The sequence below is a fragment of the Populus nigra genome, chromosome 18 (assembly GCF_951802175.1).
Source record: "Populus nigra chromosome 18, ddPopNigr1.1, whole genome shotgun sequence".
In the NCBI taxonomy this organism is placed as follows: domain Eukaryota; kingdom Viridiplantae; phylum Streptophyta; class Magnoliopsida; order Malpighiales; family Salicaceae; genus Populus; species Populus nigra.
Genome location: NC_084869.1, coordinates 13,651,943 through 13,929,338, shown reverse-complemented (window position 1 = coordinate 13,929,338; position 277,396 = coordinate 13,651,943). Strand labels below are relative to the sequence as shown.

General features: G+C 33.8%; 36 protein-coding genes, 3 long non-coding RNA genes, 2 other non-coding genes and 3 pseudogenes across 73 annotated transcripts in view; 22 read left to right on the top strand and 22 right to left on the bottom strand.

The window, feature by feature from the left end:
• The window catches only part of LOC133677844 (SKP1-like protein 21), a 10,170-nt gene extending 1,884 nt beyond the window's left edge, over positions 1-8,286 (top strand). For 4 of the 8 annotated variants that reach the window (XM_062099978.1, XM_062099979.1, XM_062099981.1 and 1 more), the window contains 6 exons: positions 9-119; positions 297-375; positions 609-712; positions 878-1,059; positions 1,271-1,404; positions 1,656-1,819. In XM_062099978.1, the coding sequence (XP_061955962.1) occupies positions 9-119; positions 297-375; positions 609-712; positions 878-1,059; positions 1,271-1,404; positions 1,656-1,702 (657 nt within the window). In that variant the 3' untranslated portion in view covers positions 1,703-1,819. Of the gene's footprint in view, positions 1-8; positions 120-296; positions 376-608; positions 713-877; positions 1,060-1,246; positions 1,405-1,655; positions 1,820-7,913 lie in introns of those variants that run through there. The other 4 variants (XR_009835847.1, XM_062099980.1, XM_062099982.1 and 1 more) reach the window with 4 other exon arrangements.
• LOC133677845 (uncharacterized) lies at positions 7,599-9,818 on the bottom strand. Its single transcript, XR_009835848.1, has 2 exons — positions 8,792-9,818; positions 7,599-8,249 (listed from the first exon to the last, which is right to left on the bottom strand). It is a non-coding gene; the product is annotated as an uncharacterized LOC133677845 (long non-coding RNA).
• A 327-nt stretch (positions 9,819-10,145) lies between these two features.
• On the bottom strand, positions 10,146-15,211 carry LOC133677843 (uncharacterized; annotated as a pseudogene).
• A 1,489-nt stretch (positions 15,212-16,700) lies between these two features.
• Positions 16,701-22,817, bottom strand: LOC133677842 (U-box domain-containing protein 32). Of its 2 annotated transcripts, none has more exons than XM_062099975.1 (10): positions 22,230-22,817; positions 21,527-21,648; positions 21,162-21,283; positions 20,925-20,996; positions 20,252-20,379; positions 19,992-20,119; positions 19,295-19,444; positions 18,526-19,050; positions 17,230-17,973; positions 16,701-17,059 (listed from the first exon to the last, which is right to left on the bottom strand). In XM_062099975.1, exons 1-10 carry the CDS (start codon positions 22,408-22,410, stop codon positions 16,877-16,879), a joined length of 2,355 nt encoding a protein of 784 aa, XP_061955959.1. In that variant the 5' UTR covers positions 22,411-22,817; the 3' UTR covers positions 16,701-16,876. The 2 variants fall into 2 exon arrangements, with proteins under 2 accessions (XP_061955959.1, XP_061955958.1); XM_062099974.1 differs by having other exon boundaries at positions 20,892-20,996; positions 22,230-22,812.
• A 2,540-nt stretch (positions 22,818-25,357) lies between these two features.
• Positions 25,358-29,034, top strand: LOC133678363 (LRR receptor-like serine/threonine-protein kinase FLS2). The gene is made up of 5 exons (XM_062100652.1): positions 25,358-25,471; positions 25,900-26,005; positions 26,122-26,354; positions 26,465-27,403; positions 28,543-29,034. The coding sequence occupies exons 1-5, from the start codon at positions 25,358-25,360 to the stop codon at positions 29,032-29,034; spliced, it is 1,884 nt and encodes a 627-aa protein (XP_061956636.1).
• Positions 29,035-30,258: 1,224 nt separating this feature from the next.
• Positions 30,259-33,020, bottom strand: LOC133678010 (probable prolyl 4-hydroxylase 12). Of its 3 annotated transcripts, none has more exons than XM_062100156.1 (7): positions 32,849-33,020; positions 32,338-32,457; positions 32,015-32,072; positions 31,824-31,925; positions 31,108-31,165; positions 30,823-30,995; positions 30,259-30,733 (listed from the first exon to the last, which is right to left on the bottom strand). In XM_062100156.1, the coding sequence occupies exons 1-7, from the start codon at positions 32,923-32,925 to the stop codon at positions 30,389-30,391; spliced, it is 933 nt and encodes a 310-aa protein (XP_061956140.1). In that variant the 5' UTR covers positions 32,926-33,020; the 3' UTR covers positions 30,259-30,388. The 3 variants fall into 3 exon arrangements, with proteins under 3 accessions (XP_061956140.1, XP_061956141.1, XP_061956142.1); XM_062100157.1 differs by having other exon boundaries at positions 32,338-32,454; XM_062100158.1 differs by lacking the exons at positions 32,338-32,457; positions 32,849-33,020 and adding an exon at positions 32,231-32,331.
• Positions 33,021-33,790: 770 nt separating this feature from the next.
• Positions 33,791-38,460, bottom strand: LOC133678605 (uncharacterized). Its single transcript, XM_062100980.1, has 5 exons — positions 36,692-38,460; positions 35,763-35,821; positions 35,293-35,421; positions 34,879-35,014; positions 33,791-34,370 (listed from the first exon to the last, which is right to left on the bottom strand). Exons 1-5 carry the CDS (start codon positions 37,394-37,396, stop codon positions 34,038-34,040), a joined length of 1,362 nt encoding a protein of 453 aa, XP_061956964.1. The 5' UTR covers positions 37,397-38,460; the 3' UTR covers positions 33,791-34,037.
• A 2,674-nt stretch (positions 38,461-41,134) lies between these two features.
• Positions 41,135-42,751, top strand: LOC133678230 (large ribosomal subunit protein eL36y-like). The gene is made up of 4 exons (XM_062100487.1): positions 41,135-41,286; positions 41,731-41,834; positions 42,131-42,330; positions 42,468-42,751. Exons 2-4 carry the CDS (start codon positions 41,733-41,735, stop codon positions 42,496-42,498), a joined length of 333 nt encoding a protein of 110 aa, XP_061956471.1. The 5' UTR covers positions 41,135-41,286; positions 41,731-41,732; the 3' UTR covers positions 42,499-42,751.
• A 4,358-nt stretch (positions 42,752-47,109) lies between these two features.
• Positions 47,110-52,397, bottom strand: LOC133678687 (uncharacterized). 3 transcript variants are annotated; one of them, XM_062101130.1, is made up of 11 exons: positions 51,938-52,397; positions 51,293-51,379; positions 50,891-50,998; positions 50,031-50,128; positions 49,811-49,899; positions 49,580-49,683; positions 49,386-49,485; positions 48,890-48,965; positions 48,667-48,781; positions 48,033-48,564; positions 47,110-47,882 (listed from the first exon to the last, which is right to left on the bottom strand). In XM_062101130.1, the coding sequence occupies exons 1-11, from the start codon at positions 52,203-52,205 to the stop codon at positions 47,321-47,323; spliced, it is 2,139 nt and encodes a 712-aa protein (XP_061957114.1). In that variant the 5' UTR covers positions 52,206-52,397; the 3' UTR covers positions 47,110-47,320. The 3 variants fall into 3 exon arrangements, with proteins under 3 accessions (XP_061957114.1, XP_061957112.1, XP_061957113.1); XM_062101128.1 differs by having other exon boundaries at positions 50,031-50,998; XM_062101129.1 differs by having other exon boundaries at positions 50,031-50,998; positions 51,293-51,390; positions 51,938-52,080.
• A 4,449-nt stretch (positions 52,398-56,846) lies between these two features.
• LOC133678902 (signal peptide peptidase-like 1) lies at positions 56,847-60,324 on the bottom strand. 2 transcript variants are annotated; one of them, XM_062101415.1, is made up of 4 exons: positions 60,197-60,324; positions 58,447-59,406; positions 57,346-57,546; positions 56,847-57,149 (listed from the first exon to the last, which is right to left on the bottom strand). In XM_062101415.1, exons 2-4 carry the CDS (start codon positions 59,242-59,244, stop codon positions 57,033-57,035), a joined length of 1,116 nt encoding a protein of 371 aa, XP_061957399.1. In that variant the 5' UTR covers positions 59,245-59,406; positions 60,197-60,324; the 3' UTR covers positions 56,847-57,032. The 2 variants fall into 2 exon arrangements, with proteins under 2 accessions (XP_061957399.1, XP_061957400.1); XM_062101416.1 differs by having other exon boundaries at positions 58,447-59,362; positions 60,197-60,323.
• Positions 60,325-61,489: 1,165 nt separating this feature from the next.
• Positions 61,490-67,291, top strand: LOC133678890 (pectin acetylesterase 9-like). Of its 7 annotated transcripts, XR_009836051.1 has the most exons (14): positions 61,496-61,849; positions 62,000-62,082; positions 63,055-63,184; positions 64,511-64,590; positions 65,215-65,301; positions 65,409-65,563; positions 65,656-65,716; positions 65,784-65,840; positions 65,946-66,023; positions 66,144-66,249; positions 66,356-66,504; positions 66,570-66,651; positions 66,770-66,874; positions 66,965-67,291. XR_009836051.1 is itself a non-coding variant. In XM_062101395.1 (13 exons), the coding sequence occupies exons 1-13, from the start codon at positions 61,729-61,731 to the stop codon at positions 66,971-66,973; spliced, it is 1,221 nt and encodes a 406-aa protein (XP_061957379.1). In that variant the 5' UTR covers positions 61,516-61,728; the 3' UTR covers positions 66,974-67,291. The 7 variants fall into 7 exon arrangements, 3 of the variants coding, with proteins under 3 accessions (XP_061957382.1, XP_061957379.1, XP_061957380.1); XR_009836049.1 differs by having other exon boundaries at positions 61,497-61,849; positions 66,570-66,874; XR_009836050.1 differs by having other exon boundaries at positions 61,506-61,849; positions 65,439-65,563; positions 66,570-66,874.
• A 596-nt stretch (positions 67,292-67,887) lies between these two features.
• On the top strand, positions 67,888-80,530 carry LOC133678888 (tripeptidyl-peptidase 2-like). Of its 2 annotated transcripts, XM_062101393.1 has the most exons (34): positions 67,888-68,405; positions 68,598-68,676; positions 68,791-68,864; positions 69,022-69,131; positions 69,229-69,309; positions 69,616-69,702; positions 69,787-69,929; positions 70,505-70,655; positions 70,743-70,865; positions 71,051-71,134; positions 71,242-71,429; positions 71,515-71,689; positions 71,802-71,923; positions 72,001-72,080; positions 72,487-72,545; positions 73,838-73,992; positions 74,516-74,694; positions 74,841-74,953; positions 75,021-75,191; positions 75,511-75,639; positions 75,777-75,877; positions 75,960-76,077; positions 76,369-76,448; positions 76,671-76,743; positions 77,064-77,149; positions 77,246-77,297; positions 77,366-77,500; positions 77,630-77,698; positions 78,007-78,099; positions 78,608-78,703; positions 78,817-78,915; positions 79,218-79,310; positions 79,863-80,012; positions 80,193-80,530. In XM_062101393.1, exons 1-34 carry the CDS (start codon positions 68,027-68,029, stop codon positions 80,349-80,351), a joined length of 4,086 nt encoding a protein of 1,361 aa, XP_061957377.1. In that variant the 5' UTR covers positions 67,888-68,026; the 3' UTR covers positions 80,352-80,530. The 2 variants fall into 2 exon arrangements, with proteins under 2 accessions (XP_061957377.1, XP_061957378.1); XM_062101394.1 differs by lacking the exons at positions 67,888-68,405; positions 68,598-68,676; positions 68,791-68,864 and having other exon boundaries at positions 69,600-69,702.
• A 2,538-nt stretch (positions 80,531-83,068) lies between these two features.
• On the bottom strand, positions 83,069-86,712 carry LOC133677864 (cytokinin hydroxylase). The gene is made up of 4 exons (XM_062100001.1): positions 86,316-86,712; positions 85,903-86,132; positions 84,853-85,461; positions 83,069-83,749 (listed from the first exon to the last, which is right to left on the bottom strand). Exons 1-4 carry the CDS (start codon positions 86,617-86,619, stop codon positions 83,324-83,326), a joined length of 1,569 nt encoding a protein of 522 aa, XP_061955985.1. The 5' UTR covers positions 86,620-86,712; the 3' UTR covers positions 83,069-83,323.
• Positions 86,713-110,248: 23,536 nt separating this feature from the next.
• LOC133677770 (uncharacterized) lies at positions 110,249-111,511 on the top strand. The gene is made up of 3 exons (XM_062099875.1): positions 110,249-110,419; positions 110,542-110,868; positions 110,982-111,511. The coding sequence occupies exons 1-3, from the start codon at positions 110,350-110,352 to the stop codon at positions 111,158-111,160; spliced, it is 576 nt and encodes a 191-aa protein (XP_061955859.1). The 5' UTR covers positions 110,249-110,349; the 3' UTR covers positions 111,161-111,511.
• Positions 111,512-112,558: 1,047 nt separating this feature from the next.
• LOC133678362 (uncharacterized) lies at positions 112,559-117,793 on the top strand. The gene is made up of 7 exons (XM_062100650.1): positions 112,559-113,012; positions 113,405-113,546; positions 114,046-114,137; positions 114,334-114,427; positions 115,187-115,389; positions 117,023-117,282; positions 117,473-117,793. Exons 1-7 carry the CDS (start codon positions 112,725-112,727, stop codon positions 117,621-117,623), a joined length of 1,230 nt encoding a protein of 409 aa, XP_061956634.1. The 5' UTR covers positions 112,559-112,724; the 3' UTR covers positions 117,624-117,793.
• Positions 117,794-120,678: 2,885 nt separating this feature from the next.
• On the top strand, positions 120,679-121,743 carry LOC133678463 (heavy metal-associated isoprenylated plant protein 39-like). 2 transcript variants are annotated; one of them, XM_062100759.1, is made up of 3 exons: positions 120,679-120,815; positions 120,912-120,990; positions 121,093-121,743. In XM_062100759.1, exons 1-3 carry the CDS (start codon positions 120,807-120,809, stop codon positions 121,320-121,322), a joined length of 318 nt encoding a protein of 105 aa, XP_061956743.1. In that variant the 5' UTR covers positions 120,679-120,806; the 3' UTR covers positions 121,323-121,743. The 2 variants fall into 2 exon arrangements, with proteins under 2 accessions (XP_061956743.1, XP_061956741.1); XM_062100757.1 differs by having other exon boundaries at positions 120,682-120,815; positions 120,909-120,990.
• A 1,712-nt stretch (positions 121,744-123,455) lies between these two features.
• Positions 123,456-127,868, bottom strand: LOC133678320 (pentatricopeptide repeat-containing protein At1g55630-like; annotated as a pseudogene).
• A 3,573-nt stretch (positions 127,869-131,441) lies between these two features.
• On the bottom strand, positions 131,442-133,774 carry LOC133678361 (low-temperature-induced 65 kDa protein-like). The gene is made up of 5 exons (XM_062100649.1): positions 133,708-133,774; positions 133,364-133,582; positions 132,816-133,232; positions 131,820-132,716; positions 131,442-131,703 (listed from the first exon to the last, which is right to left on the bottom strand). Exons 1-5 carry the CDS (start codon positions 133,772-133,774, stop codon positions 131,627-131,629), a joined length of 1,677 nt encoding a protein of 558 aa, XP_061956633.1. The 3' UTR covers positions 131,442-131,626.
• Positions 133,775-134,556: 782 nt separating this feature from the next.
• On the bottom strand, positions 134,557-134,628 carry TRNAD-GUC (transfer RNA aspartic acid (anticodon GUC)). The gene has a single exon. It is a non-coding gene; the product is annotated as a tRNA-Asp (tRNA).
• A 908-nt stretch (positions 134,629-135,536) lies between these two features.
• On the top strand, positions 135,537-142,302 carry LOC133678360 (protein SHORTAGE IN CHIASMATA 1). Its single transcript, XM_062100648.1, has 8 exons — positions 135,537-135,842; positions 136,358-136,423; positions 136,537-136,614; positions 136,727-136,795; positions 137,494-138,723; positions 139,048-139,557; positions 140,213-141,889; positions 141,970-142,302. Exons 1-8 carry the CDS (start codon positions 135,570-135,572, stop codon positions 142,063-142,065), a joined length of 3,999 nt encoding a protein of 1,332 aa, XP_061956632.1. The 5' UTR covers positions 135,537-135,569; the 3' UTR covers positions 142,066-142,302.
• A 134-nt stretch (positions 142,303-142,436) lies between these two features.
• LOC133678464 (uncharacterized) lies at positions 142,437-147,001 on the bottom strand. Its single transcript, XM_062100760.1, has 7 exons — positions 146,892-147,001; positions 146,509-146,709; positions 146,288-146,410; positions 146,030-146,067; positions 145,796-145,898; positions 143,280-145,657; positions 142,437-143,093 (listed from the first exon to the last, which is right to left on the bottom strand). Exons 1-7 carry the CDS (start codon positions 146,961-146,963, stop codon positions 142,847-142,849), a joined length of 3,162 nt encoding a protein of 1,053 aa, XP_061956744.1. The 5' UTR covers positions 146,964-147,001; the 3' UTR covers positions 142,437-142,846.
• Positions 147,002-152,846: 5,845 nt separating this feature from the next.
• LOC133677778 (transmembrane ascorbate ferrireductase 1-like) lies at positions 152,847-156,279 on the top strand. Its single transcript, XM_062099899.1, has 4 exons — positions 152,847-153,407; positions 155,266-155,314; positions 155,431-155,630; positions 155,909-156,279. The coding sequence occupies exons 1-4, from the start codon at positions 153,264-153,266 to the stop codon at positions 156,194-156,196; spliced, it is 681 nt and encodes a 226-aa protein (XP_061955883.1). The 5' UTR covers positions 152,847-153,263; the 3' UTR covers positions 156,197-156,279.
• A 993-nt stretch (positions 156,280-157,272) lies between these two features.
• Positions 157,273-157,943, top strand: LOC133677780 (uncharacterized). Its single transcript, XR_009835836.1, has 2 exons — positions 157,273-157,539; positions 157,670-157,943. It is a non-coding gene; the product is annotated as an uncharacterized LOC133677780 (long non-coding RNA).
• A 5,084-nt stretch (positions 157,944-163,027) lies between these two features.
• LOC133678751 (remorin 1.4-like) lies at positions 163,028-164,874 on the top strand. 2 transcript variants are annotated; one of them, XM_062101239.1, is made up of 5 exons: positions 163,028-163,392; positions 163,691-163,735; positions 163,846-163,933; positions 164,175-164,256; positions 164,473-164,874. In XM_062101239.1, exons 1-5 carry the CDS (start codon positions 163,197-163,199, stop codon positions 164,671-164,673), a joined length of 612 nt encoding a protein of 203 aa, XP_061957223.1. In that variant the 5' UTR covers positions 163,028-163,196; the 3' UTR covers positions 164,674-164,874. The 2 variants fall into 2 exon arrangements, with proteins under 2 accessions (XP_061957223.1, XP_061957222.1); XM_062101238.1 differs by having other exon boundaries at positions 163,032-163,392; positions 163,688-163,735.
• A 386-nt stretch (positions 164,875-165,260) lies between these two features.
• On the bottom strand, positions 165,261-168,546 carry LOC133678750 (transcription factor MYB17-like). Its single transcript, XM_062101237.1, has 3 exons — positions 167,752-168,546; positions 166,970-167,099; positions 165,261-166,329 (listed from the first exon to the last, which is right to left on the bottom strand). Exons 1-3 carry the CDS (start codon positions 167,882-167,884, stop codon positions 165,696-165,698), a joined length of 897 nt encoding a protein of 298 aa, XP_061957221.1. The 5' UTR covers positions 167,885-168,546; the 3' UTR covers positions 165,261-165,695.
• A 2,734-nt stretch (positions 168,547-171,280) lies between these two features.
• LOC133678287 (25.3 kDa vesicle transport protein SEC22-1) lies at positions 171,281-174,396 on the top strand. 5 transcript variants are annotated; one of them, XR_009835947.1, is made up of 6 exons: positions 171,281-171,532; positions 171,805-171,965; positions 172,116-172,259; positions 172,343-172,413; positions 172,575-173,804; positions 173,877-174,396. XR_009835947.1 is itself a non-coding variant. In XM_062100568.1 (5 exons), exons 1-5 carry the CDS (start codon positions 171,342-171,344, stop codon positions 172,671-172,673), a joined length of 609 nt encoding a protein of 202 aa, XP_061956552.1. In that variant the 5' UTR covers positions 171,281-171,341; the 3' UTR covers positions 172,674-174,396. The 5 variants fall into 5 exon arrangements, 4 of the variants coding, with proteins under 4 accessions (XP_061956552.1, XP_061956551.1, XP_061956555.1 ...); XM_062100568.1 differs by having other exon boundaries at positions 171,862-171,965; positions 172,575-174,396; XM_062100567.1 differs by having other exon boundaries at positions 172,575-174,396.
• On the bottom strand, positions 173,349-175,877 carry LOC133678286 (transcription factor LAF1-like). Its single transcript, XM_062100566.1, has 3 exons — positions 175,653-175,877; positions 174,741-174,870; positions 173,349-174,229 (listed from the first exon to the last, which is right to left on the bottom strand). Exons 1-3 carry the CDS (start codon positions 175,792-175,794, stop codon positions 173,620-173,622), a joined length of 882 nt encoding a protein of 293 aa, XP_061956550.1. The 5' UTR covers positions 175,795-175,877; the 3' UTR covers positions 173,349-173,619.
• An 11,656-nt stretch (positions 175,878-187,533) lies between these two features.
• On the top strand, positions 187,534-189,456 carry LOC133677825 (pentatricopeptide repeat-containing protein At3g29230-like). The gene has a single exon (XM_062099951.1). The coding sequence runs from the start codon at positions 187,667-187,669 to the stop codon at positions 189,326-189,328; it is 1,662 nt and encodes a 553-aa protein (XP_061955935.1). The 5' UTR covers positions 187,534-187,666; the 3' UTR covers positions 189,329-189,456.
• Positions 189,457-189,797: 341 nt separating this feature from the next.
• Positions 189,798-192,922, bottom strand: LOC133677826 (pre-mRNA cleavage factor Im 25 kDa subunit 2-like). 4 transcript variants are annotated; one of them, XM_062099952.1, is made up of 7 exons: positions 192,611-192,922; positions 192,417-192,462; positions 191,508-191,601; positions 191,292-191,365; positions 190,750-190,836; positions 190,536-190,646; positions 189,798-190,062 (listed from the first exon to the last, which is right to left on the bottom strand). In XM_062099952.1, exons 1-7 carry the CDS (start codon positions 192,658-192,660, stop codon positions 189,988-189,990), a joined length of 537 nt encoding a protein of 178 aa, XP_061955936.1. In that variant the 5' UTR covers positions 192,661-192,922; the 3' UTR covers positions 189,798-189,987. The 4 variants fall into 4 exon arrangements, with proteins under 4 accessions (XP_061955936.1, XP_061955937.1, XP_061955938.1 ...); XM_062099953.1 differs by having other exon boundaries at positions 191,535-191,601; XM_062099954.1 differs by having other exon boundaries at positions 192,616-192,922.
• A 1,864-nt stretch (positions 192,923-194,786) lies between these two features.
• Positions 194,787-196,647, bottom strand: LOC133678247 (WD repeat-containing protein RUP2). Its single transcript, XM_062100510.1, has one exon. It carries the CDS (start codon positions 196,376-196,378, stop codon positions 195,203-195,205), a length of 1,176 nt encoding a protein of 391 aa, XP_061956494.1. The 5' UTR covers positions 196,379-196,647; the 3' UTR covers positions 194,787-195,202.
• A 3,067-nt stretch (positions 196,648-199,714) lies between these two features.
• On the bottom strand, positions 199,715-203,402 carry LOC133677814 (uncharacterized). Of its 2 annotated transcripts, none has more exons than XR_009835839.1 (2): positions 203,013-203,402; positions 199,715-202,932 (listed from the first exon to the last, which is right to left on the bottom strand). It is a non-coding gene; the product is annotated as an uncharacterized LOC133677814 (long non-coding RNA). The 2 variants fall into 2 exon arrangements; XR_009835840.1 differs by having other exon boundaries at positions 199,715-202,929.
• A 980-nt stretch (positions 203,403-204,382) lies between these two features.
• On the top strand, positions 204,383-205,745 carry LOC133677813 (jacalin-related lectin 19). The gene is made up of 3 exons (XM_062099937.1): positions 204,383-204,538; positions 204,790-205,017; positions 205,125-205,745. The coding sequence occupies exons 1-3, from the start codon at positions 204,536-204,538 to the stop codon at positions 205,467-205,469; spliced, it is 576 nt and encodes a 191-aa protein (XP_061955921.1). The 5' UTR covers positions 204,383-204,535; the 3' UTR covers positions 205,470-205,745.
• A 2,391-nt stretch (positions 205,746-208,136) lies between these two features.
• LOC133678124 (uncharacterized) lies at positions 208,137-210,020 on the top strand. The gene is made up of 3 exons (XM_062100329.1): positions 208,137-208,417; positions 208,517-208,725; positions 209,478-210,020. Exons 2-3 carry the CDS (start codon positions 208,534-208,536, stop codon positions 209,835-209,837), a joined length of 552 nt encoding a protein of 183 aa, XP_061956313.1. The 5' UTR covers positions 208,137-208,417; positions 208,517-208,533; the 3' UTR covers positions 209,838-210,020.
• A 3,885-nt stretch (positions 210,021-213,905) lies between these two features.
• LOC133678915 (protein IQ-DOMAIN 23-like) lies at positions 213,906-218,855 on the top strand. Its single transcript, XM_062101431.1, has 4 exons — positions 213,906-214,510; positions 216,796-216,996; positions 217,691-217,765; positions 217,876-218,855. The coding sequence occupies exons 1-4, from the start codon at positions 214,169-214,171 to the stop codon at positions 218,623-218,625; spliced, it is 1,368 nt and encodes a 455-aa protein (XP_061957415.1). The 5' UTR covers positions 213,906-214,168; the 3' UTR covers positions 218,626-218,855.
• A 2,286-nt stretch (positions 218,856-221,141) lies between these two features.
• Positions 221,142-221,492, bottom strand: LOC133678359 (putative non-specific lipid-transfer protein 14). The gene has a single exon (XM_062100647.1). The coding sequence runs from the start codon at positions 221,490-221,492 to the stop codon at positions 221,142-221,144; it is 351 nt and encodes a 116-aa protein (XP_061956631.1).
• Positions 221,493-221,764: 272 nt separating this feature from the next.
• TRNAV-AAC (transfer RNA valine (anticodon AAC)) lies at positions 221,765-221,838 on the top strand. The gene has a single exon. It is a non-coding gene; the product is annotated as a tRNA-Val (tRNA).
• Positions 221,839-221,953: 115 nt separating this feature from the next.
• On the bottom strand, positions 221,954-225,179 carry LOC133678288 (RHOMBOID-like protein 2). The gene is made up of 5 exons (XM_062100572.1): positions 224,456-225,179; positions 223,518-223,681; positions 223,078-223,241; positions 222,643-222,893; positions 221,954-222,185 (listed from the first exon to the last, which is right to left on the bottom strand). The coding sequence occupies exons 1-5, from the start codon at positions 224,806-224,808 to the stop codon at positions 222,065-222,067; spliced, it is 1,053 nt and encodes a 350-aa protein (XP_061956556.1). The 5' UTR covers positions 224,809-225,179; the 3' UTR covers positions 221,954-222,064.
• A 1,437-nt stretch (positions 225,180-226,616) lies between these two features.
• On the bottom strand, positions 226,617-228,733 carry LOC133678261 (large ribosomal subunit protein eL24). The gene is made up of 5 exons (XM_062100528.1): positions 228,594-228,733; positions 227,519-227,594; positions 227,314-227,415; positions 227,028-227,176; positions 226,617-226,925 (listed from the first exon to the last, which is right to left on the bottom strand). The coding sequence occupies exons 1-5, from the start codon at positions 228,602-228,604 to the stop codon at positions 226,772-226,774; spliced, it is 492 nt and encodes a 163-aa protein (XP_061956512.1). The 5' UTR covers positions 228,605-228,733; the 3' UTR covers positions 226,617-226,771.
• Positions 228,734-232,711: 3,978 nt separating this feature from the next.
• Positions 232,712-234,430, bottom strand: LOC133678206 (large ribosomal subunit protein eL24). The gene is made up of 5 exons (XM_062100445.1): positions 234,312-234,430; positions 233,581-233,656; positions 233,376-233,477; positions 233,090-233,238; positions 232,712-232,987 (listed from the first exon to the last, which is right to left on the bottom strand). The coding sequence occupies exons 1-5, from the start codon at positions 234,320-234,322 to the stop codon at positions 232,834-232,836; spliced, it is 492 nt and encodes a 163-aa protein (XP_061956429.1). The 5' UTR covers positions 234,323-234,430; the 3' UTR covers positions 232,712-232,833.
• A 5,453-nt stretch (positions 234,431-239,883) lies between these two features.
• Positions 239,884-245,851, top strand: LOC133677784 (homeobox-leucine zipper protein ANTHOCYANINLESS 2-like). Its single transcript, XM_062099905.1, has 9 exons — positions 239,884-239,984; positions 241,281-241,492; positions 241,619-241,736; positions 241,827-242,498; positions 242,852-242,953; positions 243,027-243,239; positions 244,329-244,503; positions 244,606-244,973; positions 245,064-245,851. The coding sequence occupies exons 2-9, from the start codon at positions 241,290-241,292 to the stop codon at positions 245,454-245,456; spliced, it is 2,244 nt and encodes a 747-aa protein (XP_061955889.1). The 5' UTR covers positions 239,884-239,984; positions 241,281-241,289; the 3' UTR covers positions 245,457-245,851.
• A 391-nt stretch (positions 245,852-246,242) lies between these two features.
• Positions 246,243-248,280, top strand: LOC133678253 (protein ROOT PRIMORDIUM DEFECTIVE 1-like; annotated as a pseudogene).
• Positions 248,281-254,157: 5,877 nt separating this feature from the next.
• LOC133677840 (E3 ubiquitin-protein ligase XBAT33-like) lies at positions 254,158-259,355 on the top strand. 3 transcript variants are annotated; one of them, XM_062099972.1, is made up of 10 exons: positions 254,158-254,466; positions 254,549-254,608; positions 255,169-255,240; positions 255,351-255,535; positions 255,707-255,867; positions 255,959-256,017; positions 256,104-256,150; positions 256,251-256,394; positions 257,505-257,596; positions 258,532-259,355. In XM_062099972.1, exons 1-10 carry the CDS (start codon positions 254,290-254,292, stop codon positions 259,068-259,070), a joined length of 1,536 nt encoding a protein of 511 aa, XP_061955956.1. In that variant the 5' UTR covers positions 254,158-254,289; the 3' UTR covers positions 259,071-259,355. The 3 variants fall into 3 exon arrangements, with proteins under 3 accessions (XP_061955956.1, XP_061955955.1, XP_061955957.1); XM_062099971.1 differs by having other exon boundaries at positions 258,484-259,355; XM_062099973.1 differs by having other exon boundaries at positions 254,334-254,474; positions 258,484-259,355.
• A 4,725-nt stretch (positions 259,356-264,080) lies between these two features.
• Positions 264,081-268,220, top strand: LOC133677788 (leucine-rich repeat receptor protein kinase EMS1-like). The gene has a single exon (XM_062099909.1). It carries the CDS (start codon positions 264,081-264,083, stop codon positions 267,969-267,971), a length of 3,891 nt encoding a protein of 1,296 aa, XP_061955893.1. The 3' UTR covers positions 267,972-268,220.
• Positions 268,221-268,768: 548 nt separating this feature from the next.
• LOC133677789 (heat stress transcription factor B-2a) lies at positions 268,769-270,575 on the bottom strand. The gene is made up of 2 exons (XM_062099910.1): positions 270,165-270,575; positions 268,769-269,936 (listed from the first exon to the last, which is right to left on the bottom strand). Exons 1-2 carry the CDS (start codon positions 270,426-270,428, stop codon positions 269,292-269,294), a joined length of 909 nt encoding a protein of 302 aa, XP_061955894.1. The 5' UTR covers positions 270,429-270,575; the 3' UTR covers positions 268,769-269,291.
• Between the last annotated feature and the right edge of the window lie 6,821 nt (positions 270,576-277,396).

Sequence of the window (277,396 nt, the reverse complement as noted above, 5' to 3'; positions counted from 1 at the left end):
TTCTCCAGGAAGAAAAATTGGAGCCACTTGGAAACATAACTGATGATCCACGAATCCGGCTTCTAAATCGTTTATATGCAAGAAAGCGGAGAGAGTTAAGAGAGAGAGAGAAATTGAAGGTTGTTAACTTTTTTGTTTGACTTTGTGATGGCAGCTTTTCTTAGGGAAACTTTTTATTTAATTTGGTTGACCTTTGCTTGTATTGTCTGATTTTAATTCTGTAGTCATTATAGTATCGAACTCCTCATACCTTTGCATCTTGTTATAATAGCAAATGGATTTTTCATATGTTCCAGAATGTTGATGTTGAGGATGAGCGTGCGGATAACCGCTCAGTTGAGGATCTCCTATCATTTATAAATGGTGAAGATGGAGGTATGTGTGCAAATGTTTCTTCATCTTCCTGTGGAAGATGGTTAGCATCATCTTCTGACCAAATTGATAGCACTTGATAACAACAGGCTTCTCCAGTTGCTTCAGACTTTGTATTGATATTCAACAATCAGTATATGGCTTACAGGAACATTTGAGAGGATCAGTACTTAAATAGCCATCTTTTAAAGTTTTCTGTGTCTTTGGAAACTTACCAGATGTGCTATCATTTGCAGATTCAAAGGGGGGTAGAAATAGTAAGAATAAAAAAAAAAACCGGAGAAGAAAAGAACAAGCAAAGGACTCCTCTTCAAACAATCCAAATGAAAACCAAAAGAAGGTTTCAATCTCTTTCTCAATCTTCTCCCGTGCATTTCCTTGCTTTATGGGAATGCTTTGCAGTAATTGTGTCATATCTAGTTTTGCACATCATGAATAGCTTATTGGCACAGTGAAAGGTGTTTTTTTCTCATTGCTACTTTTTTGTTGATGGTTGATGTCTCAGGAGTCGGACACGCTCCCTTCTGTTTCCCCTAATGATGAGGTTAACGATATTTTGGCTGCCTCTCCCAGTAAAACTTCAAATTTTCAAGATTGTTCTGCTGTCACCTTTTCACCTAAGCTTGATTTTGATGACGCTGATATTGATGATGATTTAGATCCTGCAATGAAGGAGGAACTTGACAGGTTAATTGCTATGCTTGATTGTCTTCATTCACTCAACGAGTTCAATTTGTATCTTGTTTTGAGCAGCATTTCATGTGGAATTTTGAGGCTGTTGAAACAGCAGTATATTTTAGACTGCAAAAGTTTGTTAAACCATATGTTTTTGAGAGAGAGAGAACTGTCAGTGCTTGCTGATTGAGATTTACAGTCTCTTTTAATTTCCATAATACAGGGAAGTTGAGGACTTTGCTCGCAGATTAAATTCCGATTGGCCAGAAAGGATGCAGGAAATATTGTCTTTGGACCAAAAAAAAAGGCCTGTACCATTATCTATGAACGGCAATGGAACATCACGTAGATATTCAGGTTCTTTCCTACATTCCTTCTTTCTCCCCTCTTTTATTTTTTGGTTTCTTATGAGTATTTGCTTTGGTTATTCGGCATCTTGGTAGGTAGGTCCTGTTAAGTTGTCAGGGATGCTCACGTTTGTTAAGAATTAATAGGTTATTTTGTGGCTAAACAACCCTGAAATCAGCAGCACGGGGAAAATGTTTTTGATTCCTCATATAAAGCAATATTTTACATGAATATTTTGCTCTAAATGAGGACTTCCATAGGGCAAGGTTGTCGCCTCATGTGCCATGATGTGTATTGTGTCCATTGATAGACTTTGCAGTGTAGCGAATGCAGTATTTTACATGGATAACAGGTTTGGACCAGAGATAATGTAAGGATACTCGACCTATATTTAAAAATCTTAAGCAGCATGAGTGTTTTGTTAGACTCGATATATCTAAATATCTTTCTAAAATAATTTGCATTTAGTTCTAATACGGAGAAATAAATAGATCAAAATATATCTCCTGTCATTGATGAAAAACACTCAATTTTTTTTATAAAAATTTTGGTACTTTTAAGCTCTAACACACTCAAATTTAATGGTGTATTTCTGTAAATAAAAGTCTGTATTTCAGTGTGAGCTAAGAGACCAAAAGTCTGTATTTATATAACAAGATTCGTATTAAAGTCGTATTAATATAACTCTGATGCCTTTAATTTAGAAAATATTAATATAAGAGTTAATTAATTGGAGTAAATATTAAAGTTATTGAAAAACTGAATCTCACATTAATAGGAAAAAACATAACTTTAACAATCTCCCACTTGGTCCATATGTTTAACTCAATGTCTTAACTTAACCCCATCCTTTATCTTTTTTAGAAAACAAATGCATGAATCATAGAGATAAATCCTTTAATAACGAGTATTACATTCCATGTATTACAATGCATATAATTTTCTAAGTATTATTCTATATGTGACAACCTTACTCAACAAATAATCCCTATGTTTATTCTTGGTCCTATACATATGAATTTTCCCAAATAAACTATTGTGCGCATAAATATGAGGAAAAAATCACAATAAATAGAATTTCCTTAAAAAATAAAATAGTTCGTACTGCTCAAATAACATTATGGAACCAAGTTCCATTTTCATTACATGATCATTGAATTTAAACGGTAGCATGCCCTTAGTCAAAGGATTTGCGATCAACATTCCCACAATAAATGCAATGTCAAACCTTGTACAAACCTGCTTTCTACAATAGGAGCATATGAAATGTTCTTCATTTCTTTCCTTTCAAGATCATTTTTTTGGGCATTGGTTCAAATTGAACCTATCACCCTTCACAATGAGAGTTACATTTGATGAACAATCATTCATCCAAAATTTCTCAAAAAATTTATTGATAAAGGTTTCTTGAGAACCAAAAACGCTTTTAAATCTGTCTTTATAGATCTTAATACCAATGACATAAGATGCCTCATCCATATCCTTTATGTAAAAAGTTTTAGAGAGATTGTTTCACCTCATGCAACAAACCCTTATCATTGGCCACAAGTAGAATATTATTCATGTATAAAACAAGAAAATAAATCTTACTGCCATTGACCAATGATGTTTTCTACAAATTCAAATGAATAAATTACATCATGGAATTTAAAGTATCATTGTTGGGACACTTGTTTTAAACCTTATATGGATTTCTTGAGGTTGCAGACCAAATGCTCACCATCACTAAAAGAGAATTCCTCAAGTTGTTTTACATAAACCTCCCATCTAGATCTCTATTGAGAAATGTAGTTTTCACATTTATTTGTTACTTTTATAAGTCAAAATGTGCTATTAATGCCAAAATAATACGCAGAGAATCTTTCTCAGGTATAAGGGAGAAAGTCTTTGTGTAATCGATTCCTTTCTTTTGAGTGAATCCTTTAGCAACGAGTCTTGTCTTGTATCTTTCAATGTTGCCCAATAAGTATATCTTTGTCTTAAAGATCCATTTACATCCAATAGCTCTTGCATTATTAGACAACTCAACAAGATCTCAAACTCTTACTTTTCATAGAATTCATCTCTTTCTTCATGTCATTGTACCAGAACTTTAATTCTTTCAACTTATAGCCTGTGAAAATGATTCAGGATCATTTTCGGCTGCAATGTTATAGTCATATTCTTGTAGATACACAACATAATCATTAGGAATTGTTGATCTCTTCGTTCTAGTAGATATTTTCAATGTTGTGTCATCATCTTCTTGAGAAATCTTTGGTTCAACTAGTTGTTCAGAAATTATTGGTAATGCTTGAATTACCTGATCTATTGGAATGTTGTCAACAACTTGTGGAACTTCAACGATTGATCGGTCAACACTAGTTTATACTTTAGGGATGTTATGAACAATAACCAATTTATTATTTGATGTCGAAGGTTGTGATTCTGAATGATTCTTTTCAGAAATTATGTTCCTGATTTGATCGCTCCTACTGATCAAGTCATTTTCAAGAAACTTTGCATTTCTTGATTCTACAATTCTAGTGTTGTAGATGAACAATAAAATCTATACCCTTTAGATCTTTTAGCATATCCAATGAAATACCCACTAATGGTCCTTGGACCCAGCTTTTTTTCTCATGGATTATAATTTGTACTTTAGATAGGCATCCCCAAACGCACACATGTCACAAACTCGGTTTCCAACCTTTTAACAATTCAAATGGAATTTTTGGAACAACCTTGGTTTGAACTCGATTTAATATGTACACTGTTGTATTTAATAGGTAGATTGGAGTTGCTAAACATACTCCGTGCCATGTCCAATAATGTTCGGGTTTTTTTTTTTCTGCTACACCATTCTGGTATGGTGAACCAGGCATGGTGTATTAGGCAGGCAACCATTCTATTTTCTTAAAGGAACTTTGAGAACGGACCAAGTACTTGCCCATCCTCTGTGTATCTACTATAATATTCTCCACCTCTATTTGACCTCACAATCTTAATTTGTTTCTCACATTGTTTCTCTACTCCCAAGTGCTTGCCCATCCTCTGTGTATCTGCTATAATATTCTCCACCTCTATTTGACGTCACAATCTTAATTTGTTTCTCACATTGTTTTTCTACTTTAGTCTTAAAAATCTTAAAGACATCTAATGCTTCGTTCTTGTTATCTTGTTATGAAAGCAAGTAAGGTTACATGTATTGTGAATAATCATCTATAAAAGAGATGAAGTACTTCTGACAATGTGAGTATGTTTGGACTACATGTATTAGTATGAATGATTTCTAATATGTATGAACTCCTATTGATACCTTTCTTTGACTTGTTGGTTTGTTTTCCCTTAATGCAATCCACACAAGTTTCAAAGCCAGTAAAAGTATCCCATCATTTACTAATCTCTTAATTCTCTCTATGAAGATATGTTCTAATCTCTGATGCCATGACTAGAAGAATCCTCGTTAATAACACATCTTTTAATGTGAGTGTGAACATGTATTGAACTATAAGTGACATTATTTTGTAAAGTAATGCAATAAAACCATCATATAAAATATCATTTCCAACACTATTAAATTTATAAAATAAACTGAAAGTTTTTGAAAACTTAATGAAATATCCAAAAAGTACAAGTCTTGAAACTAAAATTAAGTTTCTAGAAAAACTTGGAACATAAAAAGTCATTTCCAACTCTAAATCAAAACCATTACCTAGAATTAAATAGCATGTTCCTATAGCCTTCACATGTGAACACATCTTGTTTCCTGAATAAATGTTTTGCTTATTTCCCATTGGTTTCCTTCTGTTTCACATACCTTGCAAGGTATTTGAAATATAAATTGTAGAATTAAAATCAATCCACCATGTGTTATAATTAACACCAACCATATTAGATTCATAACAAACAAATGAGATTGAAATACCTTTCTTTTCAAGCCATTTCTAAAATTTAATGCTTTCCTTCATTTCTTTTTTTTTACAAAAAAAACATGCATATTTCTCCTTAATGTCAACTTGGAGGGGCATTTTACCTTTCCTTTTTTTACTAGCTTAAGTTTTGTCTTCCCCCCTGTGTTGCTAGCATTGCACTTTCTCCTAATTCCATTACCAACCTCCTTTCCTCTTGAACACACATGGTCATGAGTTCATTGATTGATCATTTGTCTTTATGAGTGTTGTACAAGATCTTGAAAGGTCCGTATTGTTGTGGGAGAGTATTCAAGATATAGTGCACAAAAAAGGATTCTAACATCTCAACCTCAAGATTATTTAATTGAGCCATAATGTCCCTCATTTACATGATGTGCTCGCGCACACCTCTCACACTGGTGAGTCTCGTGCATGAGAACTTCATAATTATGATGCTTGCTAGTGACTTATCTAAAGTGATGAATTGATCATCAATTTCTTTTAGCAAATCACAAACTTTCTCAAGCTAATCAACCGAACCACGTATACCGGTGGATATTCTAGTTTTTATGAACTTCATATTGAGACGATTAGATCACTCTCATCGTTCATAAAGTGCAATATCCTTTGAAGTTTGAAGTGTTGGTATTAGTAATTGTAGGTTCATTTTTTCTAATTTTCATAATCCATGTCCATCCACCCTAAACGAAGGATAATATTTTTCTTCTATACTTTATAGTTATCACCTTTTAGATCGAGAATATCACAACAAATATAAAAGAAATTAATAGGTTGTATAATTGCAAAAACAAATTTAAAGTACGTGTTTATGTCAAAATCGAGGAATAAATAAAATTCCATGATTTACCAATGAAATTCATGCGAAAATTGAATCTAATGACATAAAAATTGCATGTGGGCCAAATTTGTAATTCAAGCATATTCAAATATATCTTCAAATATATTATCAAATTATGTATGTAATTTATAATTTTGTGGGTATATATTATGAGAATAATTTGATATTCTATTATAAACCTTTCAATAAAACTATCAAATTATGTAATTAATTTATAATTCTTGTGGGTATATTATAAAAATAATTAGATATTTTAATCTAATTAATTATATAAATATAATAAAAAATTCTTGTGGGATAATATTTATTATATTTAGTATAATTAATTACGATTAATGTATGTAATTCTTTTATGTGATCCTAACATAGCATAATATACAATTTTATTTAATTAAAGATGTGGCTAATTTCTAATTATTTACAATTATATAGATCACTAGACATTAAGTTAAGGCATAATTTTATATAAAATAAAATAACATGCTACCTCTTTTTTTTTTTTAATTCATAAAAGCAACAGTAAAAAAAACAAAAATAAAGCCATGAAAATAAACCACACAAAAAATAAAAATGGTAACCACGCGAATTAAAATTACATAGCCCAAACATTAAATGATTATAAACCTTCTACGATTTATAATCGTATGAAGCATCAAAATAACCCATAAAATAAAAAAAACCCTAAAATGTTTATTTTTAACACAAATGGTTTTCAATTTATTCCTACCCTACCACTACCAGGAATGTTGATGGCAATTGTTTCCTTTGCTATTAGACATGTTGATGGCAAGGCATCATATTCATGGCATTTATTGAAACTTATTCCACCATAAACTAAACTTTCAAGCCATAAATAAAGTCAAGTTAATCATTAATTTAATTTGGAACCAAGGTTGTTCTTAAAATTTTTAAGGCATATAAAATACCATGGAATAAAAAAATCAATTTAACACTAAAAAATTTCATGACAAATATAATTAAGTAGATTAATTAATTTCTTTGAGCACAAAAACTCCTAGACAAATACATCAACATGGATATAAGGCAGATGTATTATTGTTGTGGTTTTGATATCAACCGTTAGATTTAGTAGATCTAAACATGTTTCTAAAACAATTTGTATTTAAATCTAATGCAGAAAAATAAACAGATAAAAATTATACCTCTTGTCATTGATGAAAAACACTTACGGAGTTTTTTATTTTTTGAAATTATTTTTTGATACTTCTAAACTCGAACACACTCTCAAGTTTAATGGTGTATTTCTATAAGTAAAAGTCTCTATTTCAGTGTGAGTTCCATTTAACTACTATTGATATGCTATTAATTTATGAAATATTAATATGGAGTTAATTTATTGGATCAAATATTAAAATTCTTGAAAAAAACAAAAAAACATACTTTTAACATGTTTTCGGAGAAGATACTGCTCTGTGTCTGCTGCTGTCAGATGCCAGAAGAATTGAGGCCATTATCTGGTGTGTATTGCATGTGAGTATATTGTTTGTTTAACCCACCAAAAATGCAACATTCTTTCTGGGCATCTTCGTACGTTCGAAAAGCTTAGAAAATAGAAGTAAAAAGAACTCAGAGTAGACAACTTGAGCACAATACGCTCAGTTGTCTGTATTCTTGCGCGTTATTGGCTTTGCTTGTGACTTTCAGCTGTTTTCATCGGCAAGCTCCTGTACCTTTTGAAAAATATTGCTTCCACAGTTTTTGTCTTCCCTTTGAATGTCATTCAAATTTTTCTCCTCATTTTTCAGAATGCTTCCTATCGGCTTCTTCATGAAGATCTCTAATGTATTGACAAAGATTTGGGGATATATAGTTGCTTATCTTGCAAATCCTTTGGGGACTCCGCGTGTTCCTAGATGTTGCTTGGTGTCATGAGTGGAAGTGGAACTTTAATACGAGAAAACTGGTAGAGTATTGATTTTTCAGTATGTGGTTTGTAATTATATAGTAAGACCTTCGTAAAAGCATACGAAATTTTTGTTCAGGGGTATTCGGGGACTCGATTTTAAATAGTGAACAGAAGCTGCATTCTCCTCTACGCATAGAATGTTTTGATGTTTTTCCCTTGTTGTGCTCTGTCACCTCTGCAATAAAGAGATCATCATCAGCATCTTCATGATATCTTATGTGCTCGTTCTGTGTTGTCTGGTTCATAGATATCATTTAAGATGCTTTCGATTTCTGAAGAAGACATGAAAATGGGGAGCAAATGCTCTCATCTGCTGACACATGTTGGAGTTACATGAAATCCCTTGCCCTTGTGGGATATATTCGAAAAACTTACTGATTATCAAAGACTTGTATTATTCAAAGTAGAATTATCTGGGGTGTCAAATGTCTCAGAGTTTACAATGTTTTATGTCTAGTTAAAGAATAAAGGTATAAAATAAATATGTTTTTGAAATAATTTTAATAGAAGAAAATCCTTTCCGGTAAATGACAATATATAATTTAGCACTCCTTCATATGAATCATTTCAACTTGATATGCAAGTGAATTTTTTACCCGTGATGTCACACTGACATACAGCACATGAAGCAGCAGAAATTAAGATTTTAATTTTCTTTTTTTACTCCATTTGATATATTGAACTACGAAACAAAAAGAAGGCAATTTAATCCTTGACCTTCAATCCAGTGTAGTACTTCTTGAAGGCTCCAGGGATGTAAACAAGCTCCAAAAGGCCAGGTTAGCCACAGCAAGAGCTCTACCAATGTGGAGCCTCCTAGTAGATCCTCCGTAATCCTGCTCCACCTTTGTGATCTCATTCCTCAACCAATCCACAAGTGTGAAATCCTCCTTGAATTATAAAACACAGGCACAAAAACACGTATTGGGATCGAAAACCTATCTGAAAATGCCACTCCTTCCATGAAAACCTGAGCTGCTGGTGCTGCAGCTTTGATTCCTTCTTTATCTCCCTCGAAAATGTCTTCAAAGATGTAAGCTAGGGGGAGAAAGAGTCCAACAATAGCACCAACAAACACGTATAGGCCGAGAATCTTGGTTTTTTGGGTAAAAAACTAGACTCTCTTGGAGGGTTGATAGTGGTGGGGAATGCAACTTTGGAGAAAAAAATGCATTTAAATAATGGAAAAGACAACAAAAGCAAAGTCTTGAAGGCTTACCATGCCACAAAACCAGCTTTCTTTGAAGAGGTAGTGCTTTTAGGGTTTTTCAATTAAGACAGGTCTTCTTGGAGTTTCTGTTTTTGTTCTCTTTCATTTGGAAGGCTTATGTCACTACATGAAGGGCCAACACCACCTGACATTTTGCTCTAGTTTTTCTTTGGCTAATTTTTGAGTGAACTAAGTTATGTACAGCGAAAAGAGGAAAGGAAATGGAGATGCGAACTCCAGTAGTGAAATTTAAGAGGAGAGAGAGAGATGGGAGATATGATCAAGAAGAAAGGTGTGAGGCAAGGAGAGTGTACAAGTGGAAGTTTGTGAGGAGTTCAAGGTGGAGAACTACTTGGCTCGTGTTAGTGTGGAAATCGTGAGCATGGTTTTCATCTTCTTGGTCGAAGTGTTTGCAAATTTTAAGGCTTTAGAATTGCGCCTTGTCACTGTTTCAGCTCTTGGTTCTTACCGATGCAAAAGGCTTGGTTTCGGTGCTTAATTGTCAGTGTTTCCTTTTCTGTAGTGGTGGTGCTACAGGCAATGAGATTAGCAAATGTAATAGCTGAAGTTCAGCTATGGGTGATCTTAAATCCCGCCACGTCAACGAAAATTCTTATAAGAAATTCGGTGAACTTTAACTTAGCTCAGGGGAACCTGGGAACCTATCTTTTTTGATAAAAAGGAATGAAATTTTTAATATTTAATTTCATTCAAGTAATTTCTTCATCCATGTACAGATTTTTTGAGAAGAATTGATTGAACATGTAGGTTTTCAATTTGCTCAGTTGGATTTAGAAAGCCCTATTCCATCAGTTTTAAGGATGTTATTTGTCAAGAATCACCTAGATCAGAAGAATCACCTACATCATAAGCTGCCAGACATCCGTGTTAATAATAAAAAAATTACCTAAATCAGTCTATATCAACTAATGAACAATGGCCTAAAAAGAATACATAGCTACATTCGCTGGTCCACATTTAGGCTCCATTTTCTGCTGAATGGTTGCCCCAGCCACCAAAAAGGAACCCCCACAAGGAGGAACGAAGCAATGCCAAGAAAACAAAATTTATTACACAAAAATTTGGACTATCAATCCAAAAATACCTAAGTTTAGTTTTCTGACAGGAAAAAAAATGGCGGAATAGCAAAAAAGGGCGAAACCTTTCTTCAACTTTCTGACAGAAGACCATCGGTAAAACTGGAACCTCTGCTAAGAATGCAACAATGATAATACTGTGCACATCCATAAAATAAAAATATCCCTTTCTCTTCTCCATCTTATATTAAATGATCGTTCTTTGTTTTGGTATATACTTTAACTTGACACCATTATCAGGCTTTGTTTTATACTTGGCTCTACCAGCTCCAGAAGTTGAAGAATCCTGTGCCTCCACATTAACCAACTGATTTTCTGCACTGCTGATATCGTTGTGCTTACTTGTATCCGATGAATGATTTGTAGCAATTTGATAGTCTGGGGATAGAGCCAATTTCACATGTTCAGCAGCAATGGCCTCCTTCCACCCTACAGGAGATATATAGCCAATCAGATTGAGAAGAGGCCAAGCAAATTAAGCTATGAACATATAAGAGCAGAATGATGACACAATACGGTGGGAAAAGGACTATACAAGTGCAAGTGCAAGTGCAAGTGCAAACAAATATGAACTTACTCTCTGCAAGAAAAGCCCTTGCTTCATGGCTTGAAAACTGCAAGACTCCTGGAAGAAGCCCTCCAGGTAGAGAACCATTTTCCATCCAACCAAAAGTATTGTCCATGGCACATGATCTTGGTGAGCTGTCATTGAAGTTCTGATCCTCACTCTTCCCATCAATGTTGTCGTGTTGGCATTCTCTACTGCCATTTTTAACTAGCATTAGATCTTTCGATCCATTTCGACTAACAGGCCTCCAAAGCTTTACTGTTGAACGATTTGTGCCACATTGAACCGAATCAGGTCTGTTGTGCTTCTCCTGCACATTTTTCTTCTTTAGAATTTCATGCTCTACCAGGCAATCATCTCGGGCTCCATCCAAATTGTTACCTTCATCATGGCTACAATCTCCAAGTGTGACAGATATAGAACCAATCAGAACCTCCCCCTTCTTATCTTGATCCAGTACGGTCACTACTTCCTTTTGCACTCTAGCTTTCAAACTCTCCCCATTATATTCTGGTTTAGGTTTACGGCTCCATTTTCTGTTGCCATTCATTACAGGTCCAGGCTTAAAATCCCTTAGATTTCCATGCTTCTGTATGGTGCCAGGTTTTGGAGCGTGAGAATTTTGATTAGCATGGAAACCATATGACAGATGATTCCGCTGTGATTTTAAAGGACCATGCCATCGAGCAACAACAATATGCATATGACTCTTTCCTTGTAACATTGACCGTCCACCACCACATCCCATCTGATTTTCCAAATCAAAATCTTCATCTGTTCTTGGTAGTTGTAAGGGTTCAAGAGATGAGGGAACATCATCTGGCAGAATCTCTGAACCAAGCGTATCAGAATCAGATATAGCCAAAGGACAGGATTGTTCAGCTTGAGGCACAGCCTCCAGAGTGTCCTCGATACACTCCTTATCATCAACCTTATCATCTAGCCTTTGCTCCTTCTCTTTCTGTTCTTTGAGCCTCAGTTTTTTCTGCCTCTTCCTTTCCAGGAGTTCAACTTGCCTTCAAAATTTAGGAAATAAAATGAATAAAATATGTTTAGGGAAAGCAAATTCAAGAGTCAAGTTTTTCGAGCCCCACAGTAAAACACAAAAAAGTTCTGGCTAATGGAAAATCTATAATTCTAATGCACTGAAGAGGTTTGTTTTAAGAATTCAGGTAGTACTGAGGAAGATATTAGGTGGCGTAATATCTGAGCAACACCCTGATGGTTGAACAACTAATCTTAAACTGGTTCCATAACAGTTCAGTGGACAGTCCAATTTTCAGAAGATAGGTTTGAGAGTTTAATAGAAACTAAGAAAACAGCAGATCCAAGCAAATAAAAATCCTGATGAGACAAAAGATCTCTTATCAGTGTCTGTCTCTACTTTATGCTGTGTTTTTTACAGTGGGGCTGTTTGATATTCTTTTACTTGAAATAATGAATCATGTAATTTCCATGAAGATCAAACCATGAGCAGCTCCAACCACAAATGTCAAGTTCATTGAGAGTAGGATCACAAACGCTCAAACAATCAAAACAAGAGAATAATCACCAGGAATGCTTCATTGACTCTCAAATGATCATAAAAACCTAACAAGAAAGAGCAAAACAAATCTCCTCCTGAACTTTTTTTCTGATTATCTTGATTCTTGCCTTCCATCTTAATTTTTTCTTTCCTGTATGATATCATCAATGAATCCTTGGATATGAAAAGATTCTAATAACTATCAAAGATAAACAAGTTCAAGAGCAAACTATACTCGCAATATAAGATACAACATAAAGCAGCATCATAAGTTTAAGGTATGAGTGTGAACTTAGGTTGGACCTTCTTTGTGCAGCTTCCTCCTCCTCCACGAGCAACTTTTGGCACCTCAAAGCTTCTGCATCCTGGTCTGCAAGCCATGCGTTAATCTGAATACAGAGAATCACAAATGCAAGAGCAAAGTATATCAACACATTTCTGAATGCAACAGTGCATAAGGAATATCTGTGGTGCATGCAACACCAAAGCACTGGTATGTTATGATAACTGGAACTTTGGAAGTAACTGAGCCCAAAAGAATGAAAAGAAAGGAAAGAAAGATACCAATTTCTGTTCCACCACAAAGCTTGTGCAAGCAACTATGTTCTTTGTTTCAAGCCCTATCTTCCCAGCTCCTCCATCAAAAATATATTTTTGTATTAATACAGCTGTTCCACATAAAAACGTATTTTCACTTGCATCATCAAGAGTACTGAAGAGTTGCCCAGATGACAAAGGAAACCTGGAGGGCCTCCCCTGGACAAGATCCTATCATGAATGAGGATACATCACATTTTTAGGATAAATAATATGGCAGATGAAAACTACACAAAATCCAGAGGAAAAACAATGACAAGGGAGGATGCTCCCTTACCAAAAGGTCAGAACCAGCTCTCCAACAAGATTGAGTAAGTGAAGAGATCCCTGGTTTCCGAATAACTGTCATCAATGACCTTATAATTGAAGACCCTGGAACTTCCTAGTAAGTAATTAAAGAAAACAGGGAAAATGTTTACACAATAATTATAGAATGACAATGGATTGCATTGAAAAGAAAAGGCAAAGACTCCAACTCCAGATGTTTATTAGTCAACGTATAAAAATATGGAACAAATGAAGACACTCAGCAGCTAATATCACTAACTGAACTGAAATCAATAGAATATACCTCAAAAGTCACATCCTTGAATGATAAGATTTCCTTTGCCTCATCCTCAGAGAGCTGATCAAAATTAAAAGATACTAAAATTCTGCATAAAGAGAGATGGGTTCAGCCAAACCTTCCTAAGGGGAAAATACTTTACCTTATCCCAAAATGCTCCTAACAAGTCCCTATTTTTGGCAGAATCCTACAAGGAAAAACAAAACATCTTTCAGAGCAATTTATTGCATGTAAATTAACAAAGAGAGTAGCTATAAACAAAACTATTTGATAGGAAAAATCAACATTGACGGAACTGAACATCTGACCATGATGAACACCAGATTTACAAGTTCCAAAACGCCCAAAAATGTTAAAGCAGCAGGACTAATAAAAGAACAGGCATGTCTGTGAAGTGAAATGAATGAAACCTTATCAAGTCTTTTCAATCGATGATGAACCCGCAAGTGTCTTCTATAGTTAATGGAAGAACAAAATTCTCGGGAACACTTGCTGCACTTTTGCATCTGCGCTTTCAAAGGAGTGAGCAAAGGCCAACCTGGGTAATCTGCGAAAATGAAAACCAAGGAAATCAACAAGCTGATTCAATGTCAAACAACGCGATATGCCAACCTTGACCCAAAAACCCATCGACAGTATCAAGAAGAAACCACTACTTATGAATTATGATTCATTTAGACAATATCTAGTACCTGGCTGATCGAGAGCATGGAGTAATTGGATCCACTGAACAGGGTTATCATTCGGCCTTGAAATAGAAAGAAGCGGCTGTTTTCCAATGGCATCCCTGATGAATGTATCTAGGGAAGATTCATTCCCCTCACCCGGTCTCATCACATCAATAATACTGCTCACAGGTTTCACAACTGGCATTTAACACAGCAACTGCACACACAAAAAAAAGAAAAAAGAGAGAGTTAAGAACTGATTCAAAATCCTCAATTTACCAAACTAAAAAGGAAATGGGCTCTAGATCAGAAACATGAAGGATAAACAATGACAACACTTCCATTTCTATGGCATTCATAATGAAATTTCCATAGAAACACATAAAGATTAAAACTTTTTCAAACTGAGAAAGACTATTAAACTCTATAGCAGAAATAAATGAAGAATTACAGCTAAACAAGCCAAAATCAACATATATTCAGTACCAAATCACCATAAAAATTATAAAAGCCAAAAGGGCATCACAAAAAATTCAAGAAATGATGCTTTATATCTGCATTTTTAAGAGACCCCACAATTCAGAATTCAGTTTATCAACAGCTATACCGCATAACAGAAATTAAACACACACACACACAAAACCCTTTTTTTCCTAAAAAAAAATAGCATGGTTTACGCGGTCTGTGATGAGTTCTTGAAGGTGACGTACCCAGTGAAAAAGTTGAAAGAGAGAGAGAGAGATCGGAGGGATTTGGATTCGCCGGGAGATAGAACAAAAAAGGTGATGAAATTGATGATCGGCCGATTAAACAAGAAAACAAAGGAGACAAAAAAAAGCTAGAGAGAGTTTTGAGGAAGAGAACTGGAAGTAAGAAAAAAACCCAGCTTTACATGTATATTTTATATATGAGGCAAATATAGAACCTTTTTTCCTTTTATATATATATATATATATATATAGTTTTTCATTAGGTATTAAGGGATTGAGACGTTGCAATTTTTCGACTCTAGGGGTGATGATAAAATCTTGTGTACTATAGGAGTAGAAATAGAATGTTAATAAAGTTATGAGGACCAAAATGAAGTTTATCTATTAACATAGGACATGATCGTGACATGTGAAAAATTCCATCACACTTGGGGAAGAGAGAATGGATGACATCATGTGATAGACGAGCACAATAAGCCCTCTCTTGTTCTTTAATAATTAACTAGTTATGTTAAATCTAAAAGTTTATCCACTCTTTTAATTAATTAAATAAATAACTATATTAATTAATTAATTAATTAATTATAACTAAATATATATTTGATAAAATTAAAAAACAGATATAAATTTGATCTCTCAATATAATATATTTATCTAATTGTGTTTAATAATTTTGTTTATTAAAATTAATTTTTTATTTAATTAAATAATAACAAAAATAGAAATACACATAAAATTAATTGAATTAAATCAAAGAAAAAAAATATCTCAGGAGGTTGCACTTATTATAAATATCATCCAAAAATAAAGTTTAATTATATAAAACATAAAAAAAATTATACATGACTTACAATAATCTCTTACTAAATACAAAAAAAATAATTAAACCCATCTAGAAAGGACATGTGTGCATGCCCAAATTTTTTTTAATTGCATCTCTATATTTTTTGAAAAAAAAAAAAGCCAAACAACGTGGTATATAGTATTATCTAAATTTCAACTACCATGAAAAACATATTTTATGTTTTTTGATATAGAGATTCATTTTTAATATATTTTTTACCCAATACATTTAAAAAGGTGTCTAAACACCTTGAAAAACTCATAAATAACTTTTAAAAAACACACGAAAAATCAAAATCAAAATTCTTCGTGAGTTCAAATCTAGTTTTTTTAGGCAATTTCAAGATATAAAATACATAAATAAAACTTCCTTCATCAAATGAAACTCTTTAACACTAAAACTAATCATTTTAATGGCCAAACTTGGTCTCAATATCATTTTTATAGTTGTGATTTGATTTAAAAACACAAGTTTAATAAAAATTATAAATTGCAACTCTTTTGTAAATAATATTTTAAAGATTTAAAAATGAATTTTCAATAAAAAACCATGTAAAATCATGATATATATTAAATAACTAAATACTTTTAAAATTATAATTAAAGCAAAATAAAATTTTAACCACACCTCACCTCATTATCAAGCGAATCCTAAAGTAATGGACAATGATGTTTTTTCTTGTTATTGGCATTTTTGTTATTTTCCAATGAGTTGCAAAGATTCAAAATTCTTGGATTGCTAACAAATGGAGGGCAAATCATTTCATTTATCTCCCAAACAGCCTGTATGATGAAGTTTCAATCTCAACCGAAACACTAACTTGAAGCAAATATGCATTCATCTTCAGCATTTCAATCACTTCACTTCTATATAGATCACAATATGTGTTCTTGTTCTATACATCAGGCATGTCCATAAAAGTTGAGCCTTTCAATCAAAAACTTTCAATAGCTATCAACAAGCATAGTGTAGTGTTTAATTGCTCTCTGTCTTTCCTGTAATGTTGAGTCCAATCAATTCACAAATGCTGACGCCACTCAAGAATCGCTTGATGAAGAGCATGGTTAGGGAGTAGATTACAGTGCTCAAGTTTAAGATTTGTCATTGGTGAAGTGTTGTGCCCGCTCTTCAGCCATCCTCTAATAGCCTCTGCTTCATATGTAAAACCATCTGCAGCAATCTGTGGATCATCCATGACTTCCTGCAAATCCAACATAACAGCCATGGTCATAACTCAAAAACAAAAATGCTAATAAGAGAACAGTAGGATTTGCTTAGGTTTCATGTTTAATTTTTGCATAAATACAAATCTACAGTGATCAAAGAGAGGGAGCATGTTCAGCAACACCGACCCATGGATGTGATTATTACCTGAAGAATAGGACAGACAAAATGAGATGGAATCCGACTTGGCTCCTTGGGTCCTGCATCAATTCCTGAAGTCTTCATTGGCTCAAGCACTCTCAAGATTAACACAAGATCTGGCCTGTCAAGTCGGTTCTTTTCACAGCACCTCAAGGCCAAGTTAGCTAACTGTTCGGCTTCCTCAAATGGCCAATTCCCACCAGAACAGTCCAGCAGTGCTTTGAAATCATCTTTTTCTATTGCACATTTTACTTCTTTCAATATGTCCAAACCAGCTCTCCCAGTCAAAAGCTGTAACAGTATAATTCCAAAAGAGTACACATCTGACTCTGGAGTAAGCATCCCAGTCTCAAGATATTCTGGATCAATATATAAAGAGGTGAAATTGGGGTTGGATTTATTACAAATTCCAGTTAAGTTTGAACCGCTTTCATTTTGTGGGATCAAATAAAACACGCCAAAGTCAGTAAGTTTACTGACAAAGTTAGCATCAAGGAGGACCTTGGATGGTTTTAAATTCCCATGTATGATACAAGGCTTGTTAGAGTGTAGGAAGACAAGGGAAGAGCATATCTGGACAGCAATGCGTATCCGAGTTTGCCATGGAAGCGGAGGCATCTTGTCTTTGCAGAAAAGGTTATCTTCAAGGCTTCCATTTCGGACATACTCGTAGACAAGCGACCTCGACTCTGGACAGGTTCCAACTAACATTACAAGGTTTGGGTGCCTCACTCTACTAAAAATCTCTACCTGAAATTCAACAAAAAATAAAATCCATGGTCAAAAAGTTTTCTGATTCCTACATATGGTTTACCATTTTCAGACTACAGTGACTCAAATTGCTGGACCATGAATCATTTTACACACACAAACACACGGACAATCTGTCTATAGCTCTCACAGGATCTAATCTGTTTACAAACCAAGCACCTGTGGGATGCATATTTATTAGCCCCTCAATCATTTGTTTCTTCACAAATTATTTTAGATTCAATAGCTCTCATCTTGGCCTGATATAAAAATTGAACAGATCTTCGAAATAATATTGAAGATATATATCCAAACTTCATAACTACAGGCGAATGGAGTAGCAGATTAAGCAATAATCTCAAGGCAAACAGAGGGAAAACCTTAAAAAAATAAAAGACTAGCAAGGTTAATTTATTTCTTTGCACAAGCTTTAACTTTAATCTCTCAATTATCACCGATCACATGTCTCATCATGATTGATTGTTTCAAGCAATGATTCAGCTGGTGTGTAAATAAATTGATGGTATTATAGAGATGGGAAAACATGATTACCCCATTTTGAAAGTCCAAGAGGCTTTGAGAGCTGTAAGATGGAAACATCTTGATGGCAACAAGGAGATGGCGAAGGAGCCCTTTGTAGACACTTCCATATTTTCCTTCACTGATTTTCCAGGATGGATCAAAATAGTGAGTTGCTTCATTGATTTCCATAAAAGAGAATTCAAGGATTTCTGACTTGCTGCCTGCAGCTGCCGCTATAGCTGATCTTTTTAGCCTTCTAACTTCCTGTCTTGCATTTTCATACTCCACCATTGCTGCATCCCGCCTTTCCTTAAAACTTATCAGGAGTTGCACAGCTGAGATGATCTTCTGCTCCAACTCCTCGACTGTATTCTGGGACTCTGCAATTTGGCTCTCAAGTGCAAACTTGTGCTCCTGGACCATCTGGAGTTCTTTTAAAAATTCATCACGCTGATTCTTTTTCTTTTCCACTTCTTGCTTTCTTCTATTCCAGGCTGCCTCCATTTCTTTTCTTTGGCTAATCTCCTTAATGCATAAGTTTTCTAACGCTATGGCCTGTAAGAGTACAGGATGGCAACAAAGTTACTGTGAAAAAAAAGAAGGTATTTTCCAATATTCACAAGAAAGAAACATAGAACCTTAATTAGTAATATTCTTTGCTAAAATTTGGAACTTCTCTTTTCCTAGTGGAAACAGAAGTACAGAACGTAATCAAGTCTGAAACAATAATTTATGAACTCAACAGCGCCAGCAAGTCAATAGCAAAAGATGAAAAAAAGAAAAGAAATAAAAATTTTACCTTGCATTTGGCCTCCATAACATTGTCTTCCTCTTTCCATCGCTTTACTGCCTCCACAAGAGCCTTTTGCTTTGAGTCCTTAGTATCCATAATTGCTTGTTCCAATCTAGAACATGTTTCTTCAGTTGTTCGCGTCTGAGTTTTTTCTTCCTGCAAAAGCCACAGAGCACTATAACCTCATGAGGTGGTTTAAACTAGAATCGAACAATTGGATTTAGTGACATCTATAAAGACCAGAGGCATATGTAGAATGTATTTGTAAGATAATTCGTTGTGTAATCCTCAAGATGATGACCTCAAATTCAGACTTATCATGTCAAAGTTCCTGGAATTCAACAATTCTGATGGTAGCTCATTGATTTCTTCATAGTGCACATATGAACAAAAGAATTTTTTTTTTTTAATGAAAAAAAAAGATTTTATAAGAATGAAGTATTTGAGAGATTATTGGGGAATAGGACATCTTCCAATCCAACAAAACAAATCTTAAAACACAAAATCAATATAAGAGGGCATTCCATTTTCTCTGAATATCTGCTCCAGAAGTGCCACATGGAAGCAAGGAAACATGTGAGATAAAATGGTTCACTGTATTAAGATCTCATGCCATACCATGAAAATCAAAATCACAGATGAAGAGAAAAACATCTCATGACTTTTGAGCTGAGGAAAGGAGCAGAGATCCAGTTTCTCTAACCTCATCTGCCACCAATGGAATCAATTTGGAAGTGTTGAGTATTATGTTGGTTGATTGACAAGAATGAACAGGATAATAATCAAATCTTCCCAATATTCCTTCCAAGTCACCAGCAATTTCCTCTGCATCTGTACAGCTCTGCAACAAAGTTATTCCTCTAGCACTCATTAAGAAAACAAGTCTTTGAGCTCTCCACATGAGAAACAAACTCAATAGATTTGATCATCAAATGCAATCTCTGCGTTGGTCAGTAAGCTTACCGAGAGATCTATCTAGTTGTGTAAGAGACTCCGATCTCAAGAGTCTCAATTGCTCAGTATCTGAATCTGAACTCAGCAGCAGCAATGGAAGAGAAATCTCTGTTTCGGATCCATAATCTCTACCTTCCCTGTTTTTTTCACATTCCATCTATGAGCAGCATTGGTGGTTGAATCAAAGTAATAGCAATAACAGAAGGAATTCAAGCGGAGGAGACACTCCAGACTGGCCAAGCCTTCACAGCAAGGCTATTGCACAGCATTGATGAGATGCCTATGTTTTAACTGAAATGCTATCCATTCAGTTCAATTCTCGTTCAATTAGAATCTATGGAGATCTACAATTGCGGTTTTGCTAGTAAATTTCAGAATCCAAGTTAATGCCATTCAAATCATGTGCTCGTACATATGTAAATGCAATGAGTCTCATGGATAGATTCTCTAACCATGATCAGTCTGATCCAGAGATCTAGAAGTTGTTGATCAAAACAGACCAAACAACCCACTAGCCCAAGATTTATAACACAGTTCTAACTCGGTGGACCACCAACCACAACCAAAGAATCAACAAAAGAAATGGTCTGCTAGTTCAAATAAGCACACTAAACAAACCAAGAGTGAAATTTTATAAAGTCAAAAGCACCTTGTGTAGATAAGAGAGCCTCTGCAAACAAACCAGATATGGCAGGAAGTTGGTGCTTGCTGGCACACAATTATTGCTTTCTTGGACTTTATTTCTCCCAGTTTCCTGCAACAGAAACACACTCAAATTAACTGGGAGTGGCGTGAGTTCTTTATATCAGTCATACTATGTGAAGAAACTTATTAAGAAGAATCTATACATCGTTTCTTAACATTACTGTAGCATCATGAAAATAGTGACAAAGGAGTAATTGCACTAAACAGTTCATACTTTGAATAGTATTTATCAGCTGCTGCTCCCATGACAAGCCACCTAATGTTGTATTGAGCAATAACCTCAACAATTCCCTTAGCTATATCGTCCATCTTGATCCATACTTTGTCTGCTTCTACCTACAATATAACCAAGTTTATCAATAAACTGTTTTGAATGTCCACGTATGTATTGACCCTGGCCTGGCTTCCAAAAGCATTTGAGTTTAAATCACATTTGGATAAAGTAATTTTTTTTTGTGTTCAATTTAATACAATTCAAAGCATTAGTGTTTAACATCTGGGACTCAAACTTCTATTCCAAAGCTGACACTGACACTCCATCGCGACTAGTTAGAAAAGACTGAAGAATCAGAAAATTACCCCTTCTTGAGCAAGAATGAGACGGTATTGATCCAAGACATCATGCATCTTTTTCGTTTCAAGTTCTTGGAATGCCTTGACAGCATCTTCCTTTAGTTTATTGACAGCAAGTTTTCTGTGTGCTGCATAAATCCCAAGAAGATCAAAACAATTACATCAGGCCATCCACGACATAATTAAAAGAGGCAGAAATCGAAAACACATTTCTCTTTACAATCTCCATAAGCATGTGGTTTCCTTTTAAAAACTCAGTTAATTGAAATTCTCAAAAGCTTCACATCCTAGGAAATTCGATTCCATTCAAATTCAATATCAAATCATCGGGACCAAAAAAATAATGCCCTTTGATTGCAATACGTTGTGGATTCTTTGTAATCTGGGAGCTGTGATAAAACAAAAGCAAGCAAACAAACAAACAAATAAACAGAAAGCTCTGCTGACTTCAAAACAAGTAATCAGCCATCAAGCTTATACAGCACTAATATTTTATCCCTGTATAGCATAAACAACAGCACAGGATGGATTAATCACTAATATTTTAAATTGTCCTTTTCAATATATAAAACATGACCTTTAAAATTCAATTTTCCTTTCCTTTTCCTGAATTCTCTCAGGGACCAAACATGGAATTAATCAAAACTAATAGCAACATTAAAATGGATGAAAAATCATTAAAAGAAAACAATAAAAAATGAAAACTCACTGAAAGACACAACATTTGCAGGCCGGTGAACATAGAGGAGACATATCTTCTTGCCTGCAAAACTCTGTAATACCCAAAAAAGCAATCTTTTACTCTTCTCTACATTCTTGCCAACTGCAACAAATATAGTCTCCTCCAAATCAAACACTCTCTCTGCCTCGAGCCCATCAACACCCTCCATCCCTTGTATAATCCGATCACCTTCTCCGTCTGTTAGGTGAGAGCCTAGTGAGTGAGTCAATCAACAGTCTCCTCGAGTCGCAAACTGGGTGGCTAAAAAGGAATAAACTTTCCTTTTCTAGAGTACTTTTTGTGACGTGGGGTTAGCTATTCTAGCTTGCCAACCTTTCGAAAAAGTATCGGAGAAGATGATTTCTTTCTCCTTGCATCAGTATTTTTTCAAGAGTTTTTACAAATCTTAAACTGCAAGTCAAGACAAAAGCTAATATAATGAGTGATTTGAGGACAAGTGGAACATCTACCTGGCAATTGGGCTTTTGTTTGTTTATATACGCCTACGGCCAACCTACAGTTTCACTATTTCATTGACCTTTTCAAACAATCAATTTCTTACATGACAGATTCAACTCAACTCCTTGCTCCTTGTTAGTTTCTTGGTGTTGCCTTAGATTTCTGTGTTCAGACAAAGAAAACTTACAAGTTAGGGTGGGCATGCCAGTTCCTAGCAGTTGAGTTGATGCTGACTTTCCTTTTTATCGTGAACGATGCGTTGGTGTTTTTTTTTTTTTACCGGGCCATGGTTACTTGATAATTACAATCTAAAAAAACTTAAAAATTACTTAAAAATCTGAAATCTACCATAAAAACAGATCTCATTTTTATGTATTTTACACTTTGATTTTCTGTTGTTGAATTTTTTCTATCCTCAACAAAACTTGACAAGTTATTAAATTATATAAGGCTATAATTGTATAATTAAAAAAAATTAAGGAATAAAAATAAAAACTTGGTTACTTTACCTAGTTATTTTAATATATTTTGTAATAATTTTAATTGTAATCGATAATGTGATGCAATGCTTTTTTTAACAATTGAGCTTTAAAGAGGCTTTAAGCCAATTTGTCATAACAATCTAGAGTTAGAGTTGCATTTATTTTTTAAAATATTTTTGTTATTTTTTTAAAATATGCAGTCGTACCACCTGACCTGACCTTCTTTCCCTGTGCTCCTTTGACTCTTAGGTTTTAACGTTCAACAAAAAAAACTCTAATCCCCTCCCCTAACAAAACTATCTTTTCTTCCTCATCAACATACAAATACTTCAAACCAAGGGATCATGGAAACAGCAACACAAAACCCTCCTCAGCCCTGCATCAAGGACCCTGCTGACTCCCCAACCACTACCAACATTACTTTCTCTGATCACCATGACCTTCTCCCTCAGCTCCAATCTCTCCAACAGTCTTTTGACACCATTCAAAGCAAGTCCTCCTTGATGGAGGAAAACCTACTACTTCAGCACGAAAGAGACGATGCACTCAGAAACAACTCTCTGCTCAATTTAGTCATCCAAGAGGTTTCAAAGGAAAGAAAGTCTTTTCGTGACCAAGTTAGCTAACTTGAGGCCTCTTCCAAGGAAAAAGAAGATGGGTTTGTGAAAAGGATTGGTGAAGCATATTTGACAACGGAAAAAATTGAAAAAAAGCGAAGTTTCTTAGAGAGACGAATGATAAGTTGGAGCTTGAGATAAAAGAGAGTAAGGAGAAAAATGGGTTCTTGTTAAAAATCACTATGCCTTCGGCCCTTCAGTAAGGCCTATGAAGGATTCTTTGGTAAAAGTGAAAGGGTGTTTAGTGTACTTTGATTAACTCTGATAATTACCATTAGTTTTGTCTTGAGCCCGTGCCCGAGCCGAGCAAGCAAAGCTCGAGTCCAAAGCCACTTCGCATAAGTTCACTTGTGTCACTCTTCAATTTTTCAATAAAGTTTTAGAGTAGAACCTATTTTAATCCAATAACCATAGGCTTAAAACAAATTTTCCAACATGCCTAAATGGATGGAAATGGTGAAACTTAGGTGGAGAAAAAAATGGCCACACGACTGCATTTTTCTTAAACCACTTTATGCTTATAAACATGCTTGATTTTGCTTGCATGGGAACACAAATTGGTTTTTACATGTCAGGCCAGACACCGAGCGATTACAAAGCCTTGCGCAAAAGCAAGCTCAAGAAATTGTAGAAACTACATTATGCATAAAAGATTTGGAAGACGAGAGGGTGCTAGCTTAAAATGTAATCATTGGTTTGGTTGAGATGGAATGACTCTTTCATGTCCATTCATAAAGCAAGCTCTTTCCCCTGTTGACTTCAATTCTTCTTGTGTTTTTCACAATAAGGTTGAGGAACTTCTGGGAGAAATAAAAGAAACCGAGGCAGAAGTTGTAAGATGGAGAGAAGCTTGCGAGTTGGAAGTTTTCAGCAATTAAACTTGGTCTGAATTCTGTTTTTATGTATTTGTTTGTGTAAGACAAAAGAAAAAAAATCCGGGGAACCTAAATTTCCATGGAATCCCAATCTGTAGGGAGACATGAAATGAAATTGTCATCGGTTTCTTCAGGGCTCCAAAAGTTGCTTCACAATCACTTGTTGAGCCCTGATATTGAAATGCTAAAAACATAACCGAGGGCCTATCAAAATATGACCTATCTTAAGGACCTTGATCTATCAGGGAACTATTTCAATTCTTCAATACACAACTGGTTGTATAGTTTTAGCCATCTTCAGTTCCTCAACCTCGGCTTAAACAATTTCCAAGGCACAATCTCAAATTCAATTTGGAACCTGACTTCCGCAGTTAACTTGGACCTGTCAAACAACAACCTTGAAGGGGGGATTCCAACATCGTTAGGAAGCCTTTGCAACTTAAGATCCGTTGATTCTCCACATGTTTCATCGGCTCAAAACATATCCAGAGTCTTAGATATCTTGTCAGGATGTGCAGTCCTTTGGAATTTCTGGATTTAATCGGTTGCCAACTTTCTGGTCATTTGAACAGTCGACTTGGGCAACTCAAAAGTCTAGTCACACTCCATCTAAGTGTTGGGATTTACCATTATTGGACAATAAATGATCAACCTACCCTAAGAAGTAGGGTTACCATTTGTCAATGGTAATTGCACCTACCATTGACAAATGTATCAACCCATGTGCAGCTGCTATTGTTGAAGAAGAGGAGCCACCATACTTGCCTATAAATAGGCATGTCTTGTGGAGAGCAAATGTGAGAGTGTGTGAGAACGTGAAGAGAAGAAAAGAAGAGAGAAAGAGGAGCTGCTGTCATAGGCAGCAACACTGCTGCCATATGCAGCAGAGTGTGTGAGCTGGGAGTTGAGTGATCCTCCTCCATGTATTTATTGTATCATTTCTCTATCCCTAAATAATATGGACTCTCCCGTGGATGTAAGCGATTTGCCGAACCACGTAAAATATTGTGTTACAGTGTGCTTCCCCTCCTATCTGAGTAATTATTAGTATACCACAGGTCCGCGTATGGGGAGCCGGAATCCCCAACACTAAGTGCTAATTCAATTCCAGGTCCACTCCCAGAGTCCTTGGGAGATCTCTGAGAGTTTTGGACCTTTCTTTTAACAAATTGAATGGATCTCTCCTGCATTTCTTGGACATCTTGAAAATTTGAAAATATTACAGCTTCCTTCTAATCTGTTTGAAGGTGTTGTTTCTGAAGATTCCTTTGCGAATCTCACAAAATCGAGGGAGCTTGATGCAACTAGAAACCAACTAACATTAAACGTTAGTCCTGATTGGGTTCCTCCTTTCCAGCTAGAAGTTATAGGACTGGCTTGGCATTTAGGCCCATGATTCCCCCGTGGCTTCGATCACAAAAGTAGTTTTGGTGTCTGGATATTTCAGACTCGAAAATTCCTGGTACCATTCCCAATTGGTTTTGGAATTTGTCTTACCAATGTATTCATTTAAATTTCTCTCACAACCAAATCCGCGGAACAATTGTACCAGCTGGGGTTGCTTTTGAGTTTGTCAAGGGTTCCACTCTCATTGACCTAAGTTCGGATCGCATCGAAGGTCCATTACCTCGTGTTCCCTCTAATGTTGCTGCACTAGATCTTCCAACAATTCTCTATCAGGCTCTATTTCCCATTTTTTGTGAGATAAAATGAACGAGTCAATGATACTGCAGTTTCTTTATCTTCGAGATAATCTTTTGTATTGAGAGATACCAGATTGTTAGAGGCAGTGGCAAAATTTAGTTGCAGTAAACCTAGGCAACAACAGGCTTACAGGTGATATTCCAAATTCTATTGGAACTTTACGGTTTCTTCAATCCTTGCACCTTGAGAACAACAGCATCTCTCGACAAATACCTGTGTCACTTGAAAATTGTACAAACTTGGAGTTTCTTCACTTGGCTGAAAATCATTTAGCAGGAAATATTCCAACATGGATTGGAGAAAGTCTTTCTAAGATGAAGGTTATTATCCTCCGTTCAAATAACTTCAATGGTTCCATCCCTGAAGAAATCTGCAGACTAGCTTCTTTACAAATCTTAGACCTTGCTCACAACAAGCTCTCCGAAAACATACCGAGATGCATTAGTAACTTCAGTGCCATGACTACAATGAGTGAACATTCATCCAACGGCATATCATATAGTATATCGACGGGGGGCTTTTATGAGAATGCTGCGCTTGTGATGAAAAGAAAAATAGTCAAATATGGCACCATTCTGAATATTGTAAGAAGCATGGACCTTTCCAGCAATAATTTATCTGGAGAAATTCCAGAAGAAGTGACGAGCCTTATAATATTGCAGTCATTGAATTTGTCACACAATCATTTCCATAGAATAATCCCTGAGAATATCGGTGGTATGGGATCACTAGAATCTCTAGATTTTTCTGTGAACCAACTTGTAGGTGAAATCCCATCAAGCACGTCAAGATTGACATCTTTGAATTACTTGAACCTCTCCTACAAAAACTTGAAAGGAAAAATTCCTTCAAGCACTCAATTACAGAGCTTTGATGCATCCAGTTTTCTTGGCAACGCACTTTGGGGAGCCCCACTAGAAGAGAACTGCACTGTCGTTAATGAAACATCTGCGAAAGAAGGTGGAGAAGGACAAGGGAACAAGGAGTTGAGTGGGGTGTATGTGAGCATGGAACTTGGATTTGTGGTTAGCTTTTTGTTAACATTTGGCTTCTTGGTGATTAAAAGGAGATGAAAGCAGAATACATGTACTTTCACTTTTTGGAGAGCTTGAGGTACAAATTTGAGGAAGTTGTACACAAGTTTTGCTAGACGTCATATTAATCCTTGAAGTGTCATGTTACAAGAAAATCTGCTTCAAGCTTATCTCAAGATCATCCCTCGTTTCAGTAAGGTAGTGCCTTTAGTTTTCGACAAACCATAATCTTGCTGATCTCTCTCCAAGTGTTCAACACTTATCTCTCTCTTTTTTTTCCTTTTATTAGCATGTAGTACTTGTAGGTGAAACCCCTCCAAGCATGTCAAGATTGACATTTTTGAATCACTTGAACTTGTTCAACAATAACTTGACTGGAAAAATCCCTTTAAGCACTCCATTACAGAGCCCTGATGCATCAAGTTTTATTGGCACTTGGAGAGAAATGCACTGCAATTGAAGTAACACCTAAACTTGAAAGCAGAGAAGGACAGGAGCACAAGGAAGTGGTGGATTTTATGTGAGCATGGCACTTGGATTTGTAGTGACCTTTTGGTAAGTATTTGGCTCCTTATTCCAACAATACCTGTGTGCTTTCTCTTTGTTTGCCTGATTAACAAAACGACCACAACAAAAGCATTAACAAACTGGAGCCTATATATATATAGTAGTTGTATTAATTTAACTTATGCATTGGCTTTGATATTATCGGAAACAAGTCAAGAAGATTCAGAAATTCACATATATCTCTCGATGTATACTAAGAGCCACAAGAAGATTGATCTTTTCTGATGTCTTTGAACATTTGATACAATATGACTGAAGCAACCGAGTATGCCGTGTGCATGGCAGAATTAAGCTTCAAGTTGATAGTCTTTCTCCCAGCAAAACTTTTCCTTTCTGTGTTGTCTCTTAACCTTGAAGTGCTATGAACAACACTGCGAGTATCATTATCAAGGGATCCGTACGTGCATGATGTCAAACTTGGACGGTCTAGTATGGATACTCACGATCGACACACTAACAACAGCCCAAAGCAGCGGCACTTGAACTAATCAAACAACAGCCGTTTTCAATTTTATTTTTCGATTTCTTACCATTTGTTGGTTGGAGATTGGTATAATTTCGAGTCTTCCATCCCCACAGAACTCTGCAATCTAGCTAATTTACGAATCTTGGATCTTTCTCGCAATATGCTCCGTGGAAGCATACCAATTTATGCTCATAACTTTTATGATAATGCATTGCTTGTGTCGAAAGGAAACACGGTAGCTTATGGCAGCATTCTGAATATTGTAAGAAGCGTAGACCTTTCTAGCAATAATTTGTCAGGGGAAGTCCCAGAAGAAGTGGCGCGCCTGATAGCCTTGCAATCATTGAATTTGTCACACAATCATTTCACTGAAAGGATCCCCAAGAAAATCGGTGCTGTGGGATCACTGGAATCTCTCGATTTTTCTGTCAATCAACTTGTTGGAGAAACCCCCCCAAGCATGTCCAGGTTGACATTTTCTATTTGGTTTTTCTGTGAGCTTTTCGGCAGTGTTGGGCTCCTTGGGGATCAAAAAGAGATGGAGGCACTTGCACTTTCAGTTTTCGGACCACGTGAGGTACAAATCTGAGGATGTTGCGAGCAAGTTTTGCAAGATGTACTCTGTTTTGTCAAAATATCATGTAGTGGTTGATTCTTGACAGTAATCATTTTGATGATCTCTTTCAACGTGTGTTCAGAAATAGGAATAACAAAAACACTATTTCATGCAAGTGTCTTAAATAGGATTGAGCATAAGAAAAGCAGAACATATCCTTTATTTGGGTGTGTTAGCAGAGAAGAAATTTCCTCAAAACTAATTGAATAGAGAAATTTTGTTCTATTGATCATGCTCTTTGTGGCTAAGTTTTCAGCAATCAGGATATACTAGCATCATGAGTTCTCTTTTCTTTTCTCTTCCACAAGTAACTCGTGCTAGTGATAGATATAGATTCTGAATCAAGTCTACCATACCCTATCTAGAAACATCATCATTAAACTTCATCCCTAACCTCGCAGTCTTATGGGGATCGTTGCCTCTTCACAGGTACGGAGATATATTAACCCGAGCTGTGTTAATGTTCGTTATTTTCTTGAAGCGGGAGATTTTTTCAAATTCATGGATTTTTAATGAAATAAAGAGAAATCATGTGATTTTTTACATGAACACATAGCTATTTTATTAACTTAAACTAACAAAAAGATTTGTCTGAGAATCCATAGATCATCAGAGACTAATTAAGATTACCCTTATAGGTTGGGGAGTTTCTTTCTTTCTTTTTTGAGATTTTAATAAAGGGGGTTACGTCAAGTGTTACTCCCAGAATTGAGGCCTTCAAGTCTTCTTTTTCTCTCAACAACCCTTCTTCTCCTACTCCTCTGGAATCTCAAACAAAGAGAGCTTGAAGCCTTTTTCTTTCTTTCTTTTTTTATTCCAATTTTTTCTTGTTTAGGAGAGAGGCTTTTACGGTTACCTTTTGCTCCATGGCTCCATTTCTATATCCTCCTTTCGTGACACCAGAATAGCCTTAATTTGTTCTGAAAACAGTCACTGTTTGAAGTGACCATTTGAATCTCTTCGTTAAAAGAGATCAACTTTTCTTGGGTTTCTTTTCATGATCTTTAGGTGGTAGTTTAAAAGAGCAGGTGTTCCAGACTACAAAATGATTCATTTCTATGACGGCAGAGTTATGATTGATTCATTGACGACAGTGAAGTCAAATCCTATCAGGTACACAGAATGATTCGAGCCCCATTGGCTTTTGGAGATTGAAGAACACTGTGGATACTATTTCCGAGGAGATTCTTGATGGAATAAATCAATGAATGTGCTATATTAAAAACCTAAACCTTCTAAAAACTGCTGAAAAATAATAATCAGCTGGAGACTGTAGAGTACTTTCTTTGGTTTAATGAAGGGAAAAAGAGAGTTGCGAGTTTGGCTTTCAACAAGCATTACAACTCTTCCTACATGTCCCAAAGTAATCGGGGGAACCAATCATATACACAGGGTTCTTTTCGCATTCTCCGAGAGCAGCCCAGCTTGGACAATTTTCATCTTCATCGGTGCATTCACTTCCTTCGGAGTCAGAAAAGACCTTAATGGCTCTTAAATAAAACTTTTTGGTGGCGTACCACATTTCGCCCTCAAGGACAGGGCATCTGGAATGGGAGCTACCCATGTCCGGAGATGTATTAGGATGCACTGTGAAAAACAGAATTGCATTCCCTTTAATCGGTCGAAGGGAATCACTAATCTTTGTACAATCAGACCAAATCTTGTTTTTAACCTATGACAGATTGAATACTGGTGTTAATGAGTGGTGCTGAAATGAAATCCTCCATTTATGAATGAACCAAAAGAAGATTTCTCACCAACCTCTGACTTAGGGAAGAATATCTCACCACCCTGGGTGACATTAGAGAGATAAAAAACCAGAGTTGCCATCAAAGGCTCGCTTGAAATGATTGCAGATTTGTTACCAAAATAATCAAAGTTGTTTTTGGCATCTTCAATTCCATAATGCATGACCTGCAGGGGTTTGCTGTTCTCTGAAGTGCGATATAAGCCATGCAACAACATGAAACACTAAATCATATAGATACGCAGTTCGGAACAGAACAACCATTCTACGGTGACAAGAGCCAGGGTAACCAAACATACCTTTTGGAAGGAGAGTCCAAGCTGAAACTCTTTCTTCAATCCTTGAAAGTATGTTATCCTGCAAAGAAAAGAAGGTTTGTATTCAAAGTGGTGAAAATGTCATATAAGTCTTGCAACAGAATAACAATTTCAAATCTAGCGTGACTAAGAGCAAATCTCAACATATGCTCTTCAGCCATTTTTTTTAAAGTAATATTAAAGTGACGGATCAGTAAGTCTCTGTTTACACAGAGCTCTCTTCCAGCTAAAGATTGTAAATTTTCCTCTCGTGAAAGAAATTAGTAGCTACTTTATCAAAATGAAATAAAGTTGCCTACAATACAGAGACTCCGAGTTGGATGTTGAACCCAAACCATCAGAATGTCCTCCTGGAAACATCATTTGACAATTACAAAACTAAAGACCATTATCAAACTATTTACAAGCAAATAAGAAAAGGAAACAAAAATGGCTAACAGAAGAACCAGTTTCTCATGACATAGAAGAATAAGTTCCTCTTGATTATTAATACTCAACTCAATGATAGAAAGCATCTACTAAATCTTCACACAACCTCTGAAAAACAGCGAATCAAAATGAACCAAATATAATATGAAAGAACAAAATCAAAGCACAATCTGCAAACAAAAATCTAATAGTAGGTGATTATCCATAATGTAACAATATGCAGCATTAAATGCACATGTTTGTAAAAATATAATCATACAGAAGCTTACATCCATGTTTAGAAGAGAAGTCGAGCTTGCAAGCAGCCTGTTTCTCTCAATTCTCCCTGAATCATCATCCTTTCCCTCAGAAGTTTCTTTTGTACCCTGTGCCTAAGCACAAAAAAAAAAGCAATTCAAATAATTTCCAACACGATAAATAGATAAAACAAAGGCTAAAAGAGCAAAAGACAAGAGCATACCAAAGAAATAAGATGATCACATTCCTCGTCTGTCAAAAAGCCTTTGTACACGAACACCCTAATTCAAGAAAAAGAAAGTCATACATTTTTTAGTAACCGAGCCATTGAGCACCACAGTATTCATTCTGCGCAATAATTCATAGACGAATGCTCAGCCAAACATACTTAATTTAAAAACCTTAATACTTAACACAACCAACAACAATTCCCAATTACCTAATATCAGATTTTATTGGGGCCATAGCAACAAAATGACTCCTTGCATTATCCACTGTGAAAAAACAAACGCTCTACAACAACTTTATCAAATCAAAGTACCTGACCTTGGTTGCCAAGAGACCGAGACAACTCTTGATGGGTCTACCCAGTTGGTCTGAATTGAGCTTCCAAATTGTATCATTGTTTCAAGGTGGGCCTCCTTGTTCCTTAATTCCTTTCGGCTACTGAAGCAGAAAATTGCAAAGAAAGACATGGTTATTGCTGTATAAAACAAGTATACCATCAAAGAAAATCACTCAGATCACAAGAGGCAAATCTCCTATCAGGTTATGCACACAATATCTATTCAGCTGTAGAAAAAGATCGTTCCTTTATAGATCAGAAGATAAAAAGCACCAAGAAGCTCCCATTCCCACCATACACAAAGTGTTGTAACAAAAACCCAGATCAAGAACAACATAATTATTCAGATGTCTAGCTAAATCAGAGATTTTAAAAAAAAAAAGTAAAAAGTGATGTTTCATTAGTGAAATTAAATTGTGAAAGTACGCTAAAACAACAAACTTGATCCTTCATTGGAAAATAAGACATGAGAAAGGAGATGAGTTTCTTTACCTCTTTCCGAAACAGAGGGAGAATTGGGTTGTAAGTGTAAGCACCATGAAGAGAAGAAGGTAGACAAAGGAAGCCATGGATTGGAGATCAAACTCCAAAGAGATGCAACGCCAAGATTTTGATTTAAGACTCGCTCCTGCTTTATACAATCTTCCTCAGTCGTGTTGTCAGGGTTGTTTCTTTTATATATATATATATATATATATATATATATATATATATATATATATATATATATATATATTAAAAAAAAAATTTATTTTTTAAAATTTATTTCAACACTATTTAAAAATATAAAAAAATAATTTAAAATTAAAAAATTAAAAAATATACAGAAATCCATTGAAAATAAGGGTAACACTATCTTAAAATAATATTTAAAAATATAGTAATAATTGTTTTTTAAAATATTTTTTATTTAAAAATATATTAAAAAAATTATTTTTTTATTTTTAAAAAATTATTTTTCATATTAAAATATCAAAACAATTCATATACATGACACTCTGTCTAAATATATTACTACAATTCAAAATAATATTCATATTAACATATCAAAACAGTACATGACACTCTATCTAAATATATTACTTCAGCGATATAGTCTTGTAGGTTTATTTTTATATATATAAACAGTAATTAATATTTTCAACTGTTGTTTTAACTTCTTTTTTTTATAATGATTGAAAATATTATTATAATTTATCTATATTTCATAAAATAAATTGTATTTATATGAGATATTTATAAAAATAAAAATAAATTGGACGTAGCAAGGAGGATTATTCTCTAAAAATATTTATATAAAACAAATGCGAGTAAAATATTGATATAATTACATATTCTACTTTAAAGAATAAAAATTAACTTCTTTTATTTATAAATTCATATATTTTTTTTATAGCACAGAAAACTAATCTAATGATATCAAAAACACATTCATACCACAAACATATTTTTTGGATGGGAAATTAAACTTGAATTCCTACCCGCGGCTGCATGGTGAGAGATATGGATCAGTGCCATCTATTTCTTCCATGTATCATGTTCGTAACATAGATCCAATTCTCAAATTTTCATTTCTTTTTTTTCAATCCTACATTTACTTGTCAACTCAAGAATCAATGGACATATAATTTCAATTTAATGTCTTCTGCAGCAAACATATCCCCTCCCTCTCCATGATCAATCATCCATCCCTTTGTGATTTCTTGAGAGCCATGTGACCAGATACATCTTTGTCAAAAAGACGTTCAATCAATTCATCCCAGTTCTCTCTTATCTTGCCTGTCTTCGAAGAACCAAAAGAAGATTCCCCGCTAGATCTATGCGAATCCTCTCCTTCTTCCACCTCATCGAAAGTTCCATACTTGGAAGGTGAATACGCATGGGGAACTGAGAGTGTAACAGCCCTTTGTAATGCAGCCCTGTACTCCTCACTGTGTTCTCGGGCCAAAGTCTCCTGCCGCTCCATCCTTTGCTTTGCTGGGATCTCCATGATATGATCTTTCTCTACCATTATCTAAGTCGAGGAGAACAAGACGCACATGTCATGATACAAGCTTGCAAGTAATATTCTTAAAACCAAAGTTTAAGAAACTTTGGGCATAGGATGGATGCTGCTGAAGCTGATTTAAATATCAGCAAGAAAATACTCATACCAACTCCCATATATTTGTGTCAGCGCTGGAATGAGTGCAAGTGAATTCAAAAGGTTGTGGAAAAATACTGTTTCCGGTTGGATTGCTGTAAATTCACGCGTGAACTTACAAAATATGCACATGAAGATCAAGCTACTAAAGATAGGCTATGGAATTTCAAGCATTCATCCCCTACCCTGTCAACAAATCGCAGGGGAAGAAGAGGGTGGTGCTGGAAAGTCATCTTTTACTGATTAACAACAGTTTGCCACTTTCAGAGCAGCAAACAGACCCTCCCAACAACCAACGTGCCAGCAAAATAAAGCAACTAATGGTTTGAGAACCTGGTCCACAAAAGATCAGTTTAATACTAAGAGATTGAAAGCTTACATCCATAGCCCTCTGGGCTTCTCTCTCTATCCAAATGATTGCATGATCAGAAGTAGCATTACAGGAAAGAACTATATGCTCAAACCGCCCATCTACTGGTACCGCTGTCCTCACAACAGGGGGGATTCTTCCCAATCTGCAAACCACGTAGAATGTCCAATTGTCAAAAACTCAAAGATTTTTACCGGCCAAAATTGACTAGAATATCTACTGAAACCATAAACTGGTAAAGGCAACAAAGCTCGTGAACAATGGACTCTAAGATTTTTTTACTCCAATTTCAATTGTTGATAGATATAAAAATACTTGACCACTAACCCACCTAGACTAGTTATATGATTCATGCTTAGTAAAAACTAGCAATATGCTCCACTTTGCTAACCATATGACATAGCTAATACCCCTAGGAAATACCTGAAAGGCTTCCTTTCAACAATGTGATATAGGCGGCCAGGTGCATATAGTCTCCTCGGATCTTTGATCATTTTCTCATCCGGAATACAAGTATCTCTCATGCACCTTAAACATAGTAGGCAGGGCAGACTGTAAAAGAAAAGGAAAACTAGAAGAATCGGTGAGTTGTTATAATACTGGACAGCACATAGAATAAAATTTTGAAAAAGGGAAGTTCATGTTGTTTAGAGTATCAAATAATTAATGTCATCACCTAACTACATTCTTAGTCGAAAATAAGTTCAAGCACTTTGTTCTACAAGCCTCCCTTTTGTTAATCTTCCATTAGTAAATTTTTTCCTGTTGTGCCTCGAACACAACAGAGAAAATGCAGATATGGTCTAGCTTCTTCAAGAAGATTAAGGAAAACTTTAATAACCTTCTGACCGATCAATGATCAAACTTTAATAATTAAAGAACTTGATCTGTACCAGAAAAGTGACTTGAAAATGTCTTCCAAGGGCGTGGCTGTCCGTGGCAAGAAATCATCCTGATCCAGTAAAATAATCCACAGGCATTTAGAAACTTCATCAGAAGTTGTTCAGATAAAATCCAACACACAGTAAGCATATCTATGAGCATCAATGTACTAACACCAACCCATGGACAGATTCTTTACATGGTTTTCAAAACTAAAAAGAAATGTGTGCGTGAACAAGTAAATCAAACATTTCAAACCTTTATTTGCAATAAAAAAAATAAAGTCATCTTGCAGCAACAGTTCATGACCTTGTCACATACTAAATATTTCATTCTCTTTCCCAAGACAAGGAAACAAGCTTCAAATCAAGGGAACACCATATTTACTGCTTCCCTGTGAATAGCATTTTTCTTAAGGTTGAAGCATGAAAAATTTAGGAACATTTTCTATGATATTGATCAGATATGAAAATAAGAAGCTATAGTAAAAAGAACCTTTTTCATAAAAAGAAAGGTAAATGTAATGTTACATATTGATAACTAAGGGTATTAGCAATGCAAAAGGTACCAAAAAACCATCTCAACCTGGGAATTTAAGTTGTTACGTAAAATCTCAAGATATGATTTATATTATTCTCTAACACACCTCCTCAAATGAAAGTCTTTGAACTTGAAACTTGCATAGACCCACACTATCTTGTGCTTCATTTTTATCCATTAATGTGAATGGTAAGATTCGAACTCCTGATTGCTTGGTCATCAAGACTTTAATACCATGCCAAATAACAATTTCTACCTAAAGTCTTAAGTTGTTAGGTGAAGTCCCAATATATGATTTATATTATTTCTAACAAAAAAAATATGTAAATTTTGTTAAGGTTTCTTTAGATGCATATCTTTATATTGTTTTTCATATGTATGAATTGGAATAACAACTTGCCTGAAGCACTACAGAATTGATAACATCTGCATATCTGACAGCCAAATTAAGTGACATGCATCGTGCAGGTGCAACTGCGTAGCATCTAATCCTCCTTCTATCAATGTTTCCCAATTTATCATGATGTAGCACTACCACTAGTGCCAACATTGCTGCTACACCTGACCCCAGAGAATGACCTGTAAAAGTCAATGTGTAATTCGGATACTTTTCCACTAATTCCTTCAAAATGTCACATTCCGCGTCCAAAACCCAACCAGCAGCCTTCAATAGCCCATTGTGGACATACCCACCATCAATTTTCCTTTTCCCTAGTTTATTATCCAAAAGTACAGCATAGTCACTCTCCCTTGCCAAATTAAGGCCCCTGACAGCTAGAACTATATCAGCATGGTCATGATCAAGATACAATATATATGGTGGCGCCCTTCCATGAGTATCTTCGTATGTTCTTCTTAGGATTAACCAATCTGGCTTTATTCCATACCCTCCAGGAGGTTCCCAAAGAGGGTGCCGAAGATCATCTTCATAAACAGCTAGAATATAGCGGCAAAGGCGAGGAATTGGCTCGAATTCTTCAGCAGTTGCAAGACCCCAAGTCTCGCTGTCATGACCTGCAGTGTGGAGACATCGTTTCCACGCCCATCGAGCACAAGCTAGACAATACACACACTCAAGGAGAGGTACGCCACATAAGATTGACATTGGTGCCTAGAGTCTAACCACACTAACATTGATCAAGAGGCATGTATTTAGAAGGAAAATGACAAGAACCTGGGGAAATAATATCAAAATAGATGGATGATTCAAAATGTGCCCCACTGTAGGATGAAAGAATTCAATTGGACACCAATATGACTCCTTATTAGGTACTAGAAATTGATTCAAAATGCGAGGAGAGATTTCAAATGGTTTGAAAATGGTGAGAATTTCAGTACCAGAGAATGTGTTTTAAATTGTATTTAAGCTATAAACTGAGTAGGATGAGTAGCAGAAATACCAAGTCCACAAAAACTCAATGGACCAACAACATCCAGGGTATTATGAACAGTACAAACAGAATCACACACCAGAATCTTTCTTCCAATAACATAATGGTATAAAAGGATAGATCTCAATTCTCACATCAAATAAGAATAGAGTGACAGCAATGGAAATTGTCAAAAACAATACAAAAAACAAGTAAAAGAGAGAAATTTGACAGCATCAATGAAGAATATGTACAGGATTGAAAACACCACTCGCCAGAGCTTGAAACTTTACAAACGAATGGCGATTGGAGAGCCCAGAAGTTGACTTTTTGAAACAAAAACTGATCCGGGTCTCCACTGCTAAGGTCCTTTGTCAAAGCTTTTGATACCCAACCAAATTAAAGGAAGAGAAAACAAGACAAAAGTAAGAGATACAGAGATACCCGAGCGCAGAATTTAGCTGAGTAGGTGAAAGATCAAAACTTTAGAGGCCAACATTCATGGAAGCCACAGAAGAGATTCCATCCAAAGAATTTGAAGCATGTGCTTTCTTTCACTGCCAAGAAAATGACAGCTTTCTTCTTCTTGATGAGAGAGATTAGACATGTACAAGGGGTTTGACACTGTAGGCTGGGTGGTGGTAGTGGTATGGCTGAGTTTTAATGATTGAAAATTTAAAAAATGGCAGGAAATTAAATAGAGTGGAATTAATTATCAGAAAATTTGAAGGGCTGCTGCTGCTGCTAGGTTCTAACTGCAAGTCAAAGGGAGATTTGAAGATGGGCAAAGGGAGTTGCTGAGATGGATGTTTGTAGGTGTGATTTTGATTGATTTTTAAGGGTTTTTTTTAAGAGAAATATAATAAAATAATATTTTTTTATTTTAAAATATTTATTTTTAATTTCAGTATATTAAAACAATTTAAAAATAAAAAAAACTAATTTTAAATTAAAAAAATTAGTCAACTTTATGAGATGTCTAAAAAAGTATTTGGCAGTGTAGTTATAGTTACTTTTCAAATAATTTTTTATACCATAATAAATGTCAATAATTTTTTTTATTTTTTAAAAATTAGTTTTGGTATCAGCATATCAAAACATATAAAGTATATTAAATTTTAATAAAAAAATTAAATTTTTAACAAATATAATTTACACTATATTTCCAAACATATTTTTCATGTAGGGAGGGCATGGACACATGAAATATTCAATCATTAATGGCAATTTTCTTTTTGTCCTTTTTAATAATGGTAACATGTTAGTCTCATTTTATAATCTTTCAATATTGTATAGAGATTATATTTTAGAATATTTTTTATTTTTAAAATTTTATTTTTTAATCAATAGATTTAAAAATACTAATAATATTAAATAAAAAAATTAGAATTTTAAATAAACAATATTTTGGTTACACTGCCAAACACTTTATTAATGGTTAATGGTAAGGCTATCCACAGTATTTCTATAAAATTATTTTTTGATATAAAATATATTTTTTTATATTAACATGTGAAAATTATTTAAAAAAATTAAAAAAAACATTAATTTAATTTTTTTATATAAAAAATATTTAAAAAAAACAAGCTGAAACAAATAAAAACAAAAATATACTTTGACAAACTATCCTGTGTATCTCATAACTTCAAAGAAAAGCAAATTTCAATTTCAATTTCAATGACTATGATTTATTTAATTATTATAATGTGATGAAGAATATTAAGAATTCTGATTAGATAATATTTTTTACAGTTCTAACTTGAGATCAACATGAGAAGTTAATAATTCGTTAATTTATAAGATAATATATTTGATATTTTAGTTAGATTGTTTACTTTGGATGCTGTCTTTCGCGCTGTTGTGTCATGAGAGACATTTGCATGGGTTTTTTGGACGGTTTTGTTGTGAGGTTTCAGACAAATATTGCTCCCAATTTCACGTTTTCTTTGCAAGGGAGGGAGTTGGAGGAAACTTCCCCTGCCTTTGTGAAAAAAGAAACATATTTGATCGGTTTCATAAAGAACAAAGAAAAAAGAAAGCTTTGTGATTAAAAATCTTTATTGTTGCTTTTCATTTGTTTTAGTTATACTTTTATCATTGGCATGTGTTATGATGCTGATCGAATTAATTTTTTTTTAACGTAAAACATTATTCAAATGTTGCTATTGTTTTTTCTAGCTGTATAGAGATTGAATCAATGTGACACAATCATCTTGGTGAGTCAAAAAACAATATAAGACAATCTTGATGACCAGTAAAAATATAGTTTGGCTCAAAATAAATATTTAAAATCAAAATTTTTTTTTATAGTTACTGAGAAGGTAATATATTTGATTAAAAAAAACAAAAAAACACTAGTAAATCTAGGTTAATTTACCAAACTCGTGACCCGAGTCATGAAACGGAGATAACCTCATAGAAAATAAACCAAAATAAATCACGAAGCCTAATTTTCAATCAAACCAATACTAAATGATAAAATTAAAAAAAATTAGTCAACTAAAAAAAGAAAAAAACACTTTAATCAACTGAATTAAGCTAACAAATTCGTGGTTTTTATCATGAAACTATAACAATCTTATAAAAAAATAAAGTGTAATTCTTAATAAAATTAATGTTGAAAGATTGAATTAAAAATAAAAAAATATTAAAAAAAGTATTCTAGTTAATAATATTTTTGAAAAGAAATAAAATAAAAAATTGTTAGTTGTTGGTAGTCAATGGTCGGGGAAACGCCAACCCAACTTCCCGAGACAGACATACATGGTTATTCGTGGAGACATCAACTACTAATCAATGCCACCAAATTACTATGAGTAGTTTGATCTTGTTTGAGTTTTTAAATTCGGATCGGGCACAGGTTATGGGTTTTAATTATGTCACTGTATCAACGAGGATTAATTTTATTATTTTTGTTAAAATAAATAAATAATTAATAAGTTACAACTGGATTTTCAACTGGATAAAAACAAATCAATTAAATCATAAGATAAATCTAGATTTTAACCGGGTTACCAGAGCTTTTATCTTTTTATTTTTTTTTAAATCTAGCCCGGTTCTACTTCGAGATTGAACTAGTTCCAAGTTAACCCGTTTAAAATTATAGTTATAATCACACAATCATGTGATAACAACGGAATCGCCATCAAACTAATGCGAAAGTATAGTGTTTAAATAATAGTTGTTTATAACTCGTTCTCAAGCTCAATCAACATGGTCCTCCATCGCGAACACTTTCTTGTGTAGGGGCCACCCCCCCATAAATCTCCAACGGTTTTGTGCGGGGCGCCTACCATGAGTCTATAATAGCTTGGTGTGTCTATAGTAGATATATCGAAGACTTAATCTAGATAAGAAAACAAACTAGTTTGAACACTTAATCTGAATTCCCCCTCTAGATTGGGGACTCATTTAAAGTTTGCCCCTTTACCTTCCGACTGAACTGGGCTGGTTATTTCATTTTTCTGTCTAGGCCCATTTACAAAGGAAACGAGAAGCCCTTTCCCTAATAAGCTTAAAAGACTAAATTACCCCTTCCCTTTCTCTTATATAAACCAGTAGACTGTAATAACCCTAGCTTCCCTGCTTCCGCTCATACTTGCCGCTGCTGCTGATTTGAGCCAAGGTACCGTCGCCAAATCCATGCTCTTCTTTCGTTGAGCCCTTTTGGGCTTTATCTATTCATGTAGCTGTAAATTGCCTTTCTTTCTTGATATTAAACTTGTTTTAGGTTCTAAGAAAATGGAATCTTTACACCAATATGCAGCCTTATTCTGATCATTTTCATGCCTCAGGGCTTAGTCTGTTTGTGCAGCTTTCGAGCTGTAATTTTCCAAGCATTTTTAAGCGTATCGCCAAGATTAATTATATATACTGTTGATATAAAGCCGATATTTTTTTCCCATTAGTTTGCTAATTTGATTGTAAATATTTGTCATCTCTTGTTTGTTGGTTACATTGCTATTCATATCAGGCCTTTTCTCTCTCTCCTTTGGATACAGTTTTGAGAACGCGTTTAACATTGTGATGTTGTTTTGATTATGTGCTGAATTAATCTTTGCTGTTTCAGCAATGGCTCCAAAACAGCCAAATACGGGTCTTTTTGTGGGTTTGAATAAGGGGCATGTAGTCACGAAGAAGGATTTAGCTCCACGCCCTTCTGATCGCAAAGGGGTAAGTAACGTTATATCATGCAAGTTTCACTGTTCAATTTGTTTTAATCTGGTTTTGGGGTTACATTGTACTCTTGAAAGGAGACTGTCTATGTTGAATTGTTTGTAATACGTATTTGCAAGTTAAGATTTTTTTTGTTGTTAGGGATTATATAACTGGTCTTCCTTGGATTTATCTCTGGACATTTTAGGCCATTTGAGATTAACAATTTGCTCAATGGGACTTTATTATTTTTTTGTATAATAAATTGCTGATATTGTGATATGGTCTCTTCCTCATGCATGTGTTGAGTGCAGAAATCTAGCAAAAGAGTTCTCTTTGTCAGGAGTTTGATCAGGGAAGTTGCTGGCTTTGCGCCTTATGAGAAGAGGATCACTGAGCTCCTCAAGGTTGGCAAGGACAAGCGTGCTTTGAAGGTTGCTAAGAGAAAGCTTGGGACACACAAGAGAGCTAAGAGGAAGCGTGAGGAGATGTCCAATGTTCTTCGCAAGATGAGGTAAGCTTCTTGGATATTCAATTTTCCTTTTGTTGCTGTAGCTAATGTGTTTAATAGATCTGTAAATGTACTTGAAATCCAATCTTTTATTCTATTTAATGATTTTTTATTGCCTTTCACGATGATGTTTCTCGCAGGGCTGCTGGAGGTGGTGAGAAGAAAAAGTGATTCGATTTTGTAGTCTCTGGCTATTAGATGCTTAGTTAGAGGAACGGTGTTGTTTAGAGACACAATGCTTGGAAGCTTGTTATTTTAATTTTCAGGAAATTTTGTTGCTTTTTAATCCAGAACTAAATGTTATGCACCTCGTTTATGATCTGTATGTGTGAAATTAACTTCTTTATTTTTTTGGAATCTCAATGGGGACAATGAGAGGTAGAGTATATGAATAGATCATTGATTTGGTTTCTGGTTCCTTGCTTATCACTTCTAAGAATTAAGTTAATGCTTGCATCAATAGTTAGCGCTTTCAAAAATTCTCAAATAGCTTTTCTTACCACTATGGATTCTGCCAGTGCATGTTGGCCTGTGCCTTCTGTGTATTTTTTTTACATTGGTAGGGTTTCTTGAGGCATTTCATAGCATCTCACGCTGTTCTTGGACCATCTGTGTTCTATAAAGTAGTTTGTTATGTTGGAAATGATGGATTGGATATGATAGTTTTTTTATATGAAGTTGTTTGTTACATCTTTGATAATATAAAAATCAAATTTTGTATCTTTATAGAATTTTTGCCCTATTAAAAAAGTTTAAACAAGCTTGCTTAATTCAATACAAGAGTTATCTCTAAAAATAAAAATAGTTATTATAATTTAAATACTTGGTATTGATTCCAGACAAGTTTTGGGTCATAGATTAGGTTTACAATTGATTCGGGTAAATGCAATGATAAAGAATATTTCATTGTAGTTTTAAAAATTGATTCAAAGGTTAACAAAGATAAGGTCTGGGTTTGGTTGACTATTGAATTCAATAAATGGTTATTACAATTCTGAAACTATAAATGGTTATTACAATTCTGAAACTTGATTGGGAGTCGAAAATGTGGGTCACAAATTGATCGGGTTAATGTAAAGATAAAAATAATTATAATTATAGTTTTAAAACTTGACTTGGATTAATCTAGGACAAGACTCGGGTCATAAGTTGGGTTTACCGTTGATATTAGCTAACATAAGAATAAAAATAATAATTATTATAATTTTAAAACTCGACTTGAAAATTGATTTATGATAAAACCTGATTCGCTGGTTAGGTTGACTATTAACACGAGTCAATGTAAGTATATAAATAATAATTATTATAGTTTTAAGACTCAACTTGAGGATCGATCCAAGGTCAATCACGTGTTAAGTTGATCATTGAGTTGGGTCAACATAATGATAAAAATAGTTATTATTATGGTTTTAAAACCTAATTTAGGGTTTGATTTGAGCTGAGGCCTAGGTCATGATTTGGGAGGATTAACCCGGGTTGACCTATGTCAACATATGAATAAAAGTTATTATTATCATAATTTTAAAACTTGCTTAAGGGTTGACTTGGGGTAAGGCCCAATAAAAAAAAAACCTATGAATTTTTTACCTGTGTTTTATTCCGGTTCAACTAGGTTGCAAGTCGACATGGGTTTATAACTAGGTCAAGTCAAACCAATCCCTTTTTTATTCTATTTTTTTTTTATAAATTTAGACCGCTCTAAATTTCAGGTCAACCAGGTTTCATCTAGTATCTACTAAATATAAAATAAAAAAGTTCAAAGCATACCAAACATAAAATAAGATGATTATTTGTCTAATATACCAAACAATACCCAAGGAACCTATTATGGTGGACTGGACAAGACATTTCATTTTGTGAAGTTTGGTGCATTATTTAGCAATACTAAAACCTTGCTAAAGGCTCCTTTTTGTTTAAGGTGAGACAATTTTATCCAATTCTCTATGCAATGTTGTTATTTATTAAATGAATAAACTACCCCTCTTATAAAATATAACCAACCAGACGGAGGCAATAATAAGATTTTTTTTTTTAAAAAAAAAATATTGGATTTCCAATTCACCTCTTTCCCTCTCTGTCTCTCTTTCTCTCCCTCTTCCAATTTCTTTCCCTCTAAACACCATATCTCCATTTTATTTCTTTCTTTATTTCTCCTTAAATTTTAAAACCAATATTATTTAAAGATACAAAATTAAAACAAAATTCAATTAAAAAAATAAGTCGAGCCAACCTGGATTAACCTCCGAAAACTTTGTCACGAGTCTACGATAAACATATAAAAAGAAAATTGAAACAAATTATGAAGATCAATTCTCAATCAACCTAGTGTTAAAAAATAAAATTAAAAAAAAAATAAAAAACATCTAAGTTAACTCGAATTAACCAACTGAACTCGTGACTCAAGTCATGAGAATGAGATAATATCATAAAAAATAAATTAAAATAAATTATGAAGTTTAATTCTCAATCAACATAATATTGAAGGATGACATTAAATAAAAAAACAAAATAACCCGGGATAATCAGGCTAAACCTCTAGTGAAATGTAATGTCTTTTAATATATGTTAATAATAATAATTATTAAATGGGTATGATATAAATTTTGTCTTTGTATTTTAAATGAAATCATAACTTAATATCTTTATTCTTATAATCAATATTGCACTTCATTGGCTCCATTTATTGTACGATGCTTTTAGTTTACTAACAAATATCTAAAATGCCTTATGCCTTTGGATTTCTATTTTGTGTCTTTGTCTCATCACCAAAATAATTTCGTAGTGTTTTCTTATCTGATGGTACGAAACAATAACATTAGTTATAAAAATTATTTTAAATAAATATATTTTTATCCTAGCAAAAACAATTCACATAGGTTTTTTCGGCATGTTTTATAGTTAAAAAAATTATAAGTGAAAATTAAAAACTTTATGTATATATGTAATTAAATAAATTAAGAACTATGTGTGCTAATAAATAAATAAAAAGTCTTAAACGACAACTAAAAATAAAACAAGAAAAACCAAGAGATATATTTAATTTTGCAAGACAAGATATTTATCTAGTTGTACTTACTAAATTTCTTAATTAAAATAAATTTTTTATTCAATCAAATGATAATAGAAATAAACATACACATTAAATTGCTTGAATAAAATAAAAGAAAAAAAATCATTATGCAAGGCTGCATATATTAAAAATATTTATTTTCAAATAAATATTTTTTTATTTTAAAAAATAAACTTAAGCTATACAAAAGATAAAAAAAATTATAGATGAATAAAAAAATAACAAAAAACAATAATTCATTTTAAAAAGGCTCTATAAACAAAAAAAAAGAGAGAATGTGTATTTATAGAAATATAAATAAAAAAAATTAAAAAAAACATATAAAAATCATTAACTAGAATTTTTTTTTAGAAAAAGATCAGGCGTTACTAAATTTAGCAAACCATGCTAACTTGCTTGACCTATTTCACTAGGGCTCACGCGCAAGCTTGGGCCCTTTTCTTTTTCTTTGCATTTGTCTTTCGTTTTTTTTTTTGAAAAAAAAATTAGACAATATGTCGTTTGATATTGCCTAGAAAATTAAGGCCGGTAGTTTTTTTATCTAAAAATTCATTTCTCAACTCATTTTGATCCAAAGCACTTAGAAAACACCGTAAAAACCACGGTAAACCTGTCTATGAACTAAAAAAACCCCAAAAAACCATCCCAAAACCCGAAATCAACCCGAAATGAAAAATCTTCCCAAGCTCAGATCTGTTTTTCAGGAACTTCCAAGGTAAATAATCACTTAATATGAATTTATCTTATCAAATGAAACCATTTGACATAAAGATTAACAATTTTGGTGACCAAAATCAGCATCAACAACATCTTTTTCTCTCTACATCAGAATTTAACGATTTCTCTCTCCTTTCTCAAACTAAGGACTAAGAAAATTATAAAAATGAACTTTTGCTCCAAAATTGAATTGAAAAAAATATTAAGGTACCAAATATTTATAGTTTTAAAAGTATGAGGACCAAATTAAATTTTTTGTGTGAACTTTGAAATCACCCATTGGTGGTGCTTTTTCTACTTTGGTTCCTAATCTTTTAATTTTATCCTTAGTCAACAAATTTAATTTAATTGCCCTTGAATTTGGCCCAAAGAGGATGCAATCGCAAAAAAAAAGTTTGAGAATAAATTTTTTTAAAAAAAATTGAATTGTAGACCTATAGTAAATAGTAAAATGTAAGAAAATGAACAACTGCTATAGTTGAAAACCTAATCATTTTGGTTTTTTACTTAATTGTTCAATCAGTCTAATGCATTCTAAACACAAGATTGTCCCCAATGCATTCTAAACACAAGATTGTCCAGTCCAAATTAGTCCAATGCATCCTAAACACAAGACAAAAAAGTTATTTATCTAGTCCAACTCTAGTTAAGTCCAATCTAATTAATACTATCTAGCATATCAAACAATTATCTAAGCATATCAAACACTATCTAGACCTGGCACGGGTAGGTTTCCAGCTACACAAACATTTGAGAGATGCATGCTTTTAAGCTATCAATCTTGCATTTTGGGGTTCGAGAATAGTGATGAACCATAGAATCTTGGCAAAAGTCATAGCGGAATTCTTGATTAGAAGTGAAATCTGCATGATTAAACATGAATAGGTAAGGAGTCTTGGCAGTAAGGAAATGGGCACATCGCTGTTCATGTAATGGTTAGCAGTATAATCAGAAGACTGATACCCATGCAGTTCTCCAAATTCAAAGAATGGATATCCACACAAATCTCACGGAGCAGAAATCATTTCCATTTCCCGGGTTGAGATGATAATTTGTGTCTACACCCATTAAATATTTTCCAAATGAGGGTGAAGATTATGTAAGTTGATATAATGAATATTATTACATCACTAATTTCTCGGTAAAAGTTACCTGCAAAATTTATTACTGGTACAGTGGGATGGGACAGGGAGTCTGGGGGAGCATTCAGGATTTGAACTTCTGCGTCAGTTTCTCCACTCCTTCCCTGCAATCTTCTGTCACCCGCTTTGTGCCTTCCTTGACAGCTGAACCAAATTCTGCAGTGTGCTGCTTCAACTCTTGCATTGATCCTATCGTCTTCTCCTTGATGGCAGAACTAAATTCAGTTGTGTTCTGCTGCAACTCGTGTATTGATGCCCATGTCTTTGAGACGGTGGCTTCTTTAAGTTCTTTGGTCCTCACGCATGCCTCTGCAATCCACTCCTTCAGAACTGAGATTAAGACCAGTATTTTCTGTATGATTTTATCAAGTACTACTCGAGATTTCCCTCTAATGTCATCTGCCATTAGCTTGAGCCTGTCCACCAAGTTCTCAGCCCTGTTAACAGTTCCTTCAACAGAAGAGACTTGCTTTCCAGCAGTCAGCCATGTAACTCCAGCAGAACTCTCTTCATTAAGATCACTGTCAACCACCACCTTGATGCCATGCTTCTCCCACCGATATCTAGCCTCTTCAAGGGCTTTTGCCTGCTCTCTCGCTCTTTTTGCCTCGTCTTCAGCCCACGCCCTGAATGATAATAAAAAATAAAAAAAATGAAGGTTGTAATTAGTTATAGTATGGTTTTAGCTATCCATTACATAAGTTGATGACAACATGATAACTCCATTGCAGGTTGATATCGGTGAATCATGCCAAAGACAATTATTACTTTCTTACCTGGCCATTGACAAGGCTTTCCGCTCAACCTCTAGGTCATACTGTAATCTAGAGATCTCCTGCTTTTCACTCTCTGCTTCTTTTTGAAGTTTGCTAATCCTTTCCTTTTCATATGATATCTCCACCTTGTTGCTCAAAAGGCTTTGCAATTGCTCCTCCAATTCACGCCTTAACTTTGAAAGAACTTCCATTTCAGATTCAATAGCAGCGCGCTCCTTCAACAAGGCAATATCATCCTTCTCTCTCTCAGCTCTTAATGTTTCTAATTCACACCTTGCCTCTTCAGCCATTTTCTCTATAGCATTAATCTTTTCCCTCTCAATGGAAAGCTCCTTCTCAAAACTTGCATTTACATCCTGTTCAACTTGAGCTACTAAAGCATTGTGGGCAGAAACGACATTTTCTGCCACAGCTTCTGCTTCAATACGTGCAAGCTCCTCACTAACTATGTCAGAAGCCTCACCAGTTGCAAGAGCAACAGCAGCTTGGGCCTTTGTGACAGGTTTATCTGGCTGGAACAATCTTGTGCAACCTTTAGGAAGACACAAAGGTGAGGGTTGGTGCGTTGAGGCATCTCAATTATCCAACTTAACAGAAAATTAATAAACTACGATCATAGGCTAACATGACTCACCAAATGCAAGTGATATAATTCCTTGATCTCCTGCAGACAAGTCAGCCACAAGAGCAGGCCATGCATCCGGGTTTAACTTGTCAATATCTCTGAACCCAGAAACTTTGTACAGCATCTGTAAATGATTGCAAAGTGAAGATGAACGCAAAACTTACCGTTAAAACTTTGACTATGCATTGACAGAGTAGCAAAAGAGACAGATTAAGAAAAAAAAGGCTCCAACCTTTTTATCAGCTTCTGGAAATTGTCTTTTCTCAAGGGCCATCTTCCAACTCACAAGATCCTGGCGTGACAAAGGGCTGCAATGGTAAAACTTGATGATTACAACAACAATGAGAAATCATAATACTGTAAATAGTAATATTGAACCACATATTTGAAATAGAAGACAGAAAGATCCCAAAAGAAGAATATAGAGAAAGATTTTCCATGTTAAATTATCAGAATGATATGGTACATAATGCATGACAAGGTAGCCAGAGGAAAAATTTTGCACTGCGGTCTCTTGCACAACACCATAATGCCAGGGATAGGTAGCATCTTCATATACGTTGCATCAATACTAATAAAATACAATTTAACAGGGTAAGCACATAGGTGCGCTAATTCTACAAAGGACAAAAACCATTCTAACTGTGAAAAGAATACTCTATTCATTAACAATTTAACAGGGTATCAGAATCAACACAGTTGATATTGCAGGGTAAGACTGCTATCACCTTTCAGCAGCAAAGTAAAATGGACCTTGGTTTTCAACTGAAGAAGAAAGCAAACCACCACTTGAAAGCTTGCTTGAGATAAGTCCTGCTTCAGCTAAGCCTGAAAAAGATACAACTCGGTTAACAACTATAATGCAGTGGAAGAAAGCCTTGTTACTAAAATTTCAAATGAAGATCAGAAATGAAGTTTGAACCTTGAATGGATGAAAAATCAGGGTCATCAGGCGTGATATCATCAAATGCAAGTTCAGTAAAATTCTCTATGTACATCGCAGGATATACTTTTGACAACATGCTCCTTCAAGCAATTAGAAGGCAGTCAAAACATGTATTCTGAGCTTCTGATAAACACTTTGCATTGCTAGTTGGGTGCTCATCCTCAAGCTCAGTGCTAGACAAGCAATACTAACAAGAAAGATGCATACCTTGAAAGAGCACTGCTAGCAGTCACTAACCAACGAGCAAATTCACGCCGGGTACATAGATCACTGGATTGAATATCCGCCTCAATAACCTGAAATTGCAAAAAAAGAAAAAAAAGAAATTTCAAACTGGTTGTCCTCATTTATCTATACAGGTTATACACGCTGATTGCCTCACCATCCTCAAAAATAATGAGAAGCAAAAACAATAGCAAAGAAGTACCTTCAAAACTTGCAGTGCAGCTAATACCTGCCCCTGAACCTGATCAACAACTGCAGGAACTAGAACCTTTCCAGGAAGCACCTGCAAGGCTGCAGAAACTGCAGATGGAGCAGGTATACCAGCTGAGAAGGAAATTTCAGGAGTTGGTGGTTCAAAAAATGGTTTGCTTTCCTTCATCTCATTATTAGCAATAACGACGTCTGTGTTTCCAAATGGGTCGACTGAAGCTGACTCGGAAATTGTTTCTGAGGAATCTCTTTCATCTAAGTGATTCACTTCCAGGGAACTATTTCTCTCAGCTGAATCCTGGGTATTGCTCAGATCAAGATTTTCTTTGGTTAAAAATGAGGCTACAGTCTCCATATCATCTTGGGGGACAATTTGAGGTTCTGAACTTGTATCCATGGGTGAACTCTCTGAAATTTTCACACCCACAGGATCACTGGGTTCACAAATGATGGAATTAGAAGAATTCAACGATGAGTCAGAATTCTCATCTATCTTTGAGGCAGGCGATTCACTCTGGTGGTCCGTGTTAAGATTTGTTATATCTGGCACATTGCTAGGTTCTACATTAACAGGGTTTTGTTCTATTTCAAAGGTTGATATAGGGGAACTTGCACTAATATCAGAACTGGGCAAATTCTCTGAGCTGGTTGTTGTTTCAGGAGTAACAGATTTGTCATCAAAATTTGATTCATATTGCAAATTTTCTTGAACAGGCTCATTATCAACAGTATCACTGACCCTAGTAGCATAATCAACACTGTCTACAGAGGTCTCCTTATTGTCACCACCAAGTTTATTTTCACTGGGTACTTCATTAAGTTCTGGAGATGAAGAAAGGTCCGTTTCTATACCTTTCTTGCTTTCCTTGCTTTCACTCTCCTCAACTTTATCATCCTCCTTGTCAGAGACCAATGAAACCTCCCGCTGAGTTGTGAATGGTTCCATCTCTTGTTTTGGTCCTGTATGTAACATTATAATTAAGCATTGGATTGGTTGAACACCAAGGAGAAGAGAAATTCAAGAGATGCATACATTCTAGTGAAGCCCGTTTGTTTATTAAGCACATGACATTCAGATCAAAGATTAGGCAACAGTAGCCAGAAGATTGTGATAGCATACAATTGGAAATCTGTTCTTTCTTTCATTTCATTTTTTTAGCAGGAAAAATAACATCTGATGATATAAAGTTTTCATATTTTTTTTAATCAGCACTGGTCATTTAAATTCTTCTAAGAATACAGGCAGCCACTTACTGGAAGCGCTCCGCTTGCTTAAAGACAATGCTGCAAAGGCAAGCCCCGCAAATAGGATGACCCCAGCTACTCCAGCTCCAACCATGCCTGAAAGCAAACTACTTCCAAAGTGTAATTAGTCCATTAAAAAGGCACAAATGAAACCTTTAAAACCATTCTCACTTTCACACGAAAATGCAGCAATAATAATCCAACAAAAGAGTTCATATACAAAGCAAGCATCAACAGCAACAAAGATAATAACTTTGTTTGCGTTTACACAATACCATTCACTAATATGATTACTATTAAGAAACTTTTCCTCACACCCTGAAATTAACACCCTTGAAAGAGCTGCTACATTTCACATTTGAATATAAAAAAACCCTCATATTCATAATTTATTTCCCAAAACTACCACAAAAACAACAACAAAAATGAAACATTTTGCCTCCCTTTATGCCAAATTTTCTCATCTGCAGTTAAACATAGACAATTGCATATTCTAAGTAAGAAAAAAAAACACGAACTTTGCCAAATGGGCTAACTTTAACCCACTCTAGAGAGCTACATTTTGCATTTCAAGCTTGGAAAAATAAAACCCATCATTCGTTTCTCAAAATTAACAAAACAAAAGGCCAAAAATCAAACTTTGCACATCTTTACCTCCAAACCATTTCTTTCTCTGATTCTCAGTAGACTCATCACTCCCATTATCCGAATCAGTCCACGAACTCGACACGACCCACGAACTCCCATTACATCGCGGTTCATTTTGAGACAGCAAGAGAAAGCGAAGGTTACTATCACTCTTCTTCTTCCTCACACAAGCCCGTGTGAGTGTTGCAGGTGATCGTCTACAGTTATGGTAGTTGAAGGCTAATCGAAGCTGGAGAGAGGTCGGAGAACACGTGGCAGCCATTGCTGATACCATATCTGGGTTTGGGTTTAATTATGAAATTATGGAGTGAAAATTAGAAAATGGGGATAGGAGAGAGGTGAATTGGGATTGAATTTGAAAGAGGCTTTTTGTGTTGTTTGGTTGTTGGAGAACAAAATGAAGAGACAGAGAGAGGTTTCGGAGTAGACTATGGTGAAAACGAGGTGCAATGTGTTATGGGATAATCCCCTTGAAGTTTACTAGCTATAGCTCTGCGGATCGAATAATTTTTTGTTTTTTCTAATAAAAAACCGCATTTTTTTTGGTTTTTTTATATAAAAATCTCAATTATAAATTAAAAAAATCATTTATATTTTTAATTAAATAAATAAAAAATCATTTACCCAATCAAAAAAAAATATGCATGATTCCTAGCCATATAAAATTAATCAGTCATGACATGTTAGGAATTATTTAGAGTCCATTTTTTTAATAATTTCTTATTTAAAATAATTTTTTTTATAAAACTAAGAGTCATTTAAATATTAAAGTATTTTTTTTGAAATCCCGATAAATCTAAAATTACTAAACTAAAATAAATTACATTACATAATTAAAAATTAAAAAAAATAAACAAGAAAAATAAATAAAATTTTGATTATAAATGATTAAAGAAAAAAAAAATAGATGCACAGGTAAGGTTGCCCCCAATAAACTTGAACCTTAAAAAAAAAGTTTAGGCAAGTGGGCTTGGAATAACTCCTGTATCTAGAACTTTTTATTTTCATTTTTTTCTTGTAAAATTGTTCGTCCTTTTAAAAAACATGTCAAACAACCCATTTTCATATCCAAAAACTATATTTTTAACTATTTTTCACCTAAATTTATCTCAAAACACCTTAAACAATTAAAATATATATTCATGGCCTCAAACAACCCAAACACAGATCCAAAAATCCAAAATCAACATAAAAATCAAAATTCTTTCTAAGCTTAAATTCATCATCTCATGTATATTTAAAGAAAATAAAACATAAGATAAACTCCTATCATTGAGATCAAATAACACTAAAATTATCTTTTACATGGCCGATATCAATGTTAACTGATATTTTTTCTATCATTAGAATCTAGTCAATTTATCTATATTCTCTCAATCTAGAGATTAAAAAATAAAAAAAATAAAGTTTGAAATCAAAATTAAATTGTATAAATTTTGAGAGACTAAAAGCTTATATCTTGAAAAGTTTAAGGACCAAGACAAATGTTTCACCCAAAGTTTGAAACAACCACCCTTATTTATTGTCTTTTTTACTCTAGTCCTTTATATTTGAATCTTGTCACGGCTGAATAAATTGCTTCAACTTGCTATTAATTTGGATATATAAGGATGTAATTGAAAAAAAATGAATAAAAAAAATTATTATAGCAATTCATAGGGATTTGTTTTTGTGTGAATAATGGTGCAATGAACAATGTTTTCACCACCATTTTCATATAGTAGTTAATAAATAAGTAACAAATCAATAGTTAGGCTATAGTTAATAACTAGATTATGAAACGATAAATGAACTCGCATGATAATAAGATAATTTATAGTAGTTCCATGAGTAAAAGTATTTAGCATGTGCAATTATTATTATTATTGAAGCAAAAATGATTTTTATTTACACTTTATATTATATTAACTAGTTTTTTTTTATCCCTGTTACATTACTAGTCGAATCATTTTTTTATAACACTTAAAAAATATTGAAGTGGTGCTATATTGGATGATAATTTTCTTACAAAAATTATTAAAACAGCGACACACTAGATCAACCCTGATCAACCATGTTTAATCTTTGAAACCCTCGATCGAGGGCATGAACCTGTGATCATAGAATCCAAATAAAACAAGTTAGGAATCCCAATTCTAATTAACCAAATATTCAAGGTCTAAAATTAAAAAAAAAGCTCAATTAAAAAGAACAACAAAAAAATATAATTCGAGCAAACCTAGATCAGTTGCCCCTATTATGCCACGACCCAGACCAAGTTGGTTTTAACATAAAAAAAAAAGAATGTTTAGGCAATGCCAATATTAAAAAAAAAATAAAAATTTAAGACTCAGGTCATTGACTTGTTTGGATATATTAAGTCGGATTAATTTAATAATATAATTAAAAAAATTAGCAAAGAAAAAAAATTAAAAAACTCAAAATAACCCAAATCATTTTCAAAATTAGTAAAAAATCATATAGAAAGCCAAAAAAAATAATAATTATGGAGCCCAATCTTTAAATAAATAAAATATTGAGGGATAAAACTGAAAAAACATGATCTTAAAATATAAAAAATAAAACAAAATAATTTTTTACTCGTGCTATGTCCCAAGCCATATATTTTTCTCTAACCATTAGAAAAATGTAAAAAACAAATGGAGATGTTGATATACTAGACAATATTTTTTAAAAAAGAAATTTAAAGCAATTAAATTAATTTAATTTTAAACAAATCTTTAACAATAAGATGAACATAACAAAAAAAATGACAAATAAAAAGAACTAGGATAACCCATGTAATTTTTAAAATCAATGAAAAATACTATATAAAACAAAACAAATAGATAAATTATAAAGCTCAATATACAATCAAGTTAGGTCCTAAATGATAAAACTAAAAGAATTAAAAAAATAAATTAAAATTAGACGAATCTTTTAAATTGGTTTAATCTTTTAAATTTAAAATCAATCAAGAAACTCAATTTAATACTGAAAGATGAAATAAAAAAATCTAATTAAAAAACTTGCCAATACAAAAAAATAATAATTTAATTATGCAAAAAATCATAAAAGACGAAGCTATACCCAAATAATTCTAAAATTATAAATGGATTCGTGAAAAGCTTTGTTTATCCTTTTTTTAGTTTAATGTGGGTGTCCGGGTCAGCTTGCGCACATCTCAACTAATCCCACGGGCCCTGAAGTTAACAACCATGTAAGTCTCCAGTGCCCATCATATGAGTAATTACAGGGCTTGAATATGATACCACAGAGAAAGCAAACCTCTTGATCCGAAACTCTTACCACTGAACCACCACCTAGATGGTTAAGCTTCGTTTATCCTTTAATAATAGTTTATTGGTTTTGCTAATAAAGTGAAAAAACATTAATTTATTATTATAATCCACATTAAATAAAAACAAATATACAATACTTTTCTCACACCAAATAGGTTCTGCATGCAGAGAATGCCACGTGTATAATGTTTGGTTATATACATAACATTGAAATGAATATATAGCTAATGCATTATTTCTATACTAAATAAACTATTTTTTTATGTGGATATCCTCTTTTATCAAAATTAATGAAAATACTATAGAAAACAAAAAAAAAATAGATCTTAATTTCTAATTAAACTAAATGTTAAAAAATAAAATTTAAAAAATAAAAATAAAACAAATAAATTTTTGGCCCGCGCTACAGTGTGGCTAAGATAATTTTCTTATGAACTTAAAAAAATATAGATGATGACATATTAGATGATATATTTTTTAAAATTAATATTGAACAACTCATTTAATTTAATTAAAAAAGATTCTTTAAAAAGAAGCTAAATCTAATAAAGAACAAAAAATAAAAAGACCTGAGAAAATCCAGATGATTTTCAAAATTAGTGAAAGTTCCAATAGAAAGCAAATAAAAAAATAACAAAGTCCAATCTCTAATTAAATCAAGTTCTCGAGAATGAAACTGGAAAAACGTAATTTTTTTAAAAAGAAAATACAAAAATGAATTCAAATAAACCTTCTAAACCTAAGTTAATCTCTCAAATTCACAACACATTAAATCTTAAATCAAAACTCAATCAAGAAATTTAATTTAATGTTGAATGATGAAATTATAAAAAAATATCAATTTTAAAAACTTATCAAAGTAAACAAAGTCAAAATAAAAATAATAAGATTAAAATTTATTACTAGATCTTGAATTTTGTGATTTTATTTCAGTTTTTTATAACATTATCTTAATTTTATATCTCGAATTACGAGTTATTGGTGACATTATCTGGATATTTTTATTTATTTTATGAAAATATGGTGTGTGTATATATATATATATATATAACCAAACATTATATCATGTCCAAACCCTAAGTCCCAGGCCCAAACCAATATTTAAGGAACAAGTGTCATTGTAGTCCTTATAAATCATATTAAATGTTAAATCAGGGCTAGTCATTAATTAATTATCCTTCCTCCGACAGCATGGCTCAAGAAACGGTCTTGTAAGAGGGGATTCATAAAGGGAAAAAGAGCAACGCTTGACAATAGTTCGGGAACAACCTGGGTAACCATATCAAATCAATAATATTCGAAGATCGAATACAAATCTGATCAATTAAAGAATAACAGGAGATTTCGTCAAGTCCCAAAAAATTCCTTTATGTTCTTGCAGGTGCTTGTAATTGATCAATTAATGATGTAATTATCTTTTAAATCTCTGAAATAATCCTAAAATTAGTGTAAATATAAGTCATGCAATAGCTGTAATCCAAGTTTAAAATCAAGGGACTTCTCGTATGAGAGTAACATGGTGTAAGAAAAAAATGTGCTCCACTCTGCCTCTCTCCCTACCCCTTTCCCCTCCTATTTTCACATCCATTTGAAGATCTTTCTTTTCCTCGATTGCTTGTAGGAGGAGAACAATATGACAAATTTCCTTCCCTTCTTTCATATCTGACATTTGAATTGGTTGTGCGAAGAGTCAAATACAATTAAGTAAACATCAAATTGTTGATTCTCTTGTTTAAGTTTTTCATGGATTGAATTTCCTGGTGAATTTACAACTTTTAGCTCGCCCACTAAACTCCATGGTGCAAACCGCAGAGGTGGGCTCAAACTTCTATTTGGCGTGCTTTGTCAATGACATTAGACATGCTTCCTTCCCACAACTCGGGCAGTTCCCTCCTAAACCAAGAGACAACAATAACAGGTCCAAGGGTTGAAGGCACCTACATTCACCATCAAACAAATCAACAAAAAAACAAGAAAGGAAAAACTCAGAGAAATACAAATATGTTTTTCGACCTCTTACAGCCAAAAGCTCAAAAAAATGAAAAAGTTGTGCAATCCAACACTCAAGCATTGGCAGGTATATTCCAACTACAACATTCAAGCAACAAATAAATACATTGCCAATAGATGTACCAGATAGAGAAGTGCAGGTTGGGGTGAGTGAGTCAGGACACCAGCTGCTAAGGCGATTATCAATCCAATGGCATACCCAGGAAGAGCATACCATATATATTTTTGTCCCTTGGAAGAATATAAATCCAAGAGATTCACCGGATCTCTGCTCTTTCGGTAGTCAAAACAAAGAACTAAAGCTAGAAGCATGGCAGGAATAGCCTGCAAGAACAACATTATTGAAATAAAATGTCACATCTTTCAATATTTTCTCCACAAAAGTACAACATGCCAAAATCATATTCTCCATTTAGAAAAAACGTAGTAAGATTTTGATGTACAAGCATGAGTGTGCAAATAAATTTAACGAATATCTTTACCAAAATGAAGTTGCAAGGGATTCATAACTTCATTTTCCAAGCAAGCAGGGCAGTAAGATCATTATTCATAACAGCTTAGCTTTTAGTCACTACAAGAAACAATAACTTCGAGAGAAAGAGAACAACATTGACAATCAGTTTGTGGAAGGCCTGTGAACTGGAAAGGTAGAAGAAACAAGGTATAACCAGAGGCGTAATGATTATGAAGATTTTTGACCAATGGGTCATAAAGATCTTGTGTATTCATCATTTTACATCTACATGCATAGTAAAAAGATGTAGAACTATGGGCTCCTATGGATACAATCTGACCTAACGATGCAAAGAGTCTTCCTGTGATGACTGAACTAAAAATTGTATGCAAATCCAATTAAGGGATTAGAAGCTGCAGATCAACGATGGACCAAGCAATCCAAGAACAGGATGCACCAAGAAAATATAGATAACTGATATTTAGCATGATTGGACAATGGACGACTTAGTCACCACCTTTAACAAAAGAATGCGTAACAAAGATCAGTCCATTGGAGGGGGATTGGGGCTAATACTATACAGATGCCGTGGTCATTGTTTTCAAACAGAACAGCAAATCAAGTCCCAAAATGACCAACAGTCCATCTATGAAAACTTCATGCAGAAACTTTGATGCAACCACTTCACTGCATTTTGGCAGGGGAAAGGCGCATTTCTTATTGACTTGAAAAATGCCATGCAAGAGCACTAACAAGAAATCCTAACATACCATGTCCCCAAGGCCAAGCATCAAGAAATCTGTAGCCTTTCCTCCTGGAGCTGTACTACTGAACAAATTTCGGGGGAAGACTATTTTCACAGGCAACTCAAGCTTCTTTGTAATCAATTGCAACCCTGGAAGACTCAAACTATTAGCCACTGTATGAACAGGATTCGATGCTTGCTGAGTCGCCACTGACACCATGACATTGGCACCAAAAAATCTCTCTGAGTAGAACACCCAGAATATGTCATATACGAACAAGCATGCGAGGAGCATTGCACATATTTTGATGTTTGGAAGGCGTACATGACTCACAAATGCAATGCAAATTGAAATACCCAACAGATTGTTCAATATCCAATGCCCAGATACAAGCCAGGCTGCAACAGTAAGGGAGCATGATAGCAACAATAACCCTTCGATTCTTGTAAATGACTTTGCACAGCAACGGGACACAAACGGGTCTGCCAAGCCATAATGTGACTTTATATAGGCAGCAAAAGGAGAGAGGCAGAAGAAAAGAGATGAAACAGAGGCAATGGCTGTGAATGCAGTAAGGAGTTGGGAGACAGACGAAAACAGGTAAAACATCAAAAGCAAACTGCAAGAACTCATTATTGGGATCATTAGTGCTTGAGACCTATCCAATGTAATGGATGCTTCAGACAAGTCAAGATTCCTCTCCATTTCTTTCCCATAATTTAAAGCTCTAAAAGCAGACCCAAATGTCACGGCCACTGCTGTCACTATAAGGGTAACAGGTGCAGGCTCCAGCAAATATAAAAGCTTCCACAAGGTCTCCATGACAAAGAATGAAAATCTTTCAAATCAATTATCTCAAACCAGTCTTTCGTACATACAAAAAAACCAAAAGCCTGGCCACCAATTTGCATTCAAAGTTGCATCCTTGGTCCCGTGAACACTAAAAAAAAAAGATATTCAAGGAACCAGTAAAACAGTCCGTTCCTGTCAAAACAAAAGTAAGTGACCACAGAAATAAGAACAATTCAAGATTCTAAAGCATGCATCAACAAATTCCTATTTCCCAGAAAGTAAAACCATAGAAATAAGAACAATTCAAGATTCTAAAGCATGTATCAACAAATTCCTATTTCCCACAAAGTAAAATCTAGACACGAAGATGCAGAAACAGCAGTTCCCTATTCCACATTTTTTGTTCCAAGCCAGAGCTACTGAGCACAACTTGAATAGAACAGGCATAAAACCTAAAAGAAATCGACAATTCCCACTTTTTTTTCTCTTCCCTGGCTTAAACTTCTTATCACAAAAAAGGTCAACCGGCATGAAAAAATTCCATCCAAATCAACACCAAGCAAGCACAATTCACTCCCGGTCAAGCTTCCAATACAAAACAAAACCAAAACTTCACACAACAAAAATTCTGAAATCCTAATTTATTTCCCAAAACAACCAAGGCAACAACCTCTAATGAGCTGAGCTAAGCACAATTATGCTGCGTATTTAACTTCAGTTTTTCATTTTCTCTAAAAATCCTTTTGAAACAAACAAAAAGCCTCAAACTTTTTCATCATCTCAAAAAATTTAAACATTCCAAACACAAAATTTTATCAGCAACCAGGCTATTGGCTATTAACTCAAAACTACTAAGATGTAGAGCTTACAAGCAAAGAAATAAAAGTAAACAAAATCAAACAGATATAAAATTTACAACAAAAGATCTGAACCCAGAAGAAATTTCAAGATGGGAAATCAGGTTTCGAGAGAAAGGACTAACCTTGGACTTTTGAAGAGGCTGGACAGTGGACAGTCTCGCCCTCTCTCAGTCTATCGTCACAGTTTTCTGTCAGAGCTGCCTGAAACCGTACACCAAAAGAGAAACAAAATTACGCTTATTTGCAAAACAGCCCCAATCGTTTTTTTTTTTGTATATTGGTACTGGTGTGTGCTTGGGCTAAAGACAATGGTTCACCCGTTTCTGTTTGTTATGTTACGGGCCAAAGTCCAAGGCTTGGGCTTGAAGACAATTTATACAACCATGTTTTAAGAATTTATTTTTGTTTTTAGATTTAAATTAATGTTAAAAATTAATTTTAAAAAATAAAAAAATATATTATTTTAATATATACTCAAATAAAAATATCTTAAAAAAAATTCTTATCATACTCTCAAATAAACACCTAAGAAGTTTAAGATTGTCTTTCAAATAATATTTTCTAAAAATTTAAATTTTATTTTTATATTTTGGATTATGTACTGATGTTAAAAAATTATTTAAAAAAATAAGAAAATAATTTTTTAAATAATTTTTTTTTAAAACATAATTATCATCATAATCTACACGTCCCCTTAATCTTTTTTATATCTTAATTTATGCTTTAGTGGCGCCAATAAATGATTCCATATATTTATCCTCTTAATTACAACTTAGCCATCAAAATTAGTTTAAAATTGCTAAAGTGCCAATAAAAAAGTGATCAAACATTCTAGGTTCTATCTGTTTAATGTTTGGGTTTGAATCTTGTCTTAGCAAGTTGTACGTACCAATTGTTAATGCCACTCACAAGATGGCCAGTACGTAATTTCAACAGCCTCTTCACCTTTCCAACGGGTATTTGTCTTCAGGCAGAAAGTATTTGAAATTATGGTAAATATTATTTTTTTAAGGATATAGTACTTGAACCACAAAAATAAATAAACACGTACGTTGTAGCTTAGTTGAAATTACAAGTAAAACGGTGATCTTTTAATATATATATATATATATATATATATATATATATATATATATATATATATATATATATAAACCTATTCCAACAGCACAGACACCAACTTTCTCTTGTTAAATCTAAAGTTTGTTGAGTAGTCTAACCGATTAAATGACTTGAAAAACGAAATGTTCACCAAACAAAATCCATGATCCATCACCGATTCACACACCAGAAAAAGAATGGTACCGGACCTACCGGTGTTTGTCTTCCCCTTCAAGATTCTATGATCATAAGGATAGTTCATCAATCTGTTGATGGGTCTCATTTACCGAGTTTGGTCATTAATTTCCTTAATTTCCTCTCTTACATGATTGGTTGCCATGTCTGGTTCACGACATGAATATATAATGCACGAGTTTGAGCCAACATTATATCTACCTGATGTCCCTCCTCTTTCATATCATTTCATTTCATTTCCTTTCAATGCATAAAACGCATTGCTAACGTCCAAGATTCATCTTGATTTCTATAGAATCGATCGAGCACCCCTTGCATATATAGCTCCTGATCGATCTCTTGGCCTCCACCATTCAAGATGGAATTAGCAGTAACCATGCTATTAATACTGCTGAATTTAGCATCGTGGTGCGTGCTTTCAGAGGGCCGGCTTCTTGTGGACATGACTCTGGTTTCCGATGCTTCCAGCATTGGTGCCTGTAAGCTTACAGTATTAATTTCTTCTTATTGTCTTCTTGATATATTATCATGAGTAGTTCTTTATTTATGACGGAATAATTAATCAGTAGTTTGTTACTAACCCTTGTCTTCTTCTTCTTCTTTTGCTGGTGAATATTATTTATTCTTAGTTTGCTTGGATGGAAGTTTGCCTGCGTATCATCTGCACAGAGGATTCGGAGCTGGTGCAAGCAACTGGCTTTTGCAATTTGAGGTAATTATATCCTCATGCTTTTAGAAGGACATGTCTAGTCTAGTCTGAATTGATGTATGAACTACAAGAACAAAAAAAAGGGGTCAATACCAAAGAAAATTGGTTTACAGAAACTTTCCAAAGAGAATGCAGGCCCGGCAGTTCTTCGGTGCTGAATACACAGTGACTTTAGGGGTGAAGATGTGTTGACCTTGGTTAAGTTTTGTTAGGAAACCAATACGCGACAAGGTGTCTCGTCAATCAACTTGCACTTCACTTTATTTATTACAGCCCATTTTAGAGTCCCTGTAGATTCATGGCCTGGATTCGTCTGCTAAATGAGGACAAATATTATGCAATTGCTACATTTATTCCCGATGTCATGTTCTTCGATAAAATTTGACTCACTAGATTGTCTCTTATGTGACCCCAATGTCCCCTGCCGAACGAATCATGCCAAAAGAAGTTGGAAGAACTGCAAAAGATGCACCAAACAGTACGTTCCACGGACATGGTCCCCAAAAGAACTGGTCCAATACTTGTCTATGTTCCAAAACTTTTAACCTAAGCAAAGACTTTGATTGTAATAACCAACAGTCCCTGTTATTAAATCGTCGGTTTTGGTTTGGAGGTTAGGCGATAGCTTGATATTTACTATTATATAGCTGTAATGTATGGTGGCTAGACAAAACGAGCTGGTGTCATAATTTCGTTCACCTTTTATGTTCTTACTTGTTGTTCAAGATCTTCCCTTGAATCGATTGAACATAGGAACCATTCACAGCAAAGATGTTAGATGAGACTCTGTAAATGTTTTATATTATAGTGATTAGTTGCAAAACATGGATATGTAATATATATGTAGGTAGCCTCGATGCGAAACAATTGTCCTGAAACCTGTTTTAGTCACCTGGTTAGGCTAGTGGGATCCAAAATCGTGAAATCACTAACCAGAATCTTAACAATAAGTCAAGTATGATGTGATCTTGACAGGGAGGTGGGTGGTGCAATGATATACAATCATGCTTGGATCGAGCCAAAACGAAGCGTGGATCTAGCCTTTACATGAACAAGTTGGAGGATTTCAATGGAATCCTAAGCAACGATGCCTTACTTAATCCAGGTAATTAATCACCTTGTAATCCAACTCCAATGGCCCATTATTTAGTTCACAGAAATCTAGTACATATATGTGTATGACATGCCCGTGTTCCTCCACATTCTGTCTTTGCCTTTTTTTTCACGTGATCCTATAGTATTGAAGGACAGCTTCTGCCTTGATCACTGAGCCCTTTCTTGTCTTTGAAAATAAAAAATAAAAATATGCTGCCTAATTTATTGTCTTCAAAGGTGATGATAGCTCGAAAGGGCGTGTGGGAATCTTCTATAATGTCTTCAAGCCTATACTATTTTAATGCCTTTTTATCTTATTATCAAGGTTGTGTGTCTGGTTAGTGTCGTTGACAAAAGAGATAGATATAAAACGGATAAAAATATATTTATTAGAAAAACAAAGAAAAAAACACAAGAATAAATATATTTCAAAATAATTTTGAAAATTTCTGTCTTTTTAAAAAATAAAAATAAAAAACAAAAATATATTCACCAGCCTCTTCATCTCGAAATAAAAAGTAAATGCTATCTAGTATTAGTAACATAATATAATAAAAAAAAAACTGTAAATGCTAAATATTAACATGATATTTAACAAAGTGCCGGTGATCGGAGTGTTGATTAAGTATTTATGTTTGGAAATGTGATATAAATTATGTTTTTAAAAAATTTAATTTTTTTTAAATTTTATATATTTTAGATTGTTTTGGTATACTGATATCAAAAATAATTTTTAAAAATAAAAAAATATTATTAAGATGTATTTCAACATAAAATATTATTTTAAAAGCAATTCCAACTTTCAAATATTGAATAGCAATTCCAACTTTCAAATATTGAATAGCTATATACACTGATGAGAGATTTAATAACATAATGGACTTCGGTGCTGTCTTCTGCTCAAGAAACATAAAATCCACTGCCTCAATGATTAATTAAAAGGCAATTCTCACACCTCAATCTCATATGGATTTACAATTTTTTTTTTTTATACTTTGTGTTTATATGTAATGAAGGCACACTACAAGTTGCTCACAGTTGACTCGTATTCAAAACCAGACCTTTCTAAAAATTAAGGACTTGTAAAACCCTTATGGCTATTCTTTCTTGATTGTGTTTCCAATCCTTAGTGTTCTGATGAGGCTTGGAACTGCCATATTTAGTCTGAGTTTGTGACATTGTAATTCTTCTGTGTTGATCTCCTGAATGACTATAATAAAAGTTACTAGGAACAAAGGCAATTCCTTGTCGTCAGGAGATTAATTTAGGGTTGTTTATTCTTGCAAATTAACCATTCAGGAATAAAAGTTACCCTTATGCTGTTTTTTCTTATCAGATTTTTATAATTGGAACCGTGTGAAGCTTAGATATTGTGATGGAGGTTCGTTTTCTGGAGATGCCAAATTTGACAATGGGGTATCTCTCCACTCTCACCTACAATTTTCTCTTCTTTGTTATATCTTGTTGGATTTAGAATAACAAAGGCCATTGAAGCTTAAACATGCTAAAATCTCAGGAAATAAATTATGTTAATCTTTCTTAGGTGGTAGTAAGCAGCATTCAACTGAATCTTGTTTGCTGCACAAGCTCTGTGAAATCAAACATCAGAAACAATATGGCCTGCTGGGATCATGGTGTAATGTGGCTGTTTCAGTTTGATAAATTAAAAGAAATCGATTGCCACTTTGTGCGAGTGTTCATGTTTTGATGAGGATCAACATTGTTCTTTGAAATAACTAGAGCTTAGCTAATTGAATGCATAACTAGAGCTTAGCTAATTGAATGCAGAAAACTGGCACATAGATTGTTCATCATACATGAAATTCTTATGTGAACCTGTTGAGTGCATTGTTTCACAAGATGTAAAGTGAAATGCAAAGAGTTGTGCAGGATAGATTTCTGATGATGGAATTGTGAGCAAACATCCTATGAGTGAGGCGGTGATTTATTATTATGTGCTGTGCTTTACTAGAAAAAGACTCAAGTGTTCATGAGTTTAATTAACTCTCATCCTTCTTCGTGTGCATGACTGTGGAACAGACATCAGTCCTTTACTTCAGAGGACAAAAGATTTGGGAAGCAATCATTCTTGATCTCCTCCCCAAAGGTTTGGGGAATGCAGACAAGGTAAAAATCTCTTTTTGAATATTTTGTTTTGAATAGACTAATTGTCTCCTGGTTCAAATCATCCCAGAAGCGAAAATGTGATATTTTCCGTTGTCCTTTGGTTATAGTTTCGAGCAATCATTCCGTCTCTTCTCCAGGCTTTGCTTTCAGGTTGCTCTGCTGGGGGTTTATCATCCTTTCTCCAATGCGAAAACTTTTACCGGGCATTACCGACGAATACCAGTGTGAAATGCTTGAGCGATGCTGGATTTTTTTTGGATGAGTAAGTTTGCTCTTTCTGATATGAAAGTGCAGGATAATTTCTCTCTCTATCTATTATTTATGTTTTCGTATCTCCTGTTCTTGTTCTCACAGAAGAGACATCACTCTGAACTACACCATGAGGACCTTCTTTGAAAACCTTGTTTCTCTACAGGTGCAACTTTCTGAAATCTGTGTTCCATTGCGTTTGCTGTGTTTATGTTTTGAACTGTTCGCTGCAGGGAATTGAAAAGAATCTGGATAAAAACTGCACTAGTTTCCTTGACAATCCAAAACTGGTATTTCCTTTATTGAGGCCTCCTGTTTAACTTTTCGGTCTGTTTTTGCTGCTGCTTCTTGTTGCTGGCTGAGATGGTTATGGCATTTGTCTTGTATTTGTGCAGTGCATGTTTCCACAGTATTTCTTGAATTACATGACAACACCATTCTTCATCCTGAACACAGCCTATGATGTTTACCAAGTAATTTTTTCTTCGGCCTTCATTAATCTGAAATCACATAGGAACAGGAATCTTAGATTCACCATCTATTTTTGTAAGTTCATAACAACAAAGCATGATTGAAACTGCAAAATTTAACAGTTCCATCATGCATTGGTTCCACCCTCTGCTGACATGAATGGAGACTGGAAGCGTTGCAAGCTTAGCATAGCATCATGTACTCCACAGCAGCTTGACATACTGCAAGGCTGGTCTCTTCTCTGGCATCAGCCATCCTGGATTTTTAGCTTAGTGTTTTCCTATTAGATAATCTAATTGGTAATTACTTTGTGATGGAAACATCTTGTATCCAGGCTTCAGGGGTGATATGCTGGCAGCATTGAGTTCATTTCTCAAGGATTCCACAAGCGGGGGAATGTTTATAAATTCATGCTTTGCTCATTGCCAAAGTGAGACACAAGAAACATGGTTTGCACTTGGGTCTCCGAGTATCCAGGATAAGGTACATCGCTTCCATTACACCTGTTACATTCTATAAAAATCTTAGTGCACTTGCTTTAAATCCAGGGCATGTTTTATCTGCTCAAGAATTGTGGCCGGATCACTCGAATCATCGAAAATCCTAAAACCGGCAATGTTTTATGTAAAGGTTACCGCAACGATTTCGACATGCAATGTCTCATGTTTCCCTCTCTCTTTAGTTCATTCTACCTTGTAGAACATAAACTTTTTGGCACTGTAAGTAAAATCTCGAGGACGTTTCACAGACTATTGCAGGAGCAGTTGGTGATTGGTATTTTAGTAGAAATATAAGCAAGTTAATCGACTGTGCGTATCCTTGCGACGCTTCCTGCCATAGCATCATTGCACAGGTATGTCATTTCCTCATGGCCTCAGAAGATATATTTATTATCATTGGAAGATCACTTGGTGTTCTTGTTGCTAAGGTGCAAATTTTGCAGGTTTCCTAGAAGGGCAAGATATAGATGAAATACAGAGATTTTTACAGGCTTCATTCTTTGAACTCTGGAGATATTAGAAAGAAAAGGAAGAGTATACTGAAGGGATACTGAAAGGAAGTGCAGAAAACAATGGAGGGAGTTCACAGCATTCTTTTTTACCATAGAAGAAATCATAGAATAGCTACACAGTTTAGAGAACCAATCAACTATATATAATAAACCAATGGACAACGTGTATGATCCACTCTAGTCATTATTATTGTTGATTTTTTTAATTATAACTAAATTTATTACAATGATATAAATTTTGGTGTGCCATTTCATTCATTTCTTTTCTTTTCTTTTCTTTTTCATTCATAAAATTTATGTTAGTTTATTTTAATTATTTATTTAAAATATCATGTTTTTTAACTGTTATATTTTAAATAAAATCATATTTTTTACCTATAATTTTTATCAAACTACATACTTTTTCAAAAATTAATTTTCACTTATGATAATTTGCTATTTTTTTCTAGAAAAAATACCCAAAATGATTTTTTTTTTCAATTTAGTAATTTTTCATATGTTGCCCTACCAACCCATCTTGTCAATTGCAACACACTGTCCAAATTGATGATTGGTATTTGGTACCCATCACATCAGCATATGCTTTTGACATGTATCTAATTTCTTCATTAGGAATTATGAAAGCAATTTGAATTCAATTTAATTTAAAAACATTAAAAAGATAAAAAATAAAAATAAAAATTCCCTCTTGGACCCACCTAGTGAGTTTTGTGACTTACAAGTCATTACAATTACATGCAAGGACAAACATAGTAATTTCAACCACATCCAAACATTCTGCCACCCAATCCACATCCTAACCCAACACAAAAGTCCACCCATATACCAACATCCTATCACTTCACCACTCAGCAGGTGGCACTCTATCACCTCCCCGCCGTTCCCCCCTCCTCCTTCCACCACCATTACTGTAGCCGCCCCCAAAATTCCCAAAATACCCTTTTAAAACACTAACTAAAAAGTTAAAAAAAAACCCCTATATTTTATCTAACCATGCAAATTAGCCCATTATATAAGACACCCATCAATTGGGCCAACAAAACCCCATTCTTTTTACACTCTCCATCTTATCTACTTATAAACAAACCCAACAGAAAGCTCTTTCAAAGCAGGAGGAGGAGTCACTACTTTAACACTAGCAAAAGTAATATTAGTAGAAGTGGTGTTTTTTTCAAAGGGATGCCTTGCGATTCAATTGCTAAAACATCTGGTGGTTATGGTGGTGGTGATGAGAACGGGTCTCTGAGGAATTTCAAGCTGAATGAATCAACTTTTTTGGCTTCTTTGATGCCTAAGAAAGAGATTGGTGCTGATCGCTTCATTGAAGCTCACCCTCAATATGATGGCCGTGGTACCATCATTGCTATCTTTGGTATACTTCAATATAGAAAGAACCCTTCTTTTCTTTTTGCTTATAGTAATAAAAAAATAATTGCCTTTTGTCATTATTATTAAGAATTGATTGACAGAAAAAAACCCTTTTTTCTTATTCTGGCTTTGTGCCTGTGGGATATAAAGATCATGACTTTGTAGTTTGTAAGGATTGGTTGAATTCATGGTTTAGATTCTGGAGTTGACCCGGCTGCTTCTGGATTAGAAGTGACATCAGATGGGAAGCCTAAAGTACTTGATGTTATTGATTGGTGGGTTTAAAAATTTGAAACAATTGGTGGTTTTTTACTGGACCGGTAATCTTAATGTTGCTATTTCGTTGGTAGTAATATTGATGTTTGAGATTTTTTTTGTGTTTTATGAAGCACCGGGAGTGGAGATATTGATACTTCAAAAGTGGTGAAGGCTGATGCAGATGGTTGCATACAAGGAGCTTTAGGTCTGGTTTGGCTGTTCATTCATTTGCTAGAATCACAAACGATTTACTTATTTCTTTGTGCGTGTCAAACCTTTTGACGCTGTTAATCATTGTATATGCTAAGATTTGCAGTAGCCTTTTCAATCCTGTGCTGTTTTTTTTTTTTTTGTTGAAATAGGGGCTTCTTTGATTGTCAATTCTTCATGGAAGAATCCTTCTGGTGAATGGCACGTGGGTTATAAGTTTTTATTTGAGCTACTTACTGGCACGTTGACTTCCCGTTTGAAGGTAAAGCAATATAATTTGCAACGTAAAAAAAAGATCTCAAGCATTCATTAATCTCACTGATAAGAAAAATCTATCCTTTCTACCTTTTTTCTGACAGAAAGAGAGAAAAAAGAAGTGGGATGAGAAAAACCAAGAAGAAATTGCCAAGGCTGTAAAGCATCTGGATGAATTCAACCAGGTTGTATGAACATTTGCTTCTGCATTTATCTGTTGCATGTGTTTTAGTCATAAAAAACTGTATATGTTATTTCATTCATATTTCAGACGTGTATTAAACAGTATACTTTTTCTGGTTTCCACGTGCAAACTTACCCTTCAAAAAAAAAAAAAAAAAAAAAGTTTCCCTGGAGGGCCACATTTGTTGTATCCAATGAATTAAAATGAAACTAAAATCAGCACTTGACATGTAGTGGACTGTTTCTTGCTGAGGCGTTGATGTTAACTGTATTCTTGCATAATTCTCTCAAGATATGCTTATCTCCAGAAACACTCCAATCCAGAGGACGCAGACTTGAAAAGGGTTCGTGAAGACCTTCAAAACAGAATTGATTTACTACGGAAACAGGCTGATGTGAGTGCCTGATTCTTTTAATCCATTCCTCTTCCGAAACTTATTTTGTTTTCCTGAAATGCAAATCTCTTTTCTGTGTTTTAGGTTTATGATGAAAAGGGGCCTATTATAGATGCTGTTGTATGGCATGATGGAGAGTTGTGGAGGGCTGCTCTTGACACACAGAGTCTTGAGGATGACTCAGATTGTGGAAAGCTAGCTAACTTTGTACCCCTTACAAATTATAGGTATGGTATGGTAAGAATTTCATTATATTTATCTGCCAGAAGATGCTTTTCATCTTTCCAGACTTTGTATATCCAGATCAGATCTTTTGAAGATTATGCTATGTGGATTATACTTCATATGTTTACAATTGATTTTATCATAACTTTGTTCATCATTTGTAGTGTAGAGGGAAAGGCATCCTTGTTGAACTATAAGCTGTTAGGAGTTTACTTTTACACAGCATGCTTTAGTTCGCTTAAGTTTCTCATCTACGTGTTTTAAAAGAATTAGAGAATGCAAGCTTTACTCCTCCTGCATTTGCAAATGTGCACACACACATTGTAATGGACACTTTGATGTTACCCTTACATGCGTTACCTCTTTCGGTTTTGATAAAAAAACTTGGTTTCTGACCTGTCAATGGTTGCATTCTCAAGCTTTTGAGGAATTTTAAACAAACAGCGCTGCTCAGATCCTGAAAACTTTGTTAGTTTTAGCAATTGTTAACCTTGGAAGGAGTAATGAAATAATTGAGTTGTTAGATCTTTTATATGATCTGGATACCTAACTAGTTCCATGGTAAATGCTCTCTCAGGATTGAAAGGAAGTATGGTGTGTTCAGCAAGTTAGATGCCTGTACATTTGTTCTTAATGTTTACAGTGATGGGAACATCTTAAGCATTGTAACGGATAGCTCTCCTCATGGAACCCATGTTGCGGGTATTGCTACAGCCTTCCACCCAAAGGTATTGCTGTTTAAGTCCCTATTGCTTTCCTTTTCGCTTTCCTTCTTTTAGAAATGACTTGATGTCTGTCATTTTCATCTATATCAGGAGTCATTATTGAATGGAGTTGCACCTGGGGCACAGTTGATATCTTGCAAAATTGGCGACACACGTTTAGGTTCAATGGAGACAGGCACTGGCTTGACACGGGCCCTAATAGCTGCTGTGGAGGTGAGTATAATTTATTTCCTTTTCTTGTCATGACCAAAATGCTAGCTGAACCTCTCTTTGCAAGAGGAGATTGCCAGCTCAAGTTCCCTTGCCCCAAAGAGTCCCAGGGGTGCCCCAAAAGAGTCCCTGGGGGGGGGGTATTATTATGTTTGTGTGCCTTGACTAAATGGACTTTTTTTTCGCAGCATAAATGTGATCTCATCAACATGAGTTATGGGGAACCTACATTACTACCAGATTATGGCCGCTTCGTTGACCTTGTTAATGAGGTATTAAATCGAAACCTTGCAATTTCAGCTTTGATAATTGTTGATCTTCTTCCTGTATTTATTCTTTCATGTTCTTATATGCTACGGGTTACTGTTTCTTTAATTAGGTGGTGAACAAGCACCGTCTTATATTTGTAAGCAGTGCTGGCAACAGTGGTCCAGCATTAAGTACTGTTGGTGCTCCTGGTGGTACAAGTTCAAGCATTATAGGGGTTGGTGCATATGTCTCCCCTGCAATGGCTGCAGGTGCTCATTGTGTTGTTGACCCTCCTGCTGAGGGACTTGAATACACTTGGTATATTAATTTACTTTTGCCTGACTCTAGCCTTAAGTTTTTGTTTGCATGTGAATACTTTGTAATTCATTGAAATGGGATGTAGGTCAAGTCGAGGACCAACTTCTGATGGAGATCTTGGAGTAAGTATAAGTGCTCCTGGAGGGGCTGTTGCTCCTGTCCCTACCTGGACTCTTCAAAAACGCATGCTGATGAATGGAACATCAATGGCCTCTCCATCTGCTTGTGGTGGAATTGCATTACTTATCAGTGCAATGAAGGTTCTTGTTTATCATTCTATTTCTTCTTACCCTCTTTCTGTCCTTGTTGCATGGCTGGATCTACATTGTCGGTGCTAAATTAAATCTTCTATTGGGAACTTCATTTGTGCAGGCTGAGGGTATTCCTGTAAGTCCATACAGTGTAAGGAAGGCCCTTGAGAATACATCTGTTCCTGTAGGTGAATCGCCAGCTGATAAGCTATCCACAGGACAGGGGCTTATGCAAGTTGACAGGTAAGGTTTTCTTCCTATTCCTTTTTTCCTTTACAATTGTCAGCTGTGGTCTGTCTTAACTATTTGTTGCATGACAGGGCACATGAATATATAAGGCAGTCCCGGAATATTCCATGTGTTTGGTATGAAATAAAGGTCAATCAATCTGGAAAAACAAGTAAGTACCAGTGATGTCTGCCAACTCCACACAACATGCAAACACCTGACTTATTCAGTCTGATCATCATGTGACTTTGAAAACTTGCAAAAAAGTGATATTTGTGAACTATTGTATAGTTATTTCAATGTAATTGTCATGCCACTCATGATACTCCTCAAAAGGTTGAGGATATGGTGATTTGTTAGCTATCAGGGGATTTTGCAAGACATTTGGAGATAATCCTGCCTTGCCTAGAACTGATTCCATGAGTATTTAGAGGCTTTTTAAAAATTTCAAGGAAGTTTCAGCTATTGTTCACTAGTGACCAAGTTTCTTCTGCATGTGTTGGGATTGAATTCTAGTTGATTTTGGATTATGTGTGCAATGAAACTGTAACTCTATTTATGATGAATTTTGGCTGCAGCTCCTACTTCACGAGGAATCTACCTCAGGGATGCAAGTGCTTGCAAGCAACCTACAGAGGTGGGGGCATTATTATACTTGATATTGATTGTTTTTGTCTTGAGAAAAATATGCATACATACATGAGATCATTGTGTTTGAGCTTGCTGAATTCCTGGAATTGTATTTGTAGGCATTTGTTAATGTTCTGGTTGTTTTCAGCTTAAACCAATCATGTAGTTATTATCAGTTGTTACTGCCCCAGCCATTGTTCTTTCTTGTGACTGAGTTGTCTTATCTGTGTTCTCAATCATGAAAGGATGTCAGTTGGTTTTTGTTTTGTTTTTGGGTTCTGTGTTTTCTTCGATCGCTTTTGATTTTACTTGAAATCTAATGATGCTGGCATGTTGTGTGGACACTAAAGTTAATCTCTTTGCTTTGGATTTACTAGGCTCTTATTCTACAGTCGTTAGACATTAAAGCACAGGTAGTTCTTGTTAAGGAATTGCTTATGCGTCATGGGACATACCTTGGCTGACAAAGAGCATGACTTTGCACCTAGTGATCAGTTTGATTAGCAATCCAAACTCTGCTCTTATTTTCTTGAAATCTAATGATGCTGGCATGTTGTGTGGACACTAAAGTTAATCTCTTTGCTTTGGATTTACTAGGCTCTTATTCTACAGTCGACACTAAAGTTAATCTCTTTGCTTTGGATTTACTAGGCTCTTATTCTACAGTCGTTAGACATTAAAGCACAGGTAGTTCTTGTTAAGGAATTGCTTATGCGTCATGGGACATACCTTGGCTGACAAAGAGCATGACTTTGCACCTAGTGATCAGTTTGATTAGCAATCCAAACTCTGCTCTTATTTTCTTGAAATTTCTCTGCCTGAAAACCTTATTTTGTTGGGAAATGTTGATTGGAAATCAGTTTACTCAATTGCTATGTGGTGGCAGTTTCTCTTTGATGGTTACTATCTAGCCTGATTTGCATACTATAAGCAGTCATTTGTCACTGTTGTTTTTTTGTAGATGTTTGTTTCTTTTGTTGATGCCAATGTTTTCCAATGTCTTCTCATCTTACTATTTTGGTCGCTGCAGGGTTGCATGACTTTTCATTTTTATAATGCAGTGTCATAAAGCATTGTCTTAACTGCTATTTTGTAGATTTAAAATGCTATATAATTGTTCACATGATGAGTAATATGAAATATTATAATGTTAGATTACTTATATCACACAAGAATTCCTCCATGTTTATCTATCTCATCCAGGACATTGATAGGAAAGAGTGTGTCTTCTGACAACAGGATTTTCCAGTTCCATCGTGTCTTTCACTTTTATAACTACTAAAGTAATATTTTTGACAGTGGACAGTGCAAGTCCAACCAAAGTTTCATGAAGATGCAAGTAATTTGGAAGAATTGGTTTGCTTCGAGGAATGTATTGAGTTACACTCTACTGAAAAGACTGTTGTGAGGGCTCCTGAGTATCTCCTTCTCACTAACAATGGACGCAGCTTCAAGTAAGTTAGCATCACTCTGCTCCATCTTCTCCTTACTGAAGAATTCTTGAATGTTTTCAGATTGTGGTTATTTTTTACAAATTGTTTTGCCTATTTGACTTCCTAATCATTTCATTCCTTTATCTTTCAATTTTAAACTCTTCTGGTTGCATTTTGAGGCTCTATAATCTGACATAAACTGGTTCTACCCTTTAACTTGCATGGTGGATATCGTTTGGCAGAAATCATGATAATGCTCACAACTGCATCAAACAGATACTTGTTCATGCACATCTTGCTAAGAGAGCTATATATTGTTTTCCCAAGCTTCTTATGCCCCTCTTACTCTTTTTTCTGTTATTAGTCTAACTTGGAGGTTTCCCAAGCTTCTTTTGTCTCGTACCCTTTTTCGGTTATTAGTCTAACTTGGAAGTTTTAGCTTCGAAGCATCTGTTGGTTTTTTTCTGCACTAGCAGGATCTTATTTTAGATGTTGAGAGGTACCTCATTTTACTAATGTATGTTTCCTTCTCCTTTCTTTTCAGCATAGTGGTTGATCCTACCAAGTTAAGTGATGGTTTACATTACTACGAAGTATACGGGGTTGATTGCAGAGCACCATGGCGTGGTCCCATTTTCAGGATCCCAGTCACCATAACAAAGCCTATGGAAGTGAAGAATCAGCCTCCAGTTGTCTCATTTTCTGGAATGTCATTTCTGCCAGGTCACTTTTGTCCTATCCTATCCTGTGATATGAAATTATGATTTTGGGCATCAAGAGTTAGGATACACTGCCTTGATGTCTGAGCTAGCTTTTATAGCAGCACATAAATCATTTTTCTTTCTATCATGAACATATTGCTTGAACAGGGCACATAGAAAGGAGATATATTGAAGTGCCGCTTGGTGCTACTTGGGTTGAGGCAACTATGCGAACATCAGGGTTTGATACTACTCGACGATTTTTTGTTGACACTGTTCAGGTATGCATGCAGTGAGAATGTTATATTATGTTGCCTAGACCTCCTATAATGTGATGTCAATGTGCAGATTTGTCCCTTACAAAGACCTTTGAAGTGGGAGAGTGTTGTAACATTTTCTTCTCCTACTGCCAAAAGTTTTGCATTTCCTGTTGTGGGTGGTCAGACAATGGAATTAGCTGTTGCTCAGTTTTGGTCAAGTGGGATAGGAAGTCATGAAACCACTATTGTAGACTTTGAGGTAACAAGCCATTTCCAAATTTTCTGCATTTTTATTAACTGCCTATCTTTTTTTCCTTTTTTTTGTTTTTTTTTTTTTTTGGGGGGGGGGGGTATGGTTATGAATAGTCTATGGATTATGAACCACCATTTAGTGTAACCTTTGATTGTGTTGTTTTATAATCTTATAAACAGTAAAATTTCATCTTGTGATGTAGAAAATAAAGCTGATATGTTCTGCGAGTCCATTGATTTGGTTAACAATCAGAAAAGTAAAACTTAAGCATATATTTTGTTATTCTACACTTGCTAAATAATATTATTTATCTTATAATGGTTAGATTGTGTTTCATGGGATTGCCATCAATAAAGAGGAAATCATTCTTGATGGAAGTGAAGCCCCTGTAAGAATTGATGCTGAAGCTCTGTTGTCATCTGAGAAACTCGCCCCTGCTGCTATTCTGAATAAGGTGAAATATAGCTTCGGTTTTCTAGATGATGTGGGTTGGAATTGTTCATTTTGTTTCCATTTAAATAAATATAAAACTTTTCTTTTGGTGTGGTTGTTTGCTATTTAATGCTGCAATTCTTCATGTTCATCTTACAGATAAGAGTTCCATATCGACCCGTTGATGCTAAACTTAGCACTCTTACAGAGAGTCGCGACAAACTACCCTCTGGAAAACAGACACTGGCCCTGACGTTAATGTATGTTACAGTTCTACTTACACATACTCAATGAATTTCGACTCTTGTCATCATCTACTCTTGTGTTTTTGTTGTTTGGCAGTTACAAGTTTAAATTGGAAGATGGAGCTGCAGTGAAGCCTCAAGTTCCATTGCTTAATAATCGCATTTATGATACAAAATTTGAATCACAATTTTATATGATTTCTGACACCAACAAGGTACGTGAACAATTTATATTGTCTTAGCAGATGAGATTTAAAAAATATGTTGATCATTGCTTAAGGACTGGAATAGTTAACTCATAGTATACAACTAGTATTTCCTGGTAGTAAATTTAGTATTACAATTATTAGCTATACACTGAAAAATGCTACTCTATTCCACACGCTAGTACTGCTTCATATCATTCAATTTACCAGCCACGGGTGATACTTTTTTTTCCTTGTTGCTTTGAATATGCAGAGCTGATTCTTGTTTTCTTATTTTATTTTTCCCCCTTTTGATTACAGCGTGTATATGCTATGGGTGATACCTATCCTAAAGCTGCAAAACTTCCTAAGGGTGAATACAATTTACGGCTATATCTAAGGTCTGGCCCAATTGCCGAGGCAGTCAGTCCAAATTTTTATTAAAATTCATACAACCAATTTTTAACCTGTACTTGTTTGTACCAGACTATAAATTCAGTGTAGGAAAAACCTCATTTTTTTTCTTAGCCACTATTATGAACATTTGATAATTTCAAACTTCATTTAGAAGTAAATGCTTAAAACCCAGCTTAACCTCTGTAATGATACTGATTGTGTTTCAGGCATGACAATGTGCAATATTTGGAAAAGATGAAGCAGTTGGTATTGTTTATTGAGAGAAACTTGGATGGCAAGGTAATGTATCTTTTATTTTAACATATCTTGAGATTTTAGTTGAATTCAACAGGTGCCACACTTTTGAACGTACATATGGGCATTATACAATTTGTGGTTTTTTTTAAAGTTTTTTTCCTGAAGCATTTTTGTGCTCAAGTCGCATCTTTATTGGCACTATTTGACTAGAAATAGATTTGACTGCAGCTCTCCTTTTGCTTGATAGAATATCGGTTCTCCTTGTGCAAGCACTCTCCTTTTTCTTTCTTTTTTATTCAGGAACTTGATTCTGCGAATTATGTTGCTAATCAACTGACTGAGATCTGGTCTTTTTAATCCAGGAAGTCATTCAATTGAACTTTTTCTCCGAACCAGATGGTCCTGTGATGGGAAATGGTGCTTTTAAGTCCTCAGTTTTAGTTCCAGGGTATGTTTTGTCTTGAATGATTTTTTCCATGGTCCACTAACCTTGTGTTATTTTCTGTTTCATTGTGCATTTTATAACTTCAAAGTTATTTTGTAGGAAGAAAGAAGCCATTTACTTGGGCCCACCAGTGAAAGACAAGCTCCCTAAGGTATTATCCCTGCTCCCGACTCCTGTGGTAAAAGAACAATATAAATTGGAATTTCTCAATTTCTGCAGAATGCTCCACAAGGATCTATACTGCTGGGATCAATCTCATATGGAAAACTATCATTTGCTGGCGAGGAAGGGGGGAGAAGTCCACAAAAGAACCCTGCATCTTACCGAATCACTTATGTTGTGCCACCAAATAAGGTTTATTTTCTTGTTTTTTGGCCCCTTATAAGTCAATTTATGAGGATCTAAAGAAGTTGCCTACCATTGTTTTCATTGTAAACTAAATCCAAGGCCGGGCTTATCATTTTGCTAATGTTGCTTTGACAGGTTGATGAGGACAAGGGGAAAAGTTCTTCAACTAACTCAAAAACTGTGTCTGAGCGTTTAGAAGAGGAGGTACTTGTGCCATCTTGAAGCAAGATGTTCTAAGTGCATTTTCAAGTAATTTAATAATTGTCATCAATTCTTGCATTAGAAATAAAAAAATGGTCTTATCACCTCATTTGGTTGCTGTAAAATTGGCAATGATTGAATTGCTTTGCATCATCAAACAGGCACATGCCTCTGGGATCATTTTGCTTGAATCCTTTGATTTTTCTGTTACCTTTTTAATTCTTGTTTATCTGTCCTTCATACGCTGTTGAACACTGAGGTTTTGATTATCATCTTTGAGTTTAGACCTTTTAACTACATGTATACCTCAGGTTCGAGATGCAAAGATTAGAGTTTTTTCAAGCCTAAAACAAGACACTGATGACGAACGCTCAGAATGGAAAAAGTTATCCGCATCTCTTAAGGTTGGATATTACTAAATTTAAAGACTAATATACTATTGTCCTTTATAAGCTATTTTTTGACATTTTGAAGAAGCATCATTTCACGTTATCAAAGAGCTCTTTTTTGTCTCTCTCCAAAACTCAACTGTTTAGGTCAAATCATCTTCTGGAGTAATTCAGAATCCAGTAAATTTTCTAGAATACATGTTTAAATTTTGTCCCATATGCTGGAATTGCAGTATCATGTTGGATTTAAATGCGCATTTAACTTGGGAAAATTTCATAAAGGTGGTCGAGGTTTCCCAAATTGAAGAGTCTTGCTTTACTTGTCCTATTTGTTTTGCATTGAAACGAGGACAATTGCACCATGAGCAATCTTGCAAACTTTCAAGCCTCAACATGTGCCTTGATTATATGGGTTTCAGGCATTTGGAACTCAGCCTCCTTTGCTGTTGGCAGTCAATTACATTTAAAGGTTATAGAATTATTTCAATACATTGTGACCTAATAATCATGGGTCCTTTGGCAGTCTGAGTACCCAAACTATACTCCACTACTTGCCAAGATTTTGGAAGGCTTGCTTTCTCAGAGTAATGTGGAAGATAAAATTCGTCATCATGAAGAGGTAATTTCCATGAAAAAGTAACAATAATATATGTTGCAGTGCTATTTTTTTCACATCCTCTATGAAGAAACATGCTATGAAAATAGCAATTCACATGTACATGCATTCTGCAGGTTATAGATGCAGCAAATGAAGTAATAGATAGTATTGACCAAGATGAGTTGGCAAAGTTCTTTTTGCACAAGAGTGATCCAGAAGATGACGAGGCAGAGGTGTGTATCTATGTTGCCAATTTTCTACCTTCTTTGTGGTTCCCTTTTGGACAAAATTCCTTGTAGACTTTTTTCGAAGTTAATAAATGAGCTATTGGCATATTAGTTTTATCAAAATTAACACCAGTTTCACATGGTTGCTTTAATTTTGTGGTTTCAATTTCTTATACTCGATGATGTAAGCTCTGCTCCCTCCTACTGTTATAATCTCTCTCTCTCTCTCTCATCAATTGTAGCATGTATTTGCATTCATTTACTTGAATAGCAGTTATGAAGCTGCGCCTATTATTCTTTTATTGTAGAAAATGAAAAAGAAAATGGAGACAACCAGGGATCAATTGGCCGAGGCACTGTACCAAAAAGGGCTGGCATTGATGGAGATTGAATCTCTAAAGGTAGTAAAGATCATCTCTTTTTGGTTGTAGGTTTATGCCCCGTGAAGTGTTTTTTTTTTTTAATTCCATCAAATTAGTTACATGGAATAGCTGGTTTTTCCTATAGTACTTGTGTCCAATTGACTGGACTAGGATGCTGGTATCAAAATCCGGCTTGGATCGGCAAGATTTTTTATGATTTCTAAAACATGCTTGCTTCCCTAGTCCTTTAAAAGAAAAAAAATGTTTTCAAGGACAGTTGAACAACATTATTGGTTAGAAAGAGAGTCGGACCCTGGCAACCTGTGGTCCTTTTTGAAATTTTGACCTGAGCAATGACTGACCTTTCTTTTTCCCCTTGAACTTTTTCTTTGGTTTTTGTTTTTTCTTTTTGGTAAAAGGATTTGATACTGTATATCTGCAGGTGTTTGATTTGCCAAATTCTTAAAACATGGATACACCTAAAGAAAATGACGGGCATAAATAACTCTCATTGACACTAAAATATGAATGCAGGCCCTTTGTTTCCGTGGTATTTGTGATTTATGTATCTTACAACTATCATCATGGCAGGGTGAGACAGCTGAAACGGAAGGGACAAAAGATCTGTTCGAGGATAATTTCAAAGAGCTGCAAAAATGGGTTGATACAAAGTCCTCGAAATATGGCACCCTCTTAGTGCTACGTGAAAGACGACGAGGAAGGCTAGGAGCGGCACTAAAGGTAATATCTTCTTCCTTGTGTCATGTTTGTTGTTAACTCAGCCGGGCTTCAAGTTTATTTTGACCATAAGATAGTATTTGTCACTTGTAAAGAATGTATGTTGAGAAGAATGATAGGGTTTGGTTATTATATTTAGTTAGTTGGTCATTTTACTCGAACCTGATCATCCATTTTCTCCAGGCATTGAATGAAATGATACAAGATAATGCAGATCCACCCAAGAAGAAGCTGTATGAACTGAAGCTCTCATTGCTCGATGAGATTGGATGGGATCATTTAACAACACACGAGAAAGAGTGGATGCACGTTCGGTTCCCCCCAAGCTTGCCGCTTTTTTAAGTTTTTTTTTTATGTTCACAAGATTGAATGATAATTAGGCTTCTGTAAGCACCCTGTTTTATCCTGCACGAATTTAGGCTGTAGACCTTTGTTCATCACTTTTTTTTATTTTTTAAAAAAATTCCAAGAAAAACAAAGAGGAGAAAAATGAATCAATCTTTAATGCTTTGTATCTTCAATCCCCGACGTGCATTTCAACGAAACCTTTGATGTATGGCAGTATTCTAGGAGACCAAAGTTCATTTTTTCTTCTTCTTGATGTGACATAGGAGTTTAAAGGTAAACTAACCAAAAATCTGGAGAGTGTTTTTCATAGTTTTCAAACAAATCTCGGCAAACTAGAGCACTTCAAAGACTCTAATACTAGCATTGTTGAAGAACTTCTGCTGCTGGGAGTACCGCAACTTATAAGTTGCGTTTCTTTTTTTCTTTCTAAATCTCACAAGACAATTCTGCATTGATTTGATTATCAGAGTGCTCGTAACAATTGATTTCAAACAGTATAAATCTTGACCCTTGCCGGATTTCCAGACAATGGGTTTGCCTCTTTATTAATTTGGACGAGACTCGAAATAAAACGAAGTATCTTTTTTCTACGAGTACCAAAACGTATGCAAGTTTCCAAATGCTATGCAATCAAGTCTACACGATAGGGTTGAATGGGAAAATCGATTGCATGCACCAGGCAAGGGGATGGTTGAAAAAACTAACAGTAACTTGGCATTCGTCATCATGAAGGGGTGCTTTTCATTATAGACTTTTGACCAGCAAAGTTCTTCCTTGAAAATGGTACTTTTCATGTTCCATTGATAAGCTCCAAATATTTTCTTATTTTAAATTTTATATTTCTTACTTGTCCTATAGGCTGCGTCAAGCTTAATGGTGGAGCCAGCCACAAAGATGCTAGACAAGTGGACTGCCCTCACGAAAAATTCCGGCAACCATGAAATCGACGTGGAGAGAGAAATGACGGCGACGGCCTAAGAGATCATATACAGCCAAGATGCTATGAAAATGGGAGCAAGGTTTGTTTGAGAAATTAAGCGCAATGCAAGTCACTCTGTTTAAAATCAAACCGTTATGTGGCCCGGGGGTAACCTTTAGCAGGCTCATCTCCCCTGAAAACACCTTCGAGGCCAAAAAACTTGGAAATGAAACTGATGCTAAGAATTCTAATGATGGGTGTTCTCCAAGGGATTTGCTAGGGTTATTGCTCCAAGATCATCGTAAGTGTAGACTTTCTTCTTTTTGGTGGCCACGAGACCACAGCATTGGCTCTATAGATCATGGACATTGCTGCTTCAATTCTGGCTATGCATCCAGAGTGGTAATTAAAACAGATAGATCAGAAAGGAGATAAATATTTTCAAAGAAAAGGATGCTCGAATCTAAGATGGGCCATGTAGCTAAATAATATACTATATATTCATAAATTCTTTTCTTGACCCTTTTTTTTCAAACAGAATTCTTTTCAGAAGGAGAATTTATGGTCCAAGGGTGTGCGCTTCTTTATACATACATATATATATATATATATATATATATATATATATATATATATATATATATATATATATATTCAAGGAAAGGAGGCTCGAATCTGTATTGGAATGAGAATTTTATTTTTCCAAACAGAAACAGATTTCTTTTCTTGATGCAGAATTATGAGAATTTCTGAGAAACGAAAAATAAATGGAATGGTCTCCTTTGACTGTTCCAATTTCTTATACCACGTGTTTCAGTACTGTTGAGTCTAACACCGCGGGAGCGTTGACTTTAGAATTTAACTGTTTGCTGATTGCTACGAGGGAAACTATCAGATGGTATATTTATCCTTTCAAAAACATTTAAACACTAAAATAATTTATTTATCTTCGAAATAAAACAAAAAATTTAGAACTATTAACATATTTTTTTTGTTTTTTAGAATACAGTAAACTTAGAAAAATATTTATAAATAATGTCTTTAATATATTTGGCCTTATATAATATTTTTTTTATTCAATTAGTTTCATATGTGTTTGTATTTTTATGATCTTTTATTGATTTTAATAAATAAATTCAGTAAACACACTAGATAAATATTTTATTTTACATGATCAAATATCTTCATTTACATCTATCTCTCAATTTTTTTATTTTTTAAAGTTATTATTAACAACTTTTTTCAATATATTGTTATAAATTATTTTCTTGACCCCTTTTCTCTCAAACAGAATTCTTTTCTTGATGTAGAAAGAAAATTTGAGAGAAACAACAAATAAATGGAAAGGTCTCCATTTACTGTTTCAGTTTCGTGTGTCACGTGTCTCAGTACTGTTGGGCCTAATAAATTAAGGGGTTCAATCCTATAAATTTATTTATTTTGACTTTAAAATTCACAAAATCTGGGGACTGCCTTCCAGCGAAGTGCCTTAATTAGGGACTGCTAGCTATTAATTAGCATTTGATTTCCACACGCAACATCGATCCTATATATATATGTTAGAACTTGAAGGATATATATATATATATATATATATATATATATATATATATATATATATATATATATATATATAGCTAGGCTCGCTAGCTAGGCGATATATCCTTTTCGTTTATGTATGTATGTCCACATATGAAGTTCAAATAAGTGGTGGGAATTTTGGTGATAATGTACGTAATAGACTCTTTGTTGGATCGAATATCGATCAGTCATTTTTCCTCAAAAAATAAAATAAAATAAAATTTGTTTATTTGATGATGTGAATAAGCCTTTGAGATTTACAGTTTCTGAAAGGGTGGAAAAGAACATTTGAATGATTAATCATGGCAACTAAAATAACCAGGGACTTATAATCTATACATATTCTACGCTATTAATTCATTATTTCTTCTAAGGAGCCACAAGAAAAAGCTCAACTGGCATGGATGTATCCTGTGGTTTGAAAACTCTATACGTACATGAACTAGCTATTGGCAAGAAAAGGAGCCTAAATGGGCTGGAGAATGAGTTGCAGGCCATTGCCGGGCCTCAAGGAAAGCAAAATAGCTGGAGAATGACTGTATGTTGGAGAGACAGAGAATGAAAACCTAGTGAGAATCAAGGTTAGCACAATCTTATACTCCATCATTGTCAAGTTCCTGCCAATGCACATTCTTCCTCCAAACCCAAAAGGCAGAAACCCCATCTTGTGTCTGCATCCACCATACAAGTCATCCTTGAACCTCTCTGGTTTAAACTCGTTCGCATCTTCTCCCCATAGTTTAGGGTCATGGTGCATGGCGACAACATCAATCCACATGTTGGTCCCATTTGGTATTAAGAGGTCATTTACTTGAATGTCTTCTCTAGCTTGCCTCTGTACATTAGGCGATGGCGGGTAGAGTCTTAAAACTTCATTCATCACCCACCCCATCTGCAATGCATTGAAAATAAAAGAAAAGTACATTAAAAAATGTGCAAAATGTCTAATTCAGTATTGTATGTATCTGTGCTAGCTAGCTGGAATCATCTTAAAAGCACATTAATTCTCCGCGTCGAGGTGTGGTGTATTCGTATAATTTCAATAAAATCTTTATGGATATTAATTGTGAGACTTAAGCCTAAAACCTCTTAAAGAATTATACTTTTTAACCATTAAACTAACTTCTTAAAAGTTGTTTTTCAAATACACCGAAGAAGGCACTGTAACAGAGATGATGACGCAAATGCATATGTAAGCTTGTCAAAGCCATTCTGTGCATGGGGGTGGTGTTGGACGGTTAGGGGTATGTTGTCAAAAACACTTTTGGCCAGTCAAAACCATGGGGGCTTAGAAGCCATGTCTAGGTGGGAACAAAAAGTGTCAATTCGTTGTTACGTGTGGAACTCAGACATGCCACCTTATATTAAGTGCCAAAGAGGTGGGCGTGTGGACTAAGACCTTCTTGTATTTGACCTAGACCATCTAATTACAATTTGGTCACTCAGACACCAACCTCAATGGTTTCCAACATCAATTTTATTCAATCCCCCTCTCTGCAAGTTATTCTTATTATTATGGCTCTATACGTAGCCAATCTTAGATTCGAGCTTTAAAAAAAAAAAAGAATTATTGACATAGTGTAGAATATATAGCCTATATATATATATATCACATTGTTAATTAATTTGGATGCTCTAGCATGTAGCTAGCAAGCTCATGGCAACTAAGAAAAAAAGGTGTGGTAATTTAGCTGGTGTCATCACTGAGGTGTTCCTGTAAATAAATGAAATGCATGTAAATTTTACGTATAGAAGTACGCAGCAAGCATCTTTTTGTTAGTGCATGGCCCCTACTTATAGTCTATATTCAATTATTCATCTCTCCATATATTTACATGTACATACATATATGGGGGATGATCGATGGACTCTAGCTTTTACCCTAAGAATTTCAGATGAAAGAATTAGTATTAAACAAAGAAACAAATCATAGATGCATGCATGACCATAATCAGAAAAAATGTGAATCAACTAGCTAGCATCTTACGTACGTACCTTCTTCAGTCCAGCAACCTTCGTGAAATCAATTTCTTTATCCCCTGTAACTTCTCTAATCTCCTCTCTCAATTTGTTTTGCCACTCTGGATGCATAGCCAAAAGCAGCAATGTCCATGATAGAGCCAAAGCTGTGGTCTCGTGGCCACCAAAGAAGAAAGTCTTGCACTCATCGACCAATTGCCTTGTTGTTAGCATCTTCCCTGACATTCCATTTACACGATCCTCTTGGAGCAATAACCCTAGCAAATCCTTTTGAGGACACCCGTCATTAGAATTTTTATGAGCTTTTATGATAGATAAGAGGAGAGCATCAATTTCATGTCCAAGCTTTTTGGCCTCGATGGTTTTTTTAGGGGATATGAGCTTGCTAAAGGGTACACCCACATAACGGTTTGATTTAAACAGAGTGATTTGCATTGCCCTTAGTTTCTCAAACACCTTTCTCCCATTTTCATAGCTTATGCCAAAGCTTGCCTTGGCTATGATCTCTCCGGCCGTCGCCGTGATTTCTCTCTCCACATCTATTTCATGGTTGCCGGAATTTATGAGGCCAGTCCACTTGTCTAGCATCTTCGTGGTGGACTCCACCATTAAGCTTGACATAGCCTATAGGTCAAGTAAGAGATATAAAATTTAGAATAAAAAAACCCTTGGAGCTTATCAGTGAGGAACATGAAAAAGTAATCATTTCCAAGGAAGAATTTTGGTAGTCAAAGTCTATATCTAGCTAGAACCAAATCAAATCACGATGAGATAAAGATTGCCATTTAGGACCTTTTTGACAAATTACGTGAAATTCTATCCATCCATTTACTCTATGAAGTTTATACGACCACCCAAGAACATGAAAATGAAACACATCCTTTTCTATTTATGGTAAGGTGATCATGTACATTAACACACACTATTATGTTAATTAGTGAATAGTCGATGCCAACGATTTGGGTGCATTCTTTCCACAAAATTCATCATTGAAACTATCTGATTTACACACATAGAATTAATAGTAACAGGATTAATTAAAAGAGAGAGATGGTATAAATGGACCTTCAAGTTGGCTGGAGAGAATGCAGGAGTGATAACATGGCGGTGGCGAACCCATTCATCACCTTCAGCCATGACCAAACCATTACCAAACATGGGTTCTCTATCATGTTTAAACACTCGAGGCTTTCCCCAACTCTTGCCCATCACACCTGAAGTCATTTCTTTCAAGAAATCTGGGTCTGCTATGTACAAAAATGGCTCTGTACCTAACCAGTATATGAATACTTTCCCTACAAGGCATCAAATGTACACATATTATTATTCGTGTTACATATACACATATCTGTATACTTGTCTTAACAGAAGTAGCCTTAATTCCTTGTATAAAGTTGACACACACGGCAACAAATGTGAAAATTGCATACGTTGGAAGACGAAAAAATTCAGAAGAAGAAGAAGGTCATGAGTCTTACCATGAGACTTCTGCCACTGAGAGAAGTAGGGAAAAACTGAAGAATGAATATCATTAGAGATTATTTTTGAGGACCCAGAAGAAGAAGAAGAAGAAGAAGAAACTGTTGCTTCCCTACTAATCCTTTTGATTTCCCTATGATTTCCTAAAGGGAAATTTGGGGTTGGACCTCGAAACCCATTTTTCTTTAGCTTCATATGCGCCCTACCAGGCAAAATCCAGCAAGAAAACAATATTCTCCATATTACGTTAAAAAAACTACCAAGAAAGGAGAAAATAAGCACTTGAAATATTAACACTCCCATCTCTCTTATCTTTCACGCACAAAAACAAGCAATTAAAAGCAATGTTACGATATCTTCCAAGGCAGAAGATATAAATCGCACTAGTGTTTCTTGTTCTAGCTTTCGTATTGATAAGAGAGATAGAGGAAGCAAAAGGGTATTTATAGATGGAGAGGAGAGGCTTCAGAAATGTCGGAGATTTGACTAGAGAAACTACATGCCCCCTTACGTAGTTTAAGTTTGAACATTCTCTCTCTCTTTTTTTTTTTCTTTTTTTTGCGCTTTTCCAACCTGCCTTTTCATTGATTTGAGGCTGTCAAATTTCTAGTCTCTCTTCTCTTATTATTCTCAAGTATGAAATTAAGAAAATCTGATGTGGAAACATCACTACTATTCAAACGAATTCCTCCTGTAAATGTTTTCCGCCTTTTGGATTTTTGACCGTGGCTGCAGCATACCTACTCTTGGACTGGATGGCAACCCCGTGTGTGCCCTTGATATTTATCAAAGTTTCTTTTCGTTCATTTACCACTAGTTTATGCTTCAATCGAAAACTAAATTTACGTTTACTACTATTTTAATTTTAAAAATATATTTTTATATTGTTTAATGCATTAATTTCAAGAAATAAATTCCTTTTATCTTAAAATATGGACTTGAAAAACCAGATAATGTATTTTATAATTAGGGAGAAAACTAGAGAAATTGATTAGTCTTTTCATTCTAATATAAATGGTATATCTTTGACTTGACTGAAAAAAATATATTTAATATTGAAATGTAATAAAAACAATTGAAGAATAAGACCATAAAAATCAAAAGTGTCTCTAACTTTTATATTTATATATATTTGAAGGTTTCATATACAATACTGTAGCCACGCAATCCAGAGGGATAAGAATTATAATTATTCCAGTTCATTATTATTGATAATTAATGTATTTAATTATATATATGGTAGTTATGATACCATGCAAGTAGGGTCCTAATTAATGATTCTAAATTATGAGGAGAGAAGTACAATTATAAAGTCAAAAAATCTTACGCGGAATCACACATGAATGTCAATAATAATGTTGAAGTACTGCAACGATTATATTTTGATAAATGGGGTAATTAATAGCTAAAATATAATTAAATGCTAAAATATTAAAGGATATTTTTTTTAACAAAAATAGCTTAGTTTGAAGATATCACGGTTTAAAAACACAATATTTCAATAATATTGCAGTTCAAAACTGCAATATTTGATACATGTCACGTTTCAGAATTACCACGACATTAATTCAATGTTGCATTTTTAAATTGCAACATCTGATTCAATGTCGCGGTTCAAAACTGCAATATTCTTAAGGAAATAGTTTTGAAAAATAACTGGATATTTGATAAAATAGTTGAATAGTAGCAAAAACGATTAAACTATTTTAACTATTATAAGGTTTTGGGTCATTTTCATGTTTAAGCCTAAAAAAGTTTATAGAATTATAATTTTTTTTTGTCAACATGAGGTTTTATTTACTTTAAAATCAGAGTTAAAACATTTATAATTTTATCAAAACTTAAATAGAGTTTCCTCTGAATAGAAAATATATCCAAAATTTTATGCTGCTTAAAAAAACCTACAAAAAATCACAACAACTGCAATCAATAAATCTTAACTAAACTCAATATATTATCATATTCCATAATGACAAATAGCCTAAAAATGCAATACACACACACATCCATGCATACAAAATGAATATAAAATAATTTAATATTCAAGAAATGCTAAAATATATATAAACATAACTCAACGTCTATGTCGTCTATTGGATGATTTGGACTCATCAGTAGCACGACTGAATCCAGCTCTCGCTTGAATGACCTCGTTTTCCGTCATGTCATCATCAAAAGTTAGCTTCTTTTTAAATATTTTAAGTCCAGACTTTAATACTTACTTGATGTTGAATCCATTGGATATGTTACTCGTACTACATATATTCAGATGGAGGAACTTGCTCGAGATCTAGAGTAATGATTCATCGTGTTATACCCGTGTACCAAATTATATACTCTTCGTCAGTAATTAAGAAATGCATCTCTGTAAATATATCATTTTTCTATGTATCTCATTGTGCTGATATTATAAATAATTTTTTTTTAAATAAAAAATATTTTAAAAAACAACCATTACTAAATTAGCATCCATTAGAGGACTGGGTTCATTTCCTCCACAAAAACTCCGAGTTAATTATATCGTAGTCTTTGTAATTGAACAAAAATTTGTCAGTGCTTTTAGAAATTACGTCCAGAGCTATTTAGAAATAGAATAATATTTTATTTTACTAAAAAATAAAATTAGAAAAGAAAACTTGGGAGTTTCTCTTCTAATAAAATATTCTAATTAATAGGACTTGATTAGCATAATTGGAATTAATTAGTGACTAATTAAAGCGGTGATTATATATATATACATTACACACAGTGTCCTTTTGTGTACCAAAAGACAAGCTCTTTAGCTCTTTAGTTACTAGGACTGGTCCCTGTATGGACATGCATATATACCTATGTTCAAGCATCCCAGATTTCATTCTTGAAAACATATATACCTATGTTTATTAAAATATTATAATTCCAAAGTCATCGATCAAAAGATCAGATTCTCTCTGTTTATGTTATTTTTAGGTGAACAGTGTAGAGTCAGAATCTCTTTAATCCACCGTCAACGATCCAGGCCAAGTGTAGATACAATCTCCTGCTTTCTTCTTCTTCTTCTTATAGTTTTTTTCCACCAGTACTGAAAGCCGATTTTTTCTGTTGTAATTGGATGACTAAATTATTTGTGTCTGCTTTTTTTTTAATTGAAGACATTGAATTTTGTTTAAAAAATTAACAACTAATCTTTAAACAAAATATTATTTTATTGGTGGGCTTATACTTGATTACTTTGCAGCAAGGTGTAAAAATTTGTTTCAATTTTAATAACTAGTTTAAAATTTTAGATTGAAAAAAATATAGTTTTCAATATTGAAGTTAGTGGAAGCTAGTTGCTAAAGATGGATGAGTAATTTGACATGACATTTAATAGGTTTTTCGAAAAAATGGTCTCTTACAAATTAATCATTAAATTTTCAAATAATTAATTTAGTGAATCACATTTAGAATGCAATAGAAAAATCATAAAAATAAAATAAAATAATTAAAAATACATCAATCACAAAATAATTTAAATAAATTTAATGATTTTTAACAATTTTATTGGCTTAATCCATGAATTTAGATAATGACTAGATTCACCTAATAATTTCTCTCACGTTTAAAGTTAATTATTCCCGGTCAATTCAATCATTTGTTTCAAATCAATGTTTCATATTTATTTTCAAAGAATAGTTTTAACTTAATATAATTTTAGAATATGATATTAAAGCTTTAATGGGCAATAAATGGTTATGATTTTAAATTTAATTATCTAATTTTAATTAATAAAATTAAAAATAAAATAGTGTAAGTCTGTGTAAATTTTAAGTTTAAAATATTTTTATTTAAAAAAAATATTGAATTATATTTTAAAATCTTAAGAATTTTTAAATTGAAATAATTTTTTAAATGCGATAATATTTTTCATTATATTTTACTATTTTATCCACGAATCATAGCCCCACTTAGGAATATCATACGATGAGAGACGACAAGCCCTGGTTACATCAAGAAAAAAGAGATATTAAAGAGGGGGAGGATTACTTTTACTTTTACATGTAACTATTAATAATATATTAAAAAAACACCAAAAAGTAAAGAAGATGAGAACTGTTTTCACTGACAGGCCTCTAGGATATTGAGTTATACTACAAATAATATGTAAGCATCTACGTAGCTAGTTTCTTGGGGGACAAAGAATTTGATTTTTGGACCGTCATCTTCCATTTCATGGGACAAACGAATGTGATTTTACATCTTTAATTCGGCTTTGACGAGGAAAGGAGACCAATAGGGGGGGAGGTAAATGAAAGTTGTCGTAGGCTTTGTAGTCACTTTGGGTGACATATTTTATATTTTAAATATTGAAAAGAAAGGCTGCCTTTGATTAATCTCTTCCGATGCAATTTTGGTGAAGCTGCGCTTTGATCATTTTTTTCATTTGAAATTTCAAGTTCATCTTGTCAAATCTGTCGTCGTGCTTCTATGGTGACATGCACAGTGATCGCAAAGGTGTTCGTGTTAATTAGAACCTCTTTTCAACTTAGAAATACTGGAAACGTGATGGTTATATACATCAGTGAATTTTTCAATTTTCCCATGATTTTTATGCATGTGATTCCCTCAGATATTCTCTCTGACTTATTTTCTACTTTTTCTTTGTATTAATTTCTTGGCCCTCCAGAGATTTTTAATCCCCACCTGCTGCTGCCTCTGTTGTCAACTATTGAAAAGAAAAAACAGGGAATTCAAAATTGATGGTATTATTTGATGTGAGATGATCTTACCACTTACAAGCCATAATAGTTGGCATCCACAGATCTCAAGATAGTTGTGGCTAGGTTGAGTTGTCACCAGAAAGTACATATGACAGCCAACAAGCCGGTTGCCGACATCTTAATAAACTTTTCAGCAATGTTATGATCTACCCGACTTGAGGCCGGTGGGTTAATACGATGTAGACTATGTTTTTTTATTTTTATTGGATTAGCTCTCAAATTAAACGGATAAGTACAGTTGAGTTGATTTAGGCTAGCTCATCAAATTAAAACCAGTTTAAATTTAATTGAGAAAACAAAAAACCTTCATCGCTTTATTTATTTAATTTTTATAAAAAATATTTACTCTGTATAGCTCATGATCTAGATTATAACCTAGCAGTATTCAACAACCTTACTTTCTAGAATTCACTTTTGGTTTAATTAAATGAGTATAGAAGTAGACATTTGCACCCAAAAAAAAATGAATAAAACCATCAAGATTAAATGAATTTTCAGACTGAAATCTTTAGAAGAGTAATTAAAAAAAAAAAAAGCCATAAAAGCCCATTGCATTCTTAAACCAGATTTGATCCGAGTTATCTATGTTAGAAAATAATATAAATTATATCATGAGATCTCACCTAATAGATTAAGCTATTGGGTTGAGATGGTTCCTTCATATGGTATCAAGCCCTTGATGACTAAGCGGTCGCGAGTTCGAATCTCATCATCCCTATTTATTTGATAAAAATTAAACATAAGGTAATGTAGATCTATACAAGTTTCAAGCTCAAATGGATTTTATTCAAAAGAATGTGTTAGAGAATAATATAAATCATATCCTGAAATCTTACCTAACAACTTAAATTATTTGATCAAGATGTTTCCTTACAATCTATTCAAATGCACCAAACTTTTGTTAGGCCTAATTCATCCAAGGAAGAGCAGCACTGATCGTAGAGGTTACAAATTTGCTCACTTCACTTCCATCAATGACCTTGCACTTTATCATTCTTATTTACTCCCTCGTATCTATCATGTGTCATGAATTAATCGTGAAATGATGGCATCTATAGATGGCGTACGGTCTTGACACATATCTAGCAATGATCTGGCCATGTTGCCCTACAATTTCTAAGCTAGCTACAGTCTCATCAGTGGACAACATTGTCACACGAGTATCATGCATCCGATGCCATTGACCATGATGGGCCATGCACATGCAGCCATATAGCAACATGACATGTTACCCATGGAGCAAGGGAGAGAACGTTCAAATCATGGAATATTGGCCTGGTGGAGAATAATACGACTATTAGAGCGAGCATGCGCACCATCTTTTTGATCCGTTCGAGTCTTGATTATTATGTGTCAATTGTGAATACAGTATAGTTTATATAAGAATTGTCAACATCTTGATTCTAACACCATGACACGTCTATTGCCAGATTGGTGATATATCAATATTTCCCACACATAACTCAAATTGTCTGCCTCCCTGTATGCAAAGAGATTATAACATTTATCATGTGATGCCGGCTCCTATAGCCACTTAAGTTTACTAGCTTTCTTAAAGCATGTAGGACTTTGCTAACAGCTAATTTCAGTAATTTTTTTTTTTTTTAAAGTAAGCTACTACCTCAACATGCATCAAGTGATAAGAAGAAAATTAAAAAAAAAAATTTAATTTAAATTCTACGATTTATATTTTTCTATCCACATATAAATAAATGATCGATTAGAAATCTCGAGTTGACGAGTTATCTCCCAGGAACATGATATTAAGTTTTTTTTATATATATATATATAAAAAATCATCTCAGTTTGTCATGACTTGTCTCAATTAAAATCCACGATTTTGTTCTTTTCCATAAAAACTGAGGATCAAAACATGATTTTTACAAGAGCACCTGTCTCCGCTCATTCACAAGGACTCGATTCTATGACCAAACATCACATACCAGCGGATGTGGTCACCGTCGATCAGAGATTCTCAAGAAACACAAACTTGTGAAAGAGTTAAAAGAAGGAATTCAAAACAGCGAAACACACATTGGCATGCCCCACGCAAACTTGTGAAAGAGTTAAAACAATGGATTCAAAACAACGAAACACACATTGGCATGCCATGGAGTTTGCTTCAATGTTTGTGTAAAATTTGGCACAGACATGCACACGACATGGTTTTTGCTTGCATGTGATCAATGCTGACATGAGTACCTTCCAAGTGCTGTGATGGAGTGTTCTCTCCATACATTTGACTAACACATCGGCACTAGTATTTATAAGAATATTTTGCTCCCAACTTTTTTGGGCTAAGAGAAGCCCAAATTGGGTTGTGTAACCAAAACTAAAGGGTGGCCTTTTTTTTTTTTTGTTGCTTTGCAGGGCCTCCCTAGCTCTTTGTAGATTCAATGGAAGAGGCAAAAACCAACATCAATGACACAGCACCAAAGAAGGGTGTCGTTTGGGTTTGCTTATCATTCGAAGCTGAGTACTCGTGGCTGTGGGGAAGAGGCGAATGATTGTCGCAGTGGAATTAATTAAATGTTTGAAGAATTGTATCTTCGTTGATCCTCCCTATATATCTGCTAATAATAGCTAACAAGATCATGGGCCAAAATGACCACAGAATTCTCTTGTTTAGCTCTACGGGAGTTTTTCTCGCATTATTTTACGAATTAATAGTATATATCATGATATTCGATTTTCGTAGACCTTTTGGTTTTCTTTATGAATCAATATAGGTTAACACTTGGAGGATCCAGACATGATTGCTTAAGATTTAATCATGAAATCTTGTGATGTGTGGTTAGTAACTTGATACAGGGTTCATGGCTGATTATTTAATTGGTTACCATAATTATTTTATACCCAATATAAACAATTTGTAAATGAAAATTGTAATAATTACTAATCCATACCCAATTAATTAATTATATTCGATAAATAATGAGGCTTAATTGTATTGAGTACTTGATGAAAGATATTTCTACTCCTATATATACTTGGGATGATCAATTATACACGCATACAAACTAGTAATTATGGAGGAGTGCAGTCTAGTGGTAACTGCATGGCATGGTCATTGGACCATGGTTCGACCTTGATACCAGGTTAGGGTTCTTAGGGCTCAGATCAAGCGAGTGATTAATTAGCGTGGATGGTCCAATCTCGAGTCATGTAGAAGATTCTCTTTCTCACCAGTAAGATAATTTCTGCTTCTTTTTTTTTGTATCAGAAATATTGAGGGCATCAAAGACGTGAAAGAGAGGTGTGAAAGGGCAATCAAAGTGGACAACCTAGAAAAGTTGAGGGAGGGAGAGAGTGATAAAATGATTTCAGACTTTAGCCATTTTTACTAAAAAAACAAGAGAACATAAAAACCCCATGAGTATCAAATCGAGGGGACATACCTTGGTGATATGGGGCATGGCCATGGCATTTTGTACGTGGGGGTCTGAATATGATGTCCCCTCAAATAGTTTCATGGCCTTAACTTATCACATGGGAGAACGATGGCGTGTGCGTGTGTGAAGATGTCAAATCATGATAAATTTCCCTCTTTCATGTATCATGATGTGATATTCAAATTGATTTTTAAGATAGACTGGATTCTTTTAACGATTTGTATATATAATTACTTTAGACATGATTGTTTTTTAAAAGGTGATTTTATAAAATTATTTTTCAAATTTTTTTGTATTTGTTTATCATTAAAAAAATAGATCAATAAAAAATATTTTTCAGTTAAAGAAAAATTTAACTTGGTTTCTAGAAAAGTATTTTCTTGAAAAATTTGGACGAAAAACACTTTCCGGAAGTTCTGAAAAATTTAGAAATATCATATTATTTGCTGATTATATCAAATTTGGTCCTCCAACTTTTGATTGCTATATATATTTTGTTTTGAATATTTATTTTTCAATTTCATCTCTTAAAATTTAATTTTTATATTAACTGTGGTCCTTATTTTTATATTTGTTATTTACTTTTCCCTTATCATTTTCTTATTGAAATTTTTTATCTATCAAATTTGGTCATCATTCTTTTAATTGTTACTTATTTTATTTGAAATAATTTATGAAATGTTAATTATTATTATTTTAATTTCTTTATCTTTCATTTTTATTTTATTTTTTAGATTTTATTTCTATTATTTTGATTATTATTTATTTTATTTGAGATAATTTATGAAATTATATTTTTTTTCAATTTCATCCTCATTCAACCTTTTAATTTGTAAGACTTGTTCCTTGTTATTTTAATAAACTTGAGAAAATAAAATATTAATCAGTTATTTTCCAACTCATTTTCCATGACATAATCAAACACTGGAAAGTGTTTTCCGATATATTTTCTATTACACTACCAACTATTGAAAAATAATTTATTTTTTTGAAATTTAATTTTCTGAAATTTATTTTTTTAAAAAAAATACTTTTACTACCATCGATTAATGTGGATTGATAGAGAGGTGAAATTGTCTAACGAGGATTATACGTGGGATAGCATTGTTTAAAACAAGAAAAAAAAATTGAGATATTCAATTAACAATATTGAAGTAATATTCATTAAAGAAATTAAAACCTAAAATATATGGGAAACGTCCCATACAAATGTCTTGATTTGCTGTGTATTAATAATCAATAAAGTTATATTTTTACTCACCTTGAGTGAGAGAAATCAATAGCCTTACTCTCATCTCACATGGTTTATTTACTATCATTTTTAAAATTAATATTTTTTTTATGATTTCATTCTTTATTTTTATCTTTATTGTTATTTGTTTTTTGCTTTCATAAATTTTTTAAATTAATATTTTTTTTCTAGTTTTATCATTTAACATTGAATTAAATTTTTAAGCTCGGGTTTAAGATTTAATGAGTTGTGAATTTAAAAGATTAACCTAGTCTAGGAGATTTACCCAAGTTCATTTATTTATGTTTTTTTAAGCTCTTTTTTTTTTTCAATTCCATCATTTAGTGTTTGCTTTCTATAGGATTTTACAATAATTTTAAAAATAACCTAGGTTATCTTCTATCTTTTTATTTATCATTCTTCATTAAATTTAGCCTTATTTTAAATAAATTTTGTTTGTAAATTTATTTTTTTCATTTTTTGTCTTAGATATTTGGTTGATTAGAATTGATTTCCTTATTTTATTTCTATTTTGGTTCCATATCTTGGATTATGAGTTTCACAAGTTACTCATGGTTGGTCCGGGTAAATTCAGTGTATTTTTTTTTCACAATTTCATTCTCCTTCAATGTTTATTGATTTTTTCTTGTTTTTTCATTGAAAATTTATTTTTTTTATTTCATCTTTCAATATTAAATTGAGTTTCTTAATTGAACTTGATTTTAGAATTTCACAAGTTATGAATTTGAATAATTAACTTGAGTTTAAGATATTTATTCGAGTTTACTTTTTATATATATTTTTAAAACTTCATGTTTTTTTTTTTAATTTTACCTTTTTTAGGTTTTTTTTTCTAATTCGAGATTGGCTTTCAATTTCTTTGATATCTTAAAGTCACATACTTTTAAGTTTTACCATGACATGACATGATGTACTTTCAAGGTACCACACCCTCAATCTAAGATAATATTGTTCATTTAAGTAATGATGTTAAATCCTTATGTTTTTTTTTTAGTTTAATATGGGTGTCTGGGCTAGCTTGCGTGCACCTCGATTAATCTCACGGGCCCTGAAGTTAACGACCATGTAAGCCTCCAATGACCATCATATGAGCAACCACAGAGCTCGAACCATGAGACCATAGAGGAAACAAATCTCTTGATCCTAAGCTTTTACCACTGAGCCACTACCTAGATGGTTAAATCCTCATGTTAATTAGAAGCTTCATGGATGTCTGATTCTACTATATTAGTGACTCAAATTAATTTATATATTTTTTTTAATGGTTTGAGTATCCTTCCACCCGGCCTATTCCGTTCATGTCCTGGCTAGGGAATCATCCGCCCAAGTTTATATTTGGTAATGAGATATATAATATTTCTGTAAAAATAATTTTTAATTGATTATATATTAAAATAATATTTTTTTTATGTTTTTAATATTAAAACATTAAAATTATGAAAATAACAGACTCTGCAGGATTCCTATGAAAGAATTAGGGAGGTTGTATTTCACATGTGATGTTCTAATTACTATATATATTCCTTGTACGTAAGAGGCATAAGTTCATGACTCTCCAACACCATATTCTAAGATAAAATCCCATTATGATCGTGGAATTTTAATATGCTTAAGTTTGACATATATATATATATATATATATATATATATATGACGGACGGTTGTGCGAATTTATCATATGGTCATTATTTTCTTCACAAGATATATATATATATATACCATCCAACATCAAACTATATATATCTCCTCCTTGGACGGTGGATATCTCTTGGAAGAAGGTGATCGATGAAAGTTCTTAATTTTTAGGGTTTCTTCCATGAGTATATATCAGTCCTAGTCATGACTTGGTCTTGTTCATAGTGAATAACCATGAACTCACATCAACGACGAAGCTATGATTCCTGTATACGTACCTATCATAACAGCCAACAAGTCACTAATTTTATTTTATTTTTGGAAGAATCAAATATATTAAAAGGGCTAATTGCAAGAACATAGCAAAAAAACAAGATATACAGATAAAAAAGGAGAGAAAAAAATCACAAAAATTAAAAGCAAATATAAAAAGAAAGAAAAAAAAACCAACAAATACATAACAAAAAAAAACTTTAAAATTAAAGGAGTTGATATGCGCCATGTTTAAAGTCTTAATTTAATATTATATCAGTCTAAAATACTTTCAGATTCATAATTAAAATAGTGTTAATAACCATGAAGAATTTATCTATAAATTTAAACCAATTCAAAAGGCAATAAAAAATTAAAAAAAAATTAAGATCACAGTTTCATCATTAAAAATCTCCAACAAGTCACTAATTAATTCGAAGCAATCCAGCACTCGTGTGTGGCGTGGATACTTTATATATAAAGGTAGCAATAATAAAAGATTCAAAGAAGAAAAAGGGATCGTGTCCTTTTCTTGAAAGGACCAAGTGTTTAGTTTCATCCTAACACCATTACCCATGTGATTGCAATTTTTTTTCCCTTGAAATTATGGTATGTAATATTTTTTAAAATATATAAAATAAATATTTTTAAAATTATTTTATTTTTAATATCAATAAATTAAAATCATCATAAAATATTAAAAAAATAAATTTAATAATTTTATTTGCCAAATATCTTTTTATTTGTTTTAAAGCTATGTAAGCCGCTCGTTATCTTGTCTACTATTTTTATTACTGGTTTACTTTTTTAATTTTATTGATTAAATTGAATAGTTTCTATTCAATTATCTCATTGTTTCAGTTATTAAAGCAGATCAAATATCCAAAGAATTATTATAGATGAAAAGGTTTTTAAATTTTTTATATTACAATATTTGCAACTCATACCCACATTTTGGTTAAGTAAACCCAAAAGTTTAGTCTGATATGATCAATAATCCTTTTTAATTTGTTAGTGTGTGTTTGTGTACGTTGCCAATCGTGTTTTAAATTATAATCAGTTAAAAAAACATCAAATAGTTGACCGTCATAGATAAACAAGCTCTAAAAACTTTAATACTATTATCCATATAAATCTGTTTAATTTCTTAAATAAAGATTGATGCCATGTGTGTATGAACAATATCTTGGACCATGAAGTGAATTCGTATGTGAATATATATACACACACACTTATACCTGGAACCCTAATTTCCATTTCATTGCTAGGTTAAACTGTAAAATCCAATTAAAAAAAATGTATGATTGGATGGAGATATTTTAGTAATTTAGCATGGCAAGAGTCATATTTCATGAGACTGTGAGGGAGCAGAAGAGGACAATATTTCTTATCTCTTTCTATAAAACAAGAACCAACCCAACCCTAGTTTTTTTGTATTTCCGTGTGCTGCTCCATCAGCTATTTACATTGAAAACCTACAACAGCTCTTCAATTGTTATCAAATCCTTAGTGCAGTTGGAGTGTTCCAAAGGGATCGCATTGATCTAATGACTTTTGATGTCTATATGATGTTAATGTTTAGTCATTTCATTGGATCATGCGATCCCTTAGGAATTTTCCAGCAAATAGCTCTAAATTTTCACCACCCTTTAAAGGTAAGCTAACACGAGATCTTATATGGACATGTTTTTCTTCTGAATTGCATGAACTTTTAGGATTACACTGCTTTATAATACCCTACTCTTGTGGCTTTGATTTTCTTTATCTAAATATGTTTGAGCCCTGTGTCAATTCTTCATCAATATTTTTGCAAAACTCAGGTAACTGGTCCACTGTAAACTAGGTGATGGCGGTAGTATGTAGCTGGACCCTTTAAGAGAAAACAGTATTTAACACAGTAGAATAGAGACTCCCCTCTTTCTATCCATGATTTGTTGACTGTTAACTTGTGTTTGCCTATGATTTCTTCCCTACTGAACTCCATAGCTAGCAGTACTCTACTTATCCATGATCATAGCTACGATCACTTGTAAGGGTACTAGCTAGCTAGTTGCGTCCCTTGATGAAATAAAAGATCGATGGGGTTATGATATCTCTATGATCATTTTTGTTTAACCATGATGTACATCACTAGTTGGGATAGATAAATTAGTAGAATTAATTAGTAAAATATCACGGTAATTAACAGAAAGTACTTAATATTTGATTTTTCTCCTTTTGCTTTTCTCCCCCTCCATGATTAATTTCCTAAAACAAAGTTAATCTGAAGTAAATTTTCTTAATCCGGCTTTCCTAATTAACAGATTACAGAATTCAATTAGTCATATAAAATAATTTAAATTCTCCTAGTTTAATTAAAGGCTCAACATTAACTTATTAATTGCATAATGATTTTGGTTCAGACTTTTTGTGCTCATTCCCTGCTAGGAAGATATTGGATTGAGATTTTCTTGCACCCCATCAGACAAGAACCAAGCATCAATGTCCTCATGGACAAACAATGGCCTGCCATGTCTTAGATTCATGTCGGATTATCGTTTCCTATGGGCCTATGGTAGTGCAATTGATTTGTTGCTGGTCCTGTCTTTATTGATACTTGCACGAGCAAGCATTGTCAGTATGTAATGCAAACGCAACGCTTGAATGACTCATGAAGAATCATCTGCAGTCATTATAGAATTTAGCTTATTGCAAGCCGTACCAGGGAATTAAACTATCCTTGCTTCATCTTTTACAGAATATATACATGATGTAAATGTCTGTGCCTTTGATTGTTGATGGATTTTTCTTCTTCAGAATATGTATGTTCTCATCGACAACTTTGGCCGTCGGCAATCACTTGATTCAGTTTCTATGCAAAAAATGGATCAGTTTGCTTCCCTTCTTCCAGTCAATGTAAAAGTATTTCTCACACCAGAAATTAAGGTCCTCATCTTTCAATTGCAGTATATAGTTTATTTCTCAAGGGAAATTATGAATGTCAACTGTTAAGTTCTCCATGTTAAGCTTGTATATTTGACAGAAATGTTATTTTCTAGGTTTAATGAATCCTTTTCTTCTGTTTATGTTTATTTTCTTTTTAACTGTATTTGAGTGCTAAAACTACTTTCATATATACCTATATCTACTGTGATAAATAGATGGAGATTTGGAATTCATGAGTACTAATTAAAATTTAAGATTTTTAGGAATAAAGTTCATATGTTGGATAATTGTCTGATATCTTGGTTCAAATAATTTGATTCATTCCCCTAGTCAAGGTGTATGATGGCTTGATATGGAAAGCCCAAGGGGTTGGTAACTAGTAGGGGGGCAACGTTTGGTAAGCCAGGTGACTGGTAGTTGTGGTTGTAGTAGGCGGTGTCTGGAAAGCTAGGTGATTGGTAGTTAATACCTATAAAAGGTCTCATTTGACGGATGTGGGGACTCTTCAATGGTAAAGTCAATAATTTTTTAGAGAGAGAAAGTGCAATGATATTTTAGAGAAATAGACTCTAAGAATATTATGTTGAAAATGTTAAGAATGAAGAGATTATGAACATTTAGCTGGAAGGATTCATGGTGTATCTATAGCTCATGAATCTTTCTTTTTTTTTAGAAGAGAGGCCGAAGTGTAATTTCACATTTGTGATATTTTGAGTTGTATTCTACTCAAAATAATATGTATTGGTATAATTCACATTTATGATATTTTGAGTTGTATTCTACTCAAAATAATATGTACTAGTATAATATAAAATATTGAGGGACCCACGTGAAGTCCCAAAAAAATTCTCTAATGAGTGTTGGGTTCGAAGCGCGTTTTCGAGCCTAAAAGGGTGTTGGGCTAAAGACGTGTGGTAGAGCCCATAGGGTTTTTTAGGCCATTGGGGGGGTGTGAGTTCATTTTATTTGGATCCATCAGTAGCTCCCAATTCTTTACGGTATTAGTCTGCAAAGACTTGTAAAAATATCTGGTTATCATGACGAGTTTATCAAACTTTCTTTATATGAGAAAAGGGGTTGCAACCCCGGGTAATAAACTGGAGAGTCTGTGTGTAGGTGTGTGCGCCATATTTGAAAAAAAATCTAAGTATTTAGAGAGTGAGATGGAACATAAAAGATCTTATATTTAAAAAGTTTTTTAATAAGGTTATGTAAAACTTATGAAGAAGAAGCTGTTTCTTCTCAGAAGAATTTCTAAATGGCTAGTGGAAACCTATGGAGGATAAGCATGTACTTAGAGAATTTCTAAAAGGCTGAAGGGAACCCAATGAGGGTGATCAATGGCGACGCCCATAGTTATAAAAATTTCTAAATGGCAGAGGGGACGGATCCATGAAGGGTGATTCTATTACACTTGGAAAACCAAGTCCATCCCTTGAAGAGTGGTCGTACTGGAGTGTGGGGGGGGTATGTGACCTTTCTAGGATGACATAGGAGTTTGAAAGCCTTGGGAGGTCGATAATTTCCCTAGTAATAGTGTGGGGGCTTAGAAGCCCTTATGAGGTCTATAACCTCTATGATGATGGTGTGGGGGCTTAAGAGCCCCCAACTGAAGAGTAGTGTCAATTCAAGACTATATTGGAGAGGCAAAAAAATAAAGATCAACCTCTAACAAATTGGTGACAGGCCTTCAGGCATCACTTGGAGAATGAAGGATCCCAAATCAACCCATAACGAATTGACAAGAGGCCTTTTGGCATCACCTAGAGAATAAGGTATCCCATATCAACCATTGACGAATTGGTGAGAGGCCCCTAAACATCACCCGGAGAATATGGGATCCCATGTCAACCTCTAGTGAATTAGTGAGAGCCCTTAGGTTTCACCTGAAAACTGTGTCAGTTTAAGATTATACTGTGAAGTAGGGGATCCAAGATCAATCCTTGGTGAATTAGTGAAAGGACATTTGGCATCAATTGAAGAATATATTAGTCCGAGACTGCACTGAAAAATGGATGATCCAAGATCAACCCCTAACGATTACGGGGATAATGCTTTAGGGAGACTAAGTCAATTCTCTTAAAAGAGAGTGGCTGGAAGCCCTTCATTGAATATATATAGTTAGAAAATGTATGTATATATCATTAATATTATTTTAAAAATAAAATTACATTATCATCGAAGATCATGTATTATGTGGTGATTTGTTAGACTTTAGGGAGCCTGAAGAGTTTGGCGTGAAACAAAGAGATTGGTAACTAAAGGTCATTCTGTGGTAGCTAGGGGAAGCATGTCTAGAGTATCTGTTATGTGTACGGGTATCACAATAATGTGAGTAACCCCTAAAGGGACTTGATAAGTATGGAGGCAAAATACTCTTTTTGATGTCATTTTGTCCAAACTTTTCTAGGTAATGCAGCAGGCTACGAGTATTGAGAGCGACTAGTGGCGATGGTGATAGGGTCAAGTGTGTTACCATAGCTACTAAGACTTACTTGGGTGGTAAGGTTTTATTTTGATCTTGGGTTGCCAAAACGGTTTAAATGAGGAATTGCACCTAACTCGTGAGTTGTTAAAAGTCTGGTTAGGAAAAAGTGTTTGTGGTAACAGGTAGATTTATTTTGCATCTTATCCTATATGTGTCTTGGTTATGTGTCATGTAATGACATGGAAATGTCAAAAACAAATTTGAGAAACTGATGGATTTTTTATCAATTTATAAACAACGCTAGTTGATGAGTTCTAACATCCAAGATGCTTAGAAATAAGGTTGATGTGTTGAATAATTGATTGATCTCATAGTTCAAGCAATCTAATCAATTATCCTTAGTCAAGGTTTCTGGTGGTTTGATATGGAAAGCCAATGGGGTTGGTAACTAGTAATAGGTGATTCCTAATAAATCATGTGACCGATAGTTATGGTAGTAGTAGGCGGTGCCTGGTAAGTTAAGTGACTGGTAGATGTGGTAGTAGTAGGCGATGACTGATAAGCCAGGTGGCTGGTAGCTGATACCTACAAAAGATCCTTTTTGATGGACGTGCAGACTCTTCAATAGTAAAGTTAGTAACTTTGTAAAGTGCAATGATATTTTAGAGAGATAGACTCTAAAAATATATATGCTGAAAATATTAAAAATAAAGAGATTGTGAACATTATAGCCTATAAATCTGTCTTTTTTAGAGAGGAGGGGTTGAAATGTAATTTTATCTTTGTGTTATTTTAAGTTGTGTTCAACTCAAAATAATATATATTGAATCAATATAAAATATTGAAGGACCTGAGTGGGGTCCTAGAAAAATTCTCTAGCCAGTATTAGGTTCGATTTGCATGCCTGAACCCATGGAGGTTTTGGGCTCGGGACGTGTGGTCGAGCCCATGGGGTTTTTTAGGGGCCATTTTAGGGTTTTTTTATACATTTTATGTGGATAAAAAAAATATTATTTCTTTTCTATTCAGGATTTATTCAGAACTAGTTTCACCTTTATAAAGTTATTTAGCTTTAAATTTCAAACAATGAAAGTTGACACCTTTATACCAACAATGGCTAAATGCTATAAGAATCAGTTCATCTAAGTGATCCAAGCTAGGATCTTGCTTTGGTATGATGATCATGTTTTTTTATAAAACAAAAAACAAGGATACACTTAAAGCTTAAGATTTTTGTTTATTATTGAATATTATTCAATTTTATTAGAATTAAATTAATTAGAAAGGTAAAGGTTGAGATTTCACATCTCTTTGTTATATAAGGTAGGAGTATGAAATTAATGATTGGTCGAGTGTGAGTTTACTAAAACAAAATTTGTTGAAATGATAAACTAATGTTGGTATATTTGGGGTTGGCTTTAGCATCATGCAGGTATTGCATTATATACTTATTTTGAAGGAGTTTATTATATATTTATTTTATCATGTAGAAATATTCGTATAATTTGCATGATGGTATTTGAGAAACATGCCTTAATGCTCATAATATTCATTGTTCGGAGCTTTATTTAATGGTTAAAATTTTTAAATTAAATTGATGATTTAATATGATATTAAATTTTTAATAACCAAAATTAGAACTTTATCTAATAGTTGATGTTTTTAGACTTAATTGATTTTTTAATACTCTTTCAAGGATATACAAAATTTCCTTACAAATAACAAAATAGTCACATTTCATTTACTCTTCTTTGGTTAGGTAGTTTCTTTGAATTTAAAAATAAATTTTTTTGGAAAGAAATGATATTGGTCCAACTAAAAATACTAGGATCAATTTTAAATTATTTTTATAAGAGAGATTATATACATGGTATATGGCCGGGGAGAAACTAGTTTGAAAATTGGTAAAATCATATGGCATTTATACTTTTAATGTGATTTGAATTTTTTTTTTTTTACATACGAGAGTTTTCAAAGTTTACACAAAAAGAAATATGTCCAAATATATATAATGGTTAAAAAGAAAAACAAAAAGGCGAGGCACTAGGATGGGTTGAAGAAAATGTGGTACCTTTTTCATGTAGTGGCCCATCTGACCCAACATTTTAATACGAGCTGTGTATGAAAGCACTAGCATGGGCTCCAACATTTCCAGCTTTTCAACAAGAACTCCATTTAGCAGCAACAAATCCAGCTTTTCTATTTTGAGTTAATTATAAGTTAGTTCCTTTAGTTTAGGAGAAATAATTAATTATTTATTTATTATAGTTTTTGAAACTATATATTTAATATTTATATTTTTCAATTTATGTGTAACTTAATTTCTTTCATCACTTTCGTGTTTTTTTAATTTATTTTGATTTTTTATTTTACAAAATATAAAAGATAAAAAAAGTAGTTAGAATTGAGTGACTGATTTGATAAAAAAAAAATGGAAATTTCTGTAAGAAAAAAAATTTCGAAATAATATACTACTAATATAAGCATGATCAATGGTAGTTAAACGACTATTTAATTATTTTTGTTGTTATAAAAATTAATTAATTTTAAAAGATTTTATGGTGATTGTGCAATAATAACAGGTAGTATTCTATTAGAGACCGTTTGGTAATGAGGTTGCGTCTGTATTTTGTTTAAAATGCAAATACAACTTATTTAGTAAAGGAAAAAACATAATTCACTGTTCATGGATTCCACAGTGTTTTTGCGTTTGAAACGCAGGGGGAAGGAAAGCATGACAGAGCTGTTTTGCGCGGATGAATCATGATACACTGTTCACTGAATAGTGGAGTATGCATTCATTGTTCTTGTCGGACCGAGTCCGGTTCAAAACTCAAAATGCATTGAACCGGGTCCGACTCAGTAAAATAAAAAAAAAATTTATTTTTTAATTGTATTTTATTCGAAAAATTAGTATTTAACATTATTCAATGACACTACATAAATTAGACGAAAAGCGCTTGAACACGTAGCATTTATAGAATTTGATCGCAATCCCAAATTGTAGATAGTTTAATGGAACAATAAAAAATATTTTATATACAGTATTATTTATTTCATGATATAATAGCAATAGTTAAATCTACAATATTTAAATTAAAAACCATTAATATTAATATATATTTTTTAAAATTATTGTATAACCTCAATTTCAAAAGTATTATTAATCAAATACATTAAACAATTTTTTGTTTAACCTCAATTTCAACCACAATTTTAACCAAACATACATAAATACTAACTCAACCTCAACTAAAATTAATTTCTATAAAACAATTTTTTTCAAACCAAAACCACAACAGCTACCACAATACCAAACACACTCACGTATAAGTAGGAGAGAGATCCTGGGTGGAGATATTTTATCATTTTTTATTAGGGATGAGCAAAAAACCTAAAAAATTGATTAAATAGAGAAAAATAAAAAAAATAACCGAACCGTGAAAAAAATAAAATAAATAAACCTATTAGAAAAAAAATCAATTTGGTTTTAAAAGGCTGAAATTGATTGATCTGGACCGAACCGGACCGGTTCAAACATAAAAAACCTAAGGGTGTAAATATTGAAACTTACTTTCTTCTAACTCTAATTAAATCAAACCGGACTGGTTCAAACATAAAAAAACTAAGGGTATAACTTTTTTTTTTTTTTATGGAAAATTAAGTTCTTGAAGTCATTTTTCAAAGAGATTTGTGGGTTAGATATATAGTAGTTTATGGATTCCACCTCAAATGCTTGGAAATGGGGAGTCTGTAGATTTGCTTAAACTGTTTCTAGTTGTGAGAGAGAGACAGTTTTATCGACTTCAAAAAACAACAAATGAAGAGAAAATAAGAGGCATCTTTTTTTCTACTTTGGCCTTGAGTACATTGCTGATTCTTCAAAAACCATCAAGAAGAAAGAAATAATTCAAAGAAGTAGAAAAACTTCGTCATGGTAAAGCAAGAAGTCTCTAGAATGAGAAAGTTCAACTATATTATGTAATATAACAAGACCCAGCAAGCAAGCCTTCAATCAACTAATAAAACAAAACCCAGAAAGCTTCCATAGGAGCACTCCTTGTCGTAATATTCAAACATCTTAGCTAGCTAACTAATCATGACTTGTATTCTCTCTTTTGAGTTGCTTGGAAAAATCCCAACAAACAATATAAGAATCAAAAGCCCAAAACGTTGGTCATAAGCTAGCTAGCTAGCAGGAGAAGTGCATGACAAGTTTTATCATACTCACATGTAACATTGGATACTTTTTTTTTAAAGTTTAACGTAGGTGTATGGAGCAGCTTGCACGTATCTCAACTAATCTCATGGGCCCTGAAGTTAACAACAATATAAACCTCTAGTGGTCATCATATGAGCAACCACATAGCTCGAACCTGAGACCACAGAGAAAGCAAACCTCTTGATTTCAAACTCTTATCACTGGACCACCACCTAGATAGTATTAGGAAGGGGAGAAATAAATATAAAGAGGGGAGAAAAACAAGAGAAAGGAAATTAAATAAATATATATTGTGAGAGAATTCTTATGATTTTTTTTGTGAGATGGTATGCAATTTAATTTCCCTTCTTTTTTTTTTATGTATTTTTATAGCTTATATATATTAGTTATATATATGGTGTGAGTAGCTAGTATAAAATTTCTCGAGTTAATTTGCATCTCTTTCAACACTTGTCTTTCAATGAGCTCATCGTAGAAAAGGTAAATATATAATGATATCAACAGCATAAATCAAGCAATAATGAGCATATATGGCTAATCATAATTCGTCGTTTTAATCTTTTCTTTTTAAAAAAATTCAAGAAAGTAAACCTGTTAATGTATCTCTCTTACCAGGAAGTTGAATGGAACCACGTCATTTCCAAAAGTTTAGGCCCAGAAAAAAAGAAAGTAAGATATTAAATTACGAACATAAACCCAAGATTTTCTCCCTAATCATGGGAGCTGCCTAACTTCTGGTCCATGTACAAACAGTAAGTATTGGTCGCCACTTGACCAGTAACTACCTCTCCGTGAGTGACGGGCCACAAAAGTCAACGTCCTTTCTAATCTTCTCACGAAAATGTTTCTCTTTCACATTGTTATTAGCAAGTTCTCTCACATTGTTATTAGCTATATATTTGAAATATTTTATATATCAACCATTATTTAAAACATGATCTGATATAAGTTCTATATCAAAAGTGTCGATCCAAAATATATTAAAAATTAAAATATTATAATTTTAACTAGATAATTTTTCTTTTGATACTCAAACTTTGATCTAGTTAATTGAGTCACAAATTAATTAAAATTTTAATTAGATTAGATTTTATTTTAATTTTTTTAATTCAAACCAGTTTAGATTTCAAATAAATCTAATTTTGAGGTGATGCAGAAATTCAATTTAGATTTTAAAACAATGTTATCAACTGATAATAAACTCCTCATTCTCATTGGATTTTAAATATATTTATAAATATGCGAGTGCATTAGGCCATATTCAAATGCTCCACTATATATATATATATATATATATATATATATATATATATATATATATATATATATATAAAATGTGAAAAGTCAAGTAAATTGCACTAGCTAGGTACGTATTGAATCCACGAGTGAGGCTTGTGTTATTTTTCTCCTCATTTTTCGTTTTTCTTCTTTGAACTAAAACGTGGGTTTTATTCATGAGGTTGAATCACAATCAAAGAGAATCAGCTCCACGTGTATTTGTCACAATCATCATTTTAAATTTAATTAATGGTTTATATATACATGTATAACGTACGTAATAATTAACTCAAAACTTCAGATGTTTGGTCCATGATTAATTAGTAAAGGTGGTAACTTAATTGTTGTTCCTTCAACCCTTAGCACCGAAATTCCGAGAAATTATTACGATGGTTGAAGATTTTAAAAAGTAAAATAAAATTAGATTTAAATGATCTTGGATACAACATTAATCAGAGAAATTTAAGATGAATGAAAAAGAACTTAGTCTTAATTGATACACACAAGTTGGCTTGAATATCTTCTTTATGCACGTTTAATTTTGCTGTATAAAATGGCGGAGACAAGTGGATCTACAGGCAGTAAACTCATCGTGAAGAACCTCCATTCAAAGAAGAGAAAAAAAAAAAAAAAAGATTTGATAACTCATCAGCCACCTAGCTAGCTAAGTCCATTCTTTGTGCGCTCTCGAGAAAGTTTTTGCCCTCTTCCCTGCAGCTCACAATTCTAGGAGCCATGAAAGTTCTTACCCTCTTTCCATGCAACTCATAATTCTAGCTGTGACACCTGACATGCTCTTTCCATGGTGTAAAACATCGATCACAGTATACCTTACGACTCACGAAGAAAATGAAGATCGAGAGTGCTTTTTTTTTTTTAAAAAAAAAGAATTAACTTTACTACTTTACGAGTACGATGTTAATCTCAAGTAGAAATTTTAAATTTGAACTGTTTATAAGCTAATTAATCAACTGCGTACTTGATCAAGTTTTTAGCATCATGCATGATAGTACTGATATCCAGACATCGAGAAAGAACAAATTGGACTCTCTATATTGCATTGGTTTTTAATTAGTCAAATCGTTAATTAACCCGTACGTCAAATCGTTAACATACCAAACCAAGATTTTTATGCAATGAATCAACCAGATCAGCACCCCTAAAAGTTTGACAAATTTTTAATTTTAGTCCTAAGAATTTTAATATCCTTCAAATATACCCTTAAATTTAATTAAGGTTTCCTTCATTCAAAAAACAAAAAGCATTATTCCCTCCAAAGATTAATTTTATACATTATTCTATAATCACTTTATATTCATTTTATTTTCCAATGTATATTAATCCTAATATATCTTATATTAATTAGCATATAGTAGCCCCCCATACATAAAATCCTAATTCCGTCCCTGCAGCAGCCCTCAGCTCTCACTATCTCGACAGTTAGCAGCATGAGCAGCGGTTCTCGAACCGGCGGCTACCATTGATACAAGCCAAAGTTAGAACCTAAGTACTACTTCCAAAATCATGGATCATGTTCATGGTAAGAGTCACACACCCGCCATTGATTTCGGCCATCTTTGACTGGTAAATACAACTTCTTTTCGGAACAGTGAAATTAACGACCTTTGCGGCACGAAACCCCATTATTGTGGGGTCAACACCAATGACCAAAATCTTCATTAACACATTCTTTAACATTGACAGTACTGTTACAGTAACATTCCTGACACTGCTTTCCAATATTCTACCGTGCCCTTTAACAAGTATAAATGCCCCCACATCCAGCTCTTCTCATTCCTCACAACTTACTCCTCCTAGGACAAACACAAAAGTTGTCGCCAACTTTTTGAAGCCTAATTAACAAATATCGGGCACCAGCTTCCTGTTTTTAACCAAAACTGTGCTTAATTATGGCTTCTAGCTTCAGAATTCTGTCAGTCCTGGCTATTGCCCTTGCCATCTGTGTGCAAGGTACTCTAGGTAAGCAAGGTTTCGTTCTCTCTTTCTCTGGCAATATTGCTAGAAGCTAGCTAGCAGCCCTTCTTGATGTTCTTGGATTTTCTTTAACAAATTACTTGATCATAATGGTATTATTGTTGCAGGAGAAATAGCATGTGAACATCTTGACCAAGACACATGTGCCTATGCAATCTCATCGGCCGGCAAGCGTTGCGTGCTCGAGAAACGCGTGAAAAGGACCGGAGAAGAAGCATACACCTGTCGCACATCCGAAATTGAGGCTGATAGATTAAGGAACTGGATTGAGACAGACCAATGCATCAAAGCATGTGGACTTGACAGAAAATCACTTGGAATCTCAACAGATTCTCTCCTCGAGTCTCGCTTTGCACAACAACTTTGCTCTCCTCAGTGCTACGATAGCTGCCCTAACGTTATCGATCTTTACTTCAACCTTGCTGCTGCTGAAGGTAAATAACAAACATGGCCATCGATCTTCCGTCATTCAATAAACTAATCGTAAAGGAACACAAGTAATCAGTACTGCATGCCACTTACACCATTCTTTTCTCTGTTTTGTCAGGAGTGTTTCTCCCCAAATTATGCGAGGCACAAGAAGGAAATGCAAGAAGAGGATTGATGGCTGATATCAAAAGTTCTGGTTTTGTTGCACCAGGACCAGTGAAGTACACAGTTGCCCCAGCACCAGTTGAACCAGTAAAATACACAGTCTCCCCAGCAATGTCACCTTATTATAATTAAACCTTTTGAAAGGGAAAGGAAAGGAATTAATCAAGAGTATACATGTATGTGTGTGGCCATAGATACTAGCTAGGCAGCAAATTACAAATACAATAAGGGAGTGCACCAATTCAGTAGCCGGCCGGCCTGAGTAGTCCACCATTTGTAGTATTTCGTGTGCATATATACTAGTGTGTGCTGTGCCAATTATTTGAATCACACTAAGGTGCTGCCCAGATGTTGTTTAATTATAGGTAGATTTGGGTGTGTTTTGTGTATTATTTTTATATGATTGAATTTGCCTATGAGCAACGCATACAGATATATGAATATTGTATCCAATATATAATTAATAAACTTGTTTTGATTATACATCCATTTTCCAATTGAATTATTAATTAATTTATTATTAATTAGTTCAAGCCGACCTCTTGCTTCTAGTTAATTATATATATTGAAATGTCTGGCAACAAATTAAATATAAGAAGTCAAAACAAATCATAATTAAAATATATTTTTCCATGAAAGTAAACATTCACTTGAGTAACCTTTCCGACTGTTTTGAAAATCATGCACAATTTCATTTCTTGATGGGCTTGATCGTTTAAGTTAATGTTTCAGCTTTCTTTTGTGTCACCAGGAAAGCTTCGGAAATTGGAAAACGTTGATCCATTCTGATAAGAGGCAAATTGTAGCCTAAAAGTCATAATTAATTGGGTAATTTTCATTTTGTGGGTAAAATGGTATGAAGGTTCCATAGTTACGTGGTTTTGTGGCATTTGTATCCTTTTTTTTATTATCAGGGATGACAATGAATATTTATTAAATACGTTTTTTATATATATATATATATATATATATATATATATATATATATATATTTCATGAAAGTCTCCGAATATCTCTCTGCATGTCTCAATTCATAAAAGACTAGAAAAATACTAAGATTATAAATATATATATATATATATAAATAGAAATATAAAAAATTATTTATATATATAAATTAGGATATTAAGGTCTATTGAATCGAAATATTTTACCTCCACCCCTTGAATAAATCTTGATATTTTCATCTTGTTTTTAAATGATAAAACATCATAGTTTAATAGTTACACTGACTTATATATCTAAACTTATACGGAAAAATAATTTATCCTCTATATCAGTTGATGTATTTTAAAAAAATAATTAAAATAATTTCTTTAAATATTAAGAATTTTGATAAAAAAAAAATACAAACCTAATTTGGATGTAAGCACTTCTTTTATTTCGAGACTTTGGGCCATTTTCTCTACCGAAGGAATTCTGATTCAATCTTGTGCGTTGTGACCCATAATGTGGGCCCAAAAAATGACTGATCCATTGGACTTGGGAGCTAGAGCAAAAGAAATAAAAAAAATAAAAATAAAATCTGCTGCAAAGCGCTAAAACCCCTCCTCCATCTCCCACTAGTCACCAGCAAAAAAGAACACGTTGCCACTGTAATACCCTGCACGAAGACACAGCACAGCTTCCTCTCAGTTCAAGTTCCTCTCAACACATCCTCTTTGGTTCTGCTTAAAATCTCCACTTTGAAGAAAAGATGGTGAGCAAAAGACAGAAACTAGCACGAAAGAGATTCAAAGGGGAACATCCTGAGTTGTTTCCAAAACCAGAACCAACACTACTCAAGGATCCCAACAAGAAGAAGAAGAAAAAGAGCTTGCTCAAGAGAAAAAAGTCGGACCCAAATGAGCCTTATAAAAAAGGGTTTAGACGACACCCACTTAGAGTTCCTGGTATGAAGCCTGGTGATAGTTGTTTTATTTGTAAAGCTAAAGACCATATTGCCAAACTTTGCCCTCAAAAATCTGAGTGGGAAAGGAATAAGGTATGTTCTTTTTAGTGCTTTTGGTTTATAGTTCTCTGAAAGTTTGAGTCTTGTGATTTTTTTTAGAGAAAAAAGATTACTTTTTTTTTTTACTGGGTTTGATAGATAATTCTTATAAAGTTTTGAGTCTTTGTTACCTGGTAGGTATTGGATTCGTTAGAGAAAAGTGCTTTTTTATTGAGTTTGATATGGGTTCTTGCTCTTAATAGTGTTATAGGTGTGGGTTTTAAAGAAAAGTAGGTTTGGAATTGGATATTGGGTGTGGAATATGTTTATAATTGAAGATTTTTTGCTCATTGAAATTTTGATTTTTTGGTTGAATGTGAGGTGTTGTTTATTTAAATGAAGAAAATGACGGTGGTGTTTTTGTGTGTTAATGATGATTGCTGCAGATATGTTTGCTTTGTCGGCACCGTGGGCATAGCCTCAAGCGTTGTCCTAACAAGAATGACGAGACCATGGACCAGAAATTGTGTTACAATTGTGGGGAAAAAGGGCATTCGCTTTCTCAATGTCCTCAGCCAAGAGAAGATGGTACATCATCTTTCAATGGAGTTTAAATAGCTCTAGCTTGGCTGACTTTTTGAATGATTTCTTTATGCGATTAATTTCAATGGAAATAAGACATTTCTTGGTGTAAGATATTGTGTGATCAGTTTGTTTAGTTCCTACACTTTTTTGGATTGTTTGTTTGTTGGTGAGGGCAACATGACTGCTGGTAAATCAGAATCATTCTTTCAGGTCTATGGAAAAGTGGTGGTCTATTTAATTTTTTTTATTGCATAATGAAAATGACTCTGTATTGGAATTATTATATAAATATTTTTAGGTTTTGGAATCAGCTGTTTTATAGATTAATTATGTACAGACCTTTTCAATTACTAGTGGTAGGACTTGTTAAGTGGGGGTGAATTCAAAATTGAGCACAGTAATCACTGATTTTGTTAAGAGAATTGGACCTTCATGATAACTCATTTGTTGTTGACAATGCTGTTGTTATTACTGAAGTGATTTATTTCTTTTTATAATGCAGGGGGAACAAAGTTTGCCAATTGCTTTATTTGTAATGAACGTGGACATTTGAGCAAGGACTGCCCTAAAAATACTCGTGGTATATACCCGAAGGTATGTGGAACTTCACTATTTTAATGTTTGCTGTTGCCATAATGCAGTCTGCTATGCTCTTCTTTTTTTTTTGTTTTTTTATGGTGGTGCTACATGCTCGGTATCTAGATGCTCAATCGACTTCCATCTTCAGCCATCTAGGCATACTATCCATTCATTGATTTCCAACATCTTAGAAATACACGGGTTCTTACAGGGTGGTTGCTGTAAAGTATGTGGTGGTATAACACATTTGGCTAGAGATTGTCCTGATAAGGGTTTGAGAGGTTCTGCAGCCACTGGCAAAGAAGGTAAGCATAAAACATGCCAGCTTTTAACTGCCTTTATTTAAATCTTCTGCTTATAGAGTTGGTTACCTAAAATTTGACACACAGAAGACACTTGTTTTTTTTTTTATTTATTTATTGGCCTAGAGCCTGTCTCCTTGCTTATGCAGTGTATATTGCTGATGTTGTTTTAAGTTCTGGAGTATTTGGATGGTGAATGAAATAGTTTGAATAGAGGTGCAGCTATAACTCTCGACCGTCATGAAATAGTAAAACATTATTAGACAAACAAGAGAAAATAGGAAACCGGAAAATAGGTAGTGCTAGATCAAGAATGGTAGCTGCTTTGACTGTACAATCTGATACACGCTACCGGAGCTGGCAAAAATCACCGTGCTCTATTGAAATGGTTGATAACAGTAATTCATCAAAAATGCTTTGTTCTGCTGGTTGAAGTATGAATTGTGTGGCCTTACAGTAATAGGATAGAGGCTGATATAACATGATAAAGAGTCGTATACAAATCCTAGTATGATGTGTCAACCCACAGTTTGGGTCACAAAGCGAAACATGAGCTCCATGGAAATGAGACTTGATATGGGAATTGTCAAAAATAGGGCATGGGTTGCAAACCAGTACTGTCTTGTACAATTTTTGAAAATGAATCTTGTCTGCATATATATTCTTTAAAGACCTTATGTGTTCTTTCTTTCCTTTCTTATTCTTCTTTTCTATATAATGTGCCATGTTTTACTTACCCCATTATTTATCTGCAAATTTCAGCTACTGGAAGGGAAGTAAGGCCTCCCGGGCGGGTGACTAAGTTTGTAAGTGGAGATGAGCTTGATGATGATTTTATGACAGGAAACATGTATAGCATTCCAGCAGACAAGTCATCTGATTCAAAAATCGATCCTTCTGTTTCAAAAGATGTTCATGTAAAATCAAAAAAGAAACAAGGTCCTAAAGTAGTGAACTTTGTAGGGTAGAAACTGTCCTGAGATGAATAATAGATTAATAATGTGTTTGAGATTACGAAAAAGGTTGTTTTTTAAAATATTTTTTGTTGGAAATGTTTTAAAATAATATTTTTTATTTTTTATTTTTAAAATTTATTGTTAATATCAATACATTAAAACGATCAAAATAAATACAAAAAAATTATTATTTTAGCTTTTTAATATTTACTTTACATGCTTCAAGGAAAGTGGTAAATAAAATGTTATTTTATTATTTTTTCTTATAAAAATACTATTTCTACTTGTAAAAATACCAAAATATTATTCATTGCAATAATATTTTTAATTTTCACTTTTTCTCCTTATATTTTTTTTAATTTATGCTTTTTTGGTTTGTTTTATAAGATTATTTTGGTCTTATAACCTGTGTTATGAATTTGGTGAATTTACTCGGGTTAACTTGAGTTTTTTATTTTTTAATTTTTTTAATTAAATTTATTTTTAATTTTATCATTTAATATTGAGCTGATTAAGATTTGTCCGGATTGTTTTTAGATATGTTAAGTAAATCGGGTTATATTAAGTTGTTAAAATAATTATGTATTAAATATATTAAAATACAACTGGTTTTTGTAAATGTTTTTTACCAAAAGAGGGCACATAAAATTTTTTTAAAAAAAACTAAGCACTATTAATTTTCCATGCTCAGTTAAATATTTATGGTGAATTTGTACATCTATTTTCTTCTAATCGCAGCTTAATTTCCCGGCCCCAACTCTATGGAACCCTACCTTGCCATTCTCTGTAAAATAATTTACCAGCAAAATTAATCCCATTAGAAAACCTATAACTGATCAATGACCGTTACCCTGATAAAAATTACTATATTTATAAGCAAACCCTTAAAATAGAGCACACTATTTTTATTTATTTTTTTCTCAGAAACAAAGAGGCAGCAAGTTGATACGTGATAGAGGGGTTGAGAAGACGGGCATAACGTGGCAACGTTAATCTGTTTAGAGCTTCCTATTTTTGCTGTCTTTGATGCGTGAAACCGTTGTTGTGGACACGATGAGCCTAGGAATATTAGACAACTCTCAACCCATGTTTTGTCCCTCAAATTTCTCACCTTCCCCGTATTTGTCTGACCTCATTGTATACCCCGAATCAAGGATCTGATCTTTACCCCCTTCTCCTCTCCTCTTCTGCACGCCCATCTTTCCATTCCCTTCTCCTTCCTGAGTTTTCACGAGGTTTTTGCTCTCATTGGAATTCAACATGGTATGCTCCTTACCTCCTACGTTCATATGATATTCTGAAAAGCATGTGTCATTAATCTTCTAAGTTCTACATTGCTAGCTTTCATTAATTTATATAGAAGCCTAGCATGATGCGATGTTGGATCAAATATGTGGATATTCAGCAGGAATTGTCGTTTCATCAAATTTTTATTCGAGACCATTTCTATTTCTTAAAAATCGATTTCATTTCTGTTCATTCATTGAATTCAGCAGCTCAAATGATTCATGCCTTGTAATTTCAATCCACCGTACGTGTTTATCGAGCAGGATGGTCCATATGTTTTCTCGGAAATTGTTTGATCCATATATGTCTGTTTTCTTCTCTTTATATTTTCCAATTAAACATTTGGATTAATTAGGCGAACGCGGCGTCTGGAATGGCTGTTGATGATGAATGTAAGCTGAAGTTCTTGGAACTAAAGGCAAAGAGGAACTACCGATTCATCATTTTCAAGATTGAGTCTCAGCAGGTGGTGGTAGAGAAACTTGGGAGCCCTGAAGAAACTTACGAGGAATTCGCTGCATCTCTACCTGCTGATGAGTGTCGCTATGCTGTCTTTGACTATGATTTCACAACTAATGAGAATTGCCAGAAAAGTAAAATCTTCTTCATTGCATGGTAATTGCATAGTTGCTCAAATTGCTTAAAATTTTCTTTCCTATATTTGCCTAGCTCAAACCAAAAATATATAGCAAACTATGCATGATACTCTGGCTAATGCTTCGCTGCTTGTTGGAGTCACTTTTTTGAACAAGAGATGTGAAACGCTTACCAGACACAGAATTACTAGATTGTTTTGCCTTTGTAGGTCACCTGATACATCAAGGATCAGAAGTAAGATGGTCTATGCAAGCACCAAAGACAGATTCAAGAGGGAACTAGATGGCATTCAAGTGGAGTTGCAAGCAACAGATCCTAGCGAAATGAGCTTTGACATTATTAAGTCTCGAGCTCTTTAGACATTGTTGTTTCTCTTCCTTCAACTGCCAGTCTTTCTTGACGAATTTCATTTCGCCGGTGTTGTTTATTAATTTACTTTTTTATGTTTATTCTTCTAACTTAATCCTAATTTTTGTTGTATGGATTTATGTTAACCTTGTTTGATATAATATTATGCATTATTTCTTCATGTTCAATACTTGTTAAGATATTTGCTCTGCGTTACGTTTTGATATGCATTATTATTCCTGGTGCTAAAACACATTGAGAGATCACTATAATATGATGCCTTGATGAAATAAACTAGCATTCTGATATTGAAATGAGGATTGATCTTATAACAAGCATATGATTAGTAGATTAAGTACTGCTACTGTCAAGAAAAGAAATAGAAACTAATCTACAACACGATACTTCAAGGAAACAGATAATATCTAGCAGAGCTTACGTAGAACATCCTCGAATTTGTACCTCATGTAATCCAAAAACTGATAGTTCAAAGTAGATATGCTCCATCTCCAGTTAGTAATCAAGAAGTCAAAAAGGGTCTAAAAGCTAACCACAAATCCGAGTGCCATGCTCACATAAAACCAATACACTTCCTTGTGCGCCCATGCTCAAACACTTCAGTTCCATTGATCATGAACTCACCTGCAAGTTTTCAGCAGTTGCTGTGCTGCACATAAACATCTGATTGTGTGTAGTGACGTGAAAAAGATGAACATTGAACTTCGTTGCTAGTGCTTGTAGTCTTTATTCGTAGTGATAACAAAAAGCAAATTAAGAGCGCTTCTAGACTGAGAGATTGATTTGTTAAGTCCAACTCCAAGAAACAAATTAGGAACCAAAAAGTTACCAACAAAAGGTAAGAGGAAGGATCGATCATGGTTAGAGATGAGAAATTTACATAGGATACTAGAAGAAGATGGTTAAGGCGACATCCTGACAAGGTAATGCTGATAAAGAAGGGAGTGTGCTTGCCTTAATAATGTCCGTCTCATTTCAGTTATTTGTAAGGAAATACAAGGTGGACCTTACGGATGTGACTTGTTATGTTATGGCAGACATCCTGAGCCCATTCGCGATAATCCCTTTTACCAGGCCAAGAAGCTAGCAAATTTTTTAAGGATCTATTATAACTTGTTGGAGCTTCAAAAGTGCCTTTTCTCTCTCACTCTGACCACACCCCATGTTGGAAATGCATAACAAAAACTAATCTTAGTGGTTACAGTGGCCAGAAACCAAAGGAAGAGAATTGCAACAGAAAACGTTGAATTTTTCATTACCATGTACTGCCTTTTGGTGTTCTTCGCATTCTTCTTTAGCTCATGCTGCAGTTTAAGGCTTCTTATTTTTTTTGTTCTGAACTTGGTTTTGGCTTTGATTGCCCGACTTTCTCAACCCCTTTTGGATGATTGTTTTTTCTCAATGGCTGTCTCTTTGGCTCCAAGGTGTCTATCAATAAATATATCCGGAGCTGTCAAAAGAAAAGGCTCCATTCGTTCTGTTTGAAATACCTGACAGTTTGCAATTTTGAACACCATTTGCAAGAGAAAAATAATTAGATACAATATCCGCATGCACCCTCACTACTACATTCTAATAACGGCAAGTAAACGGATGCTTTAGTAATTGATAATTGGGTATGAAAAAGGAAAAGTCTTTCAATGTTCAGAAGAAAGAAAAGAGGAGGGGCCATTTTCACCATGTAGATGTAGGGTACCCAATCTTTCGTTTCAAGCTCTTGAAAGAAGAGAGAATCTTCAGAACCGAAAGAGTAAATCAATTATGGAGAAACCAGTTTGGTCACAACTTTCAACTTGTCAACCCAGTTTTCATGTCACTCTACTTTTCTTCCTTATCTCCATCTCCAACTCTCTCTCTCTCTCTCTCTCTCTATATATATATATATATATGATGGCCGACAAGGTGCGGTTTCAAGGTCTCCGTCGCCTTTGCCATTACGCATTTCATTTCTAAATCCCACATAAGCCATGATGAAAAGTGTTAGTTAACTACGTGCCCTAGTTAAGGGAGGAACAATATATCGAATAAACCTTGTATGATTTTCAATTTCATTCCCATATATCAAATATTTTTCAATCAATTATGAGATTCTTCCATACAAAATCACCATAATTTTTTAATAGGAAATTAAGATCAGATTTTAACACTGGATATGAGTTTGATACATGTTTAAATCCTAGGACCAGATAGAACACAGCTAAAGTTGTAAATGTTTATAGTTTTTTTTATTTATTTTGCAAAAGTCCCATAAAATTCGAAAAGATAGGTTTAAATACTTCAAACATAAAAAACAACTAGAAAACAACGGAGAAGGAAAAACAATTAAACTAAAATCTAAAATCAACAAGCAAAGGCCTAGATTACGGGTCAAAGTTTTGAATGCATTTTTGAGAGCTTTGGAATGGAGTTTGACGAATCTGAGCAATCTAGATTCACTGAGCATGAATAGGATTTGAAGAATACTTCCATTTTCTTTAGGAATATATCCACCTATATAAAATTTGAGTTGAATTTTAAAAATTATATTATTTTGAGTTAAATTACCTATTTGGATAACTTCTTAGACTATTTTTTTTTATCTATATGATCCATAAAATTCTGAGTAATTAATAATCATTTTATTGGATAAAATAATTAAAAAATATTAACAAATATGCATGAAAGGACTCGATTAAGAAATGTATTAAATAATCTAGAGGCCGGGTTGAAAAATGTTTTAGTTTGGAGATCCAATTGTAAATTAATTAATGGGTAGATTGGGGATTGACACGATCTAGGTTGCTCTAAAATAAATATAAAAATATTTTATCAAATTGAAAAATAAGATAAATTTTCTTAAGAACCCTAAACATTACATGATCGGTCATATGCCTACTCTATAGATTAAACAATAAAGGAGAGAATATTTTTCTTTTTAAAAAGAAGGAAAATAACATATAATGACAAATTCAAGCAATCAAGTGGCTCAAACTTGTCCATCACGCTAACTTCTCTACTTTTGTCAAAAAGTGTCAGGGATCTACACAAATATATCTGCATGTAGTCACCCACCACCTTCACCTGTAGAGTACAAACAAATAGGAGCACCACTGTTCACATCTTCAAACCCTTTATATACAAAGCTCACCGCAAATTATTGAAGTATTCATACTTCTCTTCTTCAATCCTCTCTTCTAATGGCTCAGGTACCTTGTAGTTCTTCTTTATTTTCATGTCCAATACATGTTGATATTGTCCTTATTTTTTAAAAAAGCTCTCTTTAATTTCCTAATTTGTAGCAGAAGGTGGTGTTGAAGGTATTGACCATGACTGATGTTAAGACAAAGCAGAAAGCTATAGAAGCTGCTGCTGATATTTATGGTATTTCCCTTTCTCTTTTTCTTTTTCCTGTCTGTATTTATTTTTTGGAGTTGGCGAGACAGATTAAAGCAGAGCTTAACAAGTTTTTTTGAACATAAACAGGAGTTGATTCCATAGCAGCAGATCTAAAAGATCAGAAGCTAACAGTGATAGGTCAGATGGATACAGTGGCAGTGGTGAAAAGGCTGAAGAAAGTAGCGAAAGTGGACATAATCTCAGTTGGACCTGCAAAAGAAGAGAAGAAAGAAGAAAAGAAAGAAGTGAAAAAAGAGGAGAAGAAAGAAGAGAAGAAGGGAGAGAAGAAGGGAGAAAAGAAAGAGGAGAAGAAGTAATTAATTAAACCAGGAATATTCCATTCCCTTTCTTCTTCTTCTTGTTTTCTTCTTCTTCTTTTTTTCCTTAATTTATATGCTTAATTATTACAAGCTAAATCATACTGTAATAAGTTTTTAAGAGAAGTTTTGCCCATGAAAAAAACCCTATTTTCTCTATCTTTTCTGTTTTGTTCCAAAACAGTCAAAAAAATATTCAAGAAAAACATGGTAGAAGCCAAGCAGAAAGGGTTTTTTTTTTTCTCTTTGTATGTCCCTAATATTGTTTTAGCATTTTGTTTTATGCTAGCCCGAATCAATCTTTGGCTTTTTCTTCGATATTAATTAGCAATGTTGAGTGTAATTTGGGCATCTTCGAGATGTAACTTATGCAAATGGGTTATGGATGTAAGTGTCCAGTTGATGACAGAGTTTGGTCTAATGATCGAATTTCCTCTTCCTATTAGTTAAAGGGTCATTGTCCATAAAAAAATGAAAGCTTACCTTCATGTTCTGCAATGCATGCGCCATACGATACCTTCACCAGGAAAAAAGAAGTAACAAAAGGGCAGGCAAAAAGCACAACTTTTTCAAAGGTCATAAAAAGAGGTGGAGAATTCATCGTTCTTTCAAAGTTTACGAGGGAGTCGCATCGTGCTTGAGAGTGACATAAATGAGGTCACCTCACCATTTATAATTAGTTTATGGTTCTGTGTGTGTGTGTGTGTATTTTGTAGTTATGTATACGTGGACATGAAAATTAGAAAGCATCAAGAGACATTTGATTAGCCATGCCTATAAATCAAGGTGGGAGAAAGGTTATGGATTATCAATGTTATTGGTGTCCTGAGAAGACCATGTTATATGCTATGTGCTCTCGGATTTCTGTGCAATATTAATAAGACGCAGGAAGCATTTGCTGGATCCATGAATCAAAAAATACCAGACGAAAAAGAGATACCTGAGGCACCAAGTGGGAGTATTTTCATTGTAAATAAAGGAGAATTGAATCTGTATTTGTCTTGTCAGGCTCTAAACGATATAATTAATGGGGTGGTAACGTCACTGAGCATGCTATTTGACTAGAAACAAAGCTTTGGCCTTTAGAATTATTAAAATGGCAATAGTAGGCAAGTACAGGTGTGTTGCCCCCCACCCCACTGTTTCATATACTAGTCCAGCAAGATTGTGAATGCCGAAACACCCATTTATATGTGCTATTTCTGGATTCCCAGTCCCATCTTATAACATGGCAAACATGATAACAATAGCAATAGGAGTGAATGGAGAAAGTTTTCTGCTGTGCTGTTATAGGCAGCCAAAAAGACGAGACTCAAGCTCTAGAAGGTTGGAGAGCCAATTTTCTGCTGTGCTGTTATAGCAGAGATATGATTGTATGCTAATATATGACCCTACATTCTTAAATATTTCAATTCTTAACTCTTCTCTTGCACTTATCCAATCTGGAGGTGATAAGTGAAATGTTTGCCAGACAAGAGAAGTCGATGAAAATCAACTCTCAAATAATCAGAATGTGATCTTCATGGAGAGTTGGACACAGCCAGTGAGTGTGAACAACTACCTAATAAGAAACCCAAAAAAAAGAAAGCAAAGGAAAGGAAAAGGAAACAATAACTGATATTTGATAGAAATCTTCAAAATCCACTCTTAAACTAGTACAAAAGTGGGTACTCAGCATTCAAGAGCAGATCCACTTGAAAACTTTAAGAAGAAATGGCAACACCAACAAAGTCAGAAAGGTTTCTCATGTAACTGCATTACCCCAACTCTTACGCAACTGCATCACCCAAATTTATTTGTTTCGTCGTCGTCGTCATTGTTTTAACGCAAAGAAAAGCCAGAAGAATTTTGCATTGATTAGGCAAACTTAGCAGGAGCTTTGGCAACCATTCCTCTTCTTTAAAACTTCCAAGGTCTATATTTTTATGCTGTTCCCTTAACAAAAAAGGGCATGGTCATCTTCCAGCCACAAAATGATCAATGGTTCACAGTAAAGATATCAGATTTCAAAACATAGATTGAGTGACAAAAGAGCTTTTTATCACCAGCTCCTGGTAGTTATGATAACAACATATATATATATATATATATATATATATATATATATATATATATATAATGATAAGATGCAAATAATTGAAATGATAACTTAATAATTATTATATGAATACAACTAGAACACATCAAATTCATGATAAGGAAAAGCATCTTAAGAAGCTGATGATTCTCAGAAGTTTTTCAAAACTAGGCTTTCCATTATATCTCAATTATGCTGCGGGAGTAAGTATGACAAGGGAGAAATTAAAGATAAGCATACTTTACCCTACTAATTTCCATGAAATCTAATACTGCAAGCAGGTAAAGGGCATCAATTGAGCTAAATCGTTGAGAATCTTCCCAGAAAGTTATGATTGAAAATTATCTATGGTACAGAATGTACCACCTCAGCATCCCTTGTATCCTTTGATCTTTGCGACTAGATGGCTGTATTTCCCTTTCTCTATCATCTGCTTTATCACTTCATGAGCTTCAGAAAGCTTTCCAGCATTCCACAAATTTCTTACTAGGGTTCTGTAAACATGAAAATCAGGATTGCATCCTCTAGATTCCATTTAGCTGAGCATGGAGCATGCCTACTCAAACTTCCCAGCCATACAGTTCAAATCATAGAATTATAAGTAAATGCATTGGTGATTGGCCATTGACTATCATGTCTTCAAACATTTCCTGAGACTTTTCAAGCTCACCTGCCATTATATATCCTGTGATCATTACAGTGTAACAAACAACATCTGGCATGCATCCAGTTTTTATCATTTCATCAAAAAAATACTGGCAGCCGAGTAAATTCCCAGTCCAACTCAGTCCATCTATCAACGTAGTGTAATGAAGAATGGTAGGGTCAGTACCTGCCTCCTTCATAGCATTCAAGTGCAGCAAGTGGATTGTCTGTCTTTCCATAAACATGTAGAAGGATGCTATGGTATGAAAATCTCGAAAAATTCCATGACCAAGCATTTCATCAAGCAATCTATGAAACTTAGGTGCCTTCCCCAACCTACATTTTGCATAAAAAATAACATTAGAAGTAAACATCTGGGGAATGATGTTCATCCAACATATACTGATATACCCACTCAATCAACTTCTACTGACGCAGAACAAGCAGTGAATGCAGAATTGCATTATAAGAACTCTTGTAAAGCCTAAAATTGAATGTTTTTGACTTAATGAACCTTTCCAAAACATTCATAGCCAAATCAGCCTCATCGCAAGTACGAATTAATATATTAAATGTCTGTGCTGTAGTGTGAAACCCCTTCTCAATCATCTCACCTGCTAGTCTCCACATTGCCCTAAACTCCTCACACTGTGCAAATATCTTCATTAACAAATGAAACGTATTCCCGGTGTGCTTGTAATTTCCCTGCTGATCAGACCACATGAAAAACCCAATTTAGCACACCTGGTTTTATTCTCCTCATTTATGTTCCTCAAAAATCCTGTAAGAACTTCACTCACAAGAAGCCACGAAACCTATCTTTAACTCACTTAAAGCCCTTTTTGCATCAAATCCAGGGCCATCTCGTCTAGAATATCAAGAACTCTATAAGCATCAATTCTTGTGCTCTCAAAATAACTACGTCTAACCAAGAAATACTCCTCAACACAACTTCCACTCTCAAAAGAATCAAAATCTGAACTTTAATACATTCTCTTTAAGGGTTCCTCAACGTATTGAAACTCATTATCATTCTTATCACCACCATCAAAACTACAATCACATAACTTTCTCGAAATGAAAAGAAAGTATGATAATTTATGAACTACCCTCGTACCAAATAAAGCTACAGAGTTCATTGTTTGACCTTATTAGACCCATAATTTAACCAACCTCACAACACTCAACAAATACAAGAAACCAACCAAAAGACTGGAACTTTCCAACTGATAGAGCTCGAATCTCCTTCTATAAACAAATTGAGAAAAACTCATCAAACTTAAACAACTCAATTGAACAAGAAAAGGGTCTTATCTTTATAGCCAATGCTCATGAAACAGAGGGAGCCAAGGCAAGTTCAATCAAAATAACCCCAAGAGGACTTAGAAGAATGAGCAAAACCTGAGGACTCACCTGGGTCTAACTTATTTGTTGAAAAGATCAAGTCTTTTGAGTCCTTTAGCAAGTTGTTGGTGCTATTGCAAGAGTGAGGACTGAGGTGAACTGAGGAAAGCTTTTTCGCAGAAAAACATGTCACTTCAAGAGACTGATCATAGCAAGCCACGAAAGTAGACCAGGAGTTTGATCTGGTTACTATTTGAGAACGGAAAATCCGACTCCTTCATATATATTTTTTGGACAATTAATATATTTCTCTCTCTTTTTTTTTGGAATTTTTTTCTTACTTTATGATATTTTTATATGTTTAATAATAATTTGTTGGTTTTTAATATATTTTTTTATTTTTTGAATTTAAATTTATTTGTCTCCCATTTATGGATTTTTTTATATTTTTTATTGTATTGATAATTTCAACAATAATAATATTTTATATTTTTTTATCACATGTTCTCCTTAGAAAGTGGTTTAACCTATTTTTATATTTTTTAAACTATTTTTCATTTAAAAAAATCATGGTTTTTCAATAATTTTATTTATTAATGTTAAAAATAAAAATAATTATTTTAATATATTTTTAATTAAAAAATATTTTTATACTTTACACCATATTATCAAATACACATTAATTATAACAAAATCCATCTTCCTCAATAATTATTTATATTAAATATTTAATTAATTTCAAATTAAAATTATTCTAATTCAGCTATTATATATTTTGACTGTTTTTTTTTAAGTTTGGTTTGATCCAAAACTCATAATCCATCCAATTCATAACACATGTTTTGTATTGAATCAACACCAAGTCAGGTTTCTACGAAAAAAATTATTTAGAGTTGTTTTTAAAAATATAGTATAAATCGTATTTTTTTTTCTGTTTTCTGATATAAAAATAATTTTTAAAAAATTAAAAAATATTATTTTAATATATTTTTAAATAAAAAACATTCCATAATTGCCATAACATTTCCAAAACACAGGACTTTTACAAGATTTTATGGTTTGGACATGGATTAATTAGTTCAGATATCCCTGTACTTTCATAATTTTTTTAATATAGTCCCTCATCAAGAAAATTAAGTAAATGAGTAAATTTGTGGGTTTGCGTAACGCAGCAAGCCAGAACATTTTTTTTTTCATTGGTCAGAAAAAAGATGCTCAAGCAATGCAAGCATGTTTTAAAAAGTAAAAAAGAAACAATTCGGGGCATAAATCTGACTGAAAAAAAAATTATTATTATAATTTAATTCGATAATCAAAAAATAGATAACGATAATAAATTAATAAATGGACCATTTAAAAAAAATCATGGAACATGCAAAAAAATAGTTAAGAAAACAAAAAAATAACCAAATTAAAATTCTAGCCAATCAAATGCAGAAGAAAAAAACTTCAAAAAAGAAGAAGAAAAAGACTTCAGCCAACCTAAATAGCATGCTAAACATACAAGCCATGTCATGAGATTATAATAAGTCAATAGAAATTTTCTTCTTTTTCTTCTAGTGGCTGCGGCCAGGAATGAGAGAGGGATGTTATTTTCGGTTTGGAGGGGGTAACGTGAATGGTTGTGGATTGTTGTGATGGTGTGGAGGTGATGGGTAGGTCTCGGTTGAAAAAGATGTTCGCATGTGCGGTGTTGGGAGATTCGCGGTTAGATCACGGTGTGTAGTGGTTTCAATCGCTGGATCTCCAGAAGGACACCACTGCTGGGAAGAGGGGACGATGTTGCTGCGAATGGTGGGGAAGGAATCAGTTGGCGAGGGGGCTGTTGGTTTGATTCTCGGCTGAATGGAGATCTGTCGGCAGAGAGGGTTATGAGTGAAGGGATGCAAGGCTGAAAATAATGGTTTGGGTAGGATAAAATGACAGTTGTGTGGTTACTGGAAAATGAAAGGGGAGGTCGTTGCCGAGGAAAACCAAAAGAGAAGGGTAAAAAGTAAAAAAGAAACAACTAGGTATCTATTTGATTGAGAAAAAAAAATTATTATAATTTAATTACATAATAAAGAATAGATAACGATAAGAAATGGATCGATTTAAACAAAAATCTTGGGAACATGCAAAAAAAAAAATAGCAACACTAAGATTCTTTTAAAAAAAAAAAATTTAAATTAACCTAAGCGAGCATGTCAAATATACAAGCCATGTTATGAGACTATAATAAGCTAATAAAAATAAAATTAAAAAAAATCAAAGTTCAATTCCAAACAAATCTAATATAGAAGGATGGAATTGAAAAAAACATCAATTAAAAATCAATAAAAAAAACATCCAACAAACCAGATAATCCAATTAAATTTTGCATCCTAAGCTATGTGAATGAAATAATCCAATAGAATGCAAATTAGAAAACATTACAAAACTCAATTCTAAATTAATATAATGCTGAAAGATAAAACATAAAAAATATTAAAATCTAAAAAAGACAACCCTAAATAAATCAGAGTTAACTTAGGTCAACTTGTCAAGCCCACGTTTTAAGTGAAGGACAATGATAAACAAATAGAAAGAAAATCATTAAGCCCAATATAAAAACACCTCCAACCTTAAAGGATGGAACTAAAAAGGAAAATTAATTCATAACCGAAATAATATTGAAGGATAAAATTAAAAAGGAAATATCAATCTAAAAAATTTGTCAAACTAAATTCAACAAAGAACAACAAATAAAAAGACTTGACCTTAATTTCTAATCATATAAATGTTCAATGATGAAACTGAAAAAATACGAATTTTTTTTTAGAAAACCAATTCAAGTGAACTTTCTAAACTTAGGTTAATCTCTCAAACTCACAACTCATTAAATTCTAAACTCGAGCTGAATCAAAAGGCTCAACTCTTGAACTTTTTCTAACTTGAAAAAAAAAAGTTGCTTATGTGATGGTAGCATTTTTAAATAAGTAAGATAAATCTGAGATTCGGGTCATTAACTTAATTAAATCCAATAAGCTCATTTTATTTAATGACATTATAAAAAATATATGCAATAATAGCAGATAAATCGAACAAAATAAAATTAGGTTGGGTTAATTTGGGTTAACCCTCCAAACTCGCGACCCGACACATGAGATTGGAACAACCTCACAAAGAAGAAGAAAAAAATGAAGCCTAATAATGAAATTAAAAAAAAAGAATTAATTGTAAAAAGAAACCTAAAAAATATCAAAGTCAACTTGGTCTAACACTTTGAACCTGTGACCTCGATCTTGAGGTTGGAATTACCTCATAGAAGAAAAATATAAAAAAATTATAAAGTTAAATTCTCGATCAATAAAAAACTGAGGGATAAAATCAAAAAAAGAAAGTTTCAATAAAAAAATGATCTAAAACAAAACAAATAGAAATTAAAGGAAAAAGGACAAAATTTGACATAAAAGTTAAGTAAAATCAAATGCTGAGAGGTGTAATTGAAAAAAAATTCAATTAAAAAAATAATTAAAAATAAAATAAATAGCAATTAAAAGAATATAACTAAATCCGATATATGATAAAATCAAAGGATGAAATTAAAAAAAAATCAATTTTATGAATTATTTAAAATAAAAAATAGTAATAAAAAGAACATATATCAAATCAGAAAAAAAGTAAAGGGTTGAAAAAAAACTGAAGGGTTGCTTTTAAACTTTACAAGGTCAAACACATAAATCAAGGAGGGAGAGAAAAGAAGGGGGGAAAAAGATTGTCGACACCAAACTGAAAGTCTATTAGCCACATGCATCACCTAAGGATGGAAGAGCCTCCATGAAGATTCAAAAAATTCTATGGAAGTCGACATGAAGAGCTCGATCGAGCAAAGCAACACACTTTCATGTGATAAACACGTACTAACAACTTTTCAATTTTAAATAACATTTTATATTTGTAAAAATACTAAAGTGCCCGTAATCCAACTTGATTTTAACAAAAAAAAAATACATAATGAAAAGATGAAAAAGACTATGCATGCCATTTGAAAAAAATTTGAATTCATTTGAATTTAATTGTAATTTAATCATTTTCCTATGTTGTAAAAAAAAAAAGTTGAAACACCTCCATGCCTAGTTTTATATTTCTTTTTCTTTAAATGGTAAGTAGTCATTTTATTTCGCAAAACAATAATAAAAATCTCATATTATCCCAAATATGCAAAGCAATTGTTTTTCTTGAAAATGATAAAATAATAATTTTATTATTCCAAATTATAGTAACAATAAATCTTGAGCTACAAGAAAATTGCTATAGTATTTGAGTTAGGAGTTTTAGTTTTTTTTTTTGTGATAGTTGGACGCGCAAACGTTAACATGATAATAAAAAAGTAAAAGATTTTATCTCTGCAATAACCTACTTAGATCTTGTTTATCATCGTGGTGTAATTATATTTTTTATATTTTTTGATTTTTTTTAGATTTAATTTCTCTTTTATATTATTAGATTGTTGTTGATATTAAAAATAAAAATTTTAAAATTTTAAAAATATTATTTTAATATATTTTCAAGCGAAAAATACTTTTAAAACAATCTCTATCACACCTCAAATATTTTAAGATAACCACATTATATTTTTCCAGAAAATTATTTTATTGTTAAAGAAATCAAAAACAACTTTTCTCTATTAAAACAAACACAATCTTGCAAAAAAATTGAGCATACATTGCTATTGCTCAGTTTCCAAGCCTGCATTTGTTTTCTTTTTCTGCTAACTTTTACATTAGAGGAGAACAAAAACAGCAATATCTTTGGTAATTAAAAAAATTGTGTTTTATGTTGGGAGACCCACTAAAAAATTAAATTTAAATGCAATTTTTACATATTTTTTTATCTAAATTTCATAAAAATTCCTTATACATGTTATTACTATATATAAACTTCAACTATAATTTTTACTAAATACATATTTAAATACAACTAACCACATCTAATATACTTTTTATTTTTTATTTTTTCAAACCATTACCATAACAACTATTTCAAAAACAAACACAATATTTGAATTCTCTCCCATGCACCTTCTCCACTGGCATGAGAACGAATGATCATAACCAAATTTACAAAGGCTCCATGACTTTACATGGCCATATAATTAATTAGGTGTGCTGTAGAAGCTGAAAACTTGCTTTCAAATTGCACCCCTCTTCTTCAATGCTAGTGCTTGTGCAAGCACCAGTAGTGCCACTGCCATGGACCTTAATTTGCCATCACAGTACAGCCTACAAAAGAAACTCCACACGGTGGCTTCACAGTGTCTTGTCCTCGCATGTCTTGTTTCTTAGTTTGGTCCTTCTTTCCATATCCTAGCTTAATGAAAGTTACAATATTTGCTGCAGATTTTGTTTTATCAGCGATTACAGACGTGGCAGCAGAGGTTTTTGCTGTGTGCGTAGCTGCTATAGATTGATAGTTTGACTTGAATCTCACTATGTCTGTGTTCTCGGTGTCTTGACTTTGAAGGGTCTGGAGTCAAGGTATAGGAGGAGTTGGTTCTGGAGAGAATTTGCCATGGCTTCTAATTAATCATGCTGTCCAGCAAGTTTGTTTCGTTTTCTTCTGGTTTTGATTCAACACAGTTAATCAATAAGCGATGATAATGAGACTGATCCACTCAAGATAGCTCTGCTCCTATTTCTTTCTTCAAACTTAATTCACCTATCTAATCTCACGCACATCCTAGGTGTTAGTGCATATTATGAGGGAAAAAGCTTATATAGATGAGTTGCTTGGGAGGGGAAGCAGAAGCAGTAAGCAAACAGAACCCCAAATTCAAGGGGATAAAGAAGGAGGCCGCCGATTATTTCTTGGAAAGGTCCCTTAAGAAACTTACCACCATATTACTCCACTTTAGAACTGGGATTTAGGGTTTAGTAGTTGACTTTGTAAGGTTGGAAACTATTGCTAGAAATCCAAACTCAAAATCTCATTTTTTTTCATCCTTAATTTGAGTAATCTGTGTTCAACTGTCTGAAAGTCTAAAAGAAATTGGATTTTTCTACCTATCTCCAGCATGTTAACGATCTTGAAAGTTAATAAACATCAAATTCCATATTTTTCACAGACCACAACAATTTATACATCCATGCAGTGCCTGCCATTACCGTTTCATTACAGTTCTATCAACACAACACCGAAGAAAAACAACATTTTCGCAACTACTAGAAACCATGTAAAACGCAGAGTCTCTCAAAGAGTACTAGACATTGCATGTTCCTCAGTTCCCTGTCTCTTGAAGTCTCCTCTCTCCTATTTCTTCACCACTAGCATAAGTAGAAGAAAACCCTTCAGCACCTGCAAACCCCAAAACACCAGAAAGCATCACAAACAACCGGTTAAGTCTCAATTTTCAGATTCTATCCCGAAAGCTGAATTTTCAAACCCAATTCAAGATAGTATTTAATTCTTACCAGCATTGGAGGAACTAAGTGGATGCTGCTGAGATGCCCTAGATTCTTCACTTTTGACAAACAAAGAACCAACAGCACCTTTGAGCTTATCAACCACAGCCTTGGCAGGAATATGCACAGAAACCGAATCCGTTATTTCGTCAGAATTCTCTTCTTCTCCACTACCTAACCTTTTCTCCACCTCCTCTGAGTCTGTCACTTTTCCCAATGGCCTACCGTTCTTCCACATCCCTGTCTCAGTCTTTCCGTTGTTCAAAGTCTCCGAAATAACTTCAGAAAGCGCCATATCTTCTTCTCCTGGCCTCAGCTTCTCCGCGAAATAGTCCTTCACTGACACCGCTTTATCTTTCCCTTTAATCCTGCTTTCCGCTTCATTGCTGGTATTAGTGCTAGCATTTGTATTGCCATGGAGTTTTGACATTACAGTACTGCCTACACCAGCAACTTTTTCATACACAGGAGTGAGTTTCTCTGTCACAGTTGTTGCAATTTTCTTTCCATATTCAACTGTCGATGCTGGCTTCGCAGCATTTTGCCCTTGTCCTTCATGTGTCATTGTATGTTCTTTAATATTATTGTCTCTCTCTCCATATCCAAGATTGGAGGCTATGACATTTGTGGCAGCTTTTGCTTTATCAGAAATTGCAGTAGTGGCAGAGGAGATTTTTTCAGTGTAGCTACTCTGATTTGATGGTTTATCACCAATGCCACCAAGTGTGTGCTCCTTGGCTTTCAAGGGTTCCGCAGAAAATTGGTCATGGCTTCCGGTGGGAGGCAAGGAGAGCTGACCATCACGCGATCCAGTTGATAAGTTCTGTTTTTCTCCTCTTGATTCATCATAGATATTCATTTTGTCGAAAGAGTGAAGAATTGGCGTAATTCCTGCTTCTTTCCCACCTGAAAAGTGCAAGAATTAGACCCTTTGGAAGACAAAAATTAGCTCAATCATCAATACCAAAAAGCATTGCTTGCATGCCTATATTGAACAGAACTTACCAGAACCAGTTGGATCAGTGACTTTAGTCTGATAATTCGATGGAGCATGATCGCCGAGTCTACCCTTTGGAGCATGAGGATCCTCCTCCAATCCTACTGGTATTTTCAAGTTAACTTCGGGTTGCCCTCGAATCCTTTCTTGTTCATGAACAAAACCCTTAACAGGATAAGCATCTCTTCTTTGTTCAACAGTTGCTGGAGAAACAGATGCAGGTGAATTAACTGGGGCATGGTGTACTTCTTTTAAGGCAGTTGTCCTTCCAACAAGAACCTCTTGTTCAAGAAGAGAGCTCTTCATTGGATCAGTGCCTGTATGTTCCTTTTGCATTGTTGTTGGATTTCCATAAGATGTCCTAGGGTTACCCAGCCTCAGACCTTGTCCTTGCACAGAGCTCCTAATAGCAGCAGAATCGTAGGCTGCAGATTTGATTCACAATTAAAACCATATAAAGGTTCCAGAAATTTATTGACACACGAATCTAAGCCTGTCTTTCTCAAGCAAGACCATTACCAACTGTTGATCGACATTGAAGCAAGTAGCAACAAACCTGATGCGCCATGAACTTCTGGGTCCTCAACCATTTCTTCATCCTCATCATCATCTTCCTCGTACAAGTCATTATCATCAGGCACATGACCCTCATGATAGTCATGGCCATGACCATGACCATGTAATTTGACTTTGTCCTTCAATTTCTTGGCTTTATCCATCACCTTCTTCAACACCGACTTCTTCTCATGATGATATCCATCTTCACCCTCTACCACTAAAAATTAACACAAAAACATGAGCCACATTTACAAGAACAAAATTAGCCCACAAGTAATTAACCAAATATATTCAGCCTGCATGATCTTTACAAGAACATTGCAAGTTAAATAAGGTTCTTACCAGGATGCAGTCGTCCAACATTGTTGGGGTCATGCTCATAGTCATGAACACCATGCGGGCGTGCCATTTGTGATTCCATGATGAAAACAGTAAATTGCCAAAGATTAGACAGTTACTTACTGAAAGAAAAGGATAACCATGCAGTAGTGGAAGAATTTGAATAATTTTATAGAGGGACAAGACAGTCACATTGCCACATTTGCATGGAGGTGGCCTTGAAGGGCGATTGACACGTGTATAATAAGCAAGACATGTCCGTTTCCACAGACACGTAACTGTAGGTGCTTCTACACGCGGTGGCAATGCCGGAGAGAGTGATGGGAGTGGATAAACTTTACCAAAAAAAATATCATGAGGGCCTTCTGGATATCAAATTGTATTGGTATGCAGTGACTGAAGGTGTGCATGCCTGTATGGTATGGAGAGGGACAGGATCACTACACGTGGAGTAGAGTATTAGCTAATAATATCCGTACTTTTAAAACTTCACCCCGATAAGGTTCGGCTCCCGGAATAAGAAGGGCTGACCAAATTTTTTATTTAAAAAAATTAAAATCATCAATTTTTTTTCTATAAAAATTATTAATGAGTTTATGGCTGGGGTTTGACCATAGGTCAATTTAATATTTTAACTAAATCGCATGAATTTTTTTTGTTTATATTTTTTCTTCAACATCAGATTATATTTTTACTTGAAAAAAAATAGTGTCAAGCGAGTTGTAATATAAAGTCCATTGAGTCTGTCCTCCAATAATACTATGCTATGATGGCCTATGCTATGATGGCCTGTGCCTTGGCCTCTGCTTCCCATTACTTGTGGTAAAAACTCAACAAAAAACAAAAAGAAGTCGCCGTTGCCGGGGATCGAACCCGGGTCACCCGCGTGACAGGCGGGAATACTTACCACTATACTACAACGACATTGCTGGCATAAGTTCAACACTCTATTAATTTAAAAATTTACATGTAGGCTCGCTCCTCTTTTTTTACCTTGCTGCTTCCGTTTTTGGTTTTGGGCTCAAAGCCTCAAACATATTACATGTTGATCTTTCAGGAATTAAGGGTTTTTTATTATTATTATTTTTTATGATTCTTATTTGGATTTTCTTCAGAATGAATTTGTATTTTAAATCGAGTGTCTAAATTTTTTAAAACTTGCTTCACTTTTCGGCAATTAGAAATACAATCCAGAAAGTTCCAATTAAGCATCTTGTATTATCTTTTATTTATATAATTAGCTACAAAAAAAGTTATAAAAAGAAAGGTATGCTAGTCTTATATAGCTATATGATTTTATTTATTTATTTTTGGGATCAACATGGAACCAAAATTTAATAGGTTCTAATTTTGTTTATTACCACGATTATGAAAATTAAGTTTAATAGACTCATACTCAACTTATTTTAGGAGAGAGATAAAAGATGGTGGAAATGAGTTTTTTCAAAAAAAGCCAACCAAGTCAATTGATTTGGTTTACTTTTTATATTTTTAAAAACCATTAAATATACTTTAATTTTGATTTAATGAGTCTTTAATTTTAGTATTTTTTTTATTATGTTTATTTGTTTTTCAGATTCTGAAATTAAATCCGAATCAAATAATTCTTCTTAACTGTTTTTAATTAAGATTATGAAAAAAAAAATGAAAAAACTATTCAGTTCGATTAATTGGAAGTCAGTTTTTACATATAATTCGATTAATTCACTCACCTCTTATATGGGCCGATGTTTAGTAGGAGGATAGCAAAGCCCATACATACAATCCCTGGGAGAATTTAAATATTCAGGCGCCAATTTCAATTTCAGCTTCGAAAAAGTAGTAGTAGTCCGTTACCTCTCCTTCTCTCTCTGTACCGAAACAAAATGCGAACTCGATTTCTAAGCACAGACTACTTTTCTTCTTCTCCGGTCGATACCCTAAGCTTCCTAAATCTTCCAGTCCCTCACTTAGATCCTCCTCCTCCTCCGGAGCAAGAACTGCATCGTCTCCTTCGCTTCTTCCATCCTCTTGAAACGCTCTCTCTCCCGATCGAAAGACCCCCTATCGATTCCGCTCTCTCCAAATTCATCTCCTCAGTCCTTCCTCATTTCATCGACTTTGATTTTCGTGATTTCTTACCTGATCGATTTCATCAGGTCTATTTCCAAAATATCGTGTTTATTTTAGTTTTTTTTTTGGTGTTTAATTTCTGTCGATTATGACGCGTTATCCTTAATTTATCTGATAACTTTCAAATTCGTGGATTTTTTTCCCGAAACTGGAGCCTTTATATCTTAGATAATTTTTTCTTGTTTTGTTTCTGTTTTTCTCCCTTAATATTTTTTTTTTCTGCTTCTACTTTTCGATCAGTATTTAGAAAAATTATATTAAGTTATAATTTTATTTCAGCTATAGTTTAATTTAATTTAATTTCAGTTCTTTTTTCTTAATTATTTTTTTCTCACTATGCTTCGATTAAGTTAAAAAACATCAGAGTTGGAAATGGAAGAGAGCTAAATTATCATTGTTTTGAATTAACAGCCTCTGTTTATAGCCTTTTTTTAATTGATAATGTTAAATTTGGCTTATTTTGCGCTGTTTTTTTAAATGATTTCAAGGTGAAACAGTGATTTTAGATTATATTTGTATTTACCTAATGTGATATTCACAGTTGGTGTTCAATTTGCAGAAGGAAGAGGAGATAGAGAGAGGTTTTGGAACTGATTCAGCTCAAGAGGTTGAGTTTCGAAACGAGTGAAATAAGAATTCTGTTTGAACTTTTTTTTTAATTTTTTTTTAAATTAATTTGGTTTGATTTGTCTGATGTATAAAGGACATTTGGTCTTGCAGAAAGATAATGGGAACAATAAACATTCGGAGAGGCTTGAAGTTATACAATTGGAAGCACCAGAGCTTGATACATTCTTGGTAAAGATGAATATTTTAGAGAGTTAGTTAGATATGCGGGTATAGATACATTTTCCTTGTGCACGTACCAGAGATTTTGTGCTTATGTGCTGTGTTTTGTGTGCTTTTGAAGGAGAATGTGTGCTTCTCTGACGAAGGGATGCAACTCCTCTCTGAAGTTTCTGAGATTGAGAATGATTCGGTAAGTGTCTGAGCCATGCTATATAACTCACAGTCTTTGTATAATGTGCTTGCATGTAATTTTGCACTAGTCTCCTTAGAACCAGTTGTGTTATGTAAAGTGATCATAAAGGGTAAGTGACTCCATGAGGATTGGAATATTTAAATCTTTGGGCCAATTCTGTTTCTTAAAATATTGTTGACTCTTTTGTGCCATTTTTCTTGTAATTTTGGGATATATATATATATATTATTTGGTTGGAAATATAAGAAGCATTTTATGGTGACTAGTTCAAATTCATCAAGTGATGGTCTCGTTGTTTCTCTTATCTGATCCATTCTGGAAAATGGTGTAATACAGTAATGAATGTATGAAAAGAATATGATGTGCTGATTGCAGTCACCTTTTTCACTCATTTACCTTTGTTTGTTTGTTTATTTTGCAGAAGGAAATGAACAAATACTAATGAGTTGTTCATTCACTTCAGTTTTGGAAAGTTGGTTATAATTTTTTACTTAGTTATATGTACTACGATAACTTGCTTTTCATTGCTTACCCTTATTGTCCGATGTTTAGACAAAGATTTTGCTGCTCAAAGTTGTCTGGTCTAGACGTTTTTTACTTATATGTACTAAGATTTTGCTCAGGTTTTTATGATTATGGCATTCATAAATCATCATGTGGTTTTATTTATTTGTTGATTTTTTCTACACTTGCAGGATCTGCTCAGGCCTGAGATTGAAATGCAATATCCTGAAAAAGTTCGAGAATCAGTTTATTCTGTTGAAGATGTCACTTTAGAGTTTGACATAGATGAAAAAGCTTGTGCGCTGGAATATGATGGTTCTGTTCAGGAGCAAGCACACTTTCATCATAACACATTCCCTCTTTTAGAAGTTGAAGAGATGAGTCTTCGAACTTTCACAAACCCATCCATGGAAGATGAGTTTCTTTTATTTCTTGAGCATGTTGAGTCCAAATGGGGTCAAGAAAATATCCTGCATATTGACGGGAAAGAGCTATTGGGTTCGATGCAGTTTGATATCTTAGAATTTCTTTCAAAGCATTGTCCAGAAAAGCAATGCCTTGAACCTGAGCTGGCTTCTCTAGATACATCCCTGGGAATGGACATTATAAGCATGGTGGAAATTCCACATGGTCGTGAAGACTCTGCAGATTGTCTTTCACCAATGAACCCAGTTATTTTTCAGGAATTCAAATTCCTTGAGACGGATTCATCTCAACTTTACGAAGTCTTCTTTGAAATGCAATCAACAGATGAACCACAAACATGTGACTCGATGTTCAGAGAAGATATGAATTTTAAGAATTTTGATGAATTGATTGTTAGTTGTGAACTAACACTGGAAGATGACACATTCAAATCTCTGCCTATACCTATTTTTTCTGATCCTGACAAGTTAAGTTCGATCTATGCCATTATGGAGGAAAAACTAGCTGAACTCAAGCCACAACCCCTATCTGCATCCCATGGGATTTATTTGGATTGGCATCTCTTGGAGGAGGATAATTACAACGGTAAAAATTCATCCATATATCAAAAAATGTTGGAGGAGTTGGATTCACACAACATTGATTTTGATAGGGAATCCTTTGATGGTGGAAAGTTGGTGATTGACCTTGTTTTCTCTGATAATGGTTTGAGTGGGGCACAAATGGAAGAACATAAGGAACTGTTGAATGTGACTTCTGAAACTCCCAACAGTGGACTTGTGGAAGGTGCTTCAAGTGAGTCTTTGGATAGACGTCAAGAAACAGGAAATAGAGAAACATTAATTGGAGAAAATGCCGGGAAGGCTTCATTGTTGTTCAATTCTATGTCGCAATTCAATGATCTTGATTATTTCTTGAATCCTGGGAAAGCTACTGCTAGGGGAAAAAATGAATCTACAGTCAAGATTCCTGATACTAGGGCTTCATTTCCCAAGGTAAATTTCTTAAATAAGTCAAACAAATCTTCCAGTCTGGGCCTGTTGCCTTCTTACTATATGAAGAAATTTTCTTTTTTTCCTTAATCATTGCAGTAACAGTTTTTTGCTTTGAGTGTGAACAGAATTAAGGTAAATATAAGATTATTTATCTCCTGAGATTTATCATACTGACATTCTACTGAGATTTATCTCCTCCCATAAACTGCCTCTCTCTTCCTAATGATGTTTTTGCAAATTATATTTTCAATTACAATGTCAACTTATTCTGCAAACATAATTCTACTACTAAATATCACTAACCTTGCATTACCTTCATCCTAGGGAAGCAAATCTCATTCAGTTCCTGGTATGAATGAGAATATCAACGACCAGAAATTGGAGGAACTGTTAAATCTTGCACCTATTGAGGACAAGTTTAACATGACATCTTCAGAAGCTGCAGATAAAGCTGAAGCTTGCAGCATCCCTTTGCAAGTTCCTTATGCAACAAAAACTGAGAAGACTCAGGGGGACATGATTTATTTCCCTGACATCGTCATTATTGTGAATACTCAAAATTTTGACAAGGAAATGATAGTATCCAGAAGAAGTACATACCAAAGAATTCTTGCGATGGAGAAAGAAGGAGCACAAGTTGTGGAGCGTGACTTGAATCTGCCTGTTGACGTGATTATTAGTTCTTCCATTTGCCTAGTGTGGTATGATTGTGGAAATATTGGAAAGAAAGCAACTGCTGCAGATGAAGCTTCTTCATGCTTGCCTCTGTGCATTGAGAATATTGCTGCAAATGTTTTGACATTGCTGAGTTTCGCTTTCAGTGGCTGCATTCTGGTAATTCCTGTATATTATGATGTTATAATTCACATATTTTCCTTTGTTTTGTTTCTACTCCAGTTCTATGTAGAGTAGTCCAGTCTTTAGAAGAATGAAACTTGTGCATTTTTCTCGAGTTCTTGTGATATGGTGAAGCAGCAATCCACTTATGAATGAAAAAGCTCTGGGTTGAATACTATACTATGCTGGATAGGGTCTATCATATAATTGTTGAATTACTGAATCACTGTACGTGCAGGTTTTCTTCCAAGCAGTAGGAAACATTAACTTTTGTCGCAGCACAAAAATGTCTAACAGGAACTCTGAAAGCATTTCTCCAGCATATTCATAATTAATGGCATCTTAGTGGTGTACATTAAATTATGATCATTTTGATAGGCTTGCTTCATCAGATATTACTTTCTTGACATTAATTATGTGCATATGTTACGCAATTTTTATCTTTTCTTACAAGGGATTTTGGAAAAAATTTAAATCCGTTGGTTTATAAATTATATTGTGCATGTATTAGTATTTTACTTTGGCCAGTAATACAGTTGACTGATATATGAAGGTTTCTTCTTTAGGATATTCTTCTCAATTACCTCTCCTTCATGAATAATTTGCTATTTTGGAACTTCGTTTCTTACCTTTCATATTATATTTTCTGCAGGTCTTTGAGGGAGAAACCAGATTCCTCTCTACTGTAATGGAATTCTCTGATGGACTCTACGCAGCTGCAGCAAGCCTGGGAATTGACCTACAGCTCTTTTCTTCCTATTCAGCTGAATTGACCGATGAAATTATATTGAACAGTATTTTGTATGCCACCAAATCTTCCAGGGGCAGATATCCTAAAATGCCTGAATCAGAAACTCTTGCAGAATCCTTCCTTACCAAATTTCCATCAATTAATCCACTGACAGCACATGCAATTCTGTCTTCTGGAGGCATGCTTATTGAGTTTCTTGAATGGTCACATGAACGCAGGATCCTCGCAGTCCAACAGTATCATGTTCCAGTTGAAAGTGTTGCTCTGTTTAGTGCTTTGTGCAAATATGGTGAGCGGGAGGATTCTAGATCCATAATGACAGACTGTTCCTCCTCTGCATCTTCTTGTCCTGACTCAGATAAACCTCATCTTCATATTGATTCTGAAAGAAAACGAAGAAAATGCATAAATAGCCTTCAAAAAATTGACATTCAAGTGGATGACATGTGGAAATCTAAATCACTGAACCAATTCACTGATGGTATGCTGGATCCTGGAGTGTTTAAGCAATATGATTGTTGGACTTCAACAGATCCCGAGATGCTTGGCGAGTTGAAGCAACCTAGTTCATCTTTGAAAGATTTGTTTGGTCAAAAGCAGGTGCCGGATATTGCTCCGGTGATGGATTTTCCTACTTCCATGAAACCACTTTATTCTGGAAACTTCAAAGATCCTCTGATTCGGGATGACATAAGACAGCCCAGGTTACCACTGAACGATATATTTGTGGGTCAAAATCGGGCATCCGAAATAAATATGAAGAAGGAGTTGAAGTTAGACAGTGGTAATCCCTGTAAATCTAACGCTAACAACCTGCATGAGTACTTTAGAGGTGAAGTCATAGACCTCACTGATGATCCCGTCTCGTTGGAGAAAGACGTTGCGTCTATTGCTAACTCTACATATTTCTCACCTTGGATGCCTGATATCGAACAAGATTCTGCAAGAAAGTCGAAAGCTGCAAGACGACTGTCATTTGGTAAGAATAGTCACCCTAATAATCCAACGGCTGCTGAGAAAAACTCTTGTCCAGATTTATGGACCCCTATAGAAAATGATAGACAAAGGTTACCACAAAATCGTGGTGATCCAATTATGGATGATAAGCATGAAAAAGTGCCTGTAAAACGCAGGAAAAATCTCTTAGAGGAGGCTTTTACACTGAGAGCTGCAGGAAAATCCACTAGGTTTCCATTTGAAGAGGAGATATCACATTGCGGTGGAAGTGGAACACCACTTTCTAAAGCCATCCATTCTGCTCATCCACAACCAGGTTCACCCTGGACAATAGAGTTTCTTAACAGAGTAAGGGAAAAGAGCAGATTGCGGCAGCAGTCCCTTCCACCTGATACATGTACTCCAGATTTTTGGAATTCAGGAAATATATCAAAGGCTACTGAGAGAAGAAGCCTGTCTATTCTTGATTTTTTCAAGTACCAGGGGGGAAGCACTCCTAGAAAAGTATATGATCAGAAGAAGCAGAAACAACCTATTCAATTGTCACGTTCATCCCAGAAGGAAAGAACTTCCGCATCCCTAATTCCAACATGGACACCCAAGGATAAGAGATCAAAACAGGTATGGTATGTGAACCCTTTTGTATGAGACATTTTTCTGTATTAAATTGTCATCATAATAAGAAGCTTCATCAAATGTAGACTTTATCCTTTGCAATGGATGGTGGAAACCAAACTAGGCTGGTCTGGAGTGATGGAAGTGCCCACCGTATGAGCAAAAAGCTCAGGAGAAATTGAAGGGAAAGAAAGGTACAGATGTTTGGGTTTATGTTGATAAAGTTAGATTTTGGTCCTTAAACATCTGTACCAATGCTATGCTTTTCTTTAAATCCTGTAACAATGCCACCCTTTCCTGTGCTTTCTATAATATTGGAATATCATAACCTTTGCGTTCTGTAAAAAAGCAATTAATTTTTTTCCTTAATGGACATAGCTATGATAGGTTAATTTCTTTCAACACGGTCAACATAGATATCAGTGTCACATCCATGGTTGTATCATACACCAAAGTTCGACAAATTCACGAAACAAAGAATCTTAGATATAAGTGGATTTCTAAAACACGTTCAGTACTGGCAGAACTAACGTGAAAGGTATGAATGAAGTCATGAACATAAAACTGTTTCCATTGTTTAACCTAAAATTCTAGACAGTGATGTCTGCAATTTGGAAACTCATTGGAATATCTTAAAATTCTAATGCTTTTAATTTCTGCAATACAGCCACAATTCAGGTTAGGCACCAATACTTCAACTAGATTAGCTACATGAACATCACAAATAAGGAATACACAAAATCTGAATAAAGCACAGGAGTGTGTAATTACTATATTTTTAAGGAAACATCTATCCCTTTCTGAACTCTGGACCTGCTTCTCGAGCACCTCTAGACTTCCATTTACAATATGCATAAAGAATAGTCGAGCAACAATCTTGCTCATCAGAGGCTCGCTTTAGCAGATGCATTACCAATGCTTCATTTCTGTGTCTGACATCCGATATCTTAGAGAGCTAGAATGCTAGCTCCTCTTACCATTCTTGAGGTTGCGTACAGTCATGACAAGCTGTTGCCTTTCACCTTCTACTTCTGCAAGTTTGAGGCTTATCTCTGAATATCTCTCTTGCATTTCTTTTAACTCAGTTTCCATACATTTGTTCCTTTCTTTTAGCTGTGCCATTTCTGTCAACAGTTCAATCAGGTAACCCTCATCCATTGAGTGGAAAGTGCCAACTCTCAGTTCTTCCTTCGAGCAAGTTTTTGCTTTTCTGTCATAACAAATATTGAAGAATGAAACTAATTTCAGTGACAACTATGATCACGAACTAAAACATATCTGGATGCACAATGCATGCTTCGATTTATCTCCGTGTTGGAAATTAATTACTCAGAAAAAGGTGGTAGATATATGAGAAAGTACAATAATCATTATAAACAAGAACTTGAAATTGTACCTTTCAATACCCTTGCTTCCTGCAGTGTGCATCTCAGAATTCAGCAAGTCTTCCCCAATATTTCTTTTTTGGAAGTCATTGACATTTGCAGTATTAGTTGCAGCACATTTGATCTGTATTCTGTCATCCATTGGCACCGAGTTCTTTTCATCTGAAAATGTGAGTTTCTTCATGAAACTAGTATTTTCCTGTTCCTTCTTCTGCAGCTTACCTTTTAATTCGAGTACTTGTTGCTGAAGTTTTTCTTTCTCCTGTTCTTCCGCGGACAGGCTATTTTTTAGCTCAACCTGCAGATCTCTGAGGCTTTCAAGTTCCGATGAAAGGTTCTTGATCATTGCCTCCTTTTCATCCTTTAAGGACTTCAAATTGAATAATTCTTGCCTCGTGTTTTCTGCCTCGTTCTTTGTCAATGCAAATATTTCTTCTATTTCGTCTCCTTCACTTTTCTGTATTTCTGTTAGTATCTTTGTTTCTTCAGACGATGTCTTCAATTTTTCAGTTTCATCTCTTAATTTCAATTCTTTTTCCTGTTCAGAGATGCCATTCTTCTCTTTTCTTAGGGCCTCTATCTCACTTTTCAGCATTCGAACTTCCGCTAGAAAAGCCTCTTGCATTTCTCCTCCATGCTTCAGTTTGTTGGAAGCATCTTCTAGTTCCACTGACATCTGCTCCATATGTTTTGTTTTCAAATCTAGTTGCATTGACAATTCTTCCATTTTTACTCTGTTCTGCTCCGTCATCATTGCAAGCTCTTCGTTAGATTTCTTAAGATTCTCTTCTAGAACTCTATTCTGTATTCGGAGCTCGTTTGCTTCAAATACTGATTCCATTGTCAGCTTCTCATTCTCATCAAACTTTCCTGCCATTTCCACTGAAAGTTTTCTGAATTCCTCCTGTAGCTGCTCTGCTGTAACAGCATTTTTCCACCTTGTCTTCCTCAAGGCCTCTTCTGCACGGATAGCTCTCTGTTCCTGCTCAATTCTGGCATGTGTCATGGCATTGAGGTCATTTTCGTATCCTTGTGCCTGTTTTTCCAGTTCTTTCTCCAACCCTTTGACCTGACTTTCCAGTTCGTTGATGGAAAGCAAAGATTCTGAGAATTCTTTTGTCTGCGTCTTCAATTTTTCCTCTAATCTTTGTACCTGTGATTCAAGTTCTTTAATAGTAGCTGAACATTCTGAGGTTTTGTGTTCTTGTAGCTTGCCCTGCTCTAACTTGGAAGAGATATCATGGTTTTCTCTCTTTAGATCTTCACAGTCTTGTGTGAGTTGTTCGATATAGTTCTCCAGCTTTTCTCTAGTTTCCCTGTAGACATCAATTTCATCAGATAGGTCTATCACCCTTTGCCTCAGTAGACATAATTCATTATCTTCCCTAGTCTTTTCTTCCAGTGCAAGCACTGCTTGTTGGTCTGTGTCCTCTTTCTTGCTGCATTTGCAATTTTTCTCCTGAACCTCATCAAGCTTGCTAGACAGAGAAGATATTTCCACATTTTTTTGATCCAACATTTCATCAAGGTCTCCCACAGCAAGAATCAACTCAGCATTTGAATCTTGTGTTTTCTGGAGTTGCGTCTTAAGGTTGGTGTTCAATTCCTTTTGATGACTAAGTTCTCGCCTGACTTCTTCTAGCTGAACCCTAGAATCCTCATTCTCAGCTCGCAATTGATTCAGGGATTCTCCTTCATTTGAGCACTTGAGTTGTTCACATTCTGTTTTGAGTGCATCTCTCTCCTCTTCAAGTTCCTTAACATGTCTTGACAAATCCTGCCCCCTTCTGCTCTCCTTTGTAATCTGTTTCCGAAGAGACTGTAATTCCAGTTCTGATTCTGTTTTGAGTGCTTCTCTCTCCTCTTCAAGTTCCTTAACATGTCTTGACAAATCCTGCCCCCTTCTGCTCTCCTTTGTAATCTGTTTCCGAAGAGACTGTAATTCCAGTTCTGATTCTGTTTTGAGTGCATCTCTCTCCTCTTCAAGTTCCTTAACATGTCTTGACAAATCCTGCCCCCTTCTGCTCTCCTTTGTAATCTGTCTCCGAAGAGACTGTAATTCCAGTTCTGATAATTCTGACTGCCTCATTAGATTAGATAATTCACTTTTCAGTTTTTCAATGGATTCATCTGAGGTTTCTTGTAATTCTCTTGGAAAGTTCTCTTCAGGGCTGTTTGTTGAGTCAACTAACCTTTCGTCTGACACTGAACCCATTGACCAATCTGTGCTTGTTCTACAATGCAAGTGGTTTTTCGGTGTGCTGCCATCAACTGCTCCCTTTGGAGGCATTGAATCCTGTCTGAGTGTTGATTTGAAGCTAGAATTTCCACCAATGGATGTGCTGAAGCTGCTGTCTAGTTCAGATAAAACAATGTCCGGGTCCTGGTCCTGTGAGATTTGTCAAGGAATAGATCAATTATAACCTTAAACAACAGCACATATATCTCTAAGATTTGACAAAAGGAACTTGTTCAATCCAGCCCTTCCTGAACTGTGTTAAAACAAAACAGATAATTTAGACCTTACTTCAGTAAAACTTTCATCGTTTTTGTCTGTGTAGCCATTGCTCAGCTGGTTCTTCAAGCTTCTGTCTTTAGAAAGTATGGGATCTTCATTGTCTTCAATTTTTCTGAGATTACAAAGTCTAGTAAGTAAATTAGCAGCAGAGGAGATGGGAAAAACAAAACTTTAGACTAGAAAGTAAAATGAAAGAAAAAAGAGAAATAAATGCATAAATGAATTGTTAATGCTCGTGTTCACCTTGGATCAAAATCTCCCCGCATCTTCTGAATGGTCACCTGTTTCAAAAATTACTTGATACATGAGAAACAATGGAAGGTTTTTGATAACGAAATGACATGGTCTTATTTACTTTTTGAAAATAGACATTGCTCTAGCTCTAGGAGTGAATCAAACATAGGAAAAGAGTCAAATCAAGAGAATTACAGGTGTGTGTGTGTGTGTGTGTGTGTGAGAGAGAGAGAGAGAGAGAGAGAGAGAGAGAGAGAGAGAACAAACATGTAGAACTGCACCAGAGTTGGCAAATTTAAGGGGCAGGGAGACAGACAATGGTTCAGTTTCATCAGCAAAATCTGCAAAGTCAATCGAAGCTTCTCCCAGGTAACCTGATTTGGATGACCCCTGCAGGAATTCATAGGAATCAGTAAACAAACACATGCGCACACAAAACACTATGCCTTAGAAAATCAGTAAAGATTTTAACTGTGAGTATAACGTACACTTGAAACAATGAAATGGTATATTTTCTCATGCAGCTTTCCTGATTTTGGCTCCTTGATGAGTATCACTGTCACATAAACTGGATTGTCCCATGAACAGATTCCATCCTGAACTGCAGCTTTCTCTAGTTTGAATGTTGTCTTTCCAACATCCTCCGGCACCAAGGATATTATCAAGGCAGGTTTCTTTTGGCGTGGCACCTAAAATGGAGACGCGAAATAAGGGAAGAGTTTTGTTAGTATCCTGAATTATTCAATCACATTGCCTACATTATATCACCACACACCTTATCATACACTCACAATGTAATTATTGATTCCAGATAAACAAAACCCATTTCGAATCAGTAACAGGGAATACTTAGTATCTGTTAGATTAGTACCTGAGTTGCCTGAAATTGCAGTTTGAATGTAGCTTTGATCTTTTTCTTCACGTTCCTCCATGACTTGAACATGTTTTGACCTTGTTGTAGATTCTTTAGAGAATCTTCACCAAAAGACTCACTTAGTTTTCAGTACTTCAAACCTTGATCTTCTCTGAAACAAGTGTGACTTTGTTATGAGCAGGACAAAACAATTTATGCTTTGGTTTCTTCTCAACTGTGAAACCCAGAAGAAACTAGAAAGCAACAAAGAGGGCTGCAGTGAGTAGTGGTGTTTTTTTATTGTTGTCCTTTAAGTAAAATTTAGATGCAGCAGAAAGTTTGGAAATTAGAGCTGAAAATGACTAAAACGTGATTAGAAAATGAATCAGTCACAGAGCAAAAAAACTATGATATTTGCCTAGCTTGATCAGACCATGTGGTATTGCTGTAACAGAGGCACCCTAGCAAAAGTTTTCTTTTGAATGCAGGAAGGCATGAGGTGCTGTCGTGCAGAAAGCTTTAAATGACACTACCGATGACCCTACACTTTTGGTGGTATGTCTTCTACCACACAGATAGTCTTTTAGTTTTAGGTTAAAGTTCCAATGTTGTCCTGAACATCAATTTTATGATAGGAATATCAAATTGTCAGAGGCAAACGATTTTGAGAAAGGGTTGCCCCAGAGAAGGTGCTGCATTGATCAAGGTAAGAATGGAAAAATTTCTTGCACCTACCTTGTTGACTAGAAGCAACTAATTTTCGTACTGTGCAATCATACACACGTCTCTGAATTTTGTCAATACTGAACTCCTACTCTGGTGTCATATTAGTGGCTCCTTGAGCTTTTTTAGAAAGTTACTCAGAGTACAGGAAATAAAGTTTGAATTAGTTCCTATTACTTCACGGGAACAACCTTAATGCAATGGAATCTGTTAGGTAGAAAAGTGAGATTTACAATTTATAGCTGTGGACTAGGAAAAAATTGGGTAAGCTTTTATTTACTATATTTTTATGACCACCACTACAGCTTTGCATATTATCATATTCCATGAATATGGGATTTTTTTCCCCATATGGGGCATCGTAGTCGTAATTTTTCTAAAGTTTTTAATTAATCTTGATAGGAGTTGGTGAAGATTTGCAATTGGATAAGGACTTAGTTTAGTGTGTATGTCCAGATTTTAAATGATCATGAGATGAGGAGTTTTGAATATGTGTGAACAGCCTTTTTCTTATGCAGGCTTGGAGGAGACGTTTGGATAAATAGGTAAATGAATTCGTCTTCTTCCTTTTCCAATCCTTTCTTTCTATTTAAGAGGGACCTTCGCTTCTAAAGTTTTATTATACTTTGAAATCTCCTCTGTTTTTTTTTAATGTATTTATAAACAAAAAACTACGGAATAGCCTTCCCAAAGAAAAAAATTATACAATCTTGCCCCCATGCCACGACCTAGATTCGGCCCTTGCAATCATACTTGCATTACTGAGATTGCTAGACTGAAACTATCATAGGATCACATATATATTATATAGGTCACGATTATTGAAAGTGTTAGTTAAGAGGCAAAATAAGGGTTTTGTACTTTCCCTTGGATGATGGTGGTGACTTGGATAATGTTTAGTGTTGTTTTTTATTTAAAAATATATTAAAATAATAAGTATTTTTATTTTTTAAAATTTACTTTTAATATCAATATATTAAAATAAAAAAAACACAAAAAAAAACAATTAAAAAAAATTCATCTTTTTAACACCTGTGGCCGGCTAGCCACGTTGCCAAACAGTTTTGGTTAATTGTTTGGTGCCTTGTTCGCATAGCTATAGAACCCAAACTGAGGGTTGACTTGGCTTAAGACGTCGATTACGTGTTTTTTTTATTAGTCTAACTAAAAAAAAGGGACCATTTTTTATGGGAAAATGGTGGGATTTGATAGAATCACTGTTAGAATTATATGAAAAAGAAGACACGTTACAGAATCTTATGAAACTTTTGAAATCTAATTGAAATGAAAGGGAAAAAAAACTTAAGGTATTCGATTGAGGATCCCTATATATGTAGTTGGTGTGATAGGAAGATGATTTCCTTTCCTTTTCATGTCGTTATAAGTTAGTAAAGTAGACCTTTCCTACCATACTTACTCAAGAAAACGACTCATTAATATCATAATTATATAGTATACAGTGCATACATTAATAAATAGGAGAAGCACTCTAAGATTTGTCAACAGATAGAACCATATATGATGCCTGTGTGCTCTTTAGTTTTGTCATCAAGAATGGCGGATAATACCATCATTAATAATAGTGTGAGTATTGGACACGCATTGTAAACTAGATGCTACTAAGACTTGTTCAATATAACAATTCAACTGTATTTTTTTAAAAAAATAAATTTGTTTTAGCTTTAAAATAATTTTTTATAATTTTAAATTGTTTTGATATACTGAAATGCTAAAGTTAAAAATAAATTTTTAAAAATTAAAAATATATTATTTTAATATATTTATAAACAAAAAAATACTTTTAAAAAACAACTTTTATTAAACTTTCAAACAGACCCTTACCTCTACTCGCCACTGTCAACGGATCAATCAGAATTCAGGTGGTTTATGAGAAAAAAAATTGGAAACATGCTTCATTTTTTAGCTACATATTGTGGTTCCACGTATGGTCTTGCTAATGGCTTTGCTGATATATGTAACAATTGAAAAAAACAAACAAACAAACAAATCATCCATGGAATTTGCAACGTCATGCAACGCCTTGATTCATATCTTTTTTATTTATGCATTCAACAACACTTTATTGCTAAGCTATTAAACCTGAACTAAGCAGGTGGATAGGCAATTTGATAAATTTATTAAAATCTGGTTTGATTTTAAATTGTTTTTTTTTAAATAAAAAAAATCTTGTAGCCTTAAAAAATAAAATGATATTATTTAAATTAATTCTGTTAAACTTACTAACTTGAATTTTAAACCAAATCACATATGATTTCATTATTATGCTTCCTTATGTTTACTAAATTAATATTTACAGAAAAGTCAACCAAGCCCATATTTATGATATAGTTTTTATTTTTGGAAGGCTAAATTAACAGGGGCAGTGGATCGGTAGTGCTGTTCCTTTTGTTAATGTGAAGTCTTGTTTAGCTGTGAGAAAGTGGTCAGTTTCATAAATAAGAGAATAAAGAGCCTTAAAGTCCTTAGCTGCACTCTTTTCTAGCAAGCAAGATTGCAACTTAATGATACAAAATTGTTACTAAAGAGATTAAAACAGGTGTAGACTACACGAAGACAGAAATCTGGATCTTATAGACTGATTTAAATTAAATTCTCTTCAGAATGAATCTAATGAAGGCTATGTTTTGTAATTTTTTTTTTTTTAATATGGATGTCCAGGTTAGTTTGTGTGTATCTCGACTAATTCTATATGCCCTGAAATTAACGATCATATAAGTCTCAAGTGATCATCATATTAATAATTACAGAGCTCATATTTGAAACCACAAAAAAAATAAATTTTTTAATTTTAAAATCTTATCACTGTATCACTTACTAAATAATTTTTAAATAATCTTATTCTTGATCGTAGTCTATGCAAGGTATTCTCACTAAGGGAATTAACTTTAGACGTGAAAAAGAGTAAAAGAAGAGAGGGACCATGGGCTTGGTTCTTTGAATTTTGAAAGCTGTAGGATTTTCTGGGCGAGCCTTCTCTCCATGCCCTTTCATGAGGGCTTTTAACTGCTCATCTAAATAATCTCTAGCTAGATGGGCTTACCACACCATTGACCCAAGATCCCATCCCACTAGTCGATTCTCTATTTTTAATGTGGAAAAAGAACAGATGAGAAAAAAAAAAGGTTATGTGAGGGAAAGGAATTACATATGGAAAGGTGTTTATTAATATTATTATATTTGTTAAATTCAGCTCCACTTAGGTAGTTAATTCAGAAAATTTGAGATTTAAATAGATATTATACATTTAATTACTCTTATTCATGTTCTCATAAACTTCAAAAACATCTAACTATACTTATTTTTAAAACAGTATATCTTAATATAGATTTAAACGCTTTTGTTTATCAAATAACTTTTTTTGAAATGTTGTCTGGTTTTGTCTTGAGGTGGATTTCATTGTGTTTTATTTTTATCAAACCATTTTATAAAGCAAAATTTAATTAAAAAAAAGGCATTCTCAAACACATAATACTATGTTACCTAGCATGATAAGAACAATTACAATTGACAAGTTGGAGCATTGATCAAGTCAGCGCATCCTTCATAAGCTACCTGTAACTCATAATTACTCTGCTAAAAAAATCATTATTATGGTGCTTCACTGTTATTTTTCAAACTTTCCTTTTCCTTTATTTTTTTTAAATTCTACTTTTCAATTTTTTTTAATAATTTCACCAATTAATATTTTATTAATTTTAAATTAATTATTATAATTTATTTCAGTTTTTTCTATAAGGTTATAATATTCTCAAATAAATATATCAATATTTAGTTGATATTTAATCTTTGCTAGTGTCTATTTTTGTTAACATATCATTAAATAAATAATAGTTAATTTTTTTAAAACTAGTGAAGTTTATAATACGGGTCGTGAGTTTTGCAAGTTAAGAAGTAAAGCCCAGGTTTATCCAATATGTTATTATTTTTAAAAAAATTATTATTTTAATTTTTAAAAAAAACAAAACCATGCTTTTACCAGTCGTCTCAGTTATTGTTGGATTATTCAAATCAACTAGATCATGTAATGTCAACTCTCATTCATGTTAATTTTAAATTTGAACTAGGTAAGGAGTTAGGTTGAGAAGTTCCAAGAATAACTTGTTGGGTATAGTTTAATAATAATGTCAAATAGTTTTATTTTTTTAAAAAAAAATTACAGTTTCTATTTTTTTTTCTTTTGATTGATTCCTTGATTTTTTTTTTATTAATTTTATCATTCAAATTTTGGTTGATTTTGAATTGGTCTTCTTCATAATTTATTTTGGTTTGTTTTATATAAAGTTATTTTAGTCTCAAACAAGCATCCTGGTATTTGGTTGATATTTAATTCCACGAACGTCTATCATATCATTAGGTAAAAAATAGTTTTTAAAAAGTTGTTAAATTTAGTGGAGTTCATGATCCGGTCATGGCTTTGTTGGGTTACATCGTGAAACTCAAGTCAATCTAATATATCGTTGTTTCAATATGAAGAAAAAAGAAGATAATTCACAGTTTTTTTAAAAACTTCAAAACATTTTTTCCGTCATATAAATTGTTATTAGATCTATTAAATCAATTGAGTTATATTAAAACAATTCTTATGGGTTAATTTTAAATCAAGATTTGATAACAAGTGATAGATTTTCAAGTTTGATCTTTTAACTCTATATTAGTAATAATAATAATAATAATATAAAATAGTTTATTGTAGCATGGATATTCAATTTTAAGATCCAAAATGTTTAGATCCAAGTAGCGACATAAAGCGGGTAAAAAAAGTAGTTATCTCTAACCTTAACAAGTTTTCGGTTTTAGGTCAGAACATATCCATTTTTCAAGAAGACGAATTAAGGTCATGACTCTCTTAGAATGTTAAGATTTTTTCTTAAATTTAATGATAGTTTTTTTTTTAAAAAATTAATATTTCTTATTCTTAATATATAATTTCTTACAATAGAAAAACTTATAACTTAGTTTTTGATATACAAGTTTTGGATTTATTTTTAGTATTTGATTTTAAATGACTGCTTGATATTAGTATATCCATTAATCCCTCGAAGTAAATTTTATAACTTTAATTTCCCTTAATTAGGTGCATATTTTAGCTAGTGCTTACCAAAATTAAATGAACCTCCAAATAAAAAATTATTTCTACTTTATTACTGCGTTACCATGTTGATAGAATTACAACATTTAGAAGCCGTGAAATATTTTTTTTAATTTAAATACATGAATCTAAACTTCAATGATTGATTTAAACTTAACTGGAATTTGTATAATTTACTCTCAGTATAAAAAAATATATTCCAAAAAACCCCGAACCCATTAAATTAAAATACGGAATTATTTATGCGACTAAAATAAAAAAAAATAAAAAAAAAATACAAAGAATCCAGAGGAATAGAATAAATAAAGCACATCCTACAAATTAAGTCCACGTGGCACAATCATATCATGAACAAGATCTCCATCCGACGGTCATAATCGCATTATCTGGTCGAAACAAACATTTAAAAGACGTGATTGTCAACAATCCAAGGAGAAAGACTCTCTTCCTTTTATCCTTCCTTTTTCTTTTTTCCCAGTTTTGAACTATCAAGATTTAAGATTTTAGAAGAAGAAGAAGAAGAAGAAGACGAAGAGGAAGAAGAAGAAGACTCAAGCATGACTATAGGGGTGGAAGCACTGCCATTAACGTTTGTTGCGCATGCGCTTGCTGTTGCTGGTGCTGTTACGGTCTTGGTTTGGAATCTATATTATAGAGGTGGCGTAGCATGGGAAGCCACTAACAAGAGTCTCATCTTCAATGTAAGTCTCTCCCTCATGTTATCTTCTTAATCTCTACTTTGGTTCCATGGATTCTTTCTTGGGTGTTTTCTTTTGTGTTTGTGTCTTCATTTTAGTGTTCAGAAGGTTTTTTTGTTTGAGCTTATCAATTAGGTTTGTATTTATCATCAGAATTTAAGGTTTTCTTGTTCGATTGTGTCATTTCTTATTTTAGTGTTCAGAAGCTTTTTTGTTTGAGCTTATCAATTAGGTTTGAATTTATCATCAGAATTTAAGGTTTTCTGGTTCGAACGTGTCATTTCTTAAAGGCTTGGCAGAGGGCTATTGGTTTGGAATTTGATGATCTGTTGCTTTTAATCAATATCACTGTTACAAGACTGGTTTGGAGAGTCTAACTCGTTAACTTAATGACTTGAGTCCTGGTTCCTGGTTCCTGGTTCGAGTAAGGTAAGTGAAAAGGTTTTTTTTTTTTAAAAAATATATATATATATATATTTAAAACTTGTGTTGATGTTAACTTATATAAACTATGATCTGAATCAACTCTTATAACTACGGTCAATATTATATTAAATCAATGCTATATATATATATATATATATGACAGTTAGGCTATGTGCTTGTGCGAGCACATTGAGTTTTACTGATTTTAACAATGAAAACTTATAACTCTCCTTACAAAATAACTGAAATTTTTTTTTTCATTTTTTTAATTTATGTATTTTTTTTCAATTTTAGTTTTATTTTTAACATATTAGAGATTGAATTTCATAGCTTTTTTTTAAATTTATTTTTATCTCATGACTCGAGTAATGGATTTAGTGGATAAACCCAGTTTAAATCGAGTCAATTTTTTAGATTTATTAAAAATTAGACTTTATAAGTTTTTTCAATTTATTTTTTATACAATTATTTTAGTTTTATAATATGGATAACAAGGTTAACGAGTTAACTCGGTTGACTCAAGTTTATTTTTTTCTTTTTTTATTGATGTTTTTTCTAAATATTAAAATAAATATTAATAATATTTAAATATTTTTTACATTAAAATCTTTTTTGATATAACTTCGTAACATAGCTAAAGCAAGTGTATGGCCTTAAGCAAGCATTGGTTATTTTGAATATTGGTTTTTTTATTTCGGTTATCTCTCTTGGATCGATATTGATATGGCATTGAATGACTATAAGCCAATAAGTCAAGGACGTTTCCCTACTAGAAGTCTATCAAATTAATATCTTCAATAACATTAATATTAAGAGGTTGAGTAGGTGCCCGGCGTTCGTGACGTGGCACAACCCGTCTTCCTAAAGAAATCAAAAGAACAAAAAGTTAATTTACTTTTGCTACTTTTTATTCTTGGAATTAGAGACGCTTATCATTTTTAATCTCTTAAGTTAAAATTTTAGAATTTCCTCCAAATACACTAAAATGATGAGGAAAGAAATCAAGATCCAGAAAATTGAAATTCAAGATGCATCATGTCATTGGAATTTTTATGCTCCAAATATTATTGTTAATTACCCGAGTGAGAAGCAAAAGTATTTTGATAAAGCTATGTTAATTTAAACATGCACTGCTAAATTTCAAGTAACCTGACAGGATATTAAAATAAATGGCTATATCAATTCATGAGCTTCACTAAGCAAGAGACTGGGTTCATACTTTTCCATGGTTACATGTGAGTGTTCTTAATTAGCACGCTCCTGGGCCCTTGCACTCTCAAGGGTCACCCTTTCCACCATGGATGGTTAGCAAAATAAGCCACAAGGGAGCTCTGAATTTAATTCTCAACGTATTCAGGCTAATTTAGAATATATTGTTTTAATATTAAAAAAAAAACATTATTTTGAAGAAATTTTGTATATATTTTTGTGACAGCTTCATCCTGTTCTAATGCTAATTGGCTTGATTATCATAGGAGGTGAAGGTAATTCAACACCCTTTTGGATTCTTGCAACAACTAAATGCTAAAACTTTGCCTTTTTTATACTAATATTCTTACTCGTACTTTCTTTTCCTCCCAAAAAACAAACACAAACACAGCCATTATGAGCTACAAATCTCTTCCTTTGAAGAAAGAGGTGAAGAAAGTAATACATCTTGTACTCCATGCCATTGCTATAATACTTGGTAGCGTTGGCATTGCTGCCGCATTCAAGAATCATAATGAGAGTAACATTGCCAACCTCTACAGCTTGCATTCATGGCTTGGCATATCCATCATTTCCCTTTATGGTATTCAGGTAAGCAGCCACTCATTTCACTCTATTTTTATCTTATTTTATAGTGACTTTCTTAATTTGCCCTAACCTATCGATCTTTCACCAGCATGTTGATGGGAATTTCTCGACAATTTCACCTGAAGCAAAATCAATTAACACATTAATTAAAATTATTAACACATAGGTGAAGTTGAGAAACTTTAGCTAATTACACTTGATGAAATGATGAATGGCTAGACCGACTCTTTGTTTTATTTTATTTTAAGACTTTATTTTAAAAATGGGAAATTAATTTGCAGTGGATATATGGGTTTATTGTGTTCTTCTATCCTGGAGGGTCTGCAATAATAAGGAGTGAGTCTCTCCCTTGGCATGTGCTATTTGGGATTTTTGTATATATTTTGGCTGTTGGAAATGCTGCCTTGGGGTGTTTGGAGAAGCTTACTTTCCTTGAGAGCTCTGGAATTGCCAAGTATGGTCCTGAGGCTTTGCTTGTCAACTTCACTGCTGTGATTACAATATTATATGGCGCCTTTGTTATATTATCAGTTCTTGGCCAGGCTCCCGTAGAAGACGACGATAAATAAGGCCTGTGTGAGTGTGTTATCAGCTAGCCATGAAGAAATATATATATTCCATTAGCTGAATTTTTATTGAAGCTATCATGATATCTAGTTGTTGTATCTGTACATGTAAGATTGCGAGCATCATCATTAAATAATAATGAATAATAGATATAATATGAAATTATGAACATAGAAGAACTCAACTCATGAATACTCATTATGATCCTTGTAGCTACTTGCATTGGTGGAGTTGCACAGATGGGAAGGGAAAAAAAAAACATGGCGGAAATCAATGTTTGGCCCAACATTTAATTCCACATGCTTGCAATAAATCTAAAATAAGTTTTAGATACTTCAAGATCTATGCAGCATTAGAGATGCAAAAGCTGTGGATCTTTAGATATCTAACCATTTACAATTCCTGTAAATTAATACAAATAAATCCCAAATTTAGTAGAGCAGTAAAAGCATGCCACGCCATAAGATTCGCCATATTTATTATTATTATATGGTGGCAGAATGTTTAACTTCTATAACCCAAAATCCTTTCCTATAAATAGGTAGGTGGCTGAGGTAGGAGAAAGATCAGCAAAGTTGAGCATCGTATTTGTCTTGAAGACAGTTGAAATGGGTGAAGGTATACAAATTTGATGTTAATTACATTGCGTTCATGACATCATGCTGATTGCTGGGCCTCTTGTCCACTTGTGCTCCTTGATGTGACCATTTTTTTTAATCATTCATGCATTAAATCATTTTTTTAAAGATGTAATCTCATATCGGTACGATATATTTGAGAAATTAGTACATTTTTCTTGGTACTAATCTCTCAAGATTTGAGATTAGAGAGTTAAGAAAAATAACACGTTTTCTTGATAGCCACACCGATCTCTGGATTTATTTTTCTAGAAAAATTATATTGATTACAATTAAAGTTATGTAATTGCATAAAATTAACTGATACTTATCATAAAGGTAATTAATTCATGAACCCTATTTTATATGAGAAAAAAATATTATAATTCAACTATATTGAATATTACACTTGTAACTATAGTTCATCGTTTGTCTTCCTGTTCATTGCAGCTCTTAAACAAATGAACAAAGTGCTAAATGAGAGAAATATCAAGGCATGGGAAGACAAAGAAAAAGCAAAATCAGCTAATAAGTATAAGAAATTAACACCCACATGAAACCTTTTTTTTTCTTGTTTTAAATATTTTTGTTTACTGAAATTGGATTGATCGATGTTATCTTACTGGAATTAAATATATAATCAAAGGGCTCAGAGAATGTTATCAGACATCAAAACATGGGAGGAAAAAATGAAAATATCTCATGAGGCTAAGACCATGAAGATTGAGGTAATGATTAATGTCATATCCATCTCGTGGATATATTGATAAAGAAAATAATAGACTCTGTGGATAATTAATTTTGCTATTTGTTCCTCTCACTGACACAAATATTATATATATTTGGTTCACTTTTCAGGCAGAATTAGAGAGCATAAGGCAACATAAACTTGAGAAAATCAAGAATGAGGAAGCTCAGATACAAAAGGCAATGGAACAGAAGAAGGCAGCCATTGATGCTCAAAACCAAAAGAAAGTTCTGGAGATAACTGAGAAGGCTGACAAACATCGATCTAACAATACACTTCCAATGAAGTGCTTTGGTATATGTACGGACTAAAATTCATGTTTAATGGAATAAAGAAAGATGTAAACATTTATTTGATGCATAAATAAATTCAATAAGTAGCATATGCTTTGATTTATCATTTAATAACACTTGTAGTGTATATGATTTGTTTATTTAATACATAAATAAATAAGTAGCATAATTTTTTAAAAAAATCTCATCAAATAACCCAGTAGGGAGTGTTTGTTTTTGTGGTTCAACATGTTTTTTTTAAATGTTTTTCAAATTATATTTCACCTAAAAAATTATTAAATTAATATTTTAAAATATTTTTTCATGTTTTTTATGTGCTAATATCAAAAATAAAAAATAATATAATTTTAATGTATTTTTAATTGAAAAACACCTTGCATCGCATTGTTAAACACATAAATGTCACTTAATTATAAACATGTTTACAAGATTTTGATATGGTTCATAACTCAATTCAAGGATTGAGTTGTGTGATAAATGGTCAACATATAGATCAGCAAATTAAACCAAGTTTATTGGATTTTTAATGAAACAATAACATTTTGAGTATTTAAAAAAAAAAACTAAAACAATGTGGTATTAAACAACTTTTTTTAAAAAAAAATCAATAAAATCTTACTAATTAAGTCTTTATCAGGCTATCCAAATTATAAATTAACTCGCAAAAACCATATCAATTTTAATAACTCTTATTATAAATCTAGTCGACTTGAACAACACTAATTAGGCCACTTAATATAATTATGTTTAAAAAAATTGAAATTTTAGGGGTATTTTTTTTTTCATTTTATTAGAGATAGTAAATTTCAATTTAAATAACAAGACTTCCTCTTTTTATATTCATCTTATCATCATCACCATTATTATTATTATTATTATTATTATTATATTTCATTATGTAAATAAATTCATTAATTGATGAAATCCGATGAGCTTGAAGGCCATGCTGAGGCCTGGGATAAGTTTGTTAATCTCCTGATTCTGACAATCTGATCTATTTTTTCTAGCCAAGATGGCTAGAGGCAGGTGCTTGATATTTGTAAAATATCTTATTTGATGAGTTTGATGACTCTTCAATGATTAAGTCAGTGATTTTTTAAGAAAAAAATATAATAATATTACAGAAAGATACTCTAGGAATAGATATGCGGTAGAAAATAGAAATTCTAAACCTTTTATTTAAATGATTTATGATCTATTTATAACCCATTAGTCTTTTTGATAAAGAGAATGAGTTAAAATATAATATTGCCCTGATAGTATAAAAGATAAAAGAATATCACTGACATATGTATTAATATTGATAGAAAATATTCTTGACATATGTATTAATGAAAGAAAATATCCTTAACATATGTATTAATATGGATGAAAATATGGTGGGCATTTGAAGAACTTTTATACACCTAATAAATATAGAAAAAATAGAATCTAAAATTTATTTATGATAAAAAAAAACAAAAAAAGATTTTTCCTTAACTGAGCCCAAAAAGAATTAAATCTTATGAGTTTTTTTTCTTATCCTTTACATTTAGATTTATCATTAATATTCATGGTTTGTGTTAAATAGATGACATAAAAAGTTTTTTTAATGTGAGTAAAGTTTTTTCATACGGTACTTCATTGCAAGCAATTTTGACTTTATTAATCAAACACTATCCATCATTTATTTATTTACTTGTCAAATTTCAATAATAATTGTAGTGATTATTTTATTTCTTTCAATACATTATTATGATGGATTCAAATTTAACATATATAAAAAAATCTAAAAAATCATCTCTTTAACTGCTACTAAAGTGCGTGCATGAGCTTAAACTTGAACATGATAGTCCAAGCCCATGCTGGGCGCACGCCCAACAAGAATTGTAGTGGTGGGCACACTAACACCTTTTATTTGGTTTTGATATTACGTGGATCCAATTAGTTAGAGTGTTAAGCATGCTAGTATCCATTATTGGGTTTAGGTGCTATGCCCAGACCAAAGTATTTGGATTGCTGGGTGTACGCCTATCACCCAATTACACCTGGACCCAATTGATTTTTGAGTACTAGTCGCACCTCAGCACCCAATAGGCTTGGGCACATGCCCCAAACCCAACTTGCATGAACCCAACACTCAATTGAATTTTTTTTTAGAACTTCATGTAAATCTCTCAATATTTTATATTGATCTAATATGTATTATTTTGAGTAGAATATAGCTCAAAATATCACAGTGATAAAATTATACTTTAGTCACTCATCTCCACAAAAAGACAAGATTCGTGAGCTATAAATACACCATGAATCTTTTAAACTCAAGATCCATAATCTATTTATTCTTAACACTTTCAACATATATATTTTCAAAGTCTATCTTTCTAAAATATCATTGTATTTTCTCTTTTTATAGTATTACTCACTTAAGCTTCTAAAAGTTCGTATTTCCATAAAAAATGATCTTTTGCAAATATTAGCTACTAGTTATTTCGACTTACTAAGCATCACCAGCTACCAACCACTTAAGCTTTTCATATCAAACAACTAGGATACCTTGACTATGAAGAATAAATCTAATTATCCAACACCTTAATTTTATTTCTAAGCATCTTGAATTTTGAAACTTGTTACATTACATTATTAAAGAATACAATGTTTTTCTCTTTTCATCATTACTTAGACATTGCCTGATTTTCACCAGTAAGAATTAAGAATCATTTTCATATAAAATGTTTATTCATTGGAGTATCTTAGAGTAAGTTTTGGTATCTGAATTAAATCTTTTTTCATCATATTTTAGACATACCATTCACATTGGAACTAATACATTCGTATAAAAATTATTTTATGGTGATTTATCTTAATTATAAATTATAAATAATAAATAATAAAATTGTAGTTATATAAAGTCAAATAATATCAAACATATACCTTCGTTATAAATAATACTTGTAGGCATCTCAAAATATTAGTTGACTTGCATGTGATAGGGAGACTTAAGTTTTTTTTAGTGATGCGAATATTAAAAGATTTGTTTTTTTAATAGTCACGAGTTCGAATTTTTTTATGGTTATTGAAAGATTAAATGATTATTAATTTTAAGACCAATAAAATTAATCAAAATACACACAAGTTAGCCGAACATCCACATGAATTAAATAAAAAAAAATTCCTATAGATGTATTGATGTTGGTGGACCGAGTGTTTTAATTAGCCAACAACTAAGAAAAATAGCACACAAACAAGCTAAACTCTTTTTTTTTTTTTTTTTTTTAAGACGGGGAGCTACCTAGCCTCCCTCCCATCATAATGTTTACAGGGAAAAAACAAGACACCCATTTCCCTAATTTTTTTCTCTCCAAACTTTCTTATTTTATCTACATATTAATGTATGTTTTTCTAAGGTCGTTTTGAGTGTTTTCTTGACAGGTGGTGACCAGTATGAGTTATATCACTGACTAATTCACAAGATTTAATCGAGAGAAGGTGGCTTCGGATGAGTAACTTTCAAGCTGTGTCTGGCTGGGTACATGCATGTTCATCATATGATATTATGCTTGGACAGATCTAAGTGTCCATATCTACCAAATGGTTGATGAATATACATATAGAAGGCTAAAATGCGAAGTGAAGCAGCTAGCTTCGGCCACTACTTGGTGGAATCATAGTAATGAAGACAACTTGTAAAGCTGTATCATCATTCATCCGTTTGATTAATCCAGGGTGTTTCGACGAGATGCCATTGCTAATCACTTGGTAAGCTGGCAAAACCAGCGAACCACCACCTCGCTCTATATTGCTTGTATAGATTCAATCATCCAGGTATATTTTTTTTTAATACAATTAATTCTAATATTTTCGTCATGACCTCACAATATATCATTATGAGATACATGATATGTTCTAGATAAAGATTAATATATTCATGGATTCAGACTAGATCATTAATCTTATCAAGAATAAAATACTTGATGATGGTATATCTCTTTGTTGTTTGATTTTCTCTTCTTTTTTTTAAAAAAAAAAGGAGAGTGTGAAGAAGTTACATTATGCAAGTACTGCGTGGGAAGTTCCCCAGTTAATCCCCGTCGCTCAATCATGGAGATTTATATATGGCAAATTAAATACAAGTAGTACCAGAAGTTTTAAAGCTGGAACTGGGGTCAACTTGAGGTAAATCCCGGACCACGAGTTTATCGGATTTATCAGAATTAATTTATTTTTTTATATTTTATAAAAAAACTATATTATTTAAAAAAAAACAAATCAATGAGTTTTGGTCATGTTTTTTCTAAACGGAACGGATCGAATTCATCAAATTCCTGAGATCTGACTTATCCTAAATTCTATACCACAAGTTAACTCATCGAATCTGGGGAAGTGCAAGAGTTGAGCCCATGATTTTTGGGAATTGGAGGGATCGAACGGTCATGGTCCCATGTTGGTTTCAGATGATATCAAGTCCTTTGACAACCAAATTAAGCCATCTGCTTTCTGTTTCATGTAGCTATTAATCCAAGCTGGCCCCTTTCTGTAGTTGGGATTTCTTTTTCTTCAAGGAATAATTATTGAGGATGACCAAATATTTGGTGCTTGCTTCCACGACTTAAAGACAGCACCACATTTATATATATATATATATATATGACTTCAATATTTTTATTTTCTTTTTAAGGAAATATATCTTCATAACCACAATAGTTATTGAAAATAGTTAATTTCATCACGTGTTTGTCCTTTTTTTTTTCCCAAAAGAACTATAAAATGTCCCCAGTTTAACATTTAACCAAACCTCATTTTTATTCTAATTTTATCTAAAAATTATTTTTATATCAGCACATTAAAATAATTTAAAAATATAAAAAAATTAATTTGAAGTAAAAAGAAAAATAAAATATATTAAATTAAAGGAATGGAAATATAAAAATAGATAATTTCTTAAGTCAGATAATACGGAAAGAAGAGGAGAGAAGAAATGCAAATGGGTCTCAAGTGGATCGATTAAAAATATAATTTTTTATTTGGGCACTTTACAGCCTGGTCCACAGGATTCCGTGGTTAATACGAAATACAAAGAATCTTAGGACCTCGCGCGATTGAATCTTTTCAAGGCAACGAAGCGACACCGTTTCATACCAGGCTGGCATGTATAAAGCTGATTTGGAATTTTAGATACAGTTACCCTCTTCCAACTATAATATCTCAACCAACACCACCCCCACCCTCTTATTTCTCTCCTTCACATCTCTCTCTCTCTCTCACTGTTACTGGCTAGCCACCTCTAGTATAAATCTCCATAGCTATCTTCTTGTGGTTTTTTCTTCTTACCCTATAACTTTCCTTGTGCCTTGTGTTGAAGGATATGGCAGAAGAGGAGCCAAAGAAGGTGGAAACTGAAACCCCATCAGAAACCCCTCCTCCTCCTCCACCACCACTAGCCGAACCTGAACCTGAAGTTAAGGCTCAAAAAGATGTAGCTGAGGAGAAAACTGTAATCTCTCCTCCTCCTCTCGTTGAAGAGAAGGTTGAGGAGTCAAAAGCAGTTGCTGTTGTTGAGAGTAAAATATTCTTTCTTTCTTCTTGCTTTTATCCGCTTTCTTCATAAGAAAAAAAAACCCACTTTGAATTCTTTGTTGTGATTCAATATTTTTTTTTTATCTGTATAGATTTTTAATTTTCTAGGGTTTGGTAATTCTGTAAGAATATGTTTGTCTTTATTGTTTCTTTACAGACTATCACTTGATGAATCTTTTTAGATTCTTAAGACATAAAATAAATAAATTCCATGTTTAGTTTTGTTGTTTGATATGTGTTATCACCTTGAATTTTGAATTTTTTGTTTTCTTGGGGCAGAAGCATCTGAATCTGCTGAGGAGAAAACAGAGGGCTCTGTCAATAGAGGTATCCATTGTTAGATCTTAAGATTGTTCTTTTCCTTGATTATGGGTTCTTCTTGTTATTGATTAATTAATATCAGCTTAATTAATCAACTTTTTTGTTTTTTTGTGTAGATGCTGTTCTTGCAAGGGTTGTTACAGAGAAGAGGATATCACTTATCAAAGCATGGGAAGAGAGTGAGAAATCCAAAGCAGAAAACAAGTATGAGCTTTCTTTCTAGTAGCAATGTTTTAGTAATTTTCAGTTCATTTCTAGATTCCCAACTTGTTAATTTCTCTCCTTGATACCTCAGAATGATCTTAAAACACTACTGAGCTATGATTTTTAAATCTCAAGAGTTCTTTCAATACGATGACGTCTCCTGTCTGCTCTACAATTTTCATATTCTGATATAGTCATATTCTTATTTTACTACATTGAATTTGCTGAATCCATTATGCAGAGCTCACAAAAAACTCTCCTCCATTGCATCATGGGAGAACAGCAAGAAAGCATCTGTGGAGGCTGAGTTGAAGAAGATTGAGGTAACAGCAACTCTTATGAGAGAATTGCAAAACTTTGTCTTGATTTCCCATATGGTCCTCTGAATGTTTAGTTGATGAATTACCGTGGTGTGAAGCAATTCTCCATATTTTAAATGCTAAACAAATTATTCAGGCTGTTTAAAGGGTTGTAGTTGGTAAAGTTTGTTTGACTTTCATATTGGTTTGACATCATTGATAATAATTGCATGTGAGCAGGAAAAACTTGAGAAGAAAAAGGCAGAATATGTGGAGAAAATGAAGAACAAAATAGCAGTAATTCACAAGGAAGCAGAAGAAAAGAAAGCGATAGTCGAAGCTAAACGTGGGGAAGATCTTCTCAAGGCTGAAGAGATAGCTGCTAAATATCGTGCCACTGGAACTACTCCAAAGAAGCTTTTTAAGATGTTTTTAGGCTGAGATTTCTCAGTTTTGATTGAAAATTGTATTATTTGTATAGTTGTTAAGCCTTCATTTGTTACCGTTTGTTTGTTTCTTTGCTGTTTCAATAGGGGAGAATTGGCAAGTGTTCGTTTATTCTGTGTGTCCATGTTGATGTATTTGCGTGTATAGAACATTTCAAGATATTGTTTGGAAATTAAATTATTGAATTTGTGAGAAGCTTATGTGAATCATGAAGTAAATGGAAACTGCAGTATAAGAGCAAATCACAGAGACAGAAGATGTGTGGTTCTGCTGTGTGCCTATGTTTATGGAGGAGAAAACCCTCAATTTATCAGAAAATTAAAGATCATGATTTATGTGATTGGGACCCGAATGAATAGAAAGTCTTGTTTTCTTGATAATTTCAGATAAGACATGGAGTGGACCGTGTTAGTTGTGGCTCATCCAGAAGATGTTGCAGGTATGCTCAGCAGGCTGAGGGAAAATATCTCATAATGATATAAATCAGTTGATGATAAGAAAATCAAACAGAACTTCTACCATATGCACGAAATTACGGGTTCGTGTCGCAGTCTATCCACAAGATCAAATATATCTATAGATGAAAACTAGAAATAAAACTTATATTTAAGCTAATATGTTGTTCTATATACAAAAAAAAAACACCCTTCATGTTCACCATAGAACTATCAGGATCACTTGGTAGTGTGGCAGAGCAGAGAAAAACATTCTCCGGTACTCCTTTGAAGAACTTTAGACCTCAAAAACTATTCTTCCATCCAACATTGTTTTGCATTGGACCCCTACTTAAATTCTGGAAGGAGGGCACAGAGATGAAAACTAGAAACACGGTCACCTCTATTGCCTCTACTTTTTCAGAGATCAAGCAGAGAATTGTCAACCAACTTGGTAAACTAGATAGCCTATATACCAGAAATCAAGAGGCTAGAAGAGAGGTGCCCAAAAATCACCATCATCTCCTTTGAGTGACACCACAGTATGCAAAAGGCGAGAAGCAGTTTCAGTCGCAGCTAAAATCAAGGAAGTTGAAAAAACTCTGATTCTTCCCCAATGAATTCCATATCATTGCCTCCTGGGAAATCTAACAGTAGTTTCAATGCTGTATCTGTAGAATCAGCAAATTCATTGGAACCAATGGAATCTGAAACAGTCATCACATCTTCATTTGGCTTGCAAGTATCTTCTTGTTCCTGCGTGGTGTCAATGAAGGTAGTTGTTTTGGAAGGCTTTGGTGAAACCATGTCGTCGAGGAAAACAGATTCATTTTTGATCGATGGAGGTGTGTCAGATACAAGACTTTCACATGTTTTTCCATCTTTTTCCTCAATAATGCGAAATGTTTCTCCAACTTCAGATTTCCATAATTGGAGAAAGATATCAGGACGGCTCTTAGCTGTTGATATTGGTTTAATAAGCAATGACTGCTTTGACAAACGGGCCTCAGCCTCAACTCTAGCACTCTCCCATTGTACCATGTGGCGTGCTGAAGGAGATTTACACTTGATATTGATAGGTTCAGAAGAGGAGGATGACTGGTTGATCTGCAACTTTGGACCAATAGAAGTTAGGCGCTTCTTCAGGTGGGTGTTCCAGAAGTTTTTTATCTCATTGTCTGTTCTTCCTGGTAATTGAGATGCCATGTATGCCCACCTGAGAAGTAGTGCATTGAGTTAAAAAAAAAAAAAAAAGAAACTTAGAAAGACCAAAAGATGTGGCATGGTTTATGTAAAACACGGAAAACATACTGACAAGAAAAGGATAAAACAGCAATCCTAAACATTTGATCATCTTTTTATAATACTTTACTTTTATGACATGCTTATCAGAATCCAGCACTTTTTATCACTAAGAGAAAAAAGATTGAACCATTCATACAAAATCCATAGATCAGTAACTCATCTTCTAAACAATTCGTGAATATCGGGAAGAATGAGAAGAAATCTTTTGCATCCCAAATCTGGCTTATCCCCGTATAAAGACCTTTCAACTGATACAGTTTTAGAGGGACTATTAAACAGAAAGCAAAATCTATGCAAAGATTAATTTCTTCATCCTAATGAACATATTGACATGGGATACAAAAGTTCCTCTTCATGAAACAAAGTCCAAATTGAAGCTCAACAAATGAAAAGAAGTGCGTTAGAAAAATAGCAGGAATTCAAAAAAACTGAGAGAAGCGCATTAGAAATATAGCAGGTGCAGCAGGAATCCAACAATCTTCATATACATATCCTCCAATGTCCAAACAAAAGAAAATGCACAGGAAACATGAGAGCAAACAGCACATTACTTGTTACCGAGCATGCCATGAAGATGAACAATAGTAGCCTCTTCTGCAGGAGAGAAGGGACCACGTTTAATGTCAGGGCGTAGATAGTTAGTCCACCGAAGCCGACAGCTCTTCCCACATCGAAGGAGGCCTGATCATAATATTTTGTTCATGTTTAACACTTCAGGACATCAATGTTCAGAAACTTCGAGGAACTCAAAATCAGAGTTTAAGAAGGAATTCCTAGTAGCAAAGCCAACTGGAATTTGATTATTATTAGATTTGTTTTTCACGTAATTAAGGTTCAACTATAAACTTATCTAAGTTGGGGCAGCTTATCCTCAAATATCTAACTTTGATTCATCAAAATTGTTTTGTGTTGAAGGCTAGCTAGTGGCTTTTGTACAATCGCAGGTCTTTTCACAACATACTTAAGAGTTCCCAAGGAGATGCAAGGGTTAGAAAACTAGAGTGCAACACGTTTGACATGAAAAAATAAAAGAATAAAACCCCACATAAAAGAAGGCAGGCAAACCCAAAATCATTTCAAGGGTGGTCACAAATCCTCTTCTTTAACAAGTTGAAATAGCAAAAACACCCCAAGCATGATTCCAATCAACCAATAAACAGCAAGGCATAAACAACATGGCCTTTTGAATAATTAAGCATCAAGAAGGGCCATTTGCCTTCCAAAATCCAAGCCAAAGCCATTACACATGTTCTTTTCTTCAATTTTTAACTTGGGTTCAATAAATTTTGAAACTTTAAAGCTGAACATGCCAAAAAGAAAAAGAAAAAGAAACCTGCGTTCTTAGGGAGGCTACGCCAGCAACCAAGACCATGTTTTTGAATGTACTGAACCAAGAGTTGGTCTTCTTCAGGAGTCCAAGGTCCTTTCTTTACTTCATCTTTATCACAACAAGGTACCCTCCCCATCTTCTCTACTGTCAGGCAACAAAACCCACAAAGCTCTCTTAGTTATAAGAGATATGATATGACACCATGACAGTACTACTAAAAGGTTGAGCCTTTAATGAGAAAAAAATCAACTGATGGGATTTGTCATCTGGGGTTTTTAATGCTTGAAACAAGCAATAGGGTCAGCCAGCATTTACTTTTACTAGACTCAATAAAAAGAGCTGACTGTCAAGTGCCAGGTTTCATCAAAGAGTTAAAAGTATCTTCAGAACCTAAATTTGGAGAGAATAATGAGTCCCATACAAAGACATAGACACAGCTTTGCTGGTGGTCAACTTATTAACATGTAATGAGCTTTGCTGTAATTAACAACGAAAAGGGGCAAAGAAAACTTCACTTTGTGTGTGTTTTATTCAAAAAAAGAAAACATTTTGACAACAAATGACTAATGGTTAAAGATTGAGGAGTGCAAGAAGGAATTGGTGAAGAAGTGAAAGGACATGCCTTTGCTATGATTCTGGACTGAAATGTTAGCTTCTGAAAATGCTAAACAAGACTTAAAGTAGTAGTGTTTTACTCCAAGTTACTCTCTCATGCTCTTTCTGTGAGTCTTCTTCGAGGGAATAATTGAAGTTATATCTCATTTGATTTATTTATTTGTTAACACATTATCGATGATGGTGGTGGTGACCCAAATCTGTGATATCTATTGTTATGTAAATCTATGTAGTTTAAGTTATTTTTCATTAGATTTATTTATTTATTTATCAACACATTAATTATTGATGATGGTGATCCAATCCTACATTATTGTGCCTAGCTAGGGCTTGAAATCCATAAAATCTAAGTTATTTTCATTAGGTTTATTCATTATTAACATATTATTACGATGATGGTGACCCAAATCCACCATCCACTATACGCATCGATGTGCCCAGGGTTTTAAATCCTTGATCAAATGGGTTTTTTATATCTTACAAGAGTTCATCGTTAGTGAGAGAGATACAATTACCTTCGATAAACAATTTGATCCATTAATTTACAAAAAAAAAAACCTTAAGTTTGCTTATTTAATGGATTTTTTAAGTCAGTTTATGCTTGAATTAAAATTAAATTGCTTTCTAAAATTATTTTAAGTATATATTTTCATATTAATATTTTAATCTAAAAGATTAAAGAGACTCGAACCTTCATAATCACACAGTGAATCAAATCTTTTATGATGTATGACAATATTTGTACACTTAATTTTACATTATCAAGTCTGTAAAATTGTATTTGAAATAATTTGTGAATTGAAACGTTACATTAGAAGGTCAACAAGAGTGCTGATGTTCACATTTTCTTCTTCTTCTTCTTCTTCTTAATATGTCTGGTGGCATATCTCAATCAATTTGCAGACATCAAGATCAAAGTTTTCAAAGATCGTTAACAACAAGAATAGGAAAATTCACAAGAAATTACCATGGAAACTCCCCCCCCCCCCAAAAAAAAAAAAGAAAAGTGAAGTATTCCTAAGGTTTTGTTTGATAATAGATCAATAGAGGTTGAAATCTGTACTTGTGAAATTTAAATTGGCTTGCTTTCACTATTTGGAAAAGTTTGTTTCTAAAGTGTCCATGCGATTTTGATTTTGCTAATAATTTTAAAATAGTGAAATATTAAATTAATAGTTTTTACATATTATTTAAAAAAATGGCCCAATTAATGGATAGGGCCAAGTTCACATAATCATTGCCAAAAGGACTTAAATCATGGGCATTGGCAAACAAGATAAGTGTCTCGTAGATTACTAACTGGCAATTAAGGTAAAGAATTATTGTTAGAAAACAGTACATTTCTCGTGAAACCAAAAGCTTTTGATTACTGTTGTTAATAAGCTTGTGATTATCTCTGGAGATCAATGTTTGTAGATTCATCAGAAGTCTTAATTAGCCCCAGTTTAGTAATTGGGTAAATTTTGAAAAACAAATAATTTTTTTATATTTTTAGAATACGTGTTAATATGAAAAATAATTTTTAAAAAAATAAAAAAATATTATTTTAATATATTTATAAAAAAAAACATTTTGAAAATAACTACTACTATCCATATTTTTCATATATATTTTTGGGTTTTTAACTTTTTATGCTTGGAAATTAAGCTACTTGATTGGGAATGGTGTCTGCTTCATGACATTATGCGATTCTTCATATCTCTTAATAAAATAAAAAATAAAAAAGCCCGGGAGATCCAGCAGATGGAATTGACATGGCCATGGGGTCAAGGATGCTGCTGCATTAGCAGAAAGGCTAAGCAAAAATCAGAGGGCCTCTTGCCATACGATACAAGCACGGAATCAAAGTGACCGTTGGATTCTAGAGCTCCTCCATTAATGAGCCTGCTTTGTGGAACGATTCATGACTAAATGCTGCTGTACTAGGGTACATTTCCAATTTATAATTTATCGGAATTCTTACAAGAGTAGCTGGATTCAGTAATTGGACTCCCAAGACAAGTCAGATGCAGTTATTTCCGGTGTCCTCCCCGGACATGTGTTTGTTTAGTGTACGCGGTCATACTGTGTTTTTTTTGTTTGAAAAACAAATTAATATCTCAAATAATTTTAAAAATATATATTATTTTAATATATTTTTAAATAAAAAATATTTTTTTAAAAAAACAACCAGCACAGTACCAAGCACTATCTTAATAGTAATTCAAAGCGGTATTATAGACTCTAACTCAATCTAAAAGGTCAACTCAATAATTCATTATACAAATAAAGTATTTTTTAAAATAGTTTTACCGTATCTGCATCAATAAAAGAATGGTACAAGAACCAATATCTAATTAAAATATTATAAAAGATAGGAATTAATTTTGATGTCAACCACCATTTTAAAAGAGAAATATCCCATACAATAAGCTCTATATGTGAATATATTTGGGTAATGCAAATCTAATTGCTCCTATTTTAGCATTGGATTATTGTTTTAAAATAAAAAAACACAAAGATGGTGGTCACTGTTTTGAAAAACACAAAGATGGTGGAAATTAAGACGTCACCGTTTTGAAATTATTAAAATTCATTTTAAAATTATTAATTTATGCTATAAAACAGTAATAAAAAGCTAACTAAAAAAGACTTCTATAGTGAGAGAGAAAAATACAAGGGGTCCTAGGGATTTTCCACTCTTGAATAAAATTTGAAAATCTAACCATATCCAACATAAAAGCAATAAAGCAGAGAAAGAAATGGAAGATGTAGAAGAAAGGAAATGAATATTCTCTATATTTCCTTGAAAAAAACCTTTTCCCATCTTTTTTCCATCACCCCCATGTTTTCTTTTGCACGTCCAAGGGGAATAACTTCAACTCCAAGTCTCACTGATCTCCTTGCGGCCCTATAAAGGGCCAGCTTTATGTTCAGCCTCAACCCACAAAACCTGGTCTGCATACAAACCTAATTCGGTTCTTAATTAATTTCTTGGGATGGTTAAGATAACAATAGTTGGAAGGGTGATTGATGGGCTGCCTCTTGCGCAAGGGCCTAGGTACGTGAGTGAAGAGAATGATAATTTCTTATGTTACAAGCAACAAGGTGAGTTCATACTCAAAGAAATCTCAAGAGGAGCCTTGATACCTTCCATGATGACCATTCGCATTGATCATCACTCTCTCAAGTATCCTTTTCCTTATCTTTATTTCTTAAAACAATATTAATAATAATTGCTTGATGATTTCTTATAGATTTGTGCACATATGTGATTAATATAAGCATCGAGTGCATTTAATTGCTTCTTTAGAAAAATGGAAAGGACAATGTGAAAAAAATAGGGTTGGTTTTTTTTTTATATATATATATATATATATATATATATATATATATATATATATATATATATATATATATATATATTTTTGGGTTTTTAACTTTTTATGCTTGGAAATTAAGCTACTTGATTGGGAATGGTGTCTGCTTCATGACATTATGCGATTCTTCATATCCAAGAAAGCTAGCTTTCCATTATCTACAAGACTTGCAAAAGGAGTTTGAGAGATTGGACAATAGCCTAGTTGAGAAAATTACAAGACCATATAGTTTTGTTAAATTCGGTAATCTCTGCAACCCTACTCTCTTAGTTTGATGCTATATTTGCATGGAAAATTGGTGAATGGTGTTCTTGGTATGCACAGAAATTGCTTGCTATTATGCCGGCATTTCTTTATTTTTGCTTAGCAACCTCTATTCAAATTGGCTTGCAGATGGTGTTATTGGGAGTATTAGGAAGCAGTATATAGACACGAGAACTCAGGCTAATCTATCGAAGCTAAATGCGAATCGAAAAAAAGATTTAGAAATCATTACAGAGCACATATCAGAAATTCTGCAAAGAAAAAGAAATTCAGGTAATTATTCTTATTTGATGTTACATTGATCATGAACCATGTTTACAAAAAAAATCTTATGTATTCTGCTCTTCAATTGTCAGAAATCTCCGAAAGACTACCGGCAACGACTCCAAGAACAGCCTCTCCTATCTGGGGTTCTCCCCTGCTAGAGGTGTGTTCATTTAATGAAGAGACAATGTAGAATTAATTACTAAGAAAAATGGATTCTCTTCCTCTCTTATATTTTCTTTTTATCCTATTTTTTCAGCAACAAACATAAGGTTACCATTTTCTTTTATCAGAATCATAACATATAATATGCCACCCCATCAGGTGATTGCACTGAAATGGACACCAATTACAACCATTGTTGCAGTTGCTGCTATCCTGTTATGGGCAAGCCTAGTTCTCACAGATAATTTTATCATCTAGAACTCATGAAAGAGTTCAAGCTATACCATGAAAAAAATAATCATCATCAGAAATCTTAGTGGACAACGTCCGTTTATAAAATGATCCATCAATGTCTGTAAATATTTTTTTTATGCACAAAAAATTGTCTTGTGCTTGATTATGTAATGCTTTGAATCATCATCTTCTTTGTGAACTTGAGCACTAATCAATGCGAGTCAGTACCTACTTAGGAATATTATATTCGTTCTAATCTCCAATGCACATTAATAAATCCCAGGATTAGGCAGAAAAACTTTGATTCCTCCATTTACAGCCCTACGCCTGTGCTGGCATTAGTGCCGGTATTGAATTTTTAGTTCTGAATTTATCAAAAGTCAACGGATATAAACGCTTTCAATAACATGGATTATTCTCTTCTTGCACTTGTTTGTTCATCTAATTTATTACTTGCAGCAGTCCTAAACCCTTTTGAGTTTTTCCTTTGTATCAAATGTTTAAGGTAAGGTTTTGTTACTGTCTTGAGACAGAAGAAACGAAGATAGAGGAGACACATATCCATGTACCTCTTGGAACAGGGAGATCCAGAGGGATAGCTTGAGAAGTTTATGTCCTCTAACCAAACATGTTTATGTCTTTTTGTATATGTACCTTCTATCTCGAGACACCAACTAAACAGAACTTGCATCATCAAGAGACAAGAAATTGACATATTCTTTATTCTTGAAACAATCAAAGTGCCTCCAAAAGCAACTCCATGGAAGAATAACCACAAATTCAACAATTGCTAAAGCCTATTACATTATCTACACGCCTGGTTTTGAGGAAAGAACTGGAAGGGGCCTAGCTAGCTACAAATTCCTTTCCTGCAGGCCTTCTTATTTGAGTATCAATCATCTTCTTTTTTCTTCTTTTTTGTATAATCAGAAGTTATTCTTCCTTGCAGTTGCTTTTGGGAACTAAGCCCTCATATGTACATCACATCACCAATATTACGGAAGTTGAATTCACTACATAAATCCTCTCCAGAGCTAAAATCAAACTCATTTCCTGGACTCTGGCTTTCAAATTTGAATTCTGAACTAAAAATGTCGCCGCTCGAACCATCGCTTAGAGAATTTTGATAGTCGCCACCAAATGCTCCTTCTTCCAGTAAGTAATGATGCATGAAACTAGTGTCTTGGAAACTTGGATTATGATCGAATGTACTCTTTGAAACCACAGGCTCACCTGAACTTGCAAAGCTGTCAAGTGAGAGCCACTCAGCAAACATAACCTTTGGTAATAAGGAGCTTCTGTTGGGTTCTTTAAGAGAGTCGAACATCCGTGGAAGTACCGGCCGGTCGATATCAGTTGATGGTTTTTCCATATTCATTGACGATTCAGGACTTTGCATTTTAAGCCTTTTGGGAGAGGGTGAAAGATCCATATTGTCTGAGTTTGAGCTGGCAGATTGAGTCTTATTAGGAGATTCCATTCCTTCAGCTTTGAACAACTTTTTCTTCAAATAGGAATGCCAATGGTTCTTTATCTCATTGTCTGTTCTTCCAGGCAAATGCTGTGCAATTTGAGACCACCTAGTCATTCCAATACAGATTGTCTCCATATATCAGTTCCTCTCTATGAATACAAAGGAAGGTAATAATGCAGTGGTTATGACAAATTCAGAAACACAAATCCTATGGTGCTTCGGGCGCATTGAATTCAAGGATTTTAAATGGAATCATATTCTAGTTTCCTTGCATCATTGTAAAGGTTTCAAACTACAAGTTGATCTACAATGGTATGTTATCTGGTTATAAAAAAATCCCTGTCGAGTATCATCAAAACAAAACGTGGCTTGATTTGGTGGAGGCACTTGCCAGACAATTCAAAGAATACATGCTAGGCTAGCATCTTGGCAATAATCTATATTATCAGAATTTCTTGTAAATTTTTATTATTTGACCTAAAATGTCCATGATCATCCAAATCCTACTCTCCTACTTATTAATTCTCATTGATGGGGCATCCCACCTAATAGCAGAAAGGTGTTAAGAGTGGTCCTTAAGGCCATAAGAGAGGTTATTTTTAATGAATCCTACTTACTTGTTGCCTAACATGCGATGAAGGGTCAGGATTGTCTCTTCTTCGTCTGTAGAAAACGCCCCTCTTTTCAGTCCTGGTCTCAAGTAATTAATCCATCTTAATCTGCAGCTCTTCCCAGTCCTCTGCAAGCCTGCATTAGTGCAATAATTACTTAACACTACCGCTTCATGATCAGGACCTTAAGAAAGTCAACTGACAAATGGCTTTTTAGTTATTTTAACGGTAATTCATCATCATTCTTTTTCCCTTGAAACTTAGAGATTCTGCTACAAATGATGTTTTGATGATGCAGGCAGTCATCTAAATTTCTAAATAATTAACCAAAGAATTAATGATCAGCCAACTGAATCAGCCAGTTGATGAGAAGCAGGTAACTCTTAAGCTTGGCTTTACTCAAGAACCGTGAAGACTTGTCAGTAACTCTGATGACTCTTCACTTACAGCTTGGCCATTTGTTTTAACAGAGAAAATTATTAAAAAATTAACTGTCAACAATCATCTTAAAATAATTGATCACAGAAACCATAGCACACAGACTCAACAATAAGTTAAATTACTCCCACCAAAATGAAAATTCTGTCCAGCCCTTGAAAAGTTCTTGGTAATGATTCATCTAAGTTGGGTCACTCATGCTCAAGAAAAATGCAATGTTTCTGGAAATATAAGAACACATGCAACCTTTTTAGCAATGCTATAGGATACAACATAGCACACCTGTTTCTATGAAAACAAATCTTGAAAACTAATATATATTGCTATATATGAGAATAGCTAGCTAGGTGCTTAAAATCATCACAAATTAAATTATTTTTTTTTAATTACTAATTCCCATTCAAATTGAAGTACATTAGCTAAATGGCATGTTGGTATGCAATGCACGAAACTGGTGAATAATGAGGGGAGGAAAATTACCAGCATTAATGGGGACAGAGCTCCAACATCCATGGCCATGTTGAAAGACATAGTTTCCAAGCCTTTGATCTTCTTCAGGTGACCACAAGCCTTTCCTGTGCCGTAGCTTTGGCTTTGGCTTGTCTGATGATTTGCACCCCATTTTGCCAAGAACACCGATGATGAGAAGGATTGGTGACTTGTACAAGAGAAAGAGAGTATTGGACTTTGTGATGGATGCAATGAATGCCTTTGGCATATAAAGCAAAAGGATTAGTTGCAGTCTACTATATTAAAAATAGATTATAAATTGTAAGCATGATTTGACGAGCTAGAATTCTTAAAATATTTTATTTTTGTGTTGTTGGCTAATATTATATACAAGTACGAATAAGTAATAAGATACAAAATATTTCTAAAAACGAAGAAGAAGAAGTTATATATAAGATATTAAATGAGTATTTTAGGCCAATAATACTCAAAGTCAATGTAGGAAGTATTATTCTCTTGAATTCTCTAATTTAATTATAGATACCGAATCAGAAAAATAAATTTAACCACAATTCATAGAATTAATTCCATAATTACTTGAACAAGAAATGAGTAAAGAGGGTGCATGTCTTCAATTGTGCGTAATGTTATTTTTAATTAAAAAAATGAATAGATTTTTATCAAGAAAATAAAAATTAATAGTATAGACACAAATTGTTGTTGTGTAATTCACTTTTTTAAGAAGTTGTGATTCAAATATTTCTCTGTTTTTATATTATAATCTGTTTTTCAAATTAATTTTTATTTGGAAAAATATATTTTAATAATGATGATATTAAAAATTAAAAAATATAAAAATATATTATTTTAATATTTTTAATTAAAAAGCATCGTAGATGATGGGCCACTTAATAATTAATTAGATGAGGCTGTCAAGTTTTCTGCGTCCTCCTATGCGATTGGTAATCAATTTAAATTCAATTAATTACTGCTACTATTTTTACCACCAGCAGTAACCATAACCAGCAGTAAGTAACTAAATTATAATTAACTGAGTTGAATTTTGAGAGATTGGCCAGATTGTCTATAATTAATCTCCTTCCTGATTAACTTCTTGAATTCAAACATTAGGATTATGGAATGATGTATCCTTTTAAACTTGTTTAAGCAAAAAACTTAGTCTCATTTGACTGAGAGAGAGAAGAAATTAAGTCTGAAGTCATTTTATGGCAGCTCACGCAAGCCACCTCAGAATCTGAAAAATTGCATGCGAGCACTGATACATAAGGTGACTGTGTTGGACAAGACAACAGTTTAGATTAGTTATAATTAAGTGAGGTTAGAGCATAGTTAAGATAGTCGGCATTCACGCTAAATGGTTTTAAGACACGGGACAAGGATCGATTCAGGTTGATTTAAATAGATGTTTTTGTTTAAAAAAACCTTTTAAATAATATTATTTTAGGGGTTGTTTTTTCCACGTTGAACAGCTACCTAAATCCAAGTTAGGGTCTAAATCAATAAATTATCTCTCTAATTAATCCATTAAATATTTGATATCATGGTATGGTATACAATGCTTTTTAAAGGTAATTTATACTTTAAAAATATATTTGAATAATTTTTTAATATACTTCTTTCATATTTGACATCACACATCTAAATTATACGATATATAACACTAAAAATAAATAAAAAAAAAACATTCATTTAATAGTTGTAATTTCAAGCCACTTGGAAGATATCCAAACATGTTTGATTTGAACTACAATGCCAAAGAGCGGGGTCAGGTTACATAAAAGTGGGCTAAACTCACAAAAATGTCAAGTTTAAAATAGTTTTCTAAGAGCCCACTTTATCAATAATGAATTGGAAGCCGCCATCTTTGCTAACCTGCTGTCAAGAAGAGAAAAAAAATAAACCATGTTTACCGTTCTTCTTTTTATATATATATATATATATATAAACGAGAGGGATATTATTAATCGAAGAAATTTAGCCACCATGATGGTGACTAATTAACAAGATGAAGTACAAGGCAAGTTTACTCTTCATGTATAGACTTGGAAGCTGCCATGTTTACTGTAAATATAGTCTTTTTTTACTGCAGACATAGCTGCTTTTAATATCATTATTTGAGGGTGTTGTTATAATTGTTTTTTAAAATATTTTTTATTTAAAATTATATTAAAATAATGTTTTTTTTATTTTTTTAAAATTATATTTGACATTATCCCATCAAAATAATTTGAAAACACCAAAAAGATATTAATTTAAAATAAAATTAAAAATTAAAAAAAAAATTAATTTTTTTTAAAAACATTTTTAATTTGGTATATATATATGGTGGTGAAACACGTGTCATCTTTTATGTTCTTGAACATTTGAGAGTGTTTGTTCAATTTATATTGGAACCAAAACTTAGGGATATTTTTAATTTGTTGATAAAACTAATCATATATTTATTCTATAAAACATATGATCATGCAATGGTTTTGATAAATATGGTTATAAATCTGCTAAAAAAAACTCGTGATTTTTTTATATATTATTAGATAATGTTAAGATTTAGTTAGAAAGTTTTATAGAAGTGTCAGTTAACTATAACTAGTTAATGTCTAGAAAGCCTCCAAATTAGATAAATATGATCCTAATTATTCGGACAATCTCATCATTTGTCCTCTTTATTTTTTGATTTTTTGATTTATTCTTAGTTTCCTACATCGTAAAGAGTGGTTTTGGACTTATTTAAGAAGTGATAAATATCTTAGAGAGACAAATTACATTAAAAAAAAATATTGAATTAATAATAAAAACTGAATTAATTAAAGTTATTGAATTTAGACCATTTTTGATAGATTTTTGTCTTTTTTCGATCTTCCTTGTCTAGGTTCAGCCATGTCAATAACTAAAAACTAAAATTATAAAAAGAATAATTCTTCTCCTTACCAATAAATCATAGTTTTGTTTTTTTTAAAATAATTTAACTGCATTCATTCTTATTCTTAGCAACAAGGGAACACCAATAAAAAAATGTGCAGGCCAAGTCATCAAAGTAAAGAGCCAGAAGACAACTTCCCACGAAGCCAAAGGAAAAATAATTCTTACACAGATATTACTCTCTCTTTTTTACAATAAACTCGGGAAATTATATTCTAACTTAGTATTGAAAATTAGAGATAAACTAGTTTCCAGTATCGAGAGTTAAGTTGCAGTAAAATTGATTTTTTTAAAAGATATTCAAGTTATAAAAAATTATTTAGTATTGCTATTAAACGCGGTCAAATAAGTTAATTTGAAAATTTCTCAATTTAACTTGTCTACTTGAACTTAAAATTAAACTATATGAAAGTTATTAATTACCATGTGATCTAATTAATTTGGCTACTCCAAAGACAATTCACCTAACATGTAAATAAAGTTTGAGAATGAAATTGACAAAAATAAAAGGACGTGATCGACAAAAAAATACTTAGACCTGATTTATTGCTTAAATCATGCTTAAAACTAAACCATACGAGAGTTTATTTAATGTATTTCAGTTGACTTGACCGGTTTAAAACCTAGACAATTATTAAAAAAAAAGTTTGAGAATGAAAAAGAAAAGGAGGGAAATGAAAATTAAAAAAAAGGGGGCTGAACTGAAAGAGAAAAAGAAAAAGAAGAGAAGCTTCCCTTTTATTATTTAGTATAGTATAGAAGGTAATTACAACAATTATTCCAATCTTTTAATTTCAAATACTCCAATGAACGAATATATATATTGGATAATATATACGTTTACCAAATAGAATTTGAAAACAAAACAATATTTTAAAGAGAGAGAGAGAGAGAGAGAGAGAGAGAGAGCATAACCTAATCACCGACAGGTTTAACGTCCACATTGATTAGGAGATTATTGAATAATCATGGTATTTATTAAGAATAAATAAAAAGAGCAAATCCGTGTGCAATCTTGGTAGCTAAAACCTTGACTCTTCAAATCAAAATTGGCACAAACTTTTGGCCTGCCAAAGAGAAAGAATGTAGAAAACCAAATCCCAGTGGGATTGGGGACAGCAATAAACAAGCACTAGCGTGCCTTGTAACATGTTACATTATTGATGTGGGAAAAAGTCTTTGAGGAGTCAATCATTTTCTTATAATGAAAATAATCGATAATTAACTTGTTGAGATTGCCAAAGAAGATCATTGGTCTATCATATTTATGCTAATATATAGTTGGCCTTCTCTCGACGTTGACCACTAATTATTTTATGAGACTTAATTAAAAAAAAATCGAAAAACACTGTCTTAATTGGATGCATTGACAGATTTTATGTTCTTCCTAATTAGAAAAATTGGATGGAATATTATTCACAAAGATAAAAAAAGATGGATCAAAATTCGACATGTTATATATTAAGCTTCTGTCTGGATAATTATTTGTATAATATATAGTTTTGTCAGCCTATAATCCTATTGGGCTTTAAGGAATTAATTCTTTTTAAAACGAGAGTTCCTACCGATTACAGATTGATAATATTTTAAAATATAGCACTACTAGAATGCATGATTCCTTTTTGTTAGGAATCTCTCGTGTGTAGGGATCTCCTGTATGATAAATAGCTATCCGAGCACCGCCTGGATACGTCCTCACCTAACCCTAAGATAGGCGTGTCCATACCCGACCCCAAATCAAGTTAGGATTGAACGCGTCCACGCCCAACCCTAAGGTGGGTGGGGACGCGTAGACGCCCAATTTCATATTGGGTCTGGTCGTGTCCGCGCCCAACCCTATGTTGGGTCTGGTCGCATCCGCGCCCAACCACATGTGTTAATATAATAATGTGTGGTATAAATATTATTTTTTCATCTTATAATTCAAAATGTTCAGATAAAAAATAGTATTATTTGTGTTATAAATATTATTATTTTTATTATAACTCAAAGTATTGATATAAAAAATATTATTATTTGTGTTGTAATCATTTTTGAAATTTTTAATTATTTATGTTATAAATATAATTATTTCTATTATAATTAATAGTGTGAATATTAAAAATATTACCATTTATGTTATGATTATGATTATTATTATTATAATTGATATTATTAATAAAACAATTAATAAATATGAAAAAAATTATTATTAATATTGAAAAAAATTATTTGTGTTATAATTATTTTATTTTTATTATGATTAAAAGTATTAATATTAAAAATAGTTTTATTATTTTTATTTTTCTTATGATTAAGAGTATTAATATTATTAAGAATATTATTTGTGTTATAATTATTTTTATTTTTATTATGATTAAAAGTATTAATTTTTTTGTATAATTTTTTTATTATTCACCTGGGGTGAGGCAGCTTGTGCGCACCTTGACTAATTCCTACAGGTTCTGATGAAGTTGACGATCAGATAAGCCTCCAGCAGCCATTAATATTAACAACCACATGACTTGAATTTAAGACCACATGAGAAGCAAATCTTTTTATCTTAAATTTAAAATCATAAAAAAAATAAATTTTTTAATCTCAAAGTTTTATTATTAAATCACTTACTGGATAGTTAATTTATCTGTATAATTATATTTCCATGTTGGAGCAGGGTACTACCTAAATCAAAACATTTCAAAAGTCTTTATCAAAGATGCTTCCTCAACCACCATCAAGGTTGTAATCTGTTTTGTTTTTTTTTGGACAAAAACGTAGGTTGAAACCAAAAAACAAATGGGTGCTTAATGTATTATTTTTATACTTTGATTGTCTTAATTATTTAAAATTATCTTAATCTATTCAATAATACTCTGCATATAAATTGTCTCCATTAAGAATCAACAATAAATCATCATCTAATCACTCTGTTTAATTATTGAATATGACATGAACAAACAGATTCCATGTAACGTACGTGAACATTGAATTCACACACCAAATTCACGATCGATGTTACATGACCTGCATGCATACTACTAACAAAAAACAATATTTCATGTAATTCTTGAGTTATTATGTGACTTGCAAGAAATTATATCACCTACTTTTTAAGCTGCTCACGACATCATTCATAAGGAATATTGTGGGTCAACTCTTCATTCCATGTGAAAAATATTTATGCATGTGATGCCCAATTAACGAAGCAATTAAATGACAATTAATTAATTAGTTTAACCTCAATCAATTAATCCTTCTGATAGTTATAATTAAAGTGTTGTTGGAAAAAAGATTTTAACATTGGAGCAATTAATTGGAATGATTAATATTAACACAAAATTACTATAAGAACACGCATAGACTAGAAGGATGAGATTGGAAAGAATAAGAGTGAAGGGACCAAATCAATACAAATATTGAGAGCAAAGAGATCAAATGCACCATCAAACCGTTATACAATCAAGTATATACATATAGTGGGAATTAAGCCAGCAGGGAAAGGAAGAGGTCAAATGAATTCTAAAGATTAATACTACATTATATATTGGAGATGCTGTTTCATGCATTAATTAAATCAAATCAAATAACTTTGATTAAGAGATTAAATCCATTAACTATAAGAAATTAACCGTACGTTGTCCGCTTCAAGCAGATCATGCAGCATGTTGATATTGCATTTCAAGCTGTAATTGGAAATTAAAAATAGGACTAATTAGGAAACGAGTGGTTGGTTTCTTTGTTTTAAAAAATATATACTCATCTCAAGATCTTTGTAGTTGTTAATCCATAATTAATTAATGATTGTTGCTGTTGGGATCCATTTTAATTAATACTAAAGGAAATATTCATCTGCATGTGTATGATTTAAGTTTTTATTTCTTGTCGATTGATCATGACTTGGTAAATTAAAATATCAATAAATTACTTAAAAACCCTTCTCTCTCTCTCTCTCTCTCTCATTAATACGAAGAATGAAAATATTTTAATCCAGCACCAATCTCTTGACCTAGCTACAATTAGGGTGGATGAAAGAAGTCAAATATCAAAATATACCAAGTCATTTTATATTTTGAGAATGGAGAAATACTAAATCGATCCTTGTTCATCGATGATCAGTATTAATTTGTAAGCTAGCTTCAGTACCATCTGGGTAGTTGTAAAATCTTTGGTTTTAATGAGTAATTAATACCAAATTCTCAATCTCAATATCATTTTCTATTCAAACAAATGAGGTGTCCTGTAGATGAATTACGCGCGAGAATTTCCATTAAGAGAGTTGTCTTTGTACACGTATAAATATGCATGTAAAATCTTACCTATATAACGACATATACGTACCATTTTGTTATTATTTATTTATTTCAATCTAAAAACAGCTACGTACGTCTTTTCATTTCTTAAGTCCCGGTTTAGATATTCCATGATTTGTGCAAACACTATAAAGTTTTTAAATTGAAATAAATAAATAAATAAAACTTTCCCATCTTTTCCCATCACCCCATTTCTTAGCAATTAATTAATATGATCTGTCTGCAGTCTGCTAATATGTCCTACGCAGCCAAACTGGCTTGCTGCCGTGTGTTTTTTCTACGTACAGAACACTTGTTGAGTCTTTTTGAAAATTAAAGAAAAATATATTTACCAAAAAAAATATAAAGGCATTCCTTTGTATCAAAACCTCCAAGAATATCTACATTAATCATCAGAAACCATAAATAATTTATTTGTATCAATAAACATATATACAAAAGGTATATATTTTAATTAATTTTTCCAGTCGTACACTACGTATACACAATATTTATGTCCTCTAAGATTAAGAATTAATTTAAAGATTAGACTTTAATTACGTATAGCTTGCAACAACTGTCATATTCTCTTTGGTGACGTGCACTTCTTAGTTATATATTAATCCTTCTTCTAGACCATTGGCATGCTTCTCTTCCACAGAACATGCATGTACGTACGTATATACCCTCTTAAGTGATACTGCTAATTATGACTTGTCCTTCAATTTCTTAAATCCAAATGATCAATATATATATAACGATGATTAAAGTATAATCATAAGATGATAGCGGGACTAATGAATTATTAAAATACTTGCATGAAAAGCCCTCTGCTCAATAGAGAGGTACAACGTGTTCGGATCTGATTTGATCAGTTTTGGATTACTTAATTAACACTAAATCATACGTTGGTCGTCTTGATTAACCAATGACCCTTTAATTATATATATAAAAAAAATCATTAATTTAGACACGAGGTGTGATGCAACGATTAGGAAATTAAAACCGTTGGGCAATTTGACATTTAAAATTGTAAGTCGTCACTGATTTGAAGTAAGCACAATGTTAAGCAAGCTGATGATGCAATAACCTCAGTAGTTGTCTTCGATTGTTCGTCTTTATTCTCTGTGATAAAAAGTTGTATATTAACTTTAAAAGGATGGTTTAACGGTGTATAAATTTAATAACTTTTTCTGATATAAGTGGATTTGATAACATTTTTTAATTATGGAATAGAAATATTTGAAATCAGATATCAAATTTAAAAATTAACACGCAACAACAATAATAATAAAAAGATGAAGAAGTAAAAAACCCTACCTAGCCGCCTCGTCCTCCCCCGCTGTCTCTTGTGCTCACAGTGACCTTCACTTTTCTTAGGTTTTCTAGACGGCTGCCGGTGAGAATCTTTTGTGGCAGATCTTCTTGATTATTTATTGATCTTTTGTAGTAGGAGGAACTACTCCACGTTTTTTGGAGCACTACCAAGATCGATTTTAGCTCAAGATTAATAAGGTGAAAATCTGATGCCCTTAATTTCACCTATGGGATGCTCTGCTCAAAGTGGTTGGTACGTATCCTTTTAAATGAGAGGAAGAGAGGTCTTGGTTCAAGTTCAACTCTTGTCCTTAAATTTTATATATCTATTGAGAGTTTTTTTCTTCTAAATTTTATATCTATTTATGACTTTTTTTTCTTCTCAAAACTGTTCATACTAAAATGAATTGATGATCAAACAAGCTGAACCACACACTCTAATGAAGTCAAGATCTAGAATGTCAACTTCTGTGATATCATATATATAGTTAAAGGCCAGCAATCATTATATATGTTATAATCACATTTTAAGCTCCTAAGTCTAAGAATGATTATAGCTAAGCATCTTTCAGATTTGGCTGCATTGTGTGTTCTACTTAATTAAATCTTTAAGCAGCCATCGATGTTTTAATTGGCTGCGTTGTGTGTTTTACTCAATTTCCCGTCGCTGAATATCTCAATGGCATTCATCAAAGAAAAAAATTAATTAATTAATTAAGACTTCCAATCAATGTTGCATCAACTATATATATATATATATATATATATATATATATATATATATATATATATATATATATATATATATATGATCACTAGGATCCCTTGAAACTTTCGAAAGCATGATGTTGATAGAAAGAGATGAGCCAAACCTTCCCAATTATCAAATTGCCATGTTGATGTTGATAGCAATTTATTTCACAATTATAATTAGCATAGTAATTAACATGTTGTTATCAAGTTGGGGGAGGATCGAGATGTAGTAAATCCCTGCTCGAGCAATTTGAAATATTAAACTTTAATTACATTAGAGATCAGTTATAATCACTAGAAATTATTGTAATCATTGTGTCAAGTATTCTGTTTTGTGTGAGATTGATGATGCAAGTCCAAGTCTGCTTGTCTCTGATGGTCCCTATCCTGTTTGATTGGTTATTTAAGCACGAAGATTAACATATTTGCATGTTGTAAATTTACGTACGAATATTAATTGATTTACATTGCCACTTGGTCTTTTTAACTATATATATTCGAATATTTTATTAAAGTCTAAATAAGAAAAAAGAACTCCAAATATTTATATAAAAATCCTAAGACTGACCTAATTAAAAAGTCCAAAACTAAATAGAAAAATCTAATTAAAATCCAAAAATAAATAGAAAATTAACTAAAATAAACAAAACAAAAACTTATGGGCCTGATTTCCAGAGATTTAATGGTCCGATGAACAACTAAGTGGTTCATAAAAAGAAAACTATATGTAGAATCTTCTTAAAAAATTTAAGTCTCATCCAAGAATTCAATCTTTTGTTATCATGATTTTTGTTCACCTTGATTTATGATGTGTCCAGGTTTCTTGCAAAAAAAATTTAGGCTTATCTATTTAGTATGTAAATTAGTACGTAAACATGTGAATTCTACTTTATATTTGGTACAACACGTTCTACGTCACAATTATAATATTTAATTTAAATTCAATTAATAAATAGGTTAAATTTATATGTTCGAAAAGAAATTGAATTAAGTTCATTTTATTTTTATATTATCCTCATTACTTTCATTTTATTCCTTTAAATGTCTCTAAAAACAATTATGGGTAGATGAGTATTTTGAAAAATCTAATGTTAACATTAATTTCTTCTTCTTAATATAGTAAATAAAAGAGGTTAGCATCTGATCTACTTTTTGTATCATTTATATTAAATTTTATTTGAGATTCAATTCTTAACACTCAAAATGACTTCAAATATGATATTTAATTAAAATATATAAATTTAATTTAATTTAGAGGATTCCAAAGATGCTGTCAAGGAAAATGTTAAATTTGAAAAATAAATTGTTAACTAGTTGAATATAGAGAGAGTTTATAACTAATTATGGTCAATGAATTGATGGAATAACTTAAGAAAATAATCCCACGTCTTTAATGACAATAATTAATTAATCAATCAGTAATTAAAGACTTGCAAACGATACATCATCAAATATTTATTTAATAGACCTTTTGATTTTTCATCGTCGATGGCTGGTATGCTCTCACGCCGACAAAATTAACTAACCTGTTTCAACCATTGCTTCTTTAGAGTACCTTAGACTAAAAATATTTTATGCCCAAAAAGATATATATATATATATATATATATATATATATATATATATATATATATATATATATATATTCTTATACATTAATAGCATTGACTAGGATCCCTGTGCCCTGAAACATTAGGTTAGCATGATGTTTCATTGCAAGTGTCACTGTGGAGTTGAATTTTTTTTTATTAAAAAAAAAAGAAAAGAAAGAAAGAGGAGGGGGAAAAAAGGATAATCTTGAGCCAAACATTAACATTTTCCTAGCTGTTCAAGTTGGGATGGAATATTTTGCTATAAATCTCCGAGGACTTTGATGAATTCTTTTCCTGCTTTTTTTAGGCATGCAGGTTTGGACTTCGGGGTTGGATTTTTGGAACAAGATTGCGATTCCTGATAATATTTGTTTCAATACCTTTTTTTCGTGATTAATTGGTTGTGTTTTCAAGAATAACTCAATTAATATTGTTTTATTATAATGAGATTAATTACGATTATTTAAATCTTAGTAGTTATTTTTTTATTACTGTGGAAAATAAAATTTAAAATATTATATGAACTAATAATTATTTTTTATCGTGATTTGATTTTTATGCTTTATTGTTAATATAAGATCATTATAAAAAATTTCTAATCTATTAATAAAAAAAAATTGCATTCTCAACTCACATTAATATCAATGAACGAAAAAGATTTAATTCTAAATCGTTTCTTTTGACAAACATTCTTAAATAAATAAAATTAATAAACTCCGAAAGGCCATGTTTTTTTAAAAAAATTGAGAATGAAGAAATAAGGTCATGTTGCTTTGTAGGTAGATACATGAAAAGGAAGAAGAAAAAGAAGAAGAAGATAATCTTACTACAAGCATCTTTGATCCAAAATAAATCTTAAATTACAAGTCAGGAAAGTTGATAAAAAAAATATTTATAACAAAATTGTTTTAATAAAAAATAAATTCTTAAAAAACAATACTATATCATCGGGTCGACCGGGTTTTTTTTTTTTTTTTTCCAACACGAGCCTGGTTTTAAAACAGGCGTGTTGGGAGAAAGGAAAAACCTTACCACCCTGGAGGCCTTGACATGAAAGTTCAGTAAAATAATTGGAAGATAAGTAATAACTCACAAGTAATAAAATCACAGACAGACACCACGATCAAAGCTCCCGCCTCCTTAAGAATTCAAAAATCTATAACTTACAGCATTTATGCCTTGTAACTTAGAACTAAAAATCTCAAAAACATTGCCAAAATGCACATTCCAACATCTGAAACAAATCCATGCCTTGATAATCTCTTGTTCTCTCTCCAAAAACATCAAAATATTCTCCAAATTTCTTCGTCGAACCACCGAGTTCGGCAGAATGGATTATTCCAATCTAATATTCTCTCAAATGGGTCACGATTCCAGTGCAGAAATCGTTATTTGGAATGCCATGATCAGAGGGTATGCGTTCAATGGCCCTTTTCAGGAATGTATACGGATGTTCGACGAAATGCCTCAGAGAGGACTAAAGCCTCACAACTTCACGTATCCTTATGTAATCAACTCTTGTTGTGAATTGGAGTGGTATGGAAGGGGAAAGAGGGTACATTGCGAGATTGTAAAGTCTGGATTTGAGTCGAGCTACGCGGTTGCCAATTCTCTATTTAACATGTATTTGAAAATGCCGGCGTCTTTTGACGTGGGTCTGGCCAGTAATTGCAAGTTAGATGATGCTCGTAAGATTTTTGATGATATGCGTGTCAGACCGGTAGAATTATGGAATCAAATGATAGGTAAGTACGTAAACATGGGTGATGTCAAGTCAGCAAGAGAGTTGTTTGATATTATGCCTGAAAGAGATATTGTTTCTTGGAATTCTATGATTTTAGGTTATGCCAAAGCTGGAAAAGTCGCAAATGCGAGAGGTTTGTTTGAGAAAATGCCAGAGAAGAATGTTATTTCATGGACTTCGATGATTGGAGCATATGCTGATACAGACGATCTTGAAACAGCTAGAAGCTTTTTTGAGACAATGCCACAGAGGAATGTGGTTTCGTGGAATTCAATGATTTCAAGTTGTGCTAAACACGGGAAATTCGTAGAAAGTTTGAATCTTTTTGTCCAAATGCAATCAGAAGGAGTGACCCCAGATGGCTATACTTTTGTTTCTGTTCTGTCAGCGTGTTCTAATTTAGGTGATGTGGAGTTTGGGAAATATATACACTATCTAATTGGAGATTTGTCTCAATCGGAAGTCATGGTAGGGACTGCTCTTACAGAAATGTATTCTCAATGTGGAGATGTAGATAAAGCTTTTGCAGTTTTTATCAAGATAGGAAAGAGGGATGTTTTTTGCTGGAATGTCATTATCAAGGCATTAGCTCTACATGGAAGATCAGAGGAGGCTATCAAAATCTTCTTACTGATGCGAAAGACCGGATTGAAGCCAAACGATTTCACGTTTACTAGCGCTTTGTTTGCTTGTAGCCATGGAGGTTTGGTGGAAGAAGGCCACATAATCTTTAATAGCATGGAGAAAGATTACAAGATAATTCCAAAGATTACACATTATGGTTGCTTAATTGACATGCTTTGCCGGAATGGCCAGCTTGAGGAAGCAATGCTTCTAGTGGAAGATATGCCCTTTGAACCTGACGTTGCTATATGGGGAGCCTTGCTTGGGGGTTGTAGAGTTACAGGTGACTTGAAGTTAGCAGAAAAGGTAGTAGAGAAAGCTACTGAGTTCGAAACAAATGAATCGGGAGTCTATGTGCTGTTGTCAAATATCCATGCCTCCGCAGGTCAGTGGATAGAGGCTGCAGATGAAAGAAAAAAGATGGATGGGAAGAAAATATCGAAGAAGGCAGGTAGCAGTGTTGTTTAGGATATAGGATATATCCATGTATATTGAGAAATCACAAACAAAATATACAGGTGTCTTAGAACACAAACTTTAAAAAATACTACCTTTTCCCATTCTAATAAAATATTTGCATTGACAGCATTTTGGAACCAAGCAACCCCATAAGATTCCAAATCACATGCAAGATTTGTAATACAAAGTTTTCTACGGAAGAAAATTAAGATCTCCCATTCTTCCTTGATCCAATAAAAACCCCCGGCTTACAAGTTACAGTTACAATCATGTATGAGAAAATCACAAATATCACACCAAAATGCACTTTTCAGATACAAAATGGGGCTTGTCCTTTTCCATCTTACTAACCCATAAAATGGCTGCATAATCAATTCTGCTGGGAAAATTCTTAAGCTAATAGAACCCTGAGATTCTTAAGCTAATACTCTGGAAATGGATTGTGACCGTTTAAATTGTAAATCACAAGACAGAGACCTAAACCATGAAAATAACAGGTCTGATAAAAGTCTCACACCAAAGGTTAACAGAAACACATCCACAACTTTTGGACAACCAGTCTAACCAAATTAAAAGTCTGTTCTAAAGTAATGTTGAGATTCATGTTATGTTGCCAGTAGCCTCCACTAATTGCGGACTATCATAAAGGTGTATCCTGTGAGCAAATTTCAAGTAGTAGTAATCATGTTGAACTGGAATCTTGAAAGCTGTTGAGGAATGGTCGATATGACTGGCCCATATCTCTGCACCAAGTAACACATTGTAAGAAGAAATACCAGAAAATCATTGGTCTAAAAAGCATAGTAGAATCATGAATGGTTTTTCAGAAACCTGACTAGGGAAATGCGAGGAGGAAATCAGTTTTGCCAATCTTATAAGCAGCAGATTATAGGGGTGTAGAGTAGGGAAGGTTGGTGGACAAAAAAACAAGCAAGAAATAAAAATCAGACAATTTGCCCTTGGTGGATCTTCATGATGCATCCACCAAACTAGCAGTTACTATATATATACATACAACTCATTGAAGCTAATGCCTCAGTTTTCCCAATCAGTTGAACCACTACCTCTTCATTCAGGAGTAGTTCAGTTTTTATGCATAACCAAGTTAAAGCTAAGAAAATATAGCATCCAAAACCTTAAAAACATCTCAGGCAATTGCAAAATCAGATCAAACTCCAAACATAATCAATCAACAGAAAACTACATGTGATCATACCTGCACATTATCATAGAGCTCAAACAATGGCACAGCGAGCAATTTCAGATTTTTCGGCACTGCAAAGTACTCTCTTTCAGATAAGCGAACAAGGTAAAGTTTCTTGCATTCCTGCATTACAAAGATTGGAGAAAGAAATGGATAAGCATAGCCTGCCAGCTATATGAAGGAAAAAGAAAAGGAAAGATCCACATAAGCAAAGAACACGAGTCACCTTGGGCTTTGTTATGTGTGGAGGGCAATATGGATACATAATTGTTTCAAAGTTTGGCCTCCACCAGATAGCCACACATTCACCAATCTGCAAGCAAATGACATGTGGCCAAAATATGGACCAGAAAAGTCCTACATTCCAATGAACTCAAGAAGAAGGAAGAAGACGCCCTCTGAGGCACCAACAACTTCTTCCAAAATATCAAGTTCCAACAAAAGTTCTAACCTCATAAAATTCAGGGAACAAAATGCAACTTATCATAAAAACATGCATAAAGCAGACCTCAATTGCTAATAAACCTACAAAGAATTTATGGTATTAACATGTGCTGTCACAAGATTGAAAATTTAGATACAGGAGAATCTGATGCTTTGTACATGGCCTTCATCTTTTCCACTCTATTCCAATCATATTCACCTTTTTTCTTTTTTCTTTTTTGATAGAATCCAATAATATTCTCCTGAAAACACCTATAAATATCTGTTTCTTAAAATTGTTTTCATGAGTTCACACGACGTGAAGATAGCCAAAAAAGAGGTTACCTGCCAGTCTGGCACAAGAGCAGGTGAGTTAGCCCCAAGTTTGCTTGTCAGCTTTCTTTTCAAACCCTCTATTTCTTTTACATAAGCATGGGAAAAATAAGAAACAGAAAATCTCCCAAACAGTGATATAGAAAGAGCTGATTCCACTAAAAACTTAACGAAGAAAGATATATAATGAAATTGAAAGATAATACATAGAGAAGAGGAAAAATATGCCATTCTCTCCAGGCTTCAAACGCCCACCAGGAAGTTTGCAGAAAGTGTTTCCAATTTGCAGAAGAAGTATGTGAGGATGCTTGTGTTCCTGTACCTGTAAAATAACATATTGCACCAAGAGACAGATCATAAGAATGAGAAAAGAGATGTATGGAGCTATCATGGACAAGACCATGGCCGGTAAGTCCAATAAGTACAAGATCACAGACCAGACATGGAGGAGTTACATGGAAGATATGAAAAAATAAGTTGCTACAGCATACAGAACAGCTATAGAAGACATGACTGAACACATGTTCTACATAGATGAAATTCTTAAGGATATTGGATAGAAAACATTTTTCAAAATATAAAACTTTCTCAAGTTGAATTAGGAATCAACATCATCCACTGAAAATGAAGAGATTGAGCTATCCTAGAGGCAAATTATACTATCATGATTTACTCCACATGGTATGAAACAGACGTTTATCTATACAAACTGTTCCCAAGATTACCTTATTTTTCCAAAAGGCATTCAAATTGTCAAGAACATGAGCATATTGTTCAGCAATCACATAGAGAGTGATTATTAAGAATAAGTCATCATTCAAGTTCATCCTTGCATAACCAAAACCAAATATTAAAGAATACCACCTCTAAGACAGCCAACCATATAATTCAAGATCTGTATCAATGTACATCCCATGATCAATGTAAAACATGAACGCCAAATACATACAACCCAAAAGTTCTTTTTAGCTTAGAAAGAAATACTAAGCACTCCTATACTAAATTGCCAACCAGTGTCAATGTTAAATTTATTATCTCATAATCACAATCAACTTCATTTCGCAATAATGCAACAATTAAACACACATTTCAAGCACAAAAAGAAAGTTAGAACAAAAGGTAAAACAAAAGCATTACCAGCAAAATAGCTTCCACACTTGCCCTCATCCCGTCTTTCATATAACTGTCATTAAAAACCCACAAAAAGATCAACATAAAAGAACCAGACTTTCCATCTAGGGTTAACTAGAGTTTTTTTGTTCATTCCCAGAAATTGAACCACCAAAACTCAAAGAGAAACAAAAAGAACAAAAGGGGTAGTGTATTTTTACTTTACTTTCATGCGAGCAAGTCGATCAGCAACAGAAGTGTCTGTCTCCATCTTGGGCTCTTAAGTACCAAATGTGTAGCTTGATAAAGGGTATGTATTCACCACAGCTGACCCTGCCCCTACCATCTCTCTCTTTCCCTCTGCTTATAACCCAATTTCTTCTTCCTTTTTACTGATAAAAGCTGTTGGCTTTGGTGTTTCTCTGTGAGTTGAAGCTGTGTTTTCTTGTGTTTCCCTTTCTAAACATCTTTTTCAGCTAGAAATGAAGAGCAGATGAAGGGGAGGGAGATTAGAGAGGAACATTGATATTTAATTTGGTGTTAATTTTGGGTTAATTAGTATTATGGTTTGCTAATTACTGTTTAGGTGGTATTGGGTTGGGTCCATGAATTTTTACTCCAAATGCTTAGCCCAGCCCAGTACTACTTTTAGAGTTTTTTTACTAGGCCCATTGTTAATGGATGGAAAATCAAAAAAAAGAAAAAGAAAAAAGAAAAAAAAATACATGTCTCCAACTATTTGTCCGAGTAGCATTGTTATATGAAAAACTAGAGTCAGAAAAAAGAAAAAGATAAAAGTTTTTGCTAAAATATAATATTTCTTCATCTAAAAAATTAATTTTCCAAATTTACATCAATTTTTAAGAACATATTTTAGAGATTCTCCATAGGTTTTTAATACAAGTTTTTTTTTACTCTTTTTTTTAATTAAAGAATTACACTGAATAATATTTTTTTTTCTTTTATATATAGAGGTGATTTAGCAATGTAAGAAATTAAAACTATATATATATATATATATATATATATATATATATATATATATATATAGTCCTTAGTTTAAAGAGAAGAGAACGAGGATTGCTGGATTTTGATGGTAAAGAGAAAAAGATATTGTTAGTATTGATTTAGACCATCAAAATTGAAGATATTTATGTTAAATTATTGCATTTGATGAGGGGAGTTTGTATTAGATATTTTTGTACCTTAAAAGTACGTGAAAAAATATATATGAACTCAAGTTTATTTTTTGTTTCGGGTTGAGTTCGATTTTTAAGCTGTTTTTTGGGTTTTTAGGTAATTTATAGATTTGTCGAGGTTTCTAAGGTGTTTTATAGATGTTTTGAGTCAAAAACAAGTTAGAAAATTAGGTTTTTGGATCTCAAGAACATAAACCTTGATTTTCTTGACACTACAGTGGTCAGAATCTGGGAAAAACAGGCAACATGTAGACTATTTTTTATTTTTAAAAAGAAACGGATAACATGTCGTTCACCCCAAGCACAGATTAAAAAAAAGGCTTAGTAACATGGGGGCTGGTGAAATGGGCCAGGTTTAGCAGCATCTAAACCTTTTTTCCCTTATTTTTTTATTTCAATTAATGCTTTTTTTTTTATAAAAAAAACTCAATATATATTTAGGTTAAAAGAACATAGGTTCCGATTTTTCGGCCACTATAGTGACAGAAATCTGGGTAAAATAAGTGATGCGTCGTCTATTTTTTTATTTTAAAAAAGGAGCAAATGATATGGTGCAAATTAAAAAACAAGGGGCCCGCACGTGGGTCCTGGTGAAATGGGCCAGGTGAGCTAGCCTGACTTGTCAAACCTAGTAGCGTCTGACCCTTTTTTTCCTTGACCTTTTTAATTTTAATTGATGTTTTGTTTTAAAAAAATAAACTTAATTACATTTACATTAATACCTCTTTTCTCTTTTATTTTATTTAGAAAGTCTCTTTTAAGTAATAATAATTTTTTGGTTATGTGTTTGATTGTGAGAGAATTTTTTTGATTTATTGATGATTTTTATTTTTTTTTATTTTTTGTATAGATAAACTATGTTTTTAAAAATAATAAATATTTATTTTCAAATGATTTTTTTAATTTATGTAACTATCCATGTTATTATTATTTTTTATTTTATCCAATCAATTTAATATATATTTGTCTATTTCTATTATCGTTTGATTAATTAACAAACATGATAAGGAAAATGTTATATTTTTAAAGATTAAATATTTTGATTTATATATGTTTATTTATTTTTCAAGTTTTGTTTGTAAGTGTTATTAATAATTTTATTTATCTATTAGCAGATATAATTTTTAGTTTATTTGATTACACGTGTATAAACTTTTTAATTTGTTTATATATATATATATTGGCAGGACATTATCAATATTTGAACCTATCTTTTATTGCTTGAAATGTACTTTTTTTTTCACCTTGGATTAAAAACATGGGACAGTACTGATCACCAATGAGAAGAAGTGTGTCTGTCCTTGTCGACACAAGTATCTCTAATGGCAGGACATTATCCATGCACGTCTAACCGCAATTCAAGAGAGAACATTTCTAAATATTTGAATGCTTATCTTCTTCCTTCTCTCCTATCTCGAGGCACCATGTATCATCGCTTGACTCAGTACAAATTAAACTCGATTGATGATGTATCATAGGATCATCGGCAAAACATTGATCAAAACTCGACAGAAATACTGTTTTAATTCTATGAAAGTTAATTCTCTAACCAAATGTCTAATGATCAGTAGACAAAGATCAGTACCAGAAGAACTCTTCTTGACGTCTAGCTAGCTATGACTTCCTTCTGCCTTGAAAAACTTGCAAGTCCCCATCTGATCCTCCTGCCACGAGCGTGCACTGGTCTTCCTCCACTTGCCTCCAGCACACACTGCTAACGAACCCGCCGCCACACCCATCCCTACCCACTGGGTTAGACTCGTGAACCCATATTGGCTCGCCCCATCTTCTGTCATACACAAAAACCTTATTGTTTTCTGACCCACACCCTAATAAGCCTCCATTCCTCCACACTGACAATCCGATGAAGCTCCGGCTGTTGACGTGCCCCTTGTATGACCGGATTACGCTTGAATTATCCGAATCCCATAGCTTCAAGCATCCATCAATGCTAGCAGACACCAATGTAACATTATCGAGAAATTTAATGTACGTCACGGTCTTCCTATGCCCATCAAGAACAAATACCGGGTCAACCGTCATTCGAATGTCGTACCCGTATACCCTTCTGTCAGCGCATCCGACGGCTACTATTGGTCCACCAAATGGATTGAACTCCACGCAACACACGGCACTGCGACCCACACCAGGCTGAACAGTAGCCACGCCTTCCCCACTCTCGCAACGTGTGTCCCACATTTGCATGGTTCCATCATCCGACCCGGATGCACCCAAAACCGGATCCCAATGTGAGTAGTCCACACTCCAAACCCTTCGCCCGCCATGTTCATCTCGTTCGAAGATTGGTATTCTCCTCTCAAGATTATATTCCATCACCACCCCGTCGTAGTCTCCAGACCCTAGAACCCGCCCGTCCGACCTGGGTTTCCATCGGATGCTACTAAGCTTAGCTGGGGTACAAATATAATAGTCACAAGCCCTAGCATGGTCTAAGCAAATAATTTCGTGCGCATTTTGGCTAGTATTTTCATGTGCAAACAAAGACTTGAAGTTGTAAATTCTTATCTTTCTTGCTATTCCACCTGTGGCAATGATGCTGCTCGTCTGGTCGAATTCGATCACCCCTAGAGCATCCGATATGGCTGGAGTACTACTAGTGATGTTGTTGTTGCCGGATGAAACAATTGTTGTGAGACTGAAATCCCATTCACACCTAGCTTTTTCTTGTTGTTGTTCTTGTTCTTCCCCTATGGCTTCTTTTTCTTGGTTTTGAGATTCTTGTGTGTGGTGGTGACTATGCGGATGGAATTTAGTGGAGAGGTTTTTCATTTCCCATTCAAGATACACAGCTAGTTGATGTATATTTGGAGCTTTTGTCTTTGGCTAATTTGGACCAATGAAAGGCTAGCTCCATGGATAATTAAATAGGGTGGCCTTTGATATACATCTTTCCTTCATTATTCCTCCTTCTCTCATATCTTCTCGTATAATACGATCACTGTTGCCAAGAACCACAGCAATGTCATGTAGGGAACTACGTGTCTTGTTTAGGATTACACGTACATTGTATTTCTTCAGAGGAAAGGGTTTCGACAATGGTTTATGGTTGAGACTTGAGAGATTTTAATGGACTTTAATTACACCATTAAGATATCCCATTAAAAGCTTGTATATATTGGCTCTATAGGGGATTCTCTCTTCTTTAATTAATACATCCATATCTACCACCTTTCTCCACGAGTAAAATTAAAATTAGATATTAACTTCAATTAAGAAGATACTTAATTTTAATACCCCAAATTAAGTTGATAAAAAATCTATTCGAACTCCTAAAATAAAAGAAAAACAAGTCAAATAGAACATTAAATAATTAATACATCAAGATATTATCATGATGGTTGGTTATTAACACAAATATTAGATAATTGTATAAAAAAAACCTTGAGAAGTACAATTCTGTATATATATTTTCATTCATGTGAGGAGGCGCAATGTGAACCTCACAAAATTGAGTTGCTTGTACTTGTTTTTATTACCAAATTAATTAATATATACACACACACACACACACAAAGAATCTTCAATTCAATGTGTGCTTGGTTTCATGACAGCACAGGATGGCTTGCGCCTCTCATTATGGTAAAAACAAGAAAATCATTCCTTCAAATTAAGCTTCCAATAACATTGTCCAAGCTTGGTGCTGAGCTCAAACAATAAATAAAGTAAGAGCTAGCACAGCATCAAAAACTAACTAGCACGCATGCCTTGAAATTAAGGAGGCGAGATTAATATTTAAGACTGAATTAATTTATTAATTAATCTGCAATTTTGCTAAAGCGAGAACAGTGAATTTCCTTGTAATTAAAGACTCTGATTAATGGGATGGATTTGTGTCATCGATCGTTGCTCGTATTCCTACCATAACTTCTTCATCGATCTACACGAGATGGGTTTCTTCTTTAAGATATATAATCGAAAAATAAAGCTTTCAAAGGCTTACAATATTATTCCATGGGGACCCTTTGTACGGTCATTCAATATTTGTTCAAGTGGGTTGTGGGGGAAACTAAGAGAATCGCTGGTCGCCTATGCACCTCAATTTTATGAAACAATGCATGAGTGGATGCAGGCTGTCTCATGTCCCTTCACCTACGTGGTCTCAGCCAAACCTTTTGTGTGTCTCAACTTTTCCCAACTTATATATGAACGAAAACTTATTGTCAACTTCCTAGTAATTAATGTGATTTGTTGATGATTCTAGATTTGAAAAGGATTTAATGCATATTTGACAATATGGTGATTATACTTTTGTACTTTAAAATAAAAACCATTCATTTTTTTTATATAAAAAATAATAATTTAATATGTTACCTACTATATCTAAAATAACTTTTTTTTAATTTTTTTTTAATTATTTTTTATATTAATGATTTGAAAACATCAACAAAAATTTAATTTGAAGTAAAGAAAAAAATAAAATAAAAATTTAATTTTTTTAAAATATACTTTTAAAACATGAAACAACAAATAATTAAGTCTTAAAATAATAAATATTAAATGAGATTGCAGCCAAGAAAAGCCAGCGACGGGCACTCCCATTAGAACACAAATTCACACCTTCTCCAAGGGAGTTCAAGCAGCCTCACAAAATCAACCAGATGATATAGCAATCTGGTACGTACCTCTCAATAACCCTTACAGAAACTTCGAAAACAGTCTTACCAGAAACCCTAACAAAAACCAGACAATTCTATGAGTTTATTCTAATAGACACTGCAGATTCAATTGAAGCAACTCATATATATCCCAGACAGAAATGACCAGAACAAGATAGACTATTCAGGATGCAGAATTCTACTAAGAGCTGTTTGGAATCTGAGTGGAATCAAAACCTTTTCACAGAAAAACACTTTTCTCAAAACTTTTTTCCCACATACATTCTCATACCAAGATTACAAACAAGCTGGTATAATACTCTGTTCCTTGAGAATTCATCCCATTCATGGTTTTTCTTCTTTGACAAAAATTGTCCGAAACATTTTCCACACTGGTTTTTACATTGGTGGCAATTACATTTTGGTTTAGATGGGAAAACTTTTCCAACATCAGCAAAACAAGGCTTTGATCTATTCATGTCAAAAACTCAAAACCTCCTTTATGAACCTTCTTTAATGTTTGCGCACTCTTTTAAAATTGCATGGATATTAGCCTGGGATTACTTCATCACTCAACCTGGACGACCATACCATCCTTAACAACTATGTAGAAGAATTAAGATCAAATGGCGGGACAGGTTCAACATCACCCTGTGTTGTCCTCAAACAGTTCAAGAATGGCTCTCTAAGAAGAACAGTAATATTTTTAGCGCAAAAAACTCAACTATTATCACAATTGGCATGATGTTCGTCTCCTACAGAAATGGCTCAAATAGTCAATAAACTCACATCCTTACATGGGATCGATAAATCCTGATTATGATGAAACAGCAAGCTTCACACCACAAAATGAAGATGACTGCTACGGAATTGAATACTCTACATGCCAGCATTCTTGAAGAAGGAGATAACATCATTACAGATGACAAAAACTTATCCTTCCAGCTGTCAATATTATCTTCAAAGCAAATAGCCGACAATACTTGGTGGGAATCTCTTCTCGAAAAAGAATCAAAGTGGCAGACAACAACCCCAGCGCATTATGTATTTAAAGCAGATGATAGATGAAATATTGAATTTCTAAAATGCCTTTATTGGAAGATAACGAGATTAAATGTTGTGATAAAGGAAATTAAAACTTACAAAATCTTGGTAGGTAATCATCAAAGGAGAAGTCTTGGCTATTAATTTTGTAAGAAAGAAAATATTTGCTCATAAACTATTTTTCGATTTGAGAACTAGCTATTCCGTAGGCTTGAAAGCCTTTTGAATCCACGAACTAAAGATGGTCTGAAGTCCATGGATTGATGCTTGTCATGAGGAGTCACATTCTGCTATGTCTTTTTTTCTTCTTTTTTCCAGTCACCTCAGAATGCCATGAAAATGGATTTACATGCAATGCCTGTTGTAGTATATTTGCAGACAACTTTTTATTCAGATGTCAGTGTTGCAATCTCAAATTGGATAGTTTTTGTGCCCTTTATGAACCGACCAGGGAAGAACTTCATCATTTCAGTCACTTCCATCCACTGGAAACAGTTTTATTAGATAAAAAAGTTTTTACATATATTTGTGCTGCATGCCAGACTAATTGCATAGGTCCAACATATACGTGCAAACGTTGCAATTGGAGTTCCCACAAGAGGTTCAACACCCTTGTCACCCATGCCTCCTAACCCTCAGCACTCAAATTTTAGATCACTACATTGTCGATTTATGTTACAAATGCCAAAATCGCAAGTTTAATATGGATGTTGAAACTGTATCACTCACAGAAAAATTTGAGGGTCAAAAGCGCTATAGACATTTCAGCCACAGGCATGCAGTGGAATTTAGCTAGCAAAACGAAGAGTACGGTCAAGTCAACTGCTCTGCATGCGGAAAACTCTGTTCAGCTCGGACTTATGGTTGCGTCACCTGTCAAATTCTTCTCCACTAATCTTGTTTTGATTTGCCATTGCAAATCCGACTCTTCTTTCACCCATGCCCTCTTACCCTTTGCATTCAGCCAAATTGTTTTAATTGTGGAGCTTGTGACAGAGCTATCCTGCAGAGCTTCTACTTTTACTGTAAATGGTGTAATTTCGCCATGGATATAGAATGTGCTCTGCTACCAACCGTAAAAGCTCAAAGTGGAGAGCAGTTTTGCCATTTTACTCATGGGCATCCATTAACACTCACTGAGATAAAAGACGAGGATGAAATTTCTTGCTCAACCTGCGGGAGATGCTGTTCAGGTCCAGCATATGATTGCAGCAAATGTAGTTTTATTCTTGACAAATCATGCTTTGAGCTTCCACGGGAAATTCAACACAACTTTCACCCAAGCCATCCTCTAACCTTACTAACCCAGCTATGTGAACTCGAGTGGCCGCATGCGATGTGTGTTGCAAAATCCTCACACGTTTTAGCTACTGTTATCGGAAATTTTGTTTTACGATGCACAGCGAATGCGCTCTGCTAAGACCCACAGTTTCTTACAAGGGCCACCGTTTCCTTCTACTTTTCCTTGAGAAAGTAGGTACAAAAGTTGACTGTAAGACCTGTGACACTCCATGTGACTCTCCTGTTAGTATATTGGGCATGTAAACCCGATAAGATAAAAACCAAGAAATAAAATAAAATGAAAAATGAGACACATAAGAATTTACATGGTTCACCCAATTGGGCTACATCCACAGGCAAATATAGAAGGATTTTACTAAGTAATGTAGGAATTACAACCTCTCTCAAATAATAGGAGAACAACTAAGAATCTCTCTATTATTAGGAAAAAAACACCTCACTTACTCTCTCACAAATACCTCACAATTTTATGGGATTACTCTCTCTTCACTCTCCTCTTCTCTTCTCTATCTTGGTGTGCATATAGGCTTCAATGCATTGCCTATTTATAGGCAAGAATGAGAGTATAATGGTCATAAATTTAGGAAGAATATATGCCTAACAACTCATCCTCCACTCATACTCCACCAATTACAACTCATCTCCCACTCAAATCCCATCAATTATGCCAACTAATTAAATGGCTTTACATTCTCTCACTTGAAGACTTTGATGATTTAATCAAGTCTTCACACTTGATTATCTGTGATTCTTTTTCTATCATTTCTATACTTGTCATCTTCATGCTGCTTACATTTCTGCTAGGCCACAAGAGGATCTACACCATATATACTTATTAGTGTTGACCGGTTTAGTCAAAGCATCTGCTGGGTTTTCCTTTGCGTGAACCTTTTGAAAATCCACATTTTCATTTTCCACCACTTCGCGAACAAAGTGATATTAAACATTTATGTGTTTTGTTCTTGAATGAAATCAGCGAACCTTTAAGTTTTTTGTTGATGATATCTGACAGCATTCTGTCGGTTTCTATAGTGGAATTACTCCCATGGCTTGAATAGCTTCTGCTGATAAACTTGTTAGAAAGTGCATATTGAAGAGATCAGTTTCAGCTTTCAAGAGAAAATTAAAATCACAATGCAACCTATAGCTAATATATCATTCTCCTTTCTTCTCCTCAACTCCTCCTTGATTCTGCTTCCTACATAGGGGGTTAGACTTCTTAAGCTTAGATCACAGCAGCAGAAATTGCAAGTTCGAGAAGTGTATTTAATTTGGCTCTGTAACTAGCCCGGAAATCTGAGGGTCAACAACAATTCTACCATTTCCGCCACAGGCATCCATCAACATTGAAGGAGCAAAGCAGTGAGAATGAGCAAGTTAACAGTTCTGCCTGCAGAAAATCATGCTCGGCTCCGTCTTATGGTTGCATAGCAATATGTCCCTGTATTGCTGAGATTAAATGTGTGATCTCAGTAGCATGTTCAAATTAGTTTATGTGTTCCAGAAATTACTTTTTCCTGTATTTAGTTCTTGGTGATTGTGATAGCATTGATTAAAGTTTCCATATCAATTTCAAAATGACAGATATTTCAAAAGAAATGGAGGAATTAACAAGCAGATTTGAGGCATTAAAAGGAAAATTCGAGGGGCTAAAGGGGAAATGTGAGCGTATAACATCAGCAGAATCTTCAAAATCCAGATCGAGAGAGGAGGGCTTGGAAAAAGCTTTGGACCTGAAGTGGTGGCCAGCGGGTGCTGATCTACCTTAATCTTCTATATGTTCATCACAATTCACAAGCTCCTCTCCCTTCAAGGAGTTCCGTTTTATCTTCATTTGACATGAACATTTATATAAAATTTCATGAACACTATTGAAGCCACTGTGTGATAGACAGAATAAAAACGTGCGTTTGTAAAAATTAACTTAGAATGGCAAAGCCATCAAGTGGCAACAATACTAATCAAACCTGCAATAGTCTTCTATGAAGTCCGTGCTTCTTTCACCAAAGAAGAGAGAAAAAACGGTGGAGTGTTTTCAAGGCTGGCAGAAATAATGGGGCAGTGGATAGCAGCGTGAACATAGAACAATTCTTAGATTCTGAAGTTTCATAATAGTAAGAAGTATAAACCTATAGAATCCTGGGAGAATGAGACGGTTGTCCATCACAGGGATCACTTGGTCACCGGAAAAGTTACGTGTCGAAATGGGGATATCAAAACTGAATCAACTTTGGAGGCACAGAGGGTTCTGAAGATATTGGGCAACTGAAAATCTAACAGAAAAATCGGAGACAATCAACCCCCAGGAAAGACGTATGTTGTTTTACTTGAACTGCAGAAAGTATTTAAGAAGATGGTGGACGGAGGAGAAGAGCCAATCTGCTGTAAATACAACACATCAAGTAACAAGTGTTGGCGGCAGTTTTTGACAATGTTAACATTGAGAATCTTACTGATATTACCTGGTTGAGGTCATCCATTTATCATCCGTTGAACCAGATTAGCTCCTTTCGATTGAATTGGGAAGGCTTGTAAACAAGATTGGTGAGCAGGAATGGTTACAAATCAAAATTTATGCCAGACTGCCATGATTTAGTTATGAGAATGAACAATTTGAAGATATTTTATAAAATTAGAATTGCAGTGGCTATATGGGTATAATAATTACCATTTTTTGGTTACACATGGTCACCACTGATAGTGGATTCTGTTCTATATTTTCACAAATTGTTGAGGTTGATGTATTATCTTTTGAGAAACTTTGTAAGCTCTCATAGCCATTGACACGGTATTTTTCTTGTCTATCAAAGCGAGGAATCTGTCCTGTACTAGAATCAAGATGTAGTTGTTCTGCGATAATGGGTTGATTAGATCGGAATTTATTCTAGAAAAATGATGTAAATGGCTATATTTATTGAACAGTGATACAGGTCTAATCCTGGGAGAAGATGTAATCATGCTAGATTAGAATAATAGGTCAAAAGGGTTATAATTTTTTATCTGACCGCTGGATCAAACTTTAATTTTTTAGAGGATTTTTTAGAGAATTTTTTCCCTGTAAATGCAACTATGTCGCTTTGCATACCGTTGGATTTTAGATATAAAAAATCTCATTGAGATCTCCTTGATTTCAGTAATTTTTGTGATTTTTCTTATTATTTTGGATTTTATATTTTTTTATATAATTTTAGATTTTTACTTTTTTATATTTGAGATAGAGTTTCTGGTTTATTTAAAATTTTGTAAATTTACTAACGACACAGACTCTATTATTATTATTATTATTGTGGAGGAATAAATTTGTGAATTTGAGGTTAATATCTAGAACTCCAATTGCTCATAAAAAAAATGTGATCTTTTTTATTATTGTTGTCTTTAGGTTCCGTGGCATCAGAATAACATGGAGGTTGAGTAATTTTAATGTAGACATTCTGTAAAATTGCCATCCGCAGAAAATTGCCTCGTGCGAATCTTGTTCTCTCTTTTTAGCCGTCAATATCGCATCGCATTGGTTCAGCCAACCGGAAAGCATGACTTTTGTGCAAGTGAAGCTAGCCACCTGCGTCTTTGTTCCTTGCCACCAAGGATTCTTTTGTTGATTGAAATTAGTTAGTATATTTCAATGATGAAAAAGATTATGTCTGTACAAGTATTATCAGCGTGTTTAGCAGGAAAGCTAGAAAATTAACAGAGCGGATAGAGCAAAAAGCATGAACAGGAGTTGAGGAAAGGGCAGAGAATAACCGTATCATCTTGACAATGTTTTTTTGGCAAGAAGTAGTAAAGAAAGCTAAAGCTAAATTCTGAGGTAGTGCTAGAGATAGAATCTGAATCTGATGCTGCGTATAATTCTCTATATTAGCAATACTTTTTCTTTATTTTAAAATCATAAACCATAGTCCTTCTCTCATAGCTTGTCTTTGCTTCTGTTCCTCTCTGTTCAGCAACGATCTCTGCTCGTCTCCTCCATCTTTTATCATCTCATATGGTATGAAATCACAACCTTATAGCAGCTTAATAGGTAACTTGGTATAACTTTATGTTTCGAATCTATCTCTCTAATGACGGGTTTTGAGTTTTGATTTCATTTTGGTCCCTTCTTGCATCAGCAACCATGAGCCATTTTTCCTTTCTTTCTTTTGTTTTTTATTAAATGCAAATTATTATTATAAAATAACAGTGACAGTTAGAGGGGGTTTGTTTTATGAGCATACAAGTTTTGGCATGGAACTTCTGTAGGAAAATGGGAAGGAACAATCAGCTGCGAGAAAGAAGAGTACCATATTAGTTGGACCATGGGGAGGGAATGGAGGGAATAGCTGGGATGATGGGATCTACCATGGAGTAAGAGAAATCACAATTGTTTATGATCAATGCATCGACTCGATCCAGGTTGTGTATGACAAGAATGGCAAGCCTATCACAGCAGAAAACCATGGAGGTGTTGGAGGCAGTAGAACAGCTGAGGTTAGCTCCAATATTCTCACTCTCTTGTCACTGCCAACCACCTGACAGCGTCAAGTTTCTTGTTTTCTGACTGCTAACCATTACCTTTTGCTGTTCTTGCGTTTCAGATTAAGTTGCAATATCCGGAGGAGTACTTAACCAGTGTGAGTGGCCATTACTGCCCAGTAGTCTATGGTGGCAGTCCTGTGATTCGATCATTATCATTCAGCAGCAACAAAAGAACATTTGGACCATTTGGAGTTGAAGAAGGAACGCCATTTACACTTTCAATGGACGGAGCATCGATTGTGGGCTTTAAGGGTAGAGGTGGATGGTATCTTGATGCCATTGGGTTTCGTTTATCTCGTATTCAATCCACCAAAGTTCTCAAAAAATTTCAACAAAAGCTTCAAAGGCTCACCAGTACGGTTTCAAAGTCCTCTGCCTCCAAGGATGCTGAAAGAACCTACTGAAGGTGGTGACCAAGCTTTGTGTGGGCTATTTTAGTCAAACCTCGTGTTCTAATATTATTTGCTCATGTTAATTAGAATTGTTCTTAAACAGTAATCGAACGTTGTTGTTCTTCTTCTTATATTATTATGATTATTATTGAATAAGGAGGATACATGCCTCAGATGGATCATCCAGAAAGTTTAGCAGAAACATTGTTAGAGCTACGCCGAAGAAAATGTTTGGTTGTACCAGAAGAATAGCTTGATATAAACACCATAACTTTTCTACATAACAAATTGTTTGACTGGGCTCAGATTTTTGTATTAGATCTCAAAGATGTTATTTAAGTTTATTATTTTTTTTTATTTTTGAGTTTTGTGCTTAATTTCAGATTTTATATTTTGTTTACTTTTCTATTTAGGATTTTGATTTTTTTTTAATCTTGCAAAGCTGTTTTTTTTTGTTTTTTTACCAATTTAAGAAACTATAAACCAGAGGGGCGAAACAAATTAAAATTATAATTCAATAATAAAAATACAAATTCAGGATATCGTGAAAGAACCCAACTCGACTTCAAATTTGTCCTTGTTTTCTTCGTTGTTTTTTTTTTTTCAATATGCCTTGCAGTGTTTGGTTCTCCTAAAAATATTGGCTATGGCAACGATTGAATAACCTTATAGTTCGGGAGGATGACACCCCTAACCATTGTCAACGACAGCTTATCTATTTTAATCCTAAAAATTTGTCCTGAATGTTCCCTTTTTCCTTTTTTTTTTAAAAAAAAAAACTGTCGATCAAAGCTAAGGAGGAACCTATTATTATATACCGACAAGTGATTTAATGTTTAACTAGTTTCATAGGACCAATGTTATTCAATATCATCAGTTATGTTGTAAGAAAATACACAAAAGAACATAAATAAAATAAATTTGAGGCGTTTATAAATATTATTTTTAAGGGCATTTTTTCAATATAAGGTTATCTTCTAGAATTTAACAAGTTTTTCCTCTAAAACAAGAATCATAAAAACAACTAGATCAAGAGCAAAATAAAATATTATCAAGTTTTGCAAACCACAAGAAAATAGAAAATACAATGGTTTTTGATACTCTTATCAAAATACAATGGTTTTTGATACCCTTATAAGAGTGCGTGATACATATGGGTTGCTAGCTTGTAGCAGCTAGTCAAGAAATAAATTAGAAAATTAAAGAGTTGTTATAATAATTTAAAAAATAAAAGAGTTGTAAAATAATTAAAGAGTTGTAGATGTTAAAAAAAGTTTTAAAATAATTAATTCTAAGTATGTAAAATTTATGACTTTATTTTAAAAGTAAAAAACAATGTTTAGAAAGTATAGGCATTGTCTCTTGCTAGAAGGAGAATTAGAGGTTTTATTTCTAACTTACTCAAATTTATATTGTTTAAATTTATTATTATTTTTTTGTTGGTTGTTATTTTTTATGAAAGTTTATAATATAAATACTAGAAGAATATTTTATTTATGTAATAAAAAACTATATATATTTTATATTCATAAAAAATAAAAAAAAAATTAGGTGAGATAAATTTTTTTTTGAAATTATCTTATTATTTACAACAGGTAATGGACTCTTGATTTCTATCGAACGTCAAGAGTTGAATTTTTAGAGCTTGGTGGGCTGGAACAGGGAGTTTGCTAGATTTGGATGTGGCCACGTACTATGGCTTAGCATGGAATCACCTTCTAGCTAGCTCATTGTTACACGCCACCCCGCAAGTCACAGTAAAATTTCTTTTGAGTGCAAAATAAAAATATTTAGATATTGGTAATATTTTAAATTTTTTTTAAAAATTTTAACTATAAATTGTATGATGTTTTAATAGAAAAATATTTAAGGCATCTTAGGCTATTTGTTTGCTGAAAAGTAATTTTTTTTTTAAAAGTGAATTTCAGAAAAGTAAATTATTTTTTGATGTTTGGTAGTGTAATGGAAAATAAGTTGGAAAATACTTTCTAATGTTTGGTCATATCATGAAAAATAAGCTGAAAAATAACTTATTAATGTTTTATTTTTTTCAAGTTTATTAAAATAATAAGGAATAAATCTCACAAATTAAAAAGTTGAATGAGAATAAAATTAAAAAAAAAATATAATTTCATAAATTATCTCAAATAAATAAATAATAATTAAAATAATAGAGATCAAATTTTAAAAAAAATTGAAAGATGAAAAAATTAAAATAATAATAATTAACATTTCATAAATTATTTCAAATAAAATAAGTAACAATCAAAAGAATAAGGATCAAATTTGATATATAAAAAATTTCAATTAAAAAATGATAAGGAAAAGGTAAATAATAATTATAAAAATGATAACTAAAATTAATATAAAAATTAAATTCTAAAGGATTAAATTAAAAAATAAATATTCAAAATAAAATATATATATCAATCAAAAATTTGAGAATCAAATTTAATATAATCAGCAAATAATATAATATTTTAAAAATTTTCATAATTTTTAAAAAGTTTTTTCCATATAAAATAAAAGAAAACTTTTTCCTGAAACCATGTTAAATTTTTTAAAAGATATTTTTTATTATTCAAAAAATATTTTTCATTAATAAAAATTATTTTTTAAAAATTATTTTTCAATTTTAATTTTTCTTGAAGATTCGTGCGTGGCTCTCTCTCCAAAACTCCATCGTTTTACGTCGTCCCCCTCTCTCCCCCCTCCCCTATGTATGTCTTCGCAGCTTCTATAGTCGACGCCACAAAAGCAAGCTTCCTCCTGCAAGGTGTCTCTTCTTCTGCTTTCCAATTCCCAATTCCCAATTCCTAGGGTTTTGATTGCCCTCTCTCTCTCAATTCCTATTTTAGGGCTTCAATTTCCGATTTTTTACTAACTTAGACTCATCTGAAGACCGGATTTCTGATTCAATCAGCTTGATCGAACTGCAACCATCACCACCGTCAATCAAGGTTTAATCAAATTCTTTTTTTGTTAAATTTTTCTTTTTATTTGGTTGTTGGGATTTTGATTAAATTGAAAAAGTTTTTATTTTTTGGGGCTGTGATTAGGGTATTGAGAAGGGAAGATGGGGGCGTTCGTATCAAGGTTTTGGTTCATGTTGTTTCCGGCAAATGAGTACAAGATTGTGGTAGTTGGGTTAGATAATGCTGGAAAGACAACTACGCTTTACAAATTGCATTTAGGTGAGGTTGTGACGACACACCCTACAGTTGGTAGTAATGTTGAAGAGCTTGTTTACAAGAACATTCGATTTGAGGTGCTTTCTCGTAACTTACCTTGCATTTAGTTTGATTGATCATAGTTTTTTTTTGCTATAATATAAGGGATTGTGTGTTGTTTGATAAGTGGGGTGTTTTAGACTATTGGGTTGTGGAGTTTCTGGGCTTTGCTTTTTGGATTTGATATTTGATGGCAAGTACAAGTAGGAACCGGATAATGTGTGTTTGGAATTAAACTTTGATGCTGGAGAGTTTTTGTATTCCTAATTTACTTAGTATTTTTCCATTTGGAATGATGGTTTTATTTTTTAGTAGTTATGCTACTCATAAGGGATCTGTCAAGTTCAAATCTATCAACGGATGTGTATTGTAGTTAGGAGGTCCTGTAAGTTGTTGCCTTGGTCTTTTCTTGAATTTCTAGCTCTGTTGTATTGATCATGCACGTTTTATGACTTTGTGTTATCTTAAACGATTCTTATCAAATAATTATTTTGAGTACTGGCTTTCATACTATGTAACATAAGGAAATGCAGTTATCAAATGTTATTCAGTCATATCATGTTAATTATTGGACCATACAGCGGAGCCATCAAATCTTCTTAGAGTGTTATTTATACAATATGCCTGCAAGAATTAGTTTTTGCTTAATCCCATGAGAATTTGGAAACTTTAGTTTAATACAATTTTCTGTTTGAATTTTTTAGCAAAAGAAGCTTGCTTGATCATGCAAATCTTCTGTGTGTGAAATTATGCTAGAAACTTAACCATGTTTGTCTATTAATGTTATCAGGTCTGGGATCTTGGTGGGCAAGATAGACTCAGGACTTCATGGGCAACATATTATCGTGGAACTCATGCTGTCATCGTGGTGATAGACAGCACTGATAGAGACAGAATCTCCATTATGAAAGATGAACTCTTCATGCTACTGGGACATGATGATTTACAACATTCTGTTGTACTTGTATTTGCAAATAAACAAGACCTCAAGGATGCCATGACACCAGCTGAGATTGCTGATGCTCTTTCTCTTCACAGCATCAAGAATCATGATTGGCATATCCAAGCCTGCTGTGCCCTCACAGGGGATGGTTTATACGATGGTCTAGGGTGGATCGCACAAACAGTTACTGGCAAAGCACCAAGTTGAAAGGGAGAAGAGTAATTGCGAAGCGGATTATTTTTCAAATCTTGATGAACTTGAAGGACACGTGAACCATACTCAACCAATTCTGTAGAATGCTTCTTCATTTACTTGTCTTGAAGAATTTCATGTCTTGCGCAATGAAACACTTCCTTGAAAAATTGCAATGAAGAAAGTGTTGCTATAAAATTGTTGTTTTCCACACTATGAAGCATTGCATCGCACAACCATTACTTGAAAATCGTAGCATGTTTGCAAGTCCAGAACTGCTGCAGGGACGAATTCAAGTTTTTCCTCCATGATTCTTGTTTTAGTTTGCCTCAGAAGAATACATCATCAATATCATCCACTCCACCATAGTGTTTGTTATAATTTTACTCAGGACTTCACTTACAGTTGTTCTCAATCTCATCCTTTATTATATTATGTTATTATAGCAATGATGTTACCTTCTGTGAAACACACAGGTTGTACATGCATCAACCATTCTTTGTAAAGCCCAAACACAAATACGCGAGCCTGATTGTGGTCTACACTCTACATTGTACGTTTTGCAGTTTCCTTCATGAACAAATAGATAAAAATAAAGTTAGCAAAGAAGCTCGGATACATCAAAAGCTTAATATGATAAAAATAATTATGACTTTTATTCAATACTTGGATTAGGCTCCAATTCAGCCGAAAAGTTTTACAAGTTCAGTTCTACAATAGACTAGCTAGCATTAACCATTCGAGATTGAGAAGACCCTCAAATTAGACCTGTTTTTATTATTATCAGAGTTTTCTTTACAACTTTTTCTGCCGAAAAAATTTATAACCTTAAGCTTAAGGACCTTAATTTCTTCTTTTACATTTTATAATTATAATTTTTAGGATTTCAGAAACAGCTATAAACTGCTCTGGTGATTTCAAATTTAAAGTTTCCTTTCCGCTTTTGTGAAATTTATACCAAATAAAGTCATGCGGAGAGAAATAAGGAAGGAAACATCACATTAGGAAGGTTGGAGAAAGAAACCAAGAGTTGATAGAGAAGATTATATTCTAACCAATGGATCGATCTGGTATTTAATTTAGACCAAGTCAATAAAAAACCTAATTTGAAGTGACATCTTTATAGAAAATTAACATATAAAAATAACTTGGTCTATATATATATATATATATAAACCCTTTTTTCTTTTCTTAGAAGAGGTGCCAAACGCCCAAAACTCGAGATGAAGGATTTCTCTTACATTAGCCCGAGATTTGACTCCCGCATACTTCACAGACGCTTCGAACAAGTTCCCATATCACAATAGCCCAAAAAAATTAAATATATATAACATGAAAAAACACAATATCTCAAGGTTGAAATTGAAAACACAGAGTCCCAAGATCCAGTTTCATGGCATGCAAGAGAGGTCAACAAAGTAAAATATGTCTACGAAAGCACTATCTTCTTAATCAATGAAACTAGAAAATAAGATCTTGGAGCCAACCATCATTGACTCCAGCTCCATCTTAAATCAGCTAAGCGCCAAAAAGTTTTGTTTTCGGCTTTTAAATGCTTGGACCCATTGCTTACCAGCCCAATACCTTAATGGAAGAGACATGTTTTCCTCTTTATATATATATATATATAATGAAAAAAATGAATTAAGGGAATACTAGCAATGAAGATGCATACTACATATATATAATTGAGTTTCTCATTTTATCTGTCAATTTTTTTATAATTCTAAGAAAATAAATAAATAAATAACACATTTTAATTTCCTACAAAATGATTGAGTTCTAAACGTATTTAAGATTATAGGAACTACGTATATAATTTTGAAAACTACTTTTATAAAGCTTTAAGTACTAAATAAGTTATAATTGACAACGGTATTCATGAACCATTGAAGGATAAATATTTCTTCTTCTTTTTTAGAAAGAGAATCAAAGAAATTGCTGCCATCAACAAGCATATATGGATCATATGGTTAAAATAAGTTTGCATGGATTAGAACATGACTCATCTTTTGGCTTTATGCCGTCACATGAATTCAAAATTCAAAGGACAACATTAAGAAAATAAGGTTCTTTCTTTTGTTTCACGGGAGGGAAAATAAAGTTGATTTTTGTAATTATTTAATCATTTAGGTCAAATCCCAAAATAGTTCATGATCACTTTGAACTGAAATTGGTTTTATTATTATTATTATTATTATTATTATTATTATTATATTCATCATGCATTCAACTAAACAATAACCTTTTCCTCTATCAATGGTAAATTTTATGGAATAAAAAATAAAATATCCCCTCAACAATAGTCCCAATATAGCATGCTTTATGATAACTAACCAATGAAAATGTTTTCAAATTTAGCTCCATGTTTTTTAAATAGTTTTTTTTTGAAAAAAAATTCAAATTAATTTTGTTAAGGTGTTTTTTTTATATTTTTACATGCTCATATAAATAAAATTCTGAAAAAAAAATAATATTCTTTTAATATATTTTTAATTAAAAAATATTTTTATAAAAACATCTCATTATTATGTTTCTGAACACACAATTAGAGGAATTTCTATGATAAAGAAAAACTTTTACAAGGAAATCTGTGCATGGATTTTAGACCTTAATTTTTTGCTTTCTCATGGACTTCAAATAACCTAATTAAATTTGAATTTCACAAATATTTTATAGTTTCACCAAGTTTTTATTTTTTTATTTTTCTTATATGTTGGTAACACTAGCTTTCGGGCTCGCGTTTTGCTGCGGTGCCGAATTATTATTTTTTTCAAAAAAAGATGTTTAAATGCTAAAATAAGGTAAAAAATAACATAAAAAAGTCATGACAAACCTATAACCTTAGTAATTATGGGTGATCTAATACGTAATATTTGCCAAATCGATGACCCAGATTATGAGATTTGAATAACTCGATAAAAAAATAAAAAGGTTATAAAACCCTTCATTAATTTTTTTTTACTAAAGGGTCAAGATAAAAAATTAAAAATCAAAAGTATAAGAAGTGAAGTTGAAATTTTTATAACTAAAAGAGTCAAGTTGCAATTTTTTAGAAAGAGAAAGAGAAGAAAGGAAAAAAAATTCACCAACACCAAACCCAACCACAAACTGAGACACTCGCCTCATTAATAGAAAGAGAAGACAACAACACTTCCAATGACATGATATAATGACACTTTTAGATGTTAGGAGGCATTACACGCGCCGTCTGAAAAGCACGGACACCTCTAACATGCCCTTAGGTGTGCCACGCGCGCCCATCTTTCTGGTTTTTTTAGCTAAATACAATTTTTTTCTTGAGCTAACTTTTTAATTAAAAAAAAACCACCGTGAAAAACCCAAAACATCCCTCGACCTCCGACTTAATTTTTTTAAGGTTATTTTTCATAGTTTCAGTATTTATTTGAATAGTTTATTATTTTTTATATTTATGCAAATATCAAATTGACCCTCACCTTTAATTATAATAGCAAAAAAAACCTTTGTGAAAATATTTTGATTCCAAGTTTTTTTTTTGCTTCCAATAATATTTTGATTGTTTTATTGTGAAATCAAGATGAAAAAAATACTTATTTATCTTTGTTTGTTTCAGTAATGATAAATGAGTAGTGAGAAAAAACTTAATATCCTTGAAAGCATGTTTTAAATTTTTAGATGAAGAGATAAAATCATTATTAAATTTTCCCATTGAATAGTAACAATGGGTCCAGTATTTTTTGAAGGTGTTTTAGTTTTTTTAATAATTAAAGTGTTTTTCTTAATATTTTTTATCTAAAAACATTTAAATTGATATTTTCTAAATATTTCTTTTTAAATTTAGCATTACATATTAAAATCATATAAAAAATATTAGTATGATAATTTTTAAATAAAGACACTTTAAAAATATTTTCAAACGATATTTTCATTTGTAATGACTATCAACTGCCAATAAAATCATAGCTAACCAAAATTAACTAAATCGTCGAGAGTAATCATCACCCAAAATTTGAAAACTTCACTACCCTCCATTAAAACTTGATAATCAAAGCTAGGCACCCCATACCCATCATTGGCCCATAAATAGCCTACCCTAGTACCCTAGACATTCCACCCTACCCTCAGCACGTACCCTACAAACGCCACTCACTTGCGTCTACCTTCACCTTCTCTTACACAACACACACAATCCAATCTCTCTTCACTTTCCTGTCCTAAAGAAAATCTAAAAGCCTCTCCCATGTTCTTACATTACAAAAACACACAACACTTTCAGAAGTGACTCAGCTCTCTTTCTTGACTTAAAAATGCTTTCTTTAACCAGAAACTCCCTCAAAGAACCCATCTTTTTTTAACTATGAAAGATGGGGTTTTTCCGGAGACTTTTTGGCCCCAGGAAGAAGACTAGATCTTCAAAAACAACACCCTCTTTGTCACAGTCCAACAAGGTTGATCAAGATTCGGTGTCAACTACTCATTTTGATGCTAGCAATTTGGATGCTAATAAGCATGCAATAGCTGTGGCAGCTGCTACTGCTGCTGTTGCTGAAGCTGCACTTGCTGCTGCTCAAGCGGCTGCTGAGGTTGTTAGATTGACTAGTGGTGGTCCTGTTGGGAGAGGTGGTGGTAATGTTGGTGGCAGTCACCGGCGGTTTGTGGAGGAAGTGTCGGCTGTTAAAATTCAATCTGCCTTTCGTGGTTATTTGGTAATTAAGTGTCCTATTTTATTTTTATTTCTTGCCATGATCGTGATATTTTTCTTCCATAAACACCCTTTCAATATGAGGCCATTGCGTTTGTTTCTTTGTGTGATTTGGTCTTTCAGTCATTTTACTACAGAGTTTCTTTTTTCTTTTTGCCTTACTCTCTTGGTTGATGAGGAAATATAGGGGGGGAAAAGAAATATTTTGAATTATGAAATTGGTACTTGGGAATTGGAATTATTTGGGGATGCATGGAGAATTAATTAATTTTCTTGATTTTTTCCAAAACAATTAATCTTGAATCATTTTAGGATTGGCTTGGAACTTGGAATGTTAGATGCATGAAGGTTTTCAAGATTCATATTTAATTTTTTAACTTTTCAAACGGGAGATTCAACAATTAAGAAATAAATGCAATCCCACCTAGAAAAATTAATTAATTTAATTTCCTAGTTCTGATTATTTTTTTCTTAATTATTATTAGCCAAATTGAACTACCTTTTATCACTTGGTTTTATTAGTTGATAACAACTATTCCTTTCCCAAAACAATGCAAAGGCTATCTTTCCTCGGAGTGGGCCGAAGCCAGAGCAAAAAACAGTTCCTTCCATGGCCAAGAATTGTAACCCAAACTAATGTATTTGCCTGTTGGATCTCTCCCTCAAGTAATATCACCATCAAACTTTTAGACTATAGTTCAAAAAGAGTTGATTCTCTCTTTATTTTTATTTTTTTAAAATCTTCCCTTGCACGTGTCTCATGTCCTCACATGTGTTTGTACCATCTTTGTGACTTCATGAGATATGCTTTCATCACTAGTCCAGCCCCAGTCTCTTGTCTGAGCTTGTGAATTTATTTTATTTGTTTTCTTTAAGATAATTAATTAATCTAAGATGCCCCTAATCATTGAAATTATGAAAAAAATTGTTTGTTTTGAGAAGTATTTATTAGTTCATAGAGTATTTGACTTCCATTTGGAGTGATTTTTCGTGTATGGTTGGTGCTAGTTGTTATGGCCTTATGGGGTTCACTGTCTGCTTTTCATGATTCTACAGTTGTGTACAAGGAGCCCACGGAATTATGCCAACAGCTACAAATTGCTGTTTTAAACTACTTTCCAATTTTCTTTTTATTATTATGGATACCATTAATTTACCCTATAAAGGCTTTCTTTTTGCTGATTTAGCCCAGCAAATTTTTAAATGATCGTTGAAATAATGCAGCTATTAGTTTGGGAAATAGTTTCATGATAACTGCAGTTTTGTGTTCATCAAAATGTGTTTTGGAATATAGAGAAATGGACCATCTGTGCATGGAATTAGGGCGGTCCATTAATGAGATGTGCAAGTGTGAGGTTCCTGCCAAGTTTTCGTTGTCAAATGATCAGCTGGTTATTCCTTAATTGAAGGAGTGATTAGCACTCAACTGGGTAGGGTTTATAGTGTCAGCTTAGGGCAAACATTCTAATATTGTAGCTTGAATTTGAAGTTTTTCTTAATTTTTGGATTCTAGAGCTTGGCGTGTTACTTTGCAAGTTGTCATTTTTTTAAGAATGTAGCCTTTTAGCTTTTATTATGTTTGTCAAACTTGAAACTTCAGTTCTTTGATTGATGAAAAAAATTATGTGACAGACAGTTAAACTTTCTAATCGGAGTTCACACTATTACACCTCAAAAATTGTGTTCTGTTTAAAAGAACATAAAAAAAAAATATAAAAAAAATAAAAACATAAAATAAATATATATCAGAGTGAATTTTTGTATTTAGATATAGTGAAATCTGTAACAAAAAAAAAAAGATATAGTGAAACAAGTTCTTTTTGTCCTCATTATTTTGTCTCTTCTATTACGCTATCTAATCTAGGTATGTAATAATTTTCCAGTTTCACCTACCCAAGGACACAGCTTTACAGTCATTTTGGCTGAAAGTTCAAGTCTTTTCCCACACCAGTTGAAACTTTTTTCTCCATCATGTTTTCCTTTCTTTTCAAAAAAAAATAAATAAATTGATGAGTGTTGAGATAATGATTAAACCCACAACTCTTCTTTAAGAATTTCATACATTCATATTCTTAAATACCATGCTTATTCTGATCCATTTCATTTAAAATTCCTGGAATTTGGTGCCAATAGAACTTGATCATTAAGAACTTAAATAATTCCATAATATAGCATTTATATTTATTTTTCTTTTTTTTTCATGTTAGATTTGGTTGTGGTTCAGGCATGATAGTTCATGGTGAGAATAGTTAGCTGATCTTTTGTTTTTTTCTTTGGGTGATAATGAAGGCAAGGAGAGCACTAAGGGCACTAAAAGCTTTGGTGAAGCTTCAAGCCTTAGTGAGAGGCCACATTGTGAGAAAGCAAACAGCAGACATGCTTAGGCGTATGCAGACATTAGTGAGACTGCAGGCTCGAGCCCGTGCTAGTCGCAGTTATGTGTCGGACTCATCGCATACTACTGGCAAGTCCTCTCATTCTCGTTATGCTGTAAGTATACTTTCTTTTCTGTTTATTTAAATGGTTTTTCCTGTAAGTTTGAAATTACTAGAAAAATAAATAAACAAAAGAAATTACTAAAAATAAATAAATAACAGATAGAGAGAGATGTAAATGTGATTGAATACAGAACTTCAAATGCTTACCATGGTCTTGCAGAATTCTCAATACACATCATTTTTGAAGGATCACGCCCGTGTGCCAACTTTCTTGTAAAATATAGTTTATCCTTTATTTATTCAAGTAAGACAGAAGGTGCATGTGAAAGCAAAGAATGCAAGCATGGGGCATGGTGAAATTTGAAAGTGCTTACTTCCTGCTTGTTGCTAAACTTAAAAAGCATTTGGCTTTGTAAGAATGGTATATGGCTATATGCTATTCGGAAGCAGATTGAGAGACGGCCATGATGAGCATATGAGGACAGCTTAGTGATGCACTACTCTCTAACATGAATAGCATGTCGTTGATCAAACCCAAGTTCACTTGTAAATTGAGAGTTGTAATTAAGCATATTGAAACTTCCTCGAGTGGCGGAATTTATCAGGCCAAAACAGAATTGCTCTCCATCTGATCAAACCATATCCATAGGACTCAACTAGAAAAATATAAAGCTTTGATATGATTGTTGACACAGGTGCTTCTTTTTCTTTTCTGTGATAGTCACCCTTTAACTGCATTTCCTCAGGTCCCTGCAAGTCCTTCAAAGGATCACCTGTTTCGTGTTTCAAGTACCAAATTTGATGGGCCCTCGATTCTCAAGGTACCACTTGATTGTTTTCATAGATTTTTTGAATGATTATCCCGGTGCCATGAATATTTTGCAATTCACCATGGAACTCTGATTGCATTTTTCCTTTTCAATACATGCAGAGATGTGGTTCAAATGCAAACTTTAGGGAGAGCATTGACTTTGACAAAGTAAAATGGGGTTCGAACTGGCTAGACCGTTGGATGGAAGAAAGTTTTTTGAATGACCATGGCAGCAATCCACCGAGAAGTCGAAATGCTGATGATGAGAAGAGTGACAAGATTCTTGAAGTGGACACTTGGAAGCCCCATGTGAAATCCCAACAAAGTAATAGAACATTTCAGACTTCACAGCATGCTTTGGCTTCAGATCATAACAATCAGAGCTTTATGACTTTCGACTCTATGTCAAAACTATCAAAAAAAGAACCGAATCCAAGGCCGAGCATCCCTTCAGGAGAAATTTTGCAGTCTCTTAAATTACCTCTAGGAAATGATGAAGCAGTTTATAGGACCGCTGAGAATAGCCCTCGTATGTTCTCTGCAACATCTAGACCTGGAAGTAGTGGTCGGAGAGGAGGCCCTTTTACACCAACAAGGAGTGAGTGCTCGTGGGGCTTCTTTAATGGATACTCGGGTTACCCCAATTACATGGCTAACACTGAATCATCTCGAGCCAAGGTCAGGTCACAAAGTGCCCCAAGGCAGAGGCTAGAGTTTGAGAAATATGGTTCAAGCAGAAGATCTGTTCAGGGGTATTCTGATTCAGAAACTCGTTCAGAAAGGGGTTTTGCTCAAAATACTGAACTTCAAAACAAAGCTTACGTAGCATCTGGCTACTTGAATAGACTAGGGACTTCCGACTTGAGGTGAAAACCGTACCATTTCTTATCGGTTTTTCTTCTTCCGTTTCCGGTGTGTGCAGCAACATCCTATAGTTGTAATTATTTGATCATTGATCTTACAGACTGTCTTTACAGAACTGAACTTTTTAACATTTTGAGTGTTTCGGATTTATGTAATATCCCAAAATTGTGGTTGTAACCTCTTTGATTACAACAATGTTCAAGTGTTATTATAGCTATGCCTATATATTTCTCGTTTCTTATTGTCTCTAAATTCATGATCCAATTTTGCTGTCATACAAAAACATTATGTAAGAGAACTGACGCTGATGAAAACACAAGAAGACAGCACGAGAAAAAGAAATGATGCTGAAAAGGGTTTTCATGGGAGGACCCTAATTTGTATTTTATTTTTGAATAATTGTCTATATTTTATTTAATAACTCTTTAAATAGGTTAAAAACCGATCATTTCCTAAATAGAAAAGAAAACACGACAAAAAATTCAAAATTAAGCTAAAAATTCGAAAACAAAAGGGAAAAATAACAAGTAGAATCATTATTTTGAATGAGGATTTTCATTTTCGGGTCTGTAGAATCATCTGTTTAGAACTCTGACTCCATAAAAAAATGTTTGGTTTGATTGACCAACATTTTTATTTGAATGAGGATTTTGCTTCACAGGAGTGAATCGTGACTGATTTGTATGGTCGGTTAAGATCCGTGACTGTCCTTACCATAGCCCACATATATGTATAAAAACCAAAAAATTGCAGTATGTTAGCCAATAGCAATCACAATGCTAAGAAGTTTAAACCCGACAAGTATCGAAATCTGTATCTTTACCCCACTGTGGATTCACGGATGCCAGATTCTTTCACTTGTTTTATCAACATTGGATGGTCCCATTTGATCTGTCAATGGTTGTCTGAACATCAAAGTGAAAAGAATGCACTGATACATCGCAGTTAAAAAGAACAGCTTGTATATGTTGTTTAGTCAAATGTAAACCTTGGATTCCCAGAGCATGCAAAGGAATCATTATTTTGAAGAATTTAGATGATGCGAACTTTTTAGTAGTGATGGTGACATAGAAAGAACAATTCAGAGAGGGGAATATGGCCGGCGACAGCAGGTGATGGTGCAATTGTCCTTCTTTCATCTCACTTTGTCTTCAATTTGGGATCCTAGAAATCACGAAGAACATGTCATAATATGAGTATTATGTAGGATTGCGCTATTCACACTCTCTCGAGTATAGCTATCGAAACCAGCTAGGGATCCTACTCGAAGAAAAACTCGGGTTATTGATTACAGAGTTTAACTTAGTTTGATTGGGTTATCCAGGTTTAATCAAGTTAATGTCAAAACAGTTTAAATTGAAACTCAACTCGAGTTACATTATAAATCACAAGTTTATCAAATTAATTCGAATCAGGTTCAAGAACTCTTCTCTAAAGTGTTTATCGCACAAGAAACAATCAGATCTTACACAAATAGCTCCAATCTAGTCCATTAATGAAACGACATTGCATGAGGTGGGATCAAATCTTGAGGTAAAAAGAATAAAAGGCAATTCTTAAAATGTGGATTTGCTTTTACCATTTCCTGAGAGAATAGTGATTTAGCTTGTCTAATCCAATCCAGTTGCCAATTAACTTCGTGTGTGATCTTAGGACTTTTTAGCAGTTATCCAATCTCTTTCGGTGGGAAGAAATGAAAAGTAGCAACCAATTCATCACATATCTCCCTTTTAAACAATCTAATTCTAGGAGTCTTTCGATATGGATTAGCTTTGATTCAGCACTACAGAAAACAACTTTAAGTGAATGAATGGATATGTTCAATTTTATAAATTCACATGAATACGACCGGTCTAAAACTAGAAAAAAATTTATTGAAAACCATAAAACGAAATAAAATTAGGTTATAAATTGAGTAGGTTAATCTAGATCAATCTAAAACAATATCGTTTTAATATTTTTTAAAAAATAAAAATAATATCATCTTAAAAAAATCAAAATCAAACCAGATTTTGATCGGATCAATTGGGTTTAACCATGTCAATTTTTATTAGATTTAATTTGAAATTCAGTTTAAATAAAATTTTAGATTAATTATCAACCAAGCTTCCTTAAATAGGAAACAAACACAATGGGAAAATCAATTATCAATTCATCATTAAACATTAAACAAGCTCAAACTTGCTATTTTAGAAAGAAGAGTCACTTATTTTGTATTTAGAGTCACTTATTTTGTATTTCTTAGTGACTGTACTTGGAGACAAGCTTCTTATTGAGTCCCCCATAGCCTGCATCTCCTTTGGAACCAACCTCATAATTTCACTGACCTCAACAACTCAAGGAACACTGCACTTTCCATATCAATATATAGCATTAGATAACATGAAATGACAAGCAGGATTGAGATTAGCGGGCAATTAATGCAAGCTCTGAAGCAACCATGGGATACAAAATAGATAGGTAGCTAAGAATGGCAAATGTATTATGTACTGAGACAGAATTTAGATGGGCTAGAGAAAGGCTTACGAGGAGCAATCTGTATTAGGATCCAGAATGAAGCCAAGGCTTAATCCGCAGAAGCCAGGCAGAGTAGCAATTGCTGTAGCATTAGGATTATACGTAGTAATGAGGCCCATTAAGCATTGACAGATAGACCTCCTATCATTGCCAGATTCAGCAATCACATTGAGGCTCATCATGGAATCACAACATGGTGAGCCTGGAAGTGGGTCTGGTGTGCCATAGGTGATGAATGTAGAGCAAGCCGTGAGGAACCCTGTCACGGTCGTGCAATCGACGTCGGCCGCCACTGTCACAGCCCATGAGAGCAACAGCAACAGGAGCACTCCAGTCATTATTTTTTGGACCTCCATTTTTTGAAAAATAGACTTGGACCACCCTCTAGTATTAGTTCAATAGTTTAGAGTTATTTAGTGCGAGATGGGAAATTAATAGTGCTGATACAGTTTGGTTGGTGTGAAATGAAAAGGGTGTGTGCTCTTTCACACTTGTTGAATGAGCCTCTGGCCACCGTTAGACCGAGAACACGAGTGCATGAAGGAACAAGGTGAGGACCGAAGCTTGCTGTGATCCTGGACTTCGAATAATGATATGGATTATACCATTTTCACCATGTTAGGCATCTGGTGTCGTGGTGTAGTTGGTTATCACGTCAGTCTAACACACTGAAGGTCTCCGGTTCGAGTCCGGGCGACGCCATTTTTTCTCTCATTTTTTTTCCCCGAAACAAGAATTCTACATGTAAAATGAAGCAATTACAATGGCAAGTCTTTTGTACGTTAAAAAGAAAAGGAAAAAAAAAAAAAAGAAGGCAAACAACGAATTAAAGTAGTTTCTAAGCTAAAACTATGGATACATATACAAATTTATACACACGGAAATTGAAATTTTAAACCCATAAATTAAACCACGACCTTCTACCCCACTACAGGTTGTTTTCATTGCATTTCCATCTGGAAGTAGGTACGCAGCTGAGGTAGTGACACCAATGGCAATGATCATTTCCATTTTTTCCCTTGAACAGCATCACCAATGCAACTGTGAATCTGCATTTTTTTATTAAAGCATTAGAACGAAGCAGGTAAGAACGGAAAATCTGGTCATCAATTTTTCAAACTTTTCAAGCAATGGCAAACTCATGGTTTTTCATGTGGTCATCTAGTACTATCAAGTGGAACAATAAGTTAATGTGTTCATGCCCCACAACCTCAAACCAGACATCGGTGTTCAATGACTGATGATGTTGGTTAAGGAGCATCTGCTACTTGCTGCTAAGTGAAATAGTTCCAGCTGTTCGCCTTTTTCATGACATCAAAATGGGTTTCCAAACTGGCGAGCGCGCCAGGATTGTATAATATATGCCATTATGCATATGATATGGTAGTTTGATGAAAATGAACATTCAAATGACATGGAGAGGATGATAAATCAACGAATTTCCTGGGCCCCAAGATTAATGTGTGTTTAAGTTGATATTTTGGAGTGTTGGACAGTGTGACTCACCCTACAATCAGCAGCGCCACAGAAACCAACCATAGAGCATATTGGTAAGCCTTCAACTTAAATTTGAAGCCAACACCGGAGGGAAGATTCCGACGCCCTTGCCAACCATATTGTGAACGGGGCAGCAGAACAAAGCCTAGGAGGAACCCTGACAGAAACCCACCGATATGGGCAAAATTATCAACATGTGGCAAAATTCCTATTGCAAGGTTAATGGCTGTGATGACCAGAAGTGTAAACAGAGCTGCAGCCTGTGGAAACAACAAATAGCAGAAATTAGGCGAAAGAGGAACGGAAACAACTAAGTTGTGTTTATCGTTACAAATGCCGCTGTATTCCTATGGTGGCAACTTGCAACACAGTAATGGATAACCAGGAAAATCTTGAACAATGGCATAACACTAAAATGTCAATCAATGAATAAACACCACTGACCTTGTTGGTGTAGATGCTCCAGTTTGTAATTAGTTCTGAAAGCATTGCTCCAAGAAGCCCGAAAAGGGCACCCGAGGCACCAACAGAGATGCTGTTTCTAATAAATAGAGAGGAAAGCACACTACCTCCAAATCCTGACAAAAGATAAACAATTCCAATGCGAACTGCCAATTTGTGACAAAAGCATCAGATCACCTTAAGGTTAGTTGTGCTACCAGAAACAGGAAAATAATATAGTACCATGAGAGCTTAGTTGTTCGTCATGGATAAACAAAGACTACAAGAATCAATTTCATAACAAATCTCTATGTGCAGCCCTGTGATACAGCTCGTGCAGCCCGACGAAAAATAACATAGCAACTGAAAGTTTCATCAAATTTACAGTTGGTGTTGATAGCAAAGAAGTATTGGCCTCTCAAGAAATTTTGATAACTACTTACCGAACCCAAATTGCTGCTCGAGACGAATGCCAATGAAGACCAGGCTCAGCATGTTTGCAAGAAGATGAATAATACCAGCATGCAACCAGATACAACTGATAAGCCTCCATCCTTGGTGCTTGTGTACAACCTTGGTCCACTCAAGAGCTCCCAATCTCTCTAACCTTTGAAAGTTCCACAAAAAAAAAAAAAAAGCTTCAAGTAATTGCTTTATGTTTCTCCTACCTTCTTTTCCATATCTTAATGTTATTGACAATGATGAGAACCAAGAGATGCCAACTTTTCAATAAGTTAATTTAGTTCCTGAAAAATCCAAAAACATTTAATTTCTTACAAATGCTTCTGGTTAGAAACATATTTTCAAGGTTAGAAGTGTTTGACAAAAAAAAGAGAAAAAGTAAAAGATCTATTTCATTGTATCCACAGAATTGCCACCCCTGAAGCCTTAAATCCATCATAAAAACATATAGTATTTCAAACCAATAATCTGAAAATTCATGTCATTTGACTCCAAAGACGACACAGACCAGCCTAAAAACACAGCAATGAAATACAGTAATTGAGATATGGGCATCGGTCTCTAAAGCAGATCACACTAAATTCTCTTCAAGCATCTAGTCAATCAAACACCCCCCCCCCCCCCCCCCCCAAATGGAAGCCACGGACGAGGCATTCTAAATTCATCAGAGCAATGCCAAATTTCCAAATTCATTTCTACACACATCAAAATGGATTAAAATTCATCCTCAAACTCACTTTATCAATCAAAAACTACTGAAACAACAGTAACCCAGGAATCTAAAAGCTAAGTCATCAAGAAGTTTTAAACCCTCCATAAAACAGAATGGCATAAAACAGAAAAGAGACAAGAAAAACAAGAACAAGAAAAATGATACAAAGAGTAAAAGGTAAAGCAAAGAATAAGAGAAATTACTTACGTAGCAGAAGAGGGACCAAATAGAGGATTATCTTTCAAAGGCTCAAAAGAAAACCTCCCAAGAAACCTTGCAACACACTTCCCTTCAAATCTTGTATGTAAATGTTTAGGACAATTATTGATGTACATCACAACAATGAAGACAACAACATGTGCCACCACAAACATAGGTACAAGCCATGATGTCCAGTAATGAGCTTCTGCATCTTCTATCAGATATGTTGGAGTTGATAAGTAACCGTTGCCGTTGCTGTTGCTGTTGCTGTTGTTGCTGTTGCCTCTGCTCTTAACTCCTCCTCCTCTTTCTATGTCTTCTCTTGACATGTTTGACGTTTCTTGATGATGTTCTTGCATGTGTCTCTTTCTTTGAAAGGAACTGTACTTTGGTTTCTTGTTTTCCTTTATCTCCGTAGAAATGGTATGGTGGTGGCGCTGGTGAATTCAATGGATTTTAATGGAGAAAGAAAGAAAGTGGGTGAGGAATTTTCAGGTTTCTAACTGCCAAAGTGAGCAAGGTAACCTCCAATGGACATTTTTCATTTGATCTTGTACAAACACTACTATGCTTCTGTTTTTGGGCAATCCACCATTCTCTTGACAAGTTGCCTATTGCTAATTTCTATTTTTGTGGAATATATTTTTATAGCTCAACTAATATTTAAATTTTTTCCCTTCCTCAAGAAATCCCAAGTTTAAGCATTTCCTCTATAATCAAAACGAAAAAATTGTATTCCTTTTTTTTTTTTTACGTAAAAGTGAAATTCATGGATCGAATTTTGCTGTAGAAGCAAAGAAATTCCTCTTGATAGTGACGTGTCAAGATTCGATTGGGTGGATGGATGTGAAAAGAATGGTCATGGAAGCAGTGGATGGAGGCTGATTCAACGCGGTATTTCACTTTCTGTTTCTTCTTGGAAAGCACTTCCTGTTTTAAATGCTTGAAGACGCGGGTTTGCTTTCACGAATGAGCTAAGAGCTGGATCCTTCATTTCATGGAGAATCAATTTCAGCACAATAAATTAATATATAACATAACATATCTTCAAGACAAAGACATGTAGCCCTTCGTGTTTAATCTATGTCTGAAAATTTAAAAAGGGAGAATACTAAACATGGCTATAAAACTTATTTCAGTCCATTACTCAAGTAAAATATATTTTTTAAAAAATATTATTTAATTGTGGGCATAAAATATATTTAATACTATAGTATCATTATTCGCACAACGTGCTTGTTAAAGGAATCGCACTCCTTCCCCCTAAAAACGAGAGAATAAAAAAAGGGATGCTTCTTTAAATTTCTTTTGATATATATATATATATATATATATATATATATATATATATATATATATATATATATATATATATATTCCGTTTTTCTTTTTCATATTCTGGCTTGCAGCAAGCAAACTCTGCTTCACCGATATGGTAGAGATGGAATATTCACAACCTAGCTAAGCAAAATTAGCCAGGCAAAGTCATGCCAACCAGCTGATGATCATTTTGGAATGATCTATCAATGCTGATAACCCTTTCTTTCTTTCTTTCTTTCTTTCTTTTCTTTAATTTTTTTTCCTTTTCTTTTGAGCTGGAGAATCAAGAATTGTGCCTTTAATGGTTCCTTCAGCAGTTGAATTGAGGAGGAGGAAAAGGAACGAAAATAAGAAGGGAAAGAAAAGGAAGACCAAAGTGTGGAAGCTTGGAGGGATCAAAAGTAGGATTTGACAGTAACCATTTCATCTTCCTATCTCCATGTGGTCGTATCTTGTGAAATTGACATATCAAGTTCAACTATTTTAATCTACGTGCTCTTTTAAATTGTGTTATTTTAATTTTAAGGGTGAATAATGCCTTATTTTGTTCCTAAGGTTAAATAGACTTTCTATGACTGTTAAATTGTCTTTTAGAGTGAAACATTTACGCTTCATCCGCTATTACTCATACACGCTGAAGCAGGTTGCTTGATGCCTGGAATACGATAACAAGTTGATTGCACAAATCTCATACCATAAGCAAGGTAGAACGAGAATTTCGTATGAAGCCATGTTTTCGATTCTTATCATGATATAGGAACTGCAGTTCGGCATAAGAACCTATGAACACTCAACAATCCCCAAGCAATGGCAGTGCGTGCAATCCATAATAATAAAATTCAGCAACTTCCTCCAATCAAACCATGGCTAATTAACGCTGAAAGAGAAAAGAGTAGGTTAACTCTTAAAGAACATAATGGCAACAATTGACCTTGATCCATATAAAAATCTCCAATACAAAATTCTTTAACGAGTCAACAGGACAACAAAGAAAGAAGGATTTCACCGCTTTCCTCCACCCCCGCCAAGCTTGGGGCCCTTCGGTGCAGCACCCTTTGGCACGCTACCTTTGCTGCTCTTTTGTACCTTGGCTGTTACCTCAGCCTTCTTGGCTCTCTTCTCATCCTTTGTTTTCTTAATCCTCTCCTTAATTTCACTGCACAAAACATCATGCATTGAACAAACAAGTATATCAACAAGTGTCACCAGTGACTCAACGATCAAAGCACATTGGAAAAACCATCAAAGAATTACATACCGGAGTGCAGCCTCCCTTGCAGCATCACGAACTTCAGGTTTCTCAGTTCGCTTCTTCTGTATGACCTCCAAAGTAGCACCTACAATGGACCTTGAGTAAGGTTTTTTCGTGGCACGACGCCTCTTCTTAATAGTTTCTGCAGCAATGTCCTGTGATTATCAGGAAAGCAGTGTCAAAACCAACATATACCGCATCGTGATTTTCTATCTGAAGAAAGCAGTCTTGCAAATAGAAGCATTATGCATTCGTCATTAAAAAGTTGATAGAAACTAACAAAAAAAGTCACCTTTTTATGCTGCTTCCTGTACATAGCTGTCCAGGTTAGCTTTGAGGGCTTCAGCCTGTTGTGGAAGTACCTCTTGCATTTAGAATTGGCAAAGAGGAAGACCTTAATTGATTAAAGAAAGAGTACTTAGTTTCACAGCCTGTACTGGAAGGTGGCGGAAAATAGAAAGAAGATGCGATGCCTTCAATACCAAACTGCATCTTACCTGGGAATCTGAGCGAATAAATCTGATACCCTTGCCAGGATAGATCTTCGCCCCACTGAAGCGGCAGAGTTCAGTCCTGGTCATCCGGGAAGAAACCATCAGTATTATTACAAAGAAAATCTATTGTCAGGTCAATAAAAGTGCTCCATTCCAGAGAACGCAAGCTCGATATTTATCATTATTGCATATCTAAAACATCAATGACTTCATTTGCATGATTATGCAAATCTCAGAAATCCATCAAATCCTCAAACCCCTCTGCATATCCCCAAAAACTACCTATTACTCTTGACTGCCAGTTCAATGACTAACAAGTCATATATTCTTGGTAACATCAAGGTGTTGCACATTCTTAAAATCAAACAATAAGAAACCCAAGTATAACATTCCAACTAGAAGACCCTTTCAAGTGCATCGTGCATCACTAAACCTTAATCTCTCATCCCAACTTCAATTTTATTCAGATTTTGGCCATTTTCTTGCCGCCTTCTCTATGTTATTGCTGAATTCCCTTCCTGCCATACACTAATCACGCTCAAGAAACTCAAACATAAATCCTAACTCGATGCTGTTCCAAGGAGCTGAACACTCGGGCTACATAACAAACATCTTAGTCTTAGTCTGGTTTCCATTGATCACAATTATATGGCAATTCAACTCATAATGTCATATCAGTATTTCCAACTACCTTACTAACATATAAAAAATAAAAACATTCACTTGAAATCCATGCCAGAAATCCTTCTACTCTTCAAAAATGTATACTCTACCCATCACCAAAAAGCTTAAAACTTTCATAAAGACTGCAATTTTGAAGTTTCAGAAAATTAATCAAGCTCGCCTCCTTTTCCTTGTACAATGACATAAAATAGTGGCTCTAATGCTAAATTTGTAGCTCACAAGTTCAAATTGTCATATATTTGTAAGCAAAACCAAGATGGCTCAAATTCAATCCAATAATTCAGGACACTAAAACACTTGAAAAAACAAAAACCCATAAAAAGAAAAATGCAGAAAAATAAAAACCCATTTTCCATTGATGCTAAATGGAAGAATAATGGAGAAAGGGACGTACTTGAGAACCATGGCGGCAGCAGCTACTGATTTTTTTGGCAGGGAAGAAGGAAGACTAGACTAGGGTGTAGTTTTTGAAGATACATTTTTTTTCCTAATGGGCCAATAAAAGGCCATACGGCAACTTTGAGGGCTTGAGATTTAAATTGCCCCCCTCTAATTTGATATTTCACAAATTCATCCATAAATAAGTCTACTTTTTTATTCATTTATTATTATTATTATTATTATTCAGGAGCATGGCTGTAGAAACAGAACTGGAACAGCAGATCCACCTAAAACTGGAGTAATTTGACCTGGTTCAAATTAAAGAAAAAAAGAAAAAATTCAGCTAACATGATTAAAAATCTAAGTTTATTTGTTAACTTGATTAAAACCCGATCTTTAAATTATTGAAATCTTTTTATTAAAATAATATTATTTTAATTATTTTTAAAATTTTATGAGATCAATTCTCCCTACCTATAATTCAGGTATTGTTCTAAATCGACTCTTAAATCGAGTTTTATAATTATATTAATAGCATGTTTATTTTTGTTTTTAAAAAATATTTTTGAAAAAGTTTTAAATTTTTTTATTTCAAAATAATTTTTTTTTTAGTTTTCAGAGATTATTTGGATGCACTATATTAAAAATAAAAATTTTAAAAAATATATATTATTTTAATATAATTTTAAATAAAAAAAATTAAAAAGTAATATTTACAGGCTACCGCGAAAGGTGTCTTCTTTATGAAAGTAAGAGATAGAAATCACGCCCTACCCCAGTATGCTCTCTAAGCTCGCTCACAAAGTGGGGAGTTGGCTCAAGAACTGAATAGGTTGGTGTATATATACAGACGAGCTACATGTTTTGAGGTAATGATAAGCCCCAGCTAGCTACCATCTTTATTACAAGAATAGCAAGCAAGTGGAGGGAGACGCTCAATATATTTCTTAAGAGAAGGAACAAAACAAGAAACTAGATCTTTATGGTACGCTCTTGGGACTCTTCGGCAATAGGGAGTGCGCGCGGTCTTCATCTCCAGGAGAAAAGCATCGAGTGCGCAGGTGCAGCTCTCGACGACAAAACCAATTCATTTGCTCTTGAAGTTATGGTGGAATGCAGCAAATCCCCAGCCGTGTACTAGCCCTCCTCCACACGTTCGTGAACCGATCGAGAAAGTTAAACATCATAAACTTTTTCAGGATTGCGCTTTTCTTGGGATTGGAAGAAAAGGATTGAAAATGACCATTCAAAATCAAACTTGAGATTTCGAAAGGCTTCGTTTCCGATTAACAAAATACCCTTCCTTTGAGAAATCCAACTGTTTGAGCCATTTCTTTTGGGTGATTTCGACTTCGAAAGGCATGAGCCCCAATCACTTGCAAATGGGCCAATGCTTCATTGCTTGCAGCTAATGCAAGTAATGATGAGATGGTAAGAAGCTTTCACCCTTTTTTCTCAAGTTTTAGCTATCAAAGTATGAGGGGGGAAAACGATTTGTTGACTGATATTGGACATGTTTTTCACCTGGACCTTCATGTTCTTGATAACTCATTTGAAAATATTTTTTAACTTACTACTTTCTGATGTAATTGGAATTGTTTTACATCGCATGAGATGCATGAAATTTAAGTTGCTTCGAGTCTTGACCTCATTTATGACGAAGAAATCTATTAAATTATAAAGATATTCTTCTTTCTTTTTCATATTGTGGCTTGCAGCAAGCAAACTCTGCTAAACTGATATGGTAGAGATTGATTAGATCATACTCACAACCTAGCTAAGCAAAATTAGCCAGGGAAGTCGTGCCAACCAGTTGATGATCATTTTGGAATGATGTATCAATGCTGCTAACCCTTTCTTTCTTTTCTTTTCTTTTTTTTTTAATTTTTTACCTTTACTTTTGAGCTGGAGAATCAAGAATTCTGCCTTTAATGGTTCCTTCAGCAGTTGAATTGAGGAGGAGGAACAGGAATAAAAATAAGAAGTAAAAGAAAAGGAAGAACAAAGTGTGGAAGCTTGTAGGGATCAAAAGTAGGATTTGACAGTAACCATTTCGTCTTCCTATCTCCATTGTTTAAACACGGTGTTAAAAAAATCATCTGAATTCAAAAATTTAAATTTTTAAATGAAGTTAAAGATATAATTTATATTATTTTTTAATATATTTTTTCAAATAAAAGTCTTTTAACCTTGAAATTTGTACATGTTCATGTTACCTTGTGCTTAATTTTTATCAAATAAATAAGGATGTTAATCATATTCGAACTCATGACTATTTGATCATTAAGACTCTGATATCATGTCAAAAAAAAAAAATCAAACCCAATAATTTAAACTTTTAGGTGAGATTCCAAGATATAATTTATATTATTCTTTCACATGATGATCGTATCTTGTAAAATTGATAAGCTTATGAGAAGAATATAGCTAAATTTTATAGAAAGCCTACATAACAATGTAAAGTGAAACCAACGTTGTCAAAATGTGCATGACTAGGTGATAAGTTAATTTTATTAAGTTTTTATTTATTTATTTTTATGTGGTTCTTAACGGCATATGAATTTTGCGTATATATCAGATCCAAAGCACTTGAACTTGGCAATGCATCAAGTCTAAGATAATATGAGTCTGGCACGTATGTCAAATCAAAGGTGCTTGGACTTCGCAATTAGCCAAGTCCAGGGTAGCGTAGGTCTGACACGTATGTCAGACCCAATACACTTGGACTTAGCGGTCAGCCCATGTCCAAGATAATAACCATCCTCCTTTGGCATGTCTAGGGGAGTGACCAACTTTCTTTGGGTCTATCCCTAGGAAAGAACTCAGTCTCTATAAGATTAGCTACACTTGACGTCTTAAACTCTAATCTCCCTATACTTTTTTAGGTGTATAAAAATTCTTCAATGACCCATCATATTCTTATCAGGTAAGAATATTTATCCATCATTCAATGCTATCAGACTGCAAGCCTTTTTTTTTTTTATGGCCTATAAATACACTACGAGAGTTTCATGATAAAGGTTCACAATTTTCAATTCTTGACTGTATTTATATTTTCAGAGCATCTTTCTATATAATATTCTTGTATTTTCTCTATGTAAAGAGATATTTATTTAATCATCAGAGAGTCATCACCTTCATCAAAGATAATTTTTTACAGGTACTAACCACAAGCAGCTTTGACCAACCAAAAATCAAGTATAAGTTATCAACTATTAACTATTTTGACTGGAAAAAATAAAAAAAATTATTATAATAATCAATTGTCCAACCTAAAAGTTTTATTGCCAGACAAATCGGATTTTTAGAACATTATTACCAGACAAACCAAGAAGACCCAAACGTTTAACTAGGGGCAGGTCCTCAAGGGGCGTAGCGTGATGGCAAAGGACTTGAAATCTATACAGCATGTCTCGAGTTCGAGTCAGGACGTGCATCTCTTGTAAAAACCTGAGACAACCAGGGTTTTACTCATTTACCTGAACTCACAAAATACACTTTTCAGAAAGTGAGGTTTTCTCGAATCTAAAAAAATAAATTAACAAGGGCTTGCGTAGAGTGCAAGTACCACCCCAGCAAGTAACTAGTAAAAATATATGTTTTTTTTGTTTTATGTATGTTGATATATTTGTCTATATTCTTTTTATTCACCTTTAAAAATAAAAGTAAAATTAAAATAAAAAATAAAAAAGAATCATCACATTTGGCAGCCACGCTTTTGCTAAAGAATATCACATTTGGCAGCCACGCTTTGCTTGACAGCTGACGCCTGAAGACATAACAAAAATCGAATCTTCAAGCATTTTACAATGTTTCCGAGGCAGCAAATTCAGATTTCAGTGCCGTATCAGTCATGGCAAAGACTAGCTCTTAATAGTCAAGAATCATCAATCGAAGGCCACTTGCCTTGCAAGGATGGGTGTTCAGTTTAATCCTAGCAGGACCAACAAGCATACTATAGGAACTTATCAAAACGGAAACCAATGAAGCGATGTTTTCGATTCTTATCATGATATAGGAGCTGCAGTTCGGCAAAAGAACCTATGAACACACAATAATCCCCAGCATTGGCAGTGCGTGCAATCCATAATAATAAAATTCAACAACATTCTAACCATGGCAAATTAACGCTGAAAGAGAAAAGAGTAGGTTAACTCTAAAAGAACAAAATGGCAACAATAGACCTTGATCCATGTAAAATATCCAATACAAAATTCTTTAACGAGTTAATAGGAAACAAAGAAGGAAGGATTTCACCGCTTTCCTCCACCCCCGCCAAGCTTGGGGCCCTTTGGTGCAGCACCCTTTGGCACGCTACCTTTGCTGCTCTTTTGTACCTTGGCTGTTACCTCAGCCTTCTTGGCTCTCTTCTCATCCTTTGTTTTCTTAATCCTCTCCTTAATTTCACTGCACAAAACAACATGCATTGAACAAACAAGTATATCAACAAGTGTCACCAGTGACTCAACGATCGACGCACATTGGAAAAACCATCAAAGAATTACATACCGGAGTGCAGCCTCCCTTGCAGCATCACGAACTTCAGGTTTCTCAGTTCGCTTCTTCTGTATGACCTCCAAAGTAGCACCTACAATGGACCTTGAGTAAGGTTTTTTCGTCGCGCGACGCCTCTTCTTAATAGTTTCTGCAGCAATGTCCTGTGATTATCAGGAAAGCAGAGTCAAAACCAACATATACCGCATCATGATTTTCTTTCTGAAGAAAGCAATCTTGCAAATAGAAGCATTATGCATTCGTCATTAAAAAGTTGATAGAAACTAACAAAAAAAGTCACCTTTTTATGCTGCTTCCTGTACATAGCTGTCCAGGTTAGCTTTGAGGGCTTCAGCCTGTTGTGGAAGTACCTCTTGCATTTAGAATTGGCAAAGAGGAAGACCTTAATTGATTAAAGAAAGATTACTTAGTTTCACAGCCTGTACTGGAAGGTGGCGGAAAATAGAAAGAAGATGCGATGCCTTCAATACCAAACTGCATCTTACCTGGGAATCTGAGCGAATAAATCTGATACCCTTGCCAGGATAGATCTTCGCCCCACTGAAGCGGCAGAGTTCAGTCCTGGTCATCGGGAAAGAAACCATCAGTATTATTACAAAGAAAATATATTGTCAAGTCACTAAAAATGCTCCATTCCAGGGAACGCATGCTTGATATTTATCATGATTGCATATCTAAAACATCAATGACTTCATTTGCATGATTATGCTCTTCCAAGAAGCTGAATACTCTGGCGATATAACGCCCATCTTAGTCTTAGTCTGGTTTCCATTGATCACAATTATATGGCAACTCAACTCATAATGTCAAACCAGCATTTTCAATTACCTTTCTAACATACAAACAATAAAAACATTCACTTGAAATCCATGATGGAAACCTTTCTACTCTCCAAAAATGTATACTCTACCAATAACCAAAAAGCTTAAAACTTTCATAAAAACTGCATTTTTGAAGTTTTATAAAATTAATCAAGCTCGCCTCATTTTCCTTGTACTATCGCACAAAATAGTGGCTCTAGTGCTAAATTTGTAGCTCACAAATTCAAGTTTTAATGTATTTGTAAACAAAACCAAGATGGCTCAAATTCAATCCACCAATTCAGGACACTTAAACACTTGAAAAAACAAAAACCCATAAAAAGAAAAACGAAGAAAAATAAAAACCATTTTCCATTGATGTTAAATGGAAGAATAATGGAGAGAACGGGACGTACTTGAGAACCATGGCGGCAGCAGCTACTGATTTTTTGGCAGGGAAGAAGGAAGACCAGACTAGGGTTTAGTTTGAGAAGATATATATATAATTATATTTGCTTAATGTGCAAATAAAGGCTTTATAGTTATGGGCTTAAAAAGGCCAGACGGCTACTTTAAGTGCCTGGTTCTCATGTTTATGGGCCATTGTAATTTACATTGTTCATAGGCTTGAGTTTAAATTGGCTCATTGTAATTTGAAATTTTACAAATTCATCCACAAATAAGTCTACTTTTCTATTATTTGTTGTTGTTATTTTTGTTACGGGGCATGGTTGTAAAACCCGAACTGAATTAGCAGGTTAACTCAAAACTTAACCAATTTGAACTAGCCTGGGTTGGAAAGAATACAGAAGGAGGAAAAAATTTGGTTAATTGATTAAAAGTTCAGGTTTGTCCGCTGATCTAATCAAGATTTAGCCCTCAATCCTTTTATTTTGTATTAAAATAATATTTTTTTTCTAAAAAAAAGTTATAGGGTTGATTTTTCCAACTCGTAATCTAGACCTCACTCTGAATTAACTTTCAAATAGGTTCTAACAATTATTTTCATAAAGGATAAGAGTTGGCAAGGGAATACAATAGGTAAGTAGTTACTATATGAACCGAGTAAGTGAAGCTACCGCCTTAAATGAAAAGGTAGTCTTCTTTATGATAGTAAGAGATATAAATCATGCCCTCTTATAGTATTCTTTCTTTTTTTTTTTTCACTCGTGGTTAAACTTATTTGTATAGAAAGAAAAATGTTACGTGAAGTCTTGTTGGTCTCATAAGCTCGTTCACAAAGTGGGGAGCTAACTCAAGAATTGAAGAGGTTGGTATATATAGAAGAGCTACATGTTTTGAGGCAAATTCATTCATCCTTGAAGTTATGGTGGAATGCAACAAATCCCTACCCTTGTGTTAGCCCTCCACATGATGTTCGTGAATCAATCAAAAAAGTGAAGCATTATAGGCTTTTATAAAGTTTATGTTCTTAAAAATTGGAAGAGCATGATTGAAATGACTATTCAAAACCTCACTGAAGATCGAGAAAGACTTCATTCCTGATGAACAAAATACCCTTTCCTTTAAGAAATTCAACTGTTTGAACCATTTCTCTTGGGTGATTTCAACTTCGAAAACCAGGAGCCTCATTTTTTAAAGCCTACATAACAGACTTTTTGGTCCATTCATTCTAATATACCCTTCCTTAAAGAGACTCTACATGCTCATTCACTAGAGCCCCGAGCATCCGATTACTTTTTTCTTTTACGCAATTCCTAACTAGTCATAGTTAAGCCTAAGGACCAGAATGGGAGGTTTTAGGCTATCGGGGCTGTTAGGCTTCTTTCTTATGGAAGAGGATTTACATCCAACTCTTTTCGAGACTCGAACATTGGCAACATCTTCTAACTCGTTGAGTGCAGTAACCTATATAAGATAAGTCTAATCGTCTCTTACTTTTAACTAAAGTTCTCTGCCCCCTATTCTCCTACCAACTTTTAACCTAACTAAGTAAGTTGATCAATAGAGCTTAAAGGACTGATCATTATGCCTTCTTTTCTGACCGTTATAGAGGCTACAACTAGATGTTATAAGAGGCACTTTTTCTATAGCATTATCCAGAGGAGCTTTTTCTATAGCATTAACGATCTGGAACTCTTTACCTCGCAGACAATTATCTCATATATATATAAAGAGCAACAGTTGATGATCTAAATTTTGATCGAAATTTAGTCACCACAATAATAGATTATGGTCTAAATCTCAGAGTGTCATCCTCCTAATTTTCTAGTTAGCAACACTATTATTTCCGAGTGTCATTCTCCCATTAGCCTACCACAATATGTTGCGATTAGTGGACTTAGAAGAACTAATTTTTATTGTGTTAGTTAAATAAAATAGTATTAATTTCATATTATCCCCATGGTTATTAAATCTAATTTAAAAGCGAATAGGGTAAGACTTGAGTCTTACATAAAAAAAAAGTTAACTTGATTTAATCTATATTCTTAAAAAAAAACTCAAAACATCCTATTTTAATTAAAAAAATATCAAATCAAATATAGTCAACAAAGTTTGGGCTGGATTGATTGGTTCATAATTAACCTGTGTTTTTTACTATGCTAAAATGAGTTAATTCTTTTTCTTATTTTTTCTTCAACCAAGACCAATCCAGGCAACCCCAAGACTTGAGATCCTATGTTTATTCACCGGTCATTAATTCAAATATTATAACTATGATTTTCTTTAACTGGAGTTTTTCTCATAAATGATGAATTTGAACCTAAAATTTTTGGATTCAGACATAATAATTGGATTACTTGTTTCGACTCTTCTATCCGAACTACCAATTATGTAAGAAAATGAATTTTACTTTTGTTAGTTTTTTAGCAAATACTAGTTTACAAGACTGCATTACACTGCAACTTGAATTAAAAAAATAAACATAAAAAAATATCTAGGTTGCAAAGAATCATTTGAAATTATCATTAAACTTGGTTCAACAAGTTAACATTGAAAGCTTCTAACTTGATTCTTTACCTAACCCAAGTTTAAAATTAAACTATATAGAAATTGTCCTTATGAATCCCATGATAACTTTGAAATCTCTTTTAATTCATATTATCTATATATATATATATATATATATATAAAATATTCATCTTATATCCAAATAATTAAAAGCCATAATGTTTTTGAAATCTAAAGTTTTTGCCTTTATTCACATTTAATGCATGATCAATTCAACAAATGCCATGGATATGCAATTAATTAAGATGTCAAATTAAGACTTTCATTCTTCTCAACGATAATAACTTAGGATTTTTTAGTATTTTATTATTGTTTTATCTCTGGACAAAAAAAAATAAAGAAAATTATCTTTTATTTTGAAAGTATAAAAAATAGTTTCAAGACTATTCAATAAATAAATTTATTTTATGTCGTCTTCTCTTGTAACATCTTGGAATCTTCATGCTCATTTAAAGCATAAATTCATTCATGCTTTAAGAATTTGCAAGATATTTTTTGTGATACTTTCCTAATTTGCAACTTTAGCTATAATAATTCCCTTTTAAGATTTATTATTCTCTTTGATTAATTTTTTTTATTTCTATTGAAGTTTAGACAGAGATTTTCCTTGCAAAGAAACAATCCATAATCTTCATCACTTATATTAATCTCACATCAATCAACACAAATCCGATTCAATTAACCCAGATCATAATCTTACTACAACAAAGCATTTCTCCTTTATTCTCATCATAACACAACATTTTCATTCATTATCAAATTCTAATTATAGTGATTGGCATCCATAGTTTATAATCAAAACATAATTTAACTAATATTTAAATACTTAATTAAAATACATGTATTGGAAAACATTTTAAAATAAAATGCATGATCACATGTTATTTGGTTTTACATCTTTAGTATAGATAAGTCTCCAAATACATGCAACACTCTATTATTACATGCTTTCTTTGTTTAAAATAACAAAAGACGATATACTAGTCCTATTACTCATGTCAGGACTGTGAGGATTCTAAAATTAGTTAAGAAATTATAAAGATGATTATATAAATGAGAATATTCAAAGTAGTATAACAATCAAATATATTGGTTCATTTAACTTTCTTGGATATTTATCGCATTTCAAACGATCTTAGTAATTATAAGTTATCTTAACTAATTCCATGGTTGATAAAACTCAAGCTACCCATTACATTTATCAAACCATCTATTTAACCTCGCAATCGTTTTATATTTTTGGCCACCTGAGATGGATGCTCCAATTCCAGCAATCCCACTGGAAGCCTATATCTCCGACAATCCCTCACGGATGCCTATATCTTTGACAATTTCACACGGATGCCCATAACTCTGGCAATCCGTCACAGATGTTAATAAAACTAGCAATCCCTCATAGATGTCAATAACTCTATAAATTTTCTAATTTAACTCCTTTCATTTCATTCGTTCTTCTTTTTCTATTCCATAATCATGTTATTAAAATAAATAACTTGTACAACAAGAACATTATAACTAACTTAAATTGAGATGTTGAATACTTACCTGCAATCTAGTTATAACCGATTCCCCCTACCTGCTATCCTACTGCACCAATTTCTCCTATATCAACAAGATTTTCAATTTATCATCATCTTATTAAGACATAAGGATAATCTATACATATCAAGAAACATTAAACACCACATCGAAATCATTAGTTTATTCTCAATCCGAAATCATTTACTTAATCTTTTATAGTATTCTTTCCTCAATTTAACCAATTAAACTTAACCACCACAATTTTTATCTATAATTTGACAATCTTCTCTTGAAAGTTCTCAATCATAATATTAATATAACCATTTCTTTGTTATTGATCAATAAAATAATTTACCTGTTCTTAAATATCATCCATATAGCAATATACATTTCATATTACACAATTTCACATGCATTTTCACAAGTTAAGAAAAAATGTTCCTATTCTCTCCTTTTCTCTTGGCTGAAATACATAATAAGAAAAAGGTAATTTATTTCATATTTTTATACTAAAATTTCATGGTTTTCCATATATATATATATATATATTAAATTAGGGTTTTACATCTCTCTTTTGAATTAAACATATTTTTTTATTTCTTTTGTATCCATCCCTTTTATTTTGAAACACTGACCGAATGCAAGTTATTATCAAAATCCAATTTCCCAAACCACCCTTTAAATTCTCTAACCGTTATTTTTCAAGTCTCATCTCCCTACTGCCCAACCATAAGCGGTTGCAAACCCTACACTATAATGATAAAATCTCAAGCTCACTGAAACAAAACCCACCAAGGCATGACAACATTAACTTGCCTTACACGCGCTAGCAAACACGCGTGGAATAATAAGGGGGCGGATATCACGAAATAGCGTGCCATGTAATAAAAGGGGAAAACGTCTCAAAAGTCCCTAACTTGCGAGGATAGTCTAGATAGGTCATCAATCTATTTTCACCTCAACCAGGTCCTTAATATATCAAGGAATTCTCAATCAGACCCCTTTCACTTTTAGTTCTAAGACTATTAAGTAATCCCGTAAATATAACATGAATTTTATCCCATAATATAAAATTAATTATTGGCTATTATTGTTTTTAATAATGTAAGACTCACCCGCTATATTAAATTATATATATAAACAAAACCCTTTCTTCTTTTTAATTTTATATCTATTATATAACGTGATGTTGAATATCTTAGTAGATCTATATGTTTTTAATGGATTAAATGAAAACTAATTAATTGATCAACCATTCTATTAACTTAATTAAACTACTAGAAGGATTTAATTGAGAATTAAATGATATGTTAAGGAGACAATCAAGAAAAAAACAAGTTGGAGACTTAATTTAAATTACCCCTAGAAGTTGGGACCTTTTTAAGTTTGCCCCGATAAAAATAGACAAAAGGACCCACCAATTGACCTTTTTCATTGCCCTACAAATACGACAAGAGCATCCTCCCTCTCTTCTTTAGTTCTTTTACGGAGTCCTCTTTTTTGTGTCCCTCTTTAGAAATAATAAGAAAGAAAATCTTTTGTGAAAGGAAAGAGGCCATTTGAAGAAGAAGAAAAAAATAGAGAAAGAAGAAAATGTAAGTGAATTTTAGCTTCATGTCTTCTATTTATTTATTTATTTATTTATTTATTTATTCTTGTATTGTCACATATATAGTTTTTAACTTTTATATTTCCTCATGTTGCTCTTAGTTTTTTTGTTGATCGGTACACACATGTAGCTAGGAATGATCATGAACAACTATCAGAATATTAAAAAGACCTTAGTGAGGCTAATTTTATGCTTCTTCTCTCTCTCTCTCTCTCTCTCTCTATATATATATATATATATATATATATATATATATATATATATATATATTGCTTTCAAGTAGCAGTTTTTCTTGTTTCGGTACTCACATACTTGACTATATATACATTCGTTTTGTCTTTTACCTTTCTCTTATGTGTTGATTCAGAGAGGGAGGGAGAAGAAAGGATTTGATAGTTTTATTAATTTTATCAATAGCTAGGCTGTTTTCGTTAATGTTGAAGAAAGGTTTTTTTTCAATTTTTGTTTGGTGGTTTCTATAACATTCAGCTACCCTTTTACGTGTTTCTCTTTTCTAGCTATGTCACGAAAATTGAAGGAGAAGAAGAGAGGTCAACTGGGATTATTTATTTTTTTGCTTTTTTTTAAACAAAAAAAAGTGTGAGCCTATGAGATAATTAATTTATTAAAAAAGGGTCAACTTTTTTTTTTAATACAATTCAACCTTTCTAGTTCTTCACCTTTCTGGGTTAGTCTTTTTCAACAAGGACAATCACTTGGTCCGCATGCTATGTTTCTTGTATGTGTGCATGGAAATATTAGAGGCAATCTTCTCTTGTTGCAAAGATTTTCAACTTGATGAGATGTGCACAGTGTATACATGAAGAAAAGATTGGTTTTTGTTTCTGTTTGTACCTTTTATCTTATTATCACTCCACAGGCCTATTGAGAGAGAGAGAGAGAGAGAGAGAGAGAGAGAGACGAGTCATCCATTATGAAGCGTTGACAAAGAAATAGGTTTTCTTGTTTCTATCTTAGAAGAATATGAGCGTGGTTTTTTATTCTAGTTCAAACTTCAAGCAAGTGCTGGAAAGGTCAAAACTTGCGAGACAAAATATCGAAGCCTACCTTTCTGGAAGTGATAGCTACCTTTTCAAGAGAAACTGGTGTGATTATTTAACATAAAAGAAGTGGGGGGGTTTAAAGGTAGTTAAGGGGTTTCAAGGTTTGTGACAGATATGGTTGCAGTGCACTGTGCACTGTAACAACACCAGGCCTACAGCTGGTGGTGCTTGGAATTAGATAATTTATGACCCTTGTTGGTCCGTGGGATTTTTTGCAGAAAAGTAAGATGGATGGTCGTGGTGATATGGGTCTGTTTGGGGAACATTTTGATCCTTGTTTGGCAGGGAGGATCAAGGAGGATGGTTATGAGAGCAGGTCTGGTAGTGATAACATTGAAGGAGCATCTGGTGAAGATCAGGATGTTGGAGACGATCAAAGGCCTAGGAAGTACAACAGACACACTGCTAATCAAATACAAGAGCTTGAATAGTATGAGTTCTTCCTTTGGCTATGTTATTTATGCTAAGAGATCTATGTATTGTGTTTACTTATCTTTGATTGAAAGATTTTTTTTCCTAAAAGAGCTTTGTTTCTATTTGTTTGTGATGTTAATAGTTTCTTCAAGGAGTGTCCTCATCCTGATGAGAAACAAAGATCAGAGCTTAGCAGGAGGCTTGGCTTGGAAAGCAAGCAAATCAAGTTTTGGTTTCAAAATAGGAGAACTCAAATGAAGGTAAATTGATAGACTTGTTTGTACCCTTTCAATTTGCTTCCTTCTATTTTCCCTCTTGAAAATTTTGATTTTGGTCATTTTGGACTTCAGACCCAATTGGAACGGCATGAGAATGTAATCCTCAGGCAAGATAATGATAAACTCCGACTTGAGAATGAGTTGTTGAAACAAAACATGAGTGATCCAATTTGCAACAATTGTGGTGGTCCTGTGGTGCCTGGTCCAGTGTCTGATGAGCAACAGCAGTTAAGGATCGAAAATGCTCGATTGACGGATGAATTAGGTCGTGTTTGTGCCTTAGCCAATAAGTTTTTAGGCAGACCCCTCACATCCTCAGCCAATCCTATCCCTCCGTTTAGCTCAAACTCCAAGTTGGACCTTGCAGTTGGGATAAATGGATATGGCAATTTAGGCCATACAGACAACATGTTGCCAATGGGGCTTGATAATAATAGAGGGATTATGATGCCTCTGATGAAACCAATAGGCAATGCTGTTGGCAAGGAAGTACCACATGATAGATCAATATTTGTAGATCTTGCACTTGCTGCTATGGATGAATTGATAAAAATGGCTCAGATTGAAAGTCCCATTTGGATCAAAAGCTTAGATGGAGGAAAGGAAGTCCTGAACCATGAGGAGTATATGAGGACTTTTCCTCGCATTGACATGAAACCCAGCAATTTTGTTACTGAGGCTACACGGGAGAGTGGTGTAGTCCTCGTCAACATCTCGGCTCTAGTTGAGACATTGATGGACGTGGTATGCTACCTAACTCTTTGTGCTGTTATGAATTTTTCAATTATTTTTCTCTTAAGCATGAGCTCGTTACTAGGATTTGACTTCTGTATTTCATTTTTCTTAGTGTATTTTTGCGTCAAAGACAATATAACTATCAATTTTGAAGCACTTTGCCAAGATTAGAATAGTTAATTTGGTGAGATTGTTTATTTGTTTGTTTATGATCTCACGTCTGCTGAATCCCCTTATCTGAAAGGATGGTGCTGAGAAAGCTGCAAATTCAATCTTAATATGCTTCATTTATTCAACTAGAAATGGTGAAATGCTTCTAGTTTTGTACATGCATGGTAGCTTAACTGCTCTTCCATATACAGAATGGATGGGTGGAGATGTTTCCCAGCTTGATTGCTAGAGCTGCCACCACTGATATCATATCAAGTGGCATGGGTGGAACAAAAAGTGGAGCTTTGCAAATGGTATGCCGTTATCCTACATGTTCTATAGTCTTTTGCAGTGAAGCTGGAGTTTATGAGTGTTTTTCTTTTCCAGATACACGCCGAGTTTCAATTGATTTCGCCTTTTGTCCCTGTGCGTCAAGTGAAGTTCCTTCGGTTATGCAAGCAACTCACGGAGGGTGTGTGGGCTGTAGTTGATGTTTCCATTGATGCAAACCAGGAAAATCTAAATGCACAAGCCCCTGTAACCTGCAAGAGGCTTCCTTCTGGCTGCATTATACAAGATATGAACAATGGTTGCTCTAAGGTGATGACTTGTATAGATTAATTCTTCGTTTGTTACGTACTTGTATATACTTGTGGTTTCTTTATTCTTTATGGTTGTGCACCAAAGATTCTCTCCTTGCTATAATGAAATATATTATTAATTTACTTGAAAACCTGAGCTTTGATTATCATTTAAGTAAAGTTTCTTCTTTGATTCAAATAAATTAAACTCTCCAATTCCAAAGCGAAATTTGTTACTGCATGCACTTAATCCCATTGCTAGTTTCTAAGACGACGATATCACTTGCATTTGACACGCATGCGCGTGCGCGCGCGCATGTTTTTGATTCCTTGGTCTTGGATTCAGTGCATTCACATTAATCTTTCTATCCAGGCCGTAAAGCCTTGTGGTTTATCTTTGCTGTACACCTCCTTCATTTGATGTTTTTATTCCTATCTCTTCTGTTCTTCAGCTGTTTACTCTTGCTATCCGTGATAACATGACCCAGGTCCAATCATTATATTTTAATCTTCTGATTCCAAGTAATGACCTGCTACGACTGTATTGTGATAGAATCACCTTCCTGTATATGTAATTGAAAAACCTCATGAAATCTTATTTTCAAGTTCTAAGAAGGATAGTATTTTATATTTTGTGCAATGCTCTCTCCTCATTTTGTCAATACTGTGCCTTGAATTTGTAGCTTTTCTTGTCCTTTCCATGGACTTTCGACGTGGTATGGAACTGCATGATATATGTTACTTTATTATTAGTCTGCTCTAACCAATGGCTGTAAGTCTATTTTTCTATGTATTCACCATTTCATTATTATTCTCACCATTAATGGAAGAGTTAAGTGTTTAACATCGCCAGAACTTTGAATTAAGAATAACTCAGCAGCATCAGAATTTTACAGGCTTCATGGTTTACTAATTAATGATAAAAACAAGTGAAACATTTTAAACTGTGTTCATAGAAACGTCTTCGTGGAATTGTTTTTATTTGAGGTGAATGGAACCCAGTAAACCAAAGTTTGATTGCTTGCTAAATAGAGGTGTACTGTTGATAGATGCTAGGAATATGCAGGTGCTTATATGTTCCAAAATGCTGACTGATATTAAAATGCAGGTTACATGGGTGGAACATTCCGAATATGATGAGAGTGCAGTCCATCAACTCTACCGACCCATACTTAGTTCTGGCAGGGGCTTTGGTGCACAGAGGTGGCTTGCTGCCCTTCAACGATATTACGAGGGCATGGCAATGATTATGTCTCCTAGCATTTTGGGTGTAGATCAGACAGGTCTGGGAATATGCTCAATCCAATTTCTTTGTTAATTTGTTTATTTTCTCGAATTAATATTGTTTGTGCCGTCTTTTGAGCTGTAATACTATAATGATACAGTGATAAATCTGGGAGGTAAGAAAAGCATGTTAAAGTTAGCACGACGAATGGTGGATAACTTCTGTTCTGGGGTTTGTGCTTCTTCTTTGCACAATTGGGGCAACCTTGTGGCTGGAAATGTGAGTGAAGATGTGAGGATTTTGACCCGAAAGTGTATTAATGAACCTGGTGAGCCAGATGGTATTGTGTTGAGTGCTGCGACTTCTGTTTGGCTGCCAGTTTCACGACAAAGGTTATTTGACTTCTTGAGGGATGAACAATCAAGGAGCCATTGGGACATTTTATCCAATGGTGGAATGTTGCAGGAGATTATCCAAATCCCCAAGGGACAGGGACAATGCAACTGTGTCTCTCTCCTGCGTTCAACTGTGAGTGGCCATAACCAACTTTCAACCTTTTGGTTTCTTAATTTTACCAAGTGTTTAATTGTATAATTTCTGTTTCTTGCAACTTTTTAGGCTGTTGATGCTGATGCGGGTGAGAACAACATGTTAATATTACAAGAAACCTGGAATGATGTCTCAGGTTCGCAAGTAGTGTATGCACCAGTCGACATACAATCGATGAGTGTAGTGACGTCTGGTGGAGACTCTACCTATGTGGCTCTCCTGCCATCAGGGTTTGTGATTCTTCCAGATAATTCATTTAGTAATGGTGAGCCCAGCAACAGCGATGGGAATCCAGTCAAAAGAGATAGCGATAGCAACAATGGAGGTGGATCGTTTTTCACTGTCGGATTCCAAATTTTGGCGAGCAACCTTCCTTCAGCCAAACTTACAGTCGAGTCAATCGAGACGATTCATAATCTCATCTCCTGCACAATGCAGAGGATCAGAACAGCCTTCAACTAATGGTGGCTTCTTAACTTAGTACATCTCCTTTTCCTTTTCTTTTCGGACATACAAGTACATACAAGGATACAAAGTATTAGGAAGGCAAAACAGATAGAATGGACATGAAATAGAGGGAGCTTGAAGTGGCAACTCTGCACAAGTAGGGTTTCGAGTCAAGAACAAACAGCATGGAGGTGATGTGTGTAGGATGACTCAGGATGTTACTGTCCATGCTGAGCTAGTTCTAACTTGGCGACATACCATGGTCTTGTGGTTCGGGTATTGACTTAGTTAGCCTTAATTAGCAAATGTTTTTGTTTTGTCCTCTCGTATACAGAAAAACAATATAGACATTGGAGACTGCTAGTTCTTTAACCTTTTGTGTTATGAAAACAATTCAAGCTCTTAGGCAATCTGGTGTTTTAACTTACATTTTGCTTCACAGTTTTCTGCTAAGGTTAGCCTGAGTTCTTGCTTGACACCTGATCTTACTCTCGTGTGTTTTGTGTATCCTTTCTGGTGTAAAAACCCTAGTGATTAAAAAGGAACTAGAGTACGTATATTAATCAACGGATTAACCTCGAAGATATTGTGGCAAAAGATCTTTAAATTTTTTTTTTATTATTAAAATAGCTTTATTTTAATTTAATTTTTATTTTTTTCAACTCCCGGGTTTTAAAACTAAGGTCTGAAAAGCTCAAAGAGCATCCTTGTGAGAAAACAATCCATTACAAGTTTCAAAATTTCAATAGCCTTAAAGGCCAAAATTTCAATACAAAATCACAATTAGGCCCACCATTTTTCACATCAACAACTCGTAAATTGTAATTACACGGACTAAACGAATTTCACTTACCACCTCCAAGTTTTCCAACAATTCATAATCACCCCTCATTACATTCACAACTTTCCATTTACCCCCACTCAATCATTTCTTGAATTCTTCCCTAACTCTCCTCCACTCTAATAGTCTGTCCTTTCCTCTCCCAATCACTCTCTGCTAAAACCCTAAACCCTAAAAATCAAAACATAGAAATGCTAATCTTCATTGCTGTCAATCTCTTAATCTCTAAACACAAAACCCTCAAAACACTTGAATCCACACTCTACAACCTTAAACACACCAAACCCATGTCTCAATCGACATCAATTCCCAAAAAACAACAAAGGGTTCGTGACCATGGATTTGACAATTACATGGAAATCGAAAAAAAGACAAGAAAAGTCTTAAAAGTTTCAATCTTTAATACTTTCTCAGTACAAGCAAACACTTCCCATGTCACGTCTTGACAATCTCGCTGGCAGGTTGGGGTTTAAACACTTTGAAGCGGGTGCTTTTATCCTCAAATCTCCTCATGTTTTTGAGGTATATGAGCATCCAGTTCAACGTGTGTTGTATTGTCGCTTAACGCGTAAAGCATTCAGTCAGATTGTGCAAGAAAAGGAGGTCCTTTTGGCTCAAATTCCTGAAGCTGTTACCAGGTTGAGGAAGTTGATAATGATGTCTAATTCGGGCCGGTTGCGGTTGGAACATGTCAGGATTGCAGGGTATGAGTTTGGTTTGCCTGATGATTTTGAGCATTCTGTTGTTTTAAAGTATCCGCAGTTTTTTAGATTGGTTGATGCTATTGAGACTAGGAATAAGTACATTGAGGTGGTTGACAGAGACCCTAGATTGGTGGCTTGCGCAATAGAGAAAGTTAGGGAGCTAGAGTATAGAGAGAAAGGAATGGATGCTGGGGATGTGAGGTTTAAGTTTATGGTGTGAATTTTTCACCCGGGTTTAAGATAGGGAAGTATTATAGGATTGCGGTGTGGAAATGGCAAAGGGTTCCTTACTGGTCACCGTATGAGGGTATTTCAGGTTATGATTCGAGGTCAATTGAGACTGAGAAGAGGATGGAGAAGAGGGTGGTGGCGAGTATTCATGAATTGTTGTCGTTGACGGTGGAGAAGAAGACTACGATGGAGAGGATTGTGCATTTTAGGATGGCTATGAATTTACCTAAGAAGTTGAAGGACTTCTTGCTTCAGCATCAGGGGATTTTTTATGTTTCAACTAGAGGGAATCATGGCAAGCTTCATACGGTTTTTCTTAGAGAGGCGTATAGGAAAGGGGAGTTAGTTGAGCCGAATGATATGTACTTGGCGAGGAGGAAGTTGGGTGAGTTGGTGGTGTTGAGTTCAAGGAAAGCATATGTGGATAGGGGGTTGGTTAGATATATGAGGAACAGAGAAGACGATGGGATGGATCATTTTAGGAGAGAATGGGAAAGACGGGGAGAGGGAGTATGGTTTGAACTTAGACTTGAGTTGTGATGTTGGTTCTGATTCGACAGATGAGGAGGACAATGTTGATGACATTGAAAAGGCAGAGGAGGCTCAACTAACTGGTTGGCTACATAACATTGGTGGTATAAGGAATCATTTTGGCTCTCAGTTGGCAAGCATCAACAATTACTGAAAATTTACTACTCCTGGGGATGATGAGGCAAAGGAGTGAATCTCAATTATACGCATCCGAGATGTTAGAAGAAGCGAATTAAATGGAATTGGGGTCATTGAGGAGGACTTATATTTGCGGGAATGCTATTGGTTTTTCAAGTGGCTTCTGTGTTGTTTTATTGCAATGTGATCCTTTTTGTGAACTGAAGTTGCAGTAAAATTCACTGTGCTTGATAAACTGTAAAGGCTTCCGCTTATTTTTTATTAAATTATGTGGCCTTTGCATATCTACATGCATATTTGATCAAATGGTTGGCATATTCTTCTTTCCTTGAATTGTTGTAGAGTGTTGCTTGCTTATAAATTGAAAAATTTGTCAGATTGTAGACTTGTCAGACATGGAAAATGTATGTTAATAATGAGCTATCAAGCCTTAGTGCCTATCTATATTCAAAGTTGAACATGATCAAAATATTTTTCAAATCCTGAAGTAATTCTATTATATTGTCTTGCATGGTGGTTTCTGATTCCACCACAGTGGTCACAGTAGGATGGCTGTCACCTCTCACCAATTTCTGGGACCCGATATATTCCAAGTACTATCAGAAAATGGGCTTTGAACTCCGTAAGCATTCTAATCTAACGACAGCTAATATTTGGTAACAATTGCCCAGCTGTGCTTGGCAGGTACTAATCATCAATCTGTGAGCTTTTGCATCCATTTCCAGTGTTTATCTTGTCTCTATGCAGATTTGCCACTGGCTGTGCTTAAAATTAATCATGTGGTCTAACAATGCTTCTTCATTTTTTTGGCTCAATTGTATCACAATGCACTCCTCTTCTTCTTTCATAATATTGCCGGGTTTTTTCCCCAAAAATTCTCGTGATTTTAACAGCCTTCTTGCTTGTACAATTCATGGAGCTAGTTGACTCCTCGCGAGGAGATGAGCTCAACAAGCATTGCCAAGTTTCCAGTTTTATGTAGAAGGATGTGATAGGCAGCTTTGTTCTTGGTGGCATGGTTTTCCTTTCATGAAGGAGTGTTGGATTGGTTAGCTAAAGGCTACCTCAGTTTTTGTTTACTTTCTTGCTCATGTTTGCAGTGTAGCCAGCGACAGAGATTCTGATGACAGCTCACTAACAGTGCCTTCATGAGCAATCAATTTTATGTATGCATGGCCACTCTGGTATCCAAATTAGTGCCCCCGGCCCCAGCCTCAACAAGTAATTGACTTAGAGGAGATTTTATGCAAGAGGAAGTGTTCAAATTGCCTATGTCATCCAGGATCTCGGTGATCTCATGCCCTGACTTCAGAATAAGGTTTCTATACTGACATTACAGCTTCACTAATATATCACAGTAATATAACAACTGATTTTAACTGTCTCAATTCAAATTAGTTGTTTGCTTTATGAACGTATTTTCCTACATGCCATTTGCATTCCCACCTATATGATGTGATTTAATTGTACATTGTAACTGTCTTGTACCATGTGATTAGTTTTATGGAAATTCTCAGATTTGGTGTGATAGGTCTTCGGCTTCCCTTCTGTTTTGCCTCCTTATGAACAAAGCAGAATTTCCTTTTTAGTTAGCTGATTAAGAAACCCTCCCCACCAGAGAAATTAACATTTAATTTGGTTGAAATCAGGTTACTTAGAAATCATTGAACTGTTTCAGATTTTAGGAAGACTAACATGTGATATACATGTGGATATATTCATGTTTATAGTGCTCGTATGCATATGCAAGTGTCTGTATATGTTGGGATCCTATAAAACTCTCCAAAAAATTGCAGTCCTCAAATTTTAGGAAAGAAAAGTAAATCAGATAAAGAACTCTAATTATTTAAAATGCAACATACCATAAGATACCAAAAACTTTTGTAGTTACAAGTTCCCTTAAACATTTCCCACAAGCCAGCAATTCTTGGTTTTAGATTCCAATTGTTACATATCATCTCTAGCTCCTTGCCATCTTCTACCCTGTGATTCCACCATGTTGGTCGATTTGTAGGCGGTCACCAACTTCTGGAGTCCAAGATTTAGCAAGAACCGAATGCTAGTATCTTCTTGTTTTTTTCTTTTATGTTCGAAGTATAGTCTGAAACGAAGGGCTTTGAACTCCATATGCATTTCTAGTCCAAGGATAGATAATATGTGATATAAATTGTCCAGTTGTGCTTGTGCAAAAATCAACCATCAGTGCACGAACTTTTGTATTCATTTCTTAATGTTTATTTGGATCTTTGCATTTTTGCCATTCACTATGATTAAACAAATAGAAGATATTCAATCATTTTCCCCATTTGTATCTGAATTCAAGCAAGCACTCTCCCCATTTGTATCTGACTGGTAAAAAGTACTGATTGTACCCTTTCTTGTTTGCAGAACTCCCGGAACTAGTTTGACTCATATCTTGCCATGATTTGAGATTTCCTTTTTATCATGCGATCAAGGAGTGGATTCAACGAGCAACATCATGTTTCCAGCTACATCATATGGATGCGACAGCCTTTCTTCTAACCATGTCAAATGTATCTTCTTCCTGACATTATTTTTGCTTCATAAAGGTTCCATGGATGGTTATCTGGAACCTATCTCAATTTTTACTTACCTAAATACAAGCCTGTGTTTCTTGCATAGCCAGCTATTGAGATTCTGCTGACAATTCACAAAACTAAATGATGCCGCAACAAGGATATAAGCAATCTCTGGCATCCAGTTTAGGATCCGCTATAGAATAACTTGGCAGACAGTTTATGCTTGAGCAACTTTACAGATGGGCCTCCTTCATCCAGTATCTTGGTATATTTTCTTACCTCAGACTACAGCAAACACACTTTTGCTAACCTTGTACCATGCTGAAATTACTGCTTGACTGATGTCCAGCATGTCTTAAATTGGACGCTGTCTGGCTTGGATCTTTTGTAACATGTGACTAATTTTCAATCTAGCATACTTTTGCTGAATCAAGTTTGCAGGTTTGGTGGGTGTATTTGACATCAAACCTGAACAGATATAAATGAAAGAAAAGGCCCTTATCAAGTGACTGATGCAAACGTATGATCCACGTCTGTTTTCACTTGGACTAACCCTAGTTGCTTCTCCCACCTGTAACCATGGAAAACTAGAGATACCAGTATCTAGGGGTAGATCAGCAAGATTCAAGACTACTGACTACCTATCATGAACAATTATTAAATCAACTGCCATGTGTTAGCACCATCAGTCTTTGAAGGGGCATGCTCATAAAACCTCGATTTTGGTCCACCACCAAAGAGCATTCATTTCTATGGCCATGAATTTTGTTCAACACATCATTAACAATACCTTTTTTCTTTTTACACATTTAGATGATTAATGAGGTATGCTTTCTTCGTCATTATCAAGGTTCAAGATTTCAATAGTTGTCAGAAATAAAATTTTCATATATATTTTTTTTAGTCTTATCATGAATTAATTATTTTTAATCAGATAAAAAAATGGATTCAATCTTGATGTATGAAAGCTGTCAAAAATATTAGCATTTTCTTACTTTCAAGAAATAGGTTTGTCTGCATAGATTATATTCTCATGTATCCTTTCATGTTCTGTAGATAAATCTATGCTGAAATTTTATGCTTGCTTTTATTCTTCAAGCAATTATTAGACTTGGAATCCAATTTTGTACATGGAAACTTGTTATTATCCTGTGTAGTTCAAAGTAAGAGATTAAGAGAAATGTGTTGCTCCCATTAATGTAGTTCAAATTTTAATGATCTTCCATGGGAGAAGAATTTTAAAAATTAATAATCAAATACATAAATTCTGCACATTAAAATGAACTTTGAAGGCACTCTACATTTATTTTTTACTTGCGAAGAAACCTCTCTTACACGACAAACTCTCTCCTTTTCACTCTGCTACTCGGTTGCAATTTGGCAATAGTGCTAGGGATCGGTTTATTTTGCGTAAAATACCTCTTGAGATGTATTTTCCATATCTTTTCATGTTTATTTTTGAAATTATATTTGTTTTCTATAAAATATTTTATAAAAAAAATAATTAATGAAAAACATTTATAATTAATCTTTAATTTTAATTTATTTGCTATAAAATATTTTCAGCTCATCAAGTGCGGTAAAATATTTTAAGAATTGTAATTCATTTAAAATATTATCCAACTATTTCTATCATTATCATTATCTTTTCATCTATCATCCCTGTCATCTCATTTCTCATAAACACCACCACAATAAAAAAAATATTTTATAAAAATATATTTTCAGGTTAAATATTGAAAAGTATTTTACATGTAAAACAATTTATAGATAAACATTTTTATTTTTTATTTATAAAATATTTTACATTTTACATGTAAGATATTTTTTATTTATAAAATGTTTTATGCTAAAAAAAATAGACCTTGATATCATGGTAAACTTCTACTTTATAAAATTCTAATATAGTCTGAAATATTAAGATAGTGTTTAGTTATTATCTTAAAATAAAGAAAAAATAAAATAGTTGAGATAAAAAAAAATAAGTGTTTATGTCTTTTTTATTTTGAAATAATATAACTATTACAAATATATATTTAATTTATATTCATTTTTGTTCATCCAATTAAACATATTTATGCCCTTTATATATTAGTTTTTTTTTTCAAACATAATAACCAAACATAATCTAGAAAAAACATATATTTGCAATTTGCCAATTTTTTCTTTATCATTAAAGGAAGAAAATAATACTCGACAAGGAATTAACAATTTTTCTACTACTGTTTCCACTTCCCATCTAAAATTCTAAATTAAAGGAGGAAAAAAAATAATTTTAGAAATTGGTCTCCAAAATTTCCCGGATTAGATCACCTCCCTCTCAAGTCCATCTCCAATCAAACGGCCCACATCTCACCAAACTTAACATAATTTTTGCGTAAATCCCGATGTACGAAGTAATCTCATGTGGTCCTCTCCACTTCATCTACAATCAACAACCATTAATTGCCGTCTGATTCAAGCATGGTTTTTTTTTTATTCTTATAAATGCTATATATATGTATGTATATTATATTAATATTAGAGTACGTATTTATTGTATTAGATTTTAAAAATATAAATATATATGTCTTGGGATAAGTTTGGATTGAGTTTTGGATCAGATTTGATAATATTTATATTTTATTTATTATTCTTTAAATTTAATAAAATAACTATAAAATACCTTATTTGTTCAATACACTTAGTTTGGTATTCATTAAATTTAAGTTAAATTCACACACACACACACATTTATGTATTTATGTACATATTAACATATATGTGTGTCTATATATATATATATATATATATATATATATATATATATATATATATATATATTGAGGTTTAAAGCTAAATGTATTTTTAAATGATTAAAAAGATAAACATGGCCCATTTAATGCTGTTTGGGTCCCACGGTAGGGCCTTTGATTACATGATTGATGTGGTCTGTATGATCTTTCCTGTCAACAGATTGTATGCTCTCTGATTTCCTTTTGGCCCCATTTTTAATTGACTTTATTGTCAAGTTTTGTCCCACAAGTTTGGAATAAAAATATATTATCAAAACCTGGTTTATTTGGATAAAATCAATTATACTATAAATATTGGTTCTAGTTAGTTCATATAAACCCTAATTTAATATTCTAATTGCCATTCTCAAATTTTACAGAAAAGGGGATCAGTATTTTGCCAACCAAAAAGGTAAAAATCAAAGAATTACAGATATCAAATTTATTTCCACCAAGATCTGAAGCCCAAAAATATAAAAATTACACTTCTGACAAAATTTCATCTACTATTATTACTATATCAGTTAATTTTCTTACCATGAGAATTAGCAAATAAGGATCCTATCTTCTATATGCAAGTAAATTACACTGGTCAAGCACATTGACATTAACAAAATATTTTAGATAAATATTAAGTATATACAAACACTCTTGTTTTAAAACTTAATCCGAGCAAGTTTATACGAAATTTGAGTAATTTAATAACTTAAGGTTTAGATTTTAATAAAAATATAAAAAAATTACTTGTTATAATCCAGTTTAACACTCAAATTAATCTGGTTCAACCTACTTAAATTTAGACTTGACCGTGATGGAATACTTATCTAAACTGACTATGGGTGCAACCTTTTTTTTAAAAAATTATTGATATTCATTGTTATATAGTTTAAAATATCTATATAATTTAATATTTGATATATATATATATATATATATGTAAACAGCCACATCACAAAATTTCCAACTCCATAAACACAGCCTCAAAAAAACACAAATCAGAAAAATTGTTGTTGTCCGAAATTTTTTTGTCCAGACAGACGGAGAGGGAGGGCGAGAGAGAGAGAGAGAGAGAGGAGGGGAGTGGTCAAAATGGGGAATTCATTTGGGTGCTCAGCTTCAGGGGAGAGGTTAGTTTCAGCAGCAAGAGATGGAGATTTGGTGGAAGCCAAGATGTTATTGGATTGTAATCCTTGTCTAGCTAAATATTCAACTTTTGGTGGCCTTAATTCTCCTCTCCATTTTGCTGCTGCTAAAGGCCACAATGAGGTAAAAAGGTGAAAAAAAGGTAACTTTTTTTCTTTTTGGATTTTTTTTCTTTTAGTTAATGTGTCTGATTTTAATGTTCTAGATTGTGGGGTTGTTGTTAGAGAATGGAGCTGATGTGAATTCCAGGAATTACTGTGGCCAGGTAAAGAAAATGTTGGTCTTTTATTTATTGTGATTTTTTTTGGGGCGGGGGATTTGATATATAAATGTGTGGGAATGTTCATATGATTTGTTGAATCAAATTTGATAATGGTTTTTTTTTTTCTCGAAGTTCTTGGGTGAAAGTTTTGATTTTGATTTTCTTTTTGTCAAGTATGTTAGTGATTTGATATATAAACGTGAGAGAATGTTCATATGATTTGTTGCATCAAATTTGATAATGGGTATTTTTTTGAAGTTCTTGTGGTGAAAGTGTTGATTTTTTTTGGTTCAGTATTTTAGTGATGGGGAAATAAATAAAAGTTGAAATTTTTGTTTCATTAGAACTCTAAGTTTGATTGTAGAATTTTGGATTTTTGTTTCTGTTAATATTAGTTATGTGGAGATGAACGGAACCCAGATTTTTATTTCATTTGGATGTTGCTTTTTTTGAAACCAGATTAATAAAAAGTGTAATTCTTTAATTTGAAACAAATTAACTGTTCTGTTTCGATATATATTTTTTCTCTAGTTAGTGATATTTTTTCTGATTTTGTTTTGAAGACGGCATTGATGCAAGCTTGTAGATATGGACACTGGGAAGTTGTGCAGACACTTTTATTGTTTAGGTGCAATGTAAGTAAATTCAGTTTCAAAAGAGAAACTTTTGTTGATTTTCCTGTTTTACTTGGAAGTTGTTCTTTTTTTTTAATTGATCTGTCTTTGTGAAAATTATGGCTTTATAGGTTACAAGGGCAGATTATCTTAATGGAAGGACTGCTCTACACTTTGCAGCTGTAAATGGGCATGCAAGATGTATAAGATTAGTTGTAGCAGATTTTGTTCCTAGTGCCCCTTTTGAAGCTATGCATGCTCGGATAGAAGGTGAAACTGGGGATGGTTCTAGTGAGAAGAACAGATTTGACCAGAGGTATTAGTTCATTCAGATTGTAAAGATTTTCACCTTGATGGCATATTGATTCTGGCGTCATTACTTTGGTGGGAAATAGTTGTTGTCTGATGTTTCCCTCTTACTATTAGATTTATTCTTGTAGTGGTTTGTACCACAAAAGTATTTGACTTATGTTATATTATTGTGCAGTGCGCTGTCCAGGTTTGTAAATAAGGCGGCTGATGGTGGTATCACTGCTCTTCACATGGTTGCATTGAATGGGTATTTTGATTGTGTACAGCTTCTACTTGATATTCATGCAAATGTATCATCAGAGACATTTCATTATGGGACAACGATGGATTTGATAGGTTTACTTTTCTGCTCTATGCCTCACAATTTGTTTGCAAATCTTTCATTTGTGATTTGTACCCCTGAAAATATAATTATGTCGATGTGTAGGGGCTGGAAGCACCCCCTTGCATTATGCTGCCTGTGGGGGCAATTTAAAATGCTGTCAGGTAAGAATAATATCCAACAAGAAGAAGCTTGCCTTTCCTGTCTTTAACTTTATGAACATTAGATGATAGTGCTGCTAATTCTCCAGATCCTTCTTGCAAGAGGTGCCAGTCGGACGACATTAAATTGCAACGGGTAAATTGCTTTGGGTTTGTTTTGTGTTATGACTGATTGATGCAACAGCTCTGGAATTTATTGTGAAAAATTGACATAGAAACTCCTGTGTTTTCCTCAGGTGGCTGCCTGTTGATGTTGCTAGGATGTGGGGGCGTCATTGGCTTGAACCATTGTTGGCACCAAACTCTGAATCTACATTACCTAGATTTCCTCACTCTAATTACTTAGCCTTGCCTCTTTTGAGTGTACTTAACATAGCAAGGTACTTTTTCAACTTAATATATGTGCTCCCTCTCTCTCACGCACACATGCTTATATAGAGGTGTGCATACATCCATGCTAAGAAGGTGATGGTTTAAAAAATATCATTGCAACAGCACTAACTAAAGTCTCAAACGCTTGATGTTTATAATTTTCTAAATTTGGGTATCATTGGAATCTCAGAAATAAATTTGAGTCCAATAAAATAGCCTAGTTTCTAATATTAAACTGACAGAGTGGATATGGGTCCTCGGCTGTTGTTGCTTTCTTGGGCAGCTTATTGTTTAAGGAAAAGTAAGTTTGATGCTTTTATTAATTCTGCAACAAAGAGCAAGAGATACGAACTCGGTTAAGAACAAGCTGCTCTAGCTTGGTTCACTATGAGCTTGTCATCCAAGTCTGGTTAATATGGAACCTGTTTTATTGGGATATGAGTACCTAACAGTTAATGTCTCATGCTTGCTGAATACTGTATAAGCTAGATACTGATTATGTTTTCTTTGTGCGACATCTTATAGTATGAATTGGTGTAATGATGCTTACAGAATTAAGTCAAACTATAAACCCCTTGTCGAGGCAATGTGTGAACTGTGAAGGATCAAAACTTGAGAAGGTTTGTACTTTCATGTTTTGTTCCATATCCTGCTATCAGTTGGTGCTATTACTACTTCCAGGAAAGGAGGAAAATGAACAACCGGAGAATTTATAAGCTCTTAGCAGAGATGTAAATAGTAATTAAAAATCATAACATTCCCCGTGTTAAGATTGCTTGAAGGCTGAAGCAGCACATGTTAGCTACCCTAGGAATGGAATTATCTGTACATCATTGCATCAAGACTGACAGTATCTTGTGTCAAGAGTTTCCCTTGCTGATTGCTTATTACCAAATCATTTGTCGACATGTTGCACATGCAAGACATTCATATGTGATGTTACATTTTTTTAGATCTCAACCCAGAAAATCTAAGCCGACTACTTTTTTGTTAACCTTGAATTGAACCAATGCCCTGGAGTTTGATATGATATTGAAAATTTATCAGTGTTTAGTTAAATAATGTTAGCCTTGGTTAATGAACACTGAATATGATACTTTCTGAACTATTCTTTGCAGAGAGAGTGGGCTGCAATACTCGACAAGGTCCTCTGATGACCCTGATATTTGCGCTGTTTGCCTGGAGAGAGCATGCAATGTGGCCGCGGAAGGTTTGTTCTTTCTGTCTTTGAATTTATCAAGGTTTTCCTTGTGTTGATCTCTTGGACCTCGATCCTCTTTATTAGCAATGCTACCTTGAACATTTATATGCTCATGGTTCTTCTGGAAGCATCTATTTTCCTTCCATCAATATAAATGCCACAGCTTTCGAAGATGCACCTATTTAAGCAACATAATATTTTTGAATGGGAGAAAAGAAAGTAGGTTCAATGCCAATGCTTATCGCCGGCCTATGAAGAATGTGATTGATTTGTTAATATCAATTTATTTTGGTTCTGGTTTCTATTTCCATTATCTATGAGCTCAATGTCAATGTATTCATATTTTTAATTGCTGCATCTTTTTGAGGACTTATTATATATGCTGCATCTAGGTAGCAAAAACCTTGTTCTCTCTTTCAACCAATATAAATTTTTCTATTGGTGAAGATTGAGGACTGTGGTGTCTTTAAATCCTTGCATGAAGGTTCTCAGTTCATCTTTTTGCATAAGCCAAGTGCATTGTTTTCTTGTGTTTTCCCCTTAGTTATAGAACTGCAAAAGATTTCAAGCATCTGTCCGTCCGTCCATCTTTAGTTGTGAAGATCAACTTTCTGCTTCACTTTTTCATGTTGGCATCCCAAGTATTATGGGATTTCTTTCCCTTATACTATTGCACATAGTTTTAGTATCTCGGAAATTGTCCCTTTGATAGAAATCTGAACTTGGAAAAAAACTTCATTTGTCACTTTAATTTTAGAAATATTTTGAGAACCTTTCTACATACGTTCTCCATCACCTTTGCAATCTTTGGTGAAATTGATTGTGTGTCTAGTATGCCATTCGTTTCTTGTTATTGATCACCTTTGCAATCTTTGTGAAATTGATTGTGTGTCCAGGATGCCATTCGCTTCTTGTTATTGATCGGCTGTTCTTCTCATATTTAGGGTGCAGGCATGAGCTTTGTGTAAGATGCGCACTCTACCTGTGCTCAACATGCAATATCTCATCCGAAATGGTAGGCCCTACTGGCTCCATCCCATGTCCTCTTTGCAGGCATGGCATTGTCTCTTTTGATAGTCTGCCTGGTTCCTCGGCAAAGGAAATGAAGCTTCCTCTGTCTCTTGGCCTCTGTGCTCCATGCATGCTTCATCCTCGTGACATGGATGGGAAATCGCTAGCATGTTTACCAGAGGTCCGAAAGAATCGAGTGGCTTCAGTTTCTTCTGATTTTCTCTGCCCAGTCACTTGCAGCCCATTTCCTTCTGTTGCCATCCCTTTATGTACCTGCAATGATGAACCATGCCCATCTCTTGAAACCCAAGAGGCTGAATCACAAGATGAATCCTCTCACCGGTCGCAAACATCTGTAGAGCAGGTTAAAGTGGAAGGACCAAGGCTTGAGAAAACAAGCTGTTCGAGTATGTTTTGGGGTAGAAGGAGCTGCAGCAGAGAGCATCAGTGCACTTCAGAAATAAATGCATGACTTGTTTTGCTGGATGAAAGGTCTAGATTGAATGTTTTGCTGACACCAGTGCGCGCGCAAGGTTGTGATATTTCGTCATACCAACACTGAATTTTCAAAATACATGTTTGCTTCCAGTTTTTCTCGGCTGGCTACATGGTAAATGGATTTAGGATTGGAAACAAGGCATTTGACTCTGCCCTTTCGATGTATTTTTAAAATATTTGGTGAGGGTTGTAAAAATTGCATGGGGGGTTTACAGATCGATTGTAATTGTATGTCATCGAAGAAGACCTTTTGTCCCTTGTTCTTCCTCCCTTTTGTTACTAACTGCACTGCATCTGTTAGCCTTATTAAACAATGCTTCTGTCTTTGATTGGCCTGGGACAGGAGAGATTTGAAGAAGTAAAGAAGTAAATTAGATTATCATGAGTAAATTACAAAATAGTTATAATCTTGATTTTTTTTACAAAAAAAAACATTATCTTCGGTTTTAATAAACGAACACAATCTTTAAATTTTTTATTGAAAAAGAATTTTTTATAAAAAAATCTTTTTGAATTCACCCTTATCTTTGGGTTTTTTTTTTCTTTCCTAGCATAGCATCCGCAGAAAGTGACTGGAAGAAACCAAACCCAACTTGACACGTCTGTCAGCACATATTAATTTCAGAGAGTAAAAACTTTATTAATTAGAACAATAATGACTGGCATTTTCCATATGCCTTGACTGGCAAATGACAATAATATCGTACTACCGTCCAACCATTATGATCTGTGTGCTTTTTCTTGGACATTTGGGTATCAATCTTGACATTAATTTGGAGTCTAATAAACTTTTGAATTCCTCATTCCCTTTTTTTATTCAAATTACAGAGGTGTCATCATCCCTGTGAACGTTCAACCAATCTTTAGAAACTCAATTTTTTAAATTAAACTTCATGGATATTGTGTTCTTCTTTCTAAGGTTGTTGACAGAGGTCTTTCTTTCTGAAGCATCCGATCTTTTCTACGCTATCCTTGTCACTTCCATTGCTAGTTTTTCCCCCTTTTCTCAGTGCCTTTTGTATATCAAAACTAAATCCATCTCTCTTATTCAGGTAAAAGCAGTTCATCTACAAGATTTTGTTTCATCCTTTTCGTTACAGGTAACATTTCTAGCCTTCTTTTGGGTCATCAATGAAGGCATCCCTGGTTTATCTGCTATGACTGTTGTGCATGCAGGCGAGGTCATGATATCTAGTCCTACGATAATGTGCCAGACATGAATTGTTTCTAGGCCGTTTAACCTCTTAGCTATCTTCATTCTTGGAGATTCAAGCCTAGCATCGAAATCAAAAGCTTGGTGTGTCAATTTAATTCATCTCCAACTGGGCTGCCACAGACACATGCAGCAAGCCAGCAAGTGGGCAGTGGCAACTTTATGCTAAATTCTGATATCTGATCTGATGTAAAGTAATGACTGTCAATGGGCGATGGGGCGTGTGCGACTAGTCCATTTTTTCACAATGAGCTCAGCATTTTTTCTTCTAACGATGACAAACTCAGACTTAAAATTTGTGGGATGATGATTCTTTCACGTGTGATCGTATAGTTATTAAACTGATATATTATGTCGATAAGGCAAAAAAACGACTGATCCTCACATAGTTGAACGAAGGAAAATTATTGAGTTACTGCATTAATGCAAAGTCACTTCACAGCCATTGTCAATCTTCCATCTTTAGCTCGTAATTTAAAGTTTCAGAATCTTTGCAATAAAGCCATTAAATTTTTCTTACACAGATTAAAAACAGCTGTAAATTTTCCCCTTTTTATGATGTTGAAAGCGTGCACGCATCTAAGCATTGATGCATGGGATTGGGAAAGGGATCATTGCTCTTCTCTTTCACAAAAAACCCCTTTAGTTAATGCTTTCTTTGCTTTTCTAAGAAAGCTTCAGTTCAGCTGACTTTCAAGTCCTGCACGCAAGGTTTCGTGCTATGGAGTTGATGTTCTCATTAAAGATGTTGATGGTTTGGCCAATCACGCCCTCTAATTAAGAATATGTTTGAAAATATAATAATAATTGTAATTTAAAATGATTTTTTATATAAAAATATATAAAAATAATATTTTTTATATAAAAATTAATTTTGATATTAACATAACACATCAAAACAATTTAAATATATATATAAATAAATTTTAAATAAAAATAAATAAATTTTAAAAAAACATAATTTAAGCCACAATCCAACTCGAAATTTCAAACTTTGGATGCAATGCAAAACATACCCACCTTTGGATGCTTTGTGTCATGCAAAACCATACCATTTTGGTACAAGTGATACTGTGATTGGATTGTTTTGATGAGATCTTGGGATGAACTTGAAATCTAGACTGATATGGGAATGAATTAGAAATTGAAATCACTATCAACATTCTCATGAGTCATGAACCAAGTTAAAAGGAAAATTTAATGATGTTTAGAAAGTAAATATAAGTAGCTATTTCAATGATTTACAGTAAATAGATAAACAAATAGAAGATGAAAGGGAATCAAATCCAATACCCATAAAAAAAACAATAAGAATATTTTCTCTCAGGATGAATTTTTTAATCTTCCTCTTGTTTCTTTTTCCCTTGTGTTTATCTTTCTTTTGAAAATCAATATGAGTAGTTTTTTTATAAGCAACATAAAATGTCTCACTTAAAATACTTGAATGGAATATACTTGAATAATTATGAACTTTATACAATGGAGACTAAATATCATGTATTAGAAGATTGAAATTCAAAAAGAAAACTGTAAAAGAAAAATTCATAGAAAAAATAAGAATTTAGGAATGTTATGATTATCTAAATTAAGGGATTTACCCATTTTGTCTAATCAATGCATTACCATTTGAGTTTTTGAAATTGAGATGTAAAACTGAGAGGATATAAATTTTTAATATTTTTTATTAATTAATGTAAGCATCCAAGTTAGTTTGTGTACTTCAATTAATCACACAGGTCCTAAAATTAACGACTACGCAGACCTCCAGTGGTCCAAAGACTCGAACACATAATTATTAAAAAGTAAATTCAAAACTTAACCAGTTAAGTTTTAAGTTATTGATCATTAAATTAACATAAATCTATATTGTTTCAGTGATTTTTATAAATTAAAAAACAATGTTTATGATAAGAACTAAAAACAATTCTTGGATTTGACCTATAATGTCACCAAATTTAGACCCAAGCAGAATCTCAGGTACCATGGTATGCATTTCAATCTCAAGAGAAGCATATGACATGGTTTTTACACATAAAAACAGAAGCAGGAGACATAAGTTGCAAAATTGAAAGCAATGAAGGTGCAAAAATTCCCATTCTTGGCTTGCTTCCTGTGGAGAGACAACTCACTCCTCCTCGGGCCTTTCCTTCACGATACTCAGCTCACCATTCCCTCATCTTGCACATCCATGTCTCTTTCTGTGTGAGCATCTCAACATCAAACACAGGGCAGACATAGGAAGACAAAAACAGCCCCACAAGTCCATAGCGACTACCCAGATTTATGTACACCAGACACGCAGACGGCAACAGAGGCTGGAACTTCCCCTTTAAATGCTACAGAGAGCTAAATTCTGAAGCTGTCCCTTCAAGGGGTTGTTTGGTCAATTCACAACGTTACATGTTCCTTCCCCATGCACGAATCTTGAGTTTTGGACTTCCCTTCTCTGAAGAGAATATGGCAGCAGATGAAAATATAGGGTTTTGTAGGGTCCGCTTGTTCAAGATTCTTCATAATTCGCAAGCATGGAAAAAATTGCAGTGATTGATTAGACGGTGGATGCTCCTTTACAACCTTATATTCATAGTCGTGTTTGACCCGTCAAATATAGAAAAATCATAGTGATTAATTAGATTGTGTATGTGTTTTCTTTACAACTTTATATTATAATTATAATTTTAAAACTTATATAGAAATTTATTTAAATGTAATCCGTGTTATAGATTAGTTGATCCTAATTTTTTTAAAAAATTTAAAATAATATCATTTTAATAATAAAAAAACAGATTGATAGCTCGAGTAGACCAGTATGTTAATTCAAGTTTTTAATCAGGTTTATTAAATTGTTTTTAAATAAAATAATATTATTTTGAATTATTTTTAAGAGTTAAAAATTGGATCGAGTGGGGTGTATTTCTCAACCATAATTTTGTGCATTTCTAACTATGATCGGATCATGCGTAAATATCATGAGAGAACAAGACAAGGTACAATTCTACAAAATTTACCTTTTGCAGTTCACTCCCTAGAAAATAAAGCATTGTAGTTCTGAATTTTAATCAGCAACTTTTATTTATTCTGACTCAAAGTTCTAAATTTAGAAAAAAAAATGATGAATCGAGAAAATGAATGTCATGCGTGCTTGCTATTTTGTTGAATTATATTTTTTAAAATATTTTTTAATTTAAAATATATTAAAATTTTAAATGTCTTTTCTGTTTTAAATTATTTTATTTTTTAGTATTTTCATATCCTTTTTATATGCTAATATCAAAAATAATTTTTTTTTTTTAAATATTATTTTAATGTATTTTCAAACTAAAAATATTTTAAAAAATAACTATTATTACAATACCAAACATTAACTTAGTATTTTTAATTTAAAATCTCATTTACTTTTCAAAAAGAAAAAAAATGAAAGAAGATCAAGTCAAACTTTAACTAAATACTCCATACTTGGTCAAAATTAATATGCATTGAAACACAAAGGACCAACGTAAAGTCTTATAATCACTATAGGGACTAGATTGTAATTGACTTAACACTCATGTCATGTGAGCTGCATGCATTTCTCAGTTTCTCTGACACCCACCCTCTCCCTCTCAAATAGCACCATGGCGTTTTAGCTTCTTCTCACTCTCACCATCTCCATTACTGGCTACCTACTTTCAGCTTCTTCTCTCTCAAATGGGTTTTTCTTCTCATCTCCTACCTCTCATTTTCTCCATGTAAAACCTCAAAAAAAAAAACCTTTCCCTTTTCTCTTCAACAATGGCAATGTTCCTCAAGCTTGTGTTTTTTTCCCTTCTAGTGTTGACACAGTCTCTCGTTTTGGTTTCAAAGTACACCGAAGATCAAAACTCTGATAGGAAGTCTCTTATTTCCTTCAAAAATGCACTAAAATCCACAAAAGTCCTTTCTTCATGGAACACAACGAGCCACCATTGTAGCTGGGTTGGCGTTTCTTGCCAACTCGGCCGAGTTGTTTCATTGATGCTGTCTGCTCAGGGCCTTGAAGGCCCACTCTACCCTTCTCTTTTCGATCTTTCTTCCTTAACCGTCCTTGATTTGTCCTATAACCTTCTTTTTGGTGAAGTCCCTCGTCAAATTTCAAACCTTAAACGATTGAAACACCTTTCTCTAGGTGATAACCTTCTATCAGGCGAGTTACCGAGCGAGCTCGGTCTGCTGACTCAGCTCCAAACCCTACAACTCGGTCCCAACTCGTTCGCCGGGAAAATTCCTCCGGAGCTTGGGAGGTTATCCCAGCTCAATACTCTTGACCTCTCAAGCAATGGGTTCACCGGGTCAGTGCCGAATCAACTCGGTAAGTTGACTGGGCTTCAGTTATTGGACCTTGGCAACAACCTCCTGTCAGGTTCTCCTGTAACGCTCTTTAAACTTGAATCTATAACATCCTTGGATATATCAAACAATTCCTTTTCTGGTCCAATTCCACCTGAAATAGGCAACCTTAAAAACCTTTCTGATCTTTACATTGGTGTCAACTTGTTTTCTGGTCCTTTGCCACCACAAATTGGCGACCTTTCAAGACTCGTAAACTTCTTTGCACCTTCATGTGCAATCACTGGTCCTTTGCCTGAAGAAATTTCCAATTTGAAGTCACTAAGTAAACTTGACCTTTCATACAATCCATTGAAGTGTTCAATACCGAAGTCTGTTGGTAAAATGGAAAGCCTGTCAATATTGTATCTTGTTTACTCTGAGCTTAATGGCTCTATGCCTGCAGAACTTGGAAATTGCAAAAACTTGAAGACTTTGATGTTGTCTTTCAATTCTCTGTCTGGGGTTTTACCAGAAGAGCTTTCTATGTTGCCTATGTTAACATTTTCTGCTGATAAGAATCAACTCTCTGGGCCATTGCCTGCTTGGCTTGGAAAGTGGAACCAAGTGGAATCACTTTTGCTTTCAAATAATAGATTTACGGGGAAAATTCCAGCTGAAGTTGGGAATTGCTCGGCGTTGAGAGTGATTAGTTTGAGTAGTAACATGCTGAGTGGGGAGATACCAAGAGAGCTTTGTAATGCTGTTGAACTTATGGAGATTGATCTTGATGGGAACTTCCTGGCTGGTGATATTGAGGATGTGTTTTTGAAGTGTACTAATTTGAGTCAGTTGGTTTTGATGAATAATCAGATTAATGGACCGATTCCGGAGTACTTAGCAGAGCTTCCTTTAATGGTGCTTGACCTTGATTCCAACAATTTCTCGGGTACCATACCTTTAAGTTTATGGAACTCCCTGAACCTGATGGAATTCTCTGCTGCTAATAATTTCTTGGAGGGTTCTCTGCCTGCGGAGATTGGCAATGCTGTTCAGTTGGAGAGGCTGGTGCTTAGCGACAATCAATTAGGGGGTATTATCCCTAAGGAGATAGGCAATCTCACAGCTCTTTCAGTGCTCGACTTGAACTCTAATCTGTTGGAAGGGAACATTCCTGTGGAGCTGGGACATTCTGTTGCACTCACCACATTGGACCTGGGAAATAATCGACTTTGTGGATCAATACCGGAGAATCTTGCAGATTTGGTTCAATTACATTGCTTGGTTCTTTCTCACAATAAGTTATCAGGGTCCATCCCATCGAAGCCTTCTTTGTATTTTCATGAAGCTAGCATTCCTGATTCAAGCTTCTTTCAACACCTTGGCGTGTTTGATTTGTCACACAATATGTTGTCTGGTTCCATACCTGAGGAGATGGGGAACCTCATGTTTGTAGTGGATCTTTTACTTAACAATAACAAGCTTGCCGGTGAAATTCCTGGATCACTTTCAAGGTTGATAAATCTTACAACCTTGGATTTGTCTGGAAATATGTTAACCGGCTCCATTCCACCAGAACTCGTTGATTCTTCCAAGCTTCAGGGCCTGTATCTGGGAAATAATCAGCTCACTGGAACCATCCCTGGGAGATTAGGTGGTCTGTGCAGCTTGGTGAAGCTGAATTTGACTGGTAATCAGTTGCATGGTCCAGTTCCTCGTAGTCTTGGAGACTTGAAAGAGCTTACTCACTTAGATTTGAGCTATAATGAGCTTGATGGTGAGCTTCCTTCTTCGGTATCGCAAATGCTGAATCTTGTGGGGCTTTATGTTCAGCAGAACCGGCTATCTGGGCCTTTAGACGAGCTCCTATCAAGTTCCATGGCATGGAAGATTGAAACTATGGATTTGAGTAATAATTTCTTTGATGGAAACTTGCCGCGATCATTTGGAAACCTTTCATACTTGACATATTTGGATCTTCATGGAAATAAATTCACAGGAACCGTTCCTGTAGAGCTTGGGAATTTAATGCAACTCGAATATTTTGATGTTTCAGGGAATAGGTTATCAGGGAAAATTCCAGAGAATATATGTGCCCTGGTTAATCTGTTTTATTTGAATTTGGCAGAAAACAGTTTAGAAGGACCAGTACCGAGAAGTGGTATTTGTCTAAACCGGTCAAAAATTTCTCTCGCTGGCAACAAAGATCTCTGCGGGAGAATCTTGGGTTTAGATTGCAGGATCAAAAGCTTTAACAAGTCGAATTTTTTGAATGCTTGGGGACTTGCTGGGATTGCGGTTGGATGTATGATTGTCGCTCTTAGTACAGCCTTTGCTCTGCGGAAATGGATTATGAGAGACAGTGGGCAAGGTGACCCTGAGGAAATTGAGGAAAGAAAACTGAACAGTTTTATTGATCGAAACTTGTACTGCTTGAGCAGCAGCAGATCGAAGGAACCTCTGAGTATCAACATAGCCATGTTTCAGCAGCCTCTTCTGAAAATAACATTAGTTGATATTCTTGAAGCCACCAACAACTTTTGCAAGACGAACATCATTGGAGATGGAGGTTTTGGTACTGTATACAAGGCCACTCTACCTGATGGAAAGACAGTTGCGGTCAAGAAGCTGAGCCAAGCCAAGACACAAGGTGACCGAGAATTTATAGCTGAAATGGAAACGTTGGGGAAGGTTAAGCATCAGAATCTTGTCGCATTGCTCGGATATTGTTCTTTTGGGGAGGAAAAGCTCCTTGTTTATGAATACATGGTAAATGGGAGCTTAGATCTCTGGCTAAGAAATCGAAGCGGGGCTCTTGATGTCCTTGATTGGCCAAAGCGCTTCAAGATTGCAACTGGTGCAGCATGTGGGCTAGCTTTTCTCCACCATGGATTCACCCCCCACATCATTCACAGGGACATCAAGGCCAGCAACATCCTACTTAATGAGAATTTCGAGCCCAGGGTTGCTGATTTTGGCCTGGCCAGATTGATCAGTGCTTGTGAAACTCATGTTAGCACTGACATAGCGGGTACATTTGGCTACATACCACCAGAGTATGGTCAGAGCGGGAGGTCCACTTCAAGAGGAGATGTCTATAGCTTTGGTGTAATTCTTCTTGAATTGGTGACCGGGAAAGAGCCAACAGGACCAGATTTCAAAGAGGTTGAAGGGGGGAACCTAGTTGGTTGGGTGTCTCAAAAGATTAAGAAGGGGCAGACTGCTGATGTTCTTGATCCAACAGTCCTTGGTGCAGATTCCAAGCCAATGATGCTTCAAGTGCTGCAGATTGCTGCTGTTTGCCTGTCTGACAATCCAGCAAAAAGACCTACTATGCTTAAAGTATTGAAGTTCCTGAAAGGGATCAGAGATGAGTAGGTGTAGATTATCTTTGTGTCTGTGATCTTATAAAGTTTGTTGCTAATAACAACCCCTTAACATGTTTAGGAAAGAAATCTGTTGGAATCTGCAGCTGCAAAAGCTAGTCCAGTTCATAATTTCAATTCAGAGTTTTTTTTTTTTGTTCAATGTTACAAGAAATTTAGGTTGCGCTTGGAAAACCATCTGAGACATAAAAGTGAATCATGTTTCTTTATGTATATATTACTAATTTGTTTTTTTTTTTTTTTGTTGTTTCTAAAGCTGTGGCTGTGGCTTTTTCTAGAGCAACAAGTTGTAGAAGAGAATGTAATATTAGCTTTTAAGCATTACCGAACACTATAATTCTGCTTTTGAAAGAAAAGCTATGGAAACTAAAAAATAAAAATTCGCACACGATGCACCTATTACAAGGAATACAGTTATTTTTATTTTAGGGTTTTTTTTAAATATATATTTTTTAAATATTTTTTAATAATTTAATATGCTATATTAAAAAAAAAGGTATTTTGATACTTTTTTAATCCAAAAGTACATTAGAAAAACATTTTACACCATATCGAACCTTCATAACAAAAACATGCACAAAATCCAATACAGATCCAAGTTTCAAGCTGGCATATAATTGAAATGACTCATTACGCTGAGATTACCAAATTGACTTTTATAGCTATGCTTCTATGTTCATGCAATCTTAATTTCATACTTCTTTTTAAGCAGATTTTCCATTCTTTTTGGTATGAACTGGAAAATGCCTGCCTGCAACTTCCTGTGTGTTTATCAGCCTGATACGGATATAAATCTAACTAAAATTCCATAAATCATCAACAGTAATCAATTAATATTCCAGGTAAATTACAGTTGCCTCAACCTGAGCGTGTAGCTGACAGTACCGCAAGCCTATCAGCACAGATCTTCATTCATTTCTCACACCTCCCAGGTTTGCTTTCCACTCAATCATCACAGCACAGAATCAGCATCAGCATCAGATTCCATGATGGAATCTCCAAGGAAAGGCACTGAAAAGTAAAAAATAAAAAAGCTTACTCTTGCTGATAGATGGAAAGTAAACATTTTGATTCAGGATCATCTCCATCTACACCGATCTAGTCCATTCCTGCTAAACAGTTGAATCTGTGTTTACAGACTAATACCAAATCATTACAGTAGCAGGACCGAGCCGGTCCAAAGATATTGCAACTCCACAATCAACAATGGAATTCCCACTCAATCATTATAACAATATAGAGTGATAGCCTGGGATGGTATTACTATTTAGGGCTACTCTATCTCATAATAATCCTAACAACTGTAATTCTATCAATCGCACATCTTTTGATTTAACCTATGGCATTGTTCAAGCCATGGTGCATCTTGACCACCACCACCACCACCACCACCACCATTACTATTTCCATCTTGACAACCATTAGTCTCAATTTTCAACCCACCACCACAGCCAGGTTGCCGCAACTGCAACTGCATCCCATCCTCCTCCCCCTCCTCCATATCTCCACTTCCTTCCCTCCCTCTCTTCGTACCAACCTCCACCCCAAAGATCCTCGCCCCCTCCCGTTCTTCCTCCTTCATTGGCAACAAATCCAACATCTTTCTCACACCCTTCCCCTCTCGAGAATTTGCATAATTAGACACCAAACTAAAAATATTAGCACACAAACTCTTCATCTCCGTCAACTCCCCTTTTAGCTGTACATTCTCCTTCCTCAACCTATCATTCTCATCAATCAAATCCACCGACAACCCCGGCGAAGAACTCCTCGAAATCACTTGCTCATCCGAAGAAGAATTTGACGACGTTTTCACCATGGCCGGAACCACCGCCACCGGTGCTGTTACCACCGCCGGGATTTTCCTCCTTTGTATATTGGCTAACAAATTTTTCTCTCCTCTCCGAAAACTTTCATTCGAAAACTCCCATCGATCCGGTACTACCTTCCTAAATCCCTACAAATAACCATAAATTAATAAATAAAAATAAAAAATTATACAAAATTCAGCTTGATTTCTATTAAAATAATAATAGAAATTATGCAAAATTCTGTCTACTCTCTGTCAACAAAAAAAAAAAAAACACTAATAAAAACTATAAATTTAATAACTTCTATTAATTTTTTATCAGATAAAAACTCTGATAAATTCTATTAAAAAATAAGAAAATAAAGCAAGGCATACATAAGTGTTTAATTGTCGAACGAAGCTAGAGAAATTGTTATGCTTAAAATATTTAGGCAGCAAATCTCTGGCGAAAACGGTTGGATCCCACACTATGAAAGAGGATCCGTCTTCATTCCATGAAACGACATCGTCTATGGTATGATCGTCAACTATTTGATATGTTTTTGTTAAGAATGGTGTTGGTATTGTTCTTGATGTTTCTCCTCCTCCGGTTGTTGGAGTGTCTGTACTGTTTTGCTCCACCAGAGGCGGTGGCGACATGGCCGTGGGATGCAGCAGAGAGTTGAGGATTAGTACGAGAGTTCTAGAAGATTCGGTTTTGTCTAGGATGTTTTCAGGGGAGGGGAGGGGAGGAGAGGGGAGGAAATAATGGAGAGAGAGAGGAAAGAGAAGGTACGTTACGTTTCTTCGAGAAACTTCCTTTTAATTTATTGAATTACTAAAAAACCTAAATATAATTGTAATTCCTTTTTTGGCTTCTAGAAGATAGTTTCTTTTTATTATATAATTTATTTTGTAAGAAAATCATATTTAATTTTTTTTCTAGAAGATATTTTTTTATTATAATAATCATATTTAAATTTTAAAAGGTTAATGTTGCTCTATGAACATGTATCCTTATTTTTATGTTCATAGAGTTTATGTAATATTTTTGTATTTATATTATCTTTCTATGTAATATGTTTGTTATAGTAAGGTGTTTCTGTCTGTTATTGCTACTAATATTGTTAAATAATGACAAGTGTTAACTGAATACATAATAAAATATTTTAATTATGTATATTTTAATACTTCATTTAAAAAAAATTATTTTGACTCTTATATTTTATTTTTTTCCAAATAAATCTTGAAGTAAAATTTGTTTTTATTCATATTTTTTTTATTTTTTAAGTTTACAAAATATTTAAAACATTATTGAATTTAAACTTAATTTTAATAGGTGAAAAAAAAATAATGTTTTTAGCGTTATTATAGCTGGTCTGACCCAACAAGTCAAAACAATAATTCAACACTTAACTGAATTGAATTTTATATTAGGCTAATTAGAAATTTGATTTTGTTAAATTCAATCGAAAAGATTAAAACCGGGTTTGATTTTTTTTTAATATATATTTTTAAAATAATATTAGTTTGAATTAATTTGGTTAACCTGAAATAACATAATTAAGTAATAACTTGGTCTGTTATAGTTAATGTGCGTGTAAAGTTGTGTATAAGATATAGGTGGACTGAGAATAAATTGAATATTAAAAAAGTCAGGGGGGCTAAGGAATGACGAGGAAAGTGGGTGGGTGCGTGCTTGAAGGTTGGAAATTTTGAAACTATAAGCAGCCGAAATTCAAAGATACACTCAAGGAATTAAAGAAATAATATTCAGAATAAAAACATGTATTTTGGAGTGGGTGCTGCTCTTTTTTTCTTTTTTTTTTCTCTCATCATAGACTTGTTTTCGAAGCTTTAATATAACTTCAAAGGGAAGACTTTGAAACACTTGATTGCGGGTGTTTGGAATTAAAGAACTAAGTGCGTGTTTGACAGTGTGGTTGTGTGTGTTTTTCAAATAATTTTTTGTGTCAAAATACATACCAATAATATTTTTTTATTTTTTAAAAATTATTTTTAACATCAACACATCAAAACGATCCAAAACATACAAACCATATTAAATTTTAACAAAAAAAAATTTCAAATTTTTTAAGAACACAACCGCAGCCGCAACCGCAACCGCGTTCCCAAACGTTGCCTTAGAATTTTGGTAGGGTGTGGTACGTACTGTGGTAGAAGTTAATTATTAAAGTATTTTTTAATTTGAAAATAAATTAAAATATTATTTTTTTTATTTTTTAAAATTTAATTTTAATTTTAGCATATTTATAAAATAATCTAAAAATATAAAATAAATTTAAAAATAAAATAAATTTTTTTAAAAAACACAACATGGCCGCAAAAACAAAAAAGCTTAAAATAAAATGAGATGGGAGTGATTGTAGTTTGATCATCATAAATGAATGCATACTGCCCAGGTTTGTGAATATTATCCTTCATAAATTATTATGTAATAAGTTTAATATCCTTTTTATAAATATTAATGTACAGATAGAGTATTCATATATTCGGAAAATACTTTACTCTCACATTTATTTAGAAAGTGATCCTCGCAACAAATATATTAAAATTGATGGATGATTCATTATAGTTCCCCTTATATTTTTTTTATCAACCGCTATAACATGTGAAAATTTGTTTGCTTTTAAATCATGGTTATTTTTATCTTTTTATACGATCTCTTAGGCTTCATGAATTCATTTAAGGGTATTTTGGTCTATTCAATATATTTATAAATAGTTAAATAACTAAAATACCCTAAGGTAGGAGTATTTTAATATTTTTGTTTTTTATACATAATAAAATTATACATGTACCTTGAATCCAAAAAATTTAATTTATTAAAGTCAGAGATATTATGATCTTTTAGCTATAATTGTTTTTATTTTATTTTAATTTGATTCAGGTAATTGACGATTAAAATAATTTTTTTAATTTGAAAAAATTTCAAGCGCACCTTAGAGCTACACGCATATTTTGATCAGCAATTTATAGCCGATTACCCTTTTTTTTTTTTTTCCAACCCAATATTATTCTCTCCTAACCCGAGAAATACCCGTGAGAGAGTAATTAGAAAGAATAGATAGCTTTGGTAAATATTGCTGTGTTCACCGACAGTTTTTTATTCTTCAGAAGGACTGAAAACAAATAGTCTTTTTTTTTTGTTTGGTATTCAAATTGTTGGAAATAATTTTTATTATGCCAATGCTTTCTAGCTTAATTTGTGGCCCTCGTATCCCCCTTTTCTAACCCAAAAGGCCTTGCCTCGACAACAAAAACTAAATCATATCTACCACGCCAGCCCTATCTATCTATATCACTCTCTCGTGTCTCTTCCCGAATCGGAATGTCACTACTATATATAACCTTCTCTTTAACTCTTCAATATTTTCTCTCTTCCTTTGAGAATTCCACTGATAGATCATGATGTGTTTAGGGCAAATCAAAACACAAGAAAAGACTCCACCCCATGCAACTAATATCGAGTAGTAAGAGATTGAAATCAAGATGTTTACTTCCTCTATGGTTTCAGGTTCAAACCTTATAGTTGCTCATATGATAGCCACTGAAGGTTTACATGGTCGTTAACTTCAGGGCTCGTAGGATTAGTCGAGGTGCGCGCAAGCTGGTTTGGACACCTACATTAAACTCCCAATCTGGATGAGTCTATCACCTTATCATCACTTTGTATTATAATTTATCTTGGAATGTATATGTATATATTGGCCTGTACGTTAGGGGATCCAAATGAACAACAATGCGATCTTGTTATATGACCTGCAATATGTTTTTGGCAGATAGCTATTTGTGAATGTATTCAGTGGCTACATGGTATAATATGATCCACAAACTTAACAAATGGCCAGCATTTGTGCCTGACGATTATGTCAGCAGCCATTTCTTCCTTCCCCTTCCGTCCGAGAGGGTAAAAAATCATAGTTTTAAATTTGATTCGGTGTTGATTCGATGCAAGTTCAAGGTGAATTCATCTGGATATTTTTTTTTATTTTACAAAAAAAAATAAATGATATTATTTAAAAAAAAAGTTTATTTTTTTTAAAATTCAATAGGTTATGATTGATTTTTTTATAGATTAACTAAGTTACGATTCAACATGGGTTTTTAATCAAGTCATATCAAATCAATTTTTTTTTTTTTTATTAAAATTTAAACTTGTTTAAACCTCAAGTCATCCAGGTTACAAGTGATCAGATCGGATGATCAAAGATCATGCTTTTTTTGAATTGGATCTTTTTCATCCAATCATTCCCTTTCGGTCCCCTAGCAAGGATCCAAATCTGAGACACCAATGTTTTATCAAATTATCACTATCAAAGAACATTTTCTATATAAAATGTTGTGAGAAGTCACTTTCCAAGGAAGATATCAACAAAAAGGTTCAAGACAGGGAGCACCTGCTCATGTCCATGAGATAAATAATCTTACCTATCTCTAATGGTTCATATTTTTAACCCTAATATTATATTCTAGATGAACATTAGATCTAATTAACTCTATTTGTTTTTGTATTTTAAAAATATTTTTGAAAAAATTTCAATTTTTTTTATTTTAAATTAATATTTTTTTTGATATTTTCATATTATTTTAATATGCTATTAAAAATAATTTTTTAAAAATAAAAATATATTATTTTAATGTTTTTTTAAATAAAAAGCATAATGAAACTTTCAATTACAACGGTAACTGGTTGTCGGCTAGAGATGTGAGAAACAAAGTCCCTTATCATATTTCATCATCGACTGTGACTGAGGACTTGTCCTTCACACAAGATCAAAAACCTGGTTTGGTAATGCTGCTGGTTGCAAAATTATGAAATTGATGATTTTTGCATTACATCCGCACCTGACTGCAATAGTACCAACACTGTGTCGAGGAGATCTGCATCGGTTTACATGCAAAGTTGAACAACAATTTGATCTAAAAACCTAGACTAATAAGTTTTGAGGATCCCCCGCTCACATGAAGAGCTCGACAAACAGATCTATGACTAAGGCAATGCCTGGTGTAACTGTTCTGATAACATGGAAATTATCACAGTAACAGTAGTTGACATTCAATTATAAGAAACAAGCAGATTTTGTCCCAGATAGAAAGCTCCATAAGCCAGACATGCAAAGCTATAATCAAATTAAGCTGTGGTGGTTTGCTTGGACATAATTAAGAACATTAATTCCTACCTTCAACTTACTTATATGACTGGGGCATTTTATGGATTCAAAAGCTGGTTAGGACGATTAGCTAGGTCACTAAAACCACCGTGCTTCAATTCTTGAGGAAGAGATTGAACCATTAGGCAACAGATGCCAACTTATAGCTTTCTAAAACCCTCATTTTGCCCTATCAATTCCATAAAATACGAAGCAGCAAACCAAGTGACATAATAAGTAATAACCAATCCACCCTTGAAAACTGATCAAATGCTGCAGTCTCCTGTATCGTCACAAGTTCAAGAGGTGAAACTTCAAATTTCATGCGAGTTTGTATAAAGCATGTGTCTGAAGGCTTGATTTCATATTTTCAGCATCTCCGAGATTTGACGAAGAGTAATCATTGCGACTTGAAATATTAAACCTTGGCAATCACAATAGAGAAGTATCACGACTCATGACCATATATATTCAGCAGATTCACCCAAGAATGTATGAAGGAGCTTCTTGCAGACATAAAATTCCACTGCATTAATCCTTCAAAATCGGAGTCCTTTCAACACAAGCAAGAATTGCAGCAAGGATTGAATCATCATCCCTCTTCTTTCAGATTTCTGTGAATTGGTATCCATGGACACAGAGAAGAAAGGCAGGCAGGCAAAGCAAGTGTGTTTAGGTGCAACAAGTAACAAATATAGCAACATGCACAAATGGGAATCTCATTGGTCATGGATTATGAGTGAGAGTCTTGAAGCTAGCTAAAACAAGCAAATTCAAATAAAGTAATTTTTTTCCAACTAAATGTTATACACTGAAAATTCATATAAAGTAGGACCAGTAGTCCCTTTCTCTGATCTTCTGTAATCCATAAATTAACCCCCATAGTGTTGCCCAAAGCGCCTTCATAAAATTGGATACATAGATTGTCTGAAAATAGCTCTTGTATATTGTTTTCGATCAAATCTCAAATAGTTCTTGTAAACGAGTCATCATCAATATTCTGAGATAATTAAGCTAAGACTACAAGACATAAACAGTACTGTTCGTGCAGAAACACATTGCTGGCATGTAAACTTTGTACCAAGATAACAATTAAAGCTTCATTCAAATACATTTGCACTTAATTTGGTCTTAAAGCCAAAATCTGGAAGAGCCTCGAAAGCGACAAGCACCAAAGCCTAAACTTACTGAAATCTGATTAGGTAAATCCCACATTCCAATTAACTTCTCAGCTACTCCAATACTACCAAATATTTGCATGCATTCCATATCTATAATTTACATTCTTGCTATAAAGAACTTGAGCGAATGGATTAATATCCATAGGCCGTGAAGAACCCCAAGAAATAAATCATTCTACCAAAGCATCCACAATATATATATACAGAGAGAGAGCTCCTGAACCATTTCTCACAAGGCATATACTAATTGTCTTTTTATGTATTCTTTGGTTGATTAATACTTCCCTACCACTTGAAGAAACGTTTAACAAATTAAGGTGAATTATATTTGTATATATTTTGCTAGGCTTGTTAGCTCTAGCTAGGTCATTATTGCAAAACAAGGACCCTTGAGTACCCTTGAGCTGCAACTTTATTTTCGTTCTTTTGACATAACAAAGTATTGATAGATTCAACGGAAGGAGGCATGCCTACCTCCACAGTAGTTAATAACAAAAAGATATATATGGACAAGCAAAAAAGGGCCAAGACCGAGCAAGTAAAAAACCCATCAGCAATTCTATTTGCCCATGATCAGCCACATGATTTGCTTCCCTCAAGACATGCACATAATTAACCTCCACAAATGCAACGCATGGAAGTGATGTCATGGAAAAACCAGCTAGCTTGCAAAGTAGATATATAAATGTATCTCATTTGGATTCTTATGAAATGGTAGATATTGACAGTTGGACGTACAAATAACTGCTACTTCAATTCACTGCTCGAGTTATACTATGTGCTCCCCCAAAATCTTGTCATGCAATTTTATTTTTTTTTGATGAATCTTGTCATACAATTTATTTATCTACGCGGCAGTATTTAATGCTTTTTGTGCGATCAACTGCGTACGTTTTGTTTTTTTGCGTGGCCAACTCTACCATGAAGACGTACGAGGTTGGAATAAGTTATCGAAGATTGGCGTAACTTTTCTTGTCTCCTGTCTCCATCCCCTTTCATATATCCCATCCCCCTTCATCTTTTACCATTAGAGTAGATTAAACAAACTCAAAAGAAGAGAAAAATGCATATAATTAATTAATAACCGAACAAATAGTACTGATCCCAACCCACAAAATATCTTTGCATTCTAAATGAGTACCCAATCTACAAACTAAAAGAAAAAAGAAAAAAACAATATTCGAGTTGTCGAGGACATTATTGACATCCCCATGATCATATGCAACAGGCATGCAGAATTATTGTGCATAACACATATGGACTTATATGTATA

Coding starts and splice junctions, on each gene's coding strand:
- LOC133677826 (XM_062099952.1), bottom strand. CDS start 192,660: ATGGAGACAGACACTTCTGTTGCTGATCGACTTGCTCGCATGAAAGTA. Junction 192,463..192,610: donor CTTGCTCGCATGAAAGTAAA/GTAAAAATACAC, acceptor TTTTAATGACAG/TTATATGAAAGACGGGATGA. Junction 190,837..191,291: donor CTCTTGTGCCAGACTGGCAG/GTAACCTCTTTT, acceptor ATTTGCTTGCAG/ATTGGTGAATGTGTGGCTAT.
- LOC133678751 (XM_062101238.1), top strand. CDS start 163,197: ATGGCAGAAGAGGAGCCAAAGAAGGTGGAAACTGAAACCCCATCAGAA. Junction 163,393..163,687: donor AGCAGTTGCTGTTGTTGAGA/GTAAAATATTCT, acceptor TTCTTGGGGCAG/AAGCATCTGAATCTGCTGAG. Junction 163,736..163,845: donor AGAGGGCTCTGTCAATAGAG/GTATCCATTGTT, acceptor TTTTTTGTGTAG/ATGCTGTTCTTGCAAGGGTT.
- LOC133678288 (XM_062100572.1), bottom strand. CDS start 224,808: ATGCAAGAACATCATCAAGAAACGTCAAACATGTCAAGAGAAGACATA. Junction 223,242..223,517: donor CGAGCAGCAATTTGGGTTCG/GTAAGTAGTTAT, acceptor ACAAATTGGCAG/TTCGCATTGGAATTGTTTAT. Junction 222,894..223,077: donor GGAGCATCTACACCAACAAG/GTCAGTGGTGTT, acceptor TTGTTTCCACAG/GCTGCAGCTCTGTTTACACT.
- LOC133678247 (XM_062100510.1), bottom strand. CDS start 196,378: ATGAAAAACCTCTCCACTAAATTCCATCCGCATAGTCACCACCACACA.
- LOC133678360 (XM_062100648.1), top strand. CDS start 135,570: ATGCGAACTCGATTTCTAAGCACAGACTACTTTTCTTCTTCTCCGGTC. Junction 136,615..136,726: donor CAGAGCTTGATACATTCTTG/GTAAAGATGAAT, acceptor GTGCTTTTGAAG/GAGAATGTGTGCTTCTCTGA. Junction 139,558..140,212: donor CTTTCAGTGGCTGCATTCTG/GTAATTCCTGTA, acceptor TATTTTCTGCAG/GTCTTTGAGGGAGAAACCAG.
- LOC133678287 (XM_062100567.1), top strand. CDS start 171,342: ATGGTTAAGATAACAATAGTTGGAAGGGTGATTGATGGGCTGCCTCTT. Junction 172,260..172,342: donor GCAAAGAAAAAGAAATTCAG/GTAATTATTCTT, acceptor TTCAATTGTCAG/AAATCTCCGAAAGACTACCG. Junction 172,414..172,574: donor GGGGTTCTCCCCTGCTAGAG/GTGTGTTCATTT, acceptor CCACCCCATCAG/GTGATTGCACTGAAATGGAC.
- LOC133677784 (XM_062099905.1), top strand. CDS start 241,290: ATGGATGGTCGTGGTGATATGGGTCTGTTTGGGGAACATTTTGATCCT. Junction 241,493..241,618: donor CAAATACAAGAGCTTGAATA/GTATGAGTTCTT, acceptor TGATGTTAATAG/TTTCTTCAAGGAGTGTCCTC. Junction 242,954..243,026: donor AAAGTGGAGCTTTGCAAATG/GTATGCCGTTAT, acceptor TTTCTTTTCCAG/ATACACGCCGAGTTTCAATT.
- LOC133678687 (XM_062101128.1), bottom strand. CDS start 52,205: ATGGTATCAGCAATGGCTGCCACGTGTTCTCCGACCTCTCTCCAGCTT. Junction 48,782..48,889: donor TTCCAGAAGCTGATAAAAAG/GTTGGAGCCTTT, acceptor AATCATTTACAG/ATGCTGTACAAAGTTTCTGG. Junction 47,883..48,032: donor AAAGCCTTGTCAATGGCCAG/GTAAGAAAGTAA, acceptor ATTATCATTCAG/GGCGTGGGCTGAAGACGAGG.
- LOC133678359 (XM_062100647.1), bottom strand. CDS start 221,492: ATGGAGGTCCAAAAAATAATGACTGGAGTGCTCCTGTTGCTGTTGCTC.
- LOC133678464 (XM_062100760.1), bottom strand. CDS start 146,963: ATGTTCAAGTCATGGAGGAACGTGAAGAAAAAGATCAAAGCTACATTC. Junction 146,411..146,508: donor ACCATTTCATTGTTTCAAGT/GTACGTTATACT, acceptor GAATTCCTGCAG/GGGTCATCCAAATCAGGTTA. Junction 145,899..146,029: donor CGGGGAGATTTTGATCCAAG/GTGAACACGAGC, acceptor TTGTAATCTCAG/AAAAATTGAAGACAATGAAG.
- LOC133677864 (XM_062100001.1), bottom strand. CDS start 86,619: ATGGGAGTGTTAATATTTCAAGTGCTTATTTTCTCCTTTCTTGGTAGT. Junction 86,133..86,315: donor TCAGTGGCAGAAGTCTCATG/GTAAGACTCATG, acceptor GATGCCTTGTAG/GGAAAGTATTCATATACTGG. Junction 85,462..85,902: donor TCTCTCCAGCCAACTTGAAG/GTCCATTTATAC, acceptor CTTGACCTATAG/GCTATGTCAAGCTTAATGGT.
- LOC133677770 (XM_062099875.1), top strand. CDS start 110,350: ATGGCTTCTAGCTTCAGAATTCTGTCAGTCCTGGCTATTGCCCTTGCC. Junction 110,420..110,541: donor CTGTGTGCAAGGTACTCTAG/GTAAGCAAGGTT, acceptor TTATTGTTGCAG/GAGAAATAGCATGTGAACAT. Junction 110,869..110,981: donor CAACCTTGCTGCTGCTGAAG/GTAAATAACAAA, acceptor CTGTTTTGTCAG/GAGTGTTTCTCCCCAAATTA.
- LOC133677840 (XM_062099971.1), top strand. CDS start 254,290: ATGGGGAATTCATTTGGGTGCTCAGCTTCAGGGGAGAGGTTAGTTTCA. Junction 256,018..256,103: donor GCAATTTAAAATGCTGTCAG/GTAAGAATAATA, acceptor CTAATTCTCCAG/ATCCTTCTTGCAAGAGGTGC. Junction 257,597..258,483: donor ATGCAATGTGGCCGCGGAAG/GTTTGTTCTTTC, acceptor TTGTGTGTCCAG/GATGCCATTCGCTTCTTGTT.
- LOC133678286 (XM_062100566.1), bottom strand. CDS start 175,794: ATGGGGTGCAAATCATCAGACAAGCCAAAGCCAAAGCTACGGCACAGG. Junction 174,871..175,652: donor CTCTGTCCCCATTAATGCTG/GTAATTTTCCTC, acceptor GCACTAATGCAG/GCTTGCAGAGGACTGGGAAG. Junction 174,230..174,740: donor CATCGCATGTTAGGCAACAA/GTAAGTAGGATT, acceptor TGGAATGACTAG/GTGGTCTCAAATTGCACAGC.
- LOC133678605 (XM_062100980.1), bottom strand. CDS start 37,396: ATGTCAATCTTATGTGGCGTACCTCTCCTTGAGTGTGTGTATTGTCTA. Junction 35,822..36,691: donor TCAATTCTGTAGTGCTTCAG/GCAAGTTGTTAT, acceptor TTACTGGATCAG/GATGATTTCTTGCCACGGAC. Junction 35,422..35,762: donor ATTTTCAAGTCACTTTTCTG/GTACAGATCAAG, acceptor TTTCTTTTACAG/TCTGCCCTGCCTACTATGTT.
- LOC133677825 (XM_062099951.1), top strand. CDS start 187,667: ATGCCTTGTAACTTAGAACTAAAAATCTCAAAAACATTGCCAAAATGC.
- LOC133678124 (XM_062100329.1), top strand. CDS start 208,534: ATGGGGGCGTTCGTATCAAGGTTTTGGTTCATGTTGTTTCCGGCAAAT. Junction 208,726..209,477: donor ACAAGAACATTCGATTTGAG/GTGCTTTCTCGT, acceptor TAATGTTATCAG/GTCTGGGATCTTGGTGGGCA.
- LOC133678750 (XM_062101237.1), bottom strand. CDS start 167,884: ATGGGGAGGGTACCTTGTTGTGATAAAGATGAAGTAAAGAAAGGACCT. Junction 167,100..167,751: donor TAGCCTCCCTAAGAACGCAG/GTTTCTTTTTCT, acceptor TATTATGATCAG/GCCTCCTTCGATGTGGGAAG. Junction 166,330..166,969: donor CATGGCATGCTCGGTAACAA/GTAATGTGCTGT, acceptor ACTACTTCTCAG/GTGGGCATACATGGCATCTC.
- LOC133678362 (XM_062100650.1), top strand. CDS start 112,725: ATGGTGAGCAAAAGACAGAAACTAGCACGAAAGAGATTCAAAGGGGAA. Junction 113,013..113,404: donor CTGAGTGGGAAAGGAATAAG/GTATGTTCTTTT, acceptor TGATTGCTGCAG/ATATGTTTGCTTTGTCGGCA. Junction 117,283..117,472: donor AAAATCTTCTTCATTGCATG/GTAATTGCATAG, acceptor TTGCCTTTGTAG/GTCACCTGATACATCAAGGA.
- LOC133678230 (XM_062100487.1), top strand. CDS start 41,733: ATGGCTCCAAAACAGCCAAATACGGGTCTTTTTGTGGGTTTGAATAAG. Junction 41,835..42,130: donor GCCCTTCTGATCGCAAAGGG/GTAAGTAACGTT, acceptor TGTTGAGTGCAG/AAATCTAGCAAAAGAGTTCT. Junction 42,331..42,467: donor AATGTTCTTCGCAAGATGAG/GTAAGCTTCTTG, acceptor TGTTTCTCGCAG/GGCTGCTGGAGGTGGTGAGA.
- LOC133678010 (XM_062100156.1), bottom strand. CDS start 32,925: ATGGCTTCCTTTGTCTACCTTCTTCTCTTCATGGTGCTTACACTTACA. Junction 30,996..31,107: donor TTGGACTCTCCTTCCAAAAG/GTATGTTTGGTT, acceptor ATCGCACTTCAG/AGAACAGCAAACCCCTGCAG. Junction 30,734..30,822: donor TATTCTTCCCTAAGTCAGAG/GTTGGTGAGAAA, acceptor AATCTGTCATAG/GTTAAAAACAAGATTTGGTC.
- LOC133677813 (XM_062099937.1), top strand. Junction 205,018..205,124: donor GAGGCAGTAGAACAGCTGAG/GTTAGCTCCAAT, acceptor CTTGCGTTTCAG/ATTAAGTTGCAATATCCGGA.
- LOC133678206 (XM_062100445.1), bottom strand. Junction 233,239..233,375: donor ACAGGAAGCAGCATAAAAAG/GTGACTTTTTTT, acceptor TGATAATCACAG/GACATTGCTGCAGAAACTAT. Junction 232,988..233,089: donor GCAAGGGAGGCTGCACTCCG/GTATGTAATTCT, acceptor TGTTTTGTGCAG/TGAAATTAAGGAGAGGATTA.
- LOC133678888 (XM_062101393.1), top strand. CDS start 68,027: ATGCAAATTAGCCCATTATATAAGACACCCATCAATTGGGCCAACAAA. Junction 74,695..74,840: donor TGGAATGTCATTTCTGCCAG/GTCACTTTTGTC, acceptor TTGCTTGAACAG/GGCACATAGAAAGGAGATAT. Junction 78,704..78,816: donor AAATTCGTCATCATGAAGAG/GTAATTTCCATG, acceptor TGCATTCTGCAG/GTTATAGATGCAGCAAATGA.
- LOC133677778 (XM_062099899.1), top strand. CDS start 153,264: ATGACTATAGGGGTGGAAGCACTGCCATTAACGTTTGTTGCGCATGCG. Junction 153,408..155,265: donor ACAAGAGTCTCATCTTCAAT/GTAAGTCTCTCC, acceptor TTTTTGTGACAG/CTTCATCCTGTTCTAATGCT. Junction 155,631..155,908: donor TTTCCCTTTATGGTATTCAG/GTAAGCAGCCAC, acceptor ATTAATTTGCAG/TGGATATATGGGTTTATTGT.
- LOC133677788 (XM_062099909.1), top strand. CDS start 264,081: ATGGCAATGTTCCTCAAGCTTGTGTTTTTTTCCCTTCTAGTGTTGACA.
- LOC133677789 (XM_062099910.1), bottom strand. CDS start 270,428: ATGTCGCCACCGCCTCTGGTGGAGCAAAACAGTACAGACACTCCAACA. Junction 269,937..270,164: donor TTCGACAATTAAACACTTAT/GTATGCCTTGCT, acceptor GGTTATTTGTAG/GGATTTAGGAAGGTAGTACC.
- LOC133678890 (XM_062101395.1), top strand. CDS start 61,729: ATGGAATTAGCAGTAACCATGCTATTAATACTGCTGAATTTAGCATCG. Junction 65,717..65,783: donor AAAACCTTGTTTCTCTACAG/GTGCAACTTTCT, acceptor TGTTCGCTGCAG/GGAATTGAAAAGAATCTGGA. Junction 66,505..66,769: donor CTCCGAGTATCCAGGATAAG/GTACATCGCTTC, acceptor GACGTTTCACAG/ACTATTGCAGGAGCAGTTGG.
- LOC133678915 (XM_062101431.1), top strand. CDS start 214,169: ATGGGGTTTTTCCGGAGACTTTTTGGCCCCAGGAAGAAGACTAGATCT. Junction 216,997..217,690: donor CCTCTCATTCTCGTTATGCT/GTAAGTATACTT, acceptor GCATTTCCTCAG/GTCCCTGCAAGTCCTTCAAA. Junction 217,766..217,875: donor ATGGGCCCTCGATTCTCAAG/GTACCACTTGAT, acceptor CAATACATGCAG/AGATGTGGTTCAAATGCAAA.
- LOC133678463 (XM_062100757.1), top strand. Junction 120,991..121,092: donor AGCTGCTGCTGATATTTATG/GTATTTCCCTTT, acceptor GAACATAAACAG/GAGTTGATTCCATAGCAGCA.
- LOC133678363 (XM_062100652.1), top strand. CDS start 25,358: ATGGTAATTGCACCTACCATTGACAAATGTATCAACCCATGTGCAGCT. Junction 26,006..26,121: donor CCAACTAACATTAAACGTTA/GTCCTGATTGGG, acceptor TGGATATTTCAG/ACTCGAAAATTCCTGGTACC. Junction 27,404..28,542: donor GCATGGAACTTGGATTTGTG/GTTAGCTTTTTG, acceptor TATAATTTCGAG/TCTTCCATCCCCACAGAACT.
- LOC133678261 (XM_062100528.1), bottom strand. Junction 227,177..227,313: donor ACAGGAAGCAGCATAAAAAG/GTGACTTTTTTT, acceptor TGATAATCACAG/GACATTGCTGCAGAAACTAT. Junction 226,926..227,027: donor GCAAGGGAGGCTGCACTCCG/GTATGTAATTCT, acceptor TGTTTTGTGCAG/TGAAATTAAGGAGAGGATTA.
- LOC133678361 (XM_062100649.1), bottom strand. CDS start 133,774: ATGGCACGCCCGCATGGTGTTCATGACTATGAGCATGACCCCAACAAT. Junction 133,233..133,363: donor AGAAGTTCATGGCGCATCAG/GTTTGTTGCTAC, acceptor TCAAATCTGCAG/CCTACGATTCTGCTGCTATT. Junction 131,704..131,819: donor ACTTAGTTCCTCCAATGCTG/GTAAGAATTAAA, acceptor TGGGGTTTGCAG/GTGCTGAAGGGTTTTCTTCT.
- LOC133678902 (XM_062101415.1), bottom strand. CDS start 59,244: ATGGAGACCTTGTGGAAGCTTTTATATTTGCTGGAGCCTGCACCTGTT. Junction 57,547..58,446: donor TGCTTGGCCTTGGGGACATG/GTATGTTAGGAT, acceptor TTGTTCTTGCAG/GCTATTCCTGCCATGCTTCT. Junction 57,150..57,345: donor AACCTGCACTTCTCTATCTG/GTACATCTATTG, acceptor TGGTGAATGTAG/GTGCCTTCAACCCTTGGACC.
- LOC133677842 (XM_062099974.1), bottom strand. CDS start 22,410: ATGGAGGGTGTTGATGGGCTCGAGGCAGAGAGAGTGTTTGATTTGGAG. Junction 21,284..21,526: donor TCATTCTTGCTCAAGAAGGG/GTAATTTTCTGA, acceptor GTTATATTGTAG/GTAGAAGCAGACAAAGTATG. Junction 19,445..19,991: donor TTCCATTGGTGGCAGATGAG/GTTAGAGAAACT, acceptor TGGCTTTTGCAG/GAAGAAAAAACTCAGACGCG.